This window comes from Grampus griseus (assembly GCF_964374135.1).
Source record: "Grampus griseus genome assembly, chromosome: 17".
Taxonomy (NCBI): domain Eukaryota; kingdom Metazoa; phylum Chordata; class Mammalia; order Artiodactyla; family Delphinidae; genus Grampus; species Grampus griseus.
Genome location: NC_139011.1, coordinates 47,133,232 through 47,390,689, shown reverse-complemented (window position 1 = coordinate 47,390,689; position 257,458 = coordinate 47,133,232). Strand labels below are relative to the sequence as shown.

The following is a 257,458-nucleotide window of genomic DNA, read 5'->3' as shown; positions in this document are numbered from 1 at the left end:
GCTTAGTTGCTCCACGGCATGTGGGATCTTCCCGGACCAGGGCTCGAACCCGTGTTCCCTGCACTGGCAGGAAGATTCTTAACCACTGCACCACCAGGGAAGTCCCTAAAGCAATTATTTTTTTAACTCTATGGCTTTAAATAATCCTTGGCTCTGAAATTCCCTGTACCCCTCCGCTACGTAACCACAGGCCCCTCTGCCCTAAATCCTTTTCTTACACTTTGTAGCTTTTTAAGCAACGCCCCTCTTTAGGAAGACATAATCCCTTCTCTGTAGAAAACATGAAAGACCTGAACAAATCAAGATTTCTCCATGGAGAATTCAGCTAGTCCTGTGCTTAGCTCCGAACAAGGAAATCCATGTCTACACCAAGCACGCCATTACCCGGACTAATGCCTGACTTGAATAACAAGCAAATTATTGTTCTTTTAGTTGTACCCTGCTGGGTCACAAAGCACGTGTGAGAGAGGAATGTGCCCAGCTTCTCCAGGAGAAACAGGTCAGGCCTCTAATCCTCCTTTTCTGTCACCTTCCCCTCCCCCTTTCCAATCCTTTCTCTTCTCAGCAGAGCAGAGGGAAAAAAAAGAGACAGCTAAATTATGTTTAAAATGGAAGCGTCTAAAAGAAGAAAAACGGCGGTCAGTACTGACTTGGGAGAGGATGCATTATCTATCCACAGCCTCTGCAGTGTGGCCCATTTGAGGACAATCAGTGTTCCAACCGGCTTGCTGGAGGGCGATATCTGCGAGCCTAAACCAGGCTTTCTCAGCCTCAGCACGACTGCTGGGTGGGGTTGGATGCTTCTTTGCTGTGGGCCTGTCCTGTGATGGAAGGACTTTTAGCCTCGCGTAAGCTGTGACCATCCAAAGTGTCCCAAGACACTTTCAAATGTCTCCTGGGTGCAAAATTGCCCCTGGTGGAGAACCACGGCCCCAAGCCCTTCCATATTGGGATGTACTTGCTCTCTCTCCCATTCTCTCCCACCCCCATACACAAAACCCAAGAAAATCATGGTTCCTGTGTTAAAACTGGGGAGATCAACGTGCTCTTCATGTAGGTAGAATGAGCGGAAAGGAAAAAGACACTGACTTGTGTGTAGTCAGGGGACAGAGTGGGAACCCCCTCAACGCCAAGACTGAAAAGAGTCTTAGGATGTGGGTGTGTTTCTGGCTCCCTCTGGGAAGTGGCAATGCCCCTGGCTGAACAAGCCAACTTTCGAACGCCTCTACCCTGTGCACTTTGGAATCGGGCTTGCTGTGGGCGAGATGAGGAGTGATGGCGAGGCTGCAGAGATGAAGGCGTCTGTGAAGGTGCTGACTGTCTCCTCCCACACTACTTGGGACAGGGGAGAACTACCCAGCTTCGGAGAGATACCCATTGCTCAGACAATGACGATCCTGTCTTGGACCTAAACATCGGGATGAAAGAGGGCTACTGACAAGACAGACGTTGTGCAAGCATGGGGTTGCACTTTCATTACAGACATTGAGGCAAACATTTCACTCCTGGTGATATAAGGCCTCCCCTATTTTTAGGAACTTACAAGAAGCAGTATTGCTTGTTCTTACCGGCCAGAAGGAAAGGCGGGAGAACGAGCACACTGCAGTGAGCCCCCATATCCACTAGATGGCGGTGTACATCTTCCTCAGAAGCCAGGCGGGCAGCGCTCCGGGCAGCTCGTTGGCCTAAGCAAGACAAGGGCCACTTTTCTTTCCGGAGACAGGCGTCTCCTCTCATTGTCGGCACAAACAGCCCCAAACAATTGCACTGACCACACAGCTCTAAGCCACGTTCCAGGGCACTGCCGTCTGTTCAGGAGGGAATGCTGGGAAAATGAACCACGCTGCTAATTTGCTTGATTGGGGGGAAAATAAGATCTCAAGTGACAGTGGGTGTGATTTATTTTTCCAACAAGAATAGGGGCAAAGCCATTTCATCCACCCCCCCACAACTGCTACCATAAATGAAAGCAATCACCTAATTAGTCCTGAATTACTAACTGGCAGGGTAAAGATCTGCGGGAAGTCAAGCTGAAGTGGGGAGTCTGGAGAAAGGGATGTGATTTCTGCAGGGGAAGAGGGGAGGGGTAGGGCGGGGTGGGAGGGGCGGGAGGGGAGGGGAAGGCCTGAAGCCCATTGTGAGGTCCTGCGCCCCTGTGGTCTGGGGGCCGTGCTGGCCCTGACCCTGGGAGAAAAAGAGGCTCAGTGATGTCTTCAGGCCGTTCATTTTGTGCAGGAGAATGACTTTATAAAGTGAAGGAAAAAGAACCTGTTGGAGAAAACCTATCCGAGAGTTTCTCTGAAAATGCTACAGATGGAGATGAACTGGCTTGGGAAGGAGAGCACAGCCCTGTGGCGCCTGGCCACCCCGCTGCTGGTGGACCCCCCCCCCCCCAGGAAGGTTCTGTCACGGAAACGACAGGCAGATCTGAAACCAAGTTGGGCTTTACGTCATTAAGAAATCCCCCAAAGGAATGGAATAAAGGCCTCCTTTCACACCTTGGGTTTTGCATGTGTCCTGAGCAAGCGCCTCTTCCCCAGCTGAGACAGCGCGCTGTCCCCGAGACCCAGTGAGCGGCCCTCGTCCTGCGGGGAAAGCAAAACAGCAGCGGGGTGGGTGCGCGCCCAGAGCTGCCCCTCTCGCAATTGATTTGTTCAGGGATGACTTCTTGCGTTCTAGTTAGATGTGACTTTAATCGAAGTGCTTTCCTAAGGCGATTTATCACAACTGTGAACGGTCAGTTTGCACAGCTGCTGCTCTTTTAGGGAAACGCACAGCCTCGGGAGGCGGAGGGGCCGGCGCGGGCTCCCCTCTTTCCCACGGACCGGCCCGCGTGCCCCTCCCCACCAGAAATATGTGCGCCGCGTCCTCAGAGGCCGCCGCTTCTGTGCTCTGGCTCCTCTGCTGTTTCTGGCTGCTGAACAGCCATCTCCTCTCTCCTGGGAGGGGCAGCTGGTTTCCTTTTGGGGCGCTCCCCTTCTCCCCGTCTCAGCTCCTGCAGCGGAGACGAGGCTGCCCCTCTCTCCCTGCACGCTGTGGGCTGGGTGTGCAACCCGGCTCGGGCCACAGTCCCCCACCGTCCCCGCCGACCCCACTCGGTGTCCACCACAGCCGGCAAAGCCCACACGGGGCGCCCAGTTAAAGCCGAACCGCAGATGAAAACCACGACTTTTTAGGGTGTCTTCAACATTGCATGCAACATACTTCTACTAAAAAAATTACTGTTTATCTGAAGTTCAGCTTTAACGAGGCGGGCATCCTGTATTTTGTCTGGCAGCCTTCTTGGTTGTAAAGAAAATGTTTGTCCAGAGCAGGTCAAATTGGAATCAGCCTAGGACTTTTAACTGGAGCTTTGGGGAACAAATACTTAAAAGGTATCTGTTGGGACTGCTAGGCTGGTAGGATTCATGCTTGCAACTGCTGGGAGCCAGCTTTGCTATCATGTGGGGAGAGCTGCTTGAACTAGAAGCCAACACCACAGAGAGCAGACCTGTTTCATTTGAACAGGTGGATCCAGCTGTTCTTGAAGCTGGCCCGGTGGGTGGTAGAGGTCAGGGTGCTGATGGCCAGGAGGGATAATAATTTCCTACCCCTCAAATCTGGGAAGTGAAAACAGCAGGGCTGAATGTGCCCACGGGGCATGGCTTCTGTTCAACTGGAAGAGTGGTGAATGGCTATTGGGTGACCAAAACAGTCGGTCTACTATATTCTTACTTTGTTTGCTAATTGTTTTGCTGCATGTAAACTCTTTGTTGCATTAGCTCTTGTTCATGACATCATGTCTGGAGACAGGGTCTGATAGACTTACATGTGGAATTGGAGACTTCAATTTCAAATCTGCCTCTGCCTGGTTGAGTGGCTTTAGGGTCCTCGTAACCTCTACAAAGTTGAGTTTCTGGGTCTGAAACCTAAGGACAGAGGTGATCGTAATCCATTTGGGCTGCTATAACAAAATACCAGAGCCTGGGTAGCTTATGAACAACAGAAATTTATTTATAGTTCTGGAGGTTGGAAGTCTAAGATCAGGGTGCGAGCAGATTCACAGTCCGGCGAGTATCCTCTTCCTGGGTCACAGTTGGCCTGTTTTCTCTGTAACTTCCCATGGCAGAAAGGTCGAGGGACCTCTGCGGGGTCTCTTTTATGAGGGCACTAATTTTGTTCATGAGGGCTCTACCCTCATGACCTTATCACCTCCCAAATGCCACACCTCCTGATACCATCACTTTGGGGGTTAGGATTTCAACATATGAATTTTGGGGGAGGCAAATGTTAAATCTATAGCAGAGGTACTTTCCCCATAGGATGGGGGAGAGGGAAAGTATGTAAGCACCTGTCATAGGGCCTGGTGTGGAGCAGGTGCCCCATACAGATGTTATTACAAAATATTGAGTATAGTTCCCTGTGCCATAGAGGAGATCCTTCTATCTATTCTATGCCTTCTTTGAATGACCGTAGCACTTGTTGTCTGTATCATTTTTATGTCTGTTGTTGCTTTGTGACTGAAAACGAAAAATTTCTATTTGTCCATGTCCTGGCCCTTACATAAAAATGTGTTCATTTATCTATTTCATATTTATTGACTACATCTTAGACACCGTGTTAACTGCTGGTTCTAGACGTTAGTAAAATATAGACCTTACTGCTCAAAGGGTCACAGTATTTGTGGGAAAGCAAAAAATGAACAACCTATGTCTCTAAGAGCTTTGTACTTCCCAAAGAGAACACACCTCATAGGTACAATAAATCCATGTATCATACGTAAATGTATAAATAGTTAATGGGATTATACACCTGAGATAACTGCTTTTCGATTCTGAGGAAATGATGATTATATTTCACCAGGAGCTCAATACCACTCTGAGAATGAGGGCTTAACCCCCGACTTGACTCACTGCCTCGCTTTCCTATATAAAAATACACAAGTCTGTACATACGCTCTAGAAAAAGGCTTATCTGGCATAAATTTCAGATAGCAAGAAGAAAACTTCAAGAGGTTCAGAGAAGCATCCAGAAGCTCAGATGACTCTCTGGCACTAATACAACTTGCTTGACAGGAAAATAGAACTGTAAATCTCACAAAATTAGATGATCTTTTAAGAATTTCAAAACCTCCTGCTATTAATTGGAAATCCTAGAAGAATAGCTTCTTTTAAAATGTACTGATAATATGCTTTACAGCTTAATATTCAGAAGCCTATGTTTTGGCTAAGTGAGCTTCAGGAAGGAAGGAAATTTGCGGTTTACCTCCACTTACTTTGGAACCGCTGGTTCCAAACATCTACTTCTATGCACAGTCATCTTATCATCTGTAAAATGGAGGCAACTCTAAGACAACAGAGTTACAGAGATGTTGCACAGCTCCATGTGTCATTGTCTTCATTTGTTTCAGAATACCAATAACATCTAAGCGACTACTGAAAGAGTGCTATATTATTTGGGGTCATCTAGTGCAGTTCTGTCAAAGTAAAGAAAAGGGACCTAGAATGACTATAATTTTCCCAAGAGGACACAATTATTTTATGGTAAATCTGGGAGAAGAACGCTGATCTCTTGGATCCCATTCCATTGTTCTTTCATTGGGTTCTGAACAACCCAGAGAAATAAAGAGAAATAAAACTCCTGTGTGCTGTGTCACTGGTACAGGACACGGCAAGATTGGAATTGGAGCACTACATATTAAGAGGTATCTGAGAAATTCTTCAAACTAATTGAGATATATACCAGGTACATAGAAAACACTATGTTTTATGACGATGATTCTGTGCAATGAACAGAACTGGTAACACACACTGGAAGGTGAATTCTCATTTTCTGGCACCTTGAAAACGCCACCTCAACATACACGTGAAAATAAACATTTGAACTGGGTCATATTTAATTCTGCATGCTCTTGTAAGTCAGCAAAATATTCCATATATCATTTAAGTTGTCACTCACTTTTTAACTTGACTTTCAATTTCTAAAAGTCTTTCCAAACATAAAACAGAGGTGGGAAAATGGTATATGGGAAGCTGCAGAGATGAAATAAGCTTATTTCATTAGGCATAAAGATGAATATCCAAACAACTTCTTCATGGCTGAAAGTGTCCAAATCTACTGTCTTCATTTTGTAGTCAAGGCTTCCGGAAAAATATGCTAATGGATTCCTTATTACCCGAATGCCCCATATCAGTTTCAGTAGGTATCATTATATATTATGGAAATTTTTCTCAGTGACAGTGAAAGACATCCTGGCTGAACATCCCCCTGCCCATGACACAGAGATGATGGTCTCAAGCTATCTTGAAGGCATTGGAGCCCACACTATCCGTTACTAATGTTAATGGAGGATAAAACTTCATATTCTGTTTGCTCTATATTTGTTCAATCACTTCTTCCCTTCATTAAACTGGATGGCCCATAATTGAGTCTGTAGTGTGTCTATCATTGGAAACTGAACAAAGTTTTGTTGGTTTTATTAATGTCATACGTTTCTAGGGAGGGTCTATTCAATAACTAAGTCTAGTTTCACAGTTACATATAAATTATGATGTAACTTTGAATAAATTAAGCTCATCATAAAGGAAGGATACTGAGAGTTGCTACTACCCCTTCCTTGAGGGGCTCTCGTAAAGCGCTAAGTAAAGTAACAGAGGTGTATATGTATGCATATATTTTCAATGATATTTGTACAGACTTAAAAAGAACTCTACAGAATGCATTATAAAAACCTTAATGCTGTGTGTCCCTAGTTCCCAGCTCTCTCATTAGAACTACTTAAATGAACACAATCTTATCTGTTAGGATAGCTATCAGAGTACTCCAAATACTACTTCTTGCAGTACCCTGTCCCAACCGTTTGCCATCCTCTTCCCATTAGTCCTCAAGTCAGAAGCCCCGAAGATCTGTTCATTAATTTATGAACACATTTCTTCATCCAGCCAAGAAAATTGATTGATCCCTTACCAAAGTTCAGGCACCATTCTTCAGTATGATGTATAGGCATGTTCAGGAAACACAGCAGTGATTAACACAGATGAATATAGTCTCTCTTGAGCTGAGGGGGGAGACAAAAGTAAATAAGCAAATATAAAATCGTAAGTATAGGACTTCCCTGGTGGTGCAGTGGTTGAAAGTCCCCCTGCCGATGCAGGGGACACGGGTTCCTGCCCCAGTCCGGGAAGATGCCACATGGCGCGGAGCGGCTGGGCCCGTGAGCCATGGCCGCTGAGCCTGCGCGTCCGGAGCCTGTGCTCCGCATTGGGAGGGGCCACAACAGTGAGAGGCCCGCGTACCGCCAAAACAAAAAATGCTATGAAAACAAAACCTATGGATGGAGACCTCCATGAAAGATGGAAGAGTATAATAATGGCCAGAGTACATTACTGTGGCAGAAGCAGCAGCCCTTAAGGAGGACAACTTTATAAATTACAAATTGGATTTAAATAGACAGGGAATTGAAAGTGGAGACATTATTTTCTGCAGAAGATGATGGACAGGGGAGAATAAAGAAAATAATACTGAGATTGTTAGCGAAATACAATGCTAAACATATGTTAGGACTGAGTCCTTAACTTTCATTTTTATTAATGAGTGGGTGAGTATAGATTACTGACTACACAGAACCAAGCCTGGAAACACATTTTATATTTATGATCTTTGTGCCTAAAACTAGATTCTCCTGCAATTTAATATGACACTAGGACAATGACTGGCCAAGTTTTAGATTAATCACTCTTACACAAAGATTTTTCATTCATATAATCTCAAACAAATACTGCGTCACTAATTAAGTTCCAGATCCTATGCACTCTGGCTGAAGATATAAATATCTTGCAAGCCCAGCGTCACTTTCCTCTTTCTCTGGTAACAAATCACACTTTCTATTATGACAATGGCCCCAGTTATCGGCCCAGGAATAAACACTCGACTCAGGAAGAGCCAATTAAAGCCCTCCTTTAGAGTTGATCGAGAGCTTTAAGGTTAGAGTATTTCAATCTTACGAAATTTTTGTAAAACAAAATTATTTCAAAATCGACTAATTATTCTTTAAGTTCTAGAAACTGCATTCTGCAACTAAGAGGACAATTTATTTGCCGTCATTTCTGCTCTGCCCACTTTATGTTTCTGTTATTGTGAGATAAAGGCAGTGGGGAATGGCAAACCAATTCTGATTCATTCAACACATGAGTGCTTCTTAGGTACAAAACACCATTCTGAACATTGTCCGAGGTAAAAAGATAAATAATACCTAGCCCCTTATAATACCTAGCCCCTTACCCTCAAGGATCTTCCAGCTTAGCAAGGGAAATAAAACATGCACACAGATGACTGCAACAAAAAGAAGATAATGATTGCTGCCAGATGTTTGGTGAGAATGAGGAGAGCAAAGAGAGAACACAGAATAAGGCAACATTCAACAGTCAGCCAAGAACTATTTGTTGAGCAATTGCAAGCTGTGACCTGGAAATGGAAGAGGAGAACATAGATCTTCACATGGGCAGGTGAAAAATCAAGTGTTATTACTTGTAACACAGCTCTTCAAATATATTTTTTGGCACCAAATGCCTACTAAATAGCCTTAAATTAAAAACTAAATAAGGATACAGTCTCTATCAAATATAGCCTCAGGTACTGATGCCTAAATACTAGGATCACAGTATTTGTGTTCCCAAGGATGCCTTTCTATTGCTTTGCTTCTTTCCCCCTTTCCAAACTAGCTAATGCTGCCTTAACAGGATATCTATTTCACTTGTTCCAGCCTTTTTGATCCAATGTATTGAATAGCAGAATAGGTAAGTTACAAGAGGATATTTTGACTTCAAACAACAGAAATAAAATACTATATAATTGAAAAAAAAGAGGTAATCTTTCAGGCACATGTGGATCCAGGAGTTCACATGTTCTAACCAGGTCCCTTTCTCTCTTCCCCACCCCTTCTTCTCTCTGCCTTTTCTCTTCTCTGGTATTTCTCATTATGGGATTCAAATATTTCCCTGTTTATGTGGGAGCTTCTGGCACAGCTGCGGGCTTATACGCTCGCAGCTCCAGGGCTGGCTGGAAGGGGCGGGTGCATCACAGCATAAGGTTGCACAAGGTGTGCACTTATATAGCAGGGCATCACATCTATGAGTGACGGATGATCACATTGTATACAGGGGTAGCTTCTCATAGTTTTTACATCACTTTTCTTGAAGATGGCAGTAAAATGGTATGTTTTTACAAAATCAAATAGTGTAACATTGTCCAAAAGATATACATAAAGCATTTAGAGGAAGGAGGCTCCTTTTTCTTTTAACTCCGGCACGGATTGTCTATTGGACAGTGGTAACCCTATGTCATCAACCTCGTTACTCCAGCAGAAGTCCAGGGATTAGCCCTGCATAACTCTTGTTAGCCTCTATTCCCTTCCTTGAACACTGTAGCCAGAAGGCTTTTTTTCCTCCTCAAACCTTAAGTATTGAAACCTGGAGGAGGGGCATGTCTGAAAAGAAAGTGATGGACTGGACTCTCCCTAGAAGGAAGATAAATGGGTGGTCAACAAGAAAAAAAATAAAATCCTCTGTACCAGGAAATGTTTGAAGTGTTGTTTGGGTATCAAAAAATGGGTGCCCTACATATAAAGCAACAAAGGATATTGGTCTAAAAAGAACACCATGGCCAAAGGTGCATGACCTATTTCAACAGAGGATTTGAAAGCTAAAAGTTAACGTGTAAAACATTCAATTCAATGTCATCATTTTACAGATGGGCAAAGTAAAACTCAGGCACAGGAACAGAAGTGCCAAGGTCAGACAGGTGGTTGGTGGAAGAGACAACCAACTTCCCAACCTCTGACTTTTTAGGTGTGTGTGTGTGTGCTGTTTTGTTTATGTGCAAGGACATTTTTCTTTAGTACACTAACATTACAACAGAAAGTATAGTCTTGTTTTGGTTTTCTCTGCGCCCTCAATTCTGTATAAGACAGTTTCGCTGCACTCCAACAGAAAGGCTCAGCAAGAGTAGAGACCACCATAAGCAGTACACGTGGGCATCAAGGGCAGATACATTGCCCTTCCTTGTGTAGGAACTAGGGCCACTTGTTGCTTTAATGGGCCAAGTTTGGGCTGGACCTGCAGGAGGGGACACCTTTGAAAAACAGTTTCCTAACTGCACTACAACCTGCTCTGGCATCCTGATTCCACTCCCCAAACCCCCCAAATCTTCAGCCAGAAAAAAAAAAAAGAAGAATGGATCACTGGATCACTGGATCGATGGGGAGATTTCTGTCTGCTCCTCCTACTGCCACCTCTTTCTTGCTATTTCCTGCCCGAGGAAACCTGACATCAGCCCAAAAGCATCTCTGGAAATGGGCAGGAGGGAGCCTTACACCTGTCAGCGCCAGAGAAGAAAGTGCGCTCTGCAGAGTTCTCAGTTGTTCCATCTCTTGCGATGAAAGGAAGAAAAGGAGCGAATCCGCCACAGATTTACTGGAGACCAGGGTTACTTCATCCGGCTCCGGCCACAGTAACCCCTGAAGACCAAAGATGCATTTCCATTCCCAGCATTTCTTGTTGGCGTCTTTCCCTACAGGCTAGCCCAGTGCCTGGCCCCGGAGAAGTCTCTGCCTAAAGGTTCTTTAGGTCATCAATCAGCCTCCTGTGTGTATGTGTGTTTTTCTTAGGAAAAACTGGCACAGACGAATTAGCAGTACAGACTGGGGTCTCCCTACTACCCTTCATGCTTGGCGGCATCACCTTCGACTACCTCGCATTCTCCCGGCGCTGACAGTCCCGGCTCCGGACCTCAGGGTTGGAAGCAGTCAGCCCCAGCTAGAACCGCCCTGTCCGGGGCTGATGCCACCCTGTGCCTAGAATGTGCGTGTGGGTGCAGGCGGGCGAGCGAGCGGCTTCTACAGTGAGACCGAAGCAGGAGCTCAGCCTTCGCCTGCGACCTGCAATCCCCAGATTCCCTGGCGACCTCGAAACTCCGAATCGGAGGTACTCCCCCCCCACAACCGCCCACCCATTCCTTCCCCCCTTACCTCAGCACGCAGCCCCTCCCTGCGTGATGATGCAAAACCGTGGGGAGGGTGGGCGCTGGGAAGAGTGGGGAGAGCCCCAGAGCGAGCGAGGGTGGGAGGGAGTGGGCGGAGGAGGAGAGGGAGCCGAACGCGCATTTAAAGCGATAGCCATCCTCGCTCTCTCCCCAGTGCTGGGCTGTTGGAGAGCTCGAGCTGCAAGCCACCGAGCGCGAGCTCGAGCGCGGCGCACTGGCCGGGGAACCCAAGAGCGCACGGCGCCCCAAGCTGGCAGGCGCCGCGGGACCCCCCACCCTCGCCGGCTGCCCTTCCCCGGGCGCCCCTACCCTCCTCGCCCGCAGGAGACCCTGGGCTTCCCCGGAGGAGCTCACCCCAAGGGGCCAGGACTCCGGCGAGCCCGCCACCGTCCCCTCGAGTGCCGCCGCCACCACCGCAGCCGCGGGAGCAGTATGGTCCAGTTGGGGAAGCTGCTCCGCGCCCTGACTTTGATGAAGTTTCCCTGCTGCGTGCTGGAGGTGCTTCTGTGCGCGCTGGCGGCGGCGGCGCGCGGCCAGGAGATGTACGCCCCGCACTCCATTCGGATCGAGGGGGACGTCACCCTCGGGGGGCTGTTCCCGGTGCACGCGAAGGGTCCCAGCGGAGTGCCCTACGGCGACATCAAGAGGGAGAACGGGATCCACAGGCTGGAAGCGATGCTCTACGCCCTGGACCAGATCAACAGCGATCCCAACCTGCTGCCCAACGTGACGCTGGGAGCGCGGATCCTGGACACTTGTTCGAGGGACACTTATGCGCTCGAACAGTCGCTCACTTTCGTCCAGGCGCTCATCCAGAAGGACACCTCCGAAGTGCGCTGCACCAACGGCGAGCCTCCGGTTTTCGTCAAGCCCGAGAAAGTAGTTGGAGTGATTGGGGCTTCGGGGAGTTCGGTCTCCATCATGGTAGCCAACATCCTGAGGCTTTTCCAGGTAGGGGGGCGCTCCCTCCGGGGCAGAGCGCGCCGTAGCTCCCCGCGCTCTTTATCCTGAAGGCTGGCTTGGACTCCAGGGGTGCGGGGTCTGGTCAGCCTTCGCTCATTTCCACCCTGGAGATCCTGCCGAATCCCTCCCACCTCACCCGAGGAGGTACTTGCCCTGCTTGATTCATTTCCCTTCCATCTCTCCCCTGTCCGCGCTCCACTCCATCCGGCTTGACATTCTGGATTTATGGCCCCATTGACAAGAAACAGTCTCCGAAAAACAAGGCGATGATTTAAATGGGTTTGCATTCGAGTGAAATATGGTTCCAAAACAGGCTTGTAAAAGTGCCGGGCTCCTGTGAGAGCCACTTAGGCGCAAAGAATATGAAAGATGAGAAGACGCCTAGAAACTAGGCATTTCTCAACTCCCCAGCTTCCCTGCCCCAAGCCGCCCGACAAGCTGCAGCTGCCTTGGAAAATTTCGAGAAGAGCTTAGGGAGGCAGTTCTTAAACCGAAGGCTAGGTCTTCACCTACATTTGGACGTGAATTGCCCATTTCGCTCGGGTTGGATTTCCCGACCTGTCACCTATCTCTGCGAGGGCATGGGGCGGAAGGTGTGGGGACTGTCCTCAAGCGGGGAGAAGCCACCCGCAGACGTGCCCCCAGGTGATTTGCTCTGGGCAGTTGTTTGCACCGTCTAAACTGCCTTTGCGATCCGGCCACTGGCAGGAGCCGGGCGATCAGCTTTCTACTCCTGCCAGCTCAGAGCCCGGAGGTGAGCTCATGCTAACTGCGAGACACAGTCGCTTTTTCTGCACCCACCCTGTGCCCATCCTTTCCCACGACCTCCCTAACGCAGCCCCCAACCCCAGTCCTGGGTTTTGAGGACGATTCTCAGAGGCAGACAAGAAGGCGCCTGGAGGGAGGCAGTAGGGTGCGCTGAGCAAGGCCGGGCGGTCCTCTAGCTCCGGGTGCAGGCGGGCAACGGCGGAAGATGCGAGGACGGCGGATCGGGCCCGCTGAGCGGTGGGCGGTGCTGCAGTGCTCTCTCACGGCCTGCTCCCGCAGCCTCGGCCCCACGGCTCCTGTGCCGCCCTGGGTATAGATGGATGGCTTCTGGATGAAGAAATTGAGTTTCAGGGTCTGCGTGACTATGGGTTCTCTTGTTTCTCTGTCTTTCTTCCTGTGTGTCTCTCTCCTTGTGTCTCTTTCTCCCTGCTTTTTTTTTTTTTGTCTCTCTGTTTTTATGTTCTCCCTTTCAATTTCTGCCTCTCTTTTCCTTCTCTACCCCTATCTCCAAGTTTTTTGTTCATCTCTGTCTTGAAGTGATCCTTTCCTAATACACAGCTCTCTCCCTGCCTGGTAGGACCCAAGCTCAGTTAGTCCCTTCTCCAGATGTTCTGGCTGACCCTTATGCTCCCCGTAGCTAAAAAGTCGGCTCCCTCTCAAGTGCCTTTCCTGAAGCATGTTGGGTTTCTGGAGGGGACTCCTTGTGAGATTCAAGCTGTCACTACATCAGCACCCAGGGGTATGAAGTTTGTGTTTGTGCCAGAAGGAGGGGTGCCTGTCTAAAGCTGCAGCCTGGTACGGCCCCTCTGAGCCTCTGAGCATCCCTAGCACCTGTTGAGTATGCCACCTCTAGATGTTTGCAAGGCCAAAAGTGCTTCTGGGCAGCCTTCACTTTGAGGTAATGCTTTCAGGAAGAGCCTGGGTTGTCGGAAGCAAAACGCAGAAGCAATTCCTTTACCTCTGAGCTTAAACTAGAGAACCTGAGGAGGCAGCGCTGCAGGGAGGATGAGGCCAGAGGTCACCTGAGAAACACAGGGGCAACTCACAGTATTTTTACTGGAGCTCTGGGGGTTGAAGGCACATTTGCTGTTTGATATTTAAAAAATTATTTTGGCGCCTTCACTTGGAGCTTGGGAGCTTGCAGATGGGCCTGCCTGTCGAAAAAAGAGTGAAATCTTAAAGTCAAGAGAGAGCTTGCAGACTAGGTGAAGGATTGTGTTTGCTGAAAAAGATTCCAGGGGGAGCTGATTCCTTCTCCGGTGTGTGGATCTGAGGCACTTGCAAGAAAAGAGAACGCTTGCCTTATGGTTAGTTCCCCCCTTCCCTGGGCTGGGAAGGAAAGGAACTGAATGCCAGCATTAGCAGTGTGCGTTGGGACCAAAACCATTCAGAGAAAACACTGTCATTTTCCTCTAATTTGCAAATTGCAGCTATTCATGTTGGATTGAACAGCTGAGGGAAAAGAGCCCCCAGTTTTCACCTGCATTTATTGAGAAGAGGCTGGTAGTAGGAGGGATGCACCAACTTGTAGCTTGTGCTGCAAGCTGGATATAAGCTTGGTGTGAGCATCCTGGTTAACCACTGCCCATGTTCAAATATACAGAGATAGATTCCAACAATCTCTTCCAGTAGCCTTATTTTTGCGTGTGATCTTAGAAGCTCCTGGCATGTAAGTCCAGCCCCCAGTTTCCCAGCCTCTGTAAACCTGCAAAATGAATAGAGAGTATAGTGGAACACAGACCCCTTGTTCAAAGACACAGTCACTTTAGGGAAAGAGGAAAAGAACGGGTAGGTGAATCTTCTCTGGGATTGCAGGGTTCAGCTCAATGAAGACTGTCCTGTATAAAAGAAACTCCTCTAAATGGTTGAATTCTTAGCTCTCCAGAGATTTGAGTTTTCTTTTCCCCAGTCCCTGTGGGTTGCTGTGGGGAATGTGCCAAACCTATCATTTGAGATAAAAATTTATGGTGAGGTAAGCTTCTAGGCTGGGGGAAGGAAGACTTAGTGACTGAAATGGGGGATGCTAAGCACTGGGGGGCAGGAAAGAACAAGGAGCTAGTAATGGATGTAACAAATGCTGCAGCTGCCAGCAAAGCCTGGATTGAAGTTCCTTCCTGAAAATGAGGACCCGGGCAAGAATGACCACTCAGATGTAAACAGTGTCTCTGACTGGGAATTCTCATCTGCCTGCCGGTGGGCCAGAGCTGAGCAAGTCCTTTCTCTCCTCTGTATGCACACTGAATTGGTTAGTAAGTGACATGTCAGAGGACAGGAATCATATTCAGTGGATCTTTCAAATCCAGGAGTTTGAGGCTAATGAAATTAGTGTGTGGCCAGGACTCTGCCAACTAGAATTAAGTCACTGCAGCCACCCTGCAATGCATTTTCAGCCTGAAGGGAGCATCAGGGAGGAATTTCGGGAGATTTGTTTCTGAGCCTGTACAAAATAATACTCTCCTAATGCTAAGAAAGATTAAATGTAAATTAATATTGACTACGAGTAACATATTTAAAAAATAATCGCCGAGTGGGGGATGGCTTAAAGTGGAGAGATTATATAATATGGTGTGCAAAGAATAAATCTCCTCTGACCACTGTTTCATGGGCTATAAGTAAGATCTATTACAATGGAAAGTAATGGGAACGTTTTTATTCAAGACTTCTCTGCTATTGACTTGAGAGCAAGCACTCTGAGAGTATAAATTACTCTTGCTATGTGCTGACTCTGAATGAACAATATTTCATGTGCAGTGACATGGTCTAAGCTATAGACTTGGAATTGAATGGCATCTGTTTCAATTGTTTTGTTCTCTCAAGAGCAACTAGATAGAAAAAAGTGGTCAATTTGACCCTTGTGGGAGCGTGTTGCAAATCTAAACCTGTGTCCCTCATACCATAAATGAAATACATTTGTAAATTTGTGTTTTCCTTCTGTTCATTGATGCTTGAGTATAATCTCAAACTTTGGCAGCAACATTTTATACATAAGTACTTGGTTTTCTTCCTTTCTTCTTTCTCTTTCTCCTCTCTCTCTCTCTCTTTCTCCATCTTATGTAATTGGATAGAACTGGGCACCTAGGATGATGTGGTGTTACTATAGTGGGATTTTTTTTTTTAAAAAAAAACAACTCTAAGTTACCCTTTTAAAAATTTCATACATACAGGTGTCAGTGCCATTTGGAATAGTCTCTATAACAATTTCTGTCTCCACATTAACTGTGTTTCAGCAAATTTACCTAACAGATGGTGAGTGGGCAATTTTTAAAGGGGCATTTTTTAAAAGAGCGGAGAGGGAAGGAATAGAGACAGGCACATACTATATTTGAAGTTACCTCCACGTGTATTTTATGTATGTATACCCATACAATTAAGAAGTCTTTGGATGTTTTATCTTCAAGAATAATTCAGATAATGGATTACTTGAATATCATAAACATTTAGGGTTTAACAGATTTGTTACATATACACGTTGTATCATGGATTTAAAAGACCATAGCAAGCGGGCAGCGGCGGGCGGAGCGACCGAGGGGCGGCGCGGGCTGGGCGGCGGGTGCGGGGGTCCGTGCTTCCTCGCGGTGGAGGGCTGGGGTTCGCCGGGGACGCCCGGTTGCTCCGCGTTGCCAGGTTACCGAGCGCGTGCCCCGCGCCCGCTCTTCCGCCCGGGCCGCCCTCGGCGCCGCCTGAGCCGCGGTGCGCGCTGCGCGGGGCGCCGGTTCCGCGGAAGCCTGGGTCGGGCGCTTCGTGCGGCACTCTCGTCTCTCGTGGACGGGGCGCTAGCGCGCGGGGGACGTAGGGCGCCGACCTGGGCCTCCCCGGCGCTCCGGCTCAGCTCAGGGCGCCCGCTCAGGGGCCTCCGGCGCGAGGCCCCCTTCGTGGTCAAGATGGCGGCGCCCAGGCGGGCCGCGCCGAGGTGAGCTGGAGCCGGGCCCGGAGAGGGGCGAGTCGGCCACGCCCAGGACTTAGACCCCGGGCTGGTCTCCCGTCTCCCGGGGAGCGGCGGGTGAGTGGGCGCGGCCGCGCGTAGGTCCCTCTCGTGGGGTGCTCAGCTCTTCGTACGTCCGCAGACTTCTGTCGTCTGATAGTCAGATCTGGGGTGGCCCAGGTTGGAGGCGAGGGTGCTTGATTGGGGAAACCTGAGGGGTTTAAGGACTCTATTGGGATCGTTTCAGACCCCAGCAAGAAGCTGAGCAAGTTTCCTCCTGACTCTCTTCCCGGCTAAGTTTTCTCCCTTCTCTGAAGGCGCCAGCTTTCCTGAATCACCTTGTTCCCCGGGGGGATACAGTTGGTGGTTCTGACCGTGGAACGTAGGACCCGGCGCGGGGAAGCCTGAGCTGGTTCTAGTTACTTTGTTTGCAAAGCACTTGTCTTGTCTTTGGAATCTTTGTGTATGTAACCAACGTTGGGAAGAGCCAGCGTTTTTCTCCTCCAGAACACTGCGAGGGGTAACTTTATACGTAAGAAACAAGTGGGCGTTCACATCCATCTCTTTTCCAACCACTGAGTTTTGGTTGTGTTTCCTTTCTTTAAGTTTGTCTCGTTCTGAAGTGATAACAAAAACAAAACAAAACAAAAAAAAGACCATAGCCAATTACACAAAGTATACTCTAGTCTCAGTCCTGCCATTAATTAGCTTAAGTCATTTAATTTTTCTAGGCCTCATTTTTCTCATGTGATGTTTTTTCTTTGAAAAAGTATAGTTTCTGGAAGTCTCTAATCTCTGTGTCATAGTTCAGCTTGGAGAAAACCTGTTCTTATCCGAACTCCATGACATTGTATTTCCAGCTCCAACTTTGGACTTTGAGTGAGTTGGGGGCAACTTTTTAAGGATATTTTCACACAGCTTTTTTAGTTAATATCAGTCTAGCTGACTTGTCATACTCAGACTTTCTCCCATATTCTTTTACCAGTGTGTTCCTTAGTCATATATATAAAGACTGTTGTGGGAAAAATGACCTCCTGGGTCAGCTTACTGCATGGTCATCGACACAGGGCAGGGAGTAAGATTCTGTGGATTTTACAGAAGCAGATACAGGTTTCATTATCCATGTCCTCTCCCCTTTCATCTTACAAAAACAGCAGGCTTTTCTTGGAGAACTGCCAGATAATGCCATCCTGCCTCCTCACGGGCCCCGGGGATGAGTCGCCCAGGGACTGAACTCCAGTAAAGCAGGTGATTGGCTCATGGGTAGGCATCTGACCTTGGCTAAGTCTATCAGACTCCTCCCCAGGACTTTTGTCTCAGAGCAAAATGGAAGAATTGCCTTTTCTCTCTGGAATTTCTAAGCTGGGGAGATATGACTCTGGGACTCCCAGTGACCATCCAGCACAAGAAGAGACTTTCTGTAAAATAAAGTCTTGCAGAGGTAAGCAGGGCTGAGCGATGGAGAGAGAGCTGGAACCCTGCTGATACTCTGGAACTTCCAGATCCAACTGTATCTGGCTGCATCCCTGAATTTCTAGTACTTGTTTGTTGAGGTTGTTGTTGTTTGGTTTTTGTTTTTAAATTTCCTTTGACTATTTTGAATTTGTTTTCAGCCATGTGCATTTGAAAGCATCATAGCTAAAAGAGCTAATTTCCTACATTAATGTCAGGTTTGCTTCCTTAAGTGAAAAATAATATCTGCTATTTTCTTTAAATAAAATCCTTCTAGCTCAGGTTTGAGATATTCAAAACTCTGCCTCCTACCCAACTCTTTTCCAACATTTACTATATCACCTTGAAGCATTTGTGACCACATCTTTTCCATCTAGACGCAGTTGAGAGAGACAGCAAAGACTTCTGATATAAACTGCAACCTATACGCCTCCTACCTGGAAGCTTTAGAACATACTTGATTCTTGTCATTAAAGCAAATCTTTTGTTGTTGTCTCCAGGGCACAGAAGCATTTTCATGGCATAATGGAGTACAAAGTACATTAAGCCTAACTCTACTTCTCATCCTCTTTTACTTTAAATAGGCAGAAAAGAACCATCTCAAACACATTTTCCCAACAAATAAAATACATATACGATTATGTTTAGAAGACGTTTATGCAACATATAGTTAGACTGATTAATTAATGGATCTTTTGCCAATTGGCACAGTAAATATATATGTTCAATGTGCTCAATTAAAAAGAAGACAATAACATATTTTTACAGGTTAATTATCTGAGAAGAGTATTGTGCCAGCACACTTGATACTACAGTATTTCATGTTTGACAGGTAATCTTCTTTCAATTATATTTACTGCTAAATGTTTCTTGGATCAAGCTATTAAATTATAAGGTCAAAAGTAAAATGATATGAAATTACAATGATAAAGGGACACATATCCCACTTTATGAGAATAGAAGTTCTAATTTCTTTTCAGTACTACTAGTAGTGACCACAGTACTAATTTGAGCCCTTACTATGAGCCACTGTGCCCATATACATTTAGTTCTTACAGTAGTTCTGCAAAGGGCATATAATAATCCACAGTGTAAAGCTGAAGAAAGTGATTCTCATAGCTGAAAGTCACATAGCTGGTGAGTGGCAAAGTCTAGATTCAAACTTAGAGTCGTCTGACAATGCCCAGGTTGTTGACCACTATGTACACTGCTCAATTGTTGCACCAATAAAGAAGTGCTTGAAATAATTATAGATTTGCCTACCCTGAAACTGCAGTGATTTAAAGACATCAAAGTTGCCAGTTGCTTAACCACATCTACTTACAGAAAGAAATTACATTTTATTTCATTTCTAAAACAAGATTAATTCTGCAGGCCCATCGAAACTTGAGCACACAAATCCTACCTCCAAATGAAAGATGCTTGTTTTCCATTATTCAACAGATGGCCCTGTACAGAGGCAATAAATATATAGTAGAATTTTCATTCAAATAAATGAGAAGAGAGGTTTCTTCTTGTCCTGATTCAGTGCCCATCATTATGGATTATGATGGCTCTTCCCAAACTTTACTTCATTCACTCCACTCTTTCTACAAAACTCCAGTAATGGAATCCATCATTCAGATATATGTGCAAAGCGAAAGGACTGTATTAATACAGTTGCTGAAAGTCAAGTTGATAGAGCACAGGAAATACATCCTAATAAATGCAACATTAACGTTTGTGTGGGCCTTGGAGTGAGGGGTAGAAGAATTTTCAGTTTAATGGAATATTTTGCCTCTTGCTGTGAAAGTGTGGCTTAATAGTCTTGTAATTGGTCATTTACAGAATCCTCCATCTCTGGGTTTCATGCTTTCTTTACTCTGCAGCTGTTGATTCCTTCTCTTGTTCTGGATGGAAGAGAGCAACGAAGCCACTTCAAAGGGCTCAGCCTGCCTTTTTGTGTTATTGTTTAGATGAAGATATTTCCATTTATTAAAGCACACTATTTAAACATTTTTATCATGTTTTAAACGTGACTGTGTTCTGAAGGTATGAGCACAGGCAGACATAATGGGGGATGTTTTCCAGGAGAGAACATACCCTTATCAAAGGAATTATCAGAATTTTCATGTATGGATTGAGAATCAAATTCTGGAGTTAGACCTGAATTTAAATTCATACTCACAACTTATTACCAGTCTCATCTTGATCAAACGGTTACCACACTTCTCATCAATTTCCTTATCTTTGAACGTGGAATAAGAGAAGTATGCCTGGTGGAGTTATACATAAAGCTTATTTGATAGAATATTCATAAGGATTTTGCACAAAATATACATGGAAATATTTTAGCACCGAGTTTAGCATGCGATTCGTCTTCAATACATTTAAGAGCTATTATTTTATTATTATTATGCTATCATTAAATATCACTGTTACTTAAATGTCATTATTGCTAACATTGCTGTAAAACTACCGCAATAACCCATGATGAATTCCCCTCTTCTGTTTCCTTTGTTTAAATGGAAAATATATATATAAATCTAGACAGAGAACACTTTAGTGATCCTATTCAGTGGAGTGAGAATTTCCATGGCACTGATTAAAACAAATCCTGAATTGCATGGACTTAAGGTAACAGAGAGGGGCTTCCCTGGTGGCGCAGTGGTTGAGAGTTCGTGACCCGATCCGGGAAGATCCCACATGCTGCGGAGCGGCTGGGCCTGTGAGCCATGGCTGCTGAGCCTGCGTGTCCGGAGCCTGTGCTCCGCAACGGGAGAGGCTGCAACAGTGAGAAGCCCGCGTACCGCAAAGAAGGAGGAAAAAAAAAAAAAGATAGCAGAGAGGCTGAGAGATTTGAAGTTAGACATCCCCAAGTGTGAATTCTACTGTGACCCTCTTCTAGCTGTAGAACCTTGAGGAAGTTACTTAAACTTTCTGAGCTTTACTGCTAGTTTCCTCATCTGTATCTTTTTCAGGACTATTTATCAAGCATCTTCCTGTTCTCTATGCTTGGACGTATCAATGAATAAATTAGACAAGAGCCTTTGCCTGCGTGCTCCTTCTTGCATGCTTTCTCCCTCCTTACACTCTCATGTGGAAACGGATGTTATAAATAAATTCTATGCTTTGTCACAGGTTGATGGGCGCTACGGGATAAGGAAAAGGATGTAAAGTTCACTGAAGAGGCTTGGGTTGGGAGTGCTGGAGGAGTGTACAGGTAGGTTCTGATTTTAAATAGGGTAGTCAGGGTGGATTTTATAAGTTGACATTTGAGCAAAGACTTGAAGTGAGGGAGTTGTCAGAATGTATGATGGGGAGACCACTCCGTGGGAGCAAGAATAACCAGTCCCAAAACTGTAAGGCAGAAATATGCCGGGCAGCTTGGAGGAATATCAAGGAGGCCACCCTGGCTGACTTAGTCAGTGGGGAGGAAGAGACAGCAGGAGGGCTGGAGGTCGGATATGTGATGGGATGGATTGGGTAAGTCCTGGGAGGCCATCACATGCATTGTGTCTTTTACTCTAAATGTAGGCAGCCAGGGGCAGGATTTTAGCCGAGGTGTGGCATGAACTGTCTCTTGTTTGAAAAGCATAACTCTATCTGTGGTCTTGAGGATGTGGGGAGAGAGTGGAGTCAGGGAGAATCTCGGGAGCCGACTACAGGATCCTCGAGGTCTATGTTGGTGGCCTGCACCAGGCTGCTAGCGGCTGGTAATTCTCAGAAGTGGCACATTGGGAAGGTTGTGACAGCATTTCGTGGTAGATTGAATGCAAGAATGGAAAGGAAGAGGGGGTCAAGGGTGAATTCGAGATTTAGGGCCTGGGGAACTGGAAAGGTGTGGTTACTGTCACCTAAGATGGAAAAAGTTTGGGATAGAGCATGTTTGGGGGATTAAAGACCAGTTTTGGAGGTATAAGATTTGAGATGTTTTTGTGACGTCCAAGTAGAGATGCTGAGTACACAGTTGGATACACAAGTCTGCAGTTCTGAAGAAAGGTCTAAACTAGAGATACACTGTAATACAATGGAGATATTAAGAATAATTACATGGAAGTGCTATTTTAAAGGTAAAATGAAGTAATGCAATTAGCACTCTGTCTTCTCAAAACATTTAATAACTGTTAGCTAAAATAATTACCTGAAATGAAAAAATACCTATAGTTTGTTTTGTTGTTTGCAGTAAAAGTGAATAAAATGTCACAATTATTTTAATAGTATTTGTGACACAGTAGTTTTAGTTAAGACACCATGACTACAAACATTTACAATAAACCTTTCGGTCTCCTGCTTTTCACTCTGATAGGGTACTTGGAACCATATTTTGTAAGGTTTAAGTTAGTTGTCATAGGGTACCTCTTTAATTAGAAGTAATTCTGAACTGTCTAGTTCCATGCAGTTTTATATACATATATGTATAATTATTATTTTATGATTTATCAAACTCAGTTGAAAATTTGCATCACTGATATACATTAGAATTTAAGCATTTACCCAGGTACTCAAGGAAAAAAATGTACTTGTCTTGTAATTTCCATAGGGGTACTTACTTTCACATCTTCCCTTCACTTTGCAATTGCAAACATGGCAGGGGAAATATTATCTTACTGGTCTTTGAGTTCCCCTTAGCTATCTGCAAGTCCTTAAACAGCCTTTGTGGCTTAACCAAAATTCTCTTCCACCTTCATTCCGCTAACAGATATTGGTCTAAGCATGTACTTATACTAAAAAAAGCATGACCACGTTGTCTCTACACATCTATAATTTTATGTTAACACTACCATTATGTAAGCTATACTTGAATTGTAATTATAACAGATTTTATGTCAACACACATCCATTTCTAGTGTTCATCTGGTGTTCAAGGGGAGAGCAGCATGTCGTAAATTTTATCAAAATATAACATCTGAAGAATAGAACAGAGGGTAATTGTGTAATTCTGTATTCACTCTAATTAAGTTCAGTGGAGTTGGCATAATAGAATTAAGATGAAAAAAAAAAAGACATCGAGGTACCATGGCTCCCTCTCCTAACACACCCTTTTCGTATCCGAGAGCAGAGACTCAGCACCTTTCTGTACAGAAATGGAGACAGGAAGAGGCCAGAGGATGAATGACAGGCACGAATGAGGTGGAACTTTGAAGAGCAACATGGAAATGAAATACTTCTTTTGTATTTGGTAGGTGGGGAAAATGTACCAGCGTGTATGCCTACTGGGACCACGTTTTCCAGAACAGTTAAGCCCAGTGTCAACTGTGCTGTCCCACCTTCCTCGTAAGTAGGAACATACTGTTACTTGAATCTTTGCTTCCTGTTTCTTGATAGCTGGTTGAGAAGATTATCACAGGAACTGCATCTTGTTAGCAAATAGACTGTTTTGAAATGATTGACACTCACTGAAGAGTGGCAATTCCAAGCTTGCTCTCTCTTGATCTTGGACTATTTAAGTCTGGAGTGCAGGAGTGGGTTATGGGGAAAGACCATTGGAATTCTTATGTCTTCAGCATAATGGTTATAGCATAATGGTTAGGAGTGTAGGTGCTGGTTCAAATCTCTGCTTTCCACTTGCTAACCATATGAGCTTGGGCAATTTACCTGATTACCTGAACCTCAATACTCCTGCCTATAAAATGATGTTAATAATATTTCATCCCCATAGACTTTTCAATGTTAAATGTTTTCAATGTTAAAATGAAGTCACTTACACCAAGCACTTAATACAATGCCTAGAGCATAGTGAAGTCTATTATTATTACTATTACTACTACTACTACTATTATTATTATTACTGTCACGATGCCAGGTGCTATTTTTCCTATGCCTTATTCCATTATCTTCTGCCCTGTCCCCCCATTTCTGTCTTGTTTCTGTACAAGGGTAGGTTTGTCACAGAGCATTTTCTTTCCCTAGTGTCTGACTCTTAGTCATCAAGGTGACTGGTCCACGACCCGGCATTCATTGCTGCTCGTTGAAGCAACCCATTTTGAGAAGGGGAGTTGGGTATTGATGCCAAGTTGGGTCAAGGAGAGAGAATTTTCTCTCTTCTGCACTCAGAGAGCTAAGTGAAATATTCAGGCCTCAGAAGGAGAATCAGGCAAAGGGCAACATGCTTAATTTCATACCTTAGTGATTAAGAACAAGGCAGACAGGCTGGATTTGAACTGATTTCCGTCATGTACTGATAAAGGGATCTTAGGTGCTTTTGTAACCTGTCTGAGGCTCAGTCAACATCTGAAAGAGACGAATAACATTATCAGGACCTAGCGTATAGCCTCGTTGTAATAAGTGAGTAAATTCTTTTAAAACGTTCAGCATGTTTTTTGGCATATAAACACGTAATAAAATTTAGCTTCTTTGACTACTCCCGCTGCTAATATTATTAAGTAGCTGAGCAGATCCGAGGCCCATTTTTTTCTTAGATTGCACATAATCATTTGGACAACCAGCTCACATTGATCAACCGTTGCTTATATATAAACCCCCATGAACCCAAAGGTGCTTTAACTCTCTCCCAGTCAGAGCCTGTTCTGGGGGCAGAAGCAACACCGGCACTACCCCTGTCATCTTTGCCTTTATTGTCACTACACCCGCCTGCCGTACTGAGCACTTTCTGTGTGCCAGGCACCAAATTTAGCCCTGCGTATGCACTGTATCATATAGTTCTCACACTCAGGTGGGAGACGTTATCATCGTCCCCAATTTTCAGATAAAGACGCCGAGGTGTTGGAAAGGTAAGAAACTTGACCCACAGCAAGAGATGGAGCCGGAGTATTCAAACCCTTCTCTCTGACCTCAAGAACCCTTAAATATTAGCATACTACTACATCCTGGTAAGAAAATCTGCTTCCAGCCACTCTGGTGAGAGTAGAAATGATTCTCAGTCCCCACATTCCTCTATTGCCCATGCCACCCTAGCCTCAGGACTAGCGGGGAAAGGAAGTGATCTCTTCAAAGAGCAGCCAAAGGGAACCTACTCCCTTCTGCCTTTTCGTAATCAACTAACCAATATTTTATTTCCTTCTTAAGAGTCCCCACGTGTTCCTTTTGGTACTTAGCTTGGCCTTTTAGAATTCTGACATTCTGTACATGACTCATCCACTGTATTTCATGTTAATTTATTGAGGTCAAGTATAGGGTCTTACTCATCCTGAAGTCCAGTTATCCCCTGTCACATCTAACTCTGTTCTTTTCTTCTTGTAGGACATCTGCAGATATTTATTTGAATTTTGTTGAATTGTTCTCATCAGTAGTACATTAAAAGTTATACAGAAAGTGCTTTCTTATAAGGAAAACCATCGAAATAGATTTCTAGCTCTTTACTTTTTATAGCACTATTGTAGAGATTATAGATCTCCAGGTAATATTTTTTAGATTGAGTTCTTCATATCATCTTATTTTTACATATAATGATAAATCTGAATTTTCTCTATCAAAGCTCCGAGACTTCACTGGCTTGTAACTTAGCTTGTTGATTATGTGTGGTTGACTTTTCCATTTACAATGATATTTGATCCTGGTAAGGATGGGGCTGGGTGGGAAGGTACATCTTAGGGCCATCAATTGGTTTTGTAGAGAACTAACATAAAGATCTAAAGTCTCATCATATTTCTGCAGAACTCATGAATCATTTTATTATAATTCCATTCATTCAGGGAGTATAAAACCATTTTCAAATTGTTATTCCTAATTTGTTCATCTTCTCTTCCTTAGTCTTAGTGAGAAGAGAGCAGGCTGAATGGAAGAAAGTCATTATGACCACTGGGGCCACTAAGGTAGGCATCAGTCCCAGAGTTTTGTTTTCATCTCTCCGCTATGAATATTGGCTAATGTCTTGAGTGCTTACTTGGGGCAAATTACTTAGCCGACCATGGCAAATGGATTGTGTCACTTCATCCCCTGATAGTCATACAATTAATGTATGTATTATTATGATATCCCATCATGCATACATGGAACAGAGCCTCAGAAGTAGTTATTTGCTCACCAAATTATGGTAGATGTGGAATTTGGACTGAGGTCTGATAGACTCGTAAATCACTCCTAGTGATTTTTACCACGAATTAAAGTTGTATACCTCTGGAGAGTAGATAGTTTCTAAAATTTCCTCAGCTCTAACGTTTTATAATTAAATTTTTGTCTGATGGCAAGCTTAACAGTTAAGATGGGTAGGAAGGAATGCCAGCCTGTTGAATGCAATTTCCCTGAAATAAACCTCTTTTATGACACCAGTTCACTCATTCATTCACTCAGCATGTATTGAATGTTTGCTCTGTGCAAAGGCATTTTAGGCATCACAGTGGAGTGAGCGCCCCTTCCATAGACTCTCCTGCAGCACTCAGAGAAGTCTTGGACTGGTTTGCCTGTTATGGAATGGGGCTTGGTGATAGAAGCCTGGTTTGTCCTCCACTGATAAAACTAAGACATACTCATATGAGTTTATAGGCATCTTGAAGCCGTGGGATAGTAACACACATGAATCTTACCATTTTTGCCTGGGATTAATGATATAAAGGCTTTGGATTTGGGTATGGAAAATGGGTGCAATTATGGGTGTGTTGGTTCTACATATATATGGACATCACGTGTCATCAGCCTGCAGCTACCTGCCATTCCTCACTACTCCTTCTTTTCACAAACCAAACAAGTACCTTCTTATCTCTCCTGTGGATAAGCTCTTGACAGTGGCACTAGGGCCTCCCTCAGTAAGTACATCATTGACTAAACCAGTGGTTTCTCAGATATGCTCATTGAACAACCCTTAAGGTGGATTGACATTCCACTGCCTAGAATAGAATATGGTGTTCTTTAGAAATCGGTGGGGAAAAATAGGCCACCAGATATACTTTCTTTAATTTAAATTGTTTATATATATATATGTATGAACAATTGTTATATATGTGTATGTATACTTGTTCATATATATGAATGATTTAAAATTGAAGAGGTAGATATATACACACATATATATATATGTATATTTAAATTTTGGCTTCTGTTAGCAAGTAGTAAATTAAATTATTAGCAGATCCATACTGCAGGGAAATAACCAATCAGATTTCATTCAATAGCTTGCTTTTTTGTAGATTTATGGTTGTGATTTTATATCTGCAGGTATGTTTGCTGAAGAAAATATTTCTACCACTTTACACAAAATTAAATTCATTTAATACCAATGCGGCATGTCTCAAATGTCTTAATACAGTTTTAATCTTGAATTGCATCAGAAGTATGAAGTTAGAAACATACCCCAAAATCATTTGAAGATACAATTACTTTCATTTCCCTTATACTTTTGAGACTTTTGAAAAATAAGTATTTAGTTGTACTTATCTGTTTCTGTCTCTCTAAGGATAGCAAACACTGAAACACAATTCTTTTTAAAAGTCAATATTAAAACTATATTGTCCAAGATGATCAAAACTAAGGAAGTGGCAAAGAAATTCAAAAATTTAAACTTTCAAAGGGTGCTTTTTTTGTGAATGTGTAGTACTTGTTCTTCTGAAGGAATTAATCTTTTAAAAAATTTAATTAACTTATTTTTTATTGAAGTATACTTGGTTTACAGCGTTGTGGTAATTACTGCTGTACAGCAAAGTGACTCTGTTATACATATGTATATACATTCTTTTTCATATTCTTTTCCATTATGGTTTATCACAGGATATTGAATATAGTTCCCTGTGCTATATAGTAGAACCTTGTTGTTTAGTCAATCTATCTACACCAGTTTGCATCTGCTAATCCCAAACTCCCAGTTCATCCGTCTCCCACCTGCTTCCCCCTTGGCAGCCACCAGTCTATTCTCTATGTCTCTGAGTCTGTTTCTGTTTCATAGACAGGTTCATTTGTGTCATATTTTAGATTCCACATATAAGTGGTATCATGGTATTTGTCTTTCTCTTTCTGACTTACTTTGCTTAGTACGATAATCTCTAGTTGCATCCATGTTGCTGCTGCAAATGGCATTATTTCATTCTTTTTTTTATGGCTGAGTAGTATTTCATTGTATATATGTACCACATCGTCTTTATCCATTCATCTGTTGATGGACATTTAGGTTGTTTCCATGTCTTGGCTATTGTGAATATTGCTGCTGTGAAGATCAGGGTGAACGTGTCTTTTTGAATTATAGTTTGGTCTGGATATACACCCAGGAGTGGGATTGCTGGATCATATGGTAGGTCTATTTTTAGTTTTCTGAGGAACCTCCATACTGTTTTCCACGGTGGCTGCACCAACTTACATTCCCACCAACAGTGTTGTAGGAGGGTTCCCTTTTCTCCACACCCTCTCCAGCATATGTTATTTGTAGACTTTTTAATGATGGCCATTCTGACTGGTGTGAGGTGGTACCTCATGGTAGTTTTGATTTGCATTTCTTTAATAATTGGCAGTGTTGAGCATCTTTTCATGTGCCTATTGGCCATCTGTATTTCTTCTTTGGAGAAATGTTTCTTTAAGTCTTCTGCCTATTTTTTTGATTGGGTTGTTTGCTTTTATTGTCATCAAGTTGTATGAGCCGTTTGTATATTTTGGAAATTAAGCCCTTGCTGGTCGCATCATTTGCAAATATTTTCTCCCATTCTGTAGGTTGTCTTTTCATTTTGTTTATGGTTTCCTTTGCTGTGCAAAAGCTTGTAAGTTTGATTCGGTCCCCTATGTTTATTTTCATTTTTATTTCTATTGCCTTGGGAGACTGACCTAAGAAAACATTGGTATGATTTATGTCAGAGAATATTTTACCTATGTTCTCTTCTAGAAGTTTTATGGTGTCATGTCTTATGTTTAAGTCTTTAAGACATTTTGAGTTTATTTTCGTGTATGGTGAAAGGATGTGTTCTAACTTCACTGGTTTATATAAGGCTGTCCAACTTTACCAACACCACTTGCGGAAGAGACTGTCTTTTTCCCATTATATATTCTTGCCTCCTTTGTCAAAGATTAATTGTCAAAGATTAACTGAGGTGTGTGGATTTATTTCTGGGCTCTGTATTCTGTTCCATTGATCCATATGTCTGTTTTTGTGCCAATACCACGGTGTTTTGATTACTGTGACTTTGGAGTACTGTCTGAGTCTGGGGTGGCTATGCCTCCAACGTTGTTCTTTTTCTTCAGGATTGCTTTGGCAATTCTGGGTCTTTTATGGTTCTGTATGAATCTTAGGATTATTTGTTCTAATTGTGTGAAAAATGTCATGGGTAATTTGATAGGGATCGCATTAAATCTGTAGATTGCTTTGGGTAGTATGAGCATTTTAACAATATTAATTCCTCCAACCCAAGAACATGAGATGTCTTTCCATTTCTTTGAATCATCTTCACTTTCCTTTATTAATGTCTTACAGTTCTCAGCATATAAGTCTTTTGCCTTCTTGGTGAGGTTTATTCCTAAGTATTTTATTTTTGGGGTTGTGATTTTAAAAGGCATTGTTTTTTACATTCCCTTTCCGATATTTCATTGTTGGTATAAAGAAATGCAACCAATTTCTGTATGTTAATCTTGTATTCTGCTACCTTGCTGAATTCGTTTATCAGTTGTAGTAGTTTTCATGTAGAGTCTCTAGGGTTTTCTCTATATAGTATCATATCATCTGCATCTAATGACAATTTTACCTCTTCCTGAAGGAATTAATCTTGAAGTTCTACTAAGACTGTTGGGATACCTGTTTTAATGAGCCACTACTTCCTGCCTGAGATTGCACTATGCACCAGAGATTCTAGAATTAGCATACTAAAACTAATAATGCAAACAACAGCAACAAATCTTCACAAACCTTCCTTGCAAGGAAGTAAAGTCCACTGGAAAAACAGACAAGTGAAACACACATTCAAAATGGCAGTGATTCTCAAACATTTAGGTGCTGAAAAATCATGACAAGCATGATAACCAGGGCAATTACTAGACCCCTTCTGCAGCTGGTCAGGTGTAAGGTCCTGTAACTCTATTTTTGGTGAATGCCTCCAGGAGAGTCTGAGACAGATGTTCTCAGTTGTCGTCAACCTTTAGTGTGCATCAGATTTGCCTGAGAATATTGTTAAAACACAGATTGCTGGGCTCCAGTGCCAGAGTTCTAACCAGTTCCCAGGTGTGGCTGATATTGCTGGCCCAGGGACCACATTTTGAGAACCACCTTTCAAAACTCTGCAGTATGCGACTGTGTGTGTTGTGAATGAGACGGGCCGAGAGAACCAAAGGAGGGCAAAGGGACTCTGCCCTAAATTAGCCAAAGGTAACAATAGCAGCTAGAATTGATTGACCCAAGAAAAAATTATAAGAACTTTACCTGCATTTGCTCATTTAATCCTTTCAGTAAGGTACATAGGTGCTACTTAGTGTTCCTCTTTTACAGGGGTGTCCAGAGAAGGTAACTACTTTGCCCACGTCCTAAGCTGGTAAGTAACAGATTAAGAATTCAAGTCTAGGAAGTCTGATTCCAGAGCCCACACCTCTACCCTTTCTGCATGTAGAGAGGAGTAAAGGGTTGTCAGTGAAGCCTTCCTGGGGGCCCTGGCCTCTGAGTGTAGATAGAAGGATAAGTGGACATAAAGATCATTATTTGTGTGTGGTGGGGGTAGGGGAGGAAGTATGAGGGCTTCCAGAAGAGCCCGCCCTCCCCATACATCTGCTATAAGCAAGTCTGATGATCAGGAGTCCGGAACATGAGTATGACTATGGGATACTGAGAAGGGTTCTAGAACCCTGAGGTTAGAGTTCTGGATCAGTTAGTAGGTAACAAAGTGAATGAGTGATTTACCTTACTTTTCACGGGTAGCAGGAAGTTTGGAGATAGTCCCTCTAGCGTTAGTCCAGCTGCTGAAGGGCATCACCAGGGGACTGGGTTGCTTCGCTCTTCCAGCTTCCACATCTCTAGCACGTCCACATAGCTTCAAAGTGACCCCAGGATCTCCAATAGTGTTCCAACAATTTGGGCAGGAAGAAAGAAAAGGAAAAAAAAAAAAGAAATTAAGTAAGAAAAAAAAGGCAGTGTCTAACTCAGAGAGCAAATTTTTTACCACAGATGGTCAGCCGACTTGCACTTAGATCTCATCAGCTCGGATTTTAAACTGGCCACCTTAGCCTTAAGGATAATGGGGTCTCCTAAACCAGGGCTCTGATAGTAAGGAATAAGGAGAGAGTGGTACTGATTAGCAGTGCCTGCTGTCCCAAACAAATATTATCCCCAAACTATTTTTTTTATCCTATATTTTACTTTAAAGAATGGAGGGGAAACATTATGTATCTGTAAATAGCCTTTTAGAAAGGGTACAATTATATAGTTATACAACCCCCTGGAGGGCTCCTTTCTTCTAAAATCTCTTTAAAAACTGTTCAAGGTTAAGGACATTTTTAACTTAATTTAGTAACTTGCAGTCGATTATCTTGGAATGACATCCTCTCTCTGCAGATGTTCTGTAAAGAAAATTCTAGAAGTGGACAGAGAAGTGTTATGGTACATGTATTTGCAATATGCACGTCTTTGAAATGAAATCCATTTAGGGACCAAAAGGCATTTCATGTCTTTGCTATACATTTTCACATATTTACCTTTCCAGAATTCCTTTGAGCAAATCTGTTAGATATAACCCATCCGTTTCTCCCATCTGAATTCTTTATTACTAAACATTCTTCAGTATGCTCTCACTCCCCTCTGTCAAAGGCGTTTCTCTGGGTCCTCACCCTTCTCATCTCATACGCGAATGCGTATCTTAAACTGAAGCAACAGTCTGCTATGACTTCTCCATAACTTGAAGAACCCGTCTTTGTGGGAAAAAAAGTAGACTTACTAACTTAAAAGGTAAAATGCGCACAATGTTTCTGAGAATTAAAAACTAAGATAAAAACATAAGCAAGGGAAAAAACTTACAGTGGATCCTTTTCAAAGACTTTATTTTACAGAGAAGGCAACTGAGGTTTAAAGAAAAAATGCGTTAGTTAAACACTAAATAATAAACCTTAAACCTCAGTGGAGCAACACATGGACAGTTCATTTCTCACTCACTCAGGAGTGTAGTATGGACTTTGGTGGTCTGAGGGTCAGTTTTCTGCTCAGTTATTCAGGGACCCACCACCTTCATCAAGTGGCTCTACGTTTGTCCTAAAAAGGAAAGGAGAGAGGAAGCTGCAAGCTACAATTATCAACTCGTTATCCTTCAGACATAAACTCTTCAGGTCACCTCTGGTCACATTCTTTGGGATAGAACCATACCCAGATGCAAGTGGAGATGGAGAATGTTGTTCCCATCTTGGTCCTAGTGATGCCTCTACAGGCTGGAGGAGCTAATTAAAGTGTAGTCAACAGCTCGTTGTTTCTGCCACAATGAGTGATTAGCCTAAGACTGTGGATTAATTATGTGTGTGTGTCACATATACATATACCCACAAACATATATGTGTCTGTATATATACATTTTTTAGCATGAGTTGACACATGGGGCTTCTGCCGTATCAAGAGAGTACAAACTGCCTCTTGTTGCTTTTTCTTAATTGAAGTTGACTACTACTATCTATTTCCCTTCATTTTGCTACCTCCCCCCCGCCTTTCAGTATTATATGAAAATTCTGAAAGAAATAATTTCAAAGTTTCCAGTGCTTTTAAAGGTAATAGAATACTCAGACCTTAACAATTTTCCTGTGTGAAACTTTTGCCAGACTAAAATAGTTAACTTATGAAAAGTAAATTTAGATTGATACAAAAGAGAAAATAAGCTGATTTTTTTTTTTTTACACAAATACGCTGAGCCAGGGTGGAAAATAAATGGAAAACTGGAGGAATTTAGATCCTTTTGTTGTAAATTTAAATATTTTTAATTGTAAAAATAATACAGGCTCATTGCACAAACTCCAAAATTGAAAGGATTTAAAGAAAAAAGGAAAAATAACTCAAAATCCCATTTCTGATAAGTCATCTCTGTAACATTTTTGAGGGTATCTTTTGAAACTTTTTTGTGACGGGGTGCATATAAACACAATGCAAGTATAAAATACCTTTAATTATTATATCAAACTACAAAACAGTTCTATAACATTTTTATTTAGTAATATAAGTATGATTACTCATCACCTAATAAAAATCTGCAGCATCATTTTTAATGGTTGAACAGCATTCTATTATTTATTTAACCAGTCCCTACTATTCAACATTTAGATTATTCCTGTTTTGCTCTGCTAAGCAATGAGACAAGCATCCTTGTTCATATGTCTTTGAGCATTTGTTTATTTCCTTAGAATGGACTTCTAGAACTTGAATGGCTGGTTGTCAGTTCTGGTACATACTGACATATTGTCTTCCAGAAAGGTTACCGTGCTTTTTATTTCTACCAAGAATTTAACATCCAATGTGGTTTCTTACACACACTCATCAGTACCAGTATTATCAATATCAATACCAGTATTATCAAGTTTTTTAAAACTTTGTCATTCTAGTCAGTAAAATATGACACCTGAATTATTTTATTTGTATTTCTTTGCTTAATAATAGCAAGGTTGAACATATTTTCATATCTTTATTGGCTGTTAATACTTTTTACTTTGTGACTTTATGACATCCATTTTTCATCGATGTATAACAACCTTTTATATATCAATGTGTTTATTTTGTTGTTTGTTATAAATGCAATTTTTTTCTCTTCATTTATTAATTTTTATTTTGTGTGTGTTGAACTTCATTAATACTGTCAAGTCTATTCAAAAACCCTTTAATGAACACAACAAATGTGGAAAATCAGTCATTCTCCTGCATTTTGTAATCCATTTATTTCCTTTGGGGCAGTATGGAAATGTAAGTTCTTATTTCATCTTATGGTTGGAAAGAATCTATTCCCTCGGAAAGGGATTATAGTCTCCATGATGCAGTAATGGGAGATTTTATAGGGTAGGCAGGGTCTACAGAAGAAAAAACCCTAAATCACACTCCATTGGTGGTTGCCTTATTTATAAAAATGGCATTTGAGGCTGTGTGACTGCCATCAGGTAAGCAAAATTAATTTTTAGCATGAAATACTCCTATCAGCAAGAACAGCCTGGGATAGGCTAGCAGTAAGAAGTGAGGGGTTATGGGATTGGGGCATAGCCTCTGTTTCCTCCAATACAGCTGGAAATTTAAGCTCTGGGGCTCCTGCTTGATCCAATCAGCCCAGCTAGTATATGTTGCCAGGTAGGGTGAATAGACTCAGAAGTACAAGAGCTCATCCTTGGTCCCCTCCGGAAATGAGCAGAGAATACTGTGTCAAGCAGAGGTGATCAGTCCATGGTCTGGAGACTTGGATCTCCCCACAGAGTCCTTAAAGTCAGGGTGAGACAAAATGCCAATACAGATTATATTGATGACAGTATCAATGAGGTGACATTGAGTCCTTTGACCCAACGTGTGTCTGCAGTGTGCCATCCATTAGTAAATGGGCAAAGCCATTTGACAGATCTATCTGATACAATGAATGAATCTGACACTCATAGTTTGAAAAACTGAAACTGTATCCATTTGTCAAGAACAGTGGCTACTTGTTCTGCTTTATTCCCCCTGGTAGAACTAGGTAACATTGCAGGCAGTAAGACGTTCCGGCATTTCACCCTGGAGTAGCCCCAAAACTGAAGAAGCTGTCTTATCAGTAGTTAGCTCCTTGTCGCCAAGAATATTAAAGTAGATTTGTATGATTAGCAAATTAAAGAGACTGTAGTGCCTACCACTACTGTATTCACTAAGGCACCCAAGTTATTCTAAAGAAATCCTAATAATACATTAGGACCGTTTTGAATATTTTTATTTGATTAGCCATAATCTTCTAGTTATAACATCCATCACCATTTTGACCACTGAAACTTGGCCTTCTTTTCTTACAGCCTAGCCCTGTGGTCTTGGGCTAATCACTAACCTGCTTAGATACAATTTTCTTCTCTATGAAATAGAAACAATATTATATGCTTTGAAGGACTGCAGGAAGATGAGCTGTAATGTTTATCAAGTGCCTAGTAAGTAGCCTGGCCCATAATAAATACTTGGCTAATTGTAGATGTTAGTTTCATTTTTAGTTTTATTTCCAAACATTGCTCTTTACTTTTGGAACTCTAAAATTTGTTTTGAGAGTGGAGGACTTGTTGTTTGGATTCCTCCAACACCCTCTGTATATTCTGTACTTCTATCCCTACATCATTTATATTAATGGAATAAATGATCTTTGGTCTGGTGATTCCAAGGTGACGAGGAGCTAAGTGGAGGTTCAGTATACACCTGGAAGTATGGATTTTCATGCCCAGTGCAAATGTGGGAAAGGCATTATTCCCACATTATAAAGGGGGTAAAGACCTCCAACTTGAGGAGACTCTGGGTTGAGAGATGAGAGATCCTACAGGGTACCACAGGGGCTTTTATGTTCTGTAGCAAGACTTTGCACCTTATACCCTTGTAGTTAGAAGTTAAGCATACCACATAACTAATATCTAGTAAGCATTAGAGTTAGAATAAATACCATTTATTTAACGTTTCCTTTGTGTTAAGCATTTTACAGTTACAACATATGGATGGATACTATATTGTAATGGTTAAGAGTGTAGTTTTTTGAGCTAGATAATCCTGGATTGGAATCTCATGTTTATTACCTCTTTTTTTCCTGTTTTATTGAGGTATAATTGACAAAATTGTAAGATAGTCAAAGAGTATATCATGATGATTTGATATACATATGCGTTGCAAAAAGATCCTTCCCATCACGTTAATTAATACATCTAACAGCTCATGACACCTTTTTCCTTTTTTTCTTTTTTTGGTGAGAACACTTAAGTTCTATTCTCTCAGAAAATATTAGTTATACAATACAGTATTATTGACTGTAGTAACTATGTTATACAGTAGATCCTCAGACCTTATTCATCCTGCAGCTGAAAGTTTGTACCCTTTTACCAGTCTTCCCCTCTTTTCCCCACCCACACCCCAGCCCCTGGCAACTAGTTTTCTACTCTCTGTTTCTATGAGTGTGGCTTTTTTTCTTTTTAGATTCCATATATAAATGATATCATTCGTATTTATCTTGTCTGGCTTATTTCATCAGCATAATGCACTCCTGTTTCATCTATATTGTCACAAATGAAAGGATCTCCTTCATTTTTTTAAGGCTGAATAATATTCCATTACCTCTTAAATGAGTGACTTTTGGTACATTGTTTATACTTTCTAAGCCTCAGGGTTTCTTTTCTTCTGTAAAAATAAAAAATATATATATACTAACAGGTTATTTTCTGATATGTGGAATGTTTGTTGAATCAACAAATATTTAGCTGAGATCATAAATGTGACACTTAGCACTGTATTAACATTTATTAATACTCTCCCTGTTAATTTCTACAGTAAATTGTATAATAAGTAACAATAATAATAGTACTACTAGTAGTTTTAGAAAATGCATAGGATGTGCCAGGCATCATATACTGTACTACCCTCCTTCATTTGTACCACAAGTTACATGTGGATATCATCTTCCACGTTGTTTCCTTTAGAGAAAATTGAAGCTCAGCAAGATTGAGTAGCTTGCTCCAGATGTGAACTCAGGTCTGAATCACTCCACATATAGGTTCTTAATTACTCCATGTCTTTAATTCCACATCTGCATTTGTTTGTTGTTGTTGTTTTTAACTTTTCAAGCATCTGATCTGAAATTCCTTTCTCTTTGGGGAATTTTCCACTTTGTGGGTCTTGGTGAGAAACAGAGCCTTCCTCTCATTATACAAGCTGAACATGTCAGGTACACTGTTTACTCACATGCTCAGTCTCCCTTACAGATGGAAAACAGTCGGGCGACCTCGGGTTGGCCAACTGCACCCCTCTCTTGGATTTTGAATTACAAATAAATGATGTAAAGAAGCAAGGCCAGCAGTGCTGGGTCAACCTCCTGTTTCCTGTTGCTGCTTGGTAGCAAGGCCAGCTAGGACTTATAACATCACTTTGGCCTGATCCTATAATTGCAATAGCATAGCCTTGGCTTTCGGTTGTTTCGTCTGCTTCTAGTTACTGAGGCCTAACCATAAACTTCCAAAAGTTTCCTTTTCTGCTCAAATTAGCCGTATCTGGTTCCTGATGATTACAAATAAGACCTTTCCTGATATACAATGGTGACCTATTTATCCAGGCAGATGTAACATCGTCCTGGCAGGGACAGAGGGCAGGCAAGTTCCTTGAACAGCTGAACAAGAAGAAAAAGACCTAAGAAGGAAGAATTGAAGCCAGTTCTGCTTGTGTTATAATTCTACCCGCAGCTGCCTCTGTTTCACAGAGCACATGCTAAGGACTATGTCCCTTCCCCTGTAACAGACGAGCAAAGTAGACCCAGGCCTTCCAACCCAGAGACCAGCTGAGCTGTACTGTGGGCAATCTAGGATGTGAAAGACTTCACTCAATGTCTTTGTCACTTGACACATTGTTCCTCTCTTTGGGAAGTAACTTCTTTGTGTGACAAGAATGTGCTAAACCAACAGTTAAGTGGACAGAGGTGAAAGATGCCAAAATTAGCTACAGAAAAAAAGGCGTAAAGACTTGTATTTTCTGTTATTTGAAGGTGTTAAGACCCCACATAGAATATGAGTCCTTTAAAGGAGAGTTGTGAATGGCCCAGGAAATGTTGAATTTCCATGTGGCAATATGTTCGTGATCGGTCATGATGATGATTGATGATGGTAGCATCAGTAGCATTTATCAGTGTTTCCTGGGTGAGAGGCACTTTATCCTAATGACCTTTTATCCCCAGAACGACCCTGTGAAGTAGGAAATACTGTTTCAGCATCTTCAGGGTTTTTTTTTTTTGTTTTTTTATAATCAGAAATTTACCCTAGATCACAGTTGGGTGGTAGAACGACCAGAACTGGACACTAGCCTTTCCTGAATTCCCAGGGTGTGATCTTAGCTGTTGTATTGCCTGATGCAGAGCCATGTAAATGTTGCCAAAGCAATGAAACGTGTACCTATTTCTAAGAGATTCTAACTCAGAAGCTCTGGGGTTAAGTGCAGAGCAGTTGAGTGTGATTGTCTTTACAGACAGTAGATAACTTAAGAGAAGTTGTTTAAAAGTATATTTGCATATTGCACTACACTGTCATATCTGTGATTGGTTAGCTATTGAGTAACTAACACAAATCCCAATCCCATCTCTAATCTCATTCATCTCTTGTATGATATTTGACCTGAGGCAGTTTTTTTTTTGTTCTTTCCCACAAACACACATCGAACATCCAAAACATGCTTACCATTTGTGAGCACATTCTCTTAGTTATTTAGGAGTTGAGTAAGAGTGAGGGAGAAAGGCTTCCCTGGTGGCGCAGTGGTTGAGTGTTCTGCCTGCCGATGCAGGGGACGCGGGTTCGTGCCCCGGTCCGGGAAGATCCCACATGCCGCGGAGCGGCTGGGCCCGTGAGCCATGGCCGCTGAGCCTGCGCGTCCGGAGCCTGTGCTCCGCAACGGAAGAGACCGCAACAGTGAGAGGCCCGCGTACCAAAAAAAAACAAAAAACAAAACAACAACAAAAAAAAAACTGAGAGAGAAAAAGACACATAAATATGAAATATGGTCATCATTTTTTTAATATCCTTTATGTTGTTAATCCCTCTTAGCATTTACTGCCATTCACTCATTTGTATTATTTGGGGTATAGCAGTTTATTCACACAGCATTTTTACATATGGCTTATAATTTGTATCCTATTTTAATAACACTAATAATTATAGACTATTGACAAACTCATCAGACCCTACATATTCATTTCAAAATCATGAAAATAAGGTGGAAAATGAGGTGTAAAGTGGAAAATCTGTGTGTACGTTTTCATTGGTGGAATGAGGAGCTACCTGAATATATCACTCCTTTAGCTTTTCCTTCAAATGGTGCACTTTTTCCTCCATGCATAGGAGTCACTTCCATTAGGTAAACAGTAGTCTTGAGGGCAAACCTCAGAAGTAGAAATGGGAGAACTTTTCAGTTATGGTAAAATCAAACATATTTTTCTTCAGTAGTGAAGAAAAAAATTCTTCATGAGAAGTTCAACCACCGTGAGTTCCATGGTGAAAAACTTTCCACTTATAGATGCAACTTCCCCCAGAATTCTGAGAAATGTCGGTAGTAGAGAGGGGTGTTGCATACACCTGTTTCATTTCCCTCTGACTTTTCCTTCTCCTTTCTCTATTGACATTAAAATCTATAGTGAAAGCACATAGTAAGCAGTCTAGGACAATTGATATGACATTTGATCTAAATCTCCAAAGTCTATTTTAGATGGGGATGCTATGAGATTCACAGGAGGGGGAAAAATCTAGAATTATTCTTATGTGATCAAATGTACTAAAATAACAAAAGCAAATCTTATTTCTAGCTAATAAAATAGCATTCCTTATATGATGTCATATTATGGCAGAAAAGAAATATATGCGTCTATTTTCTTCTATATTAAAACTGCTAAGGAGTGGGGACCAATGAACTAAATCAATTGTTCTGGGTTCAAGTTGTAGTTTTTAGTAGCCATCCTTCTTAGCAAGTTTTCAGAAGCAAATGTAGTTTGTTTACTATCACCACTAAATGTGCCATTGTGTAGATTTGTGGAAAAAAGTATTATCAAATATATATACTTTAAAATGATTTGTGTAAATTTATCTATTCATATTATTATTCTTCCCAAGTAAATCAAAATATACTATATACTATGTTTTTCTTCCATAGCTTAAAAGGGGAATGTATGTTGAAACTTATTCAAATATTTATTAGGTGTCTACTAAGTGCCAGGCACTCTACTAGGCAGTAGAGATGTTGTAGTAGAGGTGGAAAATGTCCTTGACCTCCAGAACTGATACTCTTGTAAGAGAAATACTGGGTCAAACTAAGTCAACAGTTTCTTTGCTACAGAGCTTTTTACGAGTCTTGTGAATTATGAGTCTCTGATAAGGAGATGTAGTGGACAACAGATCCCAAATTTATTTGAAATCTTTTCCTTCATGGACTGTCTCATAGGATTTATGATCCACTGAACACACCTTGAGAGACACTAGTATTCTGCAGTGGTTAGTTAATTGTTTTCTATTAAACAACTATATACTGAATCCATGATATTATTATCTGGATTTTTTGGAGGATACAATGATGTACATGGCCACTGTGATGATAAGGGGGTCCAGTTTAGTTAAGAAGAGAAACCACAGGAGCTGTAACTTAATGTAACAAAGAAATACACACACATATACATATATTTATATGTAAATTACTATTTATATAGTACACAATGTCTTGTGAAGAAGATAAGAGTTGTTTGTAACTTGGGATCTCACAGGAGGTTTCACAGAGAAGGTAGACCCTGAGCTGGGCAGAATTTCAGTAAGTTAATTTGGTTCTGACCGTACGATAAAATCAGGTATTTGCACTGGTCAATCTGACCTTGATGGAACAGCATTCCATTTGCAGGGAATGGTGTGATCAAACATGCAGTGGTGGAGATTGCCAGATTGTAATATTCCAGTACCTGGAAAGTGTTGGAACATCTGCTTTCTCCACGGTCTAGAAAAGTGAATCTCAAGTGAAATGCAAGTATAATGGAGGCCAGTGCTCTTTGCTTTGTACACTGCTTTGATTCTACAACATGCAACAATGTAGTGATCTGTTTCAGATTGTCATTATTCGAGAGGGTTCTTAGTAACAGGAGTGGAAAAGGAAGACCTCTCTTCCTGTGTTTCTGCCCTATGCTCTTAAGCCAGAAAAGGTACCAACATCACTGACCTGACCTTGTCTCAGGTATCTATCAGGATCTACTAGAATCATTCTAGTGAAAGGTAACTAGATGTCCAAAGGACTTAAAAGATACACTATAACCTTTGTATACTTTATCTACATGGTGAAACAAAAATGTCACCTGAGTGGTCCCCTTCCCTAGAAATACCAGTATGTTTTTCCAGTGCATGGCAGAACTTTGCAGGTAAAACTGGGATAAAGGTGAAGAACAGTCTTAAAATTCTAGTCCTTGAACAGCACCTAACACACAACAGGTTTTCAATAATCTTAGCAACATTATTCACAAATAATGACCATCAGCGTAACTGCTCTTTTGTGCCAAAATACATTACCATATTACTTTTTTTCCTTCAGCTTTACAACTTGGGTTCTATTATTGTTTCCGTTTTACAGATTAGGAAAGTGAGGCTCAGAGATGCTAAGTCACTTGGGCAAGGTCACAGAACTTGTAGGAGATAAACCTGCACCCTTACTGTTGGATCCTACAAACCAGACCGTAATTTAAGTCCTTCAAAATATACCTCAGAACATTTGAGTAAATTAATGAATAAATCCTCCTAGTCAGACTGACCAGATCATTATATTAGGTTCAGCTATAAGTGGAGGAAAGTCATAATCATAGTTGGACAGTTAATACAGTAATTTACTTGCTTTGAATTTTCTAAATGATATTTAGCTGGTAGTTTCATGATGATAACCATCGAATAAAAACAGGCATATTTTGGTGTTTGGAATAAGATCTCATATTGAGTAAAATACATATTGATTCCTAGACCTATATGATGTGAGTAACAGATGACATTGAGATGTCATCTAGAAGTACTCCTGTGCAGTTCATCATGTCAACCCAGCTAATAATTTTAGAATGTTCAGAGTGAATAATATATGCAGCCATAAAGCATATTTATAAGCAATGCAAATAATGTTTTTCCTATGCTAAACCCAGAGTTAAGTTATAACACACATTGTAAGATTAATGGGCCATTTTTTCTTCATCACTTTGCTAAATTATTTAGTCTGGAAACCATTCAGAAGGTTGCGAATTGGAGCTGAGCAGTAGTAGTGAGACTGTGCCTCTGATGATGAAACTATTTCCACCCCGACCCCTACTGCTCCCTTCTTGGGAAAGAAGGCAACATTTCTCCTAGAAAAAGTCACAGGTTTATAAGCTGGCTTGTATAATACGTTTGGAGGAAGAGTGTGTCTTTTAAGCAGAGCCTATCTCAGCATATAAAATAATTTTTACCTACCATTTAATGAAATTAACACTCACTTTGAGGCTAGGTCTTTTGCCATTTGACTCCTGGATCACGTCTATGGATATATTTTTTTCTTGAGACGAAGTGTGAACCCAATATAGTATCCATCATTCAGTCTATCTAGCTGATGTACATCCTCTGAAGTACAAGCTCCGTGAGGCCAGGCACTTTATCTGCTCTATCAGTGTAGCCCTGATGCCTAGTGTCTAGCTTTTGGAGATTCTTAATAAACATTTGTACTGAATAAGGTATGTACATGGTGAGCAAAAGTTGGCTTCCCATTTTACAGTCAAGAGTATCCCACTCATGTTCTGTGAACACTGGATAGCAGAATCTTACTATGTTATTTTTCTGTTCCCTTTGCAAGTTTCCTGAAAGGGCATTCCTGTCCTTAGAATGTCCATCTCCTCCCATCTTCCTGGAGAATAACTCTTCTTTCTTAAATACTTAGTCCCATTATTGACTCTTTAAGATTGAATTTATTACCTCCTTACAAACAGAAAAATGCAGTGCTGTTTTTTTTTTTTTTTGGGACATTTATCACCAGAAAATTATTCTAACACCTGAAATTCTGGACCTAAAATGCCTGGACTAGTGGTTCTCAAAGTCTGGTATCCAGACCAGCACATCAGCTGCATGTAGGAATTTTTAGAAATGAAAGTCTTGGGCCCTGCTCCAGACCTACAGACTCAGACACTCTGGGGGTGGGGCCCACTACCTGTTTCAGCAAGCTCTCTTGGTGATGCTGATGCATACTCAAGTTTGAGAGCCACTGCTTAGACCTAGAACTTAAGGTTTAGGCTTTGGACAGATCTGAGTCCTAAACACTACTGAGACACTGGAGTGACCATGAGCAAGTTACTTCTGGGAACCTCTTAGCATCTGTGTGCCTTGCTTAGCTAATAGTGATTTTAATTAATTAGAATAATGCACACAGTGTACTCGAGAGTAACCAAAGCATACTTTATGTTCCATAAATTCTAGCTGTTTACCATTATCATCAATCAGAGCTTACTGACACATCCTGAAGACATTCTTCTAGTAAGTGTAATAATATGGTTTGTAAAATTAACAGCTTAGAAGAGCATATTACAAAGTTCATCAGACAGGGTCTCAGCAGGAAATCAGGGGTACATCAATAAGGATAAATTGAGCCCAATGTAGAGAATCAAGAGATAGTGTAGTGCCCTGGGTTCAGTAAAAGCGTGGCTACTTTATAGGAGATGAAAGAGAAAGGAAGCCTTGCTGGAGAGAGAGTCCTCCCCAAAGATGCTGTGACGCCCCCCAGAGAAGCACTATATGTTAGTTGGGGGATGCAGCCAACTCCCAGCAATTTGGCAAGAATTAATACCCTAACTTCACTCCCCTCCTTCGTTCCCTACAATCTTCTATTGGTACTCTTCATTGGTGAGCCAAACGGAAGCCAGAGCAAGGACACTTACTAAGATAGGCCATGCAAGCCATCCATATAGAGTTGGGTGGAGAAAGGATGTGGAAGGGCAAATAGGACATATTTCCCACAGGTGGTGAGCGAGCTGTAAAATCACTCGCCCTTCTAACATCATTGCTATTGCAGGAGCACGGAGGAGCAAGTGGTTAGTTCTGACTTGGCAGATCCAGGAGACTGCAGGACAGAACTGGTATCTGAGTTGGGCTTTAAAGGTAGATTTGAATTTTAATGGAGAGTATGGAGTAAGAAATGGTGAAGAACCAAGGGAAAGGGAGATTCATTGCAAATGGAGAAAAGAAAAGTGGCATAAAGACAAGAAAAGTCAAGACTTACGGAAGAGATAGCAAATACTCTGCGTGTGACTGGAGCAGAGAATGGGTAGACGAAGGCTGGAAGTTAAGATGAAGTCATCCTTGAATAACATTAAAGTTTCCTCCTTTAACCTCAATTTCCACCTTCTACTCCCTTCACTAACATTGGAAAATTAAAAGTGAATTTGACTGGGTTGGTGACAATGGCAGTATGAAGCAAAGAGAGGAGAATAAGAGTAAAAAAATTAGTAGTACCTTGGTGAAGCTGGGTAAATGATGGGTGGTGGTGTCACGTCAAAGCATGGGCAAGTGATTGTGACAAATACAGGCTTATTTCTTGACTATATGACTTCAGTTAAGGTACTTAAGCCCTCTAGGCTGCAGTCTCCCAACCTGTAAAATGGGGATAAAACCTCGCTTCCTCCAAGGTTTCTGTGAGGATCTAGTGAGAAATGGAAGTAAGAGTTGAGTCCAGTAATCAGTTTTTAATACATATAAACTAATGTGAGGATAAGGGTAAGAATACTTGCTATCATTTATTGAATACTTATTATGTGTCCAATATTGTGCTAGTCTATTTACATATCTTTTCTCACTTAGCTTTCTTTTCTCTTATCTGCCTTTCTATAGGCAAGCGATAACTGATGGCTCAGTTATGAGGAAACGCAGTTGTGAGGAAAATGTCAGAGGGAAAATGTACCAGAAAGTTAATTCCTAATGGATCTGTCAGCCTTAAACAGAGCATGTCTGTGCTAAAATGTGTAAAATATCTGTGCTAAAACTACTCAATTGGACAAGTTTTGATAAAGTATTAACTTAATGAATAGGCATAAACAGCTTGGAGCTTTTTGGAGGGTATGTGGTAATATTAGTATTGGTGTGATGACTTTTGAAAGTTCTATGGCGTATAGAGGTCAAAAAGAAGACCCGGAAAGGGGGAAAACTCTCTCTGAAAGTTATTGGGGAAGTCTGGCTAGTAAGACTCCAAAAGGGAGAATCAGTAAGAGGCCAGGTTATTCATAGGCCTTCTAAGAATGTGTCCATGAGAAATATTTACAATGATTGGATGCCGGAATAAAGGAGAACACTGGCTCCACAAATGGTAACTTATTTTACACAAACAGGCTAATGATAAAAATAATGAAAATCTGATGGATTTTTGAGAGTTTCATTGACCAAACTGAGACAAAAGTGCATAACAGCTAGATGCTCATAGTTTTAATCAGTTCCCTTTGGAGTCAAGCAAAGATAGCACCTGAAATGGTAAGGGACGTTTATGCAAGGTCACAAAGATTTTTGGTGGTGCATTTGGGATATAAACCCATTTCCGTAAGAATTCTTTCAGAAGTCAAATGTTTTCTTGTCAAAAATAGCATGAACTTACTTCCAGGAAAAGTTCCTAAGAAAAAATAATTTGAGTAATGAAGAACACTGATGTAAGAGTTAATTTAAGAACCCAGAAATAAAGGTAAAGAGTAAAGCAATTATGGGTTAAGAGTCTGCATAGGCAGAAGGGGCGGAGTGGCTGCTGCTCAATGGCGGAAAAGCCGCCGGTGTTCTGACCAATTCGTCCCCCTAGCAGTTGCGGGGGAGTTTCCTGCCGGCGCGGCTGGAGTCTCTCTTTCTCAGGGTTCGGTGGCTCGAAGATGCTCCAGAGAGACGAGGCTGCGGCGGAGGAGGTGGCGGCGGCCGAATCGGCAACGGCGCTAGGGTGGAGAGAAGGCGGCGGCGGCGTGCGGGGCCCAACGGTGTGAACAGCCCCGGAGGCTGCGGAGGCGGTGGCCAAGACCCCGAGGGGGAAGCGGCGGCTGAGCCAGGGTCGCGCCTCCGTTGGAAGCCTGGGCTGAGTGCAGCAGAGGGGTTCTGCGGCGGGCGCGAGCGGACGCCCTAGACCTCGCCTCCCTCCCTCGCCCCAGGTAAGGCCGCTGGGCGCCCCGCCGCAGGGGGAACGGCTCGCGAAGCCCCGGACCGTTTTCGGGGTGCCACCGAGCTGCGGCCGGGACCTCTCCCCGCTTAATCCTCGCCTCTTTCCCTCGGCCGCGGAGCCCAGAGGAGCGGAACGCCGGGCCTGGCTCCTGGCTAGGCCCCTTCCCCAGCCGCCGCCTCCGCGCTCGGCCGAGGCTGGGAGAGGCTCGGGGCAGGAAATTTTAGTTTGCTCCAAAGCCTGGAAGTAAACTGCTTGTCCTTGTTCTCTGCGAGCATCGCTTTCACCTGAAAGCACTGGGGCTACTCCAGGCCGTAACTCGTCCCTTCCTGGTGCATGCCTGTTTGAAAACACTACCTTTCCCATTTGTTTCCTCATTAGCTTCTGCCTTCCTCTGCGCTCCATTTCACTTCCTCGTTAAATCTTCTTTCTCGCTCTTCTGTCTACGCCTCTCACCACCTCCTTCCTCCTTAGCGACTTTATTTAAATCGTTTCTCTTTTTCTTCTCAGGAGACTCCGGTCTTCTCTTCCCTGTCTTCCCCAGCAGTCCTTTTCGGATGTCATTCTTTTTACTAGTGAAGTTCTTAAATGAAACTGCTACCGTCAGTATCCCAAATCTACCAGAGGCCCATTAAGAATAGACTCACCAGCTTTAAGTGGCAGATCAGTTTCTGATTTCACCGAGCCTAGCATCCTTTTTAAAAAATTGTATTATTAAATGTAGAGTGTGGAAATAGCCCTGAAGTTATTTTTAAAATGAAGGGCTCAATGAGTGTTGGAAATAGTTATTTCATTTTTCAAGTTGCATGACCTCTAATGTCAGATTGAGCAGATCTAGAACATTTTTGCCCATCCTGTTTGGCAGAATGCTTATGCGTTTTGATAGCGGCTCACATTCATCACTATTCAAGTTGGCTTAAAAACAGTTTGAACACTTTAGAAAAAAGACATTATGAGAACAACTAGGAAGCTGTTTTGATGAAGTCACTGTTAAATACCTTTTAAAATAGGCTCCACATGTGTAATGTATCAAAATAAAGTTGGCGGGAGTCTTGTAAAAAGGATTATTTAGGAATTTGAGTAGTCTTAAGAGTTATGTAGCTATTTTGGGAAAAACATTCTTTTTCTGTTAACAAACGTTTACAACTCCTGTGATGTGAGAATTACCGAGGTTTACTGTGGGATTAACACAGGAACTCATTTTATTTGAGCTACTACATGGATGTAGAAGTGGTAAATTGTTCAGGTTAGCGTAAATCAGTATGTAGAAGAAAAAAAAAAAAAAGTCTGCATAAATTCCCCTGGAAGGGGGATATGGTCAGAGATGGCAATTTGAAAACAGTGAGTCACCAAAAGTAAAAGTAAATTACAAGCTGTTTTGGGGGTCTTCAAGAGAGATTTTATAGATTGAACAACAACAGCAGCAAGGATAAAATATAACGCTGTCATGTAGACTGCAGCCTGAAAAGAAAGCATTGCAGAAAAGCCACATCATCCTGAATTTATATTTCCGTGCATTTGAACAGATTGGAGAGCAGTAAAGTTGTTTTAAGAGCGAGTGATTTAAGTCAGCCAGCTTGTGAATAATACGAGATATTTTTGCATTTACATTAACTTATGTCCATAAATAACAAACTTTAACAATGAACAAAATCCATAATCCTGATAATGCTAAGGAAACTGGAAAGATACCTTTACCTTGAAAAGACAGGATAAAGAAGACAGCATAGAAATTTAGGGAGATGGCAGTTTTGGAAAAATCATATTAACATTTATTAGCTGCTACAGCTTTGAAATGTGATGATTTAAAGAAAGAAGTAGACTGTTGATTTCTAAAAGGTAATGTGTTGGCTGAAAGAGAAGAGAATCTTGTTGAGACCTAAAGTGTTCTTTTAAGGTTATATTTCAATGTCATTTCAAAAAATAAACACATTTCCCATAACAAAACAGTGAGGTTAATGGAATAATGCAGGTGAAAGCTTTTTGGCCCGAAGGAGTTCCATCCTTTGGAACAAAGTTTTATTGTTGAACACACCATGACCCAGGCCTGTGAGTGCCAGCACAGTGGCTGTTTTTACAAGATCTGGTACAATATTCACAGTAGTTCTGGCCTTAGCACTAGGCAAGGATCATTCTTTTTGTATCTTCCTGATTGCTTCCTCTACAGAAATGGGATAATCCCTCCTCTTCTAAACTGGAAAGTAGTTTCTTCCCTCAATAAAACTAGTTTCTTCTCCAGGTTGAGCTTTTCCAACTCTTAGAGGTCTCAAATGAATGATATGAAACATACTGTATTTGCATCTATTTTTATTTAAGAGTTATCTAAGGAGATTTATCTAATTAAATAGGAATTTCCTAAGAGATGCCAAAATAAACAATCAACAAGTTTTCTTTAAAGATCATATATATTATATAACAAGATCCACCTAAGAGTTAAAATATAAGTAGGTATATAATTTAACTATTTGAAGATAATTTTTCTTCTTACCACTGAAGCAATAAGCAGGTAGTAGTACAATTTGGGGAAAACAATATTTCTGGCTTTTGTTTATTTTAATTTGTGATATTCATGAGATCTTTTGTGAAGCCTTTGGGTATATAGTAAAATTCATGGGTTTTTAACTTTGTATTGACTCGTATTTTTGTAGATTTTAAATTTTTCTTCTGGCTTTAATTTATACTATCTCCTTTTACTTTTTCATTTAGAAATAATGTATTTTTCTCAGGATTGCAATCTCAGTGCAGTCCTCTACTTTTCTATTTGTTGGACGTTCTCTTAGACGTCTACATTTTTGTCTAGTTAGTACATTTCTAGTTTTTTATACAATTGATAACTCTTTAATCTTATGAATTCTTTATATTTTCTCTTTGGAGACAAGACTTATAGGGATTTCCTTGGGCTTAAACTAGAAAGAAAAATGAATTTGCATATGAAATGTTGAAGGCTTTGTTACAAAGTGGGTTAACATTATATGTATGTTTGAAATAAACTACTTCAACCAGAGCACCTAGCTGTTAACCTCCAGATTAATATCTATCATAAAATATGTGCATGCTTCCAACACATGGCATTGCCTCCTATTACTGCATGTCCAGGAGAAATGGTTTTGTCTTGTAGCAAAAGGCATTAGCTCTTTGCACATTTTTTTTTTTTTTAATGACAGCTATCCAAAAATCAAGCTGAACCCTTGTATATGAGGACAGAAAAGGACAATTTTTAGACAGGTCTAATATCCAGTTTCCAGTTGTACCTTTCAGTCACTTAGAGAGAAGGCTTAGACCCCTGAAGCCCAAAGTCACAGGTTTTTTAGGATTATGGTGGTATATACCTCCAGTTTATAGGAAGAAAATGCGTTGTAGAAAATCCAAGTTAAATTAGGACTAAAATCCAAGTTAAATCTAGAACTAAAGTTTTACTGCCCCCAATACTTGTAAACTCTAGGTTACTGCTCTGTTGTCCATTTCATCAGTTGCAGAATATTCAAGTTAGTCTTTCAGTGCTAACAAGAACATAAAAATGCATTATGTCTAAAAGCAGAACATGATTGCCAAGCCAGATCTGCGCATTACCTGAGAGTTTGGGGGGCCACCCAAGCGGCATCTACTTGTTTGCTACTGACCTTCAGATAGACTTGCTCAAGAATTGTTACAATGTAATAACATACACACTTATGTACTCTTGAGTTTATTGAAAACACACAGCAAATGTGCACACACACACACATACACACCAGCACACCAGCACGCACCTACTCTAGAGCCTAGAATTTTAAGAGTCAGAACTGTTTATTTGCTTCTGGATTAAGATGGACCCTGTATTTCCTCAGCATGCTAATTAGAAACTCTATAAACAATTCAAAACCAGCTTCTTAAAATTCTGTTTTACAAAAATTGATGTTAAATATTGTCCTCAGAGAGTTCTACTCTGACTTTTCAAATTGTTTTTTTCTCCCTTCATGGGATAAACAGGGTTTCTTTTTGTTTGTTTTTTTATCTCTCATGTAAAAAGTTCTATCTTAAAAGCTGATTTATTATTTCTTCCTTAGCATGGATGACATGGGAACAAAGATGATATTTCATCAGTCTTGTTTTTATTTAAGTTGAAAGGTTATATATTTCTACTATCTACTACAATAATGCTAAATATTTTTATAGTGCTTGTAAATCTTATGACATTTTTTTAGTTTGTATTTAAGGCATTTACTCAAAAGGGACCATATGCCTCAGTTCATGTCACTCTATCATCAGTGTGTATGGTCACTCTATTTTCTAATACTTTTAAGATTGGTTTTGGCCCCGACGTTCCTCTGCCAGATTTATTTCCTTTATTTTCCCCTATATAGCACCATTTGGGCCATTTAATAAATAATTTCCCAACTCACCTTTCATAGTTATTTTAAACATGTGTATCTATTTGAAATACCGAATTGTTTTGTATTTCCTAATTTTTGCAAAAGTAGTATCGACTAAAAATCACATCCTATTCTTTTATTTTTTCTACACAAAATTATTGTTTTAAAATTTGTCTGTGTTGCTCCATAGAAATTATTGCTTCTGGCCACTGTCTAATATTCCACCATATGTTAATACCATGTTTTGCTTATCCATTACCCTGGTGATACATACTTAGGCTATTTTCAACACTTTATGTCCACCATAAAGCATTAATACACTCTTTCCACATGTCCCCTTGAGTAACAGTGCAGAGCAACAGTGCAGCCGTGGAATGGCTGAGGTAGAAGTCATATGCCTTATTTCACAGATTCCTCCCCAGAATAGCTGTACCATTTTCCCCTCACCAGCAATACTTGCAATTTCTCTCTTGCCATATCCTTTGTCACCACATGCTGTTAATCTGCACTTTTAAAAATTAATCAATTTATTTATTTTTGGCTGCATTGGGTCTTCGTTGCTACCCTCAGGCTCTCTCTAGTTGCAGCGAGCGGGGTCTACTCTTCGTTGCGGTGCGCAGGCTTCTCATTGCAGTGGCTTCTCTTGTTGCGGAGCACAGGCTCTAGGCACGCGGGCTCAGTAGCTGTGGCTCCCAGGCTCTAGAGCGCAGGCTCAGTAGTTGTGGTGCGCAGGCGTAGTTGCTCCACAGCATAATTTGCATTTTAACTTCTGGAAATTTGGCATGTGTGGATTCATATGAAGTAAGGTGTTTTAATTCTGCATTGCTCTGATTCTAGAAAAGTTAGGTCTTCATATACTTTCTTGCTATTCATGTTTTCCATTCTATGAATTGCCTATCATGACCTTCGCTCATTTTTCTATTGAGTATTGTGTGTCTTTAGAGATGTAGAAGTTTTTGTATTCAGATGTTGAGTTTTGTTGGGTTTTAGATAATGTATATGTCTTCTACCCATCAACTGTTTTTCAGTCTGACTTTGGTATCCTTTATTGTACATAAAATTCTAATTTTTTATTAAAGTATAATTGATTTACAATATTATGTTAATTTCAGGTGTACAACATGGTGATTCAATATTTTTATAGATTATGCTCCATTGAAAGTTATTATAAAATATTGGCTATATTCCCCATGCCCTACAATATATCCTTGTATCTCATTTATTTTATACATAGTTGTCTGCACTTCCTAATTCCCAGTCTGTATCTTGCCCCTCTCGCTTCCCTCTCCCCACTGGTAACCACTAAATTGTTTTCTATATCTGTGAATCTCTTTCTGTTTTGTTGTATTCATTCGTCTTATTTTTTAGATTCTACTTATAAGTGATATCATTACAGTATTTGTCTTTGACTTATTTCACTAAGCATAATACCCTCCAGGTCCATCTATGTTGTTGTAAATGGCACAATTTAATCATTTTTTATGGCTGAGCAGTGTTCCATTGTGTACATATGGCACGTATTCTTTGTTCATTCATCTGTTGATGGACACTTAGGTTGCTTCCATATCTTGGCTATTGTAAACAATGCTGTTATAAACACTGGATGTGGGTGCATGCATCTTTTCAAATCAGTGTTTCTGTTTTCTTCAGATATATACCCAGGAGTGGAATTACTGGATTATATGGTTATTCTGTTTTGTTTTTGTTTTTATTAACATCTTTATTGGAGTATAGTTGCTTTACAATGGTGTGTTAGTATCTGCTTTATAACAAAGTGAGTCAGCTATACATATACATATGTCCCCATATCTTCTTCCTCTTGTGTCTCCCTTCCACCCTCCCTATCCCACCCCTCTAGTGGCTACATCAGTTAACATTCCCACCAACAGTGTACCAGGGTTCCCTTTTCTCCACATCCTCGCCAAGGCTTGTTAGTTTTGTTCTTTTTTATGATAGCCATTCTGACATGTGTGAGGTGATCTCTCATTGTGGTTTTGATTTGCATTTCCCTGATGGCTAGTGATGTTGAGCATCTTTTCATGTGCCTGTTGGCCATCTGTATGTTTTCTTTGGAAAAATGTCTATTCAGCTTTTCTGCCTATTCTTTTAAATCAGATTTTTTATATTAATAAATTTATAATTTTAATATAGTTAAATTCATCACTTTTGCGTCATACAATGTATGCTTCTTTATTTTTCAAAGATCTATTTCATCTCTTACCGTGAAATCACAAATATATTACCTTGCAATTTCTTTTATTCTCTCTAGATTTTATTTTTCACATTTAAATATTAAAACTATTGTATTTTAGTTTTGTACATTAGGTGGAATTATATAACATAATGGTTAATAGAATGATTTCTGTGGGGTTTAAGTTCCAGCTCCACCATGTACTTCTTAGGCTAGTCATTTTATCTCTCATACTTCAGTTTTTCCACCTGTAAAATGAGGATAATAGTTTATGCCTTGTGGAATTTTTTGTGAAGATTAGGTGAGCTATATAGGACTGGGTACAACATAAGTGATACCACTAGGTTAAGATCCAGTCTCATCTCTCTTTTTAAAATGAGACTGTTTCCCCAAAAGCTGTAATTCAACTTCCTCCATTGGACTATGATTCCATCTCTTTCATGTGCCAACTTTCTATCTGTATATAGCTCTATTTCTAGGCCACCTGTTTGATTTGTTTTCTTGTTTGCTGTTTCTTCCAAGGGCATCACACAGTTCTTATCTATCATGACTTCCCAATATATCTTAATGTGTAGGGCACATTCTCCATTTTGAGCTTATTTTTCAAAACTACCTTAGCTGTATGGAGAACTTTATTCTTCCAGATACATTTTATTTTACTTTATTTTATTTTAATTTTTTTATAGGAGATAGAGCAATCTGCTCTTTTTTTTTCTTTTTTTCTTTTTTTTGGCTGCATTGGGTCTTCATTGCTGCGTGTGAGCTTTGTCTAGTTGCAGCGAGGGGTGGGGCAGGAGGCTACTCTTTGTTGTGGTGCACAGGCTTGTCATTGCAGTGTCTTCCCTTGTTGCAGAGCACAGGCTGCAGGCTCGTGGGCTTCAGTAGTTGTGGCTCGTGGGCTCTAGAGTGCAGGCTCAGCAGTTGTGGTGCACCAGCTTAGTTGCTCGTGGCATGTGGGATCTTCCTGGACCAGGGATTGAACCCATGTTCCCTCCATTGGCAGGCGGATTCTCAACCACTGCGCCACCAGGGAAGTCCCCCCGATACATTTTAGAATCACTTTTTTATGCTGTCCCTCAAAAAAAAAAAAAAAAGAGCTTGGCCTTTTATTACAGTTGCATTTAATTTTATAGATTAATATAAGGACATTTATATTATTATAGTAAGTCATCTCATCCATACCTGTGATATAAATTTCTTTTACTCATGTGTCCTCTAATAAAGTTTTCATTATGAAGATTTTCTGCATAATTTATTAGGTGAAACCCCATACTCTCTATAGGTTTTGTTACTGTGGTAAATTCATCTTGTATTGTATCTAGATATTGATGCTATGGAGGAACACAATTGATTTTGGTGTATTAATTTTTTTCCAGCCCCTATGTTGAGCTCTTTTCTTAGATTTAATAGTTTATTGATTTTCCTGTGTTTCCAATGAAATACATAAACAAAACAATCTATAAATATGACATTTTTATCTATATTCTTCTAAACCTTCTCTCTTTCTATTTCTCTCAATACACAGCTCCAAAAAGGTCGGTTCCAATAGACCAGTAATGTTAGAAATCTTCATCTCAATTCTCTCCTTAAAGGAAATGCTAATTTTTTAAAAAAATTAGTAGTATAATAATTTTTGTTAGTGTATACATGTGCCATGTATTTTTGGTATATAGCCTTTATCAAGGAAAGATAGTTATTATTTGGATCTAGTTTTATAAAATTTACCCTACCCAATAGATTTTGAACCTCATGGGATGCTTTTTATCTCTTCTATTTAAAAAGAATGATGATATGATTTTCTCCTTTTATTTAACTAATACAGTGAATCACATGAATTGATTGGCTGATACTGAACCAACCCTGCATTCTCAAGGATAAACCCACTTGACCAAATTGTATTATAGTATAGATTAGCTTTTGCTGTATTACAGACCACCTCAAAACTGAGTGGCTTAGGGAGATCAGCTTGGTGCTTTGTGACCACCTAGAGGGGTGGGATAGGGAGGGTGGGAGGGAGGGAGACACAAGAGGGAAGAGATATGGGAACATATGTATATGTATAACTGATTCACTTTGTTATAAAGCAGAAACTAACACACCATTGTAAAGAAATTATACTCCAATAAAGATATAAAAAACAAAAAAACAACAAAAAACTTAGTGGCTTAAAATAGCAATTACTTTGCCATTTGGGACTGGATTCATCTGGGTAGTGTTTTACTTTTGGTTTTATCTGGGCTCCTTCATGCAGTTTTAGTCAACTGATGGATCAGCTGAGTGAGAGCTGGTCTGAGACAGCCTCACTCACAGGTTCGGTGGTTGGCTTGGACAGTGGGAGCACCTGGTCCCCTTGTCTTCAGAACCTAGTGGGCTAGTCCTCGGCAACTGAGCCATCAAGCTCTTTTGCTATTGTCTCATCATGTGGGTTTGAGTATGCCAAAGCCCAGTCCTGCTGAAGTGGTGACTTAGAAATGAGGGTGTCAGAAGGGGATTGTACCATAATTTTTGAAACATCCTATCACAATGTTTTTAATATACCTTAAAACTCTGTGGAATAATATTGTATTTAGGTTTTTGACTTATATTTTTAATAAGGAAAATTTGATTGTAATGTTTTTTTATATTGCCCCTGTTTGGTATAATATTCTTCTTGCACCTCTAGCCCCATTATTCTAGCTTGGGGTACTTAAAATGTATTGAAGGGGATAGAAATGAGTATTGCATCTTAAATAAAAGTCTTGGACAAGTGGTTCCCACTTATCACTGAGGTTGTTCAAAAGGCTGCACTCTCACGGTGGACTATTGAACCCTTATGTACACCAAGCATTACATCTCACTTATACAATATTTATATCACAGCGCCTATGTATAGCACAATACCCACTGCTAATTCAGATTGTGTTTTAAGATATGAGACAAAATTTAAGACTTTTATTATAGTCAGAAACATCTAGCAAACCAACCAGAAAATAAAAGCTAATTTTCAGTTGGTTGGCCAAGAACAAAAAAGCGAAGATTACCTAGTGCAAAACCATATCTCTGCTAACTACTGTTGGATTTAGAGCACACACATGCTAAAAAATATCTTCTTATCAAAGATTTGAGGTTGGACCTGAAAAAATTATATCAGAAGTGAAAATAATCATGTGGTCTGACCAGCGTGGATCACACAAAGTAAGTGTATACTATATATAAAGTAGATAGACTACGAGGTCCTACTGTATAGCACAGGCAACTATATTCAATACCTTGTAATAACCTATAATGGAAAAGGATCTGAAGAAGAAATACATATATCGGAATTACTTGGCTGTACACCTGAAACACAACATTGTCAATCAACTATACTTCAAGTAAAACAAAACAAAACAAAAAACTAAGTGTAAAGGGAAGTATAGTTTTATAAATTCACCTCTGATATCCAATGGACCAACTGAAAGACAACAGAAACTACAACTATCTAGGAGACAGGACATGGCCGGCAAACCAGGCCGTTACCCTCGGTAACGGTCATACCTGCCAAAAAATATACAGACTAGCCTGCATTCATGAATACATAGGAATTCTTCATTTATCTGGCATTGTTAGGCAATGAGGTATTGTATGTTAGGAGAAGTTTTTTTAAAATGACAAATTAAAGAGGAGTTATTTTAACCTTTACTCGGTAACTTTTTTCTAAAATTAAGAAATGTATCTACTGGTGTATCTAATGTTTCCTTGATAACTCGGGGTCATCAGTTCAATCAACGTTTGCATGAATAATGCGAATGGAAACAAGACAGGCATGCTTACTGAAACTGAAAATGACATAGCAATGGCTGGAATAACTGATGAGAGAGCAAGAAAAAAGCAAAACTGAAAACAAACCATGATCAGGAAACAATCAGTCAAGTTCTGACTTTCTGTACTTAGTTTCAAAAAGAGATACCACAAATCCCAGCGAGAGACTCCAGCATCATTAGCTGTCTTTCTCCTTTGTTTCCACCTTCCTTTCCTTTTCCTTCTACCCTAGATTGTTCCAGGAAGTGTTTATAGCTCCTTGCAAGACAAATTCTAATACTTGCTTTCTCTCACACAAACTTCACAATATGTCCATGTGATAAATGGTGTGGAGGTAAAAGAGAATTCATCACAGGGACAGCTCCTACGAAAATAAAATTAGAAACTAGCTTCTAAACATGCAGAGAGAAGGGCGTGGTGTCAGGCACTAATTTCCTTGCGAATTCCTCTCCATTTCTAATAGACGTTCTTCTTTACCAGGATCCCTTTTTATTGGTGTCCTATTCCAGACTGCTCCACTCCGCCCATCCTCATCCTGTAAAATACATTCACACTCTTTTGTGACCCTACTTATTTGCCCATTAAATAATCAATCATAGAACTGTAGGATTAAATACAGCGTGAAATTAAAATACTGGAGTCACTTGGAGGGTTTAAGCAGCTCCACCAGAAAATACTGGGCATGGATTTAAAAGAGGCTGCGTGGGACTCGCTCTTGTCCAAGTTCTTTCTCAAGAAGTATCTGAAATAAGCCTAAATTCAGAGTTAATCAGACTGGCCTGCTTTCTCAGGTGGACTGGAATTCTGCTGTTTCCCCTCAACTCCCTGATGTCAGTGATACTTTCCGGAGAGGAGGTAGACTTCTCTGCCTACTGCAGAAGCTCAGTTTCCCCTGGGTCCGCTCCCTGTCTGAATCCCACACTTGAGGCCAGATGCCAGCCTTCCCAGAACATTCGTGGCCTCCTTTCAGTTTTTGACCTGCTCAGATTGAGTCCCTCTAGACTCTTTCTGGAAACCTGATCTTCAACCCCTTTCCCTGACCTCGATGGTTACCTGCCTACTTTAGGCCTCAGGTGCTTTAGCTATAAAATGATATAGTTGCCCTTAATTCTAAAGTCTTCTTTCTAAAGCACTACAATGTGGTGGCTCCTTGAAAATGTTTCTCTTTGCTGGTTTTAATTTTGTAGAGAATTAAAACCCCAGCCACTCTAAAAGACAGTAAGTTACATTGGATAAGGAAAGTGTGCTTTTGTAGTTAGATTAACAGGGATGGAAGACGACTTAGTATGTTTTAAGATACTCATGATCCGTTCTCGTGAGAGTCGGGGAAGAAGGGGAAGAGAGTTAATAAAATACCAAACAATTGTGACAAATTAAGTTCACCAAGATGTAGGTGATTAGTTACTACTTGAATAAGCCACACAAATCCAATCCAAGTTTTCCTTCAGTTTTCTAAGAAGGATCCCAGTGAACTGAGTCCCACGTTCAGTAACTCCACGTTCAATGGCTTAGTCTTTAAAAACTGTTATGTTGCTGGAAGCAGAAATATTGCCCATCAGTCCTAATTGACGTTTAGCTAACACGCACATTTGAAATAAATTTATTACTTTGCCTGATCTCAGTGTAATACATTCTAAAGGGGCAAAGAGCACACGAAAAGTTATGGAGTCTCCATCTTCTACACTAAAGTGTGCAATAAATTACATTATTTGGCCGTGAAATTCACAAGCCATAGAAACCACACCATTAGCAATGTATACAGTGGTAAACAGCAGGTAATGAGAATGATATAAAACCAAACAGACTGTGTAGGTTGGCACTGCTGCCAATAAAGCAATCATTAAATGCATTCATATCCATCTACGCTAGGTAAGCTCTTTAGGGCAATTGCTATGAGTTCTACATACCTGTCAGGATATTATATATAGCCCAGTTTCTATGCCCTTTATTCAAAGACGCTGAGAAAGGGTTACTCTGAGTAAATTCAGACCTTTTCTCAATATAGAATTTGGTCAACATGCATTCTGAACAGCAAAATTTCACAGTATTTTCCTACACTAATTGCCACCTCAGCAAATGCAGGATTAAGTATAATAGATTATAAGAAGTTAGAAAGGAAAGATGGAAGAAAAGAAGGAAGGTAGAAGAAAGGTGGATATGGAGTAATTCAACATTTATGTAGAGTGGACCTAAAACTAACCTGAGGTTTCCCTGAATTATTAGCATATGCTATAGAAACTTAAATGAAAAAATAAAAAAACCCAGCAAGGGAAACTCAAAGATTCTCTGTTTTTTCACTTTACTGCATATACACGTCCATCTTAAACAATCTATATGCTTATATCCAACAAGAGAGCATTGTTTTGCAAGGCTATTTGGGTTCTATCAGCATGTAAAGGTCGGACAACTCAACTTTAGCAGAGTTAGCCTTCAGGTGAATAATTGCTTCTTTCAGGTTGCGAGCATTTGAATTCTCCAGAAATGTTTCCCAAAATATGAAAACTAAAAGAGTCCTAGGACAGCGTCCTTTAGAAGTTTTATAGTATCAAGGTTTTTGGAGGAAGAGTATCCTTGTCCATTATCAACACAATGATTCCAAGCAGATCAATTTATGCTGAGAATATTATATAACAGAACCCACTTCACATCCATTATACTGACAATGATCTTCATTACTTCAACCTTGTGCTTCTTATAAAGTTGAAAATACTGAGCCAAGAACAGACAGTGACAATGCCAGAGACTCAGATGTACCTATAGGTGCCTTCAGACAACATCAGCCACCCAGGCTAAAGTCCTGGTTTAAAACATCCCAACATGAATGAATCTCAAAAATCATATGCTGAGCAAGTGAAGCCAGATCAGAAGGGCACCTACTGTATTATTCAACTTACAGGAAATTGTAAACTTGGCAAAAGTCATCTCTAAAGATAAAAAACAGATCCGTGGTTGCCTTGGGGTGGGAGATGGGGATACTTTTGCAAAAGCCTGGGAGGAAACTTTCTAGGGTTTTAGAATTGTTATCTATCTTTATGGGGGTGGTAGTTATACAAATGTATACATTAATTAAAAGTCACTGAACCGTTGACTAAAAGTGTCTGCATTTTATTGTATGTAAATGATACCTTAATAAGGTTGATTACAAAATGAACCAAAACCAAAACAAAGCAGAAGAAAAACCTCTCAAGACCTCAAAGGAAATACACTGTTTTCTTCCAGGGTACCAGATTGGAAATGAGGCATTGGTCTGTTCTACCCTCAGATTATCCCTAGGATTATCTAGTCTATTTTAAAGCACTAGAGTCCCCTATCAGGAAAACTCACCCCATGTTTAATTACTTGGATTTCTTCTGTGCCTCTTCTCCCAACACAGTGAAGCCATTCACGGAAGAAAAACCAGCTTTTTCCAACTTTGCATCACCATGTATTCTTTGCAAAGCTATTATTTATAGAATAAAATTTGGCGACACTTTGTAAAAATCTAGCTTTTTGAGCCTTACAGATCTTAACAGTTAACCTATTGCCTCCACTGGAATTTGGAAAAAAAATTATTTTGAAAATGAATAGCTGAGAATTGACATTTTTGCTTTTTGTGATTTTCTGTTCCCCTAAGATAGAAGTGAGTAGGAATGAGAAACACATACATAAAGAAAAAAAAATTATCTTGCTGCCTTTGCATGGTTATAATTTATAGGAGGCCCTTTTCAACAATAATCTATTATCAGAATCAATAAAATACAATCTCCATGAAGGCCAGGCCAGGATATTTGTCTCTTTTTCAGCAGATTGCAATACAAACCACATTCATGGATATGCTTCTTGATGATCTTTGTAATACTGGAACAGTTGACCATTTCCTCATGCCTCTTCACCTTAACTTAAACCTGGTTTTTCACTGATGACCTCACATTTCCTTCTCTATCACTTGGTTGTGGGCCTCTTTTCCAACTCCAACTCCAACTCGCATTTCACTCTGGAACCAAAGGAAGACTCACACCTTCCTGCTTTTTAGTGATACCTCAAGGTCATTTCCATATTGTGATCACCCTGAAGAATAGCCAGACAATTGTTATTTCAGAGCCATCTGACAGTTTGTAGCTCTAAAAATTAACTAAGGACCAAATTTGTCAAAAATATCCTAGTTTAAGATTTTGGTAATACAGCAACAGTAATCCCGAAGTCACTTATGACAATCAGTGTGGGAAGCACCCTCCTTCAGGAAGATCCTTTGCCATACAATACTCTTTCCCTGTCTGGTAATAAGGAAGCACGGCCGAGGAAAGTAACCTTTTGTGGAAAGAAATACTTGGCTTCGAGAAGGCTTGCAGTTCATATCTTTTTGTTGAATTAGATTCCCCATTATTTACTTTATCCACAAAGAGGTAATTATCAGAGTTATGTAAGCAATTAAGGAGATGCTACTCCACATTCTTTCAGCTTGTTGACCTTTCTCACTTTATTTCATGTGGCTATCTGAAACATCAGTGATTTACATGCCTTTTTTTTTTAACAGATTTGTGTGTGTGTGTGTCCCCATGATGAAAACATCATTAAAGTAAAATATCATGAATAGACTCTTAAGAAGCAGAGTCTACTGAAAGTCCTGGAAAATATGAAAGCACTAATATTCATGGACAACTCTACACTCTGAAAGTTACTCCAAATGTTGTTGATGTCTCTTTTGTCTAGGAGTTTTTCAAATTTTCTACCATGATCATTTGTTAGTTTTATAATTACATAATAAAGGCATTACATCATACAATCATTTGTTATCCATTGCAGTTTTAAAACTATTCCTTTCCTTGTCCTCAGCAGATATGTCATAGATTATTAGTACACAAGCAAAGACTTTCAACGTAACAGTACTTTATAGTGAGAAGAACTATACTGAGCTATCTCTATCCTAAGACAATGCACTAGGAAAGCACTAGGAATTCTTAAGCACTAGGAATACAGAGACGATCAAGGGGCAAGTTCCTTGCCTTCGAGTATACATGATCATTATAGCAAATGCTTAAATAGCACTTAGTATGTAACTCACCACAGCAGTCTTATTATCCTCCTTTTTAATAGGTGAGCAGAGGAAGCCACAGGGAAGTCATAGGGTAAAGCCAGAATTTGAACCTAGGTAGACTAGTACACTCTCCACGGCTTTAACTACTACATTTATATATATATATATATGTTATATATATATATATATATATATATAAACTCCAAGTATTCCAAAGTTACAAAACACTTATCTACCAAAACTCAAAAAGGAGCACACAAACTTGCATAGAAAATAAACATGTGGCCTTCCCTTGTGGCGCAGTGGTGGAGAGTCTGCCTGCCGATGCAGGGGACACGGGTTCGTGCCCCAGTCCGGGAAGATCCCACATGCCACGGAGTGGCTAGGCCGGTGAGCCATGGCCGCTGAGCCTGCGCGTCCGGAGCCTGTGCTCCTCAACGGGAGAGGCCGCAACAGTGAGAGGCCCGCATACCGCAAAGAAGAAAATAAACATGTAAAAGTTCATAAATAAACCACAATATAACCTGCTCCACATAATATACTGACTGCAGTGTCCTGGGCCTCTCCCATCCTTAGGTAGCTGGAATTACAACAAAATAATACTTTTCACCTTCGGAAGCCACACCATCTCTCATACCAACCAACCAATTACTTCCTTAGAATAGGAAATTAACCTGAATATCATAAAAAAAAAAATATATATATATATAGCATTACTGATGTAGAATCTTTGTTTAAAGACAATAACTTCAATAGCAGAGGGAACGTTACCATTGCAGGCTTCAGATAACATGTATATTTCTCAGATTTCATGCTAAATCATAAAATGCCATATTGTGTCTGAGGCTATTTTTTCAATAGTCCATTTTCCTATATGGACTAGCAATGCCGTAAATACTGAGGAACATTTTGGCTCCCAAATCCTAAAGCCATTCTGATTATGCCTGGGTGATCATGGGGACGTCATAGGAACTACCAGAGGACTGGCTGAAATACCAGTGTTCTGGCCAGCTTACAAATTAGAAATTATACAGAATCCAATTTTATTTTTTTGTTAAGTAATTCCTATGAGGCTGTTGGGATGTCAATGTAAAGTCCTTTCATGTGTAATCTTTATCCATTAGATAGGGAACAATGCCAATCCCCGTCATAAATACTTTCACAACCAGACGCTGAAAATCCACTGTAGGGCATAGGACCTGCAAATAGGATGTGAATCACACACATCCACTCATTCAGACAATCCACAAATGTTCATTTTTAAGTCTACTATATGCCAATAATGTACCGGCCTCTCAGATGCTAAACCATGCTAAATGCTGAAACAGACATACTCAGTTCGGGCCCTCCTGGAACTTGTTACCTACAGAAGTGCCTTCATTGTAAATGGTCAGGTCTCAGCCAATGCTATTATCATCAGCAGGTGACCAAAGGATAGAGCTTGCTTTCTAAACAAGCTCCACACTCTTTGCTTTCAACATATTTGCTTTCCTTCAAGGCACATAATCCAGTGGTCAGTTTCTCCCAGTTAGTGGGGTTTGGGGAAAAGGTACCCAGTGAACAATTCCTTGTGGCCTCACTCTTTCCTCACACTCTCCTCTGTGGTTTTGAGCTAAAGAGACCTGGATTAAAGTCACTTGCTTTAACCTTATTATTTTAAAATACGGCTGCTCCTGCTTTGAGGATTTCCACTGGACCAACACAGCAGCAAAGCAGCACTGAATCAGAAGCAGGTAAATTTCAAAATGACAGCTCTAAACATATCCACTCTCCTTTTGTTCTCCTCCTATCCCTTTGCTCTGAACACCTCTGCCCTGAGGCTTTGCCTTTACCCTTCTCTGATTACTGCTCCAAAAGGGTTTCCAAGAGCGGGGAGTATTTATGGTTTCATTTGCTCCCAAGTCCTTGGTGGAAAAGGATGCTTGCTTCCTGATTCTTACTAATTCCACACTCACATCATCAACACAAAAATCATCATTAAAAAAAAAATTTCCTCAGCTTCATATTTCTTCTGGGCCAACACTGAAAGAATATTTTCAAAGAAACACTATCCTCTCTCCTTTGCTCTTCTGAGTTTCACGTTCTTACCTCCAGTCTCATTTTCAACCCTTATTACGGGATGCATCACAAAAACAGAAGAAAGTTCTTTGTGCTTTCCTGTACCAGCTAATTATTCTAATTCGTTCTGTATCTACCGAACAGAATGCGAAATCAACACAAAGGCTGATTATGCGACCTCTTCCAAGGGAATGGTCTGAGAGTTGTCCATTTACTAATGAAGCTCAGTGTGTATTAAGGGTTGACTGAAGCAATCATCAGGAATTTTCATCCCTTAAATTAGTCTTTTCTACCAGATGCACATCTTTCATTTCGGATAATATAACTTTTAAGTTCAGGATACAACTGGACAAAAGAAAAGAAAAAAAGGTAACCAACACAACATTTGCAGTAATAACACAGTAACAGCTCTCATCCTTCCCTGAGGAATTCAGCCTACTTTATGGACACAATTTAGTACAAACTCATAAGAAAGCTAACAAAGCCCCAAACCACTTCACAAGAGCGTAGAGAGGTAAAGGTCAGAAATTATTACTGCCAGACCCAGCAGACAATGGCACCTACCGGAAAGAGCACAGGACAGGAAAACCTGGAAGCCTGTGTTCCAGTTTCGGTTATTCCTGTAAGCACTAGTACGATCTGAGTGAACTCAGCCTGCCCTGCTTTTTCCGTTTATAAAAACCTACATCATCCTCTCAGTAGAATGAAATGCCACATCTGAAAAGTTGCAGATCTCTTTAGGAAAGAAAAAAGCTCATGCTTTCCAACCAAAATGGAATAATTCAGTCAATGGAGACTTAATAAAAATCTGCCATAAAGCAATTGTTTACTTGAAATCTATCTTTTGTGGTATATTTATTGGGGTAAGGAGTGTAAGCAAATCATAATTAGAGTTACCGATTATTCCAGAAATCAAGGTCATTGAGTTCAGATTCCAACTTTGACCCTGACCCAGGCTTACAGAGATGTAAGATGTCCCAATACCTCATATCCAGCATACATGGGAGAAACAAGGTATGCAGACAGATCCTCTTATAAATATCCCATATGTCGTGGTTTTAATACAGGGTCTCAGATTCATTGCCATTCTTCACATCCAGATGTGGGCATTTTCCCTTGAATTTAGGCAGGCTTTCCATGGCTTCAAACAATAGAGCAGGGGTCAGTAAATTATGGCTGGTGGGCCAAGTCTAGGCCTCTACCAGCTTTTATAAATGAAGCTTTATTGGAACACAGCCATGTTCCTTAGTATATGTATTGTTTGTGTCTGTTTTCACATCACAGCAGCAGAGCTAAGTAGTTGCAAAAGAGACTGTATGGCTTGTAAAGCCTAAAATATTGACTGTCTGACACTTTATGGAAAAAGGTCTCCAACGCCTGCAATAGTATATAATGAAAGTGATGCTATGTAACATCTAAGACTAGGTCATAAAAGGTCATGCAGCTTTTGCATGATTCTCGTGGAATGCTTCAACCCTGGACACTCATTCTCTTGGAATACTCTATCTTGAATCCTAACTACCACGTTATGAGAAGTCCAAGCCACCTGGGCAGCCATCTATAGGCACTCCAGTCAACAGTCCTTGTTGGGCCCAGTCTTCAAGGGCCAGACATGTGAATTAAAATTATCTAGATGATTCCAGCCCCAGCCATCTGAATCCTCATGAGCTGAGGTTCCAGACATCAGTCATGGAGTAGAGACAAGCCATCTCCTCTGTGTACTGTTTGAATTGCTGACCCACAGAATCTGGGCACATATTAAAATTTTTGTTTATTTCACCACTAAGTTTGGACTTCTTTATTATGTAGCAATAGATAACTATAGCACTGTGTCTGTACACAGGATATCTACATTTCACAGAGCACAGATCTTTAGATGTGAATGTTGACTGCTCACTTTCTAAGAAGAACGTATACACACACATAGGTACAAAATGTTTATGTATATGTAAATATTAGACCTATATAAACTAATCTATATTATCCATAAAATGAGGGGGCCTTGATAATGGCTAACATTATTTTTCGGTATTTATTGTGTTCCAAGAACTGATAAATTCTTGCATTGTATGAATTTTCTCTTTCACCCTCATAGCAACTCCCTGAGAGAAGTAATGGTATCTCTATTTTATAGATGAGAAAACTGAGGCAAAAACAGATAACATGCTCAAGAGTACTCAACAAGTAAATTTTAGAGTCAAGATTTGAACCCAGGTTCTCAAGTTTTAGATCCCTTACTCATACTCACCAAGCTATATACTGAGGAAGGGGATGAAAGCTGACGCCATTACCTCATGCTCAAGAAGTTAGACAGAAACTTAGCAGGTATGGTTGAAAGAAGACAGGACTTGGAGTCGTAAGTCCAGAGCCTGAGTTATGAGATGAATTCTCCTCTCATCTAGATATAGGTTTGTTTTTAGAAAATGAAGAAGATCACTGCATATTTTGATTGTTAATTTCTGTACTTAATGATTACCAAAGAATGGAATTTTACCAGGGAGCTATTTTGCAATGACATAAATTATTGATTCAAACTCAAACCTTTATTATAAATTATTGATTCAAAATCAAATCTTTATTAAGTCTCCCTTGCATCAGAAGTTTTTCCCACTCTTCATTTCTTTGAAACCCTTTCCTGTCTACTCTTGGCCAAAGCTTGAAGCCTAATTTAACACTTGGAAATAAAATAATGAAATAGTCATAACACAGCAATTCCAATGCCTACTGAAATGGAAGCTCTAAATAATTTTTCAGATAATTTAGGAAATTAAAAATATTTACATCATAGATGCAAAGACAGAAGTTACTTGTGTAATAAATGGTGAGACAAAAAGTTTCTGGTCAAGTAGATTTGTTTAAATATGATCACTAATCTGAGTTCTACCCCTGTGCTAAAACCCAGTGACAGGTTGCATACAGCTTCTAAAGGGATAGTTCAGTGCATTGGGTCAAATTCATGCCATAAAATGTGGTATTAGTACTAGAAGACAGAGTGACTGTCTTCTTTGGGACATAGATGAAGACCCCAAGATAGACAATATCAAGGACAAATTATGTAGAATAAGATATTATCTCAGTCCTTGGAACATGTCATCCAGGATAGAACAAGAAGTAGATTTATTATCAAGTACATGAAGCCAGAGACAGTAAGCAATGAGTGGTAGTTGGTTAAAATAGACAGGTTTTAGAAGCAGAGGCACGGATGTAGAAAACAAACTTAGGGTTACCAGGGGATTGTGGCAGGGAGGCTAAATTGGGAGATTGGGACTGAAATATACACACTACTATACATAAAATAGATAACTAATAAGAACCTGCTCTTCTTATTAGGCCAGGGAACTCCATTCAGTACTCTGTAATGGGCTATTTGGAAAAGACTCCAAAAAAAAAAAAATAAAAGTGGGGCTTCCCTGGTGGCACAGTGGTTGAGAGTCGGCCTGCTGATGCAGGGGACACGGGTTCGTGCCCCGGTCCGCGAAGATCCCACATGCCGCGGAGCGGCTGGGCCCGTGAGCCATGGCTGCTGAGCCTGCGCGTCTGGAGACTGTGCTCCACAACGGGAAAGGCCACAACAGTGAGAGGCCCGCGTACTGAAAAAAGAAAAAAAAAAAAGTGGATATATGTACATGTATAACTGATTCACTTTGCTCTACACCTGAAACTAACACAACACTGTAAATCAACTATACTCCAATAAAAATTTTTTTAAAAAATAGGTTTTAAGAACCATAGTCAGGGAGCAGTGTGGATTGGAAAGACCTGGCAAGAAAAATTTCTGCATCCTCAGACAATGCTCCCCAAGCTGGCTATTGCAAGGGTGAGCATTTAAGAGATCTTTGACCTAAGGAGGACGTGAGATTAACAATCTATCCCAATGTGCATGAATTATTCTCCTCAGTGCTATCAGAAATCAGATGGCATCCTAGAGCAGGGGTCAGCAGATCTTTTTTGTAAAGGGTCAGATAGTAAATATTTTGGATTTTCTGTACCATACGTCTCCATTGCAACTGCCCATCTGCTGCTGCAGCACAGAAACAGCCATGCACAATACGTTAATGAATGAGTGCGGCTGGGTTCAAGCAAAACGTTATGTACAAAACCAGGAGTCAAGCGAGATCTGAACAGTGGGCCAGAGTGTGCGGACGCCAGTTCTGGGTCAGTGTTCACGGCTGAATGAGTCATGAGGCCTTAAGTTCCAGTTCTCATTGTACTACTTTCTACCTGGGTGAACTTGGGTTCATCCTTTTATTTATATGGGCCACTGTATTAGTCAAGGTTCTCCAGAAAAACAGAACCAACAGCATGTGTATACAATGTGCCCATATATACTGATAGATATAGATCTAGATATCGATATTGATACCTAGATCTATATCCATATCTATATAAAGATAGAGAAAGAGAGAGAGATTTTAAACAACTGGTTCACACAATAATAGAGGCTTGGTAAATTCAAAATCTGCAGGTTAGGCTGTCTAGAGACTCTCGGAAGAGTTGCAGTTCAATTTCTGTAAGTCTTCTGGCAGAATTCCTTTTTGCGACAGGGAGGTCAGTCTTTATTAAGAGCTTCAACTGATTGGATGAGGCCCATGCATATTATGGAGGATAATCTGCTTTACTCAAAGTCCACCACAAATTTAATTATGAATTTCATCCAAAAACACCATCACAGGGACTACCCTGCTGGCACAGTGGTTAAGAATCCGCCTGCCCATGCAGGGGACATGGGTTTGAGCCCTGGTCTGGGAAGATCTCACATGCCGTGGAGCAACTAAGCCCATGCACCACAGCTACTGAGCCCGTGCACCTAGCGCCCATGCTCTGCAACAAGAGAAGCCACCGCAATGAGAAGCCCGCACACCACAACAAAGAGTAGCCCTCGCTTGCTGCAAATAGAGAAAGCCCACGTGCAGCAACGAAGACCCAATGCAGCCAAAAATTATAAATAAATAAAACATAAAAATTTAAAAAAACACAAAAACACCATCACAGAAATATCCAGAATAATATTTGACCAAATAACTGGGCATGGTGGCCCAGACAAATTGACATGGAAAATTCACCACCTAAGCCATAGTTTTGTCACCTTTTACTAAGAAATATGACTTATCTGAGCTATTTTGATACCTAGAAGATACCTTCTAGAGGTAACACCCTCAGTATTTTACATGGTAGGCAGTAGAGGGAATGAGCCCATTTGCCCAGTCATATGACACCTAAAGGATAAAATTCTGTCTTCTCTCTCCAACCCACAGGGATGAATGCCAAAAATACATCACTTATATCTGCTTTAGCTAACATAGGATAGGTCTGGAACAGACCTATGCTCCCAGTAAGTCTCATGAAATGCTGTTTCATTAAGGAGAGACTTTACTTGCTAAGATTAGAAGCAAAAGAGGGTGGTGGATGAAAAACTGCCCAAGGATATAAGCTCATGCAAGGAAGCAGGAGAGAGAATGGGTATCCGAAGATGTGCGCTCTGAGCCAACACTAATTCCACAGCATCAGGTTATAATTCAGGCAGCCCAACCGCTGGGTTTTTTTTCCCCTTCTTTTCCCCCAAAGAGGGACAAGCATACTGACAAAGGAAGAGCATCAGTCACCACAGATAAATTGCTTTTTAGAGGTGATCTCGCAAATGATTTGGCTCAGTGTAGACTATGATTTGGCTCCCCAAACCATAAGCTAGAGCATTTCATTCCAGGTCCCTCCTCAAATATCCATGATAGGTAAAACTCTGGCATCAAGTAGGTCTTGAAATCTCCCCAGGTGATTATAATATGCAACCAGGGCTGAGAATCTGGAGATGTAGAGCAAATTTAAATTGAACTTTAGTTAAACAGTAAAACAAGCTCTGACTCTACTGGCTGGAGCTAGACAAGGGATATGGATTTAGTGGGATGAGAAGATAAAGGACACCAGGGAGTAAATCAAATGCTTTACACCTGTGCTTAGCTAATTGTTACTCAGATAATTCAGACAATCTTACAGCACCTGAACCCTGAAATTCCTCAGTTCTGTTTAAAAAAAAGTAACTCTTCAAGTAACTGAACTCTGAGAATCATGCCAATCATAAAGAAAAAGAAGAAATCTTATTTTTTGAATTAGTTGATTTCATATATACTGTTTCACTTTCATGATATTAACAAGTTATCTTTCTTTCCATTTTATGTTTGAGGAAAGTAAGGCTTTAAAGTCTCAGTAATTTTCTCAAGGTCACTTGTTAAGGGTGTGGTAGGCAGCATAATGGCTCCTAAAAATGCCCTCACCCTAATCCCTAGAACCCAATAATATGTTACCTTACATGGTAAAGAGGACTTTGCAGATATGGCTGAAGTTATAGGCCTTGAGATAGAAAGATTATCCTGGATTACCTCATGGAACAAATCTAATTGCATGAGTCCTTAAAAGCAGAAAACCATTCCCAACTGTAGAAAGAGAAAGAGAGAGATGTCCTAATAGAAGCAGAATCAGAGAGATGCAACATTTTGGGGTTTGTAGGTGGAGAAAGGGGACTCTGAGTCAAGGACTACAAGTGACCACTGGAAGCGGATAAAGTCCAGGGAACAGAAACACCCCTAAGAGCCTCCAGAAAAGAATGTAGCTCTGCCAACACTTTTTTTTCTTTTTTAACCATCTTTATTGGAGCATAATTGCTTTACAATGGCGTGTTAGTTTCTGCTTCATAACAAAGTGAATCAGCTATACATATACATATATCCCCATATCTCCTCCCTCTTGCATCTCCCTCCCACCCTCCCTTCCCTATCCCACACATCTAGGTGGACACAAAGCACAGAGCTGATCTCCCTGTGCTTTGTGGCTGCTTCCCACTAGCTAGCTCTTTTACATTTGGTAGTGTATATATGTCCATGCCACTCTCTCACTTCATCCCAGATTACCCTTCCCCGTCCCTGTGTCCTCAAGTCCACTCTCTATGGCTGCGTCTTTATTCCTGCCCTGCCCCTAGGTTCTTCATAACCATTTTTTCTTTTTTTTTTTAGATTCCATATATATGTGTTAGCATATAGTATTTGTTTTCCTCTTTCTGACTTACTTCACTCTGTATGACAGTCTCTAGGTCAATCCACCTCACTACAAATAACTCAATTTCATTTCTTTTTATGGCTGAGTAATATTCCATTGTATATATGTGCCACATCTTTATCCATTCATCTGTCGATCCTGCCAACACTTTTACTCAATTGAGGCCAATGTCAGACTTGTAAGGTAATAAATTTACGTTGCTTTGAGTCACTAAATTTGGGATAATTTGTATGAAAGCAATAAAAAAAAATACAGAGGTCCTACAAGAGCCAGGCTATATATTTATACTTAAGTATTTCTGAAATGAATTTAACCTTGTGATTGACAGCAGCAGCAGCAGCAGCTTCCAAGGGATCCCACCACACACCTGAGGCAAAAGGAGCCTAATACAAAGCAGTGACAGCAGCAGGTCACTGCCCCACACTTGGGGTAGAGGGGGACTTGATCTACTGTAGCAGCAGCATAGCCTGAATGGGAACCCATCCTCCTGTGGCACTAGTCCCATCAACATTAGTCTAATCTGCTAGCATCTGCTGTGCCAACAGGCCCAACATATACAAACCCTCCAACTCAGTAGCATTAAGTGAGCCAGGCTCAGTGTTTCCTGAAACTCATATCCAGTTGCACTGGAAATCCAAGATATCACCTACTGTTATGAAAACATAAACAATAACAGAAGACTGGGAACTTCAGAAAGAAAAGGGGAACAATGGAATGGGTGAAAACAAATGGGGTAAATATAAGAGACTATCATTAGCCTCATGAGTTTCTTAAATTCTATATGATGGTCAAAGCAAAAATGATGACACCATCTGATGGGGTTCTCAATGTAGAGAAAGGAAATACTACAGAAAATCATACTTTAACTTCACTTGAAGTAATGAAACACTGATTCCAGTAGGCTATGATAAGTTACATATGTATACTGTAATGCCAAAAGCAACCACTAAGAAAACTATACAAACAGTATACACAAATGATTATAAATGAATTAAATTAAAATGGACTTATTAAAAAATGTTTAAGTAACCCACAAGAAGGAAAAATAAGGGAAACACAGGATTGAGAAACTAAGGTAAAAGACAAAACAAAAAATAACATGGTAGACCAAATCTTTGACATGGCAATAATTACATTAACGGTAAATGATCTAAATAACCAAGTCAAAGACAGAGATTGGAAGAGTAGATTAAAAAATCGCAAGCATGATCCAACTATATACTGTCTATAAGAAGCTTACTTTCAACATCATGATATAGGTAGTTCAAAGTAAAAGGATGAAAATGATATATCATGTGAACATTAATCAGAAAAAGCAGAAATGGCTATATTAATATCAGATAAAGTAGACTTCAGAGCAAAGGAAATTATTAGGGGCAAAGAGGGTCATTACATAAAGATAACAGGAATAATCCACCTAGATGACCTAGTGATACTAAATGTGTGTGCACCAAACAACAGAACTTCAAAATGCATGAAGCAAACACTGAAAAAGGTAAAAGGAGAAAGTTTTAAATCCACAATTATTATTTGAGACTTCAACACAGCAATTTATACAACTACCAGAGAGAAAAATCAGCAAGGATATGGAAGAACTGAAAACATCATCAATCAACAGGATATAACTGACATTTAAAGAACACACTCAGTAAGAGCAGAATACATATTGAAGTGTCCATGGAACATTCACTCATATACCATATACTGGTGATAAAAAACCATTAGCAGATTTAAAAGAATTAAAATCATAGAGAGTATGTTCTCTAGCCATAATGGAATCAGACTAGAAATCAATAAGAGAAAGACAACAGGAAAATCTTCAATCACATGAAAACTAAACATCACGATTCCAAATAACTCATGGGTAAAAAAGACAGCATCAAGGAAAAAATTTTTAAATGCATAGAATAAAAGAAAATGGAGATATAACAGATCAAAGTTTGCGGAATGAAGTGAAAGCAATGCTGAAAGGGAAGTTTATAGCACTAAATTGGGAAAGAAAATATTTCAAAGCAATAATCTAATTTTCTATATTAAAATAGTAAAAAAGGAAGAGGAAAAAACACTAAACAAGCAGAAAGAAGGAAATAATAAAGATGAAACAGAAATCCATGAAACTGAAAACAGGAAAATAGGGGGGAAAATCAATGAAACAAAAGGCTGATTCTTTGAAATAAGCAATCTAACCAATAAAGATCTAGAAAGACTGATAAAGATTAAACAGAGAGATGGCACAAATCACAGATATCAGAAATGCAACCAGGGATACCATGACATATCCTGCAGGTTAATGAGGGACAAGTTACTATGAACAAGTCTACACTATAAATTCAAAAATGTAGATGAAATGGGCCAATGTTTCTACACCCAAAACTACCAAAACTCAGCCAAGATGAAATAGATAATCTCAATTTTCCTGTAACCATTAGAAACACTGGTTTTTCATTTAAAAACTCCCAAAAGAAATGTTCAGGCTTAGATGTTTCACTTTTACCCAAGACTTAAAGAATTAACACCAATTTTACATGATTTGATAAGAAATAGAAGTAGAGGGAACAGTTTCTAATTAATTTTATGAAGCCAGTATTACCTTGATACCAAAACCAGACAGGGATAGTATAGAAAGAAGAAACCTACAGACCAATATTTTTTATGAAATTGGCTGAAAAACCCTCAGCCAAATATTAGCAAATTAAATCCAGAAATATATGAAAAGAATAATATACCATGACCAAGTGGGATTTATTCCAGTTATGCAAAGTTGGTTAAATATTTGAAAATTAAACAGTGTAATCCACCATATCCAATAGATTAAGGGGGAAAAGTCATGTGATCCTATCCATTAATGCAGAGAAAGCATTTGACAAAATCCAATCCCATTCATGATTTTAAGAAAAGAAGAAAAAAAAACTCCAAGCAAACTAGGAATAGAAAAGGAGCATACTGAAACTCATAAAGATGATCTACAAACAACCTGTACCGACATGATATTTAACTGTGAAAGACTGGATGCTTTCTCTGTAAGATCAGAAACAAGGCACCGATATCTGCTCTCACCACTTTTATTAAATATATCACTGGAGGTTCTAGTAAGAAAATAAAGCAAAAATAAATAAATACATAAATTTAAAAGTTAAATTTTTTAAAAGTTTATTTAAAAGATAAAAGGACTATTCCTACTACGTTGCATAGGAAGGAACATATCCTACTGAATGTTGAATAGTAATATATCCTATTATACTGAATAAGGAAAAGTAAAACTGTCTGTATCTGAAGATGAGATGATAATCTAAATGGAGAAAATACCAAGGAATCCACAAAAAGCTTGAGAAATAATATTAGTTTGTAAATGATTTAGAGTACAAGATCACCACAATTTTATCAAATTATATATTAATAACAAATGTGTAGAAGCTTAAATAAAAATATGTGATGCCATTTACAACTGACCTAAATAAATACTTAAATATAAGCCCAATAAGACATTTATAGGACCTCTAGACTGAAAATTACAAAATGCTGATGAAGAAAAATTTTTAAGTCGCAAACAAATAGGGAGACATACCTTGTTCATGGATTAGAAAACACAACATGATAAAGATGTCAATTCTCCCCAAGTTAAGAGGCTTAACACAATTACTCTTAAAATGCCCTCAAGGTTTTTGTGGATATAGACAAGCTTATTCTAAGATTTATATGGTAAGAAGAGGCTGAAGAATAGCTAAAACAACTTGTAAAGGAAGATGAAAATGGGAGCAATTAATCTACCCAATTTCAAGAGTTTGCAGTCATGATGGAGGGTAGATACATAGATCAATGGAATGGAATAGAGAACCCAGAAATAGACTGACATCAATACATATAACTTGTTTTTGACAGCAGTGCAAAAGCTATCAAGGAAGAATAGACTTTTCAAAAAATGGTACTGAAACAGTTGGACATCCCTCGACAAAAACAAAAAAAAATTAACCTTAACCTCCACACCTTACACAAAAATTAAATCAAAGTGGATCATAATCTTAAATGTAAAAGCAGGACATTTTTAGAAAAAAAAATAGGAGAGAATGTTTGGCATCTAGAACTAGGGGAATAATTCTTAGACTTGACACCAAAAGTATGATCAATAAAGGCAAAAACTGATAAATTGGATCTCATCAAAATGAGTTAAAAATGCTTCATAGAAGATCCTTTTAAGTGGATGAAAACTCAAATTACACAGTAGGAAAACATATTTGAAAATCCCATATGAGACAAATGACTTGTATCTATAATATACAAAGAACTCTCCAAACAACTTAAAAAAATCCAACTAGAAAATAGGCAGAAGACAGGAACAGACATTTCATGGAAGAGAATATACACACGGCAAAGGAGCACATGAAAAGATGCTCAGCATCATTAGCCATTAGGGAAGTGCCAATTAAGACCATAATGAGATGTCAGAGAGTAACTAAAATTAAAGTATAGTGACAACATCAAATGCTGGCGAGTACATAGAAAAATTATATCACATCACTGGTGGGAAAATAAAATGGTTTAGCCACTCTGATCAACAGCTTGACAGTCTCTTTTAATCCTAAAAGTAGATTCACCCTACAACGCAGTAATTGTACTCTTGAGCATTTATCCAAAAGAAACAAAAACTTAATTAAGTTCCCACAGAAACTTACACATAAATGTTCATAGCAGTTTTATTTATACTAGCCCAAAACTGGCAACTACCCAAATGTCTTTCAGTGGATGAATGTTGAAACAAATTGTGATAAAATCTTATGATAGAATACTACCAAGCAACAGAAAGGAACAAATTATTAATATATGCAAAAATTGAAATGAACTTCAAGGGAATGATGCCGAGGGAAAAATTCTGAAAAGCCGATCTCCGAAGATTAAGTAATTCATGATTATGTTTACATATTATTCTTAAAATAACAAAACCGTGGAGATGGAGAACAGATTAGAAGTTGCCAAGGGTTAGAGATGGGGGTAGAAGGTACAGCGGGGGAACTCTGTGAGGTTTTTGTGGTTCCAGTACAAATAATACAGCAATCTTGGTTTTAATCCCTAAAGATTTCTAAAAGCAATTCCTAATAAGAGGTGTCCAGATATTTAGCAATGGCAGATTAGAGGTATAGCTCCCCAACATAACAACTTCAAAAGAGAACATACTAATTCAATGCATATGTTAATTTCAAAAAAAAAGGCCAGTCACAATACTTAAATGGTATATATCTTAACTATATTATTCTAAGTATCCAGCTATACCAGATGGACTAGCAAGATTTTCTGTACATTCAACCTTATTTAAGACAGTAAATCTTATAATAAGACAGTTAGAAAAAGAAAAAAAAAACAAACCTCAACTACAGTTGGATATTCTCATAGGAAGATGAGGTGAAAATATGCAGCAGCGGTTCAAAAGCTTAAGCAGTGGCACCTAAATTTGGTTGTGCATTAGAATCATCTGAAGCACTTTTTAAAAACCCTCACACTGACGGTTGGTCATCGTAGACCAATAAAATCATTTTAAATCTCCTCAGACGATGCCAATGTCTAGCCAGAACTGAGAACCAGCGGACTAAGCAGAAGGGGATGTTTCTACAAAGATCTCTTAACAATAAGTCCTTTCACCCAATCAGATTTACCTCCCCGCAAAGGGCTAAAGAACGCTAGTGTTGTCCATACTTGCTTAGCTTTAATTAGCACTTGTGACTTGCCCAAAACCTAGATCATGTTTCCCCTAAATTTCATGTTATTCCCTACGTTTTTCAAACCCAGGGCTAAGGGGTTTGCCAGGATGAGATTTTAAGTGCTCACACAGGGCAAGTCCCTGGCAAACCAGGACAGCGGTCCCTCTACATTGAAATGTAAAGCATCCTAAATAACCCTGCCACTGCTCCCAGATCCTAGTCTGTGCCAACCAGTGGAGAAAAGGCATTCTCCATTACCACCACGGCAAATGCTGCTGTACTTGCCTTGGCTGGTCCCTATCTTTTCCAGGCACCACTCCCCTTCACCTGCTGGTGGACGCTTTGGCCAGCTGACAATGCAGATATTTTCAAACTTTAAGGTGAATAAAAATCATCTGGAGGGCCTGTTATAACAGAGATCACTGAGCCCCACCAGAGTTGCTGATTCCATAGGGCTGGGACAGGGCCCTAAAACTTGAATATCTGACACATTATCAGGGGACGCTGGTAAAACTGGTCAGGTTGTTACCGAATGCAGGTTCGTGTGTCTGAAGCACAGTGAGGCCAAACAAACCTAAAGGTTGGAGTCTGGAGCAGAGAAAGGTTTATTGCAGGATCGAGCAAGGAGAGGGGTGGCCCGAGTTCCAAAACACCCTGAAATCTCCAAAGGATTTCAGCACAGCATGTTTAAAGGCCAGGTGAGGGAGGGACGTCCCAGGGAATGTGATCAGCTCGTGCACAATCCTCTGATTGGTTGATGTGGAGGCCACAGGGCAGGTAACATTATCCATCCTTAGGTGCCAGAAGGTCTGGGGGCTACGTGCTCATGATCATCAAGGAGTTAATTTCTTCCATTGGGTGGTGGTTTTTAGCATCTGAAAACTCAAGAAATATGCCTGAGATACTATTATCTGAGTACTTCAGAGAGGAACTACAGCAGAGGATATGGGGGATGGGTCTGTCCTAGGAAGGCCCCATAGGGTACTGCTTGGTTACAAGGTGACCATACTTTGAGAACCACTGCTCTAGTGGCTTGGAATGTTCAGAAAGTAATGGAAGAATCCCTTCCCAGGTCTAGATTCTAGTATCGCCAGCTATTTTGGTGGGGGGAAGGGTAAGTTTTGTCCTTGCTTGGACTTCTGGTTCATTTATAGCAAAGCCTATTTGAGGCAGTGCGCTCGGCAGTCCTGCAGTTCTGTCTTTTGCTTCAACAGTGTTTGGAATGAACAGACCCAGGGACGCTCCTTGCTCCAGCCCCCGACCACCTTCCAACCTTTCTTCCTGTCGCAACCTTTGGAATCAGCCACTCAGCTATCCTCAGCCTCCAGGACAGGCCAACACCGTTTTTTGAGCTTAGCTCCTTATCACTGATCAACCACGAGTTCCCAGGTGCGTCAGAATTATTCCATCGAGGTGGAGGCCGCCGTCCACTGCCTGTTCAACATGCATCTGGGGACACTTACCTCTCTCTGAGCTTCTATTTCGACAGCAACAATGGGACTCTGGACAGTGTGGGCCACATTTTTCGCCAACTGGCTGAGGAGAAGTGTGAGGGCGCCCAGCGTCTCTTGAAAATGCAAAACAAAACCAGTGCTGTGGCCGCGCCCTCTTCCAGGATGCGCGGAAGCCGTCTCAAGATGAGTGGGGTAAAACCCAGGACGCTGTGGAAGCCGCCATTCTTAGGGAGAAGAGCCTGCACCAGGCACTATCAGATCTGTGCGCCCTGGGTTCCGCCCGCGCAGACTCCCACCTCTGTGATTTCCTGGAGAGCTGCTTCCTGGAGGAGCAGGTGAAACTCATCAAGAAGATGGGCGACCACCTGACCAACCTCCGCAGGCTGGCTGGTCCGCAGGCTGTGCTGGGCGAGTATCTCTTTGAAAGGCTCACCCTCGAGCACAAACAGGAGTCTCTGAAGTCCAGCGGCCTCTGAGGAGCCCCTCTGGCATCAGAGCTTCTGCCTGAAGCCCTGCTCTGCAGCTACTAGGCAGCTTTGTAACCGCCCTGGAGCCCTCTCCCAAGCCTTGGACCAAATGGAAACAATAACACTTTTTGCAGAAGGAAAAAAAAAGCCTATTTGAAACACAAACAGAATAAAGAGGAAAAAAAGAAATATATATGTATATATATATATTCATGTTTTTTTTCCCTTTTTTTAAAAATTTATTTTACTGAAGTATAGTTGATATACAATGTTGTGTTAGTTTATGCTGTACAACAAAGTGATTCAGTTATACATATATATAATTTTTCATATTCTTTTCCATTATGGTTAATTACAGGACATTGACTATAGTTCCCTGTACTATACAGTAGGACCTTGTTGTTTATCCATCATACATATAATAGGTTACCTCTGCTAATCCCAAACTCCCAATCCATCACTCCCCCACCTCCCCCTTCCCCTCGGGAACCACAAGTTTGTGTGCTATGTCTGTGAGTCTGTTTCTGTTTCATGGATAAGTTCATTCGTATCATATTCTAGATTCCACATATAAGTGATATCATATGGTATTTGTCTTTCTCCTTCTCACTTACTTCATTTAGTATAATAGTCTCTAGGTCCAGCCATGTTGCTGCAAATGGCATTATTTCATTCTTTTTTATAGCTGAGTAGTATTCCATTTTATATATATCACATCTTCTTTATCCATTCATCTGTGAGTGGACATTTAGGTTGTTTGCATGTCTTGGCTATTATAAATAGTGCTTCTGTGAACATAGGGGTGCACGTATGTTTTCGAATTATAGTTTTGTCCAGATATTTTCCCAGGAGTAAGATTGCTGGATCATATGGTAGCTCTATTTTTAGCTTTTTGAGGAACTGCCATAGTGTTTCCATAGTGGTTGCACCAATTTACATCCCCACCAACAGTGTAGAAGTAAGTCAGAAAGAGAGAGACAAATACCGTACGCTAACACATATATATGGAATTTAAGAAAAAAAAATGTCATGAAGAACCTAGGGGTAAAACAGGAATAAAGACACAGACTTACTAGAGAACGGACTTGAGGATATGGGGAGGGGGAAGGGTAAACTGTGACAAAGCGTGAGAGAGGCATGGACATATATTCATGTTCTTTTAACATATGAATTGCCCCACTTTATCTGTGTGAAATAAGTTTGTTCCCGTTATTGGGCTGCTTCTCAAGCTTTGCTGATCATTTGAATTACCTAAAGAGCTTTTAAGAAAAACATTGGTGTCTGGGTCCCAGCCCCAGAGATTTTGATTCAGTAGGTCTAGGGAGGAGCCTGGGCACAGGGAGGGCTCAGAGTTCCCCAGGTGATTCTAATGTGCAGCAACTTTGGGAACCACCTCTTGGCTTCAATCCAGCTAGTGATCAGATATTAAATCTAAGACACATGGGCTAGTGCGTGAGCTCTAGGAAGATTCGTGCCAGGGAAAATGATCGATAGTTGTGTTACTTCTCTGAAATGGATTGAAATTTCCAATTCGCATGAACAGGGGAGGGTGAATGGGTGAATGCAATAAGGTATATCATTTACGTATTGCCCTATGTGTATGGCTAGAAGCTTTTGCAACTGAGGTCTGCCCTACTCTTCATGCTAATGGTAATGCTTGTCCTCCTAATGCAGCTGTAAACTTTATAAGCCCATAGGTAGACAGCATCACAAAATATTTACCCCTCCCCACTGGCCCACTCTCAAGCTTCTCTCCCCTTCCCCAATACACAAATGTACATCAATGCTCTTGAGACCACTATCAACATATTGACCTTCAATTCTTCTACTTTGCAGCTTCCCTCTTATCAGGAGATGTCAGCATTTAGTGCAAGGACAAATGCTTGCCTCTTGGTGAGTAATGTAGGCAATGCCTCCAAGAGACAAAAAGCCCTTAGGGAGGGGGAAAAAGTCTTTCAAAAAGGTTGATGCCCAGAGGAGGCATTTTCAGTCATCTCAGCTTAGAGGTCAAATATCCAAAATTAAAAAGGTTAAAAAAAAGGAAAAGAAGCAAGGAAGAAAAGAAGGAAACAATTTTCTTATGCCATAGTAATAAGGCAGTTTTCCTTAAAAAAAAAAAAAGACTTAAGCCATAAATTCTCTTTCCTAATCAAAATGTGCTTTTCCGTCTTTAGACTATTCCTCTTATATCCTGTATTATTCATGACGTTTAATTCTTGAAATAGCACATGGCTGAAAACAGAAGCTAACCTCTTGTCCACTATGAATTAAATCTTCTTTTCCTAGGACCTGTCTACAGTGTACAATTTGGGGTTTGCCAACATAATTATTTTCTCTGAAATAAGTTACAGCATTTTGCCTTTTCAATATATAGTTATACAATATATTGTTAACACAACATAGTTAATATAGTCAATATAGTCAATACAACTATAACACACGTGATATGATGCCACTTTGGTGATTTTCTTCATCCATGTAATTCTGAAATTTGACAGTATAGTTTTCATATTCTAATGAGCTGAGTATTACCTTTGCAAGGATAGAAAAATAAAATAAATTCACAATATTCTTGTGTGGTTTGCCCCTGGGGTGGATTACCATAATGAGGGGATATTTGAGCCTTTCCCCAAGTCATTAAAAAACCTCCAGCGAGCAGCCCCTTGTCCTCTCCAGGGAGTGGGGGGCAAGGATCTTTAATCATAATAATCCTGGGGGGAGAAATCTCAGAAATAAGACATCTGCTTCTGTGCCTTGTTGTTTTGCAGAATAGCAATGATTGCTTTAGCAGCTTCTATTGCCATGTGTGTACAATAAGTAAATGAACATAAAATTGAATGAACGCATAAAAGAAGGATAAACCCACCCAGCTTAACAAATCCACTCTCTCACCTGCTGTGCCCTGAAACATGAAAGAAAGAATCACGGGATCATAAGGATTAATAAAATAACAGTCTCTGTTAACAATATTGACAGGAGGTATAGGAAAATTTGTCTGATGTGGGACCAAGAGCTTAACTGCTTAATCCTTTTTTTTTTAAGGGCAACTCATTCATTTATTGTTTAAAGATTGCAAGACAACTTCTGAATTTCTGTAGCACAGTTTAAATGTTTTACTTTTTTGATAAATCAGAGTATAATAGAAAAAACAATTAGTTTCCAGTAATATCTATATCTCTATTCAGAATTAAGTCTTCCACAGACATGTAACCCGGAAACAAAATCCTGTTACAATAAGCAAAGCTTCAACAGAGCTGCTACTTTTCGGGCCAGGGAAAGGTTCATCCCTATAGGAGGAGGATGTGCTATGTAAAATGGCTGCAAGGTCACAGCCTTGAGGGCGCTGGAAGTCTATTATCCTATCCCACATTAAGTAGTTTGGTGAACTTCAAACGTCCGTTCATCTGCAACCAAGCTGGCAAACTTTAACTGATATTTCAAGCAGGTAAAAAATAAATTAAAAGAAATCCTTACACTGATGTTCCTTGATTCACACTGTTAAATGGTTCATTAACATGTAATTCTGGCTAAGAATTACATTTGAGACTCCTTGCTCAGATTTTGGTTAACAGTACAAATCTTTGAGAAATTCAAGTTCTTATTAATCAATAATTTGTCAGCTAGGCTACATTCAGGCATCAGCTGCAACTACAGAATAGGTGCACTGCCTCAGCGCTTTGGAAAGACATAATCTAGAACACTACTAGCAGACAAAATATCTGTTACTAGACAGCACAGGTGCAGTACAGCAAGACAAAAACATATATTCATGTGTGCTGCGGACCAGCCGGAGAAAGAGGATTTCACCGCCCAGGGTCAGAAGGGAAGGGGTAAGGAACTGAAGTAGCACGGACGAATAGGGTCAGAAGGACCAAGACAACTGATGGTTGCAAGGCAAATTTTATTGCGCTACAGTTGCAGATTATCTAGACTAGAAAAAGGAAGGTTGCCAGATGGTGGTTTACATTATCTACAGACTGTCTCGGCTCAAGGTTAACTTCCCTGGGAGGAAACCCATAAACCCAGAAGCATCAAAAATAACCTGCATGTGCAGGGGGGAGACAGCTTTGCTTGTCTCATTTTACATTCTTTCTGATCTCTGGGCCCTGGTGATTTATCTCCCATGGAAAGGAACAAGGAGGGGAACAAGTAGGGACAGTCCCTTCGAGCAGCGGCGGCATGCCTGGCATGTCCTTACCTGCTCTCAAGGCTGACTGGCTTCCCACAGGTCCCCATTTTTTAGTTTTTAACTTTTGCTGCAAAATAATTCCATGAAGTTTAGTGCCGAGAGTAGTGTACTGTTGCATGAGGATACGAAACAGACATGAGAAGATTATTATCAATAATAGGCAAATTATGGCCAGGGTAATAAATCCTGACAACCTTCCAGTAATCCAAGACTGAGGGTTTAACCACTTTAAATGATCCAGTAAAGTTTGAATTACAACTTCTGGCGAAACATCATCAAGATGTGTATTTTGTATATCCTGAATTTCAGCATTTAATTTCTTAAGATCAAGACTAATATTATTATCTGATCAAACACTCAGCAGATGCATTTTTACTTTTTCCCATTCCCAAATACAGTCAGTGTACTTTTAAGGAGTAACACACATCCATGTATACTTTGCATGACAAGCTAAACGCATCCTCAATTTTAATGCTGCCATCTGATCTCCAATCCCCAAAATTGCGTTTTTAAATTCATCTAACTTGTTATTAATCCGTAAATCTATGTGACTTTGTAAAGATAAAGCAAGACTGGTATGTTGAGATAACTGATTAGCAAAGTGAGCATGATGAATACTCTGTGAAAGAGCAAGACCGGCAGTAGCCACGGTAGCAGACAGAGCAGCCGAGGCAAGTAAACTTACTATTAACCACCCAAGAAAGCGTCTCCTCTGCAAGGCTTTAGAGAGTTCCACCCATGCCTGTACTCCAGTATCTTCATACCAAGGTTCTCTCAGATGTACAGGCACCATAACATACATGGGTTGCTTTAGTATAAGCACAGATTGCGTTCCTGCAGAAGGGAACATACAACTGCTAAAAATACAATTAACACAGCTAATATTATATCCTCCTTTGGAAGAATTACCAATGTTAATAGAACCAAACAAAAGTGTATATGGAGGAGCAACACAAGTTATAACAGGTGTATTGGAATAAGTTAGAGCTAGTTTCCATATATCCCTGTTCTTTTGAAATGTGATAAACCTATCTATGATGGGAAAAGAAGAGATAAGAATTGACACCTTAGTATAATCTATAGTACACCATATTTGGTTATTATTCCAAGATGCATTGCAACGTTCAAAATTGGATGCAGGAAAGTTAACGGTCATAAGGGGAGGCAATTGATTTTTTGATTTTCTGTTAAGCATAGTAACCTTATGTCCAGCTATAAGTATCCCTTGTCCTCCAAGTAAACGCTTCATACAGAAATAATTTCCTGAATCTTCACCTGTAACCTTGGCTATAGTAATAGCGGAATCCCTAAGTGGTGAGGCGTATGAGATTTGACCTCTAATATTAATAGCTTGCCCATTTTATACCAAATGATGGTATCCTTAAGATCCTCTCGTCGGCTGGTAGCCGGGCATGTAAGAGTAATGTTGGTTCCTGTAAAATGAAGGATGCCTGGAGAGCCTGACAAACTAATTGATTGATCCGTTCCCTCATAAACATCTGTATGCTCATAACTAATAGCCTTTACACATCCAGCTTCCAGATTCAATGGGCTAAGACAGACAGGATGGGTACTAAACCAGTTAGTATAATTTACAGACATATTGATTTGTTTTATATTCCCAATAAGAGGCCCATAAACACTTACCATTGTAAAATACAGGAAACTCTGCTTCAGACCAAGATATGGGTTGTAATAGTGGAGGATAAGGTACATAGGCCCAGTAAGTTGCTGCATTAACAGAGGGAACACATGAAATGGTTGCCAACATAACCAAAAATAAAGTTACAGGTGTAACAGGATTATTCTGTTGTTTCACTGACTCTTGAGCTCATGAAACCAGTTGTTTAATTTGTCCCCAAGTTGGAACATCACTCCTTTGAGTCGTCCTGGCAAGTGGTCTCCTCTTCTTCTTCTTTTTCTCAATCAACACTGTCAGATTTTCAGGAGAGGTGCAGAGCTTCTTCATCTTCTGAACTAGGTGAGCTGTGGCGAGCCATCTATTTGCTGGACTAAGTGCTCAGGAAGCCAGCAAGGTCCAGGCGCTGATCTGGGAAAGATACACACGTGACCACGTCCCCAAATCAACACAGGATCAGGACCACGCCAAGTGCTGGTTAACGGATCTTTCCAGAGGACCTCCGGAGATTGAGAGGCCAATCTTGGCTCAGCCACCAACCTTCCCCCTGCAGAGCAGCCAAATTTGTCAACAGTGAGAACATTTAAAATAAACAGAGCATCATTTATAAGGTTATGTGGCGTTGTTCTATACAATTCCCCCCTTTTTATTTTTGCAATAGTTAGCTTTAAAGATCTATTTGCACGTTCTATAATACCTTGTCCTTGAGGGTTATATGGAATGCCTGTAATATGGGTAATTTTGTAATGAATTACAAAATGTTGCAAAAGCAGCGGGCCCATTATCTGTTTTAATAATTTTGGGAAGGTTCATGAAAGCAAAACAGTGTAATAAAGGAGAGATAACATGTTCAGTAGCTTCTCCGGTCTGTGCTGTAGCACAGAGGAAACCAGAATAAGTATCGATAGTGACATGAACAAACTGTAATTTCCCAAAAGACGGGATATGAGTAACATCCATTTGCCATAAATGTCTAGGTAATAATCCACGAGGATTAACAACATAATGTGGAACAGGAAGGTGAGGTAAGCATTGTGGGCATTGCTTCACAATTTGTGGGGCGGCTTCACCAGTAAGGGAAAATTGTGTGTGTAATGTAGCCGCTGACTGACGGTGTAAAGCGTGCAACTGCTGTGCTGCTTGTGAAGCAGTTTGATCATAACTTACCATAATATGAGGGTGTCCAGGACATGGACCATGAGTATCAAGAGTATGGAGATAATGAATGCAGTATATTAGCCATTCTTGACAGCATGACGAACGGAAAGGAGGAGTACGGTAAATTGGGACATGTCCTGCTTTAGGGAAAAGAGATTGAGGAGGAGGAGTAACTTCAACTCTATTCTTGGGAGGAAAATGTACAGGATAAAGATCACGTTTAGATCGAGTTAAAACATCTGCAGTCGCATTAAGTTTAGTCAATGGACCAGGCAAGTTAGAATGAGCACGGATATACAGACCTGCGACAGGACCATCATGGGAACGAATAAGCTGTTGAAGCAAACGAAAAGAGGATGATAATTCAGGGTCATTAGTATGTCCTATGCTCGCAGTCTCCAGAAGAAATCACAAGCTAATAAGATATTTACTATCAGAAAACAAATTAAAAGATATAGAAGGAAAATGTTTAAAAGACATAATGACAGCATACAGTTCAACACGTTGAGCTGAAGTCAAGGAAGTTTCTTTAATGAGGTTTGTTCCGTCGTCAATGATTACAGTAGCCACTCCTGAAGAAGAACCGTCCGTAAAAACCAAAGGTACATGAGGAACAGGCTGTTGCCTAATTATAGAAGGAAAGATATGAGTTAAGTTTGCTGAATTGGATCAATTTATCAGCAGGGTAATGGCATTCCAAGGTACCTGAAAATGCTGCAAGAGCAAGACCCCATTCATTACTATGTTGAAAAAGCCAATTTTGTGGACTAACTGAATAAGGGATAATAATTTGAGAAGGTTCTATACTTATAGGTTGTAAGCATCTAGTTCTACCTTGCATTATTAAATTACTAAAAAGTTCATAATAAGGGTTAATAACTTTAGAGGGTGTAGATTTCATATGAATCTATTCAATAATTCCAACAGTTTGCCATAAGACGGCAGTAGGCACATGAGGAGTTGGACAAATTATTAAGAAAATTGGAAGGTGAGTATGAATTCTAGTTAATTGTGTAGAACTGATAGATGTATTGACTATTTGTAAAGCTTGAAATCCTTCTGGAGTCATAGAGCGTGAAGAAGAAGGATCTGAGTCACCTTTAAGAATATCAAACAAAGGCTGTAATTGAGCAGTAGTAAGTTTTAAGGAAGGCCTTAGCCAATTAGTATCTCCAAGTAATTTTTGAAAAGCATTTAATGTTTTTAAATTATCAACTCGAATTTGCAGTTTTTGAGGCCTAATAGTAGTGTTATCAATATATTTTCCCAAATATAAAAATGGAGATTGTCTTTGAATTTTTTTTGAGGCAATGACCAAGCCAAATGATTGTAAGGACTGTTGTAAAAATTGAAAAGCAGTCTCTAATAAAGAAATATTATCAGTGGCTAAAAGTATATCATGCATATAATGTATGAGATATAACGATGGAAACCTTTTTCTCACAGGAGTCAAGGCCTGAGCCACATATTTTTGGCATAATGTAGGACTATTTGCCATGCCCTGAGGCAATACTTTCCATTGAAATCTCCTCATGGGTTCCTTAAAATTTAAGGCAGGCAAGCTAAAAGCAAAATGTTTTCTATCTTCAGGAAACAAAGGAATAGTGAAAAAACAATCTTTTAAATCTATAACTAAAAGATGATAATTGTGTGGTATGGCTGTTGGAGAGGGTAGGCCTGGTTGAAGAGCTCCCATTATTAGCATAGTTTTATTAACAGCTCTTAGATCCTGTAATAACCTATATTTTCCAGATTTTTTCTTGATAATAAAAATAGGAGTATTCCAAGGACTACTGGAAATTTCTAAATGCCCTAATTGTTCCAGTACTAATTGTTCTGCAGCTTCTCATTTCTCCTTTGTGAGGGGCCATTGGTCCACCCATACAGGGTCATCAGTCAGCCAAGTAATTGGATCAGCAGTGAGTGGAGGAGAATCCAAGGCCCCTAAGAAAAACCCAAACCTTGTCTATCATTTTTTATTTTCACATCAATAGGATAGACAGTTCCTTGTTGATTTGTTCCCAGCCCTTTTGTGGGAAGAAATCCTTGATCCAACATCATATTAGAGACTTGAGAGTTTGGACTATAAAGTAATACTCCCATTTCTTTTAATATATCTCGGCCCCAGAGGTTTAAAGGCAGCCCAGGCAAAACATAAGGCTGGAAATATCCTGAATGGCCCTCACTATCTTGCCATAAAAAAAACTGACTACTTTGCATAGGAGAAGAACTTTGTCCTATTCCGTGAAGTTCTGTAATAGTAGGACTAATGGGCCAACGTTTAGGCCAGTGTATCTGCGTCATAACAGAGACATCAGCTCCAGTGTCTAACAAACCTGAAAAAACCTTTCCATTAATGGTTCATTTCATTTCTGGACGTTCTTTCCCTATCTTCTGAATCCAGTAGGCAGCATCAGACGATCCAAAAGCCTTTGTTTCTCTCTTTTGATGTTGTAAAATTTGTCCATGAGGTACAAAGGGCAAAAGTAGCAATTGTGCAATTTTATCACCAGGAGAAATAGTTATTATATTTTTAATAGTTTGTGCCATGACTTTTATTTCTCCTTCGTAGTCAGAATCTGTGACTCCTGGCATAATAGTTAAACCTTTCATGGCGACACTACTTCTTCCCAATAATAGTCCCATCAAACCCTTGCGTAAAGGTCCACAGATGCCCGTAGAGAGGGCCTGAGGACCCATTTCAGGAGTTAATACATATCGGGCGGAGGTACTGAGCTCCAGTCCTGCGCTTCCTGGTGTTGCTCTGGAGAGCGAGCATATTGTATGTTTTTGTTTTTGGTTAATGTCTGATTGATAATTTGAGGAGGATACACAGACATTGCCCTTATTATTTGTTGGGGCCGGGGAAGGCCCCGGGAGGAGTTTCCCGACAGTGGTGGCCCATCCTTGTGGGCCACTGAGCAACAATCTTGTGCCCAATGTTTTCCCCTATTGCATTTAGGGCATAAACCAGGGATTTTCTGACCATCTGGAGGTTTCTGAGTAGGGAAGGAAGGACTAGGGTTAGAATTAAAAGATCTACATTCTCTAGCAAAATGACCTGCCTTTCCACATTTAAAACAAGTCTTTGTTTTCTTTTGATTGTTTTTAAACCCCACTTTAGTTAATGCTGCAGCCACAGCAGCACCCTGTATATAAGTAGGCCCAATGTCTGCACAAAGGTGAATATAATCCTCCAATGTTCCCCGTTTTCTCCAAGGTCGAATCGCAGCCTGACACGCATTATTAGCATTTTCAAAAGCAAGTTGCTTAACTACAATTGTACCAGTGAGTCCGTCCACAATGAGTCTCCCCACCGCCTGTGACAACCTATCTACAAAATCAGCATATGGTTCATCAGGTCCCTGTCTAAGTTTTGAAAGATCTTCAGTTTTGTGTGTAGAAGGACATTTCCTCCAGGCTTGTAATGCCAAATGATTTATTTGAGGATAAGCAACAAAGGGATAAGTTAATTGATCTTGTAAAGAAAGATACTGTCCTTCCCCAATCAGCATATGATAATCAACTGGAATATTATGGGCAGCATTCTTTTCTGCTTGTTCAGCAGCCCCTTCATAAAAATCAAACTTCCATATTAAATAATCTCCATCATTTAAACAAGCTCGTGCAATAGACTTCCAATCAGCGGGGGGAAGAGCTTCTCCTGTCAACCATAGCAGTAGTAAAAGGAGCAGTGGGCCCATATTGAGCACAGGCAGATTTTCAATCTTTCAAAACTTTCAAAGGGAGAGCCTGATGCTCCCTAGTAGCTTGTTGAGGATTATTAGGATCAGGTCTTTCTATGACGGGACAACAGAAAATAGGATCTTCTCCTCGTTTTATTGCTCCTTGTACAGCGCGCTGCAAGGGACTCAGCATTTTTACAGATGTGGATTTTTGAGGAAGACAGTCCTTATTAACCTGCAGCTTTTTCACTGACTTATCTATCACAGCCATTAGAAAATCATCCTCAGGATATTTCTCTCTTTTATGTTTACAAGCCTCATCTGTTAAGTCAAAATGTTCCTCTTCATCTAAAATATTTAAATTAATTAGCTCTTTCGGTTTAGGAAGTGGCGACACAGTAGTTGATAATACAGTCTCTCCTTCTGTCAGAGGCTTATGTTTTTCTGACTTTACATTCAAATCAACACTATCATGAGAAGAATCTAAACATATTTTTATCAGATTCCACAAACTATATGTAACAACAGGAGTATGCGTAGGCCCTCGAGACTCGTAATAATTTTTTAAATCTTCTCCAACTTTCTGCCAGATTTCTATGTCAACAGAGCCGCCATCAGGAAACCAGGGAGATACACCATGGATATGCTGTAAAAATTCAGTCAACAATAAAGTTCAGAAACTTTATTACCCCGAGCTCTAAGCATCAAAAGTAAAACCTGAGCAAATAATTCATACATCTTTGAGCCCTTCTGCCCCATCTTATTTTACTTCTGACTATTGCCTTATGCCTCTATTCGTTTCACTTTTACTGGTGGCCACACATATTTTGCATAAGGGTTCTCTTACCTGCACTTTCTTTTTCTTTTAATTGCCTTCACGCTTCAGGTCCCTGTTCGAGTGCCACTTGCCGCGGACCAGCCGGAGAAAGAGGATCTCACCGCCCAGGGTCAGAAGGGAAGGGGTAAGGAACTGAAGTAGCACCGACGGATGGGGTCAGAAGGACCAAGACAACTGATGGTTGCAAGGCAAATTTTATTATGCTACAGTTGCAGATTATCTAGCCTAGAAATCGGAAGGTTGCCAGATGGTGGTTTACATTATCTACAGACTGTCTCGGCTCAAGGTTAACTTCCCTGGGAGGAAACCCATAAACCCAGAAGCATCAAAAATAACCTGCATGTGCAGGGGGGAGACAGCTTTGCTTGTCTCATTTTACATTCTTTCTGATCTCTGGGCCCTGGTGATTTATCTCCCATGGAATGGAACAAGGAGGGGAACAAGTAGGGACAGTCCCTTCGAGCAGCGGCCACATGCCTGGCATGTCCTTACCTGCCCTCAAGGCTGACTGCTTCCCACACGTATGTTGCCTTGTTTAAGCCTCAAGCCCTCGATCCTTTGTTGAAATACAATAATTTCATTCCTATGGTTTTCAATACCAAAAACTCAACCTCCAGGAGGGCTAAAGTCTAATTTGTACTCCAAACCAAGTAGCAGTGCAGTTCGCTACTACTGAGACTGAATCCATAAAGACTTCAAGACCACGTCCAGAAGACAAGTTATTATATATAATACCCTAGAAGGTCTGAAACATAATTATCATATACATAGCTGGTCCTTCAGAGCTTTTTACCTATAACATGTTTCTTTGATGAAAGTTATTTAATGTACTGGAGATAACTGTGACTTACTGATCAAATATTTGAATACTTATACTTACCTGGGATTTCATTTCTGCTGAAAGAAAAAGGTAGAACAGGACTCACTAAAAAAAACAAACAAACATTAGAAATGAAAGTAAAAATCTTAACACACACTATCACTTTTGGAAGCAGCATAGAGGGGCAGTCAACGGTAAACACTGGTGAAATAGGTCAAAACTCTAGGCCAAAAATCCATTATTATTATCATCAGCGACAGTACCACAACTGTGCCCTTCAGAATTAATAATCACTCCTAAGAATCTTCATTTGGCACCAGATGATGCGGTTAAGAGAAACACTCTGGGAGGTTTTGAATCAGACTTGGTTTTTTGTTAGCCAAGTTACAGGAGAATTTTTAAAGTGGGGGGAAGGGAAGAAGGAAACGGACCAGGAAAAGAATTTAAGCCATCATCTATAAACCAACAAAGCACTGATACTTCCGAACATTATGTCAGACACTAAAATGACTGATATAGGCTCAAGTGGTTTACAAAACCTATAAAAAGACTACACCAGCAAAGTCCCCAATTATCTGTAGAGTTCAGAAACTAAAACAAGGAATATTTTAGCTTAAAAGCTTATCTCAAGAGAATCATACACACTTCACATGAATAAAAATACCTGAAACCAAACATTTTTAAAAGCTCCAATACCCAAAATATAAAGAAAAATATTAATTCAGAAGACTCAATCAATCCATGATAATCACAAAACGGCTGGGCAATCTCTATCTCCCTTCCACACTAACCATCCATCCCATGGAAGACCAAGGGAGATCAGACCTTCCAGACTTACCTTCCAGACCTTCCAGACACCTGGCTGCTGCAAAATTCTATGGAGACTCCTTGTGGAACAGCAGTTTCCCATCTCTTGTGTCTCTCCCTATCGTGATCATGATCATGCAGGAAGCAAGTCTGGCTGTGCTATTTCTTATCATTGACTGTCACCCATCTGCAGCATGGTATTGTACAGATAAGGAAAAAGTAGTTCCCTTTCCCCCAGAAGGTTGAGGCTCAGGTACAGGGTAATTCTCCTGTGCACACAGTCATTATTTAGGCCGACTCAGTGACTTCAACAGGCTTAATCATGTGATCAGGTTTGTTGCCAGCTGCGTAATGCTCCCACATCTGTAGATAGAGCCGCTCTAGGTCCATTGTGTATTGTTTGGTGTTGAACAGAGGGCTAGATGTTCTCTGCTTCCAGACTTTGCCACGAATTTTCTTCAGGTATTCTAGATCAGTTCCCAGTTTCACAGCTATGTCTTCATATTCTTGTCTATTTTGAGCAATAAGCTCAAGACAGCCTAAACAAGTGAGCTGGGAAGCTGCAACTCGGGAAGCAAGAGTCTCTCCTGGCATAGTCACCACGGGTGTCCCTGACCAAAGGACATCCATCCCTGTGGTGTGTCCATTACAGAGTGGAGTGTCCAAGCAGACATCAGCCAGCTGGCCTCTCCGAACATGTTCCTCTTTAGGAGCAACAGGTGAAAAAATGATACGCTTCTGGGGAAGGCCCATATTTTGTGCATACTGTTGAATATTAGGTTCTCCTACTGCTGGAAAACGCAACAGCCACAGTACGCTATTGGGAACACGCTTCAGAATATTTGCCCACATCTGCAAAGTAGATGGGTCAATTTTATATAACTGATTGAAGTTACAGTACACAATGGCATCTTCCGGTAACCCGTACTGAGAACGGGTGGTTACAATAATGGTACGGGGAACCTCCTCTCCAGTGGCAGCCTTAATGTTGATCTGGGTAGTAGCCAGTCCATTGCTAAGACTGAATCCATTAATTGTTATCTGAATTTGTCCTCTGTTAATCATTTCAATAACTGCCTCTGCAATAGTATTCATAGGAATGACAGGCATATTAAGAGCCGTATTACTGCTGTCTGCGTTGTCTCCTCCATCAGGACATTTCATCTTGACAATCTGCACATCTGGGAGACTATCAAGAAATGCTTTGAGGTCGATGCCATTCAGCACAATCCGATTGTCATAAATGTGCCCATTGGACTTAAAATCGATGACTGCCTTCTTCTTCAGGTGAGGGAACATATTAGCATGATCACCAATAAAGAAAGTATGGGGCATATAAGCCAGTTTCTCAGAATACTGCTCAGCAACTTCAGCAGGTGAAGTTTCCTGATCAGTGATGATATAATCCATGAAAAGCACGCCACTGGTCCCAGGGTAGCCCAGCCACATTGCCTGAATAGGAGCTGGCCTGAGAGCAAAGAGTTCATTTCGAGCACCCCTGGTATAACCATTCATATTTACAAGGATGTGTATACCATCTTGATGGATGCGATCAGCTGCTTTCCCATTGCATGGAATCTGAGAAAGATCAATGAAATGATGGGCTTCTGCCATCACCTTCGCTCGGAAGTTTGTGCCATCATCTGGGCTCAGGGCATAACAGAATACCTCAAATTTATCAGGATTGTGCATGCCTGGAATAGACTGCATAAGATGAGAAGTAGGATGATTCCCAAAGTCAGAACTCACGTATCCTACACGCAGTCGACCATCACTGAGCTTCAAGTCTTTTGGATGTTCGTACGGTGGTTTATGAAGGGCACTGATCTCATCCAAGCAGAGGTTCCCATGGCTCTCAGCCATGAGAACCTTCCTGAAGCCATGAGAAAGAGGATAGAGCATACTATGATGAGGCTGCACAGAAGGCAACCTATTCTTCTCCAGCTGGTCAGCCACAATGCTGACCAACTTCTTCATTCGCTCATCATAGTCTGTCCAATCACAGACAATCTGCAGGCAATGAACCAAATCACAATAAGCGTCAGGAAAATCAGGTTCAAGCTTCAGAGCAGTGCGATAAGAAGCAATTGCTTCTGGAATATTCCCTGAATACTTGTGAATGGAAGCCACATTGCTGTGGGCATCCGCAAGTGCAGGGTTAATCTGAATGGCACGAGTATAACACTGCAAGGCTCCCTGAACATCCTGCATCTCCTTTAGAGTGTCTCCCATGTTACAGTAGGCATCAGCAAAGGTAGGACTGATTCGAACAGCCTCCTTATAATGCATCAGAGCTTCCTGCAGTTTTCCCTGCTGCTGCAATACACTTGCTAAATTTGAATGGGCAACAGCAAACTCTGGGAAGACTTCTAATGCTTTACAATACAAGCGAACTGCCTCTTCAAAGTTTCCCTGGTCTCCTTTGATATTGGCTAGGTTATTCAGAGAGTCTGCATGGGTGGGACACAGCCGCAGAGCTGTATTATAACACTCTTCTGCTTCGGCAACACTGCCCTTCTCTTCCAGAGCGTTGGCTAGGTTGCAGTAAGCATCAGGGAAATGTGGTTGCAATTCAATAGCTCGCCTGTAGGTGTCTACTGCCAGATCCATCAGGCCTTGCTCATAGTATACACAAGCCAGGTTGGCACGTACCACTGCATGATTTGGGCTCAAGCTTAGGGCACAAAGGTAAGCTGCCACAGCTCTGTCAAAAATCCGTGCCTCTTTCAAGACATTTCCTAAACTGATATAAGCATCCAGAAAATTGGGGTCAAGCGTGACAGCCTTTTCAAAGTGATGAATTGCAAGCCAAATCTCCCCTTGTGCATTGAAAACACAGCCAAGATTACTCCAAGCTACTGCAAAGTTCGGTTGCGTCTCCATTGCTTTCAAATAACATGCCTTGGCTCCTTCCAAGCGACCCAGGGCTTTGAGCAGGTTCCCCAGGTCACTGCAAACACAGTACAAATCAGGATTGCACTGAAGAGCAGAGACATAAGCTTGTACTGCCCCTTCCATGTCGCCTGCTGCTACCAAAGCGGCTGCCAGGTTAATATAACCATCGATGAAATCTGGTTTGAGATGCAATGCATGCCGGTAATGCTCAGTTGCTTCCTGCAACTGCCCTCTTTCCTTGTACACATTCCCCAAATTCGAATAGGCTTCTGCCAGAAGAGGGTTCTGTTTAATTGCCAGAGTACTAAAGTGGGCAGATCTGTCCAGCCTTTGACACTGGAAGTGTAGAGATGAAAGTAATAAAAGTACTCCAGTATTGTCTGGCTCTTGTCTCCACAGCTGCATGCAGTGTCTCTCAGCTGCCTCAAAATCTCCTGCCTGATACTCTCGATGTGCCAACTCAGCTAACCCTTGGAAGGAAAGCATACGTTTCGTTGGTTCTGTGCTGTCGGCCACGTTGCCCACAGAAGACGCCATCTGGAGCTTCTGGAGAGAGTGAGAAAAGGGGGTAATTGAGTCCCGCTGCTGCCACTACTGGCAAGAATGTTTCTAGAGGTAGCAAATACGAGGAGAGCAGCCATACCACTGCTTTGGCAGGCTTAAGCGGCGGCAACGGTTACACGCACTGAAACTTAGGAACTCTGGTTGGCCATCTACCTCTCACGCTCTTGAAATCTTAATTCTTAACCCTGCCCTCTTCCACCATTTTTCTCCTAATCAGGGAATAAAAATTACCTATACACTTGCCTTAGAAGAAATCAAAAGTCAGTAGTCCAAACACTTTTTAAAATTTTGTTTTCTGTCCAGTTGGGAAGGAAATACATGATTGACTTTACTTCATCATTCATATAGTCAATGTGGAAAACATTAGGGCCGTGAATTTCAATACAGTAAGATCAGAAAATTTTAAATTGGCCTTCCCAAACCACTAATAAGTAACCAATGTTGTATATAATGCTAAAATCTTAGAGACCGAGTTTGATATTTTAAAAGTTCTGAAAGGATTAGCTAATTTCTCCTCATCATACTTCTCATGCCTCAAACCTGAGTCTTACTTTTTTTAAATTAAATTTATTTATCTTTATTTATTTATTTTTATTTTGGCTGCGTTGGGTCTTCAATGCTGCGTGCAGCCTTTCTCTAGTAGCGGCGAGCGGGGGCTACTCTTTGTTGCGGTGCCCGGGCTTCTCATCGCAGCAGCTTCTATTGTTGTTCCACAACTCTATGGGTTCCTTTTTAGGCCCTATGAAGAACCCTAGAAATTAGTTCATGGAATTATAAGTTTTTGCAAAATTGTCAAAAGTGAGATATTTTAACTTCCATCAGGTAAGACCAGCGTCTCTTTCTTTGCCAATTTTCCTTCTATCATATTCCGCTATGTTGGATCATATTGGAATGGCCACAGGCTTTTTTGAAATCTGGCTAAGGAGATTTTCTTTTTTCTGTGGTACGCGGGCCTCTCACTGTTGTGGCCTCTCCCGTTGTGGAGCACAGGCTCTGGACGCACAGGCTCAGCGGCCATGGCTCACGGGCCTAGCCGCTCCGCGGCATGTGGGAGCTTCCCGGACCGGGACACGAACCTGTGTCCCCTGCGTCGGCAGGTGGACTCTCAACCACTGCGCCACCAGGGAAGCCCTAAGGAGATGTTTTAAGTGAGGCTATTATGTGATTTTCAGACACCGCCATATGTAATTGACTATATACTATCCCATTACAGGAATAACTTCCAGTACTCATACTGACTACTCTACTGACTTAACTAGCACAAGACACAGAAGCATAAGGACAAACACCACCTTACAATATAGCCATGTCTTGCACTTCACAGCTCTCAAAGCATGTGCGTTTGAAGAAGAAAAAAAGAACTGAAAAGTACAAAACCAGAAGCTATTCTGTGGAAAATTATTTCAATCATCAGGCATGTGAAAGATAAGTCAAAGATTCAGTTCTCATCAATGCTTAGTCAAAACGGAAATTTTCTTCTGTCAAGAATATACTCCAGGGGCTTCCCTGATGGCGCAGTGGTTAAGAAGCCACCTGCCAATGCAGGGGACAAGGGTTCGAGCCCTGGTCTGGGAAGATCCCACATGCCACGGAGCAACTAAGCCGGTGTGCCACAACTACGGAACCTGCGCTCTAGAGCCCGTGAGCCACGACTACTGAGCCTGCGAGCCACAACTACTGAAGCCTGCGTGCCTAGCGCCCATGCTCTGCAACAAGAGAAGCCACCGCAATGAGAAGCCTGTGCACCGCAACAAAGAGTAGCCCCCACTCCCTGCAAGTAGAGAAAGCCTGCGCACAGCAACGAAGACCCAACACAGCCAAAAATAAATAAATAAATAAATAAATAAATAAATAAATGAATGAATGAATGAATATACTCCATCAACAACGTGTGTAATGGAATGGTGTGAATGAGTATTTTATCAGAATCCCTGTAATGCACAAACCTATAGCAGTACTGAAATCAGTAATGCATTTATAATAGTAAATACTTATGACGAAGTAATCCATAGAGGTTTTCTCAAAGTTAACAATGAAAATTAATGTGACATTATCAATAATAAATTGTGAAGCTGAAATAAACTTTTCTAAACTATTAATAACTAGAAGCAAATTCTAATCAACCATGTTACAAGAAATCTATGTCTAAAAACTACAAAGTTTATTTCTTAAAATTTTACTTCGAAAATACATAAACTGTCATATGAGGAGGCAGTTAAAGAATATATAGCTAAAAGAGTGGGGGAAAAGTTTTATAGAGACACATCTGGCAGTAGTTAATTTTTAAATGTCATTTTCCTAGATTTTGTGACACCTATAGTATTGATATTTGAAAGCATTTAAAAAATTGTAATTTGAAGATTTGCTACTTCCAGGTAGAATAAAATATTTTGAAGCAAAACAACGTTTCCACTGAGAAAAACAAAAAAAGCCAAATAAAATAGCCAGCATTCAATCAAAAAGTTCCAGACAAACCAAGGGATAGAATCATATGACTAAAATTCTAAGAAAAGAACAGATAATACAAAAATATTTATATAAGATATTGTGTATCTTTATCAGGAAAAGTCTTTATCAAGAAAAGACTTTAAAATCATCAGAATTAATATTATATTTTATTTATTTGTATATTATATTTATATATGGATATTTATATATTTATATAAAGAACTTAAAGATAAAGCCCTAGTTAAGGCAGTGACAATAGCAGTAGCAGTGGGAGTGAAAAGAAATGGTTAGATTCAAGCATATTTTGTCAGGAAAAGTCCAAGATCAAATGTCTGACTGCATACATGGGATGGATAGACGGAGTGGGAAAAATCAAAGTTAACTATAGAGGTTCTAGTGAAGATGGGGTTGCCGTCACCCAACCCAAGGGGTTGCGATCATCCCCAAGGTCTAGGAGACTCAAAGGGAAGGTCATGGTCAGAGGCAAAGTTAATTGGTGGGAAAATAAGACTCCCAGTCTCTCCATCTCCTTATACCAGTTTTTTTTTAAACATCTTTATTGGAGTATAATTGCTTTACAATGGTGTGTTAGTTTCTGCTTTATAACAAAGTAAATCAGTTATACATATGTCCCCATGTCTCCTCCCCCTTGCATCTCCCTCCCTCCCACCCTCCCTATCCCACCCCTCTAGGTGGTCACAAAGCACCGAGCGCATCTCCCTGTGCTATGCGGAAGCTTCCCACTAGCTATCTATTCCTTATACCAGTTTTGTTTTTCTGCTCATATACGTGGCAGCATTTCATTCAAGGGGAAAGTCATTGATCTGACTGGTCAAATTAAACAACATAGTTCAAGGCACATTTACAGTGGTTAGTTCCTCCACAATTTAGAAAGTCACATTCACAATTTCCCTCTTCCTACGCCGCAGAACACATTGGCCATTCCTCCAAAGTTGCCACTCCACAGAGTGGACCAGAGATGACGTGAGCCCAGAACTGAGAGCTTGGCATGAGATGGTGTCAGCCCCACGTAGAGCTCTGGCGTAAGTTATAACCCAACCCAGCTCTACAGAGAGCTCTGCATGGAATCCTGGGAGTAAACTCAGCCATAATAATGGGATTCTGTTTTTCATTTGCTTTTCTTCCTTGCTTAACTTTCCCTGGCCACTCTGACAAACAAACTTTCAGGCATTCCTGGGCCACTCATAAACTTTATTCCATTTAATCTCATCCAGATTCCCAAGAAAATTACTAACTATATGGAGGGAAATTTGGAACATGGTGAGTTTTAGATGCCTGAAATATACAGGTCATCGAATCCAGTTAAGTAGCAAATTATCTGGATCTCAAATATGCCAGTAGAATAGCAGACTATCTGGATCTCAAATATGCCAGTAGAATAGCAGACTAAGCTCAATTTAATGTACTCTTACTGGAGACACACGTAAATTCTGGGTCAATTTTGAAAATGTTAAAAGCACATAGCTGAGATTAAAAGAAAGAAAGGAACACGTGCATGTTTCAGAAAGTAACAGAGAAATTAAATCCAGAGAAAGAAGAGCGGACTGATGTCTGTGGGTTCCGTTCCTTAGTATAGGCCTTATGTAAATAGGGGCTGGAGCTAGAAATCTAACATTACCTTGAGGCCAGGAATTTAGACTCAGGATGGAACAATATTGAGAAGTTGGTACAGATATCCTACAGAAATTTCATGAGGAACTGCTTAGTCCATTAAGAGGACCAAGGGAGGTGGTGAGGAAGACTGATATCTCTTGAAAACCTTCAGGTACAGAAAACATCAACACCTCTGAAAAGTAGGCCTGTCCTTCCCTGCGTTGTGATGGCCAGGTTGTCACTAACCTGTAAGGCCCTGTATGAATCAGAAACTGCAAGGAGAGTAATTCAAAGAAAAACAGATGCAGGATGGGTGTGGCAATAAATCCTAGGACCCTATCAGAAACAAAATTAAAACCACTCTAAAGGGAAATTTTAACAAACCAGAGCAGATAGTATCCTAACCAGAATAGAATAATAATTCTGAGGAAGTTACTTTAGTTATTTAAGTAATATTCAATGCATTTCCATGGCCAGGCCCTTTTGAAGAACTCTAAAACATATACAAACAATTCATTTACATCTTCTATATCCCACCATCCAGAGCAAAATTCACTTAAGTACTGTACTGGTGGAAATTGGGCAGCACTATGGAGACAAAAAAAAGGTGTTTACCATCAAGAAACGTCAAGGTAAGAAAGATAATGTCTAATTTTTAATTATCCTGTGGTTTATTGAAATCTTTTGGAAACCCAAAATAGAGAAAACCTAGCAGGCAATGAAGACTTAAATATTTAGAGATTTATCAACTCATCTATAAAAGCTTTATTAATCTCTTCTTTTAATACCATTGCTGAGAGGTATAAATGTGTCCAGTGATAGGGCTGAAGAAGCCTGAGAGAATTTCAATTGTTTACTATTCTTGGTCAGCTATTAAGACCTTTCAGGAGCATCTTGATTTTCATGGCATCATCCAACAAAAAGCAGGATATTTTACAGAAAGTCCTGATCCACTTTTTGGCTTGCTTTTGTGTTTATGTTTTTGGTTTTCTCACATTGGGCGGTACATTAGGCTACCTATTGCATACTCCCTCATTCATGCATGCATTCATTCAAACAATATTTACTGAGTTGAGATATTTAATTAACACCCAATAAATGATGTTTAGATGAATGAATGCGCTTTTTATCAAAGTAAGTGTAAGTACTGAGAAAAATTACAGAATGTATGATCCCAGCCCCACAAAAGCCTATAATTGTGTTGAGGATATAACATATGCTGGTGAAATAACTAATATATCATATTGGACAGTCTCTAAGTTCAAAAATGAGTTTTTATAAGTAATCAGAGTCTAAGGAGGACAAAGAAGGGACAGTTCATTATGGGTTGAATCTATCAATAAATGTACATTTCAGATGAGATTTGAGATTGACCTTAAAGAAAGAAGAGGACTTAGATATACGAACAGAGAACAAAAAAGGCATGGTGATAGCATGTGCATAGATAGTGTGGCCAATATTTATGTTCTTCATTAAAGACAGTCAGAGATAACCCAAATGTAACTGTTCCCATGGGTCTATTCTCAGTATCCAAACAAAACAGCAAATCCTATCTTAGTAAAACTAATGAAAAACACAGTCTTTAACAAAGACATTGTGCAGGAAAGGGGGAGAGAAAGGCTTGCATCCCACACCACACAACAAAACTTATTTATTTGTTTCATTTTCTCCCTCTGAAAATTTCCTCTCCCTCTCTCTGTACGTCTCTCTTCTCCCACATCTGGCCACACTCTACCAGCCACCTTTCCAGATCTTTCCAGAACTCTCCATCCTAGTTTCATTATGCCACAAGTTAAACATCTCACAGGTCTCCAGGACGCATCCTCATCACTTATTCCACAAAGACAAACAAAGGACACTTCTCAGGATCACGTTTCTTGGAAGGAAGAGGTCACGAGGAGTGATTATAAATAATATAAGGTGGAGAGCACTGACTTAAAATACCATTTTTCCTCTTAGAATGTGAATACAGGGAACTTTGGGAAACTAGAAAATCTAGAAAGGATTCATTGATAATTATTTATTTTCAATGAATAAAATAAAATGTAATAATACGGCTAAACTCTGACAGATTAACTTTTTCAAAAGTTGCTTTCACACACCTTCACTATTGGGATGTTTGATAAACACATCTTTCTTCTTTCTTTGCAGATACTGGCACCAAACTTTCAAACAATAAGAACCTTCCCATAAGTCCCTTGCCAGGCAAGATTAAGGTATAACAATCCAAACAGATTTTTGAAGAAGATAACTGGTTGAAAGCACAGGAAAAGAGCTGGGTTGCTCTTTTTCAACAGTCACATAATGAGTAATGTGGGAATTGGTTTACAAAGTCTCTCTCCATGAGGGGCTAAGGTTAAGATTAGAACTTCTGAGGCCAGAAGAGCAAAATAACTACAACAACACACATATTTTCAAGAGCTGCCCTTTGGATGTGAGGGATTGATTTTTCCCACGCTTTTTTCAGCAGCCCACCTGGTGTCTTTAGTAAATGACATAAGAGAATACAGTGTGGCCAAGAAGGCTTAGATTTCCTTAGCCCCAAGTCAGATATTCTCAAGTGACTGTCCACTCAAATTAAAAAGAGAGATTTACAAGAGGAAACTGGATACAACTGAGTGTACTTTTATTTCAACCCTTTACCTGAATGTTTTGTTTTGTTTTCAGTTCTCCACTGAAGTTGCCTACATTAATATATTTTTAAGAACATTTCCTTAAGTTGAAGTATTCATTCAGTATATTCATTTACTATAATTGAGAAAAGCCAAATGACTTAGGCAAATTCATTTCTATATTGCCACAGCAGTGTATTGTGAACTAAATGACACACCTGGCAGTTCTTTACTCAGATACTAACTCAATTAGAAGGCAGAACAAGGATACCTACCCATTCAGGGAAGGAAAGGTCACTTAGCCTCTGTAGCTGTCTTAGGTCTCTTATCATCACAGTAACAAATTGAAGACTAAAAACCATACGATCATCTCAATAGATGCAGAAAAAGCTTTTGAAAAAATTCAATATCCATTCATGGTAAAAACTCTCCAGAAAGTGGGCACAGAGGGAACATACCTCAACATAATAAAGGCCATATATGACAAGCCCATAGCTAACATACTCAATGGTGAAAAGCTGAAAGCATTTCCCCTAAGATCAGGAACAAGACAAGGATGCCCACTCTCACCACTTTTATTGAACAGAGTTTTGGAAGTCCTAGCCACAGCAATCAGACAAGAAAAAATAAATAAATAAAAGGACTCCAAAATGGAAAGGAAAAAGTAAAACTGTCACTGTCTGCAGATGGCATGATACATAGAAAATCTGAAAGACACCATCAAAAAACTATTCGAGCTCAAACATGAACTTGGTAAATTTGCAGGATACAATAGATTTCTATATATAAATTTTGTATTTCTATACACTCACAGTGAACTATCAGAAAGAGAAATTAAGGAAACAATCCCATTTACAATCGCATAAAAAAAGAATAAAATACATAAGAATAAACCTGCCTAAGGAGGTAAAAGACCTGTACCCAGGAAACTATATGACACTCATAAAAGAAATGAAAGATGACACAAACAGCTGGAAAGATATACCATGGTCACGGATTGGAAGAATTAATATTGTTAAAATGACCATCATACCCAAGGAAATCTACGCATTCAATGCAGTCTCTATCAACATATCAAGGGCATTTTCCACAGACCTAGAACAAATAATTTTAAAGTTTGTATGGAAACACAAAAGATCCTGAATAGCTAAAACAGTCTTGAGAAAGAAGAACACAACTGGAGGAATCATGCTCCCTGGCTTCAGACTGTGCTACAAACCTACAGTAATCAAAACAGTATGGTACCGGCACAAAAACATCCATCACTGGAACAGAATAGAGAGCCCAGAAAGAAACCCATGCACTTATGGTCAATGAATCTATGACAAAGGAGGCAAGAATATGCAATGGAGAAAAGTCTGGACTTCCTTAGGGATGGTTTCATCAATTAATTTGTTTTCTTAAATGGACCATACTTTTCCATGTCTTTGTATACCTTGTGAGTTTTCTGGTTGAACATCTGGTTTTCAAATATTATAATGTGGTGTCTATGGAAATCAGAGTCTCCCACTTTCCCAGGGTTTTCTGGGCTTTGGATTGTTGAAGGCTGTAGTAGTCTGTTTGTTTAGGGACCTTTCCAAACTAGTTTTGCAATGACTGTACTCCCCTTATCGTATGTACGCACTGAAGTCTCTGTTCCTTTAGTTCATGTTTAGCTAATGTTTTGACAGAGATGTCCTTGAATTCCTGCACCTAAGACAAACAAAAACAAATATACACAAGCACATCCACATGCACACTCAAAACCACACACCTCTCCCCATTGTGCAGATTGCTGGATCACTCCTTCAACATTTAGCTGACCTGCACTGAGTTCAGGGCTCAGCCCATGGTAAAAGCTTAGAGACTCCTCTGGTGTTTTCAGAACATGCATCTTATCTTGAGTATGCATGTGGCTTTCTTAATTTCTCTGGACACATGTGTACTTTTTGTATGTTCTAAGTTCCCAAAGAATCTCCCCCAACTTTTGCTCCTGCATCTTATGTGGTCTATTGTATTTCAATGCACAGTCTTCTGCCCCAGCCATCTGTGCTTTGTCAGTTCACCTTGCACTTTTTTTGAGCAATGACCGCTGCTTTTCCAGACTGTGTTCCAGGTTAGCTAAGACAGAGATAAGCATCTTGTGTCAGTCCTTCAGGTAGCTCCCAGACAGGTTAGAACAGATACACATAATAATCCAAGAGTATGGGCTCTTCTGCTCCCTCCTGAAGCAGGATTGAGGGTCCCATACTACGAATGGTCTGCTGCTACTTTAAGACTATCACTGCATTAAGACCCCACCACTTTAAGACCATCACTACACTAAGAGTAGATGGGGCAAGGGCAAGTAAAAATGCCACAAAGCTTTCCTGCCATTTTCAAATTGCCTCTTCCCTGGTTCAGTATGTGTTTGCTTGCTGTAAATCTTTGCCTGATTTCAGGACTAAGAGAAACTCAAGGAACGCCACAACAAGAAACAATATAATCAAACTCTCAGATGCCAAAAGACAGAGAAAGAATCTTTACTCCCAAAGGAGAAAGAAAAAACAAATTTGTTACAAAGCAGGGATCCTCAAAAAGATTCATAGCTAATTTCCTATCTGAAACCACGGAAGCAAGAGGCCAGACATATTTAAAGTGCTGAAAGAAAAAAACTGTCCACCAAGAATTCTATATTTGGCCAAACTGGTTTCAAAACTTAGGGAGAAATTAACACATTCCCCGATGAACAAAGGCTGAGGGCGTTTGTTTTACAACTTCCTAACACTGCCCTATGACAAATGCTAAATTGAACCTTCAGGTTGAAATGAAAGGACACTAGACAGCAACTCGAAGCTGTATAAAGAAATAGAAATCTCCAGTAAAGATAAATACATGGGCAGATACTAAAGCCAGTATTGTGCTACTGGCTTGTAACTCTACTTTTTATTTCTTACATGATTGAAAAAACAAATGCATAAAATAATCATAAATCCATGTTATTGGGCTCACAAAGTATAAAGGTGTAATTTGTGACAACAATAATGTAAGGAGGAGGAATGGAACTGTAGAGGAACAGAGTTTCTGTGTGCTATTGAAGTTGGTTTCAATTCAAATGATATTGGTTGAACTTTAGAAGGGTAAATGTAATCTTCTTGATAACCACAAAGAAAATATCAATAGACTATATGCAAAAAGAAATGAAAAAGGAATCAAGAGTTAGTTCACTACAATAAAATCGGCTAAGCACAGAAGAAGTCAGTAATGGAGTAAATGAGGGGCAAAAAATGCATAAGACATACAGAAAACAACCAGGAAACAGACAGAATTAAGTTCTTCCTCATCAGTAATTTTTGGAAAAGTGGATTAAGCTCTCCAATAAAAAGATAAATATTGGCAGAGTGGACCTTAAAAACATCCATAATCCAAGTATATGCTGTCCGCAAAAAACTCACTTGATTTCAAGAGACACAAGTTGGTTGAAAGTTAAAGCACAGAATAAAATATCCCATGCAAATAGTAACAAAAAGAAAGAAAGAGAGAGAAAGAAAAAGGAAGGAAGGAAGGAAGGAAGGAAGGAAGGAAGGAAGGAAGATACATCTGGGATGGCTACGTTAATATCACACAAAATAAACTTTAAATCAAAAACTATCACAAGAGGAAAAGGAGGCCACTATATGTTGATAACAAGTTCAATCTATCAAGAAGATATAACAACTATAAACATATATGTACCAAACATCCCCCAAATATGTGAAGCAGACATTGACAGAATTGAAGGAAGAAATAGATAGTTCTAAAATAATAGTTGGAGATCAATACCTTGCTTTCAATATTGGATAACACATCTAGACAGAAGATCAGTAGAGAGGTAGGGGGACTGAATAACACATTTAACCAACTAAACCTAACAGCTATATATAGATCACTCCACTCAACAACAGCAAATACACATTTTTCTCAAGTACACATGGAACATTCTCCAGGAAAGACCATATGTTACGCCACAATACAAGTACCAATACATTTTTAAGAAACTGAAATCATACAAAGTATCTTCTTTAGCCACAGTGAAAGGAAGGTAGAAATCAATAACAGAACCATTGGTAGCCATTTCCCATCATGCCTGCCACACATGATATAAAGCAATGAAGGGGAAAACATAATTGACCATTTAGAAAAGTGGGAAAGAGGACATACCATTGACACAGAGTGTGTGCTGTTTCCCGTTGTCAGGGATAGAAATAAATTAGCATCATTTATTCATTAGTGTGTTAATTTCTTGGTCAATCATTGGGCAGCCAGTGTTTCTGCCTGATGGGAAGATTTCCTATACTCAGTGTTGAGTGGAGACAACCTTGAAAGGGACATTTAAAAGGATTATACTGTGATGGGCTTAGCAGTACCCTTCCTCCTATGCCAGTATTTAGGCTGGGGTATTTCCATGCAGTGTGTACAATCGTAGGCCCCACGTCACCAGAATTTAGTTGGATTCGTTTTGTTAATACATTCCCTCAGTACTTTGTCTTTTATTTGACTGTTGCATTTACTTCATTCTTTATTATCACTGCGAAACAACTTTGTTTCCTGTTCAGATGCCAAAAAGTGGATATCGATACCTCCTGAGTTTTACACATCACAGATCTGTTTTACATATCAGAGACAGAGACAGCAACTATTTCCAATGACTTTGAGACATGCTTTGAACATGTGATTAACATGTGGAGTGTTGAAATGTGTGTCGAGCTCATTACACTTGCTCTAAAAGGTTTCAAACTGCAAAGATTTAAAAATCTTTATCTTTGAATAGTTTTCCTGTGCTGTCCCTTTGTGTCAGACTGTTAATGTGCAGTCTGGCACCTTCAAATAATGTGGCTTTGTAACCAATTATTTATATGTTGTTTTATCCACAGAGAATCTTTTTTTTTAAATAAATTTATTTATTTTTGGCTGTGTTGGGTCTTTGTTGCTGCACATGGGCTTTCTCTAGTTGGGGCGAGTGGGGGCTACTCTACATTGTGGTGCGCGGGCTCCTCATTGCTGTGGCTTCTCTCGTTGCGGAGCACGGGCTCTAGGCGCTGGGGTTTCAGTAGTTGTGGCACGCGGGCTTCAATAGTTGTGGCTCATTGGCCCTAGAGCACAGGCTCAGTAGTTGTGGCGCACGGGCTTAGTTGCTCCGCGGCATGTGGGATCTTCCCAGACCAGGGCCCGAACCCATGTCCCCTGCACTGGCAGGAGGATTCCCAACCACTGTGCCACCAGGGAAGTCCCCACACAGAGAAGCTTAAGGTAAAAACATACAACTCGATTAACTACACGTCCTCCTGTTCACATTTCCCTCATCTTTTCTTCATCTTCTGCCTATGTTTCCTTGGCCCTGTTTATATTAAGTGCTTTTGCCGTTATATTTGATTGTCTGTATTCCGGTGAGTTACCACAATGCTTTATGAGACATGGTAGGATATAAATGCATTTAAGTTATATATATATATATATATATATATATATATATTCATACATATATATATGTAGTTTGCTTGAGTGCAGTGTTTTTTGTTTTCTGTACTGAATTCATTAGCATGGGTCGGTATAAAATTTAGCATAGGTCAATATGTAATTTGTAAACTAATAAGGTCTTAAAAGTGAGGAATTAAGTCTTTTAAATTTAATTATTTATTGTAAAGAGCAGAATAGCATACATAAACAGGTGCCTAAGGAAAATTTGTATTCTAATATGGAACTCTCATGAACACTTTTTTTTTTCTTCTAATGGTATGATAGTAGGCCATTTGATTATTTCTATTTTTATGGCTTTAACTTTAGAACAATGAAATATTCGTAAATTTTAAAAAGTATTTTTCTTTATTTGATGCGGGTGGGATACTGGAGAAATGGAAGGTCAAACACCTATTGAGGAATCCATACTTGTCTATATATTGTGTACTTTTATTTCAATAACTGATTTAAAATTCCTAAAAGGATGCTATAATAAGTTATTATGCCATTTTACAGACTGAATTAAGTGAATTTCAGGGAGGTATGAAACTTGCCTAAGGCTATCTAGCTGCCAAGCGGTAGAAGTGAGAATTAAATCCAGGTATACCTATCGCCAAAGTTTCTGCTCATCTCTTTACATCATCCACTTTTAATAGCCAATGCTTTCCTGCTTACAAATATGACTGAGGTTGCCAGACAGTCAACATTCCTTTGTAATCAGATAGAAAAATTACTGTTGATTCTCTAAAGACATATTCCTTTTCCATTAAGTGCCTTTAGTTGTTCAAATAATACTTCCAGACAGTAGTAATCACACAGTTGGAGACTAAGAACAGAACTCAGGGATGTGTCTGGCAGTCGGTAAAGACCAACTGGGCTCACTGATGATATTTACGGTCATTTCCTCTAGACTAACATAATCTTATTAATAAGACCCTAATAATTCACAGTACTGCCCTTGCCTGATTGTTTGTTCTTCTCCCTCTATCACTCTCTCTTTCCCCATATTATTATTATTTTTGGCAATTTTTGGTGAATTAAATTCAGGGATTAGTATTCAGGAGTACTCGTCACAAAAGCAGAGAATCTTAGCTCACACCAAAGGAAGAAAATAGAGAAAAAGTATAAATTACATGAATACACACACATACACACATGTGCCAACTATATGCTGCACTTCTCCAAAATCTATTCGGTATCTGCACATTTACTGCATATTAGCAGTAAGACCAGAAATGAGCGTAACGCTCTGTTTACAAGGCACAGAAAAGAGACCCAAATATGGAAATTACTAGCAATGAGAATGGGGAAGAAAGACTACAACAAGGAATGTAGATGATATTTTTGTTTCCTAGCTATGATGCCAAATATTGAACTTTCAACTTGAGACAAGGAGGCCATAAAAAGTTGTATGAGTTTCCTAGAGCTGCCATGACAAAGTACCAGAGACTGAGGAGGTTAAACAACAGACATTTACTCACAGGTCTAGAGGCTAGAAATCTGAGATAAGGTGTCAGCAGGATTGATTTCTTCTTAAGTATCTCTTCTTGGTTTGTAGATGCCATGTTTTCCTTTTGTCTTCACATGGTCTTCTCTCTGTGCATGTCTGTGTCCTAATATTTTCTTTTTATAAGGACACCAGTCATATTGGATTAGAGCCCACCCATTTGACCTCATTTGACCTCAATTACCTACTTAAGGGTCTTATCTCCAAATACAGTCATATTACGAGGTATTGGGGGTTAAGACTTCCACATATTAACTTGAGCAGGACACAATTCAGCGGATAATAGAAGATAAGAGTAATTTAAGCAAGTAAGTAACTATTGTTTACAGTGAGTTGCTTAAGGATATGAATTTACTCAAGAAAAACAAGAAGAAATTACATAACACTGTACGTTATACAAAGATATTAAATTAATCATCATAACATCCTGTGAGATGTGCATTAAATTAGACTAAGCAAGATGAAGCAACTTATCCAGAATTGTATAGTTGGTACTTTCCAGAATTTAAACCAGGTATTTTCCCAGTTCCATTCTATGTTATATATTCATTTCATTAGTTGAAATGAATTTTGAGTCTTCATTTTGCTTAGTTTCTGAAGTTACATGGGGATAGAATGGAGTTGGATATTTTCAGTGACATTCACACATGGGGAAGGAAATTGAGTCCAGAAGCTTCAGCAATGTTTCCATGGAGAACACTAACAACAGAACCAGAAACACCGTTACCCTTTTGGTTCAGTGATCTTTCCTGAAGCACTACAAGAATCAATCTTAAGAAGCCCAGTGTTTTCCAAACTTTCACCAATGGGCTCTGTAGGGTCCTCTAACAGTATCTAAGAGACTAACTAGTTTCACATCCCAAGCCACTTAAGACAAGGAGTTCTGATTGTTCTCTGTGAGGAAATCAAGTGACAATCATAGCTGGTGATTTAGGATAGTTTCTTCAGGGCCCAGGCAAAACCTAATACACAGTAATAATCATTGTTAACTGCATCTTTGACAAGGATTAATCAGGTATCAAAGAGGTCTATAAATTGGGAGAAATTATGATCAAAGAGAAACATAGACCACAGATATTTAATTAATGCTCAATTTTTTATGAGTTTAACTTCGGTTAACCTAATTTTCCTTCTTCTAGACAATTTCCAATTCGTCTCCACAAAGAGACCAGAATAAGCACCTTCCAATACAAGATTTATTGTGTTGCTTTAATTTAAAGCATACAGTGACTTCTACATTCACTCCACCAAGTTTTGCCAGGAGAGAAAAGGAGATGTTATATAGTTTGTCTTGAATTAGATATGCCACCATACTTGACTTAGCTCATCCTACTGGAAGCACTTTGAGGGCAGATTCTACAGTCTTGTCTTACATCCTCTATGGAATCAAGCCAAGGGAATCACACACAGTTACAGCTGGAAAAACATTTGTTCTGGGTTAATACTTTTAGCCTTTACCACCAAGACTTTATCACCAAGACCTACATTTACAGTCTCTAAACAGGAGACCTTCTTGCCTTCCCTTTTCATATTGTCTAGGAAGGTAAAGGGAAGAACTGAGAAGTACCCAAAGTCAGCTAGCAGCCAGCACAGATAAATCATCTGTGGAGATATTGTTTCTTTCAAAAGATATAAACATAAGAGGAAGTCCTAGTGTTTGAAGCAACTGTGCATAATAAAATTCCATGAAAACCTAGAAATCCAGATGCAGATCAGTAACATATTGGTTAAATAAGCTGTTATGTTCATGCAGTGGACAAGTGTACATACATTAAGAAGAACGAGATACTCTTTTCTATGAGATTCTCTTTTCACTGAACTCATCAGTGCTGCAAACACAATGTTACATAATACTTTTTCTTTAACATTATATCAGGCATCCTCATCTTGTCCTGCATTTATTGCCAGTGTTACTAAAGTCTATCACTTACCTCTTTCTCTTTTAGACATATAATTTCTTCTTATTTTGGAAGCATTCATCAATCCCTATTTTACTCTTTCTTTTAAATTACAAATGAATATTGAATTTTATAAAATATCTTTTGGGGGATATTTCAAGTGATTGCATACTTTTGCTCTCCTTTGACCTTGTTATATGGTAAATTATATTTTGTTATTTTATATTGTGCTATTTATTATATATTGTATTATGTTTACTAATGACATTTATTATATTATAATTACATTATTTTTAAAGTAGCATTTTGTTTTAGATAGACAAAACAACCAGTGGAATAGGAAGCATCTTAAAATTAGATGTAAGATATAAGGGAATTGAGATTAAAATAAAATTCACGTTTTGGATCAGTAGCAAAAATTATTCAACAAAAGTGGGAAAATATAGCTATCATAGAATTACTAAATTCTAGATACAGCAACTAGTTAAAAGTTAAAAAATAATGAAAGTGTAAAAGTATCAGAAACTTGGGAGACTTGAAATAAATTATTCATGAGGAATATCTTTCTAAGATACAAAGAAAAAAGGATACATTTAATTATATAAGAATTAAAATTTTCCTCATGGCAAAATGCACTACAAAGGTCAGAAAACAAGCAAAAGAAATTGGGAAATATATTTAGAAATGGATATGCCTTCTTTACAACTTTTGAGAGAAGCACATGTTTCTTTTTCCTTTAACCTGTTATGTGGGTATTAATCTATAATGTAAGTGCATGGTTCCTTTCCTTTAACCTGTAATGTGAGATTTAATCTATATGGTAAGTGCATGGTTCCTTTCCTTTCATCTGTAATGTGAGTGTCAACATGGGGCACTGTTTCCAAGCACAGACTTTGGATGTTCCTGTACTGGTCCCGTCACTGACCATCCACAAAAACTTACAAATGTTGCTTTACTTTCCTGGGGCTTAGAGTCTTAGCTAAGAAATGGAAGCAAAATAGAACTTTCCCCCAGGGATGACAGAAGGTTTAAAGGAGTAAATATGTAAGTGACTTGGCACAGTGCCTAGTACAAGAGAGATCAATATAAGTACTTAGCAATTTTTTAAAGAGACAGAGGAAAGAAATAAAATGTGGTGATTTCAATCTATTGATATATATTCTTGACATTAAACTACCTTTTCATTCATTGGATGACCTAACTTGCTCATGCTTTTTCTTACTCTAGTGAACGTGGGTAGCTAATATCATAGTTTAAAATTTTTCCTTTTATATTTACAAGTAAATTTGACCTGTAAATTTCTTTTTCCTTACAGTCCTAATCTATTTTCAGTATTAGAATTATATAGACTTCATAAGATGAATAAAGGAGCATTCTTCCTTTGCTACTCTCTAGAAGTTTTTCTTTGTTAATACTGATGTTATCTGTTTAACAGAAGTTGGATAGAATTCACCTCCCAAATGATCTGGCCGGGTCTGGTATTTTCTTGGTGAAAGATTGTAAACTATTGACTTAATTCCATTACTGGTGCAAGAACTCCAGCTACAAATTTCCTCTTGTGTCAGTTTTGGTAAACTTTAGGAGCTAGGAAATTGTCCACTTTACAGAAATGTTCAAATTTACTGGCATTTCATATATTCTCTGTTTGTACTCTCTGCTATAACACTGTCCTGATTCTTTCTGTATATTGTTTACTTACGTTTTTGTTTTGCTTAATCAAAGTTTGTTTTTTTAAATCTTTTCAAAGAATATTCTTTTGACTTACTAAATCACCTCAATTTTATACTTTTTTCTGTTTTATTAAGTTCTGCTCATATCTTTATTATCTATTTTTCTATGTTCTCAGGGTTTATTGTTTTACTCTTCTGATGTCAATTAAAACACTTGGTTATTAATTTTAATAACTCTTTTTACTTATAAATAGTTGAACTTTTTGAAGGTTCCAGTTTAGTTGTACGTATCTAAGGGTCAGCTCCTCCTCATAGTTGCTGGCCTAAGGTTTAGTTCACCCTATAGCAATGTATATATTGACATTTTTTCCCCTCAACTTTCTGTGTTTTGCTACTTCTCACTTCTCTTTGCAGAGAAGCCCTTTGAAATACCCTTAACTTATTTTACAGCCAATAAATCTTTAAAATACTGTGTATTTTTTAAGATAAATCAACTTATATAATTAGGCAGGCAATCTGATCTGCCATATTTTTAAAAACAGCATAAATTCACTCTTCACGATTAACCTGCTGTATTACACAACCTTCGAGTTTTTAGCTTTATCAATGACATGTACTTTAAAAATGTCTGAAAGATCCTACCCAGTCTTTTAAAACATCCTTGCTCCTTGTTTCAGTTCTAGTTTTATGTATATTTTCTGCCTGGCCCCTGATAATTCCAACATCTGATGGATGGCCTTGGGAATTTAATTCTGGTATTGATTGTTTTTGCTGATTCTCTCCACTTGTAGCTGATTTCTTCATTATTGTGTAAATTGAGATCATGAGCTCACGTTTAGCTAAACTTTATCTGTGGGAACGCTATAGGCCTGTGTTGAAGGTCTACCTCTCCAGAAAGGGTTTAGTTTTGTGTTTGGAATACCACCGATTTGGGAGCATTTTAAGTTAATTTCTTAGCTTCTGTTTGCAAGACCGCAAATAAATTTGCAACCCAAACACTGTGAACACAGATCTGCGGTTCAGAATTCTCAAGATTTCCTACCTGTTTCCTACCCAGAGCAGAGGCCAAGAGAATTTGCTCTTAGTCTCCCTTTGCCAGCAGATATTTTTTTCTCCTGGCACACCCTTTCATTAAAGGTGAAGCCAGGGATAGGTAGGTTTAGTTCTAACTTCCCATCTAGTAGGGATGGAGTCTTACCTCCTGCCTCCCATGTGGTCATGGCCATTTAAAAACAAGTCTCTATACCAGGTGTGTCATTCAACTACGGCCTGTATTCCAAATCCAGACAGCTGCCTATTTTTTATGGCCTATGAGCTATGAATAATTTTCACATTTTAACTGGTAGCATTTTAAATGGTTGCCTAAGTACCTAAATAATATCCTCAATTTTGCCTCTTTGGTCTACAAAGCCTAAAATATTTGCCATTTGGCTCCATAAAAACAGGATTTCCAGCTTCTGTTCTAAGCTATCAAGATCTTCAATCCACTCACTCTTAATAGAGCTATCACTCTCACACATGGACCACCGTTCCTTCATGGGTCCTGGAAATTTCGACTGCACACTTCCAAAATCAACCACGCACTTAAAAATAAGTTGTGTACATTTAACCTAGCATACCTAACCCATTTCTGTTAGGAGAGTTTTTCAAGTAATCTTGCCCACCGTATTCTTCAGAACTTCATTAATAATGGCAAACAACTGGGCTTACCTGGTGGCACGGTGGTTGAGAGTCCGCCTGCCGATGCAGGGGACACGGGTTCGTGCCCCGGTCCGGGAAGGTCCCATATGCCGCGGAGCGGCTCGGCCTGTGAGCCATTGCCGCTGAGCCTGTGCGTCCGGAGCCTGTGCTCCGCAACGGGAGAGGCTGCAACAGTGAGAGGCCTACGTACCAAAAAAAAAACAAACAAAAAACAAAAAAAGGCAAAAAGTTAAAACAACATTCAACAAAAATGCGAAATGTTCATAACAATTATAGAAGCACATACAGTAGAAAACTATAAACTGTTATTGAAACAGTGAGACATAACTTTTTATTCTTAAAGAACTATATTTAGGTCCCTTTTGTTTAAATAAGTATATTTCTGTGTATGTATGTATACAGTCATGTGTTTATATACACATACATTATTTGTATATTTATATAAACATATGAAATACATACCTATACACATACCTTTGATTTATATTTGTATACATACACAGGAATATAATTATATATTATATATTTATAGACATTGAACTGAAAACTGGTAGTATACATATATATCGCGTATAAATGTGTGTCTACGTGCATGTGTAGAAAAGCGGGTTGACAGATATGGAAGCATGAGTTAGACAGGGTTCAAGATTTTAAAAGTACTTATGTGTAGGTAGTGAGGTTAAGGCCCATTTGATTGAAAATATTGCATATTTTTACATCAATTGTTATGATGACCAGATTCCTATGTCAATAAAATTATAAATAGCTATACATACTCGTATGTGTAATGTATAACTAAAAGTTATATAGTTTTATATATGTATTATATTTATATTATATAATACAATTATACTAATACATTATATATTGTTATATAGAATATATTAACTATAGTGTATTATATCAGATAATAATAATTATATATTTATATATTATGATATAATTGTTTCATAATCAATATTACAGGATATATCATATTAATATTATGAACATATTAACCATAGAAATACATTTCATTACTCATATATTTTGTATATAATATATGCTAGGCAAAAATATATATTAATATAACACATAATTGTTATACACTAATATAAATATTAGTATATTACACTTATACATCAATATAATATTTAATATTGGTATATTTATATTATTTTTAATATATACATAGCTAATGCTCTTTAAAGCCATCTGCTACAAGTAGAGTAAGACCAGGAGTATGGCCAAAGCAAACTGTAAAAATATTAGATTACTTATATTCATTTATATGTCATTTTCCTGGAATCTGCATCTGGCTACTAGAGAGGACACACAGCAAAATCAACAAAAAGTGCCCAAGACATAGGATCCTTTATTCATTGGAACCTCAAAGGAAACACAGTGCTATTCAGTCCCCCTTCAAAGAGCCAAGAGCAAACCTTGAAGCACCCAGTAAAAGCCAATTCAAACAAAAAAGCTTTTCCACTTAAACTGGAAAAAGTTAAGTTCCCAAGAGACCCCCTACATCAACCACTGAAGCTCATTTGGCAGTAAAAACAATAATGTTCACCGAACAACAAGAAACGCAAAACAATAGGTGTTTTACCAAAAACACAAAAAACCAGCTAATTAGCGTCTTTCCTGTTTGAAAGAAGGGGGTGGGAAGTGGGCAGACGACCTGATAGGAAAGATAAAAAGAAAAGGAAAAGGAAAATAACAGTTTCCAGTTTGACACTCAAGCTGTCTTCTACATCCATTTCGTCAAGACCACCAAGTCAATGTGGAGGCTTTTTCCTCCTTCCCTTTGCTTTTCATGAGACCGATCACAACCAGCACTGCAGATTCCATCGAATTAAGGAATGCTGTTGCCTACATGTGTGAATGAGCTGTGAGTAAAGTACTGAAGTAGAGGACACCTAAAGTGAAACGTCTTCATGAATGTCCACGTGGCTGAGCAGCAAGTTAACCTTTCATAGATGTGCTAAAGAAGAAGAGTTGGGTTTTATTTTATTTACTTTTCCCTGGACTGTGTTGAATGACTATCATCGACAAGTTCAGGCTACTTTTTGCTGAGGATTAATGCACTGGGAGAGCTGAGAGAACACTGAACAGTAGAGCTGTCTTTTTCTTGACCAGTTCACCTTAGTTTCCCAAACTCTAAGTCTTTCCCTAATTCTTTCTCCTTTTTATTGTAGTAAAATGAACATAACACAAAACTCACCATTTTGATCATTTTACAATTCACTGTACCATTCAGTGGAATTTACTACTGTCACAATGTTGTGCAACTATCACCACTGTCCAACTACAAAACATTTTCATCACCCCAAGAGGAAACATACACCCATTTTGAGGAGTCATTCCCTATTTCCCTCTCTTCCAAACCCCTGGAAACCACTAATGTATAATATTTTCCGTGTGTATGGGTTTGCCACTGCTGGACATTTCATATAAATGGAACCATACAATATAGAGCCTTTCGCGCCTGACTTCTTTCACTTAGTTGCATCCATGATGTAGCATGTATCAGTAATCCATTCACTTCTATGGCTGAATTCTCTGATCCTGTTTTCTTCATACTGTTTGAATACAAAATTTAAAATAAGTTGAGAGTGAAGCTCTGTTTTAAGGGCACATCTACGAGGCCAACTCTTTTAAAAAAGGTGAAAAGGGAGATATTGTTGTGAAATGATAATCGTTGAGAAGCCTCAGCCAATTTGATAATGAAAAGTTTGGGAAATGTTGCAAAAAATTATCTGCTTTATATTAAAAGCCTTTTAAGCAAGGACTCAGGAGACTGTCTTTTTCTTGCAGGTAACTGAAATGAGTCAGAAGGAAATAACTGCCCTTTAAAACAGATTTTGAAAGGATTCTATTTATTCTTAATAGACGAATGGGAGTACAAGTAGTTCACATCCAATATGGACTCCCTGTCCAAACACTGTTTATCGTTTTAGCCACCACTATCGAATTATATTTCTTGAGAGTAAGGCAGCTCAATTCCTGCATATTACTTTTTTTTCCTGCATATTACTTTTTAAAATTCATCTATCAAATTCATCAATCCATTAATACAGTATAAACAAGAGATGTTCATGTTTCAGTGCAGTTCAAATATCAGGTATAAAGCACCACCAGCAAGAAAAAGAATCCTATATCTCTTGCCAGAATGTGGTCAGCTCTGGGGTGCTTGGCTAGCTGAAACACACTTTCATTGTTAAGAGGATAGAGGCTGTTTAAGAGGGATGAGAGCCAAAAAATGTTAACTACGTGTATGTGTTAAGAACAGTGCTAGGTTATCTCATATTCTATATCAGCCATTTTACATATGTGAAAAGCGAAGTTAGAAGTGTTTTAGTAGGGCTTCCCTGGTGGCGCAGTGGTTAAGAATCTGCCTGCCAGTGCAGGGGACGCGGGTTTGAGCCCTGGTCCGGGAAGCTCCCACATGCCACGGAGCAACTAAGAGCATGTGCCACAACTACTGAGCCTGCACTCTAGAGCCCGTGAACCACAACTACTGAAGCCCACACACCTACACCCCGCGCTCAGCAACAAAGAGAAGCCACCACAATGAGAAGCCCGCGCACCGTAACAAAGAGTAGCCCCCGCTCACCACAACTAGAGAAAGCCCGCGCATGGCAAGGAAGAGCCAACGCAGCCAAAAATAAATCTATTTTAAAAAAAAAAGTGTTTTAGCAACTTACTAAAAGGCACACAATCAGTAAATTTGAGCAAGAATTCAATCCCAAATCTGTCACACTGAAGTTTAAGCTAATACATGAGATTAATAAAAACAGCACTAAATTAAAAGTTCAGAGATATTTTTAATTTCATACTCTTTCACTAACGCTCTTTGGAGATAAATCATTTCTTTTATATGGGCCTTAGTTTTCACAACTATAATAGTTGGAAGCTTGACTAGATGATCCAATTCTAAAATGTTCCACTCATTTGGATTCCTACAATAATTGCCCTTGCATTGCCCATGCATGCTGCCACCAAGCAGCCGCAGAGACTATTAGTTCCTTTTATATCCCTAGTGGGGAGTGCATTTTGACATCAGACTTACCGGTCAATAGTACAACCTGTTACTATAACTATAAAATAACAAAATAATCTGGTATTATTTCCTGTAAAGCAGAAGCTTTCCATTGTCTGTGAATCATATCAGAATCACCTGTAGGTTTGTTTGGTTGTGTTTTAACATCTTTATTGGAGTATAATTGCTTTACGATGGTGTGTTAGTTTCTGCTTTATAACACCTGTAGGTTTTTAAACATAGAGGAAATCCATAACCCATTGAATGAGAATCTTCAGAGACAGGACATGGGCATCTGGATTTTTGGGCTCCCATCATCCGTATGTTTTACTTTATTTTATTTTTTGCCTATGTACAATATTTGTCACATCCTCTTGAATCTTTAAATGTTTCTTTTTGTTTTAAAATTTTAGAATATTCCATAATCTTCACCTACTTTTCATAAGGTGTTATCTGTTATGTTTATTCGATCTTGTGCTTCTCCTGGTTAAGTCTTCTTTTTTTCCTTTTTTTTGGCGGGGGGCGGGGGGAGGTCCCTGCCTCATGGCTTGCAGGATCTTAGTTCCCTGACCGGGAATTGGACCCCAGGGCCCCAGCAGTGAAAGCGCCAAGTTCTAACCACTGGACCACCAGGGAAGTCCCAAGACTTCTGTTTTAAATGACTTTTTTCCCACTCTAATTCATTCCTGGGATCAGTTTCATGTTTGAACATTAAACCAACCTTGCATTACTAGAATAAAGCTACTTTGATTGTGATATATGATTGTTTTACATACCATGGATACAGTTTGTGCTTCTGTTTACACATTTTGCATGCATGTTCAAAAGAGAAACTGGCCTGTGATTCTATTCTTGTAATATTCTTTTTAGTTTTGATCTGAAGCTTATGTTGGCCTTATAAATATTTTGAGCAATATATACTTTTCTGTTTCCTGGAAGATTTTTATGTAAGATTACCAATATTTCTTCCCTAAATATTTGGAACAATTTACTTGGAAAGCCATTTATCCCTGGAAATCATTTTCTGTAAAGGTACTTAATTATACAAACAACTTTTGCAGTAGATATAGGTTTTTGAGATATGTTTTCTTTCTTGGGTTAGTCTTGTTAGCTTGCATTTTTAAAGAATTTGTCATTTTCGATGAATTTTCAAATTTATAAATATGAAATTATCATAATTTTAACAGCTTTATTGGGATGTAATTTACATACCATAATTTCAACACTTTAATGTATACAATTCATTTAGTGTAACCACTAAAAGACTTGTGTAAGCATCACAACAATCCAATTTTAGATTTCTGTCCCCCCACAAAAAAACCCATTACACATGAACAAGCTTTTTTCAATCTCCTCAACCCTCTCAGCCCTAGGCAACCACTCATCTACTTCCTGTCTCTACAGATTTGCTATTCTGGGCATTTCATATAAATGGGACCGTACAATATGTGATCTTTTGTGAGTGGCTGCTTTTACTTTACATAATGCTTTCATGGTTCATCCATGTTGTAACATGGATCAATAGATCATTCCTTTCTATAGCTGAATGCTATTCTATTGTATGGATATTCCACATTTTGTTTATTCACTTATCCGGTTGTCATTTGAATTATTTCCACCTTTTGTTTTTAGAAATATGCTTCTATGAACATTCACGTACAAGCTTTCGAGCAGACATAAGTTTTTATTTCTCTTAGGTATATATTTAGTAGTGGAACTGCTGGATCACAGGGTAACTCTATGTTTAACACTTGCAGGAACTCTCAAGCTGTTTTGTCAAATGGCTGCACCATTTTACATTCCCACCAGCAATGTATGTGGGTTTCAATCTCTTCTGTTACAGCCTAGCATGTCATCTATGCTGGAAAACGTTTCACATGTAGTTGAGCAGGATGAGTATTTTACTGTTTGGTTGAGTGTTCTGTAAACATTTATTAGGTCTTGTTAATTCATAGTCTTGTCCAAGTCTTCTATATCGTTGTTGATCTTCTGCCTAACTGTTTTATCCATTTTTGACTGTGGAGTACTGAAGCCTCTACCTAATGTTGTGCAATTATCTATTTCTTCCTTCAATTCTTCATGGATTTGGGTATTTTCTTCTTCGTGTATTTTGGTTTTACCTTATTCAGGGCAAATATGTTAAAGATTTTTGTATCTTCCCTTTCTTTATCATAAAATGTCCCTTTTCATATCTAGTAAGTTTTTTGTTTGTTTTAAAGTCTATTTTTTCTGGTATTAGTGTAGCCACTTCAGCAATGCTTACGGTTGCTATTTGCATGACGTATATTTTTTCATCCTTTTACTTTGTACACATTAGACTTTTGAATCCAAGCAGTGTCTCCTATAGAAAACATTTTTTAATACCCAGTTCGACAATATCTGCCTTTTGATTGTATTGTTTAATTCATTTACATTTAGTTTTTATTACTGATATGGTAGGATTTATTTATGTCTATCATTTTACCTTTGGTTTTCTACATGTCTCATGTTTTTGCTTTTTTGTTATTGTTCCTCCATTTTCCTTTTACAGTAAGTAGATATTTTCTACTGTAACATGTAATTCCTTTAATGATTTTTAACCACATTGTTTGAGTAATGGCTGCACTAGGGCTTACGGAATACATCTCAGAATCTCTTCAGATTTTTACTAGGTTCATTCCAGATAGAAACAGAAACTGTACTTTTATAGAGCTGTATGCCTTCCCTTCTTTTTTGTTTTTATTACATTTATATATTTTACATACTTAACAACATACTATTATAATAATTACTTCTCAGAAGCTTATTTTTTCAAAGAGCTTAGAGAAGAAAGTTGAGCAAATAAATATTTTTGAGTTTGTCGGGTTAATCTATTTACCATTTCTGGTTCTCCTCCTTTCTTCCTGCGGATTCAGCTTATGATCTACTGTCATTTTTATTCTAACACAGCTTTGTTCTCACTGCCTTCGTTGTGCCATATCATCAAATGTATGATTTTTTTTATGTTATATAGAGAACAATCCAAATATAGTCATATTGGTTAGGCACTTACTTTTTAAATTTGTTAAGAGAAGAAAGGAGAAGAAATTTGAAATTACAGTATCTTTTATAATTCCCTACACAACTGCTCTAGTCAGCATTCTTTGTTTTGTTTTTATGGCTTGAGTTACTGTCTGCTATCATTTGAAGAACTTCTACTAGTATTGCTTGTGAAGCCCGTCTGCTAACAATGAACTCACTCAGTTTCTGTTTCTGTTTCTGAGTTATGGTGAAGTATTGATGACAAGTTGTGGAGTGGTAGGAAAAACTAAAATGCGATGTGCTGTATGATGTATGTTTCACTGAAGTGTCTTGGTCAAATTCTAATGATTTATGATAGAAATCACATAAAGCAAGCATCACAATTCTCCAGGAATGTTCTGTAGAATGCTAATGTTAATGATGAATATGTGATCCCAAATCTTTCACTTGTATTGACCTTATCTCATTAATTCTTCTCCCAACAATGCCATAACTAGAGTTGAGTTCTAAAGTGTACCTTCCCCTTTTCCAATAGAAATGGTCCCACAATTTCAGAAAGTTCTCAAAGGTGAAAGAGTGCACACGGCGTTTATCACGTTTGCAAATGCCAATGAAAATGCTAAGGTAACACTGTCCAAAAGGCAATATTCTTCTGTGAGGGCACCCAACTTTAAACAAGTACACATATTCTAAATACAGCTTAGATCTGTGACATGTTTTGGCCAATGAAGTGTGAGCAGACATGATGGCCTTCAATGAGCAGCAGAGGCCTTAAATGGGCTTGTGCAGTTGGGCTCACCTCTTATGTTTCAGTGAACTTTGTGAGAAGACAGGGCCTGGGAGCTGCGGCCTCACAGTTGGGCTCCAGAGGAACATGTGTGTTACAGACCTCAAACTGACCCAAAACACGGAGCAAAACCAGCCATCTAGAGGTCTAAAAGAGAGCCACTGCAGCTAGCCAATAGGTCCAAGAAAAATAAATTCTTGTTTATGGAACTGAGTTTTGGGTCGATTTGTTCCAAAGCATTATCACAGCAAGAGCTGACTAACACAACATCCTCCAAATCATTGTTATGTAAATGGATGCCACCATGCCTACAAGTAAGGCAACTGTGTACTCAAATTGTGAGAGTTCTTGAACTCTTGGTGCCTCTCCAACACAATGTACATGGCTAAATTTCCACAAATAAGTTCACTAATATACCACAAAGATCTCCCTAAGCTTTTATTAAATGTAATGCAAACTTCTTTCTTTTCATTTTCTGCTTCTACATAGTTAAAATGCTTTTTATCAATGTAAAATGGCTCTTACCTTTTGGCTTCTGTCGTGAGAGTCTTTTGAACTCTGAAACACTGTAGGATATCACCTATAAACGGAATCTAAAACATACAACAATTGAACGAATATAACAAAAAAGAAGGAGAGTCACCGATATAGAGAACAAACTAATGGTTGCCAGTGCGGAGGGGGAGGAGGGGGCAATACAGGGGTGGGGAAGTGAGAGATGTAAACTACTGGGTGTACGACAGGCTCAAGGATGTATTGTACAACACAGGGAATATAGCCAATATTTTGTAATAACTGTAAATGTAAAGTAACCTTTAAAAAGGATATAAAATTTTTTTTAAAAAGAAATCATACTTAAAATTCGAAACAATTTAAATGTCCATCAACAGGAAAATGCACATATAAATTATTGGATTTCCCTACATGGGAATCCTACGTAGCGAGGAAAGTACATGAACTAGACAGATCTTTACGTGTCAGCATGGATGAACCTAGCAAAGATAACACTAAATAAAGCAAGTGACAAGAGAAAACAAAATAGAATACGATATGCAGTTTAAGAATACTTAAAATTGTAGCCTACATAGAAAGACATCCATGCCACTGATGGAGACCAAGTTCAGAGGAGGGGTTACCCAGGGTCAGCTGGGGAGTGGCTGTGTTTGGGAAAGTGGTCACACCAGAGACTCTTCAACAGGAATGGTAATGTTTCACTTCACACGCTGGCTGGAGGACGGAGGAGTGTCTGCGGATGTTATAATGTGAGCACGCTGCATGTAAAACCCATTGCTGACCACACCTAGGGGAACTGATGCATGGGAGCTGGTAGTGGGTGGAGGCATCCAGAAGGTGGTGGTAGAAGAGGAACGTTGTACACGTAACGCCTAAGGCCTGACCAGAGGACGACCACTGCTCTAGAAACTGGACACAAATCCAACTTCTACGGCCAATCTTAGAAGACAAACTGAGGCATATTTAAAATTTTAACACTTTATGTGCGCAAAAATAGATTCAATTCAGGCAGCACAAAGCGGAAGAGGTGAGGAGCACTCCAGCCACAGGAGCTGCAGAGATGTTTATTTTAAAAGGGCAGAAGCAAAGCAAGGAAACGAGTGATTTGCTATGGCTTTAACGCCTAGTTGGTGGTTTGTGACTGGGTGTCCTCAGCGGTGTTCGTCACCCTGAGGCGCTGACAGGCTTAGATTTTGGTTGGTTTAAGTAGGCGGCCGCATCGCTAGAGCCACCGCAGGCTAACGGCCTCCTTGCAGGGTTAATTTACTAACACCAATTGTCTGAGTCCTTCCTCTTACTCAGTCACTTCACTTCCTACGCCTCAGTTTCTCTTCTCTAAAGTGGATATTCAGTAATAAATTCTCTGTGGAGGTGTCAGTACAAAACAAAGTGATTATTAGGAACCACGATCATGTCCTGAATGCACGGAACACGTCACCGTTTGCCAACCACCGTGTCAAGTCAGCAGAAACGACAGAAATTAAGAGCTCTCCGCAGAAATTCACACACCCGTGCACCAGGTAAGGGACCACAGGCAGACGTTCACTCAGCCTTTCCTGTGTCCCTCACGGAGTTCACGCTCTCTCCTGGGCGGGGCGAGCACAGACACTTTGCGGGAGTTTAACTACTTTCAAAATGCACTGATACAACCATGTCTCACTTTTGTTTGGATCAGTCAGCAAACGCTTTTTGGAAACCCCAAATTCTCCACACCTCCTACCTTTCGCGCTGCCGTAGTCTCGAAGCTGCCGACACCGCTCCTCAGGCCGCGTCGTCAGGGGAGGCGGGTCTGCGTGCTGCTCCTCAAGCCGCGTCGTCAAGGGAGGCGGGTCTGCGTGCGGACGCACGGCGAGCGCGCAGAAGTCCTCGAGCCCCGCCCCCACGGGCCCGCCCGGAGGCTTAAGCCGCAACCCCGCGGCTCGGGAGGGCGTTGATGCCCGCGCCAACACCAGACCGCGCGTGGGCTCCGGAGCGCGGCATGGAGGGCCCGGCCTAGCTGGGGCCCGTGGCCCTATGTCTTCGGGCCGCAGCCGCCGGGCGGTGGGCGCCCGAGGGGCCGGGAGGCGAGCCGGGACCCACAGGCGGGTGTGGGCATCCTGTCTGCAGCCAGCGTCCCCGAGGCCGCGCTCAGGCCATGATCACTCGGTGAAGCTGCGCCCGGACAGCGCGGCCGACTCCTTCTCGCGCTCTGAGGACCTGTGCGCGCTGCAGGACTCAGTGCCTCTGCCCTCCGTGTGGGCTTCCCTGAGGGAGGGCCTGCTGGACTTAACGCCGACTGCCTCCGCGGGTAGACTGGGCGCCGCTCCTGAGCACCCTCTGCCCCTGATCTGTATCCAGAGCTTCTTCCAGCCACGGCTTGTCGAGACAGGTTTGTACTTCCCGCTTCCAGGGGCCCTCGTGTGGGCGCTGAGAAGCGGGGTTTTAAATGGTTAAAGGTGGAGGGTGGGCACTAGAACCGGTGCCCAGTGCCCGGGTGTGCGTGCACTAGACGGGGCGTGCGGCCTAGGACTCCTGCCAGCTCGGTGACCCCGGCCGAGTGCCTTAAGGCTTCAAGGTCTCAGTGTTCTCATCTGTAGCATGGGCTTAACAGGACCCAGCCTCCGTGGCGGTTACAAGGATGCACTGTGTTAATGCTTCTAGACTCTACAAAGTAGAACACTTAGCACAGTTTGGAGCACCGTTAATTGTTGCACGGATGTTACCTGGTCTGTTGAATGACTTTGCCTGGTACACACCAAAGCGATTAGGAAATGGATATATCCCAGCTTCATTTCCTTTCCATTCAAACGGGGCTCAGGAAAAAAAAAATTTTTTTCAATAGGTGTATCATATATAGTGGAAAGAGCACCGGTGTCAAGGCAGCTTAGGGTTTGAATTCCAGAGCTTATGCTCTCTGTGGCCTGGACAGGTTTCTTTTGCACTACAATCCCCACACTTGTAAAACGACATTAAAAACCACTCTTTCTGTGGGTTCTTAGAATTAATTAAGCAGGTTATGTGTGTAAAGTATCCTGGCACTTGAATGAGTTGTCAGAACCAAGGGCTGCTGGAGACCATGCTTCTGCCCTAGGGAATCTTCCCTTCTACTGGGCAGCAAGTAAACACAAGCACAGGAGTCAGTGCTCTGGAAGAAGTGAGTTCTGCTGCTACAGAGCACAGAATCTCTTTTTTCTTTGATTTAATTTTTATTCTATATTGGAGGATAGTTGATTTACAATATTGTGTTAGTTTCAGGTGTACAGTAAAGTGATTCAGTTATACATATATCCATTCCTTTTCAGATTCTTTTCCCGTACACTTTGTTACAGGATATGGAGTAGAGGTCCCTGTGCTATGCAGTAGATCCTTGTTGATTATTTTATATATAGTCGTGTGTATATGTTAATGCCAAACTCCTGATGTATCCCTCCCCGCCATCTTTCCCCTTTGCAGAGCACAGAAACTTGGAAGGGCAAGTTCAGGGTAGGATTCTTGGAGGAAGTGCCGTCCTTTCTAAGGATATGTAGAAGCTCCTGGGGTGGCAGGAGAAAGCAGTGTGTGTTGAAGTTTGAGAAATGTAAGAAAATATGGCAAAACTAATGTACAGGACTGGAACTCAGGGTTTGGGAAAGAAATGAGAGTCGATACTGAAAACTTAGTGGGGCCCAACAGAAAGGCGCCTTGTTTGTCCTGTCAGAAGTTTGGATGTTTATCCTGAAGGCTGCGGGAAACACCAAAGAACAGTGAAATGGAATTCTGGTTTAGAGGCTCACTTGGACCTCCATGTGGAAGGCAGTTGATTGGGTGCAGGGTGAATTGTAATCTAAGGGTCCCACTTAAGTTATAAAAGGTGGGACCGGGTTTTGCAGATCTGAGAGAGAATGGGTGAGGCCTGGTGACCAGTTAGAAAAGGAAGGGCAGCAAGCGTGGGTGACAGTGTACAGCTGCATCTTTTTGAGAGATACAGAGCACAGTAGAAAGGGATTGGGGGTGGCGAGAGGATCTTACTTCATCTTCAGTGCTTTAGAGGGGCCTGGTAGACAGGTCTGGGCCCAAGGTACAGATGTGGGCTTTTGGGAGGACAGGTGTTTGAAGGCATGGTAGAGACTTAGGTTATCCACAAGAATATCCAAAGAATCATAGGTCTGAGAGTTTTTTTAAGTGGGTATATTTGAGGATGTTTATAAGCTGAGAGAAAGTGGCCAACAGAGGAAGGGTGTAAAGATCTAGGAGAGGAAGTGATTGTTCATTTGTTTTTGAAAAGCTGAACACTTATCGTGTGCCTGGCCCGTTTCTAGGATCTGGGGTTCACACCTTCTGTTATCTCTTCTGCAAGGACAGTTCAGTTCATCCCCTGGTGAACAGAAGTCAGATTATTCTTTGCATCCCATTCAGGTGTAAGAACTGTTTTGTACCTCTGAAGGGAAGCAAGCTCTATCCTTTGGTCACCTGCTGATGATAATAGCATTGGCTGAGACCAGACCGTTTACAGTGAAGGCACTTCTGTAGGTAATAAGTTCCAGGAGGGCCCGAACTGAGTATGTCTGTTTCAGCATTTAGCATGGTTTAGCATCTGAGAGGCCGGTACATTATTGGCATATAGTAGACTTAAAAATGAATATTTGTGGATTGTCTGAATGAGTGGATGTGTGTGATTCACATCCTATTTGCAGGTCCTATGCCCTGCAATGGATTTTCAGTGTCAGGTTGTGAAAGTATTTATGATGGGGATTGGCATTGTTCCCTATCTAATGGATAAAGATTACACATGAAAGGACTTTACACTGACATCCTAAAAGCCTCATAGGAATTACTTAACAAAAAAATAAAATTGGATTCTGTATAATTTCTAATTTGTAAGCTGGCCAGAACACTGGTATTTCAGCCAGTCCTCTGGTAGTTCCGATGACGTCCCCATGATCACCCAGGCATAATCAGAATGGCTTTAGGATTTGGGAGCCAAAATGTTCCTCAGTATTTACGGCTTTGCTCGTCCATTTAAGAAAATGGACTATTGAAAAAATAGCTTCAGACACAATATGGCATTTTATGATTTAGCATGAAATCTGAGAAATATAGAGGTTATCGGAAGCCTGCAATGGTAAAGTTCCCTCTGCTATTGAAGTTATTGTCTTTAAACAAAGATTCTACATCACTAATGCTATATATATATATATATTTTATGATATTCAGGTTAATTTCCAATTCTAAGGAAGTAATTGGTTGGTTGGTATGAGAGATGGTGTGGCTTCCAAAGGTGAAAAGTATTATTTTGTTGTAATTTCCGGCTACCTAAGGATGGGAGAGGCCCAGGACACTGCAGTCAGTATATTATGTGGAGCAGGTTATATTGTGGTTTATTTATGAACTTTTACATGTTTATTTTCTTCTTTGCGGTATGCGGGCCTCTCACTGTTGCGGCCTCTCCCATTGAGGAGCACAGGCTCCGGACGCGCAGGCTCAGCGGCCATGGCTCACGGGCCTAGCCACTCCGCGGCATGTGGGATCTTCCCGGACTGGGGCACGAACCTGTGTCCCCTTCATCGGCAGGCAGACTCTCAACCACTGCGCCACAAGGGAAGCCCACATGTTTATTTTCTATGCAAGTTTGTGTGCTCCTTTTTGAGTTTTGGTAGATAAGTGTTTTGTAACTTTGGAATACTTGGAGTTATATATATATATATATATATATATATATATATATATATATATATATATAAAACTTATATATATATATATTTTTTTTAATGTAGTAGTTAAAGCCGTGGAGAGTGTACTAGTCTACCTAGGTTCAAATTCTGGCTTTACCCTATGACTTCCCTGTGGCTTCCTCTGCTCAACTATTAAAAAGGAGGATAATAAGACTGCTGTGGTGAGTTACATACTAAGTGCTATTTAAGCATTTGCTGTAATGATCATGTATACTCGAAGGCAAGGAACTTGCCCCTTGATCGTCTTTGTATTCCTAGTGCTTAAGAATTCCTAGTGCTTTCCTAGTGCATTGTCTTAGGATAGAGATAGCTCAGTATAGTTCTTCTCACTATAAAGTACTGTTACGTTGAAAGTCTTTGCTTGTGTACTAATAATCTATGACATATCTGCTGAGGACAGGGAAAGGAATAGTTTTAAAACTGCAATGGATAACAAAAGATTGTATGATGTAATGCCTTTATTATGTAATTATAAAACTAACAAATGATCATGGTAGAAAATTTGAAAAACTCCTAGACAAAAGAGACATCAACAACATTTGGAGTAACTTTCAGAGTGTAGAGTTGTCCATGAATATTAGTGCTTTCATATTTTCCAGGACTTTCAGTAGACTCTGCTTCTTAAGAGTCTGTTCATGATATTTTACTTTAATGATGTTTTCATCATGGGGACACACACACACACAGAAATCTGTTAAAAAAAAAAGAAAGGCATGTAAATCACTGATGTTTCAGATAGCCACATGAAATAAAGTGAGAAAGGTCAACAAGCTGAAAGAATGTGGAGTAGCAGCTCCTTAATTGCTTACATAACTCTGATAATTACCTCTTTGTGGATAAAGTAATTAATGGGGAATCTAATTCAAGAAAAATGTATGAACTTCAAGCCTTCTCAAAGCCAAGTATTTCTTTCCACAAAAGGTTACTTTCCACGGCCATTCTTCCTTATTACCAGACAGGGAAAGAGTATTGTATGGCAAAGGATCTTCCTGAAGGAGGGTGCTTCCCACACTGATTGTCATAAATGACTTCGGAATTACTGTTGCTGTATTACCAAAATCTTAAACTAGGATATTTTTGTCAAATGCGGTCCTTAGTTAATTTTTAGAGCTACAAACTGTCAGATGGCTCTGAAATAACAATTGTCTGGCTATTCTTCAGGGTGATCACAATATGGTAATGACCTTGAGGTATCACTAAAAAGCAGGAAGGTGTGAGTCCTTTGGTGCCAGAGTGAGATGTGAGTTGGAGTTGGAGTTGGAAAAGAGGCCCACAACCAAGTGATAGAGAAGGAAATGTGAGGTCATTGACCAGGTTGAAGTTAAGGTGAAGAGGCATGAGGAAATGGTCAACTGTTCCAGTATTACAAAGATCATCAAGAAGCATATCCATGAATGTGGTTTGTATTGCAATCTGCTGAAAAAGAGACAAATATCCTGGCCTGGCCTTCATGGAGATTATATTTTATTGATTCTGATAATAGATTATTGTTGAAAAGGGCCTCCTATAAATTATAACCATGCAAAGGCAGCAAGATAATTTTTTTTTCTTTATGTATGTGTTTCTCATTCCTACTCACTTCTCTCTTAGGGGAAGAGAAAATCACACACACAAAAAAATGTCAAGTCTCAGCTATTCCTTTTCAAAATAATTTTTTTCCAAATTCCAGTGGAGGCAATAGGTTAACTGTTAAGATTTGTAAGGCTCAAAAAGCTAGATTTTTACAAAGTGTAGCCAAATTTCATTCCATAAATAATAGCTTTGGAAAGAATATGTGGTGATGCAAAGTTGGAAAAAGCTTGTTTTCCTTCCGTGAATGGCTTCACTGTGTTGGGAGAAGAGGCAGAGAAGAAATCAAAGTAATTAAACATGGGGTGAGTTTTCCTGATAGGGGACTCTAGTGCTTTAAAATAGACTAGATAATCCTAGGGATAATCTGAGGGTAGAACAGACCAATGCCTCATTTCCAATCTGGTACCCTGGAAGAAAACAGTATATTTCCTTTGAGGTCTTGAGAGGTTTTTCTTCTGCTTTGTTTTGGTTTTGGTTCATTTTGTAATCAAACTTATTAAGGTATCATTTACATACAATAAAATGCAGACATTTTTAGTCAACGGTTCAGTGACTTTTAATTAATGTATACATTTGTTTAACTACCACCCCCATAAAGATAGATAACAATTCTAAAACCCTAGAAAGTTTCCTCCTAGGCTTTTGCAAAAGTATCCCCATCTCCTACCCCAAGGCAACCACGGATCTGTTTTTTATCTTTAGAGACGACTTTTGCCGAGTTTAGAATTTCATGTAAGTTGAATAATACAGTAGGTGGCCTTTTGATCTGGCTTCACTTGCTCAGCATATGGTTTTTGAGATTCATTCATGTTGGGATGTTTTAAACCAGGACTTTAGCCTGGGTGGCTGATGTTGTCTGAAGGCACCTATAGGTACATCTGAGTCTCTGGCATTGTCACTGTCTGTTCTTGGCTCAGTATTTTCAACTTTTCTAAGAAGCACAAGGTTGAAGTAAGGAAGATCATTGTCAGTATAATGGAGGTGAAGTGGGTTCTGTTATATAATAATATTCTCAGCAAAAATTGACCTGCTTGGAATCATTGTGTTGATAATCGACAAGGATTCTCTTCCTCCAAAAGCCTTGATACTATAAAACTTCTAAAGGACGCTGTCCTAGGACCCTTCTTTTAGTTTTCATATTTTGGGAAACATTTCTGGAAAATTCAAATGCTCGCAACCTGAAAGAAGCAATTATTCACCTGAAGGCTAACTCTGCTAAAGTTGAGTTGTCCGACCTTTACATGCTGATAGAACCCAAATAGCCTCGCAAAACAATGCTCTCTTGTTGGATATAAGCATATAGATTGTTTAAGGTGGCGGTGTGTATGCAGTAAAGTGAAAAAACAAAGAATCTTTGAGTTTCCCTTGCTGTTTTTTTTATTTTTTCATTTAAGTTTCTATAGCGTATGCTAATAGCTCAGGGAAACCTCAGGTTAGTTTTAGGTCCACTCTTTACATAAATGTTGAAGTACTCCATACCCACCTTTTTTCTACCTTCGTTCTTTTCTTCCATCTTTCCTTTCTAACTTCTTATAATCCATTATACTTAATCCTGCATTTGCTGAGGTGGCAATTAGTGTAGGAAAATACTGTGAAATTTTGCTGTTCAGAATGCATGTTGACCAAATTCTATATTGAGAAAAGGTCTGAATTTACCCAGAGTAACCCTTTCTCAGAGTCTTTGAATAAACGCCATAGAAAGTGGGCTATATATAATATCCTGACAAGTATGTAGAACTCATAGCAATTGCCCTAAAGAGCTTACCTAGCGTAGATGCATATGAATGCATTTAATGATTGTTTTATTGGCAGCAGTGCCAACATACACAGTCTGTTTTGTTTTATATCATTCTCATTACCTGCTGTTTACCACTGTATACATTGCTAATGGCGTGGTTTCTATGGCTTGTGAATTTCATGGCCAAATAATATGTAATTTATTGCACACTTCAGTGTAGAAGATGGAGACTCCATAACTTTTCGTGTGCTCTTTGCCCCTTTGGAATGTATTACACTGAGATCAGGCAAAGTAATAAATTTATTTCAAATGTGCATGATAGCTAAACATCAATTAGGACTGATGGGCAATATTCTTCCAGCAACATAACAGTTTTTAAAGACTAAGCCATTGAACGTGGAGTCACTGAACATGGGACTCAGTTCACTGGGATCCTTCTTAGAAAAATAAAGGACAACTTGAATTGGATTTGTGTGGCTTATTCAAGTAGTAACTAATCAGCTACATCTTGGTGAACTTAATTTGTCACAATCGTTTGGTATTTTATTAACTCTCTTCCCCTTCTTCCCCCGACTCTCACGAGAACGGATCATGAGTATCTTAAAACATATTAAGTCATCTTCCATCCCTGTTAATCTAACTACAAAAGCACACTTTCCTTATCCAATGTAACTTACTGTCTTTTAGAGTGGCTGGGGTTTTAATTCTCTACAAAATTAAAACCAGCAAAGAGAAACATTTTCAAGGAACCACCGCACTGTAGCGCTTTAGAAAGAAAACTTCAGAATTAAGGGCAACTATATCATTTTATAGCTAAAGCACCTGAGGCCTAAAGTAGGAAGGTAACCATCAAGGTCAGGGAAGGGGTAGAAGATCAGGTTTCAAGCTGAGGAAGAGTCCACAGGGACTCAATCTGAGCAGGTCAAAACCTGAAAGGAGACCACAAATGTTCTGGGAAGGCTGGCATCTGGCCTCAAGTGTGGGATTCAGACAGGGAGTGGGCCCGGGGGGAACTGCGCTTCTGCAGTAGGCAGAGAAGTCCACCTCCCCTCCGGAAAGTGCCACTGACATCAGGGAGTTGAGGGGAAAGAGCAATGAATTCCAGTCCACCTGAGAAAGCAGGCCAGTCTGATTAACTCTGAATTTAGGCTTATTTCAGATACTTCTTGAGAAAGAACCTGGACAAGAGCAAGTCCCACGCAGCCTCTTTTAAATCCATGCCCAGTATTTTCTGGTGGAGCTGCTTAAACCCTCCAAGTGACTCCAGTATTTTAATTTCACTCTGTATTTAATTCCGACAGTTCTATGACTGATTATTTAATGGGCAAATGAGTAGGGTCACAAAAGAGTGTGAATGTATTTTACAGGATGAGGATGGGCGGAGTGGAGCAGTCTGGAACAGGACACCAATAAAAAGGGATCTTGGTAAAGAAGAACGTCTATTAGAAATGGAGAGGAATTCGCAAGGAAATTAGTGCCTGACACCACGCCCTTCTCTCTGCATGTTTAGAAGCTAGTTTCTAATTTTATTTTCATAGGAGATGTGCCTGTGATGAATTGTCTTTTACCTCCACACTATTTATCACATGGACATATTGTGAAGTTTGTGTGAGAGAAAGCAAGTATTAGAATTTGTTTTGCAAGCAGCTATAAACACTTCCTGGAACAATCTAGGGTAGAAGGAAAAGGAAAGGAAGGTGGAAACAAAGGAGAACGACAGCTAATGATGCTGGAGTCTCTCGCTGGGATTTGTGGTATCTCTTTTTGAAACTAAGTACAGAAAGTCAGAACTTGACTGATTGTTTCTTGATCACGGTTTGTTTTCATTTTTGTTTTTTTCTTGCTCTCTCATCAGTTACTCCAGCCAGTGCCATGTCATTTTCAGTTTCAGTAAGCATGCCTGTCTTGTTTCCATTTGCATTATTCATGCAAACGTTGATTGAACTGATGACCCCGAGTTATCATGGAAATAAGTGGATAAACCTAAATAAAATCTAACAGCACAGAAAAGTAATAATAAAATATATCAAAAATTAGAATGCATTAAAACAAATGGAAGAAGAAAAAGTAGTAAAAGAAATTTAAGATCTCAGCCTTGCTTGAGAAGCAGTAAAAGAACTAATAAGTCATGGTACATGTGTAACTGCTACTTGTATAAAATTAACAAGCTAATATAAGGGAAAATGGAATTTGAAGAAATCTCAAAGGAAGAAATAAGAGCAAAAGGAACATAACAAGGTGGGACAAAGAGTAAACAAGGAGTAAACGGTCTGTAAGAAAATACATTAACTGTAAATACTCAAATTAAAGGACAAGGATTATTGAAACAAACAAAAAACATAATTCTATGCCACCTACAAGAGACAAGAGTCAGATTGAAAATGAAAGGATTCAAAAGTTATGTCATAACAACAGTAAGTAAAATTGAAGAAGATTTTTTAATGTTAACATAGATTTGAAAGCAAAAAGTATCACTGGCGATAAGGCAGGATAATAAAACCCACTGTTACTTTACAAGGAATATATTATAAATCTAAACTTCAATGCAATATATGAAGGGAAATTCCAAAAATCTAAGTAGAAATAGAAAAATCTAAATTAACTAGATCAGTAACATACAACCACAACAACAAATCAGCAGATTATAGAATATCTGAATACCATCATTAAAAACTTTGGCCTAAATTTACATAAAACACCGCACCAGCAACGATGGAATATATATATTATGCAGAAATTTTTAGGTGCACATGGCACATTTATAAAATTGACTATATTCTGGTTATAAAACAAGACTCCAAATAAGCAAGAAATTTAAACCTCTATAACCAATATTTTACCAAATAGTTGGATATTAAAAACATACTTCTGATCATTATGTAGGTCAAAGATAAAGTTGCAATGGGAATTAGAATTTTATTAATTCAATGATAATGAAGATATGCCATAACAAAACCTGTGGGTTGCAAATAAAGCTGTGGTCACAGAGAAGTTTATGTATTCCAATTATACTCTCTAAATGTAAAAGGGAAAGGAATAAAGCAACTAGAAGATAACCTATCACCCTGAGGTAGGCAGCTCCTGAACTGTACCTGTTGGGGAAGGCAGGGCAGAACTTCAGGAGGCCAGCTGAGAGCACGGTGAACACCATCTCAGGAGCAGTCTCCAAGAAAGAGAATTTAATGTACAAAGGGATGACTAAAATATATTTAAGAGCTAGCACCCTGACCCCTCTTAAGGATGACTTGTGTTGCTGGGGAAAAAATAAGAAGTGCTCGATGTAGAAGGTGAATAGCTTTATAATTCCCAGGAGAATCTTGGTACCAGGACCACACAAGAAAGAACTTGGAGTCCCCATGGCTAATCTAGCAGAGAGAAAAGGAGGAACAGAGATGCGAGAGAAAATAAAGGGAACTCTTGGTGCAATTCGGTGCTGCTGCAGGCCCAAGTCCAGGTATGTGCTCTCTATCTCCACATCTTAAATAAAAGCCACCATGTTCCTCAGTCTTTCAGGTACTTAGAATTTCTCTTTAGAACCTGAAAATGGGGTCAGGTTTCCGGTCTGCATTGCTACAGTACAAAATAGAGGCAGGATGTTTGAAATAGTTCTCCATCTGGCAGAGGAGGCCTTGAAGCTGTGAGCCACTCACTGCAAACCAGCAGGACATGAAGGATTCTTGAGCAGATCTGAAGCTACTGGGAGGCCTTTGAGGAGTTAAATCCCATAGTAAATACTGTACCTTCAATGGCCCCTTCTCCCTCTCTGTCCAGTCTTCCTCCACTCCCGTGGGGGCCCAAAGGGGTTAAATGAGCACTCTTTGACTTGTACTTGGTGGTCCCAGAACTTGACTTGGGCTTGGAGACTTCCAGGAAAAGTCTGCCTTCCATCTACTGGCTTGGGTTTCTTGGGCTCTCTGCTCCAGGCTAATCCCTTCAACCTGCTTTTCCCATTTCTGCCAATAATCTCCCTCTCCAGACCTTCCTAATGCTCTTCTGGGGCGGGAGGAGACTTACTGAGGGCAATGTTTATTTCTAGAGGGAGAGGTGACCACATGACTTCACACTGGTCGTCCCCTTGATTATTCAGTTTCTGTCTAGATTAGTCGTGGGTGTTTGTGCACCCCAGCCTCACCCCCAGGAGGCTTTAGAACACTGTCCTTATCTCAGCACTGAGCCTCTCTCTAGCCTCCTTCCCTCTCTCTCCTTACCCATCTTTACCCACAGACTCGCAGGCTTTCTGCACTTCTGAGGAAGATAAGCACTTCACAGAACCTCTGCTACAGAACCAAACATATTGAAATGACTCTTTACGAAGATACTGAAACAACAGAAAAAGAATACATGACGATTGTTTCTCCTGAGGGTTCAGTTACCTAGGGGGCCTTTAGCAATCTTTGATTGATAAATCTAACCTTTCCTTCCTTGGCAATAGTTGATCACACTGTGAGGAAAACAAGTTAGAGAATGGAAAAATAATATTTGGATTTCAACGAAATAATAAAGATGCAGGGGCTATCTTTGACTTTTGCAAGGTGAGAAGACAGTTTACATTTTGATTATTTGATGGCAGGAATCCCTTTTAAAACAGGGCCAGTCTGCATGATGCATTTAAAAATCAACCTTTTTAAATATAGCCATAACCCCCACAAGATTTCTTGATTTCTCTGGGGTCAAATAAACCATCACATCTCACAGTGGTGCCCTGTATATGAAAGTGATAAACATAACCTGGAAGCACAGCAGTGGCTAAAAATATGGAGCTGGTAGCCATTCGTTGAAATTATTTTTTGCTTTTAATTCATCACATAAAATGCTAATGTCCAAATTCAGGCAGGTAGATCTTACCAACCGTCAAGAGCTTCAACCCTGCTAACAGCTAAGTATGCACTTTTAAACCCTACTTTGACTGCTCCAGAAACTTACTGGGTTTCTTTAATGCCTCTTTTACTATTTCCTTTGTGTCATTTTGTTTTTCTTTAAAAACACAGCTGTGTGATGCTGTGTGATCTTGGGGAAGTTATATTATTTCCTTGAGACTTGGTTGCCTTCTCTGTGCATATCTGGGTATAATTTTAGTATTGCTCAATAAAATTTTTGTTGATAATTAAAATATTCTATATCTGTACTATGTAAAGCAGTATTCAACAGCTACATGGAGTTAATAAACATCTTTGAAATATGGCAAATGCAAATGAGGAACTGAATTTTTAATCTTATTTTTAAATTTGTTTAAATATAAATAATGCCACGTGGCTAGCGTCTGTTGACAGTACAGATCTACATAATATTTTTTTTTTTTTTTTTTTTTTTTTTTTTGCGGTACACGGGCCTCTCACCGCTGCGGCCTCTCCCGTTGCGCAGCACAGGCTCCGGACGCGCAGGCTCAGCGGCCATGGCTCACGGGGCCAGCCGCTCCGCGGCATGTGGGATCCTCCCGGACCGGGGCACGAACCCGTGTCCCCTGCATCAGCAGGCGGACTCTCAACCACTGTGCCACCAGGGAAGCCCTACATAATATTTTAAGGACACTCTCCACTCAAAAACTCTACCATTCATTAACTCAACCTAAATATTTTTGCCCTCTGACAAACAGAAAATAATTTATGCTTCCTTTGAAATTATCTGTCAAGACCTTTATCAGTTTGGGGACATTATATTCTTAAAATTCACTTTGCTTTATGAAATTTTAATAATGTTGGAGTTCCCTGCCCTTGGTACCACCTTTGTGATGATGGGAAATATTGTGGATGATCAAGGACCATTTCAAGAGATCATGGAGAGAAATCTCCTTTTGGATTTAATTTCATTATGAGGATGTCAAAATGCTAAATTACTTAAAATAAAACCCATACCCATTTTATGCTAAGTTATATGCTACATGTAGCTGGAAAAATGTTAAAAAGGTTTTTTAAAGAACTGCACATCTGTTTCTGAAGCTGATTTGGCTGTTCAAGGCTTGCTAGCACTTTATCCATCTCAGTACTATTTCACTTAGTAAACAAATGCAGTTGCCATAGTTGCTGCATATGTGTCTGTGTTCCCTTCTAGGCTATATGTTTTTGAAGTTAGAAACTATATTTATATCACAGCCCCTATGTATAGCACAATATCCATTGCTAATTCAGATTGTGTTTTAAGATATGAGACAAAATTTAAGACTTTTATTATAGTCATAAACATCTAGCAAACCAACCAGAAAATAAAAACTAATTTTCAATAGGTTGGCAAAGAACAAAAAAGAGAGGAATACCTAGTGCAAAATCATATCTCTAATAACTACTGTTGGATTTAGAGCACACACATGCTAAACTTATTTTAAAATATCTTCTCATCAAAGATTTGAGGTTGGACCGGAAAATATTATATCAGAAGTGAAAATAATTATGTGGTCTGACCAGCGTGGATCATACAAAGTAAGTGTATACTATATATAAAGTAGATAAACTACGAGGGCCTATTGTATAGCACAGGCAACTATATTCAACACCTTGTAATAACCTGTAAAGGAAAAGGATCTGAAAAAAAAAATACATATCTGAATCACTTGGCTGTACACCTGAAGCACATTGTCAATCAACTATACTTCAAGTAAAACAAAACAAAACAAAACAAAGTAAGTGTAAAGGGAAGTATAGTTTTATAAATTCACCTCTGATATCCAATGGACCAACTGAAAGACAACAGAAAGTACAATTTTCTAGGAGACAGGACATGGCCAGCAAACCAGGCCGTTACCCTTGGTAACGGTCATACCTGCCAAAAAATATACAGACTAGCCTGCATTCATGAATTCATAGGAATTCTTCATTTATCTGGCATTATTAGGCAATAAAGTATGTTAGGAAAAGTTTTTTTTTTAATGACAAATTTAAGAGGAGTTATTTTAACCTTCACTCGGTAATTTTTTTCTAGAATTAAGAAATGTATCCACTGGTGTATCTAATGTCTCCGTGATAACTCGAGGTCATCAGTTCAATCAACGTTTGCATGAATAATGCAAATGGAAACAAGACAGGCATCCTTACTGAAACTGAAAATGACATGGCACTGGCTGGAGTAACTGATGAGAGAGCAAGAAAAAAACAAAAATGAAAACAAACCGTGATCAAGAAACAATCAGTCAAGTTTTGACTTTCTGTACTTAGTTTCAAAAAGAGATACCACAAATCCCAGCGAGAGACTCCAGCATCATTAGCTGTCGTTCTCCTTTGTTTCCACCTTCCTTTCCTTTTCCTTCTACCCTAGATTGTTCCAGGAAGTGTTTATAGCTCCTTGCAAAACAAATTCTAATACTTGCTTTCTCTCACACAAACTTCACAATATGTCCATGTGATAAATAGTGTGGAGGTAAAAGACAATTCATCACAGGCACATCTCCTATGAAAATAAAATTAGAAACTAGCTTCTAAACATGCAGAGAGAAGGGCGTGGTGTCAGGCACTAATTTCCTTGCGAATTCCTCTCCATTTCTAATAGACGTTCTTCTTTACCAAGATCCCTTTTTATTGGTGTCCTGTTCCAGACTGCTCCACTCCGCCCATCCTCATCCTGTAAAATACATTCACACTCTTTTGTGACCCTACTCATTTGCCCATTAAATAATCAGTCATAGAACTGTCGGAATTAAATACAGAGTGAAATTAAAATACTGGAGTCACTTGGAGGGTTTAAGCAGCTCCACCAGAAAATACTGGGCATGGATTTAAAAGAGGCTGCGTGGGACTTGCTCTTGTCCAGGTTCTTTCTCAAGAAGTATCTGAAATAAGCCTAAATTCAGAGTTAATCAGACTGGCCTGCTTTCTCAGGTGGACTGGAATTCATTGCTCTTTCCCCTCAACTCCCTGATGTCAGTGGCACTTTCCGGAGGGGAGGTGGACTTCTCTGCCTACTGCAGAAGCGCAGTTCCCCCCGGGCCCACTCCCTGTCTGAATCCCACACTTGAGGCCAGATGCCAGCCTTCCCAGAACATTTGTGGTCTCCTTTCAGGTTTTGACCTGCTCAGATTGAGTCCCTGTGGACTCTTCCTCAGCTTGAAACCTGATCTTCTACCCCTTCCCTGACCTTGATGGTTACCTTCCTACTTTAGGCCTCAGGTGCTTTAGCTATAAAATGATATAGTTGCCCTTAATTCTGAAGTTTTCTTTCTAAAGCGCTACAGTGCGGTGGTTCCTTGAAAATGTTTCTCTTTGCTGGTTTTAATTTTGTAGAGAATTAAAACCCCAGCCACTCTAAAAGACAGTAAGTTACATTGGATAAGGAAAGTGTGCTTTTGTAGTTAGATTAACAGGGATGGAAGATGACTTAATATGTTTTAAGATACTCATGATCCGTTCTCGTGAGAGTCGGGGGAAGAAGGGGAAGAGAGTTAATAAAATACCAAACGATTGTGACAAATTAAGTTCACCAAGATGTAGCTGATTAGTTACTACTTGAATAAGCCACACAAATCCAATTCAAGTTGTCCTTTATTTTTCTAAGAAGGATCCCAGTGAACTGAGTCCCATGTTCAGTGACTCCACGTTCAATGGCTTAGTCTTTAAAAACTGTTATGTTGCTGGAAGAATATTGCCCATCAGTCCTAATTGATGTTTAGCTATCATGCACATTTGAAATAAATTTATTACTTTGCCTGATCTCAGTGTAATACATTCCAAAGGGGCAAAGAGCACACGAAAAGTTATGGAGTCTCCATCTTCTACACTGAAGTGTGCAATAAATTACATATTATTTGGCCATGAAATTCACAAGCCATAGAAACCACGCCATTAGCAATGTATACAGTGGTAAACAGCAGGTAATGAGAATGATATAAAACAAAACAGACTGTGTATGTTGGCACTGCTGCCAATAAAACAATCATTAAATGCATTCATATGCATCTACGCTAGGTAAGCTCTTTAGGGCAATTGCTATGAGTTCTACATACTTGTCAGGATATTATATATAGCCCACTTTCTATGGCGTTTATTCAAAGACTCTGAGAAAGGGTTACTCTGGGTAAATTCAGACCTTTTCTCAATATAGAATTTGGTCAACATGCATTCTGAACAGCAAAATTTCACAGTATTTTCCTACACTAATTGCCACCTCAGCAAATGCAGGATTAAGTATAATGGATTATAAGAAGTTAGAAAGGAAAGATGGAAGAAAAGAACGAAGGTAGAAAAAAGGTGGGTATGGAGTACTTCAACATTTATGTAAAGAGTGGACCTAAAACTAACCTGAGGTTTCCCTGAGCTATTAGCATACGCTATAGAAACTTAAATGAAAAAATAAAAAAAACAGCAAGGGAAACTCAAAGATTCTTTGTTTTTTCACTTTACTGCATACACACCGCCACCTTAAACAATCTATATGCTTATATCCAACAAGAGAGCATTGTTTTGCGAGGCTATTTGGGTTCTATCAGCATGTAAAGGTCGGACAACTCAACTTTAGCAGAGTTAGCCTTCAGGTGAATAATTGCTTCTTTCAGGTTGCGAGCATTTGAATTTTCCAGAAATGTTTCCCAAAATATGAAAACTAAAAGAAGGGTCCTAGGACAGCGTCCTTTAGAAGTTTTATAGTATCAAGGCTTTTGGAGGAAGAGAATCCTTGTCGATTATCAACACAATGATTCCAAGCAGGTCAATTTTTGCTGAGAATATTATTATATAACAGAACCCACTTCACCTCCATTATACTGACAATGATCTTCCTTACTTCAACCTTGTGCTTCTTAGAAAAGTTGAAAATACTGAGCCAAGAACAGACAGTGACAATGCCAGAGACTCAGATGTACCTATAGGTGCCTTCAGACAACATCAGCCACCCAGGCTAAAGTCCTGGTTTAAAACATCCCAACATGAATGAATCTCAAAAACCATATGCTGAGCAAGTGAAGCCAGATCAAAAGGCCACCTACTGTATTATTCAACTTACATGAAATTCTAAACTCGGCAAAAGTCGTCTCTAAAGATAAAAAACAGATCCGTGGTTGCCTTGGGGTAGGAGATGGGGATACTTTTGCAAAAGCCTAGGAGGAAACTTTCTAGGGTTTTAGAATTGTTATCTATCTTTATGGGGGTGGTAGTTAAACAAATGTATACATTAATTAAAAGTCACTGAACCGTTGACTAAAAATGTCTGCATTTTATTGTATGTAAATGATACCTTAATAAGTTTGATTACAAAATGAACCAAAACCAAAACAAAGCAGAAGAAAAACCTCTCAAGACCTCAAAGGAAATATACTGTTTTCTTCCAGGGTACCAGATTGGAAATGAGGCATTGGTCTGTTCTACCCTCAGATTATCCCTAGGATTATCTAGTCTATTTTAAAGCACTAGAGTCCCCTATCAGGAAAACTCACCCCATGTTTAATTACTTTGATTTCTTCTCTGCCTCTTCTCCCAACACAGTGAAGCCATTCACGGAAGGAAAACAAGCTTTTTCCAACTTTGCATCACCACATATTCTTTCCAAAGCTATTATTTATGGAATGAAATTTGGCTACACTTTGTAAAAATCTAGCTTTTTGAGCCTTACAAATCTTAACAGTTAACCTATTGCCTCCACTGGAATTTGGAAAAAAATTATTTTGAAAAGGAATAGCTGAGACTTGACATTTTTTTGTGTGTGTGATTTTCTCTTCCCCTAAGAGAGAAGTGAGTAGGAATGAGAAACACATACATAAAGAAAAAAAAATTATCTTGCTGCCTTTGCATGGTTATAATTTATAGGAGGCCCTTTTCAACAATAATCTATTATCAGAATCAATAAAATATAATCTCCATGAAGGCCAGGCCAGGATATTTGTCTCTTTTTCAGCAGATTGCAATACAAACCACATTCATGGATATGCTTCTTGATGATCTTTGTAATACTGGAACAGTTGACCATTTCCTCATGCCTCTTCACCTTAACTTCAACCTGGTCAATGACCTCACATTTCCTTCTCTATCACTTGGTTGTGGGCCTCTTTTCCAACTCCAACTCCAACTCACATCTCACTCTGGCACCAAAGGACTCACACCTTCCTGCTTTTTAGTGATACCTCAAGGTCATTACCATATTGTGATCACCCTGAAGAATAGCCAGACAATTGTTATTTCAGAGCCATCTGACAGTTTGTAGCTCTAAAAATTAACTAAGGACCGCATTTGACAAAAATATCCTAGTTTAAGATTTTGGTAATACAGCAACAGTAATTCCGAAGTCATTTATGACAATCAGTGTGGGAAGCACCCTCCTTCAGGAAGATCCTTTGCCATACAATACTCTTTCCCTGTCTGGTAATAAGGAAGAATGGCCGTGGAAAGTAACCTTTTGTGGAAAGAAATACTTGGCTTTGAGAAGGCTTGAAGTTCATACATTTTTCTTGAATTAGATTCCCCATTAATTACTTTATCCACAAAGAGGTAATTATCAGAGTTATGTAAGCAATTAAGGAGCTGCTACTCCACATTCTTTCAGCTTGTTGACCTTTCTCACTTTATTTCATGTGGCTATCTGAAACATCAGTGATTTACATGCCTTTCTTTTTTTTTTAACAGATTTCTGTGTGTGTGTGTGTCCCCATGATGAAAACATCATTAAAGTAAAATATCATGAACAGACTCTTAAGAAGCAGAGTCTACTGAAAGTCCTGGAAAATATGAAAGCACTAATATTCATGGACAACTCTACACTCTGAAAGTTACTCCAAATGTTGTTGATGTCTCTTTTGTCTAGGAGTTTTTCAAATTTTCTACCATGATCATTTGTTAGTTTTATAATTACATAATAAAGGCATTACATCATACAATCTTTTGTTATCCATTGCAGTTTTAAAACTATTCCTTTCCCTGTCCTCAGCAGATATGTCATAGATTATTAGTACACAAGCAAAGACTTTCAACGTAACAGTACTTTATAGTGAGAAGAACTATACTGAGCTATCTCTATCCTAAGACAATGCACTAGGAAAGCACTAGGAATTCTTAAGCACTAGGAATACAAAGACGATCAAGGGGCAAGTTCCTTGCCTTCGAGTATACATGATCATTACAGCAAATGCTTAAATAGCACTTAGTATGTAACTCACCACAGCAGTCTTATTATCCTCCTTTTTAATAGTTGAGCAGAGGAAGCCACAGGGAAGTCATAGGGTAAAGCCAGAATTTGAACCTAGGTAGACTAGTACACTCTCCACGGCTTTAACTACTACATTAAAAAAAATATATATATATATAAGTTTATATATATATATATATATATATATATATATATATATATATATATATATATATATAACTCCAAGTATTCCAAAGTTACAAAACACTTATCTACCAAAACTCAAAAAGGAGCACACAAACTTGCATAGAAAATAAACATGTGGGCTTCCCTTGTGGCGCAGTGGTTGAGAGTCTGCCTGCCGATGAAGGGGACACAGGTTCGTGCCCCAGTCCGGGAAGATCCCACATGCCGCGGAGTGGCTAGGCCCGTGAGCCATGGCCGCTGAGCCTGCGCGTCCGGAGCCTGTGCTCCTCAATGGGAGAGGCCGCAACAGTGAGAGGCCCGCATACCGCAAAGAAGAAAATAAACATGTAAAAGTTCATAAATAAACCACAATATAACCTGCTCCACATAATATACTGACTGCAGTGTCCTGGGCCTCTCCCATCCTTAGGTAGCCGGAAATTACAACAAAATAATACTTTTCACCTTTGGAAGCCACACCATCTCTCATACCAACCAACCAATTACTTCCTTAGAATTGGAAATTAACCTGAATATCATAAAATATATATATATATATAGCATTAGTGATGTAGAATCTTTGTTTAAAGACAATAACTTCAATAGCAGAGGGAACTTTACCATTGCAGGCTTCCGATAACCTCTATATTTCTCAGATTTCATGCTAAATCATAAAATGCCATATTGTGTCTGAAGCTATTTTTTCAATAGTCCATTTTCTTAAATGGACGAGCAAAGCCGTAAATACTGAGGAACATTTTGGCTCCCAAATCCTAAAGCCATTCTGATTATGCCTGGGTGATCATGGGGACGTCATCGGAACTACCAGAGGACTGGCTGAAATACCAGTGTTCTGGCCAGCTTACAAATTAGAAATTATACAGAATCCAATTTTATTTTTTTGTTAAGTAATTCCTATGAGGCTTTTAGGATGTCAGTGTAAAGTCCTTTCATGTGTAATCTTTATCCATTAGATAGGGAACAATGCCAATCCCCATCATAAATACTTTCACAACCTGACACTGAAAATCCATTGCAGGGCATAGGACCTGCAAATAGGATGTGAATCACACACATCCACTCATTCAGACAATCCACAAATATTCATTTTTAAGTCTACTATATGCCAATAATGTACCGGCCTCTCAGATGCTAAACCATGCTAAATGCTGAAACAGACATACTCAGTTCGGGCCCTCCTGGAACTTATTACCTACAGAAGTGCCTTCACTGTAAACGGTCTGGTCTCAGCCAATGCTATTATCATCAGCAGGTGACCAAAGGATAGAGCTTGCTTCCCTTCAGAGGTACAAAACAGTTCTTACACCTGAATGGGATGCAAAGAATAATCTGACTTCTGTTCACCAGGGGATGAACTGAACTGTCCTTGCAGAAGAGATAACAGAAGGTGTGAACCCCAGATCCTAGAAACGGGCCAGGCACACGATAAGTGTTCAGCTTTTCAAAAACAAATGAACAATCACTTCCTCTCCTAGATCTTTACACCCTTCCTCTGTTGGCCACTTTCTCTCAGCTTATAAACATCCTCAAATATACCCACTTAAAAAAACTCTCAGACCTATGATTCTTTGGATATTCTTGTGGATAACCTAAGTCTCTACCATGCCTTCAAACACCTGTCCTCCCAAAAGCCCACATCTGTACCTTGGGCCCAGACCTGTCTACCAGGCCCCTCTAAAGCACTGAAGATGAAGTAAGATCCTCTCGCCACCCCCAATCCCTTTCTACTGTGCTCTGTATCTCTCAAAAAGATGCAGCTGTACACTGTCACCCACGCTTGCTGCCCTTCCTTTTCTAACTGGTCACCAGGCCTCACCCATTCTCTCTCAGATCTGCAAAACCCGGTCCCACCTTTTATAACTTAAGTGGGACCCTTAGATTACAATTCACCCTGCACCCAATCAACTGCCTTCCACATGGAGGTCCAAGTGAGCCTCTAAACCAGAATTCCATTTCACTGTTCTTTGGTGTTTCCCGCAGCCTTCAGGATAAACATCCAAACTTCTGACAGGACAAACAAGGCGCCTTTCTGTTGGGCCCCACTAAGTTTTCAGTATCGACTCTCATTTCTTTCCCAAACCCTGAGTTCCAGTCCTGTACATTAGTTTTGCCATATTTTCTTACATTTCTCAAACTTCAACACACACTGCTTTCTCCTGCCACCCCAGGAGCTTCTACATATCCTTAGAAAGGACGGCACTTCCTCCAAGAATCCTACCCTGAACTTGCCCTTCCAAGTTTCTGTGCTCTGCAAAGGGGAAAGATGGCGGGGAGGGATACATCAGGAGTTTGGCATTAACATATACACACGACTATATATAAAATAATCAACAAGGATCTACTGCATAGCACAGGGACCTCTACTCCATATCCTGTAACAAAGTGTACGGGAAAAGAATCTGAAAAGGAATGGATATATGTATAACTGAATCACTTTACTGTACACCTGAAACTAACACAATATTGTAAATCAACTATCCTCCAATATAGAATAAAAATTAAATCAAAGAAAAAAGAGATTCTGTGCTCTGTAGCAGCAGAACTCACTTCTTCCAGAGCACTGACTCCTGTGCTTGTGTTTACTTGCTGCCCAGTAGAAGGGAAGATTCCCTAGGGCAGAAGCATGGTCTCCAGCAGCCCTTGGTTCTGACAACTCATTCAAGTGCCAGGATACTTTACACACATAACCTGCTTAATTAATTCTAAGAACCCACAGAAAGAGTGGTTTTTAATGTCGTTTTACAAGTGTGGGGATTGTAGTGCAAAAGAAACCTGTCCAGGCCACAGAGAGCATAAGCTCTGGAATTCAAACCCTAAGCTGCCTTGACACCGGTGCTCTTTCCACTATATATGATACACCTATTGAAAAAAAATTTTTTTTTCCTGAGCCCCGTTTGAATGGAAAGGAAATGAAGCTGGGATATATCCATTTCCTAATCGCTTTGGTGTGTACCAGGCAAAGTCATTCAACAGACCAGGTAACATCCGTGCAACAATTAACGGTGCTCCAAACTGTGCTAAGTGTTCTACTTTGTAGAGTCTAGAAGCATTAACACAGTGCATCCTTGTAACCGCCACGGAGGCTGGGTCCTGTTAAGCCCACGCTACAGATGAGAACACTGAGACCTTGAAGCCTTAAGGCACTCGGCCGGGGTCACCGAGCTGGCAGGAGTCCTAGGCCGCACGCCCCGTCTAGTGCACGCACACCCGGGCACTGGGCACCGGTTCTAGTGCCCACCCTCCACCTTTAACCATTTAAAACCCCGCTTCTCAGCGCCCACACGAGGGCCCCTGGAAGCGGGAAGTACAAACCTGTCTCGACAAGCCGTGGCTGGAAGAAGCTCTGGATACAGATCAGGGGCAGAGGGTGCTCAGGAGCGGCGCCCAGTCTACCCGCGGAGGCAGTCGGCGTTAAGTCCAGCAGGCCCTCCCTCAGGGAAGCCCACACGGAGGGCAGAGGCACTGAATCCTGCAGCGCGCACAGGTCCTCAGGGCGCGAGAAGGAGTCGGCCGCGCTGTCCGGGCGCAGCTTCACCGAGTGATCATGGCCTGAGCGCGGCCTCGGGGACGCTGGCTGCAGACAGGATGCCCACACCCGCCTGTGGGTCCCGGCTCGCCTCCCGGCCCCTCGGGCGCCCACCGCCCGGCGGCTGCGGCCCGAAGACATAGGGCCACGGGCCCCAGCTAGGCCGGGCCCTCCATGCCGCGCTCCGGAGCCCACGCGCGGTCTGGTGTTGGCGCGGGCATCAACGCCCTCCCGAGCCGCGGGGTTGCGGCTTAAGCCTCCGGGCGGGCCCGTGGGGGCGGGGCTCGAGGACTTCTGCGCGCTCGCCGTGCGTCCGCACGCAGACCCGCCTCCCTTGACGACGCGGCTTGAGGAGCAGCACGCAGACCCGCCTCCCCTGACGACGCGGCCTGAGGAGCGGTGTCGGCAGCTTCGAGACTACGGCAGCGCGAAAGGTAGGAGGTGTGGAGAATTTGGGGTTTCCAAAAAGCGTTTGCTGACTGATCCAAACAAAAGTGAGACATGGTTGTATCAGTGCATTTTGAAAGTAGTTAAACTCCCGCAAAGTGTCTGTGCTCGCCCCGCCCAGGAGAGAGCGTGAACTCCGTGAGGGACACAGGAAAGGCTGAGTGAACGTCTGCCTGTGGTCCCTTACCTGGTGCACGGGTGTGTGAATTTCTGCGGAGAGCTCTTAATTTCTGTCGTTTCTGCTGACTTGACACGGTGGTTGGCAAACGGTGACGTGTTCCGTGCATTCAGGACATGATCGTGGTTCCTAATAATCACTTTGTTTTGTACTGACACCTCCACAGAGAATTTATTACTGAATATCCACTTTAGAGAAGAGAAACTGAGGCGTAGGAAGTGAAGTGACTGAGTAAGAGGAAGGACTCAGACAATTGGTGTTAGTAAATTAACCCTGCAAGGAGGCCGTTAGCCTGCGGTGGCTCTAGCGATGCGGCCGCCTACTTAAACCAACCAAAATCTAAGCCTGTCAGCGCCTCAGGGTGACGAACACCGCTGAGGACACCCAGTCACAAACCACCAACTAGGCGTTAAAGCCATAGCAAATCACTCGTTTCCTTGCTTTGCTTCTGCCCTTTTAAAATAAACATCTCTGCAGCTCCTGTGGCTGGAGTGCTCCTCACCTCTTCCGCTTTGTGCTGCCTGAATTGAATCTATTTTTGCGCACATAAAGTGTTAAAATTTTAAATATGCCTCAGTTTGTCTTCTAAGATTGGCCGTAGAAGTTGGATTTGTGTCCAGTTTCTAGAGCAGTGGTCGTCCTCTGGTCAGGCCTTAGGCGTTACGTGTACAACGTTCCTCTTCTACCACCACCTTCTGGATGCCTCCACCCACTACCAGCTCCCATGCATCAGTTCCCCTAGGTGTGGTCAGCAATGGGTTTTACATGCAGCGTGCTCACATTATAACATCCGCAGACACTCCTCCGTCCTCCAGCCAGCGTGTGAAGTGAAACATTACCATTCCTGTTGAAGAGTCTCTGGTGTGACCACTTTCCCAAACACAGCCACTCCCCAGCTGACCCTGGGTAACCCCTCCTCTGAACTTGGTCTCCATCAGTGGCATGGATGTCTTTCTATGTAGGCTACAATTTTAAGTATTCTTAAACTGCATATCGTATTCTATTTTGTTTTCTCTTGTCACTTGCTTTATTTAGTGTTATCTTTGCTAGGTTCATCCATGCTGACACGTAAAGATCTGTCTAGTTCATGTACTTTCCTCGCTACGTAGGATTCCCATGTAGGGAAATCCAATAATTTATATGTGCATTTTCCTGTTGATGGACATTTAAATTGTTTCGAATTTTAAGTATGATTTCTTTTTAAAAAAAATTTTATATCCTTTTTAAAGGTTACTTTACATTTACAGTTATTACAAAATATTGGCTATATTCCCTGTGTTGTACAATACATCCTTGAGCCTGTCGTACACCCAGTAGTTTACATCTCTCACTTCCCCACCCCTGTATTGCCCCCTCCTCCCCCTCCGCACTGGCAACCATTAGTTTGTTCTCTATATCGGTGACTCTCCTTCTTTTTTGTTATATTCGTTCAATTGTTGTATGTTTTAGATTCCGTTTATAGGTGATATCCTACAGTGTTTCAGAGTTCAAAAGACTCTCACGACAGAAGCCAAAAGGTAAGAGCCATTTTACATTGATAAAAAGCATTTTAACTATGTAGAAGCAGAAAATGAAAAGAAAGAAGTTTGCATTACATTTAATAAAAGCTTAGGGAGATCTTTGTGGTATATTAGTGAACTTATTTGTGGAAATTTAGCCATGTACATTGTGTTGGAGAGGCACCAAGAGTTCAAGAACTCTCACAATTTGAGTACACAGTTGCCTTACTTGTAGGCATGGTGGCATCCATTTACATAACAATGATTTGGAGGATGTTGTGTTAGTCAGCTCTTGCTGTGATAATGCTTTGGAACAAATCGACCCAAAACTCAGTTCCATAAACAAGAATTTATTTTTCTTGGACCTATTGGCTAGCTGCAGTGGCTCTCTTTTAGACCTCTAGATGGCTGGTTTTGCTCCGTGTTTTGGGTCAGTTTGAGGTCTGTAACACACATGTTCCTCTGGAGCCCAACTGTGAGGCCGCAGCTCCCAGGCCCTGTCTTCTCACAAAGTTCACTGAAACATAAGAGGTGAGCCCAACTGCACAAGCCCATTTAAGGCCTCTGCTGCTCATTGAAGGCCATCATGTCTGCTCACACTTCATTGGCCAAAACATGTCACAGATCTAAGCTGTATTTAGAATATGTGTACTTGTTTAAAGTTGGGTGCCCTCACAGAAGAATATTGCCTTTTGGACAGTGTTACCTTAGCATTTTCATTGGCATTTGCAAACGTGATAAACGCCGTGTGCACTCTTTCACCTTTGAGAACTTTCTGAAATTGTGGGACCATTTCTATTGGAAAAGGGGAAGGTACACTTTAGAACTCAACTCTAGTTATGGCATTGTTGGGAGAAGAATTAATGAGATAAGGTCAATACAAGTGAAAGATTTGGGATCACATATTCATCATTAACATTAGCATTCTACAGAACATTCCTGGAGAATTGTGATGCTTGCTTTATGTGATTTCTATCATAAATCATTAGAATTTGACCAAGACACTTCAGTGAAACATACATCATACAGCACATCGCATTTTAGTTTTTCCTACCACTCCACAACTTGTCATCAATACTTCACCATAACTCAGAAACAGAAACAGAAACTGAGTGAGTTCATTGTTAGCAGACGGGCTTCACAAGCAATACTAGTAGAAGTTCTTCAAATGATAGCAGACAGTAACTCAAGCCATAAAAACAAAACAAAGAATGCTGACTAGAGCAGTTGTGTAGGGAATTATAAAAGATACTGTAATTTCAAATTTCTTCTCCTTTCTTCTCTTAACAAATTTAAAAAGTAAGTGCCTAACCAATATGACTATATTTGGATTGTTCTCTATATAACATAAAAAAAATCATACATTTGATGATATGGCACAACGAAGGCAGTGAGAACAAAGCTGTGTTAGAATAAAAATGACAGTAGATCATAAGCTGAATCCGCAGGAAGAAAGGAGGAGAACCAGAAATGGTAAATAGATTAACCCGACAAACTCAAAAATATTTATTTGCTCAACTTTCTTCTCTAAGCTCTTTGAAAAAATAAGCTTCTGAGAAGTAATTATTATAATAGTATGTTGTTAAGTATGTAAAATATATAAATGTAATAAAAACAAAAAAGAAGGGAAGGCATACAGCTCTATAAAAGTACAGTTTCTGTTTCTATCTGGAATGAACCTAGTAAAAATCTGAAGAGATTCTGAGATGTATTCCGTAAGCCCTAGTGCAGCCATTACTCAAACAATGTGGTTAAAAATCATTAAAGGAATTACATGTTACAGTAGAAAATATCTACTTACTGTAAAAGGAAAATGGAGGAACAATAACAAAAAAGCAAAAACATGAGACATGTAGAAAACCAAAGGTAAAATGATAGACATAAATAAATCCTACCATATCAGTAATAAAAACTAAATGTAAATGAATTAAACAATACAATCAAAAGGCAGATATTGTCGAACTGGGTATTAAAAAATGTTTTCTATAGGAGACACTGCTTGGATTCAAAAGTCTAATGTGTACAAAGTAAAAGGATGAAAAAATATACGTCATGCAAATAGCAACCGTAAGCATTGCTGAAGTGGCTACACTAATACCAGAAAAAATAGACTTTAAAACAAACAAAAAACTTACTAGATATGAAAAGGGACATTTTATGATAAAGAAAGGGAAGATACAAAAATCTTTAACATATTTGCCCTGAATAAGGTAAAACCAAAATACACGAAGAAGAAAATACCCAAATCCATGAAGAATTGAAGGAAGAAATAGATAATTGCACAACATTAGGTAGAGGCTTCAGTACTCCACAGTCAAAAATGGATAAAACAGTTAGGCAGAAGATCAACAACGATATAGAAGACTTGGACAAGACTATGAATTAACAAGACCTAATAAATGTTTACAGAACACTCAACCAAACAGTAAAATACTCATCCTGCTCAACTACATGTGAAACGTTTTCCAGCATAGATGACATGCTAGGCTGTAACAGAAGAGATTGAAACCCACATACATTGCTGGTGGGAATGTAAAATGGTGCAGCCATTTGACAAAACAGCTTGAGAGTTCCTGCAAGTGTTAAACATAGAGTTACCCTGTGATCCAGCAGTTCCACTACTAAATATATACCTAAGAGAAATAAAAACTTATGTCTGCTCGAAAGCTTGTACGTGAATGTTCATAGAAGCATATTTCTAAAAACAAAAGGTGGAAATAATTCAAATGACAACCGGATAAGTGAATAAACAAAATGTGGAATATCCATACAATAGAATAGCATTCAGCTATAGAAAGGAATGATCTATTGATCCATGTTACAACATGGATGAACCATGAAAGCATTATGTAAAGTAAAAGCAGCCACTCACAAAAGATCACATATTGTACGGTCCCATTTATATGAAATGCCCAGAATAGCAAATCTGTAGAGACAGGAAGTAGATGAGTGGTTGCCTAGGGCTGAGAGGGTTGAGGAGATTGAAAAAAGCTTGTTCATGTGTAATGGGTTTTTTTGTGGGGGGACAGAAATCTAAAATTGGATTGTTGTGATGCTTACACAAGTCTTTTAGTGGTTACACTAAATGAATTGTATACATTAAAGTGTTGAAATTATGGTATGTAAATTACATCCCAATAAAGCTGTTAAAATTATGATAATTTCATATTTATAAATTTGAAAATTCATCGAAAATGACAAATTCTTTAAAAATGCAAGCTAACAAGACTAACCCAAGAAAGAAAACATATCTCAAAAACCTATATCTACTGCAAAAGTTGTTTGTATAATTAAGTACCTTTACAGAAAATGATTTCCAGGGATAAATGGCTTTCCAAGTAAATTGTTCCAAATATTTAGGGAAGAAATATTGGTAATCTTACATAAAAATCTTCCAGGAAACAGAAAAGTATATATTGCTCAAAATATTTATAAGGCCAACATAAGCTTCAGATCAAAACTAAAAAGAATATTACAAGAATAGAATCACAGGCCAGTTTCTCTTTTGAACATGCATGCAAAATGTGTAAACAGAAGCACAAACTGTATCCATGGTATGTAAAACAATCATATATCACAATCAAAGTAGCTTTATTCTAGTAATGCAAGGTTGGTTTAATGTTCAAACATGAAACTGATCCCAGGAATGAATTAGAGTGGGAAAAAAGTCATTTAAAACAGAAGTCTTGGGACTTCCCTGGTGGTCCAGTGGTTAGAACTTGGCGCTTTCACTGCTGGGGCCCTGGGGTCCAATTCCCGGTCAGGGAACTAAGATCCTGCAAGCCATGAGGCAGGGACCTCCCCCCGCCCCCCGCCAAAAAAAAGGAAAAAAAGAAGACTTAACCAGGAGAAGCACAAGATCGAATAAACATAACAGATAACACCTTATGAAAAGTAGGTGAAGATTATGGAATATTCTAAAATTTTAAAACAAAAAGAAACATTTAAAGATTCAAGAGGATGTGACAAATATTGTACATAGGCAAAAAATAAAATAAAGTAAAACATACGGATGATGGGAGCCCAAAAATCCAGATGCCCATGTCCTGTCTCTGAAGATTCTCATTCAATGGGTTATGGATTTCCTCTATGTTTAAAAACCTACAGGTGTTATAAAGCAGAAACTAACACACCATCGTAAAGCAATTATACTCCAATAAAGATGTTAAAACACAACCAAACAAACCTACAGGTGATTCTGATATGATTCACAGACAATGGAAAGCTTCTGCTTTACAGGAAATAATACCAGATTATTTTGTTATTTTATAGTTATAGTAACAGGTTGTACTATTGACCGGTAAGTCTGATGTCAAAATGCACTCCCCACTAGGGATATAAAAGGAACTAATAGTCTCTGCGGCTGCTTGGTGGCAGCATGCATGGGCAATGCAAGGGCAATTATTGTAGGAATCCAAATGAGTGGAACATTTTAGAATTGGATCATCTAGTCAAGCTTCCAACTATTATAGTTGTGAAAACTAAGGCCCATATAAAAGAAATGATTTATCTCCAAAGAGCGTTAGTGAAAGAGTATGAAATTAAAAATATCTCTGAACTTTTAATTTAGTGCTGTTTTTATTAATCTCATGTATTAGCTTAAACTTCAGTGTGACAGATTTGGGATTGAATTCTTGCTCAAATTTACTGATTGTGTGCCTTTTAGTAAGTTGCTAAAACACTTTTTTTTTTAAAATAGATTTATTTTTGGCTGCGTTGGCTCTTCCTTGCCATGCGCGGGCTTTCTCTAGTTGTGGTGAGCGGGGGCTACTCTTTGTTACGGTGCGCGGGCTTCTCATTGTGGTGGCTTCTCTTTGTTGCTGAGCGCGGGGTGTAGGTGTGTGGGCTTCAGTAGTTGTGGTTCACGGGCTCTAGAGTGCAGGCTCAGTAGTTGTGGCACATGCTCTTAGTTGCTCCGTGGCATGTGGGAGCTTCCCGGACCAGGGCTCAAACCCGCGTCCCCTGCACTGGCAGGCAGATTCTTAACCACTGCGCCACCAGGGAAGCCCTACTAAAACACTTCTAACTTCGCTTTTCACATATGTAAAATGGCTGATATAGAATATGAGATAACCTAGCACTGTTCTTAACACATACACGTAGTTAACATTTTTTGGCTCTCATCCCTCTTAAACAGCCTCTATCCTCTTAACAATGAAAGTGTGTTTCAGCTAGCCAAGCACCCCAGAGCTGACCACATTCTGGCAAGAGATATAGGATTCTTTTTCTTGCTGGTGGTGCTTTATACCTGATATTTGAACTGCACTGAAACATGAACATCTCTTGTTTATACTGTATTAATGGATTGATGAATTTGATAGATGAATTTTAAAAAGTAATATGCAGGAAAAAAAAGTAATATGCAGGAATTGAGCTGCCTTACTCTCAAGAAATATAATTCGATAGTGGTGGCTAAAACGATAAACAGTGTTTGGACAGGGAGTCCATATTGGATGTGAACTACTTGTACTCCCATTCGTCTATTAAGAATAAATAGAATCCTTTCAAAATCTGTTTTAAAGGGCAGTTATTTCCTTCTGACTCATTTCAGTTACCTGCAAGAAAAAGACAGTCTCCTGAGTCCTTGCTTAAAAGGCTTTTAATATAAAGCAGATAATTTTTTGCAACATTTCCCAAACTTTTCATTATCAAATTGGCTGAGGCTTCTCAACGATTATCATTTCACAACAATATCTCCCTTTTCACCTTTTTTAAAAGAGTTGGCCTCGTAGATGTGCCCTTAAAACAGAGCTTCACTCTCAACTTATTTTAAATTTTGTATTCAAACAGTATGAAGAAAACAGGATCAGAGAATTCAGCCATAGAAGTGAATGGATTACTGATACATGCTACATCATGGATGCAACTAAGTGAAAGAAGTCAGGCGCGAAAGGCTCTATATTGTATGGTTCCATTTATATGAAATGTCCAGCAGTGGCAAACCCATACACACGGAAAATATTATACATTAGTGGTTTCCAGGGGTTTGGAAGAGAGGGAAATAGGGAATGACTCCTCAAAATGGGTGTATGTTTCCTCTTGGGGTGATGAAAATGTTTTGTAGTTGGACAGTGGTGATAGTTGCACAACATTGTGACAGTAGTAAATTCCACTGAATGGTACAGTGAATTGTAAAATGATCAAAATGGTGAGTTTTGTGTTATGTTCATTTTACTACAATAAAAAGGAGAAAGAATTAGGGAAAGACTTAGAGTTTGGGAAACTAAGGTGAACTGGTCAAGAAAAAGACAGCTCTACTGTTCAGTGTTCTCTCAGCTCTCCCAGTGCATTAATCCTCAGCAAAAAGTAGCCTGAACTTGTCGATGATAGTCATTCAACACAGTCCAGGGAAAAGTAAATAAAATAAAACCCAACTCTTCTTCTTTAGCACATCTATGAAAGGTTAACTTGCTGCTCAGCCACGTGGACATTCATGAAGACGTTTCACTTTAGGTGTCCTCTACTTCAGTACTTTACTCACAGCTCATTCACACATGTAGGCAACAGCATTCCTTAATTCGATGGAATCTGCAGTGCTGGTTGTGATCGGTCTCATGAAAAGCAAAGGGAAGGAGGAAAAAGCCTCCACATTGACTTGGTGGTCTTGACGAAATGGATGTAGAAGACAGCTTGAGTGTCAAACTGGAAACTGTTATTTTCCTTTTCCTTTTCTTTTTATCTTTCCTATCAGGTCGTCTGCCCACTTCCCACCCCCTTCTTTCAAACAGGAAAGACGCTAATTAGCTGGTTTTTTGTGTTTTTGGTAAAACACCTATTGTTTTGCGTTTCTTGTTGTTCGGTGAACATTATTGTTTTTACTGCCAAATGAGCTTCAGTGGTTGATGTAGGGGGTCTCTTGGGAACTTAACTTTTTCCAGTTTAAGTGGAAAAGCTTTTTTGTTTGAATTGGCTTTTACTGGGTGCTTCAAGGTTTGCTCTTGGCTCTTTGAAGGGGGACTGAATAGCACTGTGTTTCCTTTGAGGTTCCAATGAATAAAGGATCCTATGTCTTGGGCACTTTTTGTTGATTTTGCTGTGTGTCCTCTCTAGTAGCCAGATGCAGATTCCAGGAAAATGACATATAAATGAATATAAGTAATCTAATATTTTTACAGTTTGCTTTGGCCATACTCCTGGTCTTACTCTACTTGTAGCAGATGGCTTTAAAGAGCATTAGCTATGTATATATTAAAAATAATATAAATATACCAATATTAAATATTATATTGATGTATAAGTGTAATATACTAATATTTATATTAGTGTATAACAATTATGTGTTATATTAATATATATTTTTGCCTAGCATATATTATATACAAAATATATGAGTAATGAAATGTATTTCTATGGTTAATATGTTCATAATATTAATATGATATATCCTGTAATATTGATTATGAAACAATTATATCATAATATATAAATATATAATTATTATTATCTGATATAATACACTATAGTTAATATATTCTATATAACAATATATAATGTATTAGTATAATTGTATTATATAATATAAATATAATACATATATAAAACTATATAACTTTTAGTTATACATTACACATACGAGTATGTATAGCTATTTATAATTTTATTGACATAGGAATCTGGTCATCATAACAATTGATGTAAAAATATGCAATATTTTCAATCAAATGGGCCTTAACCTCACTACCTACACATAAGTACTTTTAAAATCTTGAACCCTGTCTAACTCATGCTTCCATATCTGTCAACCCGCTTTTCTACACATGCACGTAGACACACATTTATACGCGATATATATGTATACTACCAGTTTTCAGTTCAATGTCTATAAATATATAATATATAATTATATTCCTGTGTATGTATACAAATATAAATCAAAGGTATGTGTATAGGTATGTATTTCATATGTTTATATAAATATACAAATAATGTATGTGTATATAAACACATGACTGTATACATACATACACAGAAATATACTTATTTAAACAAAAGGGACCTAAATATAGTTCTTTAAGAATAAAAAGTTATGTCTCACTGTTTCAATAACAGTTTATAGTTTTCTACTGTATGTGCTTCTATAATTGTTATGAACATTTCGCATTTTTGTTGAATGTTGTTTTAACTTTTTGCCTTTTTTTGTTTTTTGTTTGTTTTTTTTTTGGTACGTAGGCCTCTCACTGTTGCAGCCTCTCCCGTTGCGGAGCACAGGCTCCGGACGCACAGGCTCAGCGGCAATGGCTCACAGGCCGAGCCGCTCCGCGGCATATGGGACCTTCCCGGACCGGGGCACGAACCCGTGTCCCCTGCATCGGCAGGCGGACTCTCAACCACCGTGCCACCAGGTAAGCCCAGTTGTTTGCCATTATTAATGAAGTTCTGAAGAATACGGTGGGCAAGATTACTTGAAAAACTCTCCTAACAGAAATGGGTTAGGTATGCTAGGTTAAATGTACACAACTTATTTTTAAGTGCGTGGTTGATTTTGGAAGTGTGCAGTCGAAATTTCCAGGACCCATGAAGGAACGGTGGTCCATGTGTGAGAGTGATAGCTCTATTAAGAGTGAGTGGATTGAAGATCTTGATAGCTTAGAACAGAAGCTGGAAATCCTGTTTTTATGGAGCCAAATGGCAAATATTTTAGGCTTTGTAGACCAAAGAGGCAAAATTGAGGATATTATTTAGGTACTTAGGCAACCATTTAAAATGCTACCAGTTAAAATGTGAAAATTATTCATAGCTCATAGGCCATAAAAAATAGGCAGCTGTCTGGATTTGGAATACAGGCCGTAGTTGAATGACACACCTGGTATAGAGACTTGTTTTTAAATGGCCATGACCACATGGGAGGCAGGAGGTAAGACTCCATCCCTACTAGATGGGAAGTTAGAACTAAACCTACCTATCCCTGGCTTCACCTTTAATGAAAGGGTGTGCCAGGAGAAAAAAATATCTGCTGGCAAAGGGAGACTAAGAGCAAATTCTCTTGGCCTCTGCTCTGGGTAGGAAACAGGTAGGAAATCTTGAGAATTCTGAACCGCAGATCTGTGTTCACAGTGTTTGGGTTGCAAATTTATTTGCGGTCTTGCAAACAGAAGCTAAGAAATTAACTTAAAATGCTCCCAAATCGGTGGTATTCCAAACACAAAACTAAACCCTTTCTGGAGAGGTAGACCTTCAACACAGGCCTATAGCGTTCCCACAGATAAAGTTTAGCTAAACGTGAGCTCATGATCTCAATTTACACAATAATGAAGAAATCAGCTACAAGTGGAGAGAATCAGCAAAAACAATCAATACCAGAATTAAATTCCCAAGGCCATCCATCAGATGTTGGAATTATCAGGGGCCAGGCAGAAAATATACATAAAACTAGAACTGAAACAAGGAGCAAGGATGTTTTAAAAGACTGGGTAGGATCTTTCAGACATTTTTAAAGTACATGTCATTGATAAAGCTAAAAACTCGAAGGTTGTGTAATACAGCAGGTTAATCGTGAAGAGTGAATTTATGCTGTTTTTAAAAATATGGCAGATCAGATTGCCTGCCTAATTATATAAGTTGATTTATCTTAAAAAATACACAGTATTTTAAAGATTTATTGGCTGTAAAATAAGTTAAGGGTATTTCAAAGGGCTTCTCTGCAAAGAGAAGTGAGAAGTAGCAAAACACAGAAAGTTGAGGGGAAAAAATGTCAATATATACATTGCTATAGGGTGAACTAAACCTTAGGCCAGCAACTATGAGGAGGAGCTGACCCTTAGATACGTACAACTAAACTGGAACCTTCAAAAAGTTCAACTATTTATAAGTAAAAAGAGTTATTAAAATTAATAACCAAGTGTTTTAATTGACATCAGAAGAGTAAAACAATAAACCCTGAGAACATAGAAAAATAGATAATAAAGATATGAGCAGAACTTAATAAAACAGAAAAAAGTATAAAATTGAGGTGATTTAGTAAATCAAAAGAATATTCTTTGAAAAGATTTAAAAAAACAAACTTTGATTAAGCAAAACAAAAACGTAAGTAAACAATATACAGAAAGAATCAGGACAGTGTTATAGCAGAGAGTACAAACAGAGAATATATGAAATGCCAGTAAATTTGAACATTTCTGTAAAGTGGACAATTTCCTAGCTCCTAAAGTTTACCAAAACTGACACAAGAGGAAATTTGTAGCTGGAGTTCTTGCACCAGTAATGGAATTAAGTCAATAGTTTACAATCTTTCACCAAGAAAATACCAGACCCGGCCAGATCATTTGGGAGGTGAATTCTATCCAACTTCTGTTAAACAGATAACATCAGTATTAACAAAGAAAAACTTCTAGAGAGTAGCAAAGGAAGAATGCTCCTTTATTCATCTTATGAAGTCTATATAATTCTAATACTGAAAATAGATTAGGACTGTAAGGAAAAAGAAATTTACAGGTCAAATTTACTTGTAAATATAAAAGGAAAAATTTTAAACTATGATATTAGCTACCCACGTTCACTAGAGTAAGAAAAAGCATGAGCAAGTTAGGTCATCCAATGAATGAAAAGGTAGTTTAATGTCAAGAATATATATCAATAGATTGAAATCACCACATTTTATTTCTTTCCTCTGTCTCTTTAAAAAATTGCTAAGTACTTATATTGATCTCTCTTGTACTAGGCACTGTGCCAAGTCACTTACATATTTACTCCTTTAAACCTTCTGTCATCCCTGGGGGAAAGTTCTATTTTGCTTCCATTTCTTAGCTAAGACTCTAAGCCCCAGGAAAGTAAAGCAACATTTGTAAGTTTTTGTGGATGGTCAGTGACGGGACCAGTACAGGAACATCCAAAGTCTGTGCTTGGAAACAGTGCCCCATGTTGACACTCACATTACAGATGAAAGGAAAGGAACCATGCACTTACCATATAGATTAAATCTCACATTACAGGTTAAAGGAAAGGAACCATGCACTTACATTATAGATTAATACCCACATAACAGGTTAAAGGAAAAAGAAACATGTGCTTCTCTCAAAAGTTGTAAAGAAGGCATATCCATTTCTAAATATATTTCCCAATTTCTTTTGCTTGTTTTCTGACCTTTGTAGTGCATTTTGCCATGAGGAAAATTTTAATTCTTATATAATTAAATGTATCCTTTTTTCTTTGTATCTTAGAAAGATATTCCTCATGAATAATTTATTTCAAGTCTCCCAAGTTTCTGATACTTTTACACTTTCATTATTTTTTAACTTTTAACTAGTTGCTGTATCTAGAATTTAGTAATTCTATGATAGCTATATTTTCCCACTTTTGTTGAATAATTTTTGCTACTGATCCAAAACGTGAATTTTATTTTAATCTCAATTCCCTTATATCTTACATCTAATTTTAAGATGCTTCCTATTCCACTGGTTGTTTTGTCTATCTAAAACAAAATGCTACTTTAAAAATAATGTAATTATAATATAATAAATGTCATTAGTAAACATAATACAATATATAATAAATAGCACAATATAAAATAACAAAATATAATTTACCATATAACAAGGTCAAAGGAGAGCAAAAGTATGCAATCACTTGAAATATCCCCCAAAAGATATTTTATAAAATTCAATATTCATTTGTAATTTAAAAGAAAGAGTAAAATAGGGATTGATGAATGCTTCCAAAATAAGAAGAAATTATATGTCTAAAAGAGAAAGAGGTAAGTGATAGACTTTAGTAACACTGGCAATAAATGCAGGACAAGATGAGGATGCCTGATATAATGTTAAAGAAAAAGTATTATGTAACATTGTGTTTGCAGCACTGATGAGTTCAGTGAAAAGAGAATCTCATAGAAAAGAGTATCTCGTTCTTCTTAATGTATGTACACTTGTCCACTGCATGAACATAACAGCTTATTTAACCAATATGTTACTGATCTGCATCTGGATTTCTAGGTTTTCATGGAATTTTATTATGCACAGTTGCTTCAAACACTAGGACTTCCTCTTATGTTTATATCTTTTGAAAGAAACAATATCTCCACAGATGATTTATCTGTGCTGGCTGCTAGCTGACTTTGGGTACTTCTCAGTTCTTCCCTTTACCTTCCTAGACAATATGAAAAGGGAAGGCAAGAAGGTCTCCTGTTTAGAGACTGTAAATGTAGGTCTTGGTGATAAAGTCTTGGTGGTAAAGGCTAAAAGTATTAACCCAGAACAAATGTTTTTCCAGCTGTAACTGTGTGTGATTCCCTTGGCTTGATTCCATAGAGGATGTAAGACAAGACTGTAGAATCTGCCCTCAAAGTGCTTCCAGTAGGATGAGCTAAGTCAAGTATGGTGGCATATCTAATTCAAGACAAACTATATAACATCTCCTTTTCTCTCCTGGCAAAACTTGGTGGAGTGAATGTAGAAGTCACTGTATGCTTTAAATTAAAGCAACACAATAAATCTTGTATTGGAAGGTGCTTATTCTGGTCTCTTTGTGGAGACGAATTGGAAATTGTCTAGAAGAAGGAAAATTAGGTTAACCGAAGTTAAACTCATAAAAAATTGAGCATTAATTAAATATCTGTGGTCTATGTTTCTCTTTGATCATAATTTCTCCCAATTTATAGACCTCTTTGATACCTGATTAATCCTTGTCAAAGATGCAGTTAACAATGATTATTACTGTGTATTAGGTTTTGCCTGGGCCCTGAAGAAACTATCCTAAATCACCAGCTATGATTGTCACTTGATTTCCTCACAGAGAACAATCAGAACTCCTTGTCTTAAGTGGCTTGGGATGTGAAACTAGTTAGTCTCTTAGATACTGTTAGAGGACCCTACAGAGCCCATTGGTGAAAGTTTGGAAAACACTGGGCTTCTTAAGATTGATTCTTGTAGTGCTTCAGGAAAGATCACTGAACCAAAAGGGTAACGGTGTTTCTGGTTCTGTTGTTAGTGTTCTCCATGGAAACATTGCTGAAGCTTCTGGACTCAATTTCCTTCCCCATGTGTGAATGTCACTGAAAATATCCAACTCCATTCTATCCCCATGTAACTTCAGAAACTAAGCAAAATGAAGACTCAAAATTCATTTCAACTAATGAAATGAATATATAACATAGAATGGAACTGGGAAAATACCTGGTTTAAATTCTGGAAAGTACCAACTATACAATTCTGGATAAGTTGCTTCATCTTGCTTAGTCTAATTTAATGCACATCTCACAGGATGTTATGATGATTAATTTAATATCTTTGTATAACGTACAGTGTTATGTAATTTCTTCTTGTTTTTCTTGAGTAAATTCATATCCTTAAGCAACTCACTGTAAACAATAGTTACTTACTTGCTTAAATTACTCTTATCTTCTATTATCCGCTGAATTGTGTCCTGCTCAAGTTAATATGTGGAAGTCTTAACCCCCAATACCTCGTAATATGACTGTATTTGGAGATAAGACCCTTAAGTAGGTAATTGAGGTCAAATGAGGTCAAATGGGTGGGCTCTAATCCAATATGACTGGTGTCCTTATAAAAAGAAAATATTAGGACACAGACATGCACAGAGAGAAGACCATGTGAAGACAAAAGGAAAACATGGCATCTACAAACCAAGAAGAGATACTTAAGAAGAAATCAATCCTGCTGACACCTTATCTCAGATTTCTAGCCTCTAGACCTGTGAGTAAATGTCTGTTGTTTAACCTCCTCAGTCTCTGGTACTTTGTCATGGCAGCTCTAGGAAACTCATACAACTTTTTATGGCCTCCTTGTCTCAAGTTGAAAGTTCAATATTTGGCATCATAGCTAGGAAACAAAAATATCATCTACATTCCTTGTTGTAGTCTTTCTTCCCCATTCTCATTGCTAGTAATTTCCATATTTGGGTCTCTTTTCTGTGCCTTGTAAACAGAGCGTTACGCTCATTTCTGGTCTTACTGCTAATATGCAGTAAATGTGCAGATACCGAATAGATTTTGGAGAAGTGCAGCATATAGTTGGCACATGTGTGTATGTGTGTGTATTCATGTAATTTATACTTTTTCTCTATTTTCTTCCTTTGGTGTGAGCTAAGATTCTCTGCTTTTGTGACGAGTACTCCTGAATACTAATCCCTGAATTTAATTCACCAAAAATTGCCAAAAATAATAATAATATGGGGAAAGAGAGAGTGATAGAGGGAGAAGAACAAACAATCAGGCAAGGGCAGTACTGTGAATTATTAGGGTCTTATTAATAAGATTATGTTAGTCTAGAGGAAATGACCGTAAATATCATCAGTGAGCCCAGTTGGTCTTTACCGACTGCCAGACACATCCCTGAGTTCTGTTCTTAGTCTCCAACTGTGTGATTACTACTGTCTGGAAGTATTATTTGAACAACTAAAGGCACTTAATGGAAAAGGAATATGTCTTTAGAGAATCAACAGTAATTTTTCTATCTGATTACAAAGGAATGTTGACTGTCTGGCAACCTCAGTCATATTTGTAAGCAGGAAAGCATTGGCTATTAAAAGTGGATGATGTAAAGAGATGAGCAGAAACTTTGGCGATAGGTATACCTGGATTTAATTCTCACTTCTACCGCTTGGCAGCTAGATAGCCTTAGGCAAGTTTCATACCTCCCTGAAATTCACTTAATTCAGTCTGTAAAATGGCATAATAACTTATTATAGCATCCTTTTAGGAATTTTAAATCAGTTATTGAAATAAAAGTACACAATATATAGACAAGTATGGATTCCTCAATAGGTGTTTGACCTTCCATTTCTCCAGTATCCCACCCGCATCAAATAAAGAAAAATACTTTTTAAAATTTACGAATATTTCATTGTTCTAAAGTTAAAGCCATAAAAATAGAAATAATCAAATGGCCTACTATCATACCATTAGAAGAAAAAAAAAAGTGTTCATGAGAGTTCCATATTAGAATACAAATTTTCCTTAGGCACCTGTTTATGTATGCTATTCTGCTCTTTACAATAAATAATTAAATTTAAAAGACTTAATTCCTCACTTTTAAGACCTTATTAGTTTACAAATTACATATTGACCTATGCTAAATTTTATACCGACCCATGCTAATGAATTCAGTACAGAAAACAAAAAACACTGCACTCAAGCAAACTACATATATATATGTATGAATATATATATATATATATATATATATATATATAACTTAAATGCATTTATATCCTACCATGTCTCATAAAGCATTGTGGTAACTCACCGGAATACAGACAATCAAATATAACGGCAAAAGCACTTAATATAAACAGGGCCAAGGAAACATAGGCAGAAGATGAAGAAAAGATGAGGGAAATGTGAACAGGAGGACGTGTAGTTAATCGAGTTGTATGTTTTTACCTTAAGCTTCTCTGTGTGGGGACTTCCCTGGTGGCACAGTGGTTGGGAATCCTCCTGCCAGTGCAGGGGACATGGGTTCGGGCCCTGGTCTGGGAAGATCCCACATGCCGCGGAGCAACTAAGCCCGTGCGCCACAACTACTGAGCCTGTGCTCTAGGGCCAATGAGCCACAACTATTGAAGCCCGCGTGCCACAACTACTGAAACCCCAGCGCCTAGAGCCCGTGCTCCGCAACGAGAGAAGCCACAGCAATGAGGAGCCCGCGCACCACAATGTAGAGTAGCCCCCACTCGCCCCAACTAGAGAAAGCCCATGTGCAGCAACAAAGACCCAACACAGCCAAAAATAAATAAATTTATTTAAAAAAAAAGATTCTCTGTGGATAAAACAACATATAAATAATTGGTTACAAAGCCACATTATTTGAAGGTGCCAGACTGCACATTAACAGTCTGACACAAAGGGACAGCACAGGAAAACTATTCAAAGATAAAGATTTTTAAATCTTTGCAGTTTGAAACCTTTTAGAGCAAGTGTAATGAGCTCGACACACATTTCAACACTCCACATGTTAATCACATGTTCAAAGCATGTCTCAAAGTCATTGGAAATAGTTGCTGTCTCTGTCTCTGATATGTAAAACAGATCTGTGATGTGTAAAACTCAGGAGGTATCGATATCCACTTTTTGGCATCTGAACAGGAAACAAAGTTGTTTCGCAGTGATAATAAAGAATGAAGTAAATGCAACAGTCAAATAAAAGACAAAGTACTGAGGGAATGTATTAACAAAACGAATCCAACTAAATTCTGGTGACGTGGGGCCTACGATTGTACACACTGCATGGAAATACCCCAGCCTAAATACTGGCATAGGAGGAAGGGTACTGCTAAGCCCATCACAGTATAATCCTTTTAAATGTCCCTTTCAAGGTTGTCTCCACTCAACACTGAGTATAGGAAATCTTCCCATCAGGCAGAAACACTGGCTGCCCAATGATTGACCAAGAAATTAACACACTAATGAATAAATGATGCTAATTTATTTCTATCCCTGACAACGGGAAACAGCACACACTCTGTGTCAATGGTATGTCCTCTTTCCCACTTTTCTAAATGGTCAATTATGTTTTCCCCTTCATTGCTTTATATCATGTGTGGCAGGCATGATGGGAAATGGCTACCAATGGTTCTGTTATTGATTTCTACCTTCCTTTCACTGTGGCTAAAGAAGATACTTTGTATGATTTCAGTTTCTTAAAAATGTATTGGTACTTGTATTGTGGCGTAACATATGGTCTTTCCTGGAGAATGTTCCATGTGTACTTGAGAAAAATGTGTATTTGCTGTTGTTGAGTGGAGTGATCTATATATAGCTGTTAGGTTTAGTTGGTTAAATGTGTTATTCAGTCCCCCTACCTCTCTACTGATCTTCTGTCTAGATGTGTTATCCAATATTGAAAGCAAGGTATTGATCTCCAACTATTATTTTAGAACTATCTATTTCTTCCTTCAATTCTGTCAATGTCTGCTTCACATATTTGGGGGATGTTTGGTACATATATGTTTATAGTTGTTATATCTTCTTGATAGATTGAACTTGTTATCAACATATAGTGGCCTCCTTTTCCTCTTGTGATAGTTTTTGATTTAAAGTTTATTTTGTGTGATATTAACGTAGCCATCCCAGATCTATCTTCCTTCCTTCCTTCCTTCCTTCCTTCCTTCCTTCCTTTTTCTTTCTCTCTCTTTCTTTCTTTTTGTTACTATTTGCATGGGATATTTTATTCTGTGCTTTAACTTTCAACCAACTTGTGTCTCTTGAAATCAAGTGAGTTTTTTGCGGACAGCATATACTTGGATTATGGATGTTTTTAAGGTCCACTCTGCCAATATTTATCTTTTTATTGGAGAGCTTAATCCACTTTTCCAAAAATTACTGATGAGGAAGAACTTAATTCTGTCTGTTTCCTGGTTGTTTTCTGTATGTCTTATGCATTTTTTGCCCCTCATTTACTCCATTACTGACTTCTTCTGTGCTTAGCCGATTTTATTGTAGTGAACTAACTCTTGATTCCTTTTTCATTTCTTTTTGCATATAGTCTATTGATATTTTCTTTGTGGTTATCAAGAAGATTACATTTACCCTTCTAAAGTTCAACCAATATCATTTGAATTGAAACCAACTTCAATAGCACACAGAAACTCTGTTCCTCTACAGTTCCATTCCTCCTCCTTACATTATTGTTGTCACAAATTACACCTTTATACTTTGTGAGCCCAATAACATGGATTTATGATTATTTTATGCATTTGTTTTTTCAATCATGTAAGAAATAAAAAGTAGAGTTACAAGCCAGTAGCACAATACTGGCTTTAGTATCTGCCCATGTATTTATCTTTACTGGAGATTTCTATTTCTTTATACAGCTTCGAGTTGCTGTCTAGTGTCCTTTCATTTCAACCTGAAGGTTCAATTTAGCATTTGTCATAGGGCAGTGTTAGGAAGTTGTAAAACAAACGCCCTCAGCCTTTGTTCATCGGGGAATGTGTTAATTTCTCCCTAAGTTTTGAAACCAGTTTGGCCAAATATAGAATTCTTGGTGGACAGTTTTTTTCTTTCAGCACTTTAAATATGTCTGGCCTCTTGCTTCCGTGGTTTCAGATAGGAAATTAGCTATGAATCTTTTTGAGGATCCCTGCTTTGTAACAAATTTGTTTTTTCTTTCTCCTTTGGGAGTAAAGATTCTTTCTCTGTCTTTTGGCATCTGAGAGTTTGATTATATTGTTTCTTGTTGTGGCGTTCCTTGAGTTTCTCTTAGTCCTGAAATCAGGCAAAGATTTACAGCAAGCAAACACATACTGAACCAGGGAAGAGGCAATTTGAAAATGGCAGGAAAGCTTTGTGGCATTTTTACTTGCCCTTGCCCCATCTACTCTTAGTGTAGTGATGGTCTTAAAGTGGTGGGGTCTTAATGCAGTGATAGTCTTAAAGTAGCAGCAGACCATTCGTAGTATGGGACCCTCAATCCTGCTTCAGGAGGGAGCAGAAGAGCCCATACTCTTGGATTATTATGTGTATCTGTTCTAACCTGTCTGGGAGCTACCTGAAGGACTGACACAAGATGCTTATCTCTGTCTTAGCTAACCTGGAACACAGTCTGGAAAAGCAGCGGTCATTGCTCAAAAAAAGTGCAAGGTGAACTGACAAAGCACAGATGGCTGGGGCAGAAGACTGTGCATTGAAATACAATAGACCACATAAGATGCAGGAGCAAAAGTTGGGGGAGATTCTTTGGGAACTTAGAACATACAAAAAGTACACATGTGTCCAGAGAAATTAAGAAAGCCACATGCATACTCAAGATAAGATGCATGTTCTGAAAACACCAGAGGAGTCTCTAAGCTTTTACCATGGGCTGAGCCCTGAACTCAGTGCAGGTCAGCTAAATGTTGAAGGAGTGATCCAGCAATCTGCACAATGGGGAGAGGTGTGTGGTTTTGAGTGTGCATGTGGATGTGCTTGTGTATATTTGTTTTTGTTTGTCTTAGGTGCAGGAATTCAAGGACATCTCTGTCAAAACATTAGCTAAACATGAACTAAAGGAACAGAGACTTCAGTGCGTACATACGATAAGGGGAGTACAGTCATTGCAAAACTAGTTTGGAAAGGTCCCTAAACAAACAGACTACTACAGCCTTCAACAATCCAAAGCCCAGAAAACCCTGGGAAAGTGGGAGACTCTGATTTCCATAGACACCACATTATAATATTTGAAAACCAGATGTTCAACCAGAAAACTCACAAGGTATACAAAGACATGGAAAAGTATGGTCCATTTAAGAAAACAAATTAATTGATGAAACCATCCCTAAGGAAGTCCAGACTTTTCTCCATTGCATATTCTTGCCTCCTTTGTCATAGATTCATTGACCATAAGTGCATGGGTTTCTTTCTGGGCTCTCTATTCTGTTCCAGTGATGGATGTTTTTGTGCCGGTACCATACTGTTTTGATTACTGTAGGTTTGTAGCACAGTCTGAAGCCAGGGAGCATGATTCCTCCAGTTGTGTTCTTCTTTCTCAAGACTGTTTTAGCTATTCAGGATCTTTTGTGTTTCCATACAAACTTTAAAATTATTTGTTCTAGGTCTGTGGAAAATGCCCTTGATATGTTGATAGAGACTGCATTGAATGCGTAGATTTCCTTGGGTATGATGGTCATTTTAACAATATTAATTCTTCCAATCCGTGACCATGGTATATCTTTCCAGCTGTTTGTGTCATCTTTCATTTCTTTTATGAGTGTCATATAGTTTCCTGGGTACAGGTCTTTTACCTCCTTAGGCAGGTTTATTCTTATGTATTTTATTCTTTTTTTATGCGATTGTAAATGGGATTGTTTCCTTAATTTCTCTTTCTGATAGTTCACTGTGAGTGTATAGAAATACAAAATTTATATATAGAAATCTATTGTATCCTGCAAATTTACCAAGTTCATGTTTGAGCTCGAATAGTTTTTTGATGGTGTCTTTCAGATTTTCTATGTATCATGCCATCTGCAGACAGTGACAGTTTTACTTTTTCCTTTCCATTTTGGAGTCCTTTTATTTATTTATTTTTTCTTGTCTGATTGCTGTGGCTAGGACTTCCAAAACTCTGTTCAATAAAAGTGGTGAGAGTGGGCATCCTTGTCTTGTTCCTGATCTTAGGGGAAATGCTTTCAGCTTTTCACCATTGAGTATGTTAGCTATGGGCTTGTCATATATGGCCTTTATTATGTTGAGGTATGTTCCCTCTGTGCCCACTTTCTGGAGAGTTTTTACCATGAATGGATATTGAATTTTTTCAAAAGCTTTTTCTGCATCTATTGAGATGATCGTATGGTTTTTAGTCTTCAATTTGTTACTGTGATGATAAGAGACCTAAGACAGCTACAGAGGCTAAGTGACCTTTCCTTCCCTGAATGGGTAGGTATCCTTGTTCTGCCTTCTAATTGAGTTAGTATCTGAGTAAAGAACTGCCAGGTGTGTCATTTAGTTCACAATACACTGCTGTGGCAATATAGAAATGAATTTGCCTAAGTCATTTGGCTTTTCTCAATTATAGTAAATGAATATACTGAATGAATACTTCAACTTAAGGAAATGTTCTTAAAAATATATTAATGTAGGCAACTTAGTGGAGAACTGAAAACAAAACAAAACATTCAGGTAAAGGGTTGAAATAAAAGTACACTCAGTTGTATCCAGTTTCCTCTTGTAAATCTCTCTTTTTAATTTGAGTGGACAGTCACTTGAGAATATCTGACTTGGGGCTAAGGAAATCTAAGCCTTCTTGGCCACACTGTATTCTCTTATGTCATTTACTAAAGACACCAGGTGGGCTGCTGAAAAAAGCGTGGGAAAAATCAATCCCTCACATCCAAAGGGCAGCTCTTGAAAATATGTGTGTTGTTGTAGTTATTTTGCTCTTCTGGCCTCAGAAGTTCTAATCTTAACCTTAGCCCCTCATGGAGAGAGACTTTGTAAACCAATTCCCACATTACTCATTATGTGACTGTTGAAAAAGAGAAACCCAGCTCTTTTCCTGTGCTTTCAACCAGTTATCTTCTTCAAAAATCTGTTTGGATTGTTATACCTTAATCTTGCCTGGCAAGGGACTTATGGGAAGGTTCTTATTGTTTGAAAGTTTGGTGCCAGTATCTGCAAAGAAAGAAGAAAGATGTGTTTATCAAACATCCCAATAGTGAAGGTGTGTGAAAGCAACTTTTGAAAAAGTTAATCTGTCAGAGTTTAGCCGTATTATTACATTTTATTTTATTCATTGAAAATAAATAATTATCAATGAATCCTTTCTAGATTTTCTAGTTTCCCAAAGTTCCCTGTATTCACATTCTAAGAGGAAAAATGGTATTTTAAGTCAGTGCTCTCCACCTTATATTATTTATAATCACTCCTCGTGACCTCTTCCTTCCAAGAAACGTGATCCTGAGAAGTGTCCTTTGTTTGTCTTTGTGGAATAAGTGATGAGGATGCGTCCTGGAGACCTGTGAGATGTTTAACTTGTGGCATAATGAAACTAGGATGGAGAGTTCTGGAAAGATCTGGAAAGGTGGCTGGTAGAGTGTGGCCAGATGTGGGAGAAGAGAGACGTACAGAGAGAGGGAGAGGAAATTTTCAGAGGGAGAAAATGAAACAAATAAATAAGTTTTGTTGTGTGGTGTGGGATGCAAGCCTTTCTCTCCCCCTTTCCTGCACAATGTCTTTGTTAAAGACTGTGTTTTTCATTAGTTTTACTAAGATAGGATTTGCTGTTTTGTTTGGATACTGAGAATAGACCCATGGGAACAGTTACATTTGGGTTATCTCTGACTGTCTTTAATGAAGAACATAAATATTGGCCACACTATCTATGCACATGCTATCACCATGCCTTTTTTGTTCTCTGTTCGTATATCTAAGTCCTCTTCTTTCTTTAAGGTCAATCTCAAATCTCATCTGAAATGTACATTTATTGATAGATTCAACCCATAATGAACTGTCCCTTCTTTGTCCTCCTTAGACTCTGATTATTTATAAAAACTCATTTTTGAACTTAGAGACTGTCCAATATGATATATTAGTTATTTCACCAGCATATGTTATATCCTCAACACAATTATAGGCTTTTGTGGGGCTGGGATCATACATTCTGTAATTTTTCTCAGTACTTACACTTACTTTGATAAAAAGCGCATTCATTCATCTAAACATCATTTATTGGGTGTTAATTAAATATCTCAACTCAGTAAATATTGTTTGAATGAATGCATGCATGAATGAGGGAGTATGCAATAGGTAGCCTAATGTACCGCCCAATGTGAGAAAACCAAAAACATAAACACAAAAGCAAGCCAAAAAGTGGATCAGGACTTTCTGTAAAATATCCTGCTTTTTGTTGGATGATGCCATGAAAATCAAGATGCTCCTGAAAGGTCTTAATAGCTGACCAAGAATAGTAAACAATTGAAATTCTCTCAGGCTTCTTCAGCCCTATCACTGGACACATTTATACCTCTCAGCAATGGTATTAAAAGAAGAGATTAATAAAGCTTTTATAGATGAGTTGATAAATCTCTAAATATTTAAGTCTTCATTGCCTGCTAGGTTTTCTCTATTTTGGGTTTCCAAAAGATTTCAATAAACCACAGGATAATTAAAAATTAGACATTATCTTTCTTACCTTGACGTTTCTTGATGGTAAACACCTTTTTTTTGTCTCCATAGTGCTGCCCAATTTCCACCAGTACAGTACTTAAGTGAATTTTGCTCTGGATGGTGGGATATAGAAGATGTAAATGAATTGTTTGTATATGTTTTAGAGTTCTTCAAAAGGGCCTGGCCATGGAAATGCATTGAATATTACTTAAATAACTAAAGTAACTTCCTCAGAATTATTATTCTATTCTGGTTAGGATACTATCTGCTCTGGTTTGTTAAAATTTCCCTTTAGAGTGGTTTTAATTTTGTTTCTGATAGGGTCCTAGGATTTATTGCCACACCCATCCTGCATCTGTTTTTCTTTGAATTACTCTCCTTGCAGTTTCTGATTCATACAGGGCCTTACAGGTTAGTGACAACCTGGCCATCACAACGCAGGGAAGGACAGGCCTACTTTTCAGAGGTGTTGATGTTTTCTGTACCTGAAGGTTTTCAAGAGATATCAGTCTTCCTCACCACCTCCCTTGGTCCTCTTAATGGACTAAGCAGTTCCTCATGAAATTTCTGTAGGATATCTGTACCAACTTCTCAATATTGTTCCATCCTGAGTCTAAATTCCTGGCCTCAAGGTAATGTTAGATTTCTAGCTCCAGCCCCTATTTACATAAGGCCTATACTAAGGAACGGAACCCACAGACATCAGTCCGCTCTTCTTTCTCTGGATTTAATTTCTCTGTTACTTTCTGAAACATGCACGTGTTCCTTTCTTTCTTTTAATCTCAGCTATGTGCTTTTAACATTTTCAAAATTGACCCAGAATTTACGTGTGTCTCCAGTAAGAGTACATTAAATTGAGCTTAGTCTGCTATTCTACTGGCATATTTGAGATCCAGATAGTCTGCTATTCTACTGGCATATTTGAGATCCAGATAATTTGCTACTTAACTGGATTCGATGACCTGTATATTTCAGGCATCTAAAACTCACCATGTTCCAAATTTCCCTCCATATAGTTAGTAATTTTCTTGGGAATCTGGATGAGATTAAATGGAATAAAGTTTATGAGTGGCCCAGGAATGCCTGAAAGTTTGTTTGTCAGAGTGGCCAGGGAAAGTTAAGCAAGGAAGAAAAGCAAATGAAAAACAGAATCCCATTATTATGGCTGAGTTTACTCCCAGGATTCCATGCAGAGCTCTCTGTAGAGCTGGGTTGGGTTATAACTTACGCCAGAGCTCTACGTGGGGCTGACACCATCTCATGCCAAGCTCTCAGTTCTGGGCTCACGTCATCTCTGGTCCACTCTGTGGAGTGGCAACTTTGGAGGAATGGCCAATGTGTTCTGCGGCGTAGGAAGAGGGAAATTGTGAATGTGACTTTCTAAATTGTGGAGGAACTAACCACTGTAAATGTGCCTTGAACTATGTTGTTTAATTTGACCAGTCAGATCAATGACTTTCCCCTTGAATGAAATGCTGCCACGTATATGAGCAGAAAAACAAAACTGGTATAAGGAATAGATAGCTAGTGGGAAGCTTCCGCATAGCACAGGGAGATGCGCTCGGTGCTTTGTGACCACCTAGAGGGGTGGGATAGGGAGGGTGGGAGGGAGGGAGATGCAAGGGGGAGGAGACATGGGGACATATGTATAACTGATTTACTTTGTTATAAAGCAGAAACTAACACACCATTGTAAAGCAATTATACTCCAATAAAGATGTTTAAAAAAAAACTGGTATAAGGAGATGGAGAGACTGGGAGTCTTATTTTCCCACCAATTAACTTTGCCTCTGACCATGACCTTCCCTTTGAGTCTCCTAGACCTTGGGGATGATCGCAACCCCTTGGGTTGGGTGACGGCAACCCCATCTTCACTAGAACCTCTATAGTTAACTTTGATTTTTCCCACTCCGTCTATCCATCCCATGTATGCAGTCAGACATTTGATCTTGGACTTTTCCTGACAAAATATGCTTGAATCTAACCATTTCTTTTCACTCCCACTGCTACTGCTATTGTCACTGCCTTAACTAGGGCTTTATCTTTAAGTTCTTTATATAAATATATAAATATCCATATATAAATATAATATACAAATAAATAAAATATAATATTAATTCTGATGATTTTAAAGTCTTTTCTTGATAAAGACTTTTCCTGATAAAGATACACAATATCTTATATAAATATTTTTGTATTATCTGTTCTTTTCTTAGAATTTTAGTCATATGATTCTATCCCTTGGTTTGTCTGGAACTTTTTGATTGAATGCTGGCTATTTTATTTGGCTTTTTTTGTTTTTCTCAGTGGAAACGTTGTTTTGCTTCAAAATATTTTATTCTACCTGGAAGTAGCAAATCTTCAAATTACAATTTTTTAAATGCTTTCAAATATCAATACTATAGGTGTCACAAAATCTAGGAAAATGACATTTAAAAATTAACTACTGCCAGATGTGTCTCTATAAAACTTTTCCCCCACTCTTTTAGCTATATATTCTTTAACTGCCTCCTCATATGACAGTTTATGTATTTTCGAAGTAAAATTTTAAGAAATAAACTTTGTAGTTTTTAGACATAGATTTCTTGTAACATGGTTGATTAGAATTTGCTTCTAGTTATTAATAGTTTAGAAAAGTTTATTTCAGCTTCACAATTTATTATTGATAATGTCACATTAATTTTCATTGTTAACTTTGAGAAAACCTCTATGGATTACTTCGTCATAAGTATTTACTATTATAAATGCATTACTGATTTCAGTACTGCTATAGGTTTGTGCATTACAGGGATTCTGATAAAATACTCATTCACACCATTCCATTACACACGTTGTTGATGGAGTATATTCATTCATTCATTCATTTATTTATTTATTTATTTATTTATTTATTTATTTTTGGCTGTGTTGGGTCTTCGTTGCTGTGCGCAGGCTTTCTCTACTTGCAGGGAGTGGGGGCTACTCTTTGTTGCGGTGCACAGGCTTCTCATTGCGGTGGCTTCTCTTGTTGCAGAGCATGGGCGCTAGGCACGCAGGCTTCAGTAGTTGTGGCTCGCAGGCTCAGTAGTCGTGGCTCACGGGCTCTAGAGCGCAGGTTCCGTAGTTGTGGCACACCGGCTTAGTTGCTCCGTGGCATGTGGGATCTTCCCAGACCAGGGCTCGAACCCTTGTCCCCTGCATTGGCAGGTGGCTTCTTAACCACTGCGCCATCAGGGAAGCCCCTGGAGTATATTCTTGACAGAAGAAAATTTCCGTTTTGACTAAGCATTGATGAGAACTGAATCTTTGACTTATCTTTCACATGCCTGATGATTGAAATAATTTTCCACAGAATAGCTTCTGGTTTTGTACTTTTCAGTTCTTTTTTTCTTCTTCAAACGCACATGCTTTGAGAGCTGTGAAGTGCAAGACATGGCTATATTGTAAGGTGGTGTTTGTCCTTATGCTTCTGTGTCTTGTGCTAGTTAAGTCAGTAGAGTAGTCAGTATGAGTACTGGAAGTTATTCCTGTAATGGGATAGTATATAGTCAATTACATATGGCGGTGTCTGAAAATCACATAATAGCCTCACTTAAAACATCTCCTTAGGGCTTCCCTGGTGGCGCAGTGGTTGAGAGTCCACCTGCCGACGCAGGGGACACAGGTTCGTGTCCCGGTCCGGGAAGCTCCCACATGCCGCGGAGCGGCTAGGCCCGTGAGCCATGGCCGCTGAGCCTGTGCGTCCAGAGCCTGTGCTCCACAACGGGAGAGGCCACAACAGTGAGAGGCCCGCGTACCACAGAAAAAAGAAAATCTCCTTAGCCAGATTTCAAAAAAGCCTGTGGCCATTCCAATATGATCCAACATAGCGGAATATGATAGAAGGAAAATTGGCAAAGAAAGAGACGCTGGTCTTACCTGATGGAAGTTAAAATATCTCACTTTTGACAATTTTGCAAAAACTTATAATTCCATGAACTAATTTCTAGGGTTCTTCATAGGGCCTAAAAAGGAACCCATAGAGTTGTGGAACAACAATAGAAGCTGCTGCGATGAGAAGCCCGGGCACCGCAACAAAGAGTAGCCCCCGCTCGCCGCTACTAGAGAAAGGCTGCACGCAGCATTGAAGACCCAACGCAGCCAAAATAAAAATAAATAAATAAAGATAAATAAATTTAATTTAAAAAAAGTAAGACTCAGGTTTGAGGCATGAGAAGTATGATGAGGAGAAATTAGCTAATCCTTTCAGAACTTTTAAAATATCAAACTCGGTCTCTAAGATTTTAGCATTATATACAACATTGGTTACTTATTAGTGGTTTGGGAAGGCCAATTTAAAATTTTCTGATCTTACTGTATTGAAATTCACGGCCCTAATGTTTTCCACATTGACTATATGAATGATGAAGTAAAGTCAATCATGTATTTCCTTCCCAACTGGACAGAAAACAAAATTTTAAAAAGTGTTTGGACTACTGACTTTTGATTTCTTCTAAGGCAAGTGTATAGGTAATTTTTATTCCCTGATTAGGAGAAAAATGGTGGAAGAGGGCAGGGTTAAGAATTAAGATTTCAAGAGCGTGAGAGGTAGATGGCCAACCAGAGTTCCTAAGTTTCAGTGCGTGTAACCGTTGCCGCCGCTTAAGCCTGCCAAAGCAGTGGTATGGCTGCTCTCCTCGTATTTGCTACCTCTAGAAACATTCTTGCCAGTAGTGGCAGCAGCGGGACTCAATTACCCCCTTTTCTCACTCTCTCCAGAAGCTCCAGATGGCGTCTTCTGTGGGCAACGTGGCCGACAGCACAGAACCAACGAAACGTATGCTTTCCTTCCAAGGGTTAGCTGAGTTGGCACATCGAGAGTATCAGGCAGGAGATTTTGAGGCAGCTGAGAGACACTGCATGCAGCTGTGGAGACAAGAGCCAGACAATACTGGAGTACTTTTATTACTTTCATCTCTACACTTCCAGTGTCGAAGGCTGGACAGATCTGCCCACTTTAGTACTCTGGCAATTAAACAGAACCCTCTTCTGGCAGAAGCCTATTCGAATTTGGGGAATGTGTACAAGGAAAGAGGGCAGTTGCAGGAAGCGATTGAGCATTACCGGCATGCATTGCATCTCAAACCAGATTTCATCGATGGTTATATTAACCTGGCAGCCGCTTTGGTAGCAGCAGGCGACATGGAAGGGGCAGTACAAGCTTACGTCTCTGCTCTTCAGTGCAATCCTGATTTGTACTGTGTTTGCAGTGACCTGGGGAACCTGCTCAAAGCCCTGGGTCACTTGGAAGGAGCCAAGGCATGTTATTTGAAAGCAATGGAGACGCAACCGAACTTTGCAGTAGCTTGGAGTAATCTTGGCTGTGTTTTCAATGCACAAGGGGAGATTTGGCTTGCAATTCATCACTTTGAAAAGGCTGTCACGCTTGACCCCAATTTTCTGGATGCTTATATCAATTTAGGAAATGTCTTGAAAGAGGCACGGATTTTTGACAGAGCTGTGGCAGCTTACCTTTGTGCCCTAAGCTTGAGCCCAAATCATGCAGTGGTACATGCCAACCTGGCTTGTGTATACTATGAGCAAGGCCTGATGGATCTGGCAGTAGACACCTACAGGCGAGCTATTGAATTGCAACCACATTTCCCTGATGCTTACTGCAACCTAGCCAACGCTCTGGAAGAGAAGGGCAGTGTTGCCGAAGCAGAAGAGTGTTATAATACAGCTCTGCGGCTGTGTCCCACCCATGCAGACTCTCTGAATAACCTAGCCAATATCAAAGGAGACCAGGGAAACTTTGAAGAGGCAGTTCGCTTGTATTGTAAAGCATTAGAAGTCTTCCCAGAGTTTGCTGTTGCCCATTCAAATTTAGCAAGTGTATTGCAGCAGCAGGGAAAACTGCAGGAAGCTCTGATGCATTATAAGGAGGCTGTTCGAATCAGTCCTACCTTTGCTGACGCCTACTGTAACATGGGAGACACTCTAAAGGAGATGCAGGATGTTCAGGGAGCCTTGCAGTGTTATACTCGTGCCATTCAGATTAACCCTGCACTTGCGGATGCCCACAGCAATGTGGCTTCCATTCACAAGTATTCAGGGAATATTCCAGAAGCAATTGCTTCTTATCGCACTGCTCTGAAGCTTGAACCTGATTTTCCTGACGCTTATTGTGATTTGGCTCATTGCCTGCAGATTGTCTGTGATTGGACAGACTATGATGAGCGAATGAAGAAATTGGTCAGCATTGTGGCTGACCAGCTGGAGAAGAATAGGTTGCCTTCTGTGCAGCCTCATCATAGTATGCTCTATCCTCTTTCTCATGGCTTCAGGAAGGTTCTCATGGCTGAGAGCCATGGGAACCTCTGCTTGGATGAGATCAGTGTCCTTCATAAACCACCGTACGAACATCCAAAAGACTTGAAGCTCAGTGATGGTCGACTGCGTGTAGGATACGTGAGTTCTGACTTTGGGAATCATCCTACTTCTCATCTTATGCAGTCTATTCCAGGCATGCACAATCCTGATAAATTTGAGGTATTCTGTTATGCCCTGAGCCCAGATGATGGCACAAACTTCCGAGCGAAGGTGATGGCAGAAGCCCATCATTTCATTGATCTTTCTCAGATTCCATGCAATGGGAAAGCAGCTGATCACATCCATCAAGATGGTATACACATCCTTGTAAATATGAATGGTTATACCAGGGGTGCTCGAAATGAACTCTTTGCTCTCAGGCCAGCTCCTATTCAGGCAATGTGGCTGGGCTACCCTGGGACCAGTGGCGTGCTTTTCATGGATTATATCATCACTGATCAGGAAACTTCACCTGCTGAAGTTGCTGAGCAGTATTCTGAGAAACTGGCTTATATGCCCCATACTTTCTTTATTGGTGATCATGCCAATATGTTCCCTCACCTGAAGAAGAAGGCAGTCATTGATTTTAAGTCCAATGGGCACATTTATGACAATCGGATTGTGCTGAATGGCATCGACCTCAAAGCATTTCTTGATAGTCTCCCAGATGTGCAGATTGTCAAGATGAAATGTCCTGATGGAGGAGACAACGCAGACAGCAGTAATACGGCTCTTAATATGCCTGTCATTCCTATGAATACTATTGCAGAGGCAGTTATTGAAATGATTAACAGAGGACAAATTCAGATAACAATTAATGGATTCAGTCTTAGCAATGGACTGGCAACTACCCAGATCAACATTAAGGCTGCCACTGGAGAGGAGGTTCCCCGTACCATTATTGTAACCACCCGTTCTCAGTACGGGTTACCGGAAGATGCCATTGTGTACTGTAACTTCAATCAGTTATATAAAATTGACCCATCTACTTTGCAGATGTGGGCAAATATTCTGAAGCGTGTTCCCAATAGCGTACTGTGGCTGTTGCGTTTTCCAGCAGTAGGAGAACCTAATATTCAACAGTATGCACAAAATATGGGCCTTCCCCAGAAGCGTATCATTTTTTCACCTGTTGCTCCTAAAGAGGAACATGTTCGGAGAGGCCAGCTGGCTGATGTCTGCTTGGACACTCCACTCTGTAATGGACACACCACAGGGATGGATGTCCTTTGGTCAGGGACACCCGTGGTGACTATGCCAGGAGAGACTCTTGCTTCCCGAGTTGCAGCTTCCCAGCTCACTTGTTTAGGCTGTCTTGAGCTTATTGCTCAAAATAGACAAGAATATGAAGACATAGCTGTGAAACTGGGAACTGATCTAGAATACCTGAAGAAAATTCGTGGCAAAGTCTGGAAGCAGAGAACATCTAGCCCTCTGTTCAACACCAAACAATACACAATGGACCTAGAGCGGCTCTATCTACAGATGTGGGAGCATTACGCAGCTGGCAACAAACCTGATCACATGATTAAGCCTGTTGAAGTCACTGAGTCGGCCTAAATAATGACTGTGTGCACAGGAGAATTACCCTGTACCTGAGCCTCAACCTTCTGGGGGAAAGGGAACTACTTTTTCCTTATCTGTACAATACCATGCTGCAGATGGGTGACAGACAATGATAAGAAATAGCACAGCCAGACTTGCTTCCTGCATGATCATGATCACGATAGGGAGAGACACAAGAGATGGGAAACTGCTGTTCCACAAGGAGTCTCCATAGAATTTTGCAGCAGCCAGGTGTCTGGAAGGTCTGGAAGGTAAGTCTGGAAGGTCTGATCTCCCTTGGTCTTCCATGGGATGGATGGTTAGTGTGGAAGGGAGATAGAGATTGCCCAGCCGTTTTGTGATTATCATGGATTGATTGAGTCTTCTGAATTAATATTTTTCTTTATATTTTGGGTATTGGAGCTTTTAAAAATGTTTGGTTTCAGGTATTTTTATTCATGTGAAGTGTGTATGATTCTCTTGAGATAAGCTTTTAAGCTAAAATATTCCTTGTTTTAGTTTCTGAACTCTACAGATAATTGGGGACTTCGCTGGTGTAGTCTTTTTATAGGTTTTGTAAACCACTTGAGCCTATATCAGTCATTTTAGTGTCTGACATAATGTTCGGAAGTATCAGTGCTTTGTTGGTTTATAGATGATGGCTTCAATTCTTCTCCTGGTCCGTTTCCTTCTTCCCTTCCCCCCACTTTAAAAATTCTCCTGTAACTTGGCTAACAAAAAACCAAGTCTGATTCAAAACCTCCCAGAGTGTTTCTCTTAACCGCATCATCTGGTGCCAAATGAAGATTCTTAGGAGTGATTATTAATTCTGAAGGGCACAGTTGTGGTACTGTCGCTGATGATAATAATAATGGATTTTTGGCCTAGAGTTTTGACCTATTTCACCAGTGTTTACCGTTGACTGCCCCTCTATGCTGCTTCCAAAAGTGATAGTGTGTGTTAAGATTTTTACTTTCATTTCTAATGTTTGTTTGTTTTTTTTAGTGAGTCCTGTTCTACCTTTTTCTTTCAGCAGAAATGAAATCCCAGGTAAGTATAAGTATTCAAATATTTGATCAGTAAGTCACAGTTATCTCCAGTACATTAAATAACTTTCATCAAAGAAACATGTTATAGGTAAAAAGCTCTGAAGGACCAGCTATGTATATGATAATTATGTTTCAGACCTTCTAGGGTATTATATATAATAACTTGTCTTCTGGACGTGGTCTTGAAGTCTTTATGGATTCAGTCTCAGTAGTAGCGAACTGCACTGCTACTTGGTTTGGAGTACAAATTAGACTTTAGCCCTCCTGGAGGTTGAGTTTTTGGTATTGAAAACCATAGGAATGAAATTATTGTATTTCAACAAAGGATCGAGGGCTTGAGGCTTAAACAAGGCAACATACGTGTGGGAAGCAGTCAGCCTTGAGGGCAGGTAAGGACATGCCAGGCATGTGGCCGCTGCTCGAAGGGACTGTCCCTACTTGTTCCCCTCCTTGTTCCTTTCCATGGGAGATAAATCACCAGGGCCCAGAGATCAGAAAGATTGTCAAATGAGACAAGCAAAGCTATCTCCCCCCTGCACATGCAGGTTATTTTTGATGCTTCTGGGTTTATGGGTTTCCTCCCAGGGAAGTTAACCTTGAGCCGAGACAGTCTGTAGATAATGTAAACCACCATCTGGCAACCTTCCGATTTCTAGGCTAGATAATCTGCAACTGTAGCGCAATAAAATTTGCCTTGCAACCATCAGTTGTCTTGGTCCTTCTGACCCCATGCGTCGGTGCTACTTCAGTTCCTTACCCCTTCCCTTCTGACCCTGGGCGGTGAGATCCTCTTTCTCCGGCTGGTCCGCGGCAAGTGGCACTCGAACAGGGACCTGAAGCGTGAAGGCAATTAAAAGAAAAAGAAAGTGCAGGTAAGAGAACCCTTATGCAAAATATGTGTGGCCACCAGTAAAAGTGAAACGAATAGAGGCATAAGGCAATAGTCAGAAGTAAAATAAGATGGGGCAGAAGGGCTCAAAGATGTATGAATTATTTGCTCAGGTTTTACTTTTGATGCTTAGAGCTCGGGGTAATAAAGTTTCTGAACTTTATTGTTGACTGAATTTTTACAGCATATCCATGGTGTATCTCCCTGGTTTCCTGATGGCGGCTCTGTTGACATAGAAATCTGGCAGAAAGTTGGAGAAGATTTAAAAAATTATTACGAGTCTCGAGGGCCTACTCATACTCCTGTTGTTACATATAGTTTGTGGAATCTGATAAAAATATGTTTAGATTCTTCTCATGATAGTGTTGATTTGAATGTAAAGTCAGAAAAACATAAGCCTCTGACAGAAGGAGAGACTGTATTATCAACTACTGTGTCGCCACTTCCTAAACCGAAAGAGCTAATTAATTTAAATATTTTAGATGAAGAGGAACATTTTGACTTAACAGATGAGGCTTGTAAACATAAAAGAGAGAAATATCCTGAGGATGATTTTCTAATGGCTGTGATAGATAAGTCAGTGAAAAAGCTGCAGGTTAATAAGGACTGTCTTCCTCAAAAATCCACATCTGTAAAAATGCTGAGTCCCTTGCAGCGCGCTGTACAAGGAGCAATAAAACGAGGAGAAGATCCTATTTTCTGTTGTCCCGTCATAGAAAGACCTGATCCTAATAATCCTCAACAAGCTACTAGGGAGCATCAGGCTCTCCCTTTGAAAGTTTTGAAAGATTGAAAATCTGCCTGTGCTCAATATGGGCCCACTGCTCCTTTTACTACTGCTATGGTTGACAGGAGAAGCTCTTCCCCCCGCTGATTGGAAGTCTATTGCACGAGCTTGTTTAAATGGTGGAGATTACTTAATATGGAAGTTTGATTTTTATGAAGGGGCTGCTGAACAAGCAGAAAAGAATGCTGCCCATAATATTCCAGTTGATTATCATATGCTGATTGGGGAAGGACAATATCTTTCTTTACAAGATCAATTAACTTATCCCTTTGTTGCTTATCCTCAAATAAATCATTTGGCATTACAAGCCTGGAGGAAATGTCCTTCTACACACAAAACTGAAGATCTTTCAAAACTTAGACAGGGACCTGATGAACCATATGCTGATTTTGTAGATAGGTTGTCACAGGCGGTGGGGAGACTCATTGTGGACGGACTCACTGGTATGATTGTAGTTAAGCAACTTGCTTTTGAAAATGCTAATAATGCGTGTCAGGCTGCGATTCGACCTTGGAGAAAACGGGGAACATTGGAGGATTATATTCACCTTTGTGCAGACATTGGGCCTACTTATATACAGGGTGCTGCTGTGGCTGCAGCATTAACTAAAGTGGGGTTTAAAAACAATCAAAAGGAAACAAAGACTTGTTTTAAATGTGGAAAGGCAGGTCCTTTTGCTAGAGAATGTAGATCTTTTAATTCTAACCCTAGTCCTTCCTTCCCTACTCAGAAACCTCCAGATGGTCAGAAAATCCCTGGTTTATGCCCTAAATGCAATAGGGGAAAACATTGGGCACAAGATTGTTGCTCAGTGGCCCACAAGGATGGGCCACCACTGTCGGGAAACTCCTCCCGGGGCCTTCCCCGGCCCCAACAAATAATAAGGGCAATGTCTGTGTATCCTCCTCAAATTATCAATCAGACATTAACCAAAAACAAAAACATACAATATGCTCGCTCTCCAGAGCAACACCAGGAAGCGCAGGACTGGAGCTCAGTACCTCCGCCCGATATGTATTAACTCCTGAAATGGGTCCTCAGGCCCTCTCTACGGGCATCTGTGGACCTTTATGCAAGGGTTTGATGGGACTATTATTGGGAAGAAGTAGTGTCGCCATGAAAGTTTTAACTATTATGCCAGGAGTCACAGATTCTGACTACGAAGGAGAAATAAAAGTCATGGCACAAACTATTAAAAATATAATAACTATTTCTCCTGGTGATCAAATTGCACAATTGCTACTTTTGCCCTTTGTACCTCATGGACAAATTTTACAACATCAAAAGAGAGAAACAAAGGCTTTTGGATCGTCTGATGCTGCCTACTGGATTCAGAAGATAGGGAAAGAACGTCCAGAAATGAAATGAACCATTAATGGAAAGGTTTTTTCAGGTTTGTTAGACACTGGAGCTGATGTCTCTGTTATGACGCAGATACACTGGCCTAAACGTTGGCCCATTAGTCCTACTATTACAGAACTTCACGGAATAGGACAAAGTTCTTCTCCTATGCAAAGTAGTCAGTTTTTTTTATGGCAAGGTAGTGAGGGCCATTCAGGATATTTCCAGCCTTATGTTTTGCCTGGGCTGCCTTTAAACCTCTGGGGCCGAGATATATTAAAAGAAATGGGAGTATTACTTTATAGTCCAAACTCTCAAGTCTCTAATATGATGTTGGATCAAGGATTTCTTCCCACAAAAGGGCTGGGAACAAATCAACAAGGAACTGTCTATCCTATTGATGTGAAAATAAAAAATGATAGACAAGGTTTGGGTTTTTCTTAGGGGCCTTGGATTCTCCTCCACTCACTGCTGATCCAATTACTTGGCTGACTGATGACCCTGTATGGGTGGACCAATGGCCCCTCACAAAGGAGAAATGAGAAGCTGCAGAACAATTAGTACTGGAACAATTAGGGCATTTAGAAATTTCCAGTAGTCCTTGGAATACTCCTATTTTTATTATCAAGAAAAAATCTGGAAAATATAGGTTATTACAGGATCTAAGAGCTGTTAATAAAACTATGCTAATAATGGGAGCTCTTCAACCAGGCCTACCCTCTCCAACAGCCATACCACACAATTATCATCTTTTAGTTATAGATTTAAAAGATTGTTTTTTCACTATTCCTTTGTTTCCTGAAGATAGAAAACATTTTGCTTTTAGCTTGCCTGCCTTAAATTTTAAGGAACCCATGAGGAGATTTCAATGGAAAGTATTGCCTCAGGGCATGGCAAATAGTCCTACATTATGTCAAAAATATGTGGCTCAGGCCTTGACTCCTGTGAGAAAAAGGTTTCCATCGTTATATCTCATACATTATATGGATGATATACTTTTAGCCACTGATAATATTTCTTTATTAGAGACTGCTTTTCAATTTTTACAACAGTCCTTACAATCATTTGGCTTGGTCATTGCCTCAAAAAAAATTCAAAGACAATCTCCATTTTTATATTTGGGAAAATATATTGATAACACTACTATTAGGCCTCAAAAACTGCAAATTCGAGTTGATAATTTAAAAACATTAAATGCTTTTCAAAAATTACTTGGCGATATTAATTGGCTAAGGCCTTCCTTAAAACTTACTACTGCTCAATTACAGCCTTTGTTTGATATTCTTAAAGGTGACTCAGATCCTTCTTCTTCACGCTCTATGACTCCAGAAGGATTTCAAGCTTTACAAATAGTCAATAGATCTATCAGTTCTACACAATTAACTAGAATTCATACTCACCTTCCAATTTTCTTAATAATTTGTCCAACTCCTCATGTGCCTACTGCCGTCTTATGGCAAACTGTTGGAATTATTGAATAGATTCATATGAAATCTACACCCTCTAAAGTTATTAACCCTTATTATGAACTTTTTAGTAATTTAATAATGCAAGGTAGAACTAGATGCTTACAACCTATAAGTATAGAACCTTCTCAAATTATTATCCCTTATTCAGTTAGTCCACAAAATTGGCTTTTTCAACACAGTAATGAATGGGGTCTTGCTCTTGCAGGATTTTCAGGTACCTTGGAATGCCATTACCCTGCTGATAAATTGATCCAATTCAGCAAACTTAACTCATATGTTTCCTTCTATAATTAGGCAACAGCCTGTTCCTCAGGTACCTTCGGTTTTTACGGACGGTTCTTCTTCAGGAGTGGCTACTGTAATCATTGACGACGGAACAAACCTCGTTAAAGAAACTTCCTTGACTTCAGCTCAACGTGTTGAACTGTATGCTGTCATTATGTCTTTTAAACATTTGCCTTCTATATCTTTTAATTTGTTTTCTGATAGTAAATATCTTATTAGCTTGTGATTTCTTCTGGAGACTGCGAGCATAGGACATACTAATGACCCTGAATTATCATCCTCTTTTCGTTTGCTTCAACAGCTTATTCGTTCCCATGATGGTCCTGTCGCAGGTCTGTATATCCGTGCTCATTCTAACTTGCCTGGTCCATTGACTAAACTTAATGCGACTGCAGATGTTTTAACTCGATCTAAACGTGATCTTTATCCTGTACATTTTCCTCCCAAGAATAGAGTTGAAGTTACTCCTCCTCCTCAATCTCTTTTCCCTAAAGCAGGACATGTCCCAATTTACCGTACTCCTCCTTTCCGTTCGTCATGCTGTCAAGAATGGCTAATATACTGCATTCATTATCTCCATACTCTTGATACTCATGGTCCATGTCCTGGACACCCTCATATTATGGTAAGTTATGATCAAACTGCTTCACAAGCAGCACAGCAGTTGCACGCTTTACACCGTCAGTCAGCGGCTACATTACACACACAATTTTCCCTTACTGGTGAAGCCGCCCCACAAATTGTGAAGCAATGCCCACAATGCTTACCTCACCTTCCTGTTCCACATTATGTTGTTAATCCTCGTGGATTATTACCTAGACATTTATGGCAAATGAATGTTACTCATATCCCGTCTTTTGGGAAATTACAGTTTGTTCATGTCACTATCGATACTTATTCTGGTTTCCTCTGTGCTACAGCACAGACCGGAGAAGCTACTGAACATGTTATCTCTCCTTTATTACACTGTTTTGCTTTCATGAACCTTCCCAAAATTATTAAAACAGATAATGGGCCCGCTGCTTTTGCAACATTTTGTAATTCATTACAAAATTACCCATATTACAGGCATTCCATATAACCCTCAAGGACAAGGTATTATAGAACGTGCAAATAGATCTTTAAAGCTAACTATTGCAAAAATAAAAAGGGGGGAATTGTATAGAACAATGCCACATAACCTTATAAATGATGCTCTGTTTATTTTAAATGTTCTCACTGTTGACAAATTTGGCTGCTCTGCAGGGGGAAGGTTGGTGGCTGAGCCAAGATTGGCCTCTCAATCTCCGGAGGTCCTCTGGAAAGATCCGTTAACCAGCACTTGGCGTGGTCCTGATCCTGTGTTGATTTGGGGACGTGGTCACGTGTGTATCTTTCCCAGATCAGCGCCTGGACCTTGCTGGCTTCCTGAGCGCTTAGTCCAGCAAATAGATGGCTCGCCACAGCTCACCTAGTTCAGAAGATGAAGAAGCTCTGCACCTCTCCTGAAAATCTGACAGTGTTGATTGAGAAAAAGAAGAAGAGGAGACCACTTGCCAGGACGACTCAAAGGAGTGATGTTCCAACTTGGGGACAAATTAAACAACTGGTTTCATGAGCTCAAGAGTCAGTGAAACAACAGAATAATCCTGTTACACCTGTAACTTTATTTTTGGTTATGTTGGCAACCATTTCATGTGTTCCCTCTGTTAATGCAGCAACTTACTGGGCCTATGTACCTTATCCTCCACTATTACAACCCATATCTTGGTCTGAAGCAGAGTTTCCTGTATTTTACAATGATAAGTGTTTATGGGCCTCTTATTGGGAATATAAAACAAATCAATATGTCTGTAAATTATACTAACTGGTTTAGTACCCATCCTGTCTGTCTTAGCCCATTGAATCTGGAAGCTGGATGTGTAAAGGCTATTAGTTATGAGCATACAGATGTTTATGAGGGAACGGATCAATCAATTAGTTTGTCAGGCTCTCCAGGCATCCTTCATTTTACAGGAACCAACATTACTCTTACATGCCCGGCTACCAGCCGACGAGAGGATCTTAAGGATACCATCATTTGGTATAAAATGGGCAAGCTATTAATATTAGAGGTCAAATCTCATACGCCTCACCACTTAGGGATTCCGCTATTACTATAGCCAAGGTTACAGGTGAAGATTCAGGAAATTATTTCTGTATGAAGCGTTTACTTGGAGGACAAGGGATACTTATAGCTGGACATAAGGTTACTATGCTTAACAGAAAATCAAAAAATCAATTGCCTCCCCTTATGACCGTTCACTTTCCTGCATCCAATTTTGAACGTTGCAATGCATCTTGGAATAATAACCAAATATGGTGTACTATAGATTATACCAAGGTGTCAATTCTTATCTCTTCTTTTCCCATCATAGATAGGTTTATCACATTTCAAAAGAACAGGGATATATGGAAACTAGCTCTAACTTATTCCAATACACCTGTTATAACTTGTGTTGCTCCTCCATATACACTTTTGTTTGGTTCTATTAACATTGGTAATTCTTCCAAAGGAGGATATAATATTAGCTGTGTTAATTGTATTTTTAGCAGTTGTATGTTCCCTTCTGCAGGAACGCAATCTGTGCTTATACTAAAGCAACCCATGTATGTTATGGTGCCTGTACATCTGAGAGAACCTTGGTATGAAGATACTGGAGTACAGGCATGGGTGGAACTCTCTAAAGCCTTGCAGAGGAGACGCTTTCTTGGGTGGCTAATAGTAAGTTTACTTGCCTCGGCTGCTCTGTCTGCTACCGTGGCTACTGCCGGTCTTGCTCTTTCACAGAGTATTCATCATGCTCACTTTGCTAATCAGTTATCTCAACATACCAGTCTTGCTTTATCTTTACAAAGTCACATAGATTTACGGATTAATAACAAGTTAGATGAATTTAAAAACACAATTTTGGGGAGTGGAGATCAGATGGCAGCATTAAAATTGAGGATGCGTTTAGCTTGTCATGCAAAGTATACATGGATGTGTGTTACTCCTTAAAAGTACACTGACTGTATTTGGGAATGGGAAAAAGTAAAAATGCATCTGCTGAGTGTTTGATCAGATAATAATATTAGTCTTGATCTTAAGAAATTAAATGCTGAAATTCAGGATATACAAAATGCACATCTTGATGATGTTTCGCCAGAAGATGTAATTCAAACTTTACTGGATCATTTAAAGTGGTTAAACCCTCAGTCTTGGATTACTGGAAGGTTGTCAGGATTTATTACCCTGGCCATAATTTGCCTATTATTGATAATAATCTTCTCATGTCTGTTTCGTATCCTCATGCAACAGTACACTACTCTCGGCACTAAACTTCATGGAATTATTTTGCAGCAAAAGTTAAAAACTAAAAAATGGGGACCTGTGGGAAGCCAGTCAGCCTTGAGAGCAGGTAAGGACATGCCAGGCATGCCGCCGCTGCTCGAAGGGACTGTCCCTACTTGTTCCCCTCCTTGTTCCTTTCCATGGGAGATAAATCACCAGGGCCCAGAGATCAGAAAGAATGTAAAATGAGACAAGCAAAGCTGTCTCCCCCCTGCACATGCAGGTTATTTTTGATGCTTCTGGGTTTATGGGTTTCCTCCCAGGGAAGTTAACCTTGAGCCGAGACAGTCTGTAGATAATGTAAACCACCATCTGGCAACCTTCCTTTTTCTAGTCTAGATAATCTGCAACTGTAGCGCAATAAAATTTGCCTTGCAACCATCAGTTGTCTTGGTCCTTCTGACCCTATTCGTCCGTGCTACTTCAGTTCCTTACCCCTTCCCTTCTGACCCTGGGCGGTGAAATCCTCTTTCTCCGGCTGGTCCGCAGCACACATGAATATATGTTTTTGTCTTGCTGTACTGCACCTGTGCTGTCTAGTAACAGATATTTTGTCTGCTAGTAGTGTTCTAGATTATGTCTTTCCAAAGCGCTGAGGCAGTGCACCTATTCTGTAGTTGCAGCTGATGCCTGAATGTAGCCTAGCTGACAAATTATTGATTAATAAGAACTTGAATTTCTCAAAGATTTGTACTGTTAACCAAAATCTGAGCAAGGAGTCTCAAATGTAATTCTTAGCCAGAATTACATGTTAATGAACCATTTAACAGTGTGAATCAAGGAACATCAGTGTAAGGATTTCTTTTAATTTATTTTTTACCTGCTTGAAATATCAGTTAAAGTTTGCCAGCTTGGTTGCAGATGAACGGACGTTTGAAGTTCACCAAACTACTTAATGTGGGATAGGATAATAGACTTCCAGCGCCCTCAAGGCTGTGACCTTGCAGCCATTTTACATAGCACATCCTCCTCCTATAGGGATGAACCTTTCCCTGGCCCGAAAAGTAGCAGCTCTGTTGAAGCTTTGCTTATTGTAACAGGATTTTGTTTCCAGGTTACATGTCTGTGGAAGACTTAATTCTGAACAGAGATATAGATATTACTGGAAACTAATTGTTTTTTCTATTATACTCTGATTTATCAAAAAAGTAAAACATTTAAACTGTGCTACAGAAATTCAGAAGTTGTCTTGCAATCTTTAAACAATAAATGAATGAGTTGCCCTTAAAAAAAAAAGGATTAAGCAGTTAAGCTCTTGGTCCCACGTCAGACAAATTTTCCTATACCTCCTGTCAATATTGTTAACAGAGACTGTTATTTTATTAATCCTTATGATCCCGTGATTCTTTCTTTCATGTTTCAGGGCACAGCAGGTGAGAGAGTGGATTTGTTAAGCTGGGTGGGTTTATCCTTCTTTTATGCGTTCATTCAATTTTATGTTCATTTACTTATTGTACACACATGGCAATAGAAGCTGCTAAAGCAATCATTGCTATTCTGCAAAACAACAAGGCACAGAAGCAGATGTCTTATTTCTGAGATTTCTCCCCCCAGGATTATTATGATTAAAGATCCTTTCCCCCCACTCCCTGGAGAGGACAAGGGGCTGCTCGCTGGAGGTTTTTTAATGACTTGGGGAAAGGCTCAAATATCCCCTCATTATGGTAATCCACCCCAGGGGCAAACCACACAAGAATATTGTGAATTTATTTTATTTTTCTATCCTTGCAAAGGTAATACTCAGCTCATTAGAATATGAAAACTATACTGTCAAATTTCAGAATTACATGGATGAAGAAAATCACCAAAGTGGCATCATATCACGTGTGTTATAGTTGTATTGACTATATTGACTATATTAACTATGTTGTGTTAACAATATATTGTATAACTATATATTGAAAAGGCAAAATGCTGTAACTTATTTCAGAGAAAATAATTATGTTGGCAAACCCCAAACTGTACACTGTAGACAGGTCCTAGGAAAAGAAGATTTAATTCATAGTGGACAAGAGGTTAGCTTCTGTTTTCAGCCATGTGCTATTTCAAGAATTAAACGTCATGAATAATACAGGATATAAGAGGAATAGTCTAAAGACGGAAAAGCACATTTTGATTAGGAAAGAGAATTTAAGGCTTAAGTCTTTTTTTTTAAGGAAAACTGCCTTATTACTATGAGATAAGAAAATTGTTTCCTTCTTTTCTTCCTTGCTTTCTTTTCTTTTTTTTAACCTTTTTAATTTTGGATATTTGACCTCTAAGCTGAGATGACTGAAAATGCCTCCTCTGGGCATCAACCTTTTTGAAAGACTTTTTCCCCCTCCCTAAGGGCTTTTTGTCTCTTGGAGGCATTGCCTACATTACTCACCAAGAGGCAAGCATTTGTCCTTGCACTAAATGCTGACATCTCCTGATAAGAGGGAAGCTGCAAAGTAGAAGAATTGAAGGTCAATATGTTGATAGTGGTCTCAAGAGCATTGATGTACATTTGTGTATTGGGGAAGGGGAGAGAAGCTTGAGAGTGGGCCAGTGGGGAGGGGTAAATATTTTGTGATGCTGTCCACCTATGGGCTTATAAAGTTTACAGCTGCATTAGGAGGACAAGCATTACCATTAGCATGAAAAGTAGGGCAGACCTCAGTTGCAAAAGCTTCTAGCCATACACATAGGGCAATACGTAAATGATACACCTTATTGCATTCACCCATTCACCCTCCCCTGTTCATGCGAATTGGAAATTTCAGTCCATTTCAGAGAAGTAACACAACTATCGATCATTTTCCCTGGCACGAATCTTCCTAGAGCTCACGCACTAGCCCATGTGTCTTAGATTTAATATCTGATCACTAGCTGGATTGAAGCCAAGAGGTGGTTCCCAAAGTTGCTGCACATTAGAATCACCTGGGGAACTCTGAGCCCTCCCTGTGCCCAGGCTCCTCCCTAGACCTACTGAATCAAAATCTCTGGGGCTGGGACCCAGACACCAATGTTTTTCTTAAAAGCTCTTTAGGTCATTCAAATGAGCAGCAAAGCTTGAGAAGCAGCCCAATAACGGGAACAAACTTATTTCACACAGATAAAGTGGGGCAATTCATATGTTAAAAGAACATGAATATATGTCCATGCCTCTCTCACGCTTTGTCACAGTTTACCCTTCCCCCTCCCCATATCCTCAAGTCCGTTCTCTAGTAAGTCTGTGTCTTTATTCCTGTTTTACCCCTAGGTTCTTCATGACATTTTTTTTCCTTAAATTCCATATATATGTGTTAGCATACGGTATTTGTCTCTCTTTCTGACTGACTTCTACACTGTTGGTGGGGATGTAAATTGGTGCAACCACTATGGAAACACTATGGCAGTTCCTCAAAAAGCTAAAAATAGAGCCACCATATGATCCAGCAATCTTACTCCTGGGCAAATATCTGGACAAAACTATAATTCGAAAACATACATGCACCCCTATGTTCACAGCAGCACTATTTATAATAGCCAAGACATGCAAACAACCTAAATGTCCACTCACAGATGAATGGATAAAGAAGATGTGCTATATATAAAATGGAATACTACTCAGCTATAAAAAAGAATGAAATAATGCCATTTGCAGCAACATGGCTGGACCTAGAGACTATTATACTAAATGAAGTAAGTGAGAAGGAGAAAGACAAATACCATATGATATCACTTATATGTGGAATCTAGAATATGATACAAATGAACTTATCCATGAAACAGAAACAGACTCACAGACATAGCACACAAACTTGTGGTTCCCGAGGGGAAGGGGGAGGTGGGGGAGTGATGGATTGGGAGTTTGGGATTAGCAGAGGTAACCTATTATATGTATGATGGATAAACAACAAGGTCCTACTGTATAGTACAGGGAACTATAGTCAATGTCCTGTAATTAACCATAATGGAAAAGAATATGAAAAATTATATATATGTATAACTGAATCACTTTGTTGTACAGCATAAACTAACACAACATTGTATATCAACTATACTTCAGTAAAATAAATTTTTAAAAAAGAAAAAATACATGAATATATATATATACATATATATATATATCTTTTTTTCCTCTTTATTCTTTTTGTGTTTCAAATAGGCTTTTTTTTTCCTTCTGCAAAAAGCGTTATTGTTTCCATTTGGTCCAAGGCTTGGGAGAGGGCTCCAGGGCGGTTACAAAGCTGCCTAGTAGCTGCAGAGCAGGGCTTCAGGCAGAAGCTCTGATGCCAGAGGGGCTCCTCAGAGGCCGCTGGACTTCAGAGACTCCTGTTTGTGCTCGACGGTGAGCCTTTCAGAAAAAGAGATACTCGCCCAGCACAGCCTGCGGACCAGCCAGCCTGCGGAGGTTGGTCAGGTGGTCGCCCATCTTCTTGATGAGTTTCACCTGCTCCTCCAGGAAGCGGCTCTCCAGGAAATCACAGAGGTGGGAGTCTGCGCGGGCGGAACCCAGGGCGCGCAGATGTGATAGTGCCTGGTGCAGGCTCTTCTCCCTAAGAATGGCGGCTTCCACAGCGTCCTGGGTTTTACCCCACTCATCTTGAGACGGCTTCCGCGCATCCTGGAAGAGGGCGCGGCCACAGCACTGGTTTTGTTTTGCATTTTCAAGAGACGCTGGGCGCCCTCACACTTCTCCTCAGCCAGTTGGCGAAAAATGTGGCCCACACTGTCCAGAGTCCCATTGTTGCTGTCGAAATAGAAGCTCAGAGAGAGGTAAGTGTCCCCAGATGCATGTTGAACAGGCAGTGGACGGCGGCCTCCACCTCGATGGAATAATTCTGACGCACCTGGGAACTCGTGGTTGATCAGTGATAAGGAGCTAAGCTCAAAAAACGGTGTTGGCCTGTCCTGGAGGCTGAGGATAGCTGAGTGGCTGATTCCAAAGGTTGCGACAGGAAGAAAGGTTGGAAGGTGGTCGGGGGCTGGAGCAAGGAGCGTCCCTGGGTCTGTTCATTCCAAACACTGTTGAAGCAAAAGACAGAACTGCAGGACTGCCGAGCGCACTGCCTCAAATAGGCTTTGCTATAAATGAACCAGAAGTCCAAGCAAGGACAAAACTTACCCTTCCCCCCACCAAAATAGCTGGCGATACTAGAATCTAGACCTGGGAAGGGATTCTTCCATTACTTTCTGAACATTCCAAGCCACTAGAGCAGTGGTTCTCAAAGTATGGTCACCTTGTAACCAAGCAGTACCCTATGGGGCCTTCCTAGGACAGACCCATCCCCCATATCCTCTGCTGTAGTTCCTCTCTGAAGTACTCAGATAATAGTATCTCAGGCATATTTCTTGAGTTTTCAGATGCTAAAAACCACCACCCAATGGAAGAAATTAACTCCTTGATGATCATGAGCACGTAGCCCCCAGACCTTCTGGCACCTAAGGATGGATAATGTTACCTGCCCTGTGGCCTCCACATCAACCAATCAGACGATTGTGCACGAGCTGATCACATTCCCTGGGACGTCCCTCCCTCACCTGGCCTTTAAACATGCTGTGCTGAAATCCTTTGGAGATTTCAGGGTGTTTTGGAACTCGGGCCACCCCTCTCCTTGCTCGATCCTGCAATAAACCTTTCTCTGCTCCAGACTCCAACCTTTAGGTTTGTTTGGCCTCACTGTGCTTCAGACACACGAACCTGCATTCGGTAACAACCTGACCAGTTTTACCAGCGTCCCCTGATAATGTGTCAGATATTCAAGTTTTAGGGCCCTGTCCCAGCCCTATGGAATCAGCAACTCTGGTGGGGCTCAGTGATCTCTGTTATAACAGGCCCTCCAGATGATTTTTATTCACCTTAAAGTTTGAAAATATCTGCATTGTCAGCTGGCCAAAGCGTCCACCAGCAGGTGAAGGGGAGTGGTGCCTGGAAAAGATAGGGACCAGCCAAGGCAAGTACAGCAGCATTTGCCGTGGTAGTAATGGAGAATGCCTTTTCTCCACTGGTTGGCACAGACTAGGATCTGGGAGCAGTGGCAGGGTTATTTAGGATGCTTTACATTTCAATGTAGAGGGACCGCTGTCCTGGTTTGCCAGGGACTTGCCCTGTGTGAGCACTTAAAATCTCATCCTGGCAAACCCCTTAGCCCTGGGTTTGAAAAACGTAGGGAATAACATGAAATTTAGGGGAAACATGATCTAGGTTTTGGGCAAGTCACAAGTGCTAATTAAAGCTAAGCAAGTATGGACAACACTAGCGTTCTTTAGCCCTTTGCGGGGAGGTAAATCTGATTGGGTGAAAGGACTTATTGTTAAGAGATCTTTGTAGAAACATCCCCTTCTGCTTAGTCCGCTGGTTCTCAGTTCTGGCTAGACATTGGCATCGTCTGAGGAGATTTAAAATGATTTTATTGGTCTACGATGACCAACCGTCAGTGTGAGGGTTTTTAAAAAGTGCTTCAGATGATTCTAATGCACAACCAAATTTAGGTGCCACTGCTTAAGCTTTTGAACCGCTGCTGCATATTTTCACCTCATCTTCCTATGAGAATATCCAACTGTAGTTGAGGGTTGTTTTTTTTTTCTTTTTCTAACTGTCTTATTATAAGATTTACTGTCTTAAATAAGGTTGAATGTACAGAAAATCTTGCTAGTCCATCTGGTATAGCTGGATACTTAGAATAATATAGTTAAGATATATACCATTTAAGTATTGTGACTGGCCTTTTTTTTGAAATTAACATATGCATTGAATTAGTATGTTCTCTTTTGAAGTTGTTATGTTGGGGAGCTATACCTCTAATCTGCCATTGCTAAATATCTGGACACCTCTTATTAGGAATTGCTTTTAGAAATCTTTAGGGATTAAAACCAAGATTGCTGTATTATTTGTACTGGAACCACAAAAACCTCACAGAGTTCCCCCGCTGTACCTTCTACCCCCATCTCTAACCCTTGGCAACTTCTAATCTGTTCTCCATCTCCACGGTTTTGTTATTTTAAGAATAATATGTAAACATAATCATGAATTACTTAATCTTCGGAGATCGGCTTTTCAGAATTTTTCCCTCGGCATCATTCCCTTGAAGTTCATTTCAATTTTTGCATATATTAATAATTTGTTCCTTTTTGTTGCTCGGTAGTATTCTATCATAAGATTTTATCACAATTTGTTTCAACATTCATCCACTGAAAGACATTTGGGTAGTTGCCAGTTTTGGGCTATTATAAATAAAACTGCTATGAACATTTATGTGTAAGTTTCTGTGGGAACTTAATTAAGTTTTTGTTTCTTTTGGATAAATGCTCAAGAGTACAATTACTGCGTTGTAGGGTGAATCTACTTTTAGGATTAAAAGAGACTGTCAAGCTGTTGATCAGAGTGGCTAAACCATTTTATTTTCCCACCAGTGATGTGATATAATTTTTCTATGTACTCGCCAGCATTTGATGTTGTCACTATACTTTAATTTTAGTTACTCTCTGACATCTCATTATGGTCTTAATTGGCATTTCCCTAATGGCTAATGATGCTGAGCATCTTTTCATGTGCTCCTTTGCCGTGTGTATATTCTCTTCCATGAAATGTCTGTTCCTGTCTTCTGCCTATTTTCTAGTTGGATTTTTTTAAGTTGTTTGGAGAGTTCTTTGTATATTATAGATACAAGTCATTTGTCTCATATGGGATTTTCAAATATGTTTTCCTACTGTGTAATTTGAGTTTTCATCCACTTAAAAGGATCTTCTATGAAGCATTTTTAACTCATTTTGATGAGATCCAATTTATCAGTTTTTGCCTTTATTGATCATACTTTTGGTGTCAAGTCTAAGAATTATTCCCCTAGTTCTAGATGCCAAACATTCTCTCCTATTTTTTTTTCTAAAAATGTCCTGCTTTTACATTTAAGATTATGATCCACTTTGATTTAATTTTTGTGTAAGGTGTGGAGGTTAAGGTTCATTTTTTTTTGTTTTTGTCGAGGGATGTCCAACTGTTTCAGTACCAATTTTTGAAAAGTCTATTCTTCCTTGATAGCTTTTGCACTGCTGTCAAAAACAAGTTATATGTATTGATGTCAGTCTATTTCTGGGTTCTCTATTCCATTCCATTGATCTATGTATCTACCCTCCATCATTACTGCAAACTCTTGAAATTGGGTAGATTAATTCCTCCCATTTTCATCTTCCTTTACAAGTTGTTTTAGCTATTCTTCAGCCTCTTCTTACCATATAAATCTTAGAATAAGCTTGTCTATATCCACAAAAACCTTGAGGGCATTTTAAGAGTAATTGTGTTAAGCCTCTTAACTTGGGGAGAATTGACATCTTTATCATGTTGTGTTTTCTAATCCATGAACAAGGTATGTCTCCCTATTTGTTTGCGACTTAAAATTTTTTCTTCATCAGCATTTTGTAATTTTCAGTCTAGAGGTCCTATAAATGTCTTATTGGGCTTATATTTAAGTATTTATTTAGGTCAGTTGTAAATGGCATCACATATTTTTATTTAAGCTTCTACACATTTGTTATTAATATATAATTTGATAAAATTGTGGTGATCTTGTACTCTAAATCATTTACAAACTAATATTATTTCTCAAGCTTTTTGTGGATTCCTTGGTATTTTCTCCATTTAGATTATCATCTCATCTTCAGATACAGACAGTTTTACTTTTCCTTATTCAGTATAATAGGATATATTGCTATTCAACATTCAGTAGGATATGTTCCTTCCTATGCAACGTAGTAGGAATAGTCCTTTTATCTTTTAAATAAACTTTTAAAAAATTTAACTTTTAAATTTATGTATTTATTTATTTTTGCTTTATTTTCTTACTAGAACCTCCAGTGATATATTTAATAAAAGTGGTGAGAGCAGATATCGGTGCCTTGTTTCTGATCTTACAGAGAAAGCATCCAGTCTTTCACAGTTAAATATCATGTCGGTATAGGTTGTTTGTAGATCATCTTTATGAGTTTCAGTATGCTCCTTTTCTATTCCTAGTTTGCTTGGAGTTTTTTTTCTTCTTTTCTTAAAATCATGAATGGGATTGGATTTTGTCAAATGCTTTCTCTGCATTAATGGATAGGATCACATGACTTTTCCCCCTTAATCTATTGGATATGGTGGATTACACTGTTTAATTTTCAAATATTTAACCAACTTTGCATAACTGGAACAAATCCCACTTGGTCATGGTATATTATTCTTTTCATATATTTCTGGATTTAATTTGCTAATATTTGGCTGAGGGTTTTTCAGCCAATTTCATAAAAAATATTGGTCTGTAGGTTTCTTCTTTCTATACTATCCCTGTCTGGTTTTGGTATCAAGGTAATACTGGCTTCATAAAATTAATTAGAAACTGTTCCCTCTACTTCTATTTCTTATCAAATCATGTAAAATTGGTGTTAATTCTTTAAGTCTTGGGTAAAAGTGAAACATCTAAGCCTGAACATTTCTTTTGGGAGTTTTTAAATGAAAAACCAGTGTTTCTAATGGTTACAGGAAAATTGAGATTATCTATTTCATCTTGGCTGAGTTTTGGTAGTTTTGGGTGTAGAAACATTGGCCCATTTCATCTACATTTTTGAATTTATAGTGTAGACTTGTTCATAGTAACTTGTCCCTCATTAACCTGCAGGATATGTCATGGTATCCCTGGTTGCATTTCTGATATCTGTGATTTGTGCCATCTCTCTGTTTAATCTTTATCAGTCTTTCTAGATCTTTATTGGTTAGATTGCTTATTTCAAAGAACCAGCCTTTTGTTTCATTGATTTTCCCCCCTATTTTCCTGTTTTCAGTTTCATGGATTTCTGTTTCATCTTTATTATTTCCTTCTTTCTGCTTGTTTAGTGTTTTTTCCTCTTCCTTTTTTACTATTTTAATATAGAAAATTAGATTATTGCTTTGAAATATTTTCTTTCCCAATTTAGTGCTATAAACTTCCCTTTCAGCATTGCTTTCACTTCATTCCGCAAACTTTGATCTGTTATATCTCCATTTTCTTTTATTCTATGCATTTAAAAATTTTTTCCTTGATGCTGTCTTTTTTACCCATGAGTTATTTGGAAGTGTGATGTTTAGTTTTCATGTGATTGAAGATTTTCCTGTTGTCTTTCTCTTATTGATTTCTAGTCTGATTCCATTATGGCTAGAGAACATACTCTCTATGATTTTAATTCTTTTAAATCTGCTAATGGTTTTTTATCACCAGTATATGGTATATGAGTGAATGTTCCATGGACACTTCAATATGTATTCTGCTCTTACTGAGTGTGTTCTTTAAATGTCAGTTATATCCTGTTGATTGATGATGTTTTCAGTTCTTCCATATCCTTGCTGATTTTTCTCTCTGGTAGTTGTATAAATTGCTGTGTTGAAGTCTCAAATAATAATTGTGGATTTAAAACTTTCTCCTTTTACCTTTTTCAGTGTTTGCTTCATGCATTTTGAAGTTCTGTTGTTTGGTTCACACACATTTAGTATCACTAGGTCATCTAGGTGGATTATTCCTGTTATCTTTATGTAATGACCCTCTTTGCCCCTAATAATTTCCTTTGCTCTGAAGTCTACTTTATCTGATATTAATATAGCCATTTCTGCTTTTTCTGATTAATGTTCACATGATATATCATTTTCATCCTTTTACTTTGAACTACCTATATCATGATGTTGAAAGTAAGCTTCTTATAGACAGTATATAGTTGGATCATGCTTACGATTTTTTAATCTACTCTTCCAATCTCTGTCTTTGACTTGGTTATTTAGATCATTTACCATTAATGTAATTATTGCCATGTCAAAGATTTGGTCTACCATGTTATTTTTTGTTTCGTCTTTTACCTTAGTTTCTCAATCCTGTGTTTCCCATATTTTTCCTTCTTGTGGGTTACTTAAACATTTTTTAATAAGTCCATTTTAATTTAATTCATTTATAATCATTTGTGTATACTGTTTGTATAGTTTTCTTAGTGGTTGCTTTTGGCATTACAGTATACATATGTAACTTATCATAGCCTACTGGAATCAGTGTTTCATTACTTCAAGTGAAGTTAAAGTATGATTTTCTGTAGTATTTCCTTTCTCTACATTTAGAACCCCATCAGATGGTGTCATCATTTTTGCTTTGACCATCATATAGAATTTAAGAAACTCATGAGGCTAATGATAGTCTCTTATATTTACCCCATTTGTTTTCACCCATTCCATTGTTCCCCTTTTCTTTCTGAAGTTCCCAGTCTTCTGTTATTGTTTATGTTTTCATAACAGTAGGTGATATCTTGGATTTCCAGTGCAACTGGATATGAGTTTCAGGAAACACTGAGCCTGGCTCACTTAATGCTACTGAGTTGGAGGGTTTGTATATGTTGGGCCTGTTGGCACAGCAGATGCTAGCAGATTAGACTAATGTTGATGGGACTAGTGCCACAGGAGGATGGGTTCCCATTCAGGCTATGCTGCTGCTACAGTAGATCAAGTCCCCCTCTACCCCAAGTGTGGGGCAGTGACCTGCTGCTGTCACTGCTTTGTATTAGGCTCCTTTTGCCTCAGGTGTGTGGTGGGATCCCTTGGAAGCTGCTGCTGCTGCTGCTGTCAATCACAAGGTTAAATTCATTTCAGAAATACTTAAGTATAAATATATAGCCTGGCTCTTGTAGGACCTCTGTATTTTTTTTTATTGCTTTCATACAAATTATCCCAAATTTAGTGACTCAAAGCAACGTAAATTTATTACCTTACAAGTCTGACATTGGCCTCAATTGAGTAAAAGTGTTGGCAGGATCGACAGATGAATGGATAAAGATGTGGCACATATATACAATGGAATATTACTCAGCCATAAAAAGAAATGAAATTGAGTTATTTGTAGTGAGGTGGATTGACCTAGAGACTGTCATACAGAGTGAAGTAAGTCAGAAAGAGGAAAACAAATACTATATGCTAACACATATATATGGAATCTAAAAAAAAAAAGAAAAAATGGTTATGAAGAACCTAGGGGCAGGGCAGGAATAAAGACGCAGCCATAGAGAGTGGACTTGAGGACACAGGGACGGGGAAGGGTAATCTGGGATGAAGTGAGAGAGTGGCATGGACATATATACACTACCAAATGTAAAAGAGCTAGCTAGTGGGAAGCAGCCACAAAGCACAGGGAGATCAGCTCTGTGCTTTGTGTCCACCTAGATGTGTGGGATAGGGAAGGGAGGGTGGGAGGGAGATGCAAGAGGGAGGAGATATGGGGATATATGTATATGTATAGCTGATTCACTTTGTTATGAAGCAGAAACTAACACGCCATTGTAAAGCAATTATACTCCAATAAAGATGGTTAAAAAAGAAAAAAAAGTGTTGGCAGAGCTACATTCTTTTCTGGAGGCTCTTAGGGGTGTTTCTGTTCCCTGGACTTTATCCGCTTCCAGTGGTCACTTGTAGTCCTTGACTCAGAGTCCCCTTTCTCCACCTACAAACCCCAAAATGTTGCATCTCTCTGATTCTGCTTCTATTAGGACATCTCTCTCTTTCTCTTTCTACAGTTGGGAATGGTTTTCTGCTTTTAAGGACTCATGCAATTAGATTTGTTCCATGAGGTAATCCAGGATAATCTTTCTATCTCAAGGCCTATAACTTCAGTCATATCTGCAAAGTCCTCTTTACCATGTAAGGTAACATATTATTGGGTTCTAGGGATTAGGGTGAGGGCATTTTTAGGAGCCATTATGCTGCCTACCACACCCTTAACAAGTGACCTTGAGAAAATTACTGAGACTTTAAAGCCTTACTTTCCTCAAACATAAAATGGAAAGAAAGATAACTAGTTAATATCATGAAAGTGAAACAGTATATATGAAATCAACTAATTCAAAAAATAAGATTTCTTCTTTTTCTTTATGATTGGCATGATTCTCAGAGTTCAGTTACTTGAAGAGTTACTTTTTTTTAAACAGAACTGAGGAATTTCAGGGTTCAGGTGCTGTAAGATTGTCTGAATTATCTGAGTAACAATTAGCTAAGCACAGGTGTAAAGCATTTGATTTACTCCCTGGTGTCCTTTATCTTCTCATCCCACTAAATCCATATCCCTTGTCTAGCTCCAGCCAGTAGAGTCAGAGCTTGTTTTACTGTTTAACTAAAGTTCAATTTAAATTTGCTCTACATCTCCAGATTCTCAGCCCTGGTTGCATATTATAATCACCTGGGGAGATTTCAAGACCTACTTGATGCCAGAGTTTTACCTATCATGGATATTTGAGGAGGGACCTGGAATGAAATGCTCTAGCTTATGGTTTGGGGAGCCAAATCATAGTCTACACTGAGCCAAATCATTTGCGAGATCACCTCTAAAAAGCAATTTATCTGTGGTGACTGATGCTCTTCCTTTGTCAGTATGCTTGTCCCTCTTTGGGGGAAAAGAAGGGGAAAAAAAACCCAGCGGTTGGGCTGCCTGAATTATAACCTGATGCTGTGGAATTAGTGTTGGCTCAGAGCGCACATCTTCGGATACCCATTCTCTCTCCTGCTTCCTTGCATGAGCTTATATCCTTGGGCAGTTTTTCATCCACCACCCTCTTTTGCTTCTAATCTTAGCAAGTAAAGTCTCTCCTTAATGAAACAGCATTTCATGAGACTTACTGGGAGCATAGGTCTGTTCCAGACCTATCCTATGTTAGCTAAAGCAGATATAAGTGATGTATTTTTGGCATTCATCCCTGTGGGTTGGAGAGAGAAGACAGAATTTTATCCTTTAGGTGTCATATGACTGGGCAAATGGGCTCATTCCCTCTACTGCCTACCATGTAAAATACTGAGGGTGTTACCTCTAGAAGGTATCTTCTAGGTATCAAAATAGCTCAGATAAGTCATATTTCTTAGTAAAAGGTGACAAAACTATGGCTTAGGTGGTGAATTTTCCATGTCAATTTGTCTGGGCCACCATGCCCAGTTATTTGGTCAAATATTATTCTGGATATTTCTGTGATGGTGTTTTTGTGTTTTTTTAAATTTTTATGTTTTATTTATTTATAATTTTTGGCTGCATTGGGTCTTCGTTGCTGCACGTGGGCTTTCTCTATTTGCAGCAAGCGAGGGCTACTCTTTGTTGTGGTGTGCGGGCTTCTCATTGCGGTGGCTTCTCTTGTTGCAGAGCATGGGCGCTAGGTGCACGGGCTCAGTAGCTGTGGTGCATGGGCTTAGTTGCTCCACGGCATGTGAGATCTTCCCAGACCAGGGCTCAAACCCATGTCCCCTGCATGGGCAGGCGGATTCTTAACCACTGTGCCAGCAGGGTAGTCCCTGTGATGGTGTTTTTGGATGAAATTCATAATTAAATTTGTGGTGGACTTTGAGTAAAGCAGATTATCCTCCATAATATGCATGGGCCTCATCCAATCAGTTGAAGCTCTTAATAAAGACTGACCTCCCTGTCGCAAAAAGGAATTCTGCCAGAAGACTTACAGAAATTGAACTGCAACTCTTCCGAGAGTCTCTAGACAGCCTAACCTGCAGATTTTGAATTTACCAAGCCTCTATTATTGTGTGAACCAGTTGTTTAAAATCTCTCTCTCTTTCTCTATCTTTATATAGATATGGATATAGATCTAGGTATCAATATCGATATCTAGATCTATATCTATCAGTATATATGGGCACATTGTATACACATGCTGTTGGTTCTGTTTTTCTGGAGAACCTTGACTAATACAGTGGCCCATATAAATAAAAGGATGAACCCAAGTTCACCCAGGTAGAAAGTAGTACAATGAGAACTGGAACTTAAGGCCTCATGACTCATTCAGCCGTGAACACTGACCCAGAACTGGCGTCCGCACACTCTGGCCCACTGTTCAGATCTCGCTTGACTCCTGGTTTTGTACATAACGTTTTGCTTGAACCCAGCCGCACTCATTCATTAACGTATTGTGCATGGCTGTTTCTGTGCTGCAGCAGCAGATGGGCAGTTGCAATGGAGACGTATGGTACAGAAAATCCAAAATATTTACTATCTGACCCTTTACAAAAAAGATCTGCTGACCCCTGCTCTAGGATGCCATCTGATTTCTGATAGCACTGAGGAGAATAATTCATGCACATTGGGATAGATTGTTAATCTCACGTCCTCCTTAGGTCAAAGATCTCTTAAATGCTCACCCTTGCAATAGCCAGCTTGGGGAGCATTGTCTGAGGATGCAGAAATTTTTCTTGCCAGGTCTTTCCAATCCACACTGCTCCCTGACTATGGTTCTTAAAACCTATTTTTTAAAAAAATTTTTATTGGAGTATAGTTGATTTACAGTGTTGTGTTAGTTTCAGGTGTAGAGCAAAGTGAATCAGTTATACATGTACATATATCCACTTTTTTTTTTTTCTTTTTTCAGTACGCGGGCCTCTCACTGTTGTGGCCTTTCCCGTTGTGGAGCACAGTCTCCAGACGCGCAGGCTCAGCAGCCATGGCTCACGGGCCCAGCCGCTCCGCGGCATGTGGGATCTTCGCGGACCGGGGCACGAACCCGTGTCCCCTGCATCAGCAGGCCGACTCTCAACCACTGTGCCACCAGGGAAGCCCCACTTTTATTTTTTTTTTTTGGAGTCTTTTCCAAATAGCCCATTACAGAGTACTGAATGGAGTTCCCTGGCCTAATAAGAAGAGCAGGTTCTTATTAGTTATCTATTTTATGTATAGTAGTGTGTATATTTCAGTCCCAATCTCCCAATTTAGCCTCCCTGCCACAATCCCCTGGTAACCCTAAGTTTGTTTTCTACATCCGTGCCTCTGCTTCTAAAACCTGTCTATTTTAACCAACTACCACTCATTGCTTACTGTCTCTGGCTTCATGTACTTGATAATAAATCTACTTCTTGTTCTATCCTGGATGACATGTTCCAAGGACTGAGATAATATCTTATTCTACATAATTTGTCCTTGATATTGTCTATCTTGGGGTCTTCATCTATGTCCCAAAGAAGACAGTCACTCTGTCTTCTAGTACTAATACCACATTTTATGGCATGAATTTGACCCAATGCACTGAACTATCCCTTTAGAAGCTGTATGCAACCTGTCACTGGGTTTTAGCACAGGGGTAGAACTCAGATTAGTGATCATATTTAAACAAATCTACTTGACCAGAAACTTTTTGTCTCACCATTTATTACACAAGTAACTTCTGTCTTTGCATCTATGATGTAAATATTTTTAATTTCCTAAATTATCTGAAAAATTATTTAGAGCTTCCATTTCAGTAGGCATTGGAATTGCTGTGTTATGACTATTTCATTATTTTATTTCCAAGTGTTAAATTAGGCTTCAAGCTTTGGCCAAGAGTAGACAGGAAAGGGTTTCAAAGAAATGAAGAGTGGGAAAAACTTCTGATGCAAGGGAGACTTAATAAAGATTTGATTTTGAATCAATAATTTATAATAAAGGTTTGAGTTTGAATCAATAATTTATGTCATTGCAAAATAGCTCCCTGGTAAAATTCCATTCTTTGGTAATCATTAAGTACAGAAATTAACAATCAAAATATGCAGTGATCTTCTTCATTTTCTAAAAACAAACCTATATCTAGATGAGAGGAGAATTCATCTCATAACTCAGGCTCTGGACTTACGACTCCAAGTCCTGTCTTCTTTCAACCATACCTGCTAAGTTTCTGTCTAACTTCTTGAGCATGAGGTAATGGCGTCCGCTTTCATCCCCTTCCTCAGTATATAGCTTGGTGAGTATGAGTAAGGGATCTAAAACTTGAGAACCTGGGTTCAAATCTTGACTCTAAAATTTACTTGTTGAGTACTCTTGAGCATGTTATCTGTTTTTGCCTCAGTTTTCTCATCTATAAAATAGAGATACCATTACTTCTCTCAGGGAGTTGCTATGAGGGTGAAAGAGAAAATTCATACAATGCAAGAATTTATCAGTTCTTGGAACACAATAAATACCGAAAAATAATGTTAGCCATTATCAAGGCCCCCTCATTTTATGGATAATATAGATTAGTTTATATAGGTCTAATATTTACATATACATAAACATTTTGTACCTATGTGTGTGTATACGTTCTTCTTAGAAATTGAGCAGTCAACATTCACATCTAAAAATCTGTGCTCTGTGAAATGTAGATATCCTGTGTACAGACACAGTGCTATAGTTATCTATTGCTACATAATAAAGAAGTCCAAACTTAGTGGTGAAATAAACAAAAATTTTAATATGTGCCCAGATTCTGTGGGTCAGCAATTCAAACAGTACACAGAGGAGATGGCTTGTCTCTACTCCATGACTGATGTCTGGAACCTCAGCTCATGAGGATTCAGATGGCTGGAGCTGGAATCATCTAGATAATTTTTTTTTTTTTTTTTTTTTTTTTTACGGTACGCGGGCCTCTCACTGTTGTGGTCTCTCCCGTTGCGGAGCACAGGCTCCGGACGCGCAGGCCCAGCGGCCATGGCTAACGGGCCCAGCCGCTCTGCGGCATGTGGGATCCTCCCGGACCGGGGCACGAACCCACGTCCCCTGCATTGGCAGGTGGACTCTCAACCACTGCGCCACCAGGGAAGCCCCATCTAGATAATTTTAATTCACATGTCTGGCCCTTGAAGACTGGGCCCAACAAGGACTGTTGACTGGAGTGCCTATAGATGGCTGCCCAGGTGGCTTGGACTTCTCATAACGTGGTAGTTAGGATTCAAGATAGAGTATTCCAAGAGAATGAGTGTCCAGGGTTGAAGCATTCCACGAGAATCATGCAAAAGCTGCATGACCTTTTATGACCTAGTCTTAGATGTTACATAGCATCACTTTCATTATATACTATTGCAGGCGTTGGAGACCTTTTTCCATAAAGTGTCAGACAGTCAATATTTTAGGCCTTACAAGCCATACAGTCTCTTTTGCAACTACTTAGCTCTGCTGCTGTGATGTGAAAACAGACACAAACAATACATATACTAAGGAACATGGCTGTGTTCCAATAAAGCTTCATTTATAAAAGCTGGTAGAGGCCTAGACTTGGCCCACCAGCCATAATTTACTGACCCCTGCTCTATTGTTTGAAGCCATGGAAAGCCTGCCTAAATTCAAGGGAAAATGCCCACATCTGGATGTGAAGAATGGCAATGAATCTGAGACCCTGTATTAAAACCACGACATATGGGATATTTATAAGAGGATCTGTCTGCATACCTTGTTTCTCCCATGTATGCTGGATATGAGGTATTGGGACATCTTACATCTCTGTAAGCCTGGGTCAGGGTCAAAGTTGGAATCTGAACTCAATGACCTTGATTTCTGGAATAATCGGTAACTCTAATTATGATTTGCTTACGCTCCTTACCCCAATAAATATACCACAAAAGATAGATTTCAAGTAAACAATTGCTTTATGGCAGATTTTTATTAAGTCTCCATTGACTGAATTATTCCATTTTGGTTGGAAAGCATGAGCTTTTTTCTTTCCTAAAGAGATCTGCAACTTTTCAGATGTGGCATTTCATTCTACTGAGAGGATGATGTAGGTTTTTATAAACGGAAAAAGCAGGGCAGGCTGAGTTCACTCAGATCGTACTAGTGCTTACAGGAATAACCGAAACTGGAACACAGGCTCCCAGGTTTTCCTGTCCTGTGCTCTTTCCGGTAGGTGCCATTGTCTGCTGGGTCTGGCAGTAATAATTTCTGACCTTTACCTCTCTACGCTCTTGTGAAGGGGTTTGGGGCTTTGTTAGCTTTCTTATGAGTTTGTACTAAATTGTGTCCATAAAGTAGGCTGAATTCCTCAGGGAAGGATGAGAGCTGTTACTGTGTTATTACTGCAAATGTTGTGTTGGTTACCTTTTTTTCTTTTCTTTTGTCCAGTTGTATCCTGAACTTAAAAGTTATATTATCCGAAATGAAAGATGTGCATCTGGTAGAAAAGACTAATTTAAGGGATGAAAATTCCTGATGATTGCTTCAGTCAACCCTTAATACACACTGAGCTTCATTAGTAAATAGACAACTCTCAGACCATTCCCTTGGAAGAGGTCGCATAATCAGCCTTTGTGTTGATTTCGCATTCTGTTTGGTAGAGACAGAACAAATTAGAATAATTAGCTGGTACAGGACAGCACAAAGAACTTTCTTCTGTTTTTGTGATGCATCCTGTAATAAGGGTTGAAAATGAGACTGGAGGTAAGAACGTGAAACTCAGAAGAGCAAAGGAGAGAGGATAGTGTTTCTTTGAAAATATTCTTTCAGTGTTGGCCCAGAAGAAATATGAAGATGAGGAAATTTTTTTTTTAATGATGATTTTTGTGTTGATGATGTGAGTGTGGAATTAGTAAGAATCAGGAAGCAAGCATCCGTTTCCACCAAGGACTTGGGAGCAAATGAAACCATAAAATACTCCCCGCTCTTGGAAACCCTTTTGGAGCAGTAATCAGAGAAGGGTAAAGGCAAAGCCTCAGGGCAGAGGTGTTCAGAGCAAAGGGATAGGAGGAGAACAAAAGGAGAGTGGATATGTTTAGAGCTGTCATTTTGAAATTTACCTGCTTCTGATTCAGTGCTGCTTTGCTGCTGTGTTGGTCCAGTGGAAATCCTCAAAGCAGGAGCAGCCGTATTTTAAAATAATAACGTTAGAGCAAGTGACTTTAATCCAGGTCTCTTTAGCTCAAAAGCACAGAGGAGAGTGTGAGGAAAGAGTGAGGCCACAAGGAATTGTTCACTGGGTACCTTTTCCCCAAACCTCACTAACTGGGAGAAACTGACCACTGGATTATGTGCCTTGAAGGAAAACAAAAATGTTGAAAGCAAAGAGTGTGGAGCTTGTTTAGAAAGCAAGCTCTATCCTTTGGTCACCTGCTGATGATAATAGCATTGGCTGAGACCTGACCATTTACAACGAAGGCACTTCTGTAGGTAACAAGTTCCAAGAGGGCCCGAACTGAGTATGTCTGTTTCAGCATTTAGCATGGTCTAGCATCTGAGAGGCCGGTACATTATTGGCATATAGTAGACTTAAAAATGAACATTTGTGGATTGTCTGAATGAGTGGATGTGTGTGATTCACATCCTATTTGCAGGTCCTATGCCCTACAGTGGATTTTCAGTGTCAGGTTGTGAAAGTATTTATGACGGGGATTGGCATTGTTCCCTATCTAATGGATAAAGATTACACATGAAAGGACTTTACATTGACATCCCAAAAGCCTCATAGGAATTACTTAACAAAAAAATAAAATTGGATTCTGTATAATTTCTGATTTGTAAGCTGGCCAGAACACTGGTATTTCAGCCAGTCCTCTGGTAGTTCCGATGACGTCCCCATGATCACCCAGGCATAATCAGAATGGCTTTAGGATTTGGGAGCCAAAATGTTCCTCAGTATTTACGGCATTGCTAGTCCATTTAAGAAAATGGACTATTGAAAAAATAGCTTCAGACACAATATGGCATTATATGATTTAGCATGAAATCTGAGAAATATAGAGGTTATCGGAAGCCTGCAATGGTAACGTTCCCTCTGCTATTGAAATTATTGTCTTTAAACAAAGATTCTACATCAGTAATGCTATATATGTATATTTTTTTATGATATTCAGGTTAATTTCCTATTCTCTCTAAGGAAGTAATTGGTTGGTTGGTATGAGAGATGGTGTGGCTTCCAAAGGTGAAAAGTATTATTTTGTTGTAATTTCCGGCTACCTAAGGATGGGAGAGGCCCAGGACACTGCAGTCAGTATATTATGTGGAGCAGGTTATATTGTGGTTTATTTATGAACTTTTACATGTTTATTTTCTGTGCAATTTTGTGTGCTACTTTTTGAGTTTTGGTAGATAAGTGTTTTGTAACTTTGGAATACTTGGAGTTTTTTTTTTTATATATATATGTATAACATATATATATATATATATATATATATATATTTTAATGTAGTAGTTAAAGCCGTGGAGAGTGTACTAGTCTACCTAGGTTCAAATTCTGGTTTTACCCTATGACTTCCCTGTGGCTTCCTCTGCTCACCTATTAAAAAGGAGGATAATAAGACTGCTGTGGTGAGTTATATACTAAGTGCTATTTAAGCATTTGCTATAATGATCATGTATACTCGAAGGCAAGGAACTTGCCCCTTGATCGTCTCTGTATTCCTAGTGCTTAAGAATTCCTAGTGCTTTCCTAGTGCATTGTCTTAGGATAGAGATAGCTCAGTATAGTTCTTCTCACTATAAAGTACTGTTACGTTGAAAGTCTTTGCTTGTGTACTAATAATCTGTGACATATCTGCTGAGGACAAGGAAAGGAATAGTTTTAAAACTGCAATGGATAACAAAAGATTGTATGACGTAATGCCTTTATTATGTAATTATAAAACTAACAAATGATCATGGTAGAAAATTTGAAAAACTCCTAAACAAAAGAGAGATCAACAACATTTGGAGTAACTTTCAGAGTGTAGAGCTGTCCATGAATATTAGTGCTTTCATATTTTCCAGGACTTTAAGTAGACTCTGCTTCTTAAGAGTCTATTCATGATATTTTACTTTAATGATGTTTTCATCATGGGGACACACACACACAGAAATCTGTTAAAAAAAAAGAAAGACAGGTAAATCACTGATGTTTCAGATGGCCGCATGAAATAAAGTGAGAAAGGTCAACAAGCTGAAAGAATGTGGAGTAGCATCTCCTTAATTGCTTACATAATTCTGATAATTACCTCTTTGTGGATAAAGTAATTAATGGGGAATCTAATTCAACAAAAAGATATGAACTGCAAGCCTTCTCGAAGCCAAGTATTTCTTTCCACAAAAGGTTACTTTCCTCGGCCGTGCTTCCTTATTACCTGACAGGGAAAGAGTATTGTATGGCAAAGGATCTTCCTGAAGGAGGATGCTTCCCACACTGATTGTCATAAGTGACTTCGGGATTACTGTTGCTGTATTACCAACATCTTAAACTAGGATATTTTTGACAAATGCGGTCCTTAGTTAATTTTTAGAGCTACAAACTGTCAGATGGCTCTGAAATAACAATTGTCTGGCTATTCTTCAGGGTGATCACAATATGGAAATGACCTTGAGGTATCACTAAAAAGCAGGAAGGTGTGAGTCTTCCTTTGGTTCCACAGTGAAATGCGAGTTGGAGTTGGAGTTGGAAAAGAGGCCCACAACCAAGTGATAGAGAAGGAACTGTGAGGTCATCAGTGAAAAACCAGGTTTAAGTTAAGGTGAAGAGGCATGAGGAAATGGTCAACTGTTACAGTATTACAAAGATCATCAAGAAGCATATCCATGAATGTGGTTTGTATTGCAATCTGCTGAAAAAGAGACAAATATCCTGGCCTGGCCTTCATGGAGATTGTATTTTATTGATTCTGATAATAGATTATTGTTGAAAAGGGCCTCCTATAAATTATAACCATGCAAAGGCAACAAGATAATTCTTTTTCTTTATGTATGTGTTTCTCATTCCTACTCACTTCTCTCTTAGGGGAGGAGAAAATCACAAAAAGCAAAAATGTCAATTCTCAGCTATTCATTTTCAAAATAATTTTTTTTCCAAATTCCAGTGGACGCAATAGGTTAACTGTTAAGATTTGTAAGCCTCAAAAAGCTAGATTTTTACAAAGTGTAGCCAAATTTTATTCTATAAATAATAGCTTTGCAAAGAATATATGGTGATGCAAAGTTGGAAAAAGCTGGTTTTCCTTCCGTGAATGGCTTCACTGTGTTGGGAGAAGAGGCACAGAAGAAATCAAAGAAATTAAACATGGGGTGAGTTTTCCTTATAGAGAACTCTAGTGCTTTAAAATAGACTAGATAATCCTAGGGATAATCTGAGGGTAGAACAGACCGATGCCTCATTTCCAATCTGGTACCCTGGAAGAAAACAGTGTATTTTCTTTAAGGTCTTGAGAGGTTTTTCTTCTGCTTTGTTTTGGTTTTGGTTCATTTTGTAATCAACCTTATTAAGGTATCATTTACATACATAAAATGCAGAAATTTTTAGTCAACGGCTCAGTGACTTTTAATTAATGTATACATTTGTATAACTACCACCCCCATAAAGATAGATAACAATTCTAAAACCCTAGAAAGTTTCCTCCTAGGCTTTTGCAAAAGTATCCCCATCTCCTACCCCAAGGCAACCACAGATCTGTTTTTTATCTTTAGAGATGACTTTTGCCCAGTTTAGAATTTCATGTAAGTTGAATAATACAGTAGGTGCCCTTCTGATCTGGCTTCACTTGCTCAGCATATGATTTTTGAGATTCATTCATGTTGGGATGTTTTAAACCAGGACTTTAGCCTGGGTGGCTGATGTTGTCTGAAGGCACCTATAGGTACAGCTGAGTCTCTGGCATTGTCACTGTCTGTTCTTGGCTCAGTATTTTCAACTTTATAAGAAGCACAAGGTTGAAGTAAGGAAGATCATTGTCAGTATAATGGATGTGAAGTGGGTTCTGTTATATAATATTCTCAGCATAAATTGATCTGCTTGGAATCATTGTGTTGATAATGGACAAGGATACTCCTCCTCCAAAAACCTTGATACTATAAAACTTCTAAAGGACGCTGTCCTAGGACTCTTTTAATTTTCATGTTTTGGGAAACATTTCTGGAGAATTCAAATGCTCGCAACCTGAAAGAAACAATTATTCACCTGAAAGCTGACTCTGCTAAAGTTGAGTTGTCTGACCTTTACATGCTGATAGAACCCAAATAGCCTTGCAAAACAATGCTCTCTTGTTGGATATAAGCATATAGATTGTTTAAGATGGACGTGTATATGCAGTAAAGTGAAAAAGCAAAGAATCTTTGAGTTTCCCTTGCTGGGTTTTTTTATTTTTTCATTTAAGTTTCTATAGCATATGCTAATAATTCAGGGAAACCTCAGGTTAGTTTTAGGTCCACTCTACGTACTCCATATCCACCATTTTTCTACCTTCCTTCTTTTCTTCCATCTTTCCTTTCTAACTTCTTATAATCCATTATACTTAATCTTGCATTTGCTGAGGTGGCAATTACTGTAGGAAAATACTGTGAAATTTTGCTGTTCAGAATGCATGTTGACCAAATTCTATATTGAGAAAAGGTCTGAATTTACCCAGAGTAACCCTTTCTCAGCGTCTTTGAATAAAGGGCATAGAAACTGGGCTATATATAATATCCTGACAGGTATGTAGAACTCATAGCAATTGCCCTAAAGAGCTTACCTAGCGTAGATGCATATGAATGCATTTAATAATTGCTTTATTGGCAGCAGTGCCAACATACACAGTCTGTTTGGTTTTATATCATTCTCATTACCTGCTGTTTACCACTGTATACATTGCTAATGGTGTGGTTTCTATGGCTTGTGAATTTCACGGCCAAATAATATGTAATTTATTGCACACTTTAGTGTAGAAGATGGAGACTCCATAACTTTTCGTGTGCTCTTTGCCCCTTTAGAATGTATTACACTGAGATCAGGCAATGTAATAAATTTATTTGAAATGTGCATGATAGCTAAACATCAATTAGGACTGATGGGCAATATTTCTGCTTCCAGCAACATAACAGTTTTTAAAGACTAAGCCATTGAACGTGGAGTCACTGAACATGGGACTCAGTTCACTGGGATCCTTCTTAGAAAACTAAAGGAAAACTTGAATTGGATTTGTGTGGCTTATTCAAGTAGTAACTAATCACCTACATCTTGGTGAACTTAATTTGTCACAATTGTTTGGTATTTTATTAACTCTCTTCCCCTTCTTCCCCGACTCTCACAAGAACGGATCATGAGTATCTTAAAACATACTAAGTCGTCTTCCATCCCTGTTAATCTAACTACAAAAGCACACTTTTCTTATCCAATGTAACTTACTGTCTTTTAGAGTGGCTGGGGTTTTAGTTCTCTACAAAATTAAAACCAGCAAAGAGAAACATTTTCAAGAAGCCACCACATTGTAGCGCTTTAGAAAGAAGACTTTAGAATTAAGGGCAAATATATCATTTTATAGCTAAAGCACCTGAGGCCTAAAGTAGGCAGGTAACCATCGAGGTCAGGGAAAGGGATTGAAGATAAGGTTTCCAGAAAGAGTCTAGAGGGACTCAATCTGAGCAGGTCAAAAACTGAAAGGAGGCCACAAATGTTCTGGGAAGGCTGGCATCTGGCCTCAAGTGTGGGATTCAGACAGGGAGCGGACCCGGGGGGAACTGAGCTTCTGCAGTAGGCAGAGAAGTCCACCTCCTCTCAGGAAATTACCACTGACATCAGGGAGTTGAGGGGAAAGAACAGAATTCCAGTCCACCTGAGAAAGCAGGCCAGTCTGATTAACTCAGAATTTAGGCTTATTTCAGATACTTCTTGAGAAAGAAGTTGGACAAGAGCAAGTCCCACGCAGCCTCTTTTAAATCCATGCCCAGTATTTTCTGGTGGAGCTGCTTAAACCCTCCAAGTGACTCCAGTATTTTAATTTCACTCTGTATTTAATTTCGACAGTTCTGTGATTGATTATTTAATGGGCAAATAAGTAGGGTCACAAAAGAGTGTGAATGTATTTTACAGGATGAGGATGGGCGGAGTGGAGCAGATAGTTGTAGTTTCTGTTGTCTTTCAGTTGGTCCATTGGATATCAGAGGTGAATTTATAAAACTATACTTCCCTTTACACTTAGTGTTTTGTTTTGTTTTGTTTTACTTGAAGTATAGTTGATTGACAATGTTGTGTTTCAGGTGTACAGCCAAGTGATTCCGATATATGTATTTCTTCTTCAGATCCTTTTCCATTATAGGTTATTACAAGGTATTGAATATAGTTGCCTGTGCTACACAGTCCTTTTTATAGGACACCAATAAAAAGGGATCTTGGTAAAGAAGAACGTCTATTAGAAATGGAGAGGAATTCGCAAGGAAATTAGTGCCTGACACCACGCCCTTCTCTCTGCATGTTTAGAAGCTAGTTTCTAATTTTATTTTCGTAGGAGCTGTCCCTGTGATGAATTCTCTTTTACCTCCACACCATTTATCACATGGACATATTGTGAAGTTTGTGTGAGAGAAAGCAAGTATTAGAATTTGTCTTGCAAGGAGCTATAAACACTTTCTGGAACAATCTAGGGTAGAAGGAAAAGGAAAGGAAGGTGGAAACAAAGGAGGAAGACAGCTAATGATGCTGGAGTCTCTCGCTGGGATTTGTGGTATCTCTTTTTGAAACTAAGTACAGAAAGTCAGAACTTGACTGATTGTTTCCTGATCACGGTTTGTTTTCAGTTCTGCTTTTTTCTTGCTCTCTCATCAGTTATTCCAGCCATTGCTATGTCATTTTCAGTTTCAGTAAGCATGCCTGTCTTGTTTCCATTTGCATTATTCATGCAAACGTTGATTGAACTGATGACCCCGAGTTATCAAGGAAACATTAGATACACCAGTAGATACATTTCTTAATTTTAGAAAAAAATTACCGAGTGAAGGTTAAAATAACTCCTCTTAAATTTGTCATTTTAAAGAAACTTCTCCTAACATACAATACCTCATTGCCTAACAATGCCAGATAAATGAAGAATTCCTATGTATTCATGAATGCAGGCTAGTCTGTATATTTTTTGGCAGGTATGACCGTTACCGAGGGTAACGGCCTGGTTTGCCGGCCATGTCCTGTCTCCTAGATAGTTGTAGTTTCTGTTGTCTTTCAGTTGGTCCATTGGATGTCAGAGGTGAATTTATAAAACTATACTTCCCTTTACACTTAGTTTTTTGTTTTGTTTTGTTTTACTTGAAGTATAGTTGATTGACAATGTTGTGTTTCAGGTGTACAGCCAAGTGATTCCGATATATGTATTTCTTCTTCAGATCCTTTTCCATTATAGGTTATTACAAGGTATTGAATATAGTTGCCTGTGCTATACAGTAGGACCTCGTAGTCTATCTACTTTATATATAGTATACACTTACTTTGTGTGATCCACGCTGGTCAGACCACATGATTATTTTCACTTCTGATATAATTTTTTCAGGTCCAACCTCAAATCTTTGATAAGAAGATATTTTTTAGCATGTGTGTGCTCTAAATCCAACAGTAGTTAGCAGAGATATGGTTTTGCACTAGGTAATCTTCGCTTTTTTGTTCTTGGCCAACCAACTGAAAATTAGCTTTTATTTTCTGGTTGGTTTGCTAGATGTTTATGACTATAATAAAAGTCTTAAATTTTGTCTCATATCTTAAAACACAATCTGAATTAGCAATGGGTATTGTGCTATACATAGGCGCTGTGATATAAATATTGTATAAGTGAGATGTAATGCTTGGTGTACATAAGGGTTCAATAGTCCACTGTGAGAGTGCAGCCTTTTGAACAACCTCAGTGATAAGTGGGAACCACTTGTCCAAGACTTTTATTTAAGATGCAATACTCATTTCTATCCCCTTCAATACATTTTAAGTACCCCAAGCTAGAATAATGGGGCTAGAGGTGCAAGAAGAATATTATACCAAACAGGGGCAATATAAAAAAACATTACAATCAAATTTTTCTTATTAAAAATATAAGTCAAAAACCTAAATACAATATTATTCCACAGACTTTTAAGGTATATTAAAAAACATTGTGATAGGATGTTTCAAAAATTATGGTACAATCCCCTTCTGACACCCTCATTCCTGAGTCACCACTTCAGCAGGACTGGGCTTTGGCATACTCAACCCACATGATGAGACAATAGCAAAAGAGCTTGATAGCTCAGTTGCCGAGGACTAGCCCACTAGCCGAGGACTAGCCCACTAGGTTCTGAAGAGAAGTGGACCAGGTGCTCCCACTGTCCAAACCAACCACCGAACCTGTGAGTGAGGCTGTCTCAGACCAGCTCTCACTCAGCTGATCCATCAGTTGACTAAAACTGCATGAAGGAGCCCAGATAAAACCAAAAGTAAAACACTACCCAGATGAATCCAGTCCCAAATGGCCAAGTAATTGCTATTTTAAGCCACTAAGTTTTTTGTTGTTTTTTTGTTTTTATATCTTTATTGGAGTATAATTTCTTTACAATGGTTTGTTAGTTTCTGCTTTATAACAAAGTGAATCAGTTATATACATATACATATGTTCCCATATCTCTTCCCTCTTGTGTCTCCCTCCCTCCCACCCTCCCTATCCCACCCCTCTAGGTGGTCACAAAGCACCAAGCTGATCTCCCTAAGCCACTCAGTTTTGAGGTGGTTTGTAATACAGCAAAAGATAATCTATACTATAATACGATTTGGTCAAGTGGGTTTATCCTTGAGAATGCAAGGTTGGTTCAGTATCAGCCAATCAATTCATGTGATTCACTGTATTAGTTAAATAAAAGGAGAAAATCATATCATCATTCTTTTTAGATAGAAGAGATAAAAAGCATCCCATGAGGTTCAAAATCTATTGGGTAGGGTAAATTTTATAAAACTAGATCCAAATAATAACTATCTTTCCTTGATAAAGGCTATATACCAAAAATACATGGCACATGTATACACTAACAAAAATTATTATACTACTAATTTTTTTAAAAAATTAGCATTTCCTTTAAGGAGAGAATTGAGATGAAGATTTCTAACATTACTGGTCTATTGGAACCGACCTTTTTGGAGCTGTGTATTGAGAGAAATAGAAAGAGAGAAGGTTTAGAAGAATATAGATAAAAATGTCATATTTAGAGATTGTTTTGATTATGTATTTCATTGGAAACACAGGAAAATCAATAAACTATTAAATCTAAGAAAAGAGCTCAACATAGGGGCTGGAAAAAAATTAATACACCAAAATCAATTGTGTTCCTCCATAGCATCAATATCTAGATACAATACAAGATGAATTTACCACAGTAACAAAACCTATAGAGAGTATGGGGTTTCACCTAATAAATTATGCAGAAAATCTTCATAATGAAAACTTTATTAGAGGACACATGAGTAAAAGAAATTTGTATCACAGGTATGGATGAGATGACTTACTATAATAATATAAATGTCCTTATATTAATCTATAAAATTAAATGCAACTGTAATAAAAGGCCAAGCTCTTTTTTTTTTTTTTTTTGAGGGACAGCATAAAAAAGTGATTCTAAAATGTATCTGGGGGACTTCCCTGGTGACGCAGTGGTTGAGAATCCGCCTGCCAATGGAGGGAACATGGGTTCAATCCCTGGTCCAGGAAGATCCCACATGCCACGGAGCAACTAAGCTGGTGCACCACAACTGCTGAGCCTGCACTCTAGAGCCCACGAGCCACAACTACTGAAGCCCATGAGCCTGGAGCCTGTGCTCTGCAACAAGGGAAGACACTGCAATGACAAGCCTGTGCACCACAACAAAGAGTAGCCTCCTGCCCCACCCCTCGCTGCAACTAGACAAAGCTCACACGCAGCAATGAAGACCCAATGCAGCCAAAAAAAAAAGAAAAAAGAAAAAAAAAAGAGCAGATTGCTCTATCTCCTATAAAAAAAATAAAATAAAATAAAGTAAAATAAAATGTATCTGGAAGAATAAAGTTCTCCATACAGCTAAGGTAGTTTTGAAAAATAAGCTCAAAATGGAGAATGTCCCCTACACATTAAGATATATTGGGAAGTCATGACAGATAAGAACTGTGTGATGCCCTTGGAAGAAACAGCAAATAAGAAAACAAATCAAACAGGTGGCCTAGAAATAGAGCTATATACAGATAGAAAGTTGGCACATGAAAGAGATGGAATCATAGTCCAATGGAGGAAGTTGAATTACAGCTTTTGGGGAAACAGTCTCATTTTCAAAAGAGAGATGAGACTGGATCTTAACCTAGTGATATCACTTATGTTGTACCCAGTCCTATATAGCTCACCTAATCTTCACAAAAAAATCCACAAGGCATAAACTATTATCCTCATTTTACAGGTGGAAAAACAGGTATGAGAGATAAAATGACTAGCCTAAGAAGTACATGGTGGAGCTGGAACTTAAACCCCACAGAAATCATTCTATTAACCATTATGTTATATAATTCCACCTAATGTACAAAACTAAAATACAATAGTTTTAATATTTAAATGTGAAAAATAAAATCTAGAGAGAATAAAAGAAATTGCAAGGTAATATATTTGTGATTTCACGGTAAGAGATGAAATAGATCTTTGAAAAATAAAGAAGCATACATTGTATGAAGCAAAAGTGATGAGTTTAACTATATTAAAATTATAAATTTATTAATATAAAAAATCTGATTTAAAAAAATAGGCAGAAGAGCTGAATTGACATTTTTCCAAAGAAAACATACAGATGGCCAACAGGCACATGAAAAGATGCTCAACATCACTAGCCATCAGGGAAATGCAAATCAAAACCACAATGAGAGATCACCTCACACATGTCAGAATGGCTATCATAAAAAAGAACAAAACTAACAAGCCTTGGCGAGGATGTGGAGAAAAGGGAACCCTGGTACACTGTTGGTGGGAATGTTAACTGATGTAGCCACTAGAGGGGTGGGATAGGGAGAGTGGAAGGGAGACATAAGAGGAAGAAAATATGGGGACATATGTATATGTATAGCTGACTCACTTTGTTATAAAGCAGATACTAACACACCATTGTAAAGCAACTATACTCCAATAAAGATGTTAATAAAAACAAAAACAAAACAGAACAACCATATAATCCAGTAATTCCACTCCTGGGTATATATCTGAAGAAAACAGAAACACTGATTTGAAAAGATGCATGCACTCACATCCAGTGTTTATAACAGCATTGTTTACAATAGCCAAGATATGGAAGCAACCTAAGTGTCCATCAACAGATGAATGAACAAAGAATACGTGCCATATGTACACAATGGAACACTGCTCAGCCATAAAAAATGATTAAATTGTGCCATTTACAACAACATAGATGGCCCTGGAGGGTATTATGCTTAGTGAAATAAGTCAGACAAAGACAAATACTGTAATGATATCACTTATAAATAGAATCTAAAAAATAAGACGAATGAATACAACAAAACAGAAAGAGATTCACAGATATAGAAAACAATTTAGTGGTTACCAGTGGGGAGAGGGAAGCGAGAGGGGCAAGATACAGATTGGGAATTAGGAAGTGCAGACAACTATGTATAAAATAAATGAGATACAAGGATATATTGTAGGGCATGGGGAATATAGCCAATATTTTATAATAACTTTCAATGGAGCATAATCTATAAAAATATTGAATCACCATGTTGTACACCTGAAATTAACATAATATTGTAAATCAATTATACTTTAATAAAAAATTAGAATTTTATGTACAATAAAGGATACCAAAGTCAGACTGAAAAACAGTTGATGGGTAGAAGACATATACATTATCTAAAACCCAACAAAGGACTCAACATCTGAATACAAAAACTTCTACATCTCTAAAGACACACAATACTCAATAGAAAAATGAGCGAAGGTCATGATAGGCAATTCATAGAATGGAAAACATGAATAGCAAGAAAGTATATGAAGACCTAACTTTTCTACAATCAGAGCAATGCAGAATTAAAACACCTTACTTCATATGAATCCACACATGCCAAATTTCCAGAAGTTAAAATGCAAATTATGCTGTGGAGCAACTACGCCTGTGCACCACAGCTACTGAGCCTGCGCTCTAGAGCCTGGGAGCCACAGCTACTGAGCCCGCGTGCCTAGAGCCTGTGCTCCGCAACAAGAGAAGCCACTGCAATGAGAAGCCTGCGCACCGCAACGAAGAGTAGACCCCGCTCGCTGCAACTAGAGAGAGCCTGAGTGTAGCAACGAAGACCCAATGCAGCCAAAAATAAATTAATTTTTAAAAATGCAGATTAACAGCGTGTGGTGACAAAGAATATGGCAAGAGAGAAATTCCAAGTATTGCTGGTGAGGGGAAAATGGTACAGCTATTCTGGGGAGGAATCTGTGAAATAAGGCATATATATGACTTCTACCTCAGCCATTCCACAGCTGCACTGTTACTCTGCACTGTTACTCAAGGGGACATGTGGAAAGAGTGTATTAATGCCTATGGTGGACATAAAGTGTTGAAAATAGCCTAAGTATGTATCACCAGGGTAATGGATAAGCAAAATATGGTATTAACATATGGTGGAATATTAGACAGTGGCCAGAAGCAATAATTTCTATGGAGCAACACAGACAAATTTTAAAACAAAAATTTTGTGTAGAAAAAATAAAAGAATAGGATGTGATTTTTAGTCGATACTACTTTTGCAAAAATTAGAAAATACAAAACAATTCGGTATTTCAAATATATACATATGTTTAAAATAACTATGAAAGGTGAGTTGGGAAATTACATATTAAATGGCCCAAATGGTGCTATATAGGGGAAAATAAAGGAAATAAATCTGGCAGAGGAACGTCGGGGCCAAAACCAATCTTTAAAGTATAGAAAATAGAGTGACCATACACACTGATGATAGAGTGACATGAACTGAGGCATATGGTCCCTTTTGAGTAAATGCCTTAAATACAAACTAAAAAAATAATGTCATAAGATTTACAAGCACTATAAAAATATTTAGCATTATTGCAGTAGAAAGTAGAAATATATAACCTTTCAACTTAAATAAAAACAAGACTGATGAAATATCATCTTTGTTCCCATGTCATCCATGCTAAGGAAGAAATAATAAATCAGCTTTTAAGATAGAATTTTTTACATGAGAGATAAAAAAAAAAACAAAAAGAAACCCTAACTGTTTATCCCATGAAGGGAGAAAAAAACAATTTGAAAAGTCAGAGTAGAACTCTCTGAGGACAATATTTAACATCAATTTTTGTAAAACAGAATTTTAAGAAGCTGGTTTTGAATTGTTTATAGAGTTTCTAATTAGCATGCTGAGGAAATACAGGGTCCATCTTAATCCAGAAGCAAATAAACAGTTCTGACTCTTAAAATTCTAGGCTCTAGAGTAGGTACGTGCTGGTGTGCTGGTGTGTGTGTGCACATTTGCTGTGTGTTTTCAATAAACTCAAGAGTACATAAGTGTGTATGTTATTACATTGTAACAATTCTTGAGCAAGTCTATCTGAAGGTCAGTAGCAAACAAGTAGATGCCGCTTGGGTGGCCCCCCAAACTCTCAGGTAATGCGCAGATCTGGCTTGGCAATCATGTTCTGCTTTTAGACATAATGCATTTTTATGTTCTTGTTAGCACTGAAAGACTAACTTGAATATTCTGCAGCTGATGAAATGGACAACAGAGCAGTAACCTAGAGTTTACAAGTATTGGGGGCAGTAAAACTTTAGTTCTAGATTTAACTTGGATTTTAGTCCTAATTTAACTTGGATTTTCTACAACGCATTTTTTTTTTATAAACTGGAGGTATATACCACCATAATCCTAAAAAACCTGTGACTTTGGGCTTCAGGGGTCTAAGCCTTCTCTCTAAGTGACTGAAAGGTACAACTGGATATTAGACCTGTCTAAAAATTGTCCTTTTCTGTCCTCATATACAAGGGTTCAGCTTGATTTTTGGATAGCTGTCATTAAAAAAAAAAAAAAAGTGCAAAGAGCTAATGCCTTTTGCTACAAGACAAAACCATTTCTCCTGGACATGCAGTAATAGGAGGCAATGCCATGTGTTGGAAGCATGCACATATTTTATGATAGATATTAATCTGGAGGTTAACAGCTAGGTGCTCTGGTTGAAGTAGTTTATTTCAAACATACATATAATGTTAACCCACTTTGTAACAAAGCCTTCAACATTTCATATGCAAATTCATTTTTCTTTCTAGTTTAAGCCCAAGGAAATCCCTATAAGTCTTGTCTCCAAAGAGTAAATATAAAGAATTCATAAGATTAAAGAGTTCTTATCAATTGTATAAAAAACTAGAAATGTACTAACTAGACAAAAATGTAGACGTCTAAGAGAATGTCCAACAAATAGAAAAGTAGAGGACTGCACTGAGATTGCAATCCTGAGAAAAATACATTATTTCTAAATGAAAAAGTAAAAGGAGATAGTATAAATTAAAGCCAGAAGAAAAATTTAAAACCTACAAAAATACGAGTCAATACAAAGTTAAAAACCCATGAATTTTACTATATACCCAAAGGCTTCACAAAAGATCTCATGAATATCACAAATTAAAATAAAACAAACAAAAGCCAGAAATATTGTTTTCCCCAAATTGTACGACTACCTGCTTATTGCTTCAGTGGTAAGAAGAAAAATTATCTTCAAATAGTTAAATTATATACCTACTTATATTTTAACTCTTAGGTGGATCTTGTTATATAATATATATGATCTTTAAAGAAAACTTGATTGTTTATTTTGGCATCTCTTAGGAAATTCCTATTTAATTAGATAAATCTCCTTAGATAACTCTTAAATAAAAATAGATGCAAATACAGTATGTTTCATATCATTCATTTTAGACCTCTAAGAGTTGGAAAAGCTCAACCTGGAGAAGAAACTAGTTTTATTGAGGGAAGAAACTACTTTCCAGTTTAGGAGGGATTATCCCATTTCTGTAGAGGAAGCAATCAGGAAGATACAAAAAGAATGATCCTTGCCTAGTGCTAAGGCCAGAACTACTGTGAATATTGTACCAGATCTTGTAAAAACAGCCACTATGCTGGCACTCACAGGCCTGGGTCATGGTGTGTTCAACAATAAAACTTTGTTCCAAAGGATGGAACTCCTTTGGGCCAAAAAGCTTTCACCTGCATTATTCCATTAACCTCACTGTTTTGTTATGGGAAATGTGTTTATTTTTTGAAATGACATTGAAATATAACCTTAAAAGAACACTTTAGGTCTCAACAAGATTCTCTTCTCTTTCAGCCAACACATTACCTTTTAGAAATCAACAGTCTACTTCTTTCTTTAAATCATCACATTTCAAAGCTGTAGCAGCTAATAAATGTTAATATGATTTTTCCAAAACTGCAATCTCCCTAAATTTCTATGCTGTCTTCTTTATCCTGTCTTTTCAAGGTAAAGGTATCTTTCCTGTTTCCTTAGCATTATCAGGATTATGGATTTTGTTCATTGTTAAAGTTCGTTATTTATGGACATAAGTTAATGTAAATGCAAAAATATCTCGTATTATTCACAAGCTGGCTGACTTAAATCACTCGCTCTTAAAACAACTTTACTGCTCTCCAATCTGTTCAAATGCACGGAAATATAAATTCAGGATGATGTGGCTTTTCTGCAATGCTTTCTTTTCAGGCTGCAGTCTACATGACAGCGTTATATTTTATCCTTGCTGCTGTTGTTGTTCAATCTATAAAATCTCTCTTGAAGACCCCCAAAACAGCTTGTAATTTACTTTTACTTTTGGTGACTCACTGTTTTCAAATTGCCATCTCTGACCATATCCCCCTTCCAGGGGAATTTATGCAGACTTTTTTTTTTTTTTCTTCTACATACTGATTTACGCTAACCTGAACAATTTACCACTTCTACATCCATGTAGTAGCTCAAATAAAATGAGTTCCTGTGTTAATCCCACAGTAAACCTCGGTAATTCTCACATCACAGGAGTTGTAAACGTTTGTTAACAGAAAAAGAATGTTTTTCCCAAAATAGCTACATAACTCTTAAGACTACTCAAATTCCTAAATAATCCTTTTTACAAGACTCCCGCCAACTTTATTTTGATACATTACACATGTGGAGCCTATTTTAAAAGGTATTTAACAGTGACTTCATCAAAACAGCTTCCTAGTTGTTCTCATAATGTCTTTTTTCTAAAGTGTTCAAACTGTGTTTAAGCCAACTTGAATAGTGATGAATGTGAGCCGCTATCAAAACGCATAAGCATTCTGCCAAACAGGATGGGCAAAAATGTTCTAGATCTGCTCAATCTGACATTAGAGGTCATGCAACTTGAAAAATGAAATAACTATTTCCAACACTCATTGAGCCCTTCATTTTAAAAATAACTTCAGGGCTATTTCCACACTCTACATTTAATAATACAATTTTTTAAAAAGGATGCTAGGCTCGGTGAAATCAGAAACTGATCTGCCACTTAAAGCTGGTGAGTCTATTCTTAATGGGCCTCTGGTAGATTTGGGATACTGACGGTAGCAGTTTCATTTAAGAACTTCACTAGTAAAAAGAATGACATCCGAAAAGGACTGCTGGGGAAGACAGGGAAGAGAAGACCGGAGTCTCCTGAGAAGAAAAAGAGAAACGATTTAAATAAAGTCGCTAAGGAGGAAGGAGGTGGTGAGAGGCGTAGACAGAAGAGCGAGAAAGAAGATTTAACGAGGAAGTGAAATGGAGCGCAGAGGAAGGCAGAAGCTAATGAGGAAACAAATGGGAAAGGTAGTGTTTTCAAACAGGCATGCACCAGGAAGGGACGAGTTACGGCCTGGAGTAGCCCCAGTGCTTTCAGGTGAAAGAGATGCTCGCAGAGAACAGGGACAAGCAGTTTACTTCCAGGCTTTGGAGCAAACTAAAATTTCCTGCCCCGAGCCTCTCCCAGCCTCGGCCGAGCGCGGAGGCGGCGGCTGGGGAAGGGGCCTAGCCAGGAGCCAGGCCCGGCGTCCCGCTCCTCTGGGCTCCGCGGCCGAGGGAAAGAGGCGAGGATTAAGCGGGGAGAGGTTCCGGCCGCAGCTCGGTGGCACCCCGAAAACGGTCCGGGGCTTCGCGAGCCGTTCCCCCTGCGGCGGGGCGCCCAGCGGCCTTACCTGGGGCGAGGGAGGGAGGCGAGGTCTAGGGCGTCCGCTCGCGCCCGCCGCAGAACCCCTCTGCTGCACTCAGCCCAGGCTTCCAACGGAGGCGCGACCCTGGCTCAGCCGCCGCTTCCCCCTCGGGGTCTTGGCCACCGCCTCCGCCGCCTCCGGGGCTGTTCACACCGTTGGGCCCCGCACGCCGCCGCCGCCTTCTCTCCACCCTAGCGCCGTTGCCGATTCGGCCGCCGCCACCTCCTCCGCCGCAGCCTCGTCTCTCTGGAGCACCTTCCAGCCACCGAACCCTGAGAAACAGAGACTCCAGCCGCGCCGGCAGGAAACTCCCCCGCAACTGCTAGGGGGACGAATTGGTCAGAACACCGGCGGCTTTTCCGCCATTGAGCAGCAGCCGCTCCGCTCCTTCTGCCTATGCAGACTCTTAACCCATAATTGCTTTACTCTTTACCTCTATTTCTGGGTTCTTAAATTAACTCTTACATCAGTGTTCTTCATTACTGAAATTATTTTTTCTTAGGAACTTTTCCTGGAAGTAAGTTCATGCTATTTTTGACAAGAAAACATTTGACTTCTGAAAGAATTCTTACGGAAATGGGTTTATATCCCAAATGCACCACCAAAAATCTTTGTGACCTTGCATAAACGTCCCTTACCATTTCAGGTGCTATCTTTGCTTGACTCCAAAGGGAACTGATTAAAACTATGAGCATCTAGCTGTTATGCACTTTTGTCTCAGTTTGGTCAATGAAACTCTCAAAAATCCATCAGATTTTCATTATTTTTATCATTAGCCTGTTTGTGTAAAATAAGTTACCATTTGTGGAGCCAGTGTTCTCCTTTATTCCGGCATCCAATCATTGTAAATATTTCTCATGGACACATTCTTAGAAGGCCTATGAATAACCTGGCCTCTTACTGATTCTCCCTTTTGGAGTCTTACTAGCCAGACTTCCCCAATAACTTTCAGAGAGAGCTTTCCCCCTTTCCGGGTCTTCTTTTTGACCTCTATACGCCATAGAACTTTCAAAAGTCATCACACCAATACTAATATTACCACATACCCTCCAAAAAGCTCCAAGCTGTCTATGCCTATTCATTAATACTTTATCAAAACTTGTCCAATTGAGTAGTATTAGCACAGATATTTTACACATTTTAGCACAGACATGCTCTGTTTAAGGCTGACAGATCCATTAGGAATTAACTTTCTGGTACATTTTCCTCACAACTGCGTTTCCTCATAACTGAGCCATCAGTTATCACTTGCCTATAGAAAGGCAGATAAGAGAAAAGAAAGCTAAGAGAAAAGATATGTAAATAGACTAGCACAATATTGGACACATAAATATTCAATAAATGATAGCAAGTATTCTTACCCTTATCCTCACATTAGTTTATATGTATTAAAAACTGATTACTGGACTCAACTCTTACTTCCATTTCTCATTAGATCCTCACAGAAACCTTGGAGGAAGCGAGGTTTTATCCCCATTTTACAGGTTGGGAGACTGCAGCCTAGAGGGCTTAAGTACCTTAACTGAAGTCATATAGTCAAGAAATAAGCCTGTATTTGTCACAATCACTTGCCCATGCTTTGACGTGACACCACCACCCATCATTTACCCAGCTTCACCAAGGTACTACTAATTTTTTTACTCTTATTCTCCTCTCTTTGCTTCATACTGCCATTGTCACCAACCCAGTCAAATTCACTTTTAATTTTCCAATGTTAGTGAAGGGAGTAGAAGGTGGAAATTGAGGTTAAAGGAGGAAACTTTAATGTTATTCAAGGATGACTTCATCTTAACTTCCAGCCTTCGTCTACCCATTCTCTGCTCCAGTCACACGCAGAGTATTTGCTATCTCTTCCATAAGTCTTGACTTTTCTTATCTTTATGCCACTTTTCTTTTCTCCATTTGCAATGAATCTCCCTTTCCCTTGGTTCTTCACCATTTCTTTCTCCATACTCTCCATTAAAATTCAAATCTACCTTTAAAGCCCAACTCATATACCAGTTCTGTCCTGCAGTCTCCTGGATCTGCCAAGTCAGAACTAACCACTTGCTCCTCCGTGCTCCTGCAATGACAATGATGTTAGAAGGGTGAGTGATTTTACAGCTCGCTCACCACCTGTGGGAAATATGTCCTATTTGCCCTTCCACATCCTTTCTCCACCCAACTCTATATGGATGGCTTGCATGGCCTATCTTAGTAAGTGTCCTTGCTCTGGCTTCCGTTTGGCTCACCAATGAAGAGTACCAATAGAAGATTGTAGGGAACGAAGGAGGGGAGTGAAGTTAGGGTATTAATTCTTGCCAAATTGCTGGGAGTTGGCTGCATCCCCCAACTAACATATAGTGCTTCTCTGGGGGGCGTCACAGCATCTTTGGGGAGGACTCTCTCTCCAGCAAGGCTTCCTTTCTCTTTCATCTCCTATAAAGTAGCCACACTTTTACTGAACCCAGGGCACTACACTATCTCTTGATTCTCTACATTGGGCTCAATTTATCCTTATTGATGTACCCCTGATTTCCTGCTGAGACCCTGTCTGATGAACTTTGTAATATGCTCTTCTAAGCTGTTAATTTTACAAACCATATTATTACACTTATTAGAAGAACGTCTTCAGGATGTGTCAGTAAGCTCTGATTGATAATAATCGTAAACAGCTAGAATTTATGAAACATAAAGCATGCTTTGGTTACTCTCTTGAGTACACCGTGTGCATTATTCTAAGTAATTAAAATCACTATTAGCTAAGCAAGGCACACAGATGCTAAGAGGTTCCCAGAAGTAACTTGCTCATGGTCACTCCAGTGTCTCAGTAGTGTTTAGGACTCAGATCTGTCCAAAGCCTAAACCTTAAGTTCTAGGTCTAAGCAGTGGCTCTCAAACTTGAGTATGCATCAGCATCACCAAGAGAGCTTGCTGAAACAGGTAGTGGGCCCCACCCCCAGAGTGTCTGAGTCTGTAGGTCTGGAGCAGGGCCCAAGACTTTCATTTCTAAAAATTCCTACATGCAGCTGATGTGCTGGTCTGGATACCAGACTTTGAGAACCACTAGTCCAGGCATTTTAGGTCCAGAATTTCAAGTGTTAGAATAATTTTCTGGTGATAAATGTCCAAAAAAAAAAAAACAGCACTGCATTTTTCTGTTTGTAAGGAGGTAATAAATTCAATCTTAAAGAGTCAGTAATGGGACTAAGTATTTAAGAAAGAAGAGTTATTCTCCAGGAAGATGGGAGGAGATGGACATTCTAAGGACAGGAATGCCCTTTCAGGAAACTTGCAAAGGGAACAGAAAAATAACATAGTAAGATTCTGCTATCCAGTGTTCACAGAACATGAGTGGGATACTCTTGACTGTAAAATGGGAAGCCAACTTTTGCTCACCATATACATACCTTATTCAGTACAAATGTTTATTAAGAATCTCCAAAAGCTAGACACTAGGCATCAGGGCTACACTGATAGAGCAGATAAAGTGCCTGGCCTCACGGAGCTTGTACTTCAGAGGATGTACATCAGCTAGATAGACTGAATGATGGATACTATATTGGGTTCACACTTCGTCTCAAGAAAAAAATATATCCATAGACGTGATCCAGGAGTCAAATGGCAAAAGACCTAGCCTCAAAGTGAGTGTTAATTTCATTAAATGGTAGGTAAAAATTATTTTATATGCTGAGATAGGCTCTGCTTAAAAGACACACTCTTCCTCCAAACGTATTATACAAGCCAGCTTATAAACCTGTGACTTTTTCTAGGAGAAATGTTGCCTTCTTTCCCAAGAAGGGAGCAGTAGGGGTCGGGGTGGAAATAGTTTCATCATCAGAGGCACAGTCTCACTACTACTGCTCAGCTCCAATTCGCAACCTTCTGAATGGTTTCCAGACGAAATAATTTAGCAAAGTGATGAAGAAAAAATGGCCCATTAATCTTAGATGCGTGTTATAACTTAACTCTGGGTTTAGCATAGGAAAAATATTATTTGCATTGATTATAAATATGCTTTATGGCTGCATATATTATTCACTCTGAACATTCTAAAATTATTAGCTGGGTTGACATGATGAACTGCACAAGAGTACTTCTAGATGGCATCTCAATGTCATCTGTTACTCACATCATATAGGTCTAGGAATCAATATGTATTTTACTCAATATGAGATCTTATTCCAAACACCAAAATATGCCTGTTTTTATTCGATGGTTATCATCATGAAACTACCAGCTAAACATCATTTAGAAAATTCAAAGCAAGTAAATTACTGTATTAACTGTCCAACTATGATTATGACTTTCCTCCACTTACAGCTGAACCTAATATAATGATCTGGTCAGTCTGACTAGGAGGATTTATTCATTAATTTACTCAAATGTTCTGAGGTATATTTTGAAGGACTTAAATTATGGTCTGCTTTGTAGGATCCAACAGTAAGGGTGCAGGTTTATCTCCTACAAGCTCTGTGACCTTGCCCAAGTGACTTAGCATCTCTGAGCCTCACTTTCCTAATCTGTAAAATGGAAACAATAATAGAACCCAAGTTGTAAAGCTGAAGGGAAAAAAAGTAATATGGTAATGTATTTTGGCACAAAAGAGCAGTTACGCCGATTGTCATTATTTGTGAATACTGTTGCTAAGATTATTGAAAACCTGTTGTGTGTTAGGTGCTGTTCAAGGACTAGAATTTTAAGACTGTTCTTCACCTTTATCCCAGTTTTACCTGCAAAGTTCTGCCATGCACTGGAAAAACATACTGGTATTTCTAGGGAAGGGGATCACTCAGGTGACATTTTTGTTTCACCAGGTATATTAAGTATACAAAAGTTATAGTGTATCTTTTAAGTCCTTTGGACGTCTATTTACCTTTCACTAGAATGATTCTAGTAGATCCTGATAGATACCTGAGACAAGGTCAGGTCAGTGATGTTGGTACCTTTTCTGGCTTAAGAGCATAGGGCAGAAACACAGGAAGAGAGGTCTTCCTTTTCCACTCCTGTTACTAAGAACCCTCTCGAATAATGACAATCTGAAACAGATCACTACATTGTTGCATGTTGTAGAATCAAAGCAGTGTACAAAGCAAAGAGCACTGGCCTCCATTATACTTGCATTTCACTTGAGATTCACTTTTCTAGACCGTGGAGAAAGCAGATGTTCCAACACTTTCCAGGTACTGGAATATTACCATCTGGCAATCTCCACCACTGCATGTTTGATCACACCATTCCCTGCAAATGGAATGCTGTTCCATCAAGGTCAGATTGACCAGTGCAAATACCTGATTTTATCGTACGGTCAGAACCAAATTAACTTACTGAAATTCTGCCCAGCTCAGGGTCTACCTTCTCTGTGAAACCTCCTGTGAGATCCCAAGTTACAAACAACTCTTATCTTCTTCACAAGACATTGTATACTATATAAATAGTAATTTACATATAAATATATGTATATGTGTGTGTATTTCTTTGTTACATTAAGTTACAGCTCCTGTGGTTTCTCTTCTTAACTAAACTGGACCCCCTTATCATCACAGTGGCCATGTACATCATTGTATCCTCCAAAAAATCCAGATAATAATATCATGGATTCAGTATATAGTTGTTTAATAGAAAACAATTAACTAACCACTGCAGAATACTAGTGTCTCTCAAGGTGTGTTCAGTGGATCATAAATCCTGTGAGACAGTCCATGAAGGAAAAGATTTCAAATAAATTTGGGATCTGTTGTCCACTACATCTCCTTATCAGAGACTCATAATTCTCAAGACTCGTAAAAAGCTCTGTAGCAAAGAAACTTGACTTAGTTTGACCCAGTATTTCTCTTACAAGCGTATCAGTTCTGGAGGTCAAGGACATTTTCCACCTCTACTACAACATCTCTACTGCCTAGTAGAGTGCCTGGCACTTAGTAGACACCTAATAAATATTTGAATAAGTTTCAACATACATTCCCCTTTTAAGCTATAGAAGAAAAACATAGTATATAGTATATTTTGATTTACTTGGGGAGAATAATAATATGAATAGATAAATTTACACAAATCATTTTAAAGTATATATATTTGATAATACTTTTTTCCACAAATCTACACAACTGCACATTTAGTGGTGATAGTAAACGAACTACATTTGCTTCTGAAAACTTGCTAAGAAGGATGGCTACTAAAAGCTACAACTTGAACCCAAAACAATTGATTTAGTTCATTGGTCCCCACTCCTTAGCAGTTTTAATATAGAAGAAAATAGATGCATATATTTCTTTTCTGCCATAATATGACATCACATAAGGAATGCTATGTTATTAGCTAGAAATAAGATTTGCTTTTGTTATTTTAGTACATTTGATCACATAAGAATAATTCTAGATTTTTTCCCCTCCTGTGACTCTCATAGCATCCCCATCTAAAATAGACTTTGGAGATTTAGATCAAATGTCATATCAATTGCCCTAGACTGCTTACTATGTGCTTCCACTATAGATTTTAACGTCAATAGAGAAAGGAGAAGGAAAAGTCAGAGGGAAATGAAACAGGTGTACGCAACACCCCTCTCCACTACCGACATTTCTCAGAATTCTGGGGGAAGTTGCATCTATAAGTGGAAAGTTTTTCACCATGGAACTCACGGTGGTTGAACTTCTCATGAAGAATTTTTTTTTTCACTACTGAAGAAAAATATGTTTGATTTTACCATAACTGAAAAGTTCTCCCGTTTCTACTTCTGAGGTTTGCCCTCAAGACTACTGTTTACCTAATGGAAGGGACTCCTATGCATGGAGGAAAAAGTGCACCATTTGAAGGAAAAGCTAAAGGAGTGATATATTCAGGTAGCTCCTCATTCCACCAATGAAAACGTACACATAGATTTTCCACTTTACACCTCATTTTCCACCTTATTTTCATGATTTTGAAATGAATATGTAGGGTCTGATGAGTTTGTCAATAGTCTATAATTATTAGTGTTATTAAAATAGAATACAAATGATAAGCCATATGTAAAAATGCTGTGTGAATAAACTGCTATACCCCAAATAATACAAATGAGTGAATGGCAGTAAATGCTAAGAGGGATTAACAACGTAAAGGTTATTAAAAACATGATGACCGTATTTCATATTTTTGTGTCTTTTTCTCTCTCACTCTTTTTTTTTTTTTTTTTTTTTTTTTTGGTACGCGGGCCTCTCACTGTTGTGGCCTCTTCCGTTGCAGAGCACAGGCTCCGGACGCGCAGGCACAGCGGCCATTGCTCACGGGCCCAGCCGCTCCGCGGCATGTGGGATCTTCCCGGACCGGGGCACGAACCCGCGTCCCCTGCATCGGCAGGCAGAACACTCAACCACTGCGCCACCAGGGAAGCCCTTCTCTCTCACTCTTACTCAACTCCTAAATAACTAAGAGAATATGCTCACAAATGGTAAGCATGTTTTGGATGTTCGATGTGTGTTTGTGGGGAAGAACAAAAAAAAATCTGCCTCAATTAGGTCAAATATCATACAAGAGATGAATGAGATTAGAGATGGGACTGGGATTTGTGTTAGTTACTCAATAGCTAACCAATCACAGATATGACAGTGTAGTGCAATATGCAAATATACTTTTAAACAACTTCTCTTAAGTTATCTACTGTCTGTAAAGACAATCACACTCAACTGCTCTGCACTTAACCCCAGAGCTTCTCAGTTAGAATCTGTTAGAAATAGGTACACGTTTCATTGCTTTGGCAACATTTACATGGCTCTGCATCAGGCAATACAACTGCTAAGATCACACTCTGGGAATTCAGGAAAGGCTAGTGTCCAGTTCTGGTCGTTCTACCACCCAACTGTGATCTAGGGTAAATTCCTGATTATAAAAAAAAAAAAAACAAAAAACCCTGAAGATGCTGAAACAGTATTTCCTACATCACAGGGTCGTCATGGGGATAAAAGGTCATTATGATAAAGTGCCTCTCACCCAGGAAACACTGATAAATGCTACTGATGCTACCATCATCATCATCATGACCGATCACGAACATATTGCCACATGGAAATTCAACATTCCCTGGGCCATTCACAACTCTCCTTTAAAGGACTCATATTCTATGTGGGGTCTTAACACCTTCAAATAACAGAAAATACAAGTCTTTACGCCTTTTTTTCTGTAGCTAATTTTGGCATCTTTCACCTCTGTCCACTTAACTGTTGGTTTAGCACATTCTTGTCACACAAAGAAGCTACTTCCCAAAGAGAGGAGCAATGTGTCAAGTGACAAAGACATTGAGTGAAGTCTTTCACATCCTAGATTGCCCACGGTACAGCTCAGCTGGTCTCTGGGTTGGAAGGCCTGGGTCTACTTTGCTCCTCTGTTACAGGGGAAGGGACATGGTCCTCAGCATGTGGTCTGTGAAACAGAGGCAGCTGCGGGTAGAATTATAGCACAAGCAGAACTGGCTTCAATTCTTCCTTCTTAGGTCTTTTTCTTCTTGTTCAGCTGTTCAAGGAACTTGCCTGCCCTCTGTCCCTGCCAGGACGATGTTACGTCTGCCTGGATAAGTAGGTCACCATTGTATATCAGGAAAGGTCTTATTTGTAATCATCAGGAACCAGATACGGCTAATTTGAGCAGAAAAGGAAACTTTTGGAAGTTTATGGTTAGGCCTCAGTAACTACAAGCAGACGAAACAACCGAAAGCCAAGGCTATGCTATTGCAATTATAGGATCAGGCCAAAGTGATGTTATAAGTCCTAGCTGGCCTTGCTACCAAGCAGGAACAGGAAACAGGAGGTTGACCCAGCACTGCTGGCCTTGCTTCTTTACATCATTTATTTGTAATTCAAAATCCAAGAGAGGGGTGCAGTTGGCCAACCCGAGGTCGCCCGACTATTTTCCATCTGTAAGGGAGACTGAGCATGTGAGTAAACAGTGTACCTGACATGTTCAGCTTGTATAACGAGAGGAAGGCTCTGTTTCTCACCAAGACCCACAAAGTGGAAAATTCCCCAAAGAGAAAGGAATTTCAGATCAGATGCTTGAAAAGTTGAAAACAACAACAACAACAAACAAATGCAGATGTGGAATTAAAGACATGGAGTCATTAAGAACCTCTATGTGGAGTGATTCAGACCTGAGTTCACATCTGGAGCAAGCTACTCAATCTTGCTGAGCTTCAATTTTCTCTAAAGGAAACAACGTGGAAGATGATATCCACATGTAACTTGTGGTACACATGAAGGAGGGTAGTACAGTATATGATGCCTGGCACATCCTATGCATTTTCTAAAACTACTAGTAGTACTATTATTATTGTTACTTATTATACAATTTACTGTAGAAATTAACAGGGAGAGTATTAATAAATGTTAATATAGTGCTAAGTGTCACATTTATGATCTCAGCTAAATATTTGTTGATTCAACAAACATTCCACATATCAGAAAATAACCTGTTAGTATATATATATATATATATATATTTTTTTTTTTTTTACAGAAGAAAAGAAACCCTGAGGCTTAGAAAGTGTAAACAATGTACCAAAAGTCACTCATTTAAGAGGTAATGCAATATTATTCAGCCTTAAAAAAATGAAGGAGATCCTTTCATTTGTGACAATATAGATGAAACAGGAGTGCATTATGCTGATGAAATAAGCCAGACAGGATAAATACGAATGATATCATTTATATATGGAATCTAAAAAGAAAAAAAGCCACACTCATAGAAACAGAGTAGAAAACTGGTTGCCAGGGGCTGGGGTGTGAGTGGGGAAAAGAGGGGAAGACTGGTAAAAGGGTACAAACTTTCAGCTGCAGGATGAATAAGGTCTGAGGATCTACTGTATAACATAGTTACTACAGTCAATAATACTGTATTGTATAACTAACATTTTCTGAGAGAATAGAACTTAAGTGTTCTCACCCAAAAAAGAAAAAAAGGAAAAAGGTGTCATGAGCTGTTAGATGTATTAATTAACGTGATGGGAAGGATCCTTTTGCAATGCATATGTATATCAAATCATCATGATATACTCTTTGACTATCTCACAATTTTGTCAATTATACCTCAATAAAACAGGAAAAAAAGAGGTAATAAAGATGAGATTCCAATCCAGGATTATCTAGCTCAAAAAACTACACTCTTAACCATTACAATATAGTATCCATCCATATGTTGTAACTGTAAAATGCTTAACACAAAGGAAACGTTAACTAAATGGTAGCTATTCTAACTCTAATGCTTACTAGATATTAGTTATGTGGTATGCTTTACTTCTAACTACAAGGGTATAAGGTGCAAAGTCTTGCTACAGAACATAAAAGCCCCTGTGGTACCCTGTAGGATCTCTCATCTCTCAACCCAGAGTCTCCTCAAGTTGGAGGTCTTTACCCCATTTATAATGTGGGAATAATGCCTTTCCCACATTTGCACTGGGCATGAAAATCCATACTTCCAGGTGTATACGGAACCTCCACTTAGCTCCTCGTCACCTTGGAATCACCACACCAAAGATCATTTATTCCATTAATATAAATGATGTAGGGATAGAAGTACAGAATATACAGAGAGTGTTGGAGGAATCCAAACAACAAGTCCTCCACTCTCAAAACAAATTTTAGAGTTCCAAAAGTAAAGAGCAATGTTTGGAAATAAAACTAAAAATGAAACTAACATCTACAATTAGCCAAGTATTTATTATGGGCCAGGCTACTTACTAGGAACTTGATAAACATTACAGCTCATCTTCCTGCAGTCCTTCAAAGCATATAATATTGTTTCTATTTCATAGAGAAGAAAATTGTATCTAAGCAGGTTAGTGATTAGCCCAAGACCACAGGGCTAGGCTGTAAGAAAAGAAGGCCAAGTTTCAGTGGTCAAAATGGTGATGGATGGTATAACTAGAAGATACGGCTAATCAAATAAAAATATTCAAAATGGTCCTAATGTATTATTAGGATTTCTTTAGAATAACTTGGGTGCCTTAGTGAATACAGTAGTGGTAGGCACTACAGTCTCTTTAATTTGCTAATCATACAAATCTACTTTAATATTCTTGGTGACAAGGAGCTAACTACCGATAAGACAGCTTCTTCAGTTTTGGGGCTACTCCAGGGTGAAATGCCGGAACGTCTTACTGCCTGCCTGCAATGTTACCTAGTTCTACCAGGGGGAATAAAGCAGAACAAGTAGCCACTGTTCTTGACAAATGGATACAGTTTCAGTTTTTCAAACTATGAGTGTCAGATTCATTCATTGTATCAGATAGATCTGTCAAATGGCTTTGCCCATTTACTAATGGATGGCACACTGCAGACACACGTTGGGTCAAAGGACTCAATGTCACCTCATTGATACTGTCATCAATATAATTTGTATTGGCATTTTGTCTCACCCTGACTTTAAGGACTATGTGAGGAGATCCAAGTCTCCAGACCATGGACTGATCACCTCTGCTTGACACAGTATTCTCTGCTCATTTTCAGAGGGGACCAAGGATGAGCTCTTGTACTTCTGAGTCTATTCACCCTACCTGGCAACACATACTAGCTGGGCTGATTGGATCAAGCAGGAGCCCCAGAGTTTAAATTTCCAGCTGCATTGGAGGAAACAGAGGCTATGCCCCAATCCCATAACCCCTCACTTCTTACTGCTAGCCTATCCTAGGCTGTTCTTGCTGATAGGAGTACTTCATGATAAAAATTAATTTTGCTTACCTGATGGCAGTCACACAACCTCAAATGCCATTTTTATAAATAAGGCAACCACCAATGGAGTGTGATTTAGGGTTTTTTCTTCTGTAGACCCTGCCTACCCTATAAAATCTCCCATTACTGCATCATGGAGACTATAATCCCTTTCCGAGGGAATAGATTCTTTCCAACCATAAGATGAAATAAGAACTTACATTTCCATACTGCCCAAAAGGAAATACATTGATTACAAAATGCAGGAGAATGACTGATTTTCCACATTTGTTGTGTTCATTAAAGGGTTTTTGAATAGACTTGACAGTATTAAAGAAGTTCAACACACACAAAATAAAAATAAATGAAGAGAAAAAAATTGCATTTACAACAAACAACAAAATAAACACATTGATATATAAAAGGTTGTTATACATCGATGAAAACTAGATGTCTAAAGTCACAAACTAAAAAGTATTAACAGCCAATAAGGGTATGAAAATATGTTCAACCTTGCTATTATTAAAGAAATACAAATAAAATAATTCAGGTGTCATATTTTACTGACTAGAATGACAAAGTTTTAAAAAACTTGATAATACTGGTATTGATATTGATAATACTGGTACTGATGAGTGTGTGTAAGAAACCACATTGGATGTTAAATTCTTGGTAGAAATAAAAAGCACGGTAACCTTTCTGGAAGACAATATGTCAGTATGTACCAGAACTGACAACCAGCCATTCAAGTTCTAGAAGTCCATTCTAAGGAAATAAACAAATGCTCAAAGACATATGAACAAGGATGCTTGTCTCATTGTTTAGCAAAGCAAAACAGGAATAATCTAAATGTTGAACAGTAGGGACTGGTTAAATAAATAATAGAATGCTGTTCAACCATTAAAAATGATGCTGCAGATTTTTATTAGGTGATGAGTAATCATACTTATATTACTAAATAAAAATGTTATAGAACTGTTTTGTAGTTTGATATAATAATTAAAGGTATTTTATACTTGCATTGTATTTATATGCACCCCGTCACAAAAAAGTTTCAAAAGATACCCTCAAAAATGTTACAGAGATGATTTATCAGAAATGGGATTTTGAGTTATTTTTCCTTTTTTCTTTAAATCCTTTCAATTTTGGAGTTTCTGCAATGAGCCTGTATTATTTTTACAATTAAAATTATTTAAATTTACAACAAAGGGATCTAAATTCCTCCAGTTTTCCATTTATTTTCCACCCTGGCTCAGGGTATTTGTGTAAAAAAAAAAAAATCAGCTTATTTTCTCTTTTGTATCAATCCAAATTTACTTTTCATAAGTTAACATTTTAGTCTGGCAAAAGGTTCACACAGGAAAATTGTTAAGGTCTGAGTATTCTATTACCTTTAAAAGCACTGGAAACTTTGAAATTATTTCTTTCAGAATTTTCATATAATACTGAAAGGCGGGGGGCGGGAGGTAGCAAAATGAAGGGAAATAGATAGTAGTAGTCAACTTCAATTAAGAAAAAGCAACAAGAGGCAGTTTGTACTCTTGATACGGCAGAAGCCCCATGTGTCAACTCATGCTAAAAAATGTATATATACACACACATAAATATGTTTGTGTGTATTATATGTATATGTGACACACACACATAATTAATCCACAGCCTTAGGCTAATCACTCATTGTGGCAGAAACAACGAGCTGTTGACTACACTTTAATTAGCTCCTCCAGCCTGTAGAGGCATCACTAGGACCAAGATAGGAACAACATTCTCCATCTCCGCTTGCATCTGGGTATGGTTCTATCCCAAAGAATGTGACCAGAGGTGACCTGAAGAGTTTATGTCTGAAGGATAACGAGTTGATAATTGTAGCTTGCAGCTTCCTCTCTCCTTTCCTTTTTAGGACGAACGTAGAGCCACTTGATGAAGGTGGTGGGTCCCTGAATAACTGAGCAGAAAACTGACCCTCAGACCACCAAAGTCCATACTACACTCCTGAGTGAGTGAGAAATGAACTGTCCACGTGTTGCTCCACTGAGGTTTAAGGTTTATTATTTAGTGTCTAACTAACGCATTTTTGCTTTAAACCTCAGTTGCCTTCTCTGTAAAATAAAGTCTTTGAAAAGGATCCACTGTAAGTTTTTTCCATTGCTTATGTTTTTATCTTAGTTTTTAATTCTCAGAAACATTGCACGCATTTTACCTTTTAAGTTAGTAAGTCTATTTTTTTTCCCACAAAGACAGGTTCTTCAAGTTATGGAGAAGTCATAGCAGACTGTTGCTTCAGTTTAAGATACGCATTCACATATGAGATAAGAAGGGTGAGGACCCAGAGAAACGCCTTTGACAGAGGGGAGTGAGAGCATACTGAAGAATGTTTAGTAATAAAGAATTCAGATGGGAGAAACGGATGGGTTACATCTAACAGATTTGCTCAAAGGAATTCTGGAAAGGCAAATATGTGAAAATGTATAGCAAAGACATGAAATGCCTTTTGGTCCCTAAATGGATTTCATTTCAAAGACGTGCATATTGCAAATACATGTACCATAACACTTCTCTGTCCACTTCCAGAATTTTCTAAAGCCTGACAGAACATCTGCAGAGAGAGGATGTCATTCCAAGATAATCGACTGCAAGTGACTAAATTAAGATAAAAATGTCCTTAACCTTGAACAGTTTTTAAAGAGATTTTAGAAGAAAGGAGCCCTCCAGGGGGTTGTATAACTATATAATTGTACCCTTTCTAAAAGGCTATTTACAGATACATAATGTTTCCCCTCCATTCTTTAAAGTAAAATATAGGATAAAAAAAATAGTTTGGGGATAATATTTGTTTGGGACAGCAGGCACTGCTAATCAGTACCACTCTCTCCTTATTCCTTACTACCAGAGCCCTGGTTTAGGAGACCCCATTATCCTTAAGGCTAAGGTGGCCAGTTTAAAATCCGAGCTGATGAGATCTAAGTGCAAGTCTGCTGACCAACTGTGGTAAAAAATTTGCTCTCTGAGTTAGACACTGCCTTTTTTTTCTTACTTAATTTCTTTTTCCTTTTCTTTCTTCCTGCCCAAATTGTTGGAACACTATTGGAGATTCTGGGGTCACTTTGAAGCTATGTGGACATGCTAGAGATGTGGAAGCTGGAAGAGTGAAGCAACCCAGTCCCCTGGTGATGCCCTTCAGCAGCTGGACTAACGCTAGAGGGACTATCTCCAAACTTCCTGCTACCCGTGGAAAATAAGGTAAATCACTCATTCACTTTCTGTTACCTACTAACTGATCCAGAACTCTAACCTCAGGGTTCTAGAACCCTTCTCAGTATCCCATTGTCATACTCATGTTCCGGACTCCTGATCATCAGACTTGCTTATAGCAGATGTATGGGGAGGGCGGGCTCTTCTGGAAGCCCTCATACTTCCTCCCCTACCCCCACCACACACAAATAATGATCTTTATGTCCACTCATCCTTCTATCTACACTCAGAGGCCAGGGCCCCCAGGAAGGCTTCACTGACAACCCTTTACTCCTCTCTACATGCAGAAAGGGTAGAGGTGTGGGCTCTGCAATCAGACTTCCGAGACTTGAATTCTTAATCTGTTACTTACCAGTTTAGGACGTGGGCAAAGTAGTTACCTTCTCTGGACACCCCTGTAAAAGAGGAACACTAAGTAGCACCTATGTACCTTACTGAAAGGATTAAATGAGCAAATGCAGGTAAAGTTCTTATAATTTTTTCTTGGGTCAATCAATTCTAGCTGCTATTGTTACCTTTGGCTAATTTAGGGCAGAATCCCTTTGCCCTTCTTAGGTTCTCTGGGCCCGTCTCATTCACAACACACACAACCGCATACTGCAGAGTTTTGAAAGGTGGTTCTCAAAATGTGGTCCCTGGGCCAGCAATATCAGCCACACCTGGGAACTGGTTAGAACTCTGGCACTGGAGCCCAGCAATCTGTGTTTTAACAATATTCTCAGGCAAATCTGATGCACACTAAAGGTTGACGACAACTGAGAACATCTGTCTCACACTCTCCTGGAGGCATTCACCAAAAATAGAGTTACAGGACCTTACACCTGACCAGCTGCAGAAGGGGTCTAGTAATTGCCCTGGTTATCATGCTTGTCATGATTTTTCAGCACATAAATGTTTGAGAATCACTGCCATTTTGAATGTGTGTTTCACTTGTCTGTTTTTCCAGTGGACTTTACTTCCTTGCCAGGGAGGTTTGTGAAGATTTGTTGCTGTTGTTTGCATTATTAGTTTTATTATGCTAATTCTAGAATCTCTGGTGCATAGTGCAATCTCAGGCAGGAAGTAGTGGCTCATTAAAACAGGTATTCCAAAAGTCTTGGTAGAACTTCAAGATTAATTCCTTCAGGAAGAGGTAAAATTGTCATTAGATGCAGATGATATGATACTATATAGAGAAAACCCTAAAGACTCTACATGAAAACTACTACAACTGATAAACGAATTCAGCAAGGTAGCAGAATACAAGATTAACATACAGAAATTGGTTGCATTTCTTTATACCAACAATGAAATATCGGAAAGGGAATGTAAAAAAACAATGCCTTTTAAAATCACAACCCCAAAAATAAAATACTTAGGAATAAACCTCACCAAGAAGGCAAAAGACTTATACGCGGAGAACTGTAAGACATTAATAAAGGAAAGTGAAGATGATTCAAAGAAATGGAAAGACATCTCATGTTCTTGGGTTGGAGGAATTAACATTGTTAAAATGCTCATACTATCCAAAGCAATCTACAGATTTAATGCGATCCCTATCAAATTACCCATGACATTTTTCACGCAATTAGAACAAATAATCCTAAAATTCATACAGAACCATAAAAGACCCAGAATTGCCAAAGCAATCCTGAAGAAAAAGAACAACGTTGGAGGCATAGCCACCCCAGACTCAGACAGTACTCCAAAGTCACAGTAATCAAAACAGTGTGCTATTGGCACAAAAACAGACATATGGATCAATGGAACAGAATACAGAGCCCAGAAATAAACCCACACACCTCAGTTAATCTTTGACAATTAATCTTTGACAAAGGAGGCAAGAATATATAATGGGAAAGAGACAGTCTCTTCCGCAAGTGGTGTTGGTAAAGTTGGACAGCCTTATATAAACCAGTGAAGTTAGAACACATCCTTTCACCATACACGAAAATAAACTCAAAATGTCTTAAAGACTTAAACATAAGACATGACACCATAAAACTTCTAGAAGAGAACACAGGCAAAATAGTCTCTGACATAAATCATACCAATGTTTTCTTAGGTCAGTCTCCCAAGACAATAGAGATAAAAACGAAAATAAACAAAGGGGACCGAATCAAACTTACAAGCTTTTGCACAGCAAAGGAAACCATAAACAAAATGAAAAGACAACCTACAGAATGGGAGAAAATATTTGCAAATGATGCGACCAGCAAGGGCTTAATTTCCAAAATATACAAACAGCTCATACAACTTGATGACAATAAAAGCAAACAACCCAATCAAAAACATAGGCAGAAGACTTAAAGAGACATTTCTCCAAAGAAGAAATACAGATGGCCAATAGGCACATGAAAAGATGCTCAACACTGCCAATTATTAAAGAAATGCAAATCAAAACTACCATGAGGTACCACCTCACACCAGTCAGAATGGCCATCATTAAAAAGTCTACAAATAACATATGCTGGAGAGGGTGTGGAGAAAAGGGAACCCTCCTACAACACTGTTGGTGGGAATGTAAGTTGGTGCAGCCACTGTGGAAAACAGTATGGAGGTTCCTCAGAAAACTAAAAATAGACCTACCACATGATCCAGCAATCCCACTCCTGGGCGTATATCCAGACCAAACTATAATTCAAAAAGACACATTCACCCTGATCTTCACAGCAGCAATATTCACAATAGCCAAGACATGGAAACAACCTAAATGTCCATCAACAGATGAATGGATAAAGACGATGTGGTACATATATACAATGAAATACTACTCAGCCATAAAAAAAAGAATGAAATAATGCCATTTGCAGCAGCAACATGGATGCAACTAGAGATTATCATACTAAGCAAAGTAAGTCAGAAAGAGAAAGACAAATACCATGATACCACTTATATGTGGAATCTAAAATATGACACAAATGAACCTATCTATGAAACAGAAACAGACTCAGAGACATAGAGAATAGACTGGTGGCTGCCAAGGGGGAAGCAGGTGGGAGAGGGATGAACTGGGAGTTTGGGATTAGCAGATGCAAACTGGTATATATAGATTGGCTAAACAACAAGGTCCTACTATATAGCACAGGGAACTATATTCAATATCCTGTGATAAACCATAATGGAAAAGAGTATGAAAAAGAATGTATATACATATGTATAACAGAGTCACTTTGCTGTACAGCAGTAATTAACACAACGCTGTAAACCAAGTATACTTCAATAAAAAATAAGTTAATTAAATTTTTAAAAAGATTAATTCCTTCAGAAGAACAAGTACTACACATTCACAAAAAAAGCACCCTTTGAAAGTTTAAATTTTTGAATTTCTTTGCCACTTCCTTAGTTTTGATCATCTTGGACAATATATTTTCAATACTGACTTTTAAAAAGAATTGTGTTTCAGTGTTTGCTATCCTTAGAGAGACAGAAACAGATAAGTACAACTAAATACCTGTTTTTCAAAAGTCTCAAAAGTATAAGGGAAATGAAAGTAATTATATCTTCAAATGATTTTGGGGTATGTTTCTAATTTCATACTTCTGATGCGATTCAAGATTAAAACTGTATTAAGACATTTGAGACATGCCGCATTGGTATTAAATGAATTTAATTTTGTGTAAAGTGGCAGAAATATTTTCTTCAGCAAACATACCTGCAGATATAAAATCACAACCATAAATCTACAAAAAAGCAAGCTACTGAATGAAATCTGATTGGTTATTTCCCTGCAGTATGGATCTGCTAATAATTTAATTTACTACTTGCTAACAGAAGCCAAAATTTAAATATACATATATATATGTCTGTGTGTATATATCTATCTCTTCAATTTTAAACCATTCATATATACGAACAAGTATACATACACATATATAACAATTGTTCATATATATAAACAATTTAAATTAAAGAAAGTACATCTGGTGGCCTATTTTTTCCCCCCGATTTCTAAAGAACACCATATTCTATTCTAGGCAGTGGAATGTCAATCCACGTTAAGGGTTGTTCAATGAGCATATCTGAGAAACCACTGGTTTAGCCAATGATGTACTTATTGAGGGAGGCCCTAGTGCCACTGTCAAGAGCTTATCCACAGGAGAGATAAGAAGGTACTTGTTTGGTTTGTGAAAAGAAGGAGTAGTGAGGAATGGCAGGTAGCTGCAGGCTGATGACACGTGATGTCCATATATATGTAGAACCAACACGCCCATAATTGCACCCATTTTCCATACCCAAATCCAAAGCCTTTATATCATTAATCCCAGGCAAAAATGGTAAGATTCATGTGTGTTACTATCCCACGGCTTCAAGATGCCTCTAAACTCATGAGTATGTCTTAGTTTTATCAGTGGAGGACAAACCAGGCTTCTATCACCAAGCCCCATTCCATAACAGGCAAACCAGTCCAAGACTTCTCTGAGTGCTGCAGGAGAGTCTATGGAAGGGGCGCTCACTCCACTGTGATGCCTAAAATGCCTTTGCACAGAGCAAACATTCAATACATGCTGAGTGAATGAATGAGTGAACTGGCTCATTTCAGGGAAATTCCATTCAACAGGCTGGCATTCCTTCCTACCCATCTTAACTGTTAAGCTTGCCATCAGACAAAAATTTAATTATAAAACGTTAGAGCTGAGGAAATTTTAGAAACTATCTACTCTCCAGAGGTATTACAACTTTAATTTAGTGGTAAAAATCACTAGGAGTGATTTAGGAGTCTATCAGACCTGAGTCCAAATTCCACATCTACCATATTTTGGTGAGCAAATAACTACTTCTGAGGCTCTGTTCCATATATGCATTATGGGATATCATAATAATACATACATTAATTGTATGACTATCAGGGGATGAAGTGACACAATCCATTTGCCATGGTCGGCTAAGTAATTTGCCCCAAGTAAGCACTCAAGACATTAGCCAATATTCATAGTGGAGAGATGAAAACAAAACTCTGGGACTGATGCCTACCCTAGTGGCCCCAGTGGTCATAATGACTTTCTTCCATTCAGCCTGCTCTCTTCTCACTAAGACTAAGGAAGAGAAGATGAACAAATTAGGAATAACAATTTGAAAATGGTTTTATACTCCCTGAATGAATGGAATTATAATAAAATGATTCATGAGTTCTGCAGAAATATGATGAGACTTTAGATCTTTATGTTAGTTCTCTACAAAACCAATTGATGGCCCTAAGATGTACCTTCCCACCCAGCCCCATCCTTACCAGGATCAAATATCATTGTAAATGGAAAAGTCAACAACACATAATCAACAAGCTAAGTTACAAGCCAGTGAAGTCTCGGAGCTTTGATAGAGAAAATTCAGATTTATCATTATATGTAAAAATAAGATGATGTGAAGAACTCAATCTAAAAAATATTACCTGGAGATCTATAATCTCTACAATAGTGCTATAAAAAGTAAAGAGCTAGAAATCTATTTCGATGGTTTTCCTTATAAGAAAGCACTTTCTGTATAACTTTTAATGTACTACTGATGAGAACAATTCAACAAAATTCAAATAAATATCTGCAGATGTCCTACGAGAAGAAAAGAACAGAGTTAGATGTGACAGGGGATAACTGGACTTCAGGATGAGTAAGACCCTATACTTGACCTCAATAAATTAACATGAAATACAGTGGATGAGTCATGTACAGAATGTCAGAATTCTAAAAGGCCAAGCTAAGTACCAAAAGGAACACGTGGGGATTCTTAAGAAGGAAATAAAATATTGGTTAGTTGATTACGAAAAGGCAGAAGGGAGTAGGTTCCTTTTGGCTGCTCTTTGAAGAGATCACTTCCTTTCCCCGCTAGTCCTGAGGCTACGGTGGCATGGGCAATAGAGGAATGTGGGGACTGAGAATCATTTCTACTCTCACCAGAGTGGCTGGAAGCAGATTTTCTTACCAGGATGTAGTAGTATGCTAATATTTAAGGGTTCTTGAGGTCAGAGAGAAGGGTTTGAATACTCCGGCTCCACCTCTTGCTGTGGGTCAAGTTTGTTACGTTTCCAACACCTCGGCGTCTTTATCTGAAAATTGGGGACGATGATAATGTCTCCCACCTGAGTGTGAGAACTATATGATACAGTGCATACGCAGGGCTAAATTTGGTGCCTGGCAAACAGAAAGTGCTCAGTACGGCAGGCGAGTGTAGTGACAATAAAGGCAAAGATGACAGGGGTAGTGCCGGTGTTGCTTCTGCCCCCAGAACAGGCTCTGACTGGGAGAGAGTTAAAGCACCTTTGGGTTCATGGGGGTTTATATATAAGCAACGGTTGATCAATGTGAGCTGGCTGTCCAAATGATTATGTGCAATCTAAGAAAAAAATAGGCCTCGGATCTGCTCAGCTACTTAATAATATTAGCAGCGGTAGTAGTCAAAGAAGCTAAATTTTATTAAGTGTTTATATGCCAAACAACGTGCTGAACGTTTTAAAAGGATTTACTCACTTATTACAACAAGGCTATATGCTAGGTCCTGATAATGTTATTCGTCTCTTTCAGATGTTGACTGAGGCTCAGAGGGGTTACAAAAGCACCTAAGATCCCTTTATCAGTACATGACGGAAATCAGTTCAAATCCAGCCTGTCTGACTTGTTCTTAATCACTAAGGTATGAAATTAAGCATGTTGCCCTTTGCCTGATTCTCCTTCCGAGGCCTGAATATTTCACTTAGCTCTCTGAGTGCAGAAGAGAGAAAATTCTCTCTCCTTGGCCCAACCTGGCATCAATACCCAACTCCCCTTCTCAAAATGGGTTGCTTCAATGAGCAGCAATGAATGCCGGGTCGTGGACCAGTCACCTTGATGACTAAGAGTCAGACACTAGGGAAAGAAAATGCTCTGTGACAAACCTACCCTTATACAGAAACAAGACAGAAATGGGGGGACAGGGCAGAAGATAATGGAATAAGGCATAGGAAAAATAGCACCTGGCATCGTGACAGTAATAATAATAATAGTAGTAGTAGTAGTAATAGTAATAATGATAGACTTCACTATGATCTAGGCATTGTATTAAGTGCTTGGTGTAAGTGACTTCATGTTAACATTGAAAACAAGTCTATGGGGATGAAATATTATTAACATCATTTTATAGGCAGGAGTATTGAGGTTCAGGTAATCAGGTAAATTGCCCAAGCTCATATGGTTAGCAAGTGGAAAGCAGAGATTTGAACCAGCACCTACACTCCTAACCATTATGCTATAACCATTATGCTGAAGACATAAGAATTCCAATGGTCTTTCCCCGTAACCCACTCCTGCACTCCAGACTTAAATAGTCCAAGATCAAGAGAGAGCAAGCTTGGAGTTGCCACTCTTCGGTGAGTGTCAATCATTTCAAAACAGTCTATTTGCTAACAAGATGCAGTTCCTGTGATAATCTTCTCAACCAGCTATCAAGAAACAGGAAGCAAAGATTCAAGTAACAGTATGTTCCTACTTACGAGGAAGGTGGGACAGCACAGTTGACACTGGGCTTAACTGTTCTGGAAAACGTGGTCCCAGTAGGCATACACGCTGGTACATTTTCCCCACCTACCAAATACAAAAGAAGTATTTCATTTCCATGTTGCTCTTCAAAGTTCCACCTCATTCGTGCCTGTCATTCATCCTCTGGCCTCTTCCTGTCTCCATTTCTGTACAGAAAGGTGCTGAGTCTCTGCTCTCGGATACGAAAAGGGTGTGTTAGGAGAGGGAGCCATGGTACCTCGATGTCTTTCTTTTTTTATCTTAATTCTATTATGCCAACTCCACTGAACTTAATTAGAGTGAATACAGAATTACACAATTACCCTCTGTTCTATTCTTCAGATGTTCTATTTTGATAAAATTTACGACATGCTGCTCTCCCCTTGAACACCAGATGAACACTAGAAATGGATGTGTGTTGACATAAAATCTGTTATAATTACAATTCAAGTATAGCTTACATAATGATAGTGTTAACATAAAATTATAGATGTGTAGAGACAACGTGGTCATGCATTTTTTAGTATAAGTACATGCTTAGACCAATATCTGTTAGCGGAATGAAGATGGAAGAGAATTTTGGTTAAGCCACAAAGGCTGTTTAAGGACTTGCAGATAGCTAAGGGGAACTCAAAGACCAGTAAGATAATATTTCCCCTGCCATGTTTTCAATTGCAAAGTGAAGGGAAGATGTGAAAGCAAGTACCCCTATGGAAATTACAAGACAAGTACATTTTTTTCCTTGAGTACCTGGGTAAATGCTTAAATTCTAATGTATATCAGTGATGCAAATTTTCAACTGAGTTTGATAAATCATAAAATAATAATTATACATATATGTATATAAAACTGCATGGAACTAGGCAGTTCAGAATTACTTCTAATTAAAGAGGTACCCTATGACAACTAACTTAAACCTTACAAAATATGGTTCCAAGTACCCTATCAGAGTGAAAAGCAGGAGACTGAAAGGTTTAGTGTAAATGTTTGTAGTCATGGTGTCTTAACTAAAACTACTGTGTGACAAATACTATTAAAATAATTGTGACATTTTATTCACTTTTACTGCAAACAACAAAACAAACTATAGGTATTTTTTCATTTCAGGCAATTATTTTAGCTAACAGTTATTAAATGTTTTGAGAAGACACAGTGCTAATTGCATTACTTCATTTTATCTTTAAAATAGCGCTTCCACGTAATTATTCTTAATATCTCCATTGTATTACAGTGTATCTCTACTTTAGACCTTTCTTCAGAACTGCAGACTTGTGTATCCAACTGTGTACTCAGCATCTCTACTTGGATGTCACGAAAACATCTCAAATCTTATACCTCCAAAACTGGTCTTTAATCCCCCAAACATGCTCTACCCCAAACTTTTTCCATCTTAGGTGACAGTAACCACACCTTTCCAGTTCCCCAGGCCCTAAATCTCGAATTAACCCTTGACCCCCTCTTCCTTTCCATTCTTGCATTCAATCTACCACGAAATGCTGTCACAACCTTCCCAATGTGCCACTTCTGAGAATTACCAGCCGCTAGCAGCCTGGTGCAGGCCACCAACATAGACCTCGAGGATCCTGTAGTCGCCTCCCGAGATTCTCCCTGACTCCACTCTCTCCCCACATCCTCAAGACCACAGATAGAGTTATGCTTTTCAAACAAGAGACAGTTCATGCCACACCTCGGCTAAAATCGTGCCCCTGGCTGCCTACATTTAGAGTAAAAGACACAATGCATGTGATGGCCTCCCAGGACTTACCCAATCCATCCCATCACATATCCGACCTCCAGCCCTCCTGCTGTCTCTTCCTCCCCACTGACTAAGTCAGCCAGGGTGGCCTCCTTGATATTCCTCCAAGCTGCCCGGCATATTTCTGCCTTACAGTTTTGGGACTGGTTATTCTTGCTCCCAGGGAGTGGTCTCCCCATCATACATTCTGACAACTCCCTCACTTCAAGTCTTTGCTCAAATGTCAACTTATAAAATCCACCCTGACTACCCTATTTAAAATCAGAACCTACCTGTACACTCCTCCAGCACTCCCAACCCAAGCCTCTTCAGTGAGCTTCACATCCTTTTCCTTATCCCGTAGCGCCCATCAACCTGTGACAAAGCATAGAATTTATTTATAACATCCGTTTCCACACGAGAGTGTAAGAAGGGAGAAAGCATGCAAGAAGGAGCACGCAGGCAAAGGCTCTTGTCTAATTTATTCATTGATACGTCCAAGCATAGAGAACAGGAAGATGCTTGATAAATAGTCCTGAAAAAGATACAGATGAGGAAACTAGTAGTAAAGCTCAGAAAGTTTAAGTAACTTCCTCAAGGTTCTAGAGCTAGAAGAGGGTCACAGTAGAATTCACACTTGGGGATGTCTAACTTCAAATCTCTTAGCCTCTCTGCTATCTTTTTTTTTTTTTTTCCTCCTTCTTTGCGGTACGCGGGCTTCTTACTGTTGCAGCCTCTCCCGTTGCGGAGCACAGGCTCCGGACGCACAGGCTCAGCAGCCATGGCTCACAGGCCCAGCCGCTCCGCAGCATGTGGGATCTTCCCGGATCGGGTCATGAACTCTCAACCACTGCGCCACCAGGGAAGCCCCTCTCTGCTATCTTAAGTCCATGCAATTCAGGATTTGTTTTAATCAGTGCCATGGAAATTCTCACTCCACTGAATAGGATCACTAAAGTGTTCTCTGTCTAGATTTATATATATATTTTCCATTTAAACAAAGGAAACAGAAGAGGGGAATTCATCATGGGTTATTGTGGTAGTTTTACAGCAATTTTAGCAATAATGACATTTAAGTAATAGTGATATTTAATGATAGCATAATAATAATAAAATAATAGCTCTTAAATGTATTGAAGACGAATCGCATGCTAAACTCGGTGCTAAAATATTTCCATGTATATTTTGTGCAAAATCCTTATGAATATTCTATCAGATGAGCTTTATGTGTAACTCCACCAGGCATACTTCTCTTATTCCGCTTTCAAAGATAAGGAAATTGATGAGAAGTGTGGTAACCGTTTGATCAAGATGAGACTGGTAATAAGTTGCGAGTATGAATTTAAATTCAGGTCTAACTCCAGAATTTGATTCTCAATCCATACATGAAAATTCTGATAATTCCTTTGATAAGGGTATGTTCTCTCCTGGAAAACATCCCCCATTATGTCTGCCTGTGCTCATACCTTCAGGACACAGTCAAGTTTGAAACATGATAAAAATGTTTAAATAGTGTGCTTTAATAAATGGAAATATCTTCATCTAAACAATAACACAAAAAGGCAGGCTGAGCCCTTTGAAGTGGCTTCGTTGCTCTCTTCCATCCAGAACAAGAGAAGGAATCAACAGCTGCAGAGTAAAGAAAGCATGAAACCCAGAGATGGAGGATTCTGTAAATGACCAATTACAAGACTATTAAGCCACACTTTCACAGCAAGAGGCAAAATATTCCATTAAACTGAAAATTCTTCTACCCCTCACTCCAAGGCCCACACAAACATTAATGTTGCATTTATTAGGATGTATTTCCTGTGCTCTATCAACTTGACTTTCAGCAACTGTATTAATACAGTCCTTTCGCTTTGCACATATATCTGAATGATGGATTCCATTACTGGAGTTTTGTAGAAGGAGTGGAGTGAATGAAGTAAAGTTTGGGAAGAGCCATCATAATCCATAATGATGGGCACTGAATCAGGACAAGAAGAAACCTCTCTTCTCATTTATTTGAATGAAAATTCTACTATATATTTATTGCCTCTGTACAGGGCCATCTGTTGAATAATGGAAAACAAGCATCTTTCATTTGGAGGTAGGATTTGTGTGCTCAAGTTTCGATGGGCCTGCAGAATTAATCTTGTTTTAGAAATGAAATAAAATGTAATTTCTTACTGTAAGTAGATGTGGTTAAGCAACTGGCAACTTTGATGTCTTTAAATCACTGCAGTTTCGGGGTAGGCAAATCTATAATTATTTCAAGCACTTCTTTATTGGTGCAACAATTGAGCAGTGTACATAGTGGTCAACAACCTGGGCATTGTCAGACGACTCTAAGTTTGAATCTAGACTTTGCCACTCACCAGCTATGTGACTTTCAGCTATGAGAATCACTTTCTTCAGCTTTACACTGTGGATTATTATATGCCCTTTGCAGAACTACTGTAAGAACTAAATGTATATGGGCACAGTGGCTCATAGTAAGGGCTCAAATTAGTACTGTGGTCACTACTCGTAGTACTGAATAGAACTTCTATTCTCATAAAGTGGGATATGTGTCCCTTTATCATTGTAATTTCATATCATTTTACTTTTGACCTTATAATTTAATAGCTTGATCCAAGAAACATTTAGCAGTAAATATAATTGAAAGAAGATTACCTGTCAAACATGAAATACTGTAGTATCAAGTGTGCTGGCACAATACTCTTCTCAGATAATTAACCTGTAAAAATATGTTATTGTCTTCTTTTTAATTGAGCACATTGAACATATATATTTACTGTGCCAATTGGCGAAAGGTCCATTAATTCATCAGTCTAACTATATGTTGCATAAACGTCTTCTAAACATAATCGTATATGTATTTTATCTGTTGGGAAAATGTGTTTGAGATTGTTCTTTTCTGCCTATTTAAAGTAAGAGGATGAGAAATAGAGTTAGGCTTAATGTACTTTGTACTCCATTATGCCATGAAAATGCTTCTGTGCCCTGGAGACAACAACAAAAGATTTGCTTTAATGACAAGAATCAAGTATGTTCTAAAGCTTCCAGGTAGGAGGCGTATAGGTTGCAGTTTATATCAGAAGTCTTTGCTCTCTCTCTCAACTGCATCTAGATGGGAAAGATGTGGTCACAAGTTCTTCAAGGTGATATAGTAAATGTTGGAAAAGAGGGGGGTAGGAGGCAGAGTTTTGAATATCTCAAACCTGAGCTAGAAGGATTTTATTTAAAGAAAATAGCGGATATTATTTTTCACTTAAGGAAGCAAACCTGACATTAATGTAGGAAATTAGCTCTTTTAGCTATGATGCTTTCAAATGCACATGGCTGAAAACAAATTCAAAACAGTCAAAGGAAATTTAAAAACAAAAACCAAACAACAACAACAACCTCAACAAACAAGTACTAGAAATTCAGGGATGCAGCCATATTCAGATACAGTTGGATCTGGAAGTTCCAGAGTATCAGCAGGGTTCCAGCTCTCTCTCCATCGCTCAGCCCTGCTTACCTCTGCAAGACTTTATTTTACAGAAAGTCTCTTCTTGTGCTGGATGGTCACTGGGAGTCCCAGAGTCATATCTCCCCAGCTTAGAAATTCCAGAGAGAAAAGACAATTCTTCCATTTTGCTCTGAGAGAAAAGTCCTGGGGAGCAGTCTGATAGACTTAGCCGAGGTCAGATGCCTACCCATGAGCCAATCACCTGCTTTACTGGAGTTCAGTCCCTGGGCGACTCATCCCCGGGGCTCGTGAGGAGGCAGGATGGCATTATCTGGCAGTTCTCCAAGAAAAGCCTGCTGTTTTTGTAAGATGAAAGGGGAGAGGACATGGATAATGAAACCTGTATCTGCTTCTGTAAAATCCACAGAATCTTACTCCCTGCCCTGTGTCGATGACCATGCAGTAAGCTGACCCAGGAGGTCATTTTTCCCACAACAGTCTTTATATATATGACTAAGGAACACACTGGTAAAAGAATATGGGAGAAAGTCTAAGTATGACAAGTCAGCTAGACTGATATTAACTAAAAAAGCTGTGTGAAAATATCCTTAAAAAGTTGCCCCCAACTCACTCAAAGTCCAAAGTTGGAGCTGGAAATACAATGTCATGGAGTTCGGATAAGAGCAGGTTTTCTCCAAGCTGAACTATGACAGAGAGATTAGAGACTTCTAGAAACTATACTTTTTCAAAGAAAAAACATCACATGAGAAAAATGAGGCCTAGAAAAATTAAATGACTTAAGCTAATTAATGGCAGGACTGAGACTAGAGTATACTTTGTGTAATTGGCTATGGTCTTTTTTTTGTTTTGTGTGTTTTTTTGTTATCACTTCAGAACGAGACAAACTTAAAGAAAAGAAACACAACCAAAACTCAGTGGTTGGAAAAGAGATGGATGTGAACGCCCACTTGTTTCTTACGTATAAAGTTACCCCTCGCAGTGTTTTGGAGGAGAAAACGCTGGCTCTTCCCAACGTTGGTTACATACACAAAGATTCCAAAGACAAGACAAGTGCTTTACAAACAAAGTAACTAGAACCAGCTCAGGCTTCCCCGCGCCGGGTCCTACGTTCCACGGTCAGAACCACCAACTGTATCCCCCCGGGTAACAAGGTGATTCAGGAAAGCTGGCGCCTTCAGAGAAAGGAGAAAACTTAGCCGGGAAGAGAGTCAGGAGGAAACTTGCTCAGCTTCTTGCTGGGGTCTGAAACGATCGCAATAGAGTCCTTAAACCCCTCAGGTTTCCCCAATCAAGCACCCTCGCCTCCAACCTGGGCCACCCCAGATCTGACTATCAGACGACAGAAGTCTGCGGACGCACGAAGAGCTGACCACCCCACGAGAGGGACCAACGCGCGGCCGCGCCCACTCACCCACCGCTCCCCGGGAGACGGGAGACCAGCCCGGGGTCCAAGTCCTGGGAGTGGCCGACTCGCCCCTCTCCGGGCCCGGCTCCAGCTCACCTCGGCGCGGCCCGCCTGGGCGCCGCCATCTTGACCACGAAGGGGGCCTCGCGCCGGAGGCCCCTGAGCGGGCGCCCTGAGCGGAGCCGGAGCGCCGGGGAGGCCCAGGTCGGCGCCCTACGTCCCCCGCGCGCTCGCGCCCCGTCCACGAGCGACGAGAGTCCCGCACGCAGCGCCCGACCCAGGCTTCCGCGGAACCGGCGCCCCGCGCAGCCCGCACCGCGGCTCAGGCGGCGCCGAGGGCGGCCCGGGCGGAAGAGCGGGCGCGGGGAACGCGCTCGGTAACCTGGCAACGCGGAACAACCCGGCGTCGCCGGCGAACCCCAGCCCTCTACCGCGAGGAAGCACGGACCCCCGCACCCGCCGCCCAGCCCGCGCCGCCCCTCGGTCGCTCCGCCCGCCGCTGCCCGCTGGCTATGGTCTTTTAAATCCATGATACAACGTCTATATGTAACAAATCTGTTAAACCCTAAATGTTTATGATATTCAAGTAATCCATTATCTGAATTATTCTTGAAGATAAAACATCCAAAGACTTCTTAATTGTATGGGTATACATACATAAAATACACGTGGAGGTAACTTCAAATATAGTATGTGCCTGTCTCTATTCCTTCCCTCTCCGCTCTTTTAAAAAATGCCCCTTTAAAAATTGCCCACTCACCATCTGTTAGGTAAATTTGCTGAAACACAGTTAATGTGGAGACAGAAATTGTTATAGAGACTATTCCAAATGGCACTGACACCTGTATTTATGAAATTTTTAAAAGGGTAACTTAGAGTTGTTTTTTTTTAAAAAAAAAAATCCCACTATAGTAACACCACATCATCCTAGGTGCCCAGTTCTATCCAATTACATAAGATGGAGAAAGAGAGAGAGAGAGAGAGAGGAGAAAGAGAAAGAAGAAAGGAAGAAAACCAAGTACTTATGTATAAAATGTTGCTGCCAGTTTGAGATTATACTCAAGCATCAATGAACAGAAGGAAAACACTTACAAATTTACAAATGTATTTCATTTATGGTATGAGGGACACAGGTTTAGATTTGCAACACGCTCCCACAAGGGTCAAATTGACCACTTTTTTCTATCTAGTTGCTCTTGAGAGAACAAAACAATTGAAACAGATGCCATTCAATTCCAAGTCTATAGCTTAGACCATGTCACTGCACATGAAATATTGTTCATTCAGAGTCAGCACATAGCAAGAGTAATTTATACTCTCAGAGTGCTTGCTCTCAAGTCAATAGCAGAGAAGTCTTGAATAAAAACGTTCCCATTACTTTCCATTGTAATAGATCTTACTTATAGCCCATGAAACAGTGGTCAGGGGAGATTTATTCTTTGGACACCATATTATATAATCTCTCCACTTTAAGCCATCCCCCACTCGGCGATTATTTTTTAAATATGTTACTCATAGTCAATATTAATTTACATTTAATCTTTCTTAGCATTAGGAGAGTATTATTTTGTACAGGCTCAGAAACAAATCTCCCGAAATTCCTCCCTGATGCTCCCTTCAGGCTGAAAATGCATTGCAGGGTGGCTGCAGTGACTTAATTCTAGTTGGCAGAGCCCTGGCCACACACTAATTTCATTAGCCTCAAACTCCTGGATTTGAAAGATCCACTGAATATGATTCCTGTCCTCTGACATGTCACTTACTAACCAATTCAGTGTGCATACAGAGGAGAGAAAGGACTTGCTCAGCTCTGGCCCACCGGCAGGCAGATGAGAATTCCCAGTCAGAGACACTGTTTACATCTGAGTGGTCATTCTTGCCCGGGTCCTCATTTTCAGGAAGGAACTTCAATCCAGGCTTTGCTGGCAGCTGCAGCATTTGTTACATCCATTACTAGCTCCTTGTTCCTTCCTGCCCCCCAGTGCTTAGCATCCCCCATTTCAGTCACTAAGTCTTCCTTCCTCCAGCCTAGAAGCTTACCTCACCATAAATTTTTATCTCAAATGATAGGTTTGGCACATTCCCCACAGCAACCCACAGGGACTGGGGAAAAGAAAACTCAAATCTCTGGAGAGCTAAGAATTCAACCATTTAGAGGAGTTTCTTTTATACAGGACAGTCTTCATTGAGCTGAACCCTGCAATCCCAGAGAAGATTCACCTACCCGTTCTTTTCCTCTTTCCCTAAAGTGAGTGTGTCTTTGAACAAGGGGTCTGTGTTCCACTATTCTCTCTATTCATTTTGCAGGTTTACAGAGGCTGGGAAACTGGGGGCTGGACTTACATGCCAGGAGCTTCTAAGATCACACGCAAAAATAAGGCTACTGGAAGAGATTGTTGGAATCTATCTCTGTATATTTGAACATGGACAGTGGTTAACCAGGATGCTCACACCAAGCTTATATCCAGCTTGCAGCACAAGCTACAAGTTGGTGCATCCCTCCTACTACCAGCCTCTTCTCAATAAATGCAGGTGAAAACTGGGGGCTCTTTTCCCTCAGCTGTTCAATCCAACATGAATAGTTGCAATTTGCAAATTAGAGGAAAATGACAGTGTTTTCTCTGAATGGTTTTGGTCCCAACGCACACTGCTAATGCTGGCATTCAGTTCCTTTCCTTCCCAGCCCAGGGAACGGGGGAACTAAGCATAAGGCAAGCGTTCTCTTTTCTTGCAAGTGCCTCAGATCCACACACCAGAGAAGGAATCAGCTCCCCCTGGAATCTTTTTCAGCAAACACAATCCTTCACCTAGTCTGCAAGCTCTCTCTTGACTTTAAGATTTCACTCTTTTTTCGACAGGCAGGCCCATCTGCAAGCTCCCAAGCTCCAAGTGAAGGCACCAAAATAAGTTTTAAAATGTCAAACAGCAAATGTGCCTTCAATCCCCAGAGCTCCAGTAAAAATACTGTGAGTTGCCCCTGTGGTTCTCAGGTGACCTCTGGCCTCATCCTCCCTGCAGCGCTGCCTCCTCAGGTTCTCTAGTTTAAGCTCAGAGGTAAAGGAATTGCTTCTGCGTTTTGCTTCCGACAACCCAGGCTCTTCCTGAAAGCATTACCTCAAAGTGAAGGCTGCCCAGAAGCACTTTTGGCCTTGCAAACATCTAGAGGTGGCATACTCAACAGGTGCTAGGGATGCTCAGAGGCTCAGAGGGGCCGTACCAGGCTGCAGCTTTAGACAGGCACCCCTCCTTCTGGCACAAACACAAACTTCATACCCCTGGGTGCTGATGTAGTGACAGCTTGAATCTCACAAGGAGTCCCCTCCAGAAACCCAACATGCTTCAGGAAAGGCACTTGAGAGGGAGCCGACTTTTTAGCTACGGGGAGCATAAGGGTCAGCCAGAACATCTGGAGAAGGGACTAACTGAGCTTGGGTCCTACCAGGCAGGGAGAGAGCTGTGCATTAGGAAAGGATCACTTCAAGACAGAGATGAACAAAAAACCTGGAGATAGGGGTAGAGAAGGAAAAGAGAGGCAGAAATTGAAAGGGAGAACATAAAAACAGAGAGACAAAAAAAAAAAAAAAAAAGCAGGGAGAAAGAGACACAAGGAGAGAGACACACAGGAAGAAAGACAGAGAAACAAGAGAACCCATAGTCACGCAGACCCTGAAACTCAATTTCTTCATCCAGAAGCCATCCATCTATACCCAGGGCGGCACAGGAGCCGTGGGGCCGAGGCT

The 257,458-nt window shown here is 39.4% G+C and overlaps 4 protein-coding genes and 1 pseudogene across 18 annotated transcripts; 3 read left to right on the top strand and 2 right to left on the bottom strand.

The window, feature by feature from the left end:
- The first annotated feature begins 16,626 nt into the window (after window positions 1–16,626).
- On the top strand, window positions 16,627–142,399 carry LOC309835492 (uncharacterized protein). Of its 2 annotated transcripts, none has more exons than XM_082674987.1 (6): window positions 16,627–16,747; window positions 21,242–21,323; window positions 23,287–23,377; window positions 25,814–25,875; window positions 45,453–45,786; window positions 142,203–142,399. In XM_082674987.1, exons 3-5 carry the CDS (start codon window positions 23,296–23,298, stop codon window positions 45,759–45,761), a joined length of 453 nt encoding a protein of 150 aa, XP_082531113.1. In that variant the 5' UTR covers window positions 16,627–16,747; window positions 21,242–21,323; window positions 23,287–23,295; the 3' UTR covers window positions 45,762–45,786; window positions 142,203–142,399. The 2 variants fall into 2 exon arrangements, with proteins under 2 accessions (XP_082531113.1, XP_082531112.1); XM_082674986.1 differs by lacking the exon at window positions 142,203–142,399 and adding an exon at window positions 60,631–60,826.
- LOC309835239 (ferritin light chain-like) lies at window positions 55,812–77,959 on the top strand (annotated as a pseudogene). Its single transcript has 2 exons — window positions 55,812–55,840; window positions 77,309–77,959. The product of its transcript is annotated as a ferritin light chain-like (transcript).
- Window positions 91,135–94,416, bottom strand: LOC309835551 (UDP-N-acetylglucosamine--peptide N-acetylglucosaminyltransferase 110 kDa subunit-like; the record flags this gene model as incomplete). The annotated part of the gene is made up of 1 exon (XM_082675109.1): window positions 91,135–94,416. The coding sequence occupies one exon, from the start codon at window positions 94,414–94,416 to the stop codon at window positions 91,273–91,275; it is 3,144 nt and encodes a 1,047-aa protein (XP_082531235.1). The 3' UTR covers window positions 91,135–91,272.
- Window positions 127,875–253,883, bottom strand: LOC309835493 (uncharacterized protein). 13 transcript variants are annotated; one of them, XM_082674991.1, is made up of 7 exons: window positions 253,725–253,859; window positions 251,512–251,575; window positions 249,147–249,228; window positions 247,094–247,184; window positions 240,008–240,050; window positions 224,738–225,024; window positions 209,406–209,645 (listed from the first exon to the last, which is right to left on the bottom strand). In XM_082674991.1, the coding sequence occupies exons 4-6, from the start codon at window positions 247,173–247,175 to the stop codon at window positions 224,763–224,765; spliced, it is 387 nt and encodes a 128-aa protein (XP_082531117.1). In that variant the 5' UTR covers window positions 247,176–247,184; window positions 249,147–249,228; window positions 251,512–251,575; window positions 253,725–253,859; the 3' UTR covers window positions 209,406–209,645; window positions 224,738–224,762. The 13 variants fall into 13 exon arrangements, 7 of the variants coding, with proteins under 7 accessions (XP_082531115.1, XP_082531117.1, XP_082531118.1 ...); XM_082674992.1 differs by having other exon boundaries at window positions 253,729–253,859; XM_082674989.1 differs by lacking the exons at window positions 209,406–209,645; window positions 251,512–251,575 and adding an exon at window positions 127,875–128,049.
- LOC309835550 (UDP-N-acetylglucosamine--peptide N-acetylglucosaminyltransferase 110 kDa subunit-like) lies at window positions 175,836–178,995 on the top strand (the record flags this gene model as incomplete). Its single annotated transcript, XM_082675108.1, has 1 exon — window positions 175,836–178,995. One exon carries the CDS (start codon window positions 175,836–175,838, stop codon window positions 178,977–178,979), a length of 3,144 nt encoding a protein of 1,047 aa, XP_082531234.1. The 3' UTR covers window positions 178,980–178,995.
- Window positions 253,884–257,458: the final 3,575 nt, after the last annotated feature.

Coding starts and splice junctions, on each gene's coding strand:
- LOC309835492 (XM_082674987.1), top strand. CDS start 23,296: ATGTACCAGCGTGTATGCCTACTGGGACCACGTTTTCCAGAACAGTTA. Junction 23,378..25,813: donor TGTGCTGTCCCACCTTCCTC/GTAAGTAGGAAC, acceptor TCTCTTCCTTAG/TCTTAGTGAGAAGAGAGCAG. Junction 25,876..45,452: donor TGACCACTGGGGCCACTAAG/GTAGGCATCAGT, acceptor TCCCCCTAGCAG/TTGCGGGGGAGTTTCCTGCC.
- LOC309835493 (XM_082674993.1), bottom strand. CDS start 247,175: ATGTACCAGCGTGTATGCCTACTGGGACCACGTTTTCCAGAACAGTTA. Junction 240,051..247,093: donor TGTGCTGTCCCACCTTCCTC/GTAAGTAGGAAC, acceptor CCTCTTTTACAG/GGGTGTCCAGAGAAGGTAAC. Junction 225,025..240,007: donor TTTGCCCACGTCCTAAACTG/GTAAGTAACAGA, acceptor TCTGTTTCTCAG/GGTTCGGTGGCTGGAAGGTG.